Source organism: Psittacula echo (genome assembly GCF_963264785.1).
Source record: "Psittacula echo genome assembly, chromosome: 1".
NCBI lineage: Eukaryota > Metazoa > Chordata > Aves > Psittaciformes > Psittacidae > Psittacula > Psittacula echo.
Window position 1 is genome coordinate 152,114,608 of NC_137735.1, and position 288,358 is coordinate 152,402,965.

General features: G+C 42.7%; 2 protein-coding genes across 2 annotated transcripts; both read right to left on the minus strand.

The window, feature by feature from the left end:
• Positions 1-13,566: 13,566 nt before the first annotated feature.
• PPM1H (protein phosphatase, Mg2+/Mn2+ dependent 1H) lies at positions 13,567-147,153 on the minus strand (the record flags this gene model as incomplete). Its single annotated transcript, XM_080636230.1, has 10 exons — positions 13,567-13,714; positions 20,474-20,625; positions 27,985-28,092; positions 29,809-29,872; positions 44,459-44,577; positions 51,746-51,830; positions 66,571-66,683; positions 74,007-74,351; positions 82,085-82,250; positions 146,918-147,153. The coding sequence occupies 10 exons, from the start codon at positions 147,151-147,153 to the stop codon at positions 13,567-13,569; spliced, it is 1,536 nt and encodes a 511-aa protein (XP_080492356.1).
• An 87,001-nt stretch (positions 147,154-234,154) lies between these two features.
• On the minus strand, positions 234,155-237,231 carry AVPR1A (arginine vasopressin receptor 1A; the record flags this gene model as incomplete). Its single annotated transcript, XM_080636772.1, has 2 exons — positions 234,155-234,438; positions 236,226-237,231. The coding sequence occupies 2 exons, from the start codon at positions 237,229-237,231 to the stop codon at positions 234,155-234,157; spliced, it is 1,290 nt and encodes a 429-aa protein (XP_080492898.1).
• Between the last annotated feature and the right edge of the window lie 51,127 nt (positions 237,232-288,358).

Consider the following 288,358-nt stretch of genomic DNA (forward strand, 5'->3'; position numbering starts at 1 on the left):
TGGTAGACACATCGTCACTTTTCACATTCCATAGAATCACTGAATTGTTTGGGTTGGAAGGGACATTAAAGATCATCCAGTTCCAGCCCCTGCCATGGGCAGGGACACCTTCCACTAGACCAGGTTGCTCCAAGCCCCATCCAACCTGGCCTTGAACACTGCCAGGTTGGAAGCTGCCATCCACAGCTCTGAGCAACCTGTTCCAGTGTCTTACCTCCCTCATAGTAAAGAATTTCTTCTTTGTATCTAATCTAAACCTGCCCTCTGTCAGTTTAAAGCCATTCTCCCTTGTTCTGTCTCTACACGTCCTCGTAAAAAGTCCCTCTCCAGATTTCTTGTAGTCTCCCTTTAGGTAGTGGAAGCTGCTCTAAAGTCTCCATGGAGCCTTCTCTTCCTCAGGCTGAACAAGCCCAGCTCTCTCAGCCTATCTTCATTGTCTGCAGACTGTTCTTGCAGTAACTAAAGCAAATAGTTCTAGAAGTTCAAAGAAAAGGAGGATGATGTGTCAAAGATCATCTCATCGGCCTCATCAGGTCCTGGATTTCTTTTTTTTCCAATGTTTGGGTCATCTCAGACAGTCTCTCTGGCTCTTGCTGAAGCAGGAATGTTTTTGTGAACATGGTAACTAAGGATTCTATTTATTTATTTAAATAGAAGCCAAAAGTCATTCTGTATATTCTAGTTCTGAACAGCTGGTGCTTCAGCAGTAAACGAGTCACATCATGGTTTAGACCCTGAGATGCCAATTAAACCATCCTTAGGAATATTACACAGGAGAACTCCGAGATGAACAGTATTCTAGGATGGCATGGAATACAATCCTTAAAAGAGAATGTCTTTTAGGTTGATGTTTCTGTGATGATAAATGAAACCCAATTGTGCTTTTAGACTAACCTGTAAGCCTCATTTACATCTATGCGTGCCATAGCGTCAAGTGCTAGAATGAAGTCAGTGGTAAATTAAGGGATAAAAAAAAAAAAGGTGATCCATATGCTAAAAAGCTGTCATTCCTTTCGGAGTGTTTGTGACGTCTGTGCTGCTGAGGATGCTGATTTGTAACATTCCAGAATTAGATCCGAACCGATCCAGCATGGGCTTTAAGTGGGAAGAAATATCCAGTGTTACTTTGGGAGGAACAAAGAGTTGTTGGCATACAGGTCAGTCCTCTGAAGAAGGTTTATTCTATTTATTTAGGAGACTCTTGTCACGGGTAAGAACAGTGTGTGGAAACATCTTAATGTGCTACTCACCTTATTAACCTTTTTTCCCCATAGATTTGAACTTAAAGTAATACTGCACATATAATTTATTGTATTCTCCTAATGTCTCTACAGTGTGCTATAGGGAACACCACAAGATAGATGGCAACACAAGATGATGGCAAGTAGATGCACAGGCTGACATACATACAGCTTTCTGTATTCTTCAGGCCCATAACGTAGGCTTCACCTTTGTTTTATTTGTATGTGGTTTTGGGGTTGTTTTTGTAGTTACCATTGGTCCCCCAAACCTGTTAGTGAGATAGATTGAAGAACAAATTTATAAACAGCTATCTCTTGAGAAAGTGTATGAGGCTTTTAGGGGGCCTTTTATACCTATTTCACAACTTACACTATTTGTTACCTTAGTCTTTTCACTTTTGAAAATAACTGCTATTATTCCATAGTTTTGGGGGGCTGAGATATTGTTGTCTGCTTTTTTACCCTGTTGCACGGAGATTAAGTGGACTACCTTAATTTCAGGTCAGCTAGCATTTCATCAGGATACCGAAATGGTTGCAAGCATTCATCCCCGTGGATGAAATCCTAGCCTGCAGCATGTCTGTCTCTCACCTTGGAAAGTGGCAAGATAATCACTGCGATCCTTGGCGATGGGCTTTAAAGCTGGGCATAATCCAGCAGTGAATGAAATGCAGAGCCATCCAAATCAGTGACATTCAACCCAGCTACACGTCAGTCCAGGTGGCAGCATAAAGTGGTACTCGACTGCTTCCAGCCCAATTTTCTGGTTAGCACTCTAAATGCAAGAAGCAGTTTTGGCACCTCCTCTGTGGTGTCTGTACAAGCGCACACACTTGTGCAAACACACTCGATTCTGTACTCAGATTTTCTGGTGTAGGTAAACTTTTATGGCATCTGTATTTCTTTTCATGCTCTTGAACACGGTTGTTCTTTCTGGAGAGAGAGCACTCACCTTTCCCTTTGCCTTTCATCCTTTCTCCTCTTATCTGTGTGACGAAATTGCATCACTCAGTTGTGACATTTCAGTAGTGGATGTGACAGTCATTTTAACCAAAAGCATATTCGTCTGAAATAAAGCCTTGGTATATTTACTTGTCAACAGATACACTCTATAACTTCCGTAAAGAGGACTGAATGATAAAAACAGTAAAATATGCGGTGTTTAGGTGTTTCTGAAATCTACCCTTAAAAAGAGCAAGAGCCAACAATCCCTTGTGCCAACGTCTTTTATCTCTTCCAGAGCTGTTTCTCATTTACTGTAATGCAAAATTCCATTTCGCAGTGCGCTTTAGGTTCCCAACAACAGGAAAAATATTACTTGAGAAAAAAAACCAACTTGCAAATCCAAGACCAGGCGTCTGTTTGTGCAGTTCTAAACGAAGCCTCACCATTTCTTAGCTAATGAGGATCCTTTCCATGTGGAATAAATTCTTAGTACTTAGCAGCATTAGTAATGCTTCAGAAAAAAAAAAAGAGTATTTAAAATGGTTCAGTTGCCAACTGCCTTTGACTGCCTCAGTAAGACATTGAAACAGACCTTCTGCTCTAAATTAATAAGGCCAATCACAGATGCACAAAGCCCAGAATGACCGATCATTCTTCTGGTGTCCTCGCTATCTTGACTGAGGTCAGATAAATCACTTTCAAGCTGTTAAATCAATGATCATAAATTAGGGTTCTGTTTTTACAGCGCCTTGTGGGAAATTCTCATGGTTAAATTAATCTAACAGCTGCAGCGAGGAGCACCTCCCACAAGATCATGTCAAAAGTTCTCTCTCCCCCCCTCCTTTTTTTTTTCTTTAAAGGGGGAAAAAAGGAGTGAATTATTTGTTTTTACCTCGTGCACAAAATGGGATCCCTCCTATCCCTGCTAATTCATGTTTCAATTGTACCCAGCTGTTTAAATTGCACTGTGCAGAGATTGCCTTGATCCCCAGGTGCTGGTACTCCATCTGTGCTGCTCTGAGAGACTATTTACAGCAGAGGTTAGGCCAGCGATTGCTGGGATGGAAAACTCATTTCTCAGCCTGGCTTTTATTTACACTCTTATTAAAGATCCTTTCACTCATGTTGGAATGGCAGCTAGTGGCTGCAGTGAGCGCTTGGCATCGAGCCAAGCAGCAAAATTACCATGTCGATGAAAGATAGCCTGCTTCCATTTTAACCTTTCACTGTTCCCCCCTTTCCATCTATATTTGCATGAAGAAGGATGATTATTGAAAGACAGAGGGGGACAAAGGGATGAGAGAATCCTCGTCAGCTGAGCTTTTTCAAGAGATAAACCAATGGTTTGTGACCAATTTGGAAAAATCTTTACTGCCTTATTAATTCCCTACTCTTTTCCCTTAATTGCTATTAGAGTTTATTTTCACATGAAGCAACAGAGCTGCTCATGCTCTGCTCGCGTCCTTCCCCCACTGCTTCCCTGCGCCTTGTGAATGCAACCCTGGGATATGTCTGCACTGTTGAGGTTTCTGCTTCATCCCTGATGCAGGTCACACAGAGGCACAGCAACACCCTCAAAGCATTTTTTTTCCCCCCCTACAAATATGCCTCAGAAATGAATCACCTTCCTGGGAGCAAGGGGCTCATTGCATGTAGCGCGTTCTGGTACAGGGGGTGGACAGGGGAGGCCATGGGTGGTTGCTGGGGGAGGCTGTCATGCAGTCATTGTCTTGTGGCCCGAGATGCATTTGAAAAATAGAAATAATAACAGACACCTCAGTGCATTTGTTTTTAGGAGCAGCACAGATTTGGTGAAAAACAACACCATCCAGGTGTGGTGAGACAGCAGCCACCATTGCTGAGTGCCAGCTATAGCCCAGCACAACCAGGAGGAGACCACAAAACCACAAGCCTTAATATCAAGCTCCATTTCTGAAGCAGACCATAACCTTAAGCTGGTTCTTGACTGTGAGCAAAGCCATGCTTTCCTTTCTCTTCGCCTGCTTCCAGGGCAGAAGGAAAGAAGATCTCTTAATTTTGCATTTTGCTGAGTGTAGAAGCAGTGACTTTACTGAGAGGCTCACAATAGTTGGTGTTCTTGCTCCTCTTGTTCTTGTTTTGGGCAGTGTGCAAATACCAGCTCTTGTCCAAATAAAACCAACTATATCCTGAAGGATTTCATCCTCTACTCAGCCATTTGTGTGTGTCCCACCATTTTTAGCCACTGCTCAGCCTTGTAGATCCCCAAGAACTGTCCCCTCCTGTCATCACCAGGGGGCTCAGTTACCGGCTGCTGGCCAAGGGCAGGCGGCTTCATTGGCCCAAGTCATCCGATGGCCACAGGTTGGCACATTCCCAGGCCTTGTGGATATGGGAAGCTTTTCAGTCCAGGGGTAGCTGTTGATCCCTCCAAAGAACGAACAAAACTGAGCTATTCCCAGCTCAGTCTTTAAAACTCAATTTTGTTTCCACTGAGGATGAAGCACTGGAGAAAAGGGGTGTCGTGCTGTTTCTTCCCCACTAATCCTCCTTAAAGGTGGAGGGTTTGTTAACAAAAGCACAAATACCTACTTAGCTGTATTCTGGGGAGCTGACAGCTGAAATAGGTGTATTTAGAGACCACTGCTTGCTTTCAGCTCCTGCAACAAGCACAGACAGGTCACAGCTTCAAAGCATTCAGCTGCTGCTCAAAGTTTCTTGCCATTTTTTCCTACATGCATATATAGTCATAAATTCAACGTTAATATTCTACAATAGTTTTCTTATTAGAAATCAGCCTGAGCCACACGGCTAACTTCAGGACTCCAAGTTAGTTGGGTGTTCATGTTCCCCATGTCGTCACTGGCCAAGTACCTGCTCTCCTAGTGAAGCCAGCACCAGGGAAATCTTGCAGGAGTGGTAGCAGAGAAGCACAACTGGGAAATTTTACATAACTGTAAATCTTCATTTTGTTCTTTTCCTCTCCTTCCCTTTCCTGGCGCTAAACAGACCTTCCTGAAAACACCATTCCTAGAAAAACGTAACCACAGCAAGATTCAGTGCCTGAGCATTGTGTTTAATATTTTTCCCATTCATAAAACGCTTGTATGTCTGGACATGTGACTTAGTTTGGAGGGTGTGTTTTGATTCTTGTCTGGCTCATTTAAACTGCTCCTATTCTGGTGCTTAGGCAGAGGACGGGTAAGAAAGACTGATGTTGCAGCTCTTCTAACATATCCTATACTCCCAGATGTAAAATTCAATCGCACGAGTGCTGGTGACAAACAAGCATTAAGAGGGGGTGCAAGGACCAGCAAAGTAAATTTGTTTTTTTTTAATTGGGAGCAAAATGAACGGCATCCTCAGAAAACGCAGCGTAAGAAGTTTGAATGAGGTGCCTGTTCGTGGAATACCTTGATCTCAGCTAGATGAGATGCAGTTGACATTTGGCTGACAAAGCTCTGGGGAAAGCTGGAGGATGGTAAGACGTAAGATACTGTGTGCAATTAGCTGCGGTACCAACCCAGGAACAAAAGTGAACAGGCACAACGTGGGGACGAGAGGATCTTCTAGAATCAAGGTCTAAACTGCTTGTGGATGTAGCAATTCCCAGCTCTTTGTATATTCTTTCACAGTTTCCTATTTGAATAATTGACTTGTTTGCTTCTAGATCCTGAAGAACTGCAACTGGATTTGGCTGCTTCTTGTCTCCCCTTCCCCATCCCAGTACATGCTGGGATAGTGCACTGTGCCTCAGCCCACAGGGGATTAGAAATGAAACTAATACACATTTAAGGGACCTGGATGGGCAGAGCCAGTTGAAATTTCCCAAGGCTTAGGTGACTGCAGGTGTATCAGTTGCTTTTACACCCCTAAGCTATATCGAATAGTATACCGGGCAGAGGAACGGTCTCCATTTAGGCGCAATCTGTGCTACTCAGTGAGGTGACTGCCTAGTCATTTGTCTTGAACAGTCACTCTCAGGAGAAAACACCGTCTCTCCTTGTAGTTTTACTCAGGGGCATCTTGCAGAATTTCAGTAATCTTAAGCCTTACCTTCCTAACACAAAAATAGCAAATTCTCAGGTTTCTTTGCTTAGTCCCCCAAAAGTTGTAGCAATAATTACAGAAATAAGCAACAACTGTCACGTCAGAAGCTAAATGCTGCACTGGAGCTTGTGTGAAAACCTTTGGATCTTTCAGCGAGCTTTTAATTTGTCAGGAAAAAGTAGTTTCCCCAGGGAATAACTGGGCCAAAGAACTGGGATAACAAGTGTTCAAGAACTTGAACCCTGTAAAATCAATTTAAACCCATTAAACTTTCCCCTTTCAAATAGGACAATTAACATTTTACATGCACGTAAGTTTTTGCTTTGAGGTAATGAACCAATGGATGTAGGGTTAATGAAGAAATCACTCCCCTTTCTACAGGGCTTTTCTTTGGCTACCTGCGATTCCTGCATCACTGGTGGTGCTGCCTACAGCAGCACCCACAGGAAGCGAGTGTGAGGAGGTGGGTGGCCAAGGACTCAGTGGCACATCTCAATAAGCACTTTACTTCAAATGTTTTAAATCAAAGAGAAGCACAGTAAGGAAAAGGAAGGAAAAATACCACCCATAGCATAAACGAACCGGAAAGATGCACTGTTGGAGGACAGCCTGTCAGGAAAGGCCTTGACTTACCACAGAGCAGATTGTCAAATCCAGGGAGGGCACCAAGTTCAGGGACAATGCCAAACCACTACAGCTGGCTGTAGTGCTGTCTTCACAGAATACTGTAAGGGGTTGCCTTCTATTGCTTGAGAATAAATGCTCAGAGGTAAAGATCAGGGACATTTTGACTCCAGAGCCTGAGAAATTATGCACTAATACACCGAAGAAAAATAATGTAATTCTAATCTTAGGTGGCCTCAAATTCATGAAGGTTCAGAGATCTCATCTGTCCATGCATCTAAATAATCAGTCTTAAATTAGCTGCAGTAAAGAGCTAATTAGTTTTGCTACTGCAGCTTCCTCCCTCTCCCTTTAGTATTCTGTGGCAGTGCTGGAGATGATTCCTGCAGCTTCAAATTTATGATTGTTTTTAAATTATTAAGCATCTCCAAATCACATATTCTTTATCTACCTGTGGACCCATTTTGTCTACCTTGATCATATTCCTTTTTGCTCACCTTGTCCTCAAAGCACAATTTCTCCTGAAATAATTTTTCTCTCTCTATAAAGTTATGGCATCCTTTGTTTTGCAAAGCAGAGGATTTTAAAAGAAGCTTTCATCCTTCCTTCTAACAAGAACAGGATGTGCAATAACTTTGGTTTATATAAGCCTTCCTGGAAAGCATGAGAGAAACTCTGGAATCCATAAAAGCTGCACTGCAGTAGCATAAAGAAGCGAAGTTTTTGCTCTACCAGGATACATTAAAAAGATGGAACTTCAGGCCTCCGTTTTACAGAAACTGCAAAATACAAGAAATTACTGGGATTGTTCCCTGGTGTCGCTTTAGTTAACTGTACATTCAGTAGAATACCACGAATGTATTATTTGGCTAAGCACTGATTTATTGCCCACAGGAATTACAGAAACCAACATCCAGATTTGAAGAGTTGTATCCATTACCTAAAAAATGAAAATAACAAGCCTTACTTGACCTACAACTTACAGAATTCAGGGTGTAAGAGATGTGGAAGCAACAGAACGATGTGAAGCAAGCTCTTTAGGTTCACTTGCTGTGCAACAACTGTCACTGCACACAGTCAGCACTCACTTCTTCAGCTGACACCAGCCAGCCAGGCAAAGCTGTGCTGAAGCTTTATTCGCACAGTGATTTTAAACTTGACCCAGCGGCCGGACTGCAGTAATAAACTGTTGGACTTAACGGGAGAGTGAGAAGAACCAGGGTGAAAGCAACACATCGCTTCTCTGCGCTTCCAGTTACGCTCAGTGAATGCAATGGGCATATGCAGCACTGCTTTAGAAACTGGGATAACACTAGAGAAATGTTTTCACTGCTCTTCCGCTAAGCGTGAGGTGAAGCAGGAATCAGGAGAACCGCCTGTGCGACAATGCAGTATTTCAAAGCTAATCAGTAGATACATGCCCTATTCTCATCCTCTTGCTGGCAACCTGGATGAGCATCGTCTGTGGCTCTGTGCCAGTACGATGCAAGGAGGCTGGTGTTAGTCACTGCACCTTTGGTGCCTTCATCTTTGGTTACTATATAAGCATGGCAGCTTGCTTCAGTGGAATCCATTAATTCACCCTTGGTTTTCACTGTACCATAAACCAGAGCAGAATTTGAGACAGTGATTCTCAAGGAACTGGGGATGAGGGAATATTTATTTCAACTATGTTGTTATTTCAGAAACTGCACCCAGTGCCTCACGTCAAGAGAGCTGACAACTTTGCATAGCTCTTCACTGAGTCACAACATGGCTGCTGAGCAACACTGCCTGAGCAATGGATCATAATCTGATGGTAGCACACAGCTCCCTCAGTTATCCTACAGCCAAAATCTTCCAGAGCAGCCCATATGCTAATGCACCTCATAGGAATTTAGTTCATTAAATTAAGAGTGGGACCTTTTGTCAGTGAATCATCCATTCTCTGGTAAAGCAGAGCAGGCTACTTGTCCATATTGCACAATCAGCAATACACAGAAAGAGGCTTAGGTACTCTTCAGGACAAAGGCAGAATAATCACAGGTATAGATATAGATGGATATATATAATATATAATTTAAAACTTTATTTTAAAACTTTGCGCATACACTTCTTCCTCCTCCTCCTCTTTTGTTCATTGCACTGGAAAGTTTCAAAAAACACAAAATATATCCCTTTACCAAACATTTGTTTGTTCTTAGGTTACAAAAAGATTAACATTTCACAGTCACAAAGCAGAAGTACATTGGTCCAAAACGTCTTCCTCCAGCAGCTCCTCCGTTCTTCAGGACATGTAAAACCTACACAGTTGTACAGATCTCAAAGCAAGACAACTTGTCCAATGAAAGAAAGAAAAAGGTGGCAGCTATTAAAAAAAACCCCAAATAAGACACTATGAAAGAACACCAGCAGCAATGGGCAAAAAATAAAAAGAGAAATAAAGAGAGAAAAAAAAAGGATGAGGGTGGAGGTGGACAAGGGCATCCTCCTTCAAGTACATCACAGGTAGAAATACAGCAGCACAGTTACAGAATCATTTGGTCACTCTCTCTATGGCAGCCACATCACTGTATCTTCATCTAAGACACATGGAGGAAAACTATTCACACACCAAAAATGTCAGAGAGGAACAACAATTCCACACAGTTTGCAATTCATGTTTGATACAAAAATGTTGAAGGTATTTGTACATAAAATGTAAAATAAAAGCAAAACAGCAAGGCAGGAAGAAAACAGCGGATTTGCTAGGAGTACGTAGTGTTTGTTACAAACCCAGCAAAAGTTCAAAGCCAAAATCTGCCCAAACAAGTGCAGTTCTTCAAAAATACCCTGGGGGCAGAGTCGATGGTACCTCACAGGCCTCTTGTCGTGTTTTAACATGGAAGTAACTTTAACATGGAACTTCACTGCAAACAGCAGGCTCTGACCACTCTTCCTTCAGCTCGTTGCCCTGTTGGGTTTTCTCTGTCTCCAGCACAAGGCCACTGAGCCTCAGCCCTCTTGGACAACTGGCTATTGTGTTGCTGAAGGAAGCAGCATTGCCTTGCTGTACCAAAAGGTGGTTGTGTGCCTCACTTAAGATGTAAGCAAGATTTCTACCTAAATTCTTCATCAAACTAAACCAAAAATGTTTAGGCTGTACCGCACGTTCGAAATGGGTCTATTACCTTCTGCAACAGGAGAATGCTAGAAGCTTCTTGGGTTTGAGTTTCTAGGAATTGCAGTGGCCTAGGCACCAGGAGGCAGAGTTACATCGCACTGTCGGCTCAACTGAACTAAACAGCATACACCTCCTTCCCTTGCCATTGTTCGAGACCTTGCCTGACTTCCTAAGCAGTGCTTAACGCACAGGCAAGGACGCAGCCCTGTGCAATAGCGGTATGAATACCGATGTAACTCAGGACCGCGGTTCCTTGCTGCTAAGGCTTCAACGGTTTCAGACACAAACCTGGCAAAACCCCATACTGCTGCCAGCAGCACGCAGTAACTAAGATGATGTGCCCAGGATCTAAAATTTGGACTTGGTGACTAACTTGCTCCCATTTGAGGCAGCAGGCTGTCTGCTCCGAACTCAGGAGCTCTACTGAGCCTTTAGAGCAGTTGCAGGTCTGAACGCAGCACTGTGCAACATGGATCCTTCCTGCCACCAGTGGCTTCTAATGCTGTGACTCCCCACATAATTCAACCTGTAAAGGGAACTGGAAATGCTTTTGATTATTCTTGCTTCTCACAATACCTCCTCAATAAATTATTCCTACCTCCTATTTACATGAGGCTTTGGTGTGTATATGTACTGATGTCACACCTTGAAGCACAGCACAGACACAGTGCAGGCACGTAAGAAGCTCCTACTGAAAGCAGATAGCAGTGAAAGCCCAAGTGCTACCACAGCATACCAGAGATGCTCTAACGAGGAAAGCATGTAAACGTGTAACAGATACCGTATAAAACAGCAAAACAAAAAGCATCACAGCATAGTTTCAGTCACATCCATCTGAGTAGGAAACTTTTATTATCCTTTCAAGTTCTCAGAATTTATTAATTGATGCTAATTGATATCAATTGCTGATATTCTGCCATTTCCAGGAGAGGCCTCAAAGCTAACATAACTTGACCTGGGTCCAGTTGCAGAGGAGCAGGCTGACTGATGGCAATACCCCAAATGAACAGTGGAGGCTTATTGACAAAACCATAGCAGCGCCCATGAGGTTTTGCTTTGAGAAGTCACCAGCCAGTTTGCTCCCACCAAAAGTCACGCACTCTGCTAACCCACCGGCCCAGAGGTACATTTAAAAACACCCCTGAACGAGACGGTGCACCTTCCATTGCCTTGAAGTTTCACTTTTAAATTCTGGCAAACCCTATACTGGAAATATATTGCCACCACATTGTACTCAGTGGTTTTATAATAACTGGCATGTGTGTTGACACCACGTTACCAAATGATGAAGACTAACCATGTGTGAGCACTGAAATATTTGACTTAGGCTTCTAGCTGGTACCAGCAAGCATCAGCTTCCTTGCTGTTCAGATGACTCTGCTGGAATTGCCGGCGTTAGTTTCTTTGTGAACGAGCATCTGAATTGCTAGAGGACTACACAACTGCATTTGTGAAGAGACAACAGGAGTTACACAGAGCATGAAAAGCACGTTTACAAGTTTATTAGGCCAAAAAACGTGCAAGAGAAGATCTCTTGCTTAAACTTGAAAACATAAAGGGCCATGTGAAAATATTCTAGACTCCAAACCTCTCTTTTCACCCAGCAGCACACAGAAAAAGAAGGGGAAAATAAAATAAGGAAAGAATGGATAAAGCATGACAACACATAATCAGGTATGCCACTGACTGATGCTGAAGCCCTAGAATACAAAACATCCATGTTCTGCATAGCTTTATCACATGCAGGCACTGGGGAATGCATGGAAGAGTTTTCAGGCTAAAATCATGCCGTTTGCTGCACGTTTGAGCCATGACACCCTCTGCATTGCCTGCTTTCAGCCTGAAACTCCTACTGGGTGTAGAGATTCAGAGTAAGGGTAGTTTAAATCCACTGAGACTGTTGCACATGTACTTCCGGATGCAATCAAATAAAGCATCTGGGCAGCTACACTGCACATGCGCTATGGGGTGCTTACACAGCACATTATAAGTTACAAAACTGGTGAGCTCCAGGTCATGCCTGTTAAGGAGAAAGTCTGCAAAGGGCACAGCATCCTCCTCCTCCTTTGGAAAGGAGGCAACATTTCTGAGCTGCCTAGTCAGTGCCCTACAATTATGCCAGTTCCCCGTCTTTTGGCTGTCGAAGAAGTACAAACTAAATGAGCAGCTCCAAAAGCTGGGGGCAGATGGTTGACCTTGGCTTCCCAGCTGATATAACTGCCTATGAGAGAACCTTCTGATTTTGTTTTCTCTTCAACTCTTGCCAATGAAGTACCAGCTTGAAGAACCATCAGCCAGGTTAAGTTGCAGATTTATTCTCTTTTTTCCCCTCTTGGACTATTGCTTTCACTCTGATATTTTACTCAGGTTTTATTTAAATTGATTCATCACTGCTAGGAAAAAAGCTGCTGAAGCTAACCAAGGGCTTGTATCTATCACAGGGATCTTTTGATCCTTGACTACAGTCCTCAGCACCAAGAGGACAGAAAGTTACAAGCTTTCTGATCACTAAGTCAAGCAGGCAAATGTATAGTGAATAATAAGTGACGCAGGAAGACATGAAATGACTTTTAAATAGATCAGTATCTGGGAAACCAAATTGGTAACGAGAACATACCACCACTTGAAGTAGGAATCCAACTAAAAAACGCACTCAGGAGCCCAAATAAATTTATGAACCCCAACCGATGCAAAAGCTGTATGGTCAGGGATTCTTCCAACAGGATAAAGCAGGCAGAACCTATTCAATGAATGCAAGTCTCTGATCCCAAAGAAACCACGGCCTCCAGGTAAACATCACATAAAGCTGAGTTTGCGTGCTCTGTATAATCACGGTATACACACGACAGGGAATCTTGACAAATAACTCTTCACACCAGAATAAATCTTGCCATACAGGACTGTGACCTATTTCTCCTGGACAATTTTGCAGGTGGCTGTTTTAGCTGCAGTAAACAGGCATAGTCACACTGAAAACAACTTCAGTTTTCCTACTAAAATACAGGAGTATAGTCTACTGAAGAAGAGACGGGAGAGGAAAATGGAGGTTCGAAGGATTACACAAGTTTGAAGTTGTCCATAGCTAAGTCATGAATGCAACTTTTTGAAAGAAGAAAACTCTTTGAGTCTCATACATGTATATATAGGTATTTTAAATGAGATGTGACCCAAGTCACCTTCTGAATATTTGGGGATAGTTTTCAGGAGCCTCCTTGGCTTCTGATGCCCACTTCTACTTTCACAACTGAAATGGCTCTTCCAAGCTACATGGTAAACTGAGAAAAAAAGTAAATTCCCCACTTGGAGGGATAACAGAATCCGTAATATGCTAGCAGCATTTAAATCCCATTCCTGTTAAGCACCAAAACCATTTCTATAGGGAAATTGTAATCTTAAGGGTTATCTTTATCATATACAGTATATGTGCAGAGCCCTACCTTTCGGGCAGAAAAATACCCCTCCAGCATTAGCTTTGAGTAGATTACATCAATTGGAAGTGTCCTGGTCAGATCACCAAAATCATATTGTCTCTTACAGGCCCTTTCCAGAAAGATCCTCATCCTATAACCACTCTTGATGCTACTTTCATGACTGCTTGTTGCCATGTATTAAGGGGATGACGTAGACAGAGATGTCATCTCCAGAGCCCAGCCTGTCGTTGGATATTCTCCAGCCCCGGTCCTTCAGCACTCCCCTGGCTCGCATCACCAGGTCCTGCGCCGCCAGCGTGTACCTGTGGAGAAGGCAGAATACAGCCAGGGAGTGCTCCTCTTCGTGAGGAAAGTGGGGTTTTACAGCCTGCCACATTCACTGTTGTGACCTACCAGGACAAGTTTCCCAGTGCTTTAGAAACAGGCAGGAGAAATGCAAACCACAGCATGCCCACAAGGCAACCCCTTCCAGTTCAGCAACAGCTCCTGCATCAGAATCTGAAGGTAGCTGACAGGCCCCAATCAGTCAAAAATCACTGGTCATTTGGGTGCTTGGCTTCAGCAGTTTTCAGAAAAAATATTAAACACATTTGCATTAATAAACTGGCTTTCTAGGAGTAGTCTGAAAAAACTGAGAACCCCACTAACAACAAATAACACTATTTGCTGTTAAGAACTATACCCTTCTCAACTGACACACCTGAAGGTAAACACAGCTCAACTATTTTAGAGACAAGCTCTAACAAAGTCATTTGAAAGCAAGTAATAGAGCATTAAAAATAAAACCCAAATGCCACTTTAAACCAGGCAGGCTAACTTGTCTATTTTCCTTGACCACAGAATGATTTTTAAATTTCTCCTATTCTGAAACTGGAAAAGTAAACTTACAGTTAATACAGCCAGATTAACAGAGTCCCACAGTTCTTTCACATTTACGAGTTCAATGAAAATTGTGTGAACGTGAATTGTCACGTGCTTAATTTAGTGAAATACCAAGTTTCACGCTGCTTCAGAACTCCCAGCTTGGGCTGGGCTGAGCACTGCTGGATCTATGGCAGTTATTTTCTATCCTGAAAAAATAACAGATGCTGCTTGGCGGCAGAAGGGTGTCAGAGTCCAAAAGGTGGTGCATAGACAGTGCTCTGTCATGTGCTCTGACAAGTTCTCCCTTATCATTCTACCTGCTGCCCCTACATCAACACATCTGTGTACTAACTAAGAAGCTCCCTCTGAAAGAGATCTGATTATGGGTGAACAGCTACTGTCACATGGTTTTCTTTGTCAGCCCAGCACCTGGCTGAGACGTTTTGAATTTGGCTGGGTGGAGACAAGATTTTCTATGATTTGGTAATTAAAAATTAACTAAACAGTTAGAGAACTGACAAGAACAACCCAAACGGTTCAATACTCTGTATGCCTGTGCTTTATTTAAAGCATTATATATATAACAACCTCCGAGATGATGTAGGCCTCCAGAGGCAAAACACAGCTCTGAAGTTCCCGGAAATCAGGAAGGACAAGAAAGGTTCACATTTCAAGACCTCATTTTCTAGAAGAGGATCCCTGACTACAGGTGATCTGCCCAGATCCCATTGAGGAATAGGAATATTGTGTCCAGTTCTGGGCCCCTCAGTTCAAGAAGGACAGGGACCTGCTGGAGAGAGTCCAGCGCAGGGCGACAAAGATGATTAAGGGAGTGGAGCATCTCCCTTATGAGGAAAGGCTGAGGGAGCTGGGTCTCTATAGTTTGGAGAAGAGGAGACTGCGGGGGGACCTTATTAATGTATATAAATATATAAAGGGTGAGTGTCATGAGGATGGAGCCAGGCTCTTCTCAGTGGCAAACAATGATAGGACAAGGGGTAATGGGTACAAACTGGAACACAAGAGATTCCACTTAAACTTGAGAAGAAACTTCTTCTCAGTGAGGGTGACGGAACACTGGAACAGGCTGCCCAGGGGGGTTGTGGAGTCTCCTTCTCTGGAGACATTCAAAACCCGCATGGACACATTCCTGTGTAACCTCATCTAGGTGTTCCTGCTCTGGCAGGGGGATTGGACTAGATGATCTTTTGAGGTCCCTTCCAATCTCTAGCATACTGTGATACTGTAATAGGAAAGGACAGTTTCTCCATTACTCAGAAGCTGTGAGGAAGAGTTTATTGAGTATCAAGGACCGTTCTAACCCCAAAATTGCATTATCAAATGATAGTTTTTATTAGTAGATACTTCAATTACTCTCTGGGCATAACAAAAGGAAAAAAAAACCCCAATTATGTTCTGCTGCTATCATTTAGTGCCTTAAAATGACTCCTTTGAACCAGGAATAGAATTATTTGCTCTGCTAGAGAGATTTCTTCAATGCAAATGGACCAACATTTGACTACTCAAAAGGTCTGATGTTAAATCCATGTAATGTTGTACAGAAGCAATGCACCCCCTGCTCCTAACGGTACTGACTAATAAAATTTCCAGCCCTCACTAGTTTTGACAGAAGATTTACTTTCAGCAATAAGAGAAGGGCCCAAGGCATGAACTGTAACACACAAGCCTCCACACCCACATGCACGCTGTCTGCATACTTCAAGAGAAGTCTGTACCAAGGACCTTGAGCTCTAACAGCAGGACGTGACAAGCAGCTCTGCATGCACTGTCCTAATGCAACATGAAATTGTATTTTCTAAGGGGAATAAACCCCAAACATACATACTTGCACTCCCCAGTTCCCAAATCCCCAAATCAGATGGAGGGCTAAGGAACAAAAGGACTCCACGTGGCAAGCAAGAAACTGGAATATGTATTCACAGCATGTCTGATGCTGAGTGAATTTTGGCTAGAACATCTTTTCCAAGGATTTCCCAGCTATTGTCAGAATTTAAGAGAAGAAAACACCCATCATTCTGCGAGAAAACTTTGCCTTCTTCCTTTTTCTAAATAACAAGGGCTCCCCACATCTAAAGAGTACAAAGGAATGAATATTGCTCTTGATTGTGTAAAGCTTTTGCTGCTTAATGTTTGGAGAGGACAGATAAAAACAAAGGAATTTTAATAAACCAGAAATGCTCTCATAGACAGTCTATGAAATACACAAGAAAACCAGCACATCCAAGCAAGGAAAAGGAACAGGTAAAGACAGGAGCGAGGTAACTTATCTCCTTGTGTAAAGCTGAACTGAAGTGATGCTGTTCACCTTGGCACTAGAGGAGATAGGGTCTCTTGCACCTGGAGATGAATAGCAGCAGCAGTCCATTACTGAATGTTTTATTCTCCAGTGCTGTGAACTTGGGATTCAGCTGTTGACACAGCATTAGAGAACTGCTGAAGTAGCTTTAAAGTATTAACTTCCTCCTAACAAACAGCCTCACCGGGTTACAGCCTTTGTGTTTTAAGAATAAATATATATGCTTTTTTTGTTTGTTTGTTTTCTTCTGCTGAAGTTTTAAGTATTGATCAGTGAAAGTACTGCAGGACAAATGGTGACAGGGGGGAAAACGTGCTGCTGTCTGAGCAGCTCCTTATCTTCTCACACCCAGCAGAGGTGGAGCAACTCCCCAGCATCCTCATAAATCTCTCTGGCTTGTGTGAGACAGAGTGTGAGAGGGGATGAGAAAGGACAGGAGGGAGGATAAGAAAGAGGTTCCCAATGTCAGTGTGCAAACCTACGGAACTGCAGCTGAAGGAAGTGGGCAAAAGTTATGCTTCTTATTCTTCCCACCTCTTCAGAAGGATGACGTATGGAGAGCAGCAGTGTGCTGCTACACCTGCTCTTCATGCAGGGTCCCCTGCATCCTCTTGTCTGCCACAATACTCATGGAGATCAGCTGGCGGAGAAATCCAGCTCCAACCCTGTTTCTTCCCTCCATCACAGCTATTGCAGAGGAACTGTTGTCTAATCAAGTCTGTGCCCACCACCCACTGCCCAAATCCCCTGAGGCTGTCTCTGTGGCTGGATGAAGACACTCCAGGACTTTCTTCTTCCTGTACTTTGAAATGTCCAGGCAAATGCTATGTTTGACAAGATTCAAAGATATTTTCCTGTGTGTAAAAAACACTCACAGTTCTGACAGTAAATAGCAACAGGAGAGAATCCCAAGAGCATGGCCACGGCTGTAAGCTCTTACCCATCAGGTTATAAAATGAGTTCTAATTCAAATGGGAGGGCTATTGTTCCCACAAAGAGCTAATTACACAACAGATAAGTACTCTGCAGGTCTAAAATCTTCCTCTCCAGCTTTGGCTTCTTCTTAAATATGCTGCTGTCAGCGAGTAAGTAGGCTACTGGGTCAGGCAGATCCAGAGTCTGCTTCACAGGTACGTTCTCCTGAACACCACAGCATTACCAGACCCAGGGGGCAAGTCTCTTACATTCTGACAAGCTTTCTACATCCCTTGAGATTTTACATTTTCAGCCGATCACCCCACCACAGACTATGTCACTACACCCGTCACAGAACCTGACAGTTTCTGGGATAACATTTCCTTTAAACATAACACTGATAATACAGCAAACAAGATTTTCCTGGCACTGACTAGTGAGAGGGATGAATGCAGCTCCACAGTCTGAGCTGCTATGCTATTGTAAATTCATTAGTTATACCTCATTTGGACCACTGTGAAGTAATTACATAAAACCTCTCACACAGTACTTTAAACCCTTTAAATATTCTTTACAACCAAGCAGCAAGAGCAATTACACAAAAGTAATTTTCATAAATATCATTGCAAACTATATGAGGGACTGCTCTAATTACCTTTTGCAAGCTGGCATGAGAAATATCTTGGCACCACTATTTGTAAGCCTCTAAATGACCTGGCACAAAGTTACTTAAAAGAACAAATTAAGTTTTAATTCAGATGTCCATTCATAGACCAGTAGGTCAAACACCAATAAATGTGTTTGTTCTAACTCATATTACAGCAGGCCCACCCATTTCTGGAGCGTGTTATACTTAAGCTGGCACAAACAGGGACTAATCCCCCACAATTACAGGGGCTAAATCAGAACAAACAAATCTAAATGAAACAACAAAAAAATCTCTTTTTCCTTTAGTGTCTCTGATTTATGAGTGTTTTATAATGGATGGAAAATTACTCACCTAACAAGTCAAAAAGATCAAAGAATTCCCATTCCTACTGCAGCAGGTGTGGTGGCTATCACCAGCTTTGGGAAGACCAAAAGCAACAAGACAGACACAATATACCCAGACTGTTTTCACAACAGACAGGAGCAGCGAGGATGGTAGGAATAGCCAACCTTTCCCAATTACTAGATGAGAATGGAGGCAGAGCAGGGCAGAGGTACTACATTTTCTCAGGTGCCTTTGCAGGAAGAGACTCAGGGGTGCAGAGATGAGAGCAAAAGCTCCCTGCCACCTCTGAACAGTGCTAGGGCATATCCAGAAGTACACTGGGTAGGTCATCTACTGCTGCCTTAAATTAATGGCATATCTGCATAGCAGAGTGCCAGATGCCTTGGAAGAGAGGCCCACTAATCCTGCCTGATCTCCTCCCAGAGAGAGGGCAGAGACACTTCCATGTCTTCCTGAAGTAGACACAGCCCTGGCTGTCATTCATACCACTTGCCCATGGCAGGGGGGTTAGAACTACATGATCTTGAGGTCCTTTCCAACCATAACTATTCTATGATTCTATAGTGCAGGGAGGTAGGGAAGCTACAGTTGCAGCTTCATACTAATCATCCATTCTCTTGACAATTGAGAGCTTGCAGCAAAACCTCTTTTGCATTTCAAAGTGTCAGGGCAAGAAAATACTGCTTGTGAGTTACTTTGGAGCTGTTCTCACTTTAAAACCCAAGTGGCTGCCAGGATGTCCATACCCAGTTATCTTCCTTGTTTGCTGATGGAGAACAGGGCTGAGTCTGTGAAGATGACCACTTAGAAATATGAGAAACACCAAGCATTTTGAGATGGGTTTTCCCATGTTCTCATGAGTTGCCACATCTAAACAACTATAGCTTGAGCTCTCACACCATGCTGTGTGTTTTCACTGGGCTGCTGAGATATCACAGAGCTTATTTCTGAAACTCCATTTCATGCAGGCCAACTGGGGATGCATTACAGCTCTTTTCCCTACTCTTAACCCAGAGCGAGAGCAGAAGACAATGATGGCCAGGCCTGAATTCAGCAGCAACACACACTTCTCTTCCTGAGCAGTCCCTAGGGAAGGATAAAGCTCTTTCCACTTTCACAGTCCTCCCTTTTACAAGTGAGAGACTTCTGATCTCTAGCATAATGTTTTAATTCATGGCGACACTGACATTGGCAGCAGATAGACTCACTCAAGGCAGACAGTGCCGTAGCCGGTTGTTTGAAACCTGTTTGTTTGCTTGATAGTATGTTTTAAAGACAGAAACTGATCAAGTAAGAGGTGGTAAAAACAGGAAAATAAAGAGGATGAGGTAGGTCAAAATTGTGAAATGAAACAAAATCCAACTAAATGAAACAGAGTCAGACTTTCCATCTATCTTGTCACCACACCTGTCCTCAGCTGGTTGCATTGAGGTGGATTTAAATCCTACTGAAGGGGGATTTAAAGGTTGCAGCATGACCAGGAATGGGTGGTCCATGTAGTATTTATACAAACCACACCATGTAGTATTTATACATACACACATATATATACAGTGTGAGAGAGAGAGATGCCCATGATCTATAATCTTTAGTGTTAAAGGACTATCCAGGGAAGAGTTAAGTAGAAACCTGTTAATTGCTGGAGACAGTGATGTGCTGCATTGTTCTTGTAAGACTGCAGCCCTGACAGTTTCCACAGAACCTTGTATAGCAAAGAAAATGGATCCCATGCCAAGATATTGTGATCCCACAAGTACTCCTTTGAAAGCTGTCAATTCTGAGTTATAACAGACCACTCACCCCCCTCTCCCCAAACCTCCACATTTGCTGTAGGGGCTCCGTCCAACAAATGTCTTTTTGTAAGTGTTGCGTGTTTACTGACTGCTATTCATATCATACTTTCTACAAAAATACGTTACCAGAAAGCACTCTTCTTGCAGCATAGATAGAAAATCAGAGATGAACACGAACCTGTGGGGATCATCAGGGTCACAGTTTGGTAGAAAGTTAGTGACAGCTTCTGCCACTTCTTCATTTAACAGCACATCCCAGAGTCCATCAGTAGCTAGGATCAGAACATCATCTGGCCCATGCTCATACTGCACGAGGTCATAGACTCTCACCTAAAATGAAAAAACCCAGGAGACAACTGTGAAGGAGGAGTCTGTCAGACCTGTTTGTAAAACATTGCTGAGTTTGGTGGTGAGTTACCAGGTTCAGTCAGGGCACTGAAATATCTCTCCCACAGCACTGCTGGGGTCTGTCCCCAGTTTAGACCTTGAGACAGCAACCCCTCCTGCCTTGGCTCCGGTGCTGACCTAGCTGGGACGGATGCAAGTGTTCCTAAGCTAGGCTGCAAAGCACCATGCTGCCTGTTGCCAGCAGCACTTGAAGCCTCCCCCACTCAGCAGCCTGGTTTCAGCATGTGAGGCTTTTCCCTATCATTGGCAGGGCTAGTCATATGGAAGCTGAATAATTTATTTGATGAATTTTTGATATTTTCTAATAAAATATTCACAAATAATTGTTTTCACTATTTGTCCAGACCCATTTACCTCTGTCAGATAAATTGCATGTTTGGAAATGCCTGTGTGGCAGACGGCACCGCATTTCCTTTTCTAGACCTGAGGCAGCTGCTGCACTCAAGGATTACGCCTGAGCAAGTGAGCAGCTACATGAAATGGAGAGAAATTGCTCAGTTATGTGTATCTGTAAGGAGTCTGAATCAGAAGGTTGATTCAAGATCTGCACACAAGTGACCCCCTGAGCTTATTCACGCTGTTAAAAGTGCCCACTGGCTACACCTTACTGGTCTGCAGCCAGTAAGGTGCTGCTGGCATCTCTGTAACTCCCTCACTTTGGAACAGCTTTCATGATCCTCTTCCTGATGAGGCTGGGGAAAGCCGGGAGTGGGGGGGACAGACACAGGGGTGCTGGGAGGCTGTCAGCTGAGACAGAATATGAGCAAAGGCCATGGCAAGTGTTTTAAATGAGCACTGAGCCTTTAGTCCAGTGTAACTTCTCCTTCCAGCACGCTCTGTACTGCAGCTGACAAACCGCCTGCAATTCCCAGCTTGCGATGGGGAGCTGTTACAAAGCACTCACCGAGCACTTCAATTACCACAGCAACAACCACAGTTTGAAAGAAGAAGTGTGACAACCTTGGCAAGGCAGACAGGAGGAAACGATCATCTGTACTGAAGTTTGGAAATGGTGCACCCCGTCACGCACCCTGCTCCAGCCTCGGGCTCCACCAACAGCAGCGGCAGTTGGGAAATTTGTCAGGACAAGCACTTGGCATAAATAGAAAATATGAGCTGTTTTATTCTCCCTCATGGTGCATTTTCCCTTAGGAGCCATGGAGCAGGCAACGCACATAAAATGCCTGGACCTTTTAATGTAATTATGATTTTATGGGACTGCAACCAGTACCAGAGGAAAAAAAAAATCACCCAGACCTGACTGCTGATCCTCACTTGTTCGCCTTTTACTCAAAAGCACAAGAAGGTCATTTGTAAAATGTAACCTTCACTTCATTATCTAAGGTAGCAGATGAACAAGGACTTTGGAGGATTAAAGTCAAGGCAAGATACTCTCTTCATTAAAGCGCATCTCCTTATTCAGACTGAGTGGGAATACTGTTACACAAAACATGCCCACATGCAGCACAGCCCCCATCTCAAGCCTGCTGCACAGAAACCAGTAGCTGTCAGAGTTCCCATCTCCCAGAATTTAGTTCAGCTTCAACTCGGAAATCACTGTGGAGGGTAAGTTGGCTGACACAGCCATCAATGAGCAGGACATGTTCTGGTCAGATCTCTTGGGTACAGGCAAATATTTGAGAGAGCATTGGGGTTAATGCTCAGGGATGCACTCAGCAGCAACCCCTAGTAGGGATGACCAAGCTTGGAATGTCAGTGCTAGGAAAAACACATCTACCATGGCTTTCCCACCCAGGCAAAGAGCCTTTTTGCAGCATTGGTGGGGGAGAAGGCAGGAAACCAAGACCATGCAACACTGCTTTGAATCCTCCTGAAATGAACAATCTTGTCTGACTGGGAAATGCTACTTGGACAGATAAGAAACTTGTCAAAGCTACCTGCAGCCAATCCACATGTCAAAATACCAAGACCAAGGACAGATCATTTTACCAAGATCAGGTTTAGTTTTTGGGGAAAAGGAAAAAGAAAATGCAACCACTGTTTTTATGCATAATCTGGGAACAAGGTAATTATGTCCTAAGAGCAAAAGCTTTGTGAGCACCTCCAGAAAGGGGTGCCATTGTGAAGGAACAAAACATCAGAAGAGGTGCAGAGAAAGGCAGTGGGGTGGCCAATAAGCAATGCTAGGCTGGTTCTCAGGTTAAGAAAAAGAGAGGGCCAAGGTTGCAGGAGGCAAGTCAGGGACAACTTCAGGTAAGATTCTTGTATACAAGGACCAGCTGGATATGCAACAGAACGTTCACTGAAATGCAGCTTTTTCTGCCTTCCAGTTACCACAGCAGCAACACATTAGGGCAGCCACGTCCACATAATAATAGCTTTTTCTTTCTGTCTTTACTCAGATGTCTAGAATACAGTCGTAGGTGCCCTCAGTGTGTGGCTGACGACGAGTTAATTTAGAGCTGCCCAGTCTATTGTTCAGGTTATGCGCACAGAGCACCTTGCCCAGGCACAGATGCAAGCCAGCTCCTAACCCTTCACTTTTTCTGCTAGCAGCTTTGTTCTAGCTCTTACTTGAGTCAGTGAGGGTCTCTTGCAGTTAGCGACAGGTGCCTTCAGCTGGACATGGAGCAGTGTGACAGCAGAGGCACACAGGTTCGGCAGAACTACCAAGGCATGTGTAACAGATGCTTAGATCAGCAAGGCTCACTGAGCATCCACTCTGCACATCCCCACCTTGTGCAACACCCCACAGCATTCTCCACAGATGCTGTACAGAAAAGGCCTCCTTCCGTGCCTGTGTTTCAGAACACTAAATAACAGGGAGGTTTAAATGACACTCTGTCTGTAACATAAGTTTGATCACAGCTGTACACACTGCAGAACAGTATTGCATAGCCCTGCTAGTGCAGATGATGGGTAACCAGACACTGGCTGGCAGTACAGAGGTTTCCTTACCTGGTGCTGCATGCTAGGCAGATTTCCTATCAATTCCATCCTGAATCTACAGTCTTCCCCTTATAACTTGTTCCTTCTGTAGCCAGCCAGTGTCCCTTCTGTCAGTCCTGACAGCACCCCACAGAACTTGTGACCTCTGCCCAAAATGCTTTGGGCTACTTGTGCTCTGTCCTCTGCCTTGCATACTGTCCCCAAAGCCTGGTCCGCAACTCCCCCCAGCCTACCAGCCCCTTCTGTACTGCCCTGGCCGACTTTCTCACTTGTCAACATCTCTCTGGAGCATTGGCGCAGGCCTTAAAGGAACCCAGTTCGGTCACCATACTTTTACCATCCACTAATGTCTTACTTGATATAAAGCACTGGACCTGTTAAGTAAGCTAAACTTGACTTTAGTAACCAGAATATGTAAAGAAACTGTCAGGAAGAAGCACCAGAACCTCAGTAGCACAGACATCCATGACAATAAGCAATGGGTTACACTGTATTTTATCCTGACTGGTATTTACAGATCTCTGTTGATAGCTATGAGCAGATACACACCGCTAGAGCTCATAGTCACACACATCTTTCTGAACACACGTTATGCAGTTTGTCACATAATGCCTCTCTTCAACCCGGATACTAGTTTCTCATATTGCTCACTTCCATGCAGTCAAGAGCACTGAGAAAAACACTCTGGGCAAGCAACAAACAAACAGGTGGGCTGCTTTTATATTTACATTTCAAATAGATCTACCCACTGGACAAACCTGTGCTTGGATGCTAAAGGGACCACGGAAGCTCTGCGAAGGCGCTGGAGCTTGTTTGCCAGGTTTGTTTTGAAGAGGCAGCCAACGCCAGTCCCTGCGGCTCGAAAACCGTTCACAACAGAGTGACACACGAGCCTGCAGCCACCTGAGGTGCGCTCCTCGGCAGCCAGCAGCAGGCCCTGGGGTAATTCGAGCCAAACAACAGCCCGCATTCACTTGCCTGCACTATTGATCAACTCGGCTACTTCAATAAATTAAGCCCTTTCTTAATTGTATCGTCCCTTTTTATGCACAGTGTTATCCAGCGCAGCTTCGCTGGCAAACGATGAGATCTTTCAATACCACCCTCCAAGTAATTTATATGTAAATAATAAAAAGCGGGTCCCAACACTGCTCCCTGCAGCACTCACCAATTAATCTCCTTTTAGCTTTTTTTACTGCCACCCTTTGTTTCCTGCCCTTTAGCCAATTTCCAGGAGACTGTGCCAACTTTCCACTTAGTCTGCAGCTTCATATCTTTTGTATTAATAACCTGTGATGCAGAACAGTTTCTCAAATGTTTTCTGAGAAATCAAAGTGCTCATGCAAGACCATCTACTGCATTTATTATGATTTTTTTTTAATTCTCTGGTAGATATAACCCTGAAGGACTTCAAGCCACTAAAGTGTGATGTTTACTTCTTGAAACCACCTTGACTCCCTTTGATCATACTGTAGTTCTTAGCTATTTGCCTTGCTTGCTCCTTTCGATGGTGCAATTCCTAAAGATTTCTCCAGAAGGCAGATGTGAATCTGAAACAGTCTCCTTTGACATGTTTGTGGAGTTGTCACAAAGGTTTTACTAACATAACGGAATGAGAAAAATTCTCCCCTTCATTACCTTCTTATCATTTGCTATGGTGGCTGGCTTAGGGTTCCTCACTGGCAAGGGCCAAATGCTGCTGTCAGATCCACACCTCACCCCATCAAATGGCTGAGCTACCCTTTGAAAAATTTCAGGGTGAAATTCTGCTTTTCAGCTGCAACAAGGTGGCTCTTGCTGGGCTTTAAAAAGCAGAATTTCCTGCTGAAAGCTTTCAAATGAACTGTTCCATTATGAAAAATAAATATTTAATTCCATGCCAGAGAGCCTCAGCCATGGCTTGCCTGCTTTATGCTACCCCAGTTCATTACAAAAGGCTCAATTCTCTAGAGCTCACCAACCTGCAGAAGTCCTTCAAATCTGGTCTCCTAACAGCTGAGCCACTGAATCCTGATTACATTTGTCAGTCTTGGCTACATGACTTCTCCTCCCGTAGCCTGGCACTCTATCAAAGTAGCATTTCACACCCCCCTCAAATCACTTTTATAATGCCTGTTTCTGGATGTAGTCTCAGGGTTGCTTACCTTTCCTTCTGCTAAATTTTGGTGGACATGGCATACCAGGGCTTTGTCACACTGGAAGTAAATGTTTTGAAAACTCGCCCAGTTGCCCTGAACTTGGGAGAGGACAGCACAGAAAAAGAAGCCAGAGGACTTGGATCCTCCCTCTGTCACGACTCACTGTGCGCCTTAATTTCCTGTGCTTCCCCTTTTCCAGGTCTGGAAACCACACATTGTGCTTCCCTACCTCTATATAAACAATCTGAAATCCAATGCTGCACAAGGGCCAAATATGACTGCTGCTGGATGCCACTGCCTTTACTTCCAAGTGCCAAGCTTCCCAGATGGCAGCACAAAGACACTTTCTTAATGTCAGTTTCTGTGCAAGGTGCACTGTCTAGGGGCAGAACAAGTCAGGCAAAAGCATGAGGAGATGAAGCACTGGGGTTCTCTCTGGGAAGAGAAGGAAGAGATGATTAGGAGAAGGAGGTGCAATGGAAAGCAAGTTGGAGCATATGTTACTTCCTAATAAAATTCAAGGCTTTTTTTGCCAGTATCTCTAAATTGAGGTGGCTGGTGCTCTGCCTTTCTTCCTCCTGCCCTTGTACGTTTCTGCTGAATTTAGCTGTGAAGGGAATGTGGAAACAAAGCCAATTTTGCTTCCCTTTTCAAAGCAGTTAAGAGATCCTGAAACGTGGATAGCATATGAACTGGATGTCATATTCCAGAATTTGAACACGTACAGACGCATTCCATACAAATCAGAAAAGCCCATGAGAAGTTTTGGTTTATACACACAGACAAATACTGCAGCAGCAATTGGCAGAGATGATACTGCTGAGATACTGTGCTGCAGCCATTACATACCCCAGAAACGCTGGGTCTCAGCATGCCAGAAAGAAAAATAAATAGGTAGAATTGCATCATTTTGCTGGCACTAAAAAAATCCATCAACACTGATGAGGGCAGAGCTGCTGCTTGCCTGGCTGCAGAGAACAGGAGCAGGTCTCAAATGAGGGATACCACACATTCAAAGGGGGAGAGGGAAGGTACTGTATTGACAGCAAGGAAACATGAAGAACAAGCTGTCAGCAGATCTGCCACTTTTCTTTAGGGCCAGAATCTCTCAGCATTTTTTAAATTCGTATCTTGAAGGTCTCAAAAATATTCTAAGCAAGGTTAATGTAATAATTTTGTTCCTTCCTAGCAGTATGTTATAATTTGTGTGTTTTCATTCTCTCGAGCTTCTATAGCAAGCAATAAATTTCAGGTCAAATACTGGGTATGGTTAAAACTCCAGCAAGCTAGTTGACAGTGGATAGCTCTCAGCATTTGGGACATGGAAGCAAAGCCTCCTCCTTTTTGTGCTGTCATCAGATGGCTTGCCCTTGCTTAATATTTTATGAAAAATATGTGTCATCTATTCCTTGACGTAGGAACAGGAATGCAGTTAAAGAGTGTAAAAAAAACGTGAGGCTTGCATGTTTCTTGTTAACAAATACATTCAAATCCCTTTGGAAGGCTTGATATCCTTCTCTGCAAGGTGGTCAAAGACTGGCATTGTTTGTGGCAAGGCAAGTAAAAATGATGGAGGCATTTAAAACTACACCTAACACAAATACTGCATAATCCCCTCATTATGCCATCATTTGGGAATGCGCACTGCTATTTCTGTCATTATTTGGTGTTTGCATAAAACCACCATAAAGAACTAAAAACTGAAGGTGAAGGGGCAGACAAATGGAAGCAGAAAGCCCTCTTTCAATTACTCTTGGCATTTTCCTGCTCAGGAGTTGTTCTGGTATCCTCTGTGTAATGCAGGATACTACACTACTGTGGAAGACGTCCAGTGTTCCCTTATGGAGAACACAGATTTACATAAGCTTGTGCGAAAACAGCATGATACAGGCTTCAAGGGGAGCTAGAGCACATGAAGGTGGGGAGAAATATGGATCTGTCACACTGAGTTGCAAGGCTATGGGATAACCATAGAATAACCATAGACCAGGCAGTGAGAAGGCATTAATGCTCTGCTAGGGATGTGGAGCAACAAGAGCCAGGGCACACACTTGTGGAGCTTACAACGTTCTTACTGTGTGGATGTTACTAACATGCTGCACCTTGGGGAAGCGCAGCATGTTACTTGGATTGGACCACAATTAGAATGGACAATTTGGGAAGAACAAGTAAGCGTACTAAGTATATTTGTTTCTCTCTCACAAATCAGATAGTTGAACCTTGGCTGTTTTACCTCAGGAGATGAGGACAAGAAGGGTTTGATATATATGTTGGAATCATGGACTTTCAGGTCATGGTCTCCCAGTCCTCGGGTCACTCCAATTGTTGCCATAACCCGAGCCTGGAAATAAAGAAAAGCAATGGGATTAAATCTTGTTACATGCATCAATGTCCAGTCTATCAATAAGGAAAGAAATAACATTCCTACTCTATAACTGCTACAGTTGGGAATGAATTCCCTTTCCTCTTCCAGAAAGTCTAGATTTAACACAGCTAATCAAAACTGCTCATGCTCATGTCATCTCCATCTCCCTTATTATTCAAAATTCTGTATTCATCCACATCCCAGCCTGTGTACACCCATTTTAGACTGTGACCACGTATAATGGACTAGGACTACGGAAACCTATCCCAGACGCCTCACTATCCCACTCCAGTCTACAAGAACATTGCTTCAGCAAATTATAATGTTAGTAAACAGATTTTATAAAAAGGATGAGGAGCCTAATTACTCACTTAAGAAACATGTGGCCTCTGTCTACTGACATCCTGCTGTATATTCCCCCCACTGAGGAAAAGTGCCAAAGGCCACCTTAAATTCCTAAACAAACGGGTGACAATGGCACTGACCACAGTGCTCTACTCTGTGGAGAGCCAGTCTAGGGCAGGTCTGCTTTTACCTTAGGTCTACCATTTCCTTCCCCAAGCACCTTCCTCTACAACATAAGCTGTCTCCCAGGAGATGCTGGGCTCTTCTTCATTAACACTTCTCCAAAGATTGAGTAGGCAGACAGCCTCATGGGGAACCTCACTCTCTGCTCTGTGTGTATCACTTCCCCCAAACTGTAGTTTAGCTGCAGCAGCTTCTGAACAAGAGAGCTCAAAGCATCAATAACAGCAAGCAACTGACTCAAAATTATTTTGCCTCGCTAACCCCTGGCTCCATAAAGCAATAAGAAAGTAAATTAAAAAGATGTACATGAAACATTTTGCAAATAATTATAAACCTAACCAAATTCAGAGATAAGCTGCAGGTCTGAACCTTCAAAACTTGGACTAATTTTGAAGAGTGTGTATTTTTGCACCGAGATAAGAACCTAATGCAGCAGGGGAGCACTATTTAGAAACACAGCGAGCATACCAATATCGGCAAACTGACACCACTGCGTCCTTGTATTGATCCTATTGCTGCATCCAGCTAAGCTTGCTGGGATCAGCACTAATGATCTCACTGTTCTTAATCACAGAGCTGTAACAAAGTACACCCAAACAGAATGGCTCGTTTCTCCTTTTCAAGAAAAGCTATCAGCATTCACACGAGAAACATTCAACATTGAGTTCATGTACACTAGCTGAAAAAAATATGGTTAAGGGGTGTTATACTTTCCAAATCCTGCCCTCATCCCTTCCCTTCCTAAATTAGCTTTGCATCTCGGAGCACTACTAAATATCCTCCCGCTTTGTTTTCAGTAACATGAGGTATTTTGCTATCTTCATCCTTACCAGTTATATTTTACAATGAAACCGGGAACATTTTAAGTAAATTATTTAAGACTGTCTCATTATAGCCTACTTACAATGAAAGAAAAACAAAAGCAAACTGAACAGCAAATGACTATGTTTGCTATAAAAATGCTTTTTAGTATGTTGAGCTCTCCCTGCCACCCCCCAGACACAAGACTGATTTATGACAGAACCAAGATATTCTTTCAAGCTGTCAAAACGATAAAATAAAGAGATACTGAGTGGAAAACACTGCACTGCCACAGGCTAAACTGAGTGGTAAACAGCACAGAATTCCTTCTTCCTTCGGTGTGAGGAAAGCAAACGTGCCCACCTTCTTGCCTTCTCCATATATAAGGGGAAACTTCAAGTCATCTTCCTCAATGGTTTTGTATGCCCTGTGGGGGGAGGACAAACAAAATTTATAATGCTTGCACTCAATTAGTCACCCAGTGGCCTGAAACAAGCGGCTGTGATTTAACAAAAACATAAAAATCATTATTTTTCCTAGGGACTCTGCTCTGTCTTTAAACCAAAATGGAAATTTATTTTGCTGTGCAAAGATTTTCCCTAAAGAATTATCCATTTCACCAAAAGAAAAAACGAACACAAGGAAATATCTAACATGCCAATCTCTTGCTTGCAACAAAAAAGAGATGGACTTGAAAAACATCCTAATCAGGTAAGATATCGTTGGCTATGGCAGCAGCTATACTGTAATACAGTGTCAGGAAAAAAAACCCAAACCAACCAATCAACCAACCAAAAAAACCCCAAACCCACTACAAAACTAACCAATGACCAGATTCACACTGTTAACAAGGAACGGTGAGCAATGAGACAACATGGACCCAGTCAAAGCGTGAAACAGCTCTCCAATCCTTTCCTCACCTTTCAGGATTGCTTATAACCAAGACAAGCTTCATGTGCCAAAGAGTTTTAGGACATTTAGCGCTCATCTGACCTTGACTGCAACAGTCAAGGTTGTCAGAGATTTCAGGTTTCACAGCAGCTTTCACATGGCCAAGAGACAAGAGAAATAAATGCTCATACTCTGCTTCTGTTTACTGCATGCCTGTGTATTCTACCTATTACACATCCAGCTGTTGACACTGATGAGGTTAGAAGGTGAGCATTTTTGCAAATGAGATTAAATAAATAAATAAACTAGATGGCTGTAGGGTCCTGTGGTTTATACAACATATGCTTGAGCCAGGGTGCTGGGGAGCCTCTGGTTAAACTACGTCACACCAGAGGGACATGCTTCCCACAGAATTGTCCCTCCCAGCCTTTCCCTGCATGTAGGCTGGCCCACCCCTGCCCAAAGCCCTTGATGTGATACCAAGATAGTCCCCTGAGCGCATGAATCAGTGCACCCCTCTGAAGTGGAAGGACAAGCAGGAGGAGGGAAGGCTCTGCAGCAGGTCGCCTGCCAGCCACCACCAACCCTTGCTGCAGCGCAACGCTCCAGCTGGGCTGGCTGCCTGAGCTCCGGGGAGTCGTGTTTGATCAGGTTTAAGCAATGTTAAGGCTGCGACACAAACCAGCAGGAAATTAAAAATTAAGGGTGAAATCCTATATTGTAATTGAACTGCCCCCTGCTTCACCAAAATATGGCATAGGCCTGGGATCAATAAATGGTGCTATATTACACAGCTATACATGCTGCATCACCCAGGCAAGCCTCAGACTTCAAGAGAGTGGAATCGACATTTAAGCCCCACATTTACATTTCCCAGTAATCACTGGTAGGGCTGATATTAGGACTGGAGGGAAGGGGAAGAGAAAATAAAAAGGAAAAAACCAAAATACATAGCAAAAAACAGCAGTGGAGGACTCTGCTCCTGTACTACAAAACATTACTACATGTGAAATTCCAAAACAGAACCAGGTGAGGTTTGCTAAACACAGTGGGTGACTCATGGGAGACCACATGGGCAAGAGTATCTTGGGGCTTGGGCATATCTGTAAGAGACAATACAGTGAAGGCATCTGAATGGCATTTTGTACTGGGGAGGACAAATGGATTAGCTCTTAAACAAAACAAAAAGGCATAAATCACTACAAGTAGCCAGCATGATAATACTTCCCTGATGTTTAAATCCTGAAATAGCATTTTGTTGAGAAGGATGAGTCAGTCATGGACTTAGCTCTTGTTCCTTCCTTTATTTCCAACAGGGAATAGTTAAGATCTCTGCATCAATCATCAAACTTGGATATCCTGGTTTGAATGTGAAGGAAGAATTTTACCATTTTCAATTGACTGCTCACGACCATGTCCCAGAGCTTCCAGCTGGAGCTATATTGCTGAGATCCTAGGCAAAATGTCCTCGAGATGAGTCCAAACTCTCCTATTCCTTGCATAAACCCAGTTGTGCTCTGACACCAAGAAAAAGAGTATCAGCTCAGCTATGTTGAGCATCAGTCGAATGACTATTCAAACTATAAGCCTGACTAGACAACCATTCCTGCTGGACTTTCAAGTCGTAACATTTGTTGCAAACAGAAGGCAAGACTAAACTGATGTGACTTATTTGCAAACTCCTTTTTAAAGGAAAACCACAAACTATGTTACCTGCAAGCTAACCACAAATACCTAAGACCAGATCCCTCACTTTACATTGTCCTGTAAGAGCCAAAAATGGGCTCTTCCCTCTCTCCCCTCCTTCCTTATATTCTGCATAGCACCTCACACTGTGCTCAAGGAAGAAGATAAAAAAGGTAGGATAAAAAAAAAAAGGGTAAAAAAGGCATCAATTAGGCTGGTGTCCTTCAAAAGGACGGTTCCCATTGACAAGTCCAGCATCTTTATCCATAAGGACCACTGTCTCTAGGGCCTTCAACTGTGACACAATGGTGTAAGGATGCTGGAAGAGGCTGTGATGCAGGGGCTGAAGCTAACTTGTTTCATCAGCTGACTAGGAAGGGCAGCTGGCTAGCCCATGACCTCCTGAAGCTATCCAACTGAGCGAGGGAGGCCCAGGGGGCTACTGTGATTTGTTTGTGTTTACTCACAGCAAATCATCTCTTGGGCTCAGAACTTGGGTGTTAAGACTCATCTCAAGCACGCTTATTCTGTTGATGTTGTTATTGCCTGAAAAATTACCAGCGCTTCAAAAACAATGCTCAGAACTGCAACCACAGCAGTGGAGCTGGCACAGGCACTCTGAAAAGCAACCTGAGACACTCTAGAAAGGTACCTATGTCCTGCAGTACTAGCAAAACAGAATTAATAATATATGAGCATGTGGTTTGCTGCAAGAGAAGGATGAAGGACAACTTTTCAGCTAGCAGCTCTGCAACTGCACTGGGGAGAAGGAAGGAAGCAAGCTATGAAGTTCATTGATTTATGCCCTGTGAAACCTCCTGTACTTCGTACGTGTGTTTATTTCACACAGGCTACAACCTTCTGGACTATTTCACTTGATTTTCTGTAATAAAATCACATTTATATCTTTGTGTGCTGTTTAGAGTGTGCTGTATATAAAGATATAGTACAGCAGTAAGTATATCAAACACAGACATATAGAAAACCTGAGGGGGTTCTTTGGCTTTTTTAGTGGCAGCATGGCCTTAGTCAGCCATCTACATAATTCAGCCTATCTCGCTGCTTTAAAAAACACAAACACAGAGTTGCAACCCTCCACCCTCCCCATCTTCATTTCAGGAGGTCTCAGTGGCCACCAGGCCATGGCAAGACAGGTTATAAAGAAAAGGCTATGCTATTGCTTGCTCGTCTGAATGAGCCTAAATACTGTCAAGTGCTTCTGCCACGTAAACCTCTATTTTTCCAAATGGAAAATCAGGGGGGCTGAGGGAGGAGTAGAAAAGGCCAGCTTGTGCCCAGCTAGATCTAGCCGCTTTTTTTTTTTCAGTTAACTTCATTTCTTCTTTTCATTTCAAAAGAATTATGAAATGCTACTGCTGTCCAAAAATACTGAACTAGGGCCTGACATATGTACCACCCACAAAGTTACATTTGGACTCAGGATCAACATTTTGGAAAACCGGGCCAAATCGCACCGGGAGCCAAAAGAGATGTCAGAACGAAAGAACTAGGACTGACATGATGTTACTCATATGCTAACTGGAATCTGCTCTAAATACATGGTGAATAAAATCACCAGCAGCTGCTAAACACACAAGACAATCTACGGAGTAAGTTTCCTACAGTGCTGAGGTTATTAGGAGTGCTTTAGGCACTCTTTAAAGAAAAGATTATCAAAGTTACCTGCATATTGCTAGGTCAGAACTTGAAAAACTGGTCAGCTCCCAAATACAGATTTCAGAGCCAAAAGCCTAGATAATTTCTTACATGTGTTATGCATTCTCCTGCCATATAATTTGTTCTTAAAATTGGCCTTATGAAAGCACATACAAATTCACGTAAGAGTAGAAGTTGCTGGTGACCAAAACCAAAATCCACATAGTGTTTTCTTTTACAGCAAACTGTGTAAGGTTACTGGTCTTGACAAGTATTCTCTTGGCATCCCCAGGCACAACAGATGGTGGCGAAACCACAATCTATCCTGACCTGGAAGGCTCAGGTCTGTGCATGACAGGGGAATCCAGCCTCTGTGCTCTGCTTTTCCATAGCACTTGGCTTTAGAAAGTTTGTCCATATTTCACATCTCTGCTAGAGACACCTGAGAATTAAACCTCAGGAAGGAAAAAAAAAAGTCGTCAAAGGGCTTTAGCTTTAAGCATACAATAAACCCACTTGTGGCAAGCAAGCAAGAAAGAAAAAGCACTATGGCTTCAGAAATGTACTAGCTTGTACTGAGGACAAGGATGAAGGCTCTCCTTTGAGAAAGGTTTGTGGATTTGGCTTATTTCTAGCACTGCTTTGATAATCTGTAAAAACCCCAAACTCAGTTAGAACCATCCCCAATCCATCCCTCCTCTCTCCCACTCCTGCAAAGCCTCACAACAAAACTAACCCAGCTAGCCAACCAGCCTCCCTTCCCCAAACCTCAACTTTCCTTGGCCATTCCAAGAGGAAACCAGATTTTAATCTTTGAGCAACACAAAACTTGAAACTGTTCGGTTTTTTTTTTCCCCTCCCACAGAAGGCATCAGTGGATTGGAGCTCACCCTTTGGATAACAGAGCTTAAATCACCAACCCAAAAGGAATTGTTTATGTGTACTGTCTATTGAACAACAGGCATCAATCCAGTATAAATGTGTGCTTAGTACCAAGAAGAGATGTGCAGTGCAAGTTAGGCACAGAGCCACTGAAAATGATGCAATTTATCTCTCGATAAGCCATAACCTTTTAAAAATGTCCTTACACGTATGTGCTTCTGCAGAATCAGGATCTCTAAATCCAGGCAGCGCTATTTGATACCAAGTACCCTCTAGGTCGGTGAGCTTTAATGTTCCAGTGCCTCAGTAGCTTTCCCTTACTTCTCATCTGACATACAGTTTAATGAGGAAAACGATGATAAACAAAGATAATAGAAGTACATGAGTTATGGCAATGTTTGTTAAGAGAAAAGATGGTGGCAAATGCAAATCAGCTACAGATGTGCACATATGCACAAAACAGTTTTTAGGGAAAGATCTACTCTAAACCAAGATACTGTCATAGGGTTTCTTCCAGATATAGAAGAAAATATATAAGTTTTAAAATACATGTTTTTCACAGGAAATTCAGAAACTCCTTCTTGTGAACCTGAAACTGTACAATGTGTCATTCTGCAAATCCCAGTTCTGCCTACTCGTCTACGGATGACAAAAAATAAAGTATTTCAGCATGACCTGTACATACATATGATCTCTGGCTTGGTCAAATCAGACTGTTAGGTGAGCTCTGGATATCCAGGGAGCCTTCACTGACATATATAGCCCTAACACAGAGTCTGGACTTTGGAGAGGCTGTATCCCCCCCCACCAAGTACTCCTGTGGAAGTAATTCCTAAGTAAAACAAACTCTATCCATCTTGGCCAGCCCATTTTAAAGATTCAAGCACCAGCATGTTTTCTCAGGCACTTTTTGGAAGGTGGCTGATTTTTTATTCCATTCACTTCCAATAGAGCATTAAAAGAAAGTGGTGGAGGAAAAGTCGCTGGAGGGGGTGGCTAAGGATCTAGATAGGTCCTTGCCCCCCAAAAGGACAAAAAACTATGGGGCTATTTATAAGCACTCTCTCCTGCTACTTTTTTGCTCAGGAGGCTGGGAGGGATAGAGCAAGTGTACTGTGAGCACTTTCATTCACTGCTGGCGACCACTTGAGCTTCCACTAATGAGTGACAGAAAGCATGTGCAGATACTGCAGCTGCACATCAAGTCGGTCCATGTTCTGCCACAGTCTCACCAGGCCAACTCTTTCTTTTCTCCCCAATGAATTTGTTGTCTTGAGTGCTTCTTAAAATTTACTTCATCTCTTCTAAAAGACAAACAGGAAAGTTTGTCAGCATTTTCTCTGGAGATAGAGGCGTAAGGGAAGTAGGCTGAGGTTCCTGATGACTGGAAAAAGGGAAATATAACCCTCATTTTCAAGAAGGGGAAAAATGGATGACCCGGGGAATTACAGACCAGTCAGTCTCACCTCTGTGCCTGGCAAACTCTTGGAGCAGATTCTCCTGGAAGGCATGCTAAGGCACATGAAAAACAAGGAGGTGGTTGGTGACAGCCAGCATGGCTTCACTAAGGGGAAATCCTGCCTGACCAATTTGGTGGCCTTCTATGATGGGGTTACGAAACCGATGAACAGGGGCAGAGCAGTTGACGTCATCTACCTGGATTTGTGCAAAGCGTTTGACGCTGTCCCACACGACATCCTTGTCTCTAAATTGGAGAGACATCAATTTGATGGGTGGACCATTCGGTGGATAAAGAACTGGCTGGATGGCTGCATGCAAAGAGTTGTGGTCAATGGCTCGATGTCCGGCTGGAGACCGGTAACGAGTGGTGTCCCTCAGGGATCGGTGTTGGGACCAGTCTTGTTCAACATCTTTGTTGGTGACATGGACAGTGGGATTGAGTGTGCCCTCAGCAAGTTTGCTGATGACACCAAGCTGTGTGGTTCGGTTGATACGCTGGAGGGAAGGGATGCCATCCAGAGGGACCTCGACACGCTTGTGAGGTGGGCTGATGCCAACCTGATGAAGTTTAACCATGCCAAGTGCAAGGTCCTACACCTGGGTCAGAGCAATCCCAGGCACGGCTACAGGTTGGGCAGAGAAGAGATTCAGAGCAGCCCTGCAGAGAAGGACCTCGGGGTGTTGGTCGGTGAGAAAATGAACATGAGCCGGCTTCAGTGTGCGCTCGCAGCCCAGAAAGCCAACTGTATCCTGGGCTGCATCAAAAGGAACATGACCAGCAGGTCGAAGGAGGTGATCCTGCCCCTCTACTCTGCTCTCGTGAGACCTCACTTGGAGTATTGTGTGCAGTTCTGGTGTTCTCAACATAAAAAGGACATGGAACTGTTGGAACAAGTCCAGAGGAGGGCCACGAGGATGATGAGGGGACTGGAGCACCTCCCCTATGAAGATAGGCTGGGAAAGTTGGGGTTGTTCAGCCTGGAGAAGAGAAGGCTGCACTGGGACCTCATAGCAGCCTTCCAGTATCTGAAGGGGGCCTACAAGGATGCTGGGGATGGACTGTTCATCAGGGACTGTAGTGACAGGACAAGGGGTAACGGGTTAAAACTTAAACAGGGGAAGTTTAGATTGGATATAAGGAAGAAGTTTTTTACTGTAAGGGTGGTGAGGCACTGGAATGGGTTGCCCAGGGAGCTTGTGAGTGCTCCATCCTTGGCGGTGTCCAAGGCCAGGTTGGACAGAGCCTTGGGTGGCATGGTTTAGTGTGAGGTGTCCCTGCCCATGGCAGGGGGGTTGGAACTAGATGATCTTAAGGTCCTTTCCAACCCTAACTATTCTATGATTCTATGATTCTAACCCTATGGGCTTAATGCACTGTGATGGATGGAAAAACTGTTTGTAAATTCACATTTTGATGTGTTGCTTGTTAAAAGGATGTGGTGAGGCAGATGGGAGAATGTTAACTTTGCAGCCCCTGCTCCACACTTGCTAGCTGGGATCTTCTAAAAGGAAAGGAGATTGCTGTTAAGAAGGAATCAGGAAGCAAACTCTTCTGGGAAAGATGATCACTGTAGCATAGGATAGGGCAGGCAATGAGACGCAGCAAGCAGAGACCTCACTATACCACAGCAGTGCTGAAAGCTCCTCTGAGAAGCAAAGGGACTCCTCTTAGTAAGGAGCAGAGCCGTAGGTCAGTTCCGGGTGGCAACAGAAAGAAAGAGGATTTCCTAGTGACCCAGATGAGGTTATGTCAAATTTGTGCAGCTGGGGAAGCCAGAGAAAATAGGAGCAGGGGAAGAGACTTGACCTTACCAGGAGGAAGAAGTGGTTTTGCTTGGGTTTTCAGATTGAAGATAACCTCATTTCAGCTTAGTTTCTTTCTGATAAAACAGACTGGGAGCCTTTTGTTTGTCCTTGATATGCAGTACCTGATCTAGTGCCAAGGCAAAGCCCAAGCAGAAATGCACAGCTGTGAAGGGACAGGCCTTAGATGCACTGCTACCAGAAGGAGATGCTCCTGTAGGATGGGACTCAGACCAACCTCATTCTTGTCACACTCGCTTGGCCCTGAAGAGCTTTATCCTAGACCAGTTCTCTCTTCTGTTGCAGCACTATTACTTTCTTGTTTCTGCTTTCTCCTGCCCCAAAGACACTGGCTCAGCTCTTGCGGCATGTGTGCACTTGGGGAGAAGAGCCATTTGTCACTGTCAGGAGACGTGCTGTACACAGCAGGTCAGCTCTCACCTCCCGCTGCTCCTGCAGTGAGGGCTGCAAATCTTGAGAAGATGCATAACATGCACATTGCAAACAGCCATTCATCATTGCTGAGCTGTGCCCCAGACACCCAGGCACAACCCAGCAAGCTGCTCTGCTTGCTTGCACTGAAGAGGCAAGTCCCATCGTGCTCCTGGCTACCTTGCAATGAGAGACAAGAGCAAAGACAAAAAGCAAGGGGCCATAGATTATGGTTTCTGCTGCAAAAATGATATCCTATCTCTCTCTTCTCCAGAAAGGCCCAGTGCTGCAAAGGTGGCCCATAATCATTAAATTATGAAAATCTAAGTTGCTGGGAGGAAATTAATACCAGGCATGACTGGGGAAAAGGCTGCTTTCTTGTGAAGTAATTATGAAATTAAAATTTGATCTCTCCCTGGCGACTGTACAAAGGGTACGGCTGAGGTCTCGAACACAACAATACAGCCAGGATTTCAACAGAAGCAGCACAGAGGGTTCCACTAGACAAAAACGCTCAATTAAAAGGGGAGGGGGGAGAAAGGATGACTTTTTGTAAATTACATGAATTTGGCTAAAAGGCGCAATCAAGCAGGTTACGGCACAGGGCTTGCAGACTTCCAATTACTTTTTACAAGTTGGAATCAAGCTGCTAGGAAATGCAGCTTATCTGAATAAGACTAATAATACTAAGCTAATTAGACCCACAGGCATTTGCCAGCAGATAAATTCAGGCCGAAAAGAGGGACACTGTCACTTTAAATACTGCCTTGGGATCAGTGGAAAAGCTAATGAGGAGTGTCAGTTGGGGCTGTTTTATTAGGTGGTTCTCCAGAGAATATAGCCCGAGGTTTCTGTAGCAGGGCTTCTGCACTTGATTCAATAAATCAATTTATATTAAAGGGGGGCACAGTGCGGGCGCCTGCTCCATAAAGCATTTCTGTGGCATTTCTCAATCTGCTCAGGCACTCCTCGGGCAGGCTACCTGAACACGCTGTCAAAGGACATCGAGCCCAGCAATAAAGAATAAGATAGTGGCTGCGTTGGCAATATTTGCTCAAATCAGCTCGTGCATTACCAAGCAAAACATGTATGTTGGCTCTCACCGGGGCATTCTGGATCCCCAATAAGTGATTAATGAGAGCCTGGGTTTTGTGAGCTGAAGTCTGAACCGCAGACGGCAAGGCGGGCTGCACAATGAAAGCAAAAGGCATCCATCCCAAACAAAATAAAATGGCTTGAAAAGTGAAGTTGCTTTTTTAATCAGATGCTTCGGGGCTGAAAGACATTCCCTGTTGGAAAGAAAAGGGTGAGCACAGAGCAGGCTGGCAGCTTTCCAGGCAGTGGACAATATTGACTCTAGAATAAAATGGGTTTTGCTTAGCGCTTGCCCCAGGACACCAGCCTCCCTGCTTTGGAATAAATCATGCAGGCAGGCGACTCCCTGGCACTGGCTGACCCTCGGGTGCTGACCGTGTGCCACAGTACCCCCTTGCCCCATGGAGCTGGTGAGGGCTCCACTGCTGTCGTGCATGCAGTGTGATCAGAGGCAGCACCGAATGCCCTCACTGGCTTGCCTTGGGCTTCAGCCCATAATATGTGGTGGGTACTAAGCCAGCTCAGGATGTTTTTGACAGGATGCAGCTCAGCTCTGTGTACTCCTGGAAAGCAAAGGAAGGCACCAGCAATCAGGTCAAAAAACAGACTTGTTATCTAGGGCTGTCTTGCCACCCTAAAATCAAGTAAGAAAGCTAAAGCTGTGATCTGGAAATAAGCCTTCAAAGAACTCTACTTCAACACAAGCAGCAGAAAGGCTGCTGTTCGCATTCCAAAGAGGAGCAAAGAAATTAACTCTGAAACTATCAAAGCTGATATCAGTTGGTAGTGTCTTCTGGATGACTTTAGTTAAGTGCAGCACCGTGTGGCTCCTGCAGTCCCACGGGAGGCTGACAGGAGAAACCTGGGAAGGAACCTTTGTGCCAGTGAGCAACACAGTAAACCAGGTTTTGGGAAGATGTCTATGATATAGTCAGAGCAAAGTACTTCACAATTGTTCACAGTGGATATACCCGTGAGTAAAGAAAACCTGACCAATCATGTCTTAACTTTCAAATAAAAGGCAGAGACAGAGAGTACTAATTCTGTGCAGTACTTTATAGGAGCAGTAACCATCAGGCCTGCCTTTCCCGCCCATATATTTCTACTGCAAGCGACCTTCACCCCTTTTTAGCACTGGCAGCGCTTCGCTTACATGGCCACTGAGTCTTCCCTGACGCTTCTGTTGCCAGGACTTGTCAAAGCCACCAGAAATACCCTCTTCCTGGTACAAGTTTAACCTCTGCAAGCCATGGGCCTGAAAACCCCAGACCAGAGACCCAGCTGTGAAAGGCTGTCAGTAACACGGATGTCTGCCAGCAAATTATGGCTCGAGACAGCTCGGAGGCTTGTTCAGCAGGAGACACAGCTCTTAAGATGCCTTGCCAGCTCTAGTACGCATTTTGCAATGGTTGCCCAACCACAAAGCATGTGGGGCGAGGGGACAGGAGGGGCAGCTCGCAGTCAGCTCCCACCTAAATGGGATTTATTTTAGATACATTTAATACAGTGGATTTCTCATCCCAACTGCCACTGCAGAGAAATCCAAAAGGGTGGCAGACAAAGAGGGAGAAAGGAAAGGCTGGTCTCAGAGCAGTTACAGGCAGCCTGGACCAGTGATGCGGTACACATTGCTGGATCAGTGGTTGTCCTAACGCTGTGGGGAAACTTGGCAGCTCTGCTACCACTGTGGGCTGTTGAGACAAAGCCAGTGTGGAAACTTCACATGAGGAAAAAAAAAAAAAAAAAAAATAGAAGAAGAAAGAAAAGGGAAAAAAAAAAAAAAAGAAAAGGCCAAATGCATTATGACAAACCCAAAGACAATAACCTTTTGTAATCCAAACAATCTGGGCAAGTCAAGCCATTGTTGAGTCTCTGAGAAGCTCCAGAGCACAGGAGAAGGGAAAAACGAAGGAAAAAAAATGAGCCATACAGCTTCTAACACAAAACACAGAAAGTGTCCTGAATTTTAAAATAAACCAGCTCATTTTCCTGAGGAAACATCATAGGAGAGAGTTTACACCCTCTCACTAAAGGATTCAGTAATTAAGTGTCAGAGTGGCCGTTTCTTCCTAACATCACCCGCACCTCTCTACACATACATGCAAATGTCAACACATGGTGAAGTCACTGACCAAAAAAAGGTTTAGACAATTGATCTTCCAAATTGAAAGTGATAAAAGTTTGGCCGTGTTTTAGCGTACCAAGCTCTGGCTGGCCAAAGCTCCATCTGATGTTTTCTAGAAAAGGAATATATATGCTAATTTATTCTCCATGATAGATATTGTCCTTAACAACAAATGCAGAACAGACATGTCCTTGGCCTCTGGGTCCTCATGCATCACTTAAATCTAGGAATTAGAAAGCGAAGAAAGCAGAAGCAAAACCCTTGAAGTGTAAAACAACCGCTGTGAAACACCAGCCACCTCAACCATCACCTCTGAAGGCCCACCAAACTGGAAATCAAACGTCTTGCCCACAATCTCAAACATAAAAATTGACCTAGACTTTTGGATAAATTGAAGCAGATTGCCTCTCCTCTGCTTAGGAGATCACTGCACACAATTTGATGGAAAACAAGATTCTCTTGGGCAAACACCCTGCAAAAAGAAATGGATCCTTATTTAGAAGGCCTCTGATTTAGATAAATTCATGGTGATAGAGCAAAATTCCCTCACCATTTCATTATCCTGATGCAAGCAAACAAAGAGGCAACTGATGTGCTAGCTGTGGGATATGGAACAGCTAAAAGATTTCAATTCTTTTATTCAGAACTAAAACATAGCTCCCATTTTCTACTTCCAAACAGAAGTCAAAAGGAACAGCAAGGAGAGGTAGCCTCATCACAGTCTCCACATGCTTTTGCTTGGCACAGGCCATCTCTTTCTGGGACAACACTGAGGTGAATTCAGACTTGAATTTTCAAGTCACAGTTTAAGTATTTATTCCGCAATAGCTGCTTACAGCTAGGCATATTTGTACTATACTGGTGGCAATTGCTGTATTGAGTATATCAGAATCAGGAACTGGATCAACACGTATCCTACACTTCAGGAAATGCAGACAAATCAACAGGAAAATCAACTCTCTTCTCTCCCCTGCCATATGCTAGAGTTAAGAGTTCATGCACCAGTACGGAAAAACAATAACACTGAATCAAATCTGCAATCCAGTTAGGCTTACCCAAGCTCTTACTAATTATTCTACATTTAAAATTTGCATTCCTTCTTATTTATCTTTCCTCTAATGCCAAACACTATTAGCTATGTAATAATCATTTTGAGTAAGGTGAAGTGCTATGCATAGATCCATAAATGAGGTACAAACTGACATACAGAATTACCTGTTAGTTTAATTTTTAACTATTCCAGCCCTGTACGCATCCCAACATTCCACTAGTGATTCTGACTGGGGAAAAAAATAAATAATCACAGTAAGCAGAACTTCCACTGAGCTTCTTGACAGGGCTCTCAAGTTCAACTGCAACCTCTAGTGTGCACTAATAATTATTTTTCCATCTTCCTGCTTTACTTGGTATGTATCAACACCAAATTTGATCATTATGATGCCCATTCATGTAAATAACTTAATTCTTTACTGTTCCTCATGGCCTTTCTTGATTACTAGGAAAAGAGCTGTGGTGTCACCGGCCAATGCTGCAACTTCAACCATTTTAACCTCATTTTCTTTCCAGACCACTAACCAACCAGGGAAATGCAAAACAACTCCCACAGAGCTCGAGAAACCCTCTCTGCCTTCCAACCATAATGAAAGTAATCTGCTCTTACCCTCCCCTAAGGAAGATCTTGGCCCACGATACTCCTGTAGCTCACCCCTAAATTAGAAGGCTTCCCTTCCTCCCACCCCTTTCCCCTTCAATAGCATCTCACATCTTGAGAAAGAACATTTGGAAGTCTTCACGAAGACATGCTTTACTGATGCCTTCAGAGACATCCGGGAGTTTAGTAAGAAAACTCCCTTTGCAGAAACTGGTAGAATGTCTCATGATGTTCCAAATGTTTTGTTGTTGAAGACCTCAGTTGATCCAATGTTCTTATTTTGTTTCCTATTCTTTTGCTCATGCCCGTAGCCTTTCTAAAATGTGAAGTCATCATTCTCAGGGTGAGACTGCGCATTCTAGTAGCAGCTGTTCAAGATGACGGACAATGATGGTTATTCCCAGATTAAGATGTTCTGCACAAACACTCCAGGTAACATTAAATTAGATCATCACTCTGCCATTAACACATCATTATATTTATGGCCTATAAAGTATGGGACAAATCAGAAGCATGTGGGGTATGGTCTCCAAACCAAAAAAAGTTTGGAGGCTTTTTAACCCTCTCCATTCTTTTCCTTCTTGAAAGGACATTTGCTAAGGATGGTAAAACACAAACAGCGTGGCAGTAAAGACTATGTATTTATAGGGTTTTTGCCTTTATAGCTTATACACAGAGCCCACAACAGCAAGGATAAGGGCTTCTCTAAGTGAGTGGGAGTCACTTGAGAAGGAGTCTCTTGAACAGACACAGAACAATGAAGACAATTAGCAAGAGACAAAAAAATCATCGTTCTTCCTGTCTTCGCTTCATTAAGTCAATGCTGTTCATTCAAGCCTTTTCATTTTAAGAGGGCTATGACTTTTATTCAGATAGGCCCCTCTTTAGAAGAATTCCTCAAGGGTTACCCAAATCAGGGGTCAGCTGCACTGGAGTATGGGAGGCAGCTCTTCTCTTCTTCAAGCACTCCTTGGCATGCAAAGGCATGAGGTCTCACTGATCCAGATATTATAAAAAGCTATTTCCAAGATAGAGAAGTTGTTTAGCTTTCAGGAAGATCCCTTGGCATGTCCTCCCTTTTATGTGTTTGCTCTGCTTTGAGTGCTCCCACATTAAAATGAAACAAGGTCCTAACTCTGGAGGCAGGTCAATTTATTTAAAATGTTAACTTTCAAAAGAAAAATACATCTGAAAGAAGGAAATACCTTTCCCTTCAGTACACAGGGGTACACCTCCATGCTTGATGGAGTTTACACTAATCAAAGACAGGTACAATGCAGGCATTGGTTGGGAAGAAGTCAGACCCCCTGCTGAGAAGGACACATTCTTACCAGCCGGTCATGTTGAAGTCACGGTAGAGCATCCTCTTTCCAACTTCCTTGCGCTGCACCCTCCGTGGAAACTCTAAATGCGTGAACTCATTTCCCAGCAAGTGCGGCTGCATGTAAGCCTGTGGAGAGAAACCAAGCCACAGATACCACACAGACATCACAAAAAAAAAGACATCATCTATGTTTAATGAGGTAGTATTACCACCCCTTCCAGCTCCCTTCCCATTCATGTTCCCCCCCTTCCTTCCTAAACAAGAAAGATTGCGAGTTTTGCTTCAGCCAACAATGTGCACATACACCAGTTCTGATACTGTGGGTGTCCAGCAGCAGCCTTACAGGGAGCAGTCCTCTTGCCCTCAAAATCCTTCACTTCTCCCTGCTCCTCAACATTTGGGATCTCTACACTACATGCCATCCACTGACCCTGAAGGAGACTGCAGGGCTTCATAAAACAGAACACATCTCCTTTTCTAAGTCAGCTACGTGAGAGAAGGGAATGATCAAAGGACATATCCATGGAGCAAGCAGAGATTTGGAGGGATGCATGTGGAGTGAAGCTCAAGTTTTTGACTCCCAGTTCAGCTACACCAACAACATACAAAACCTAATACTACTACCACGTTTTAATTGTCACTGCCTTGAGAAATATGTTCTCTTTTACCTGCTCAGTGTGCTGCATCCCATCACATGCGACACTGGAAATAAACACGAGTTGCAGAGCAATGTCTCTTCTTGTTTTCTAAAAACTACTTCCTTCATGCAGAATTGACTTTAAGAAAAACAGCAGTAGTTTTGTGTGTCACAACTGCAACTAATGTTTTTGATGGTGTTAGTGTTCAAATGCAGCTGCTGTCCTTTCTGGTGTGCTGCTTTGCAGATGCTGGGAGGCCTCTTTGCCAGAGCCATGCCCAAGGCTCACGTTCTGCAGAGCTGACTGTACTTGAGAGCATTGCAAAGCTCTTTGTCCACTGCACAAATTTCTGGTTTGGATTTATACCCAGATCACCTGATACGATAGTGTAATCCTAAACATACTGTATTACTTATTTCCAAAATAAACTTCACATATTTTTCTTTAGTATTTGCATAAATAAGCCTTTCTTCCTCTCTTCGCAGTGCCACATCGTGAGCAAGCACTTCTGAAGCCACAGTCGAACTGGCAAGGGAACTGAAAAAAGTTGTGTTTCTTAACCTTTCTGCAGCTAACTCTTTTTCCTTATCCAGCCAGTTAAGGCAATAAAGTCTGTCTTATCTCCAGCAGCAGCTGCTGTCAGGGCAGACCAAATGAGCTGGCTTTACTTTGTGGGTTTGTCATAAATCAAGTGCTCATCAAAGGTGAGCGACAGGAAGCAGTGGAAGCCCTTATTGATCTACCTGGCAGCTATCATGCAGATAGTTCACAATAAAATATTTCCTGCATTTAAGGGCCGAGCCTGCTCCCACTCAATTTAATAGGAGTTGGATCAGGCTCAGCACATCACAACACTAACCCTCCATCAGCTTGTCCCTCTTCTCATCGCCAGACATCCTTCCAGAAAACACCTTGAGCTCAGCTGAAACAGGGTGAGCGAGATTGCTGTGTGTAACCAAAAAGATTGCTTTCAAGAGGTGTCTCTCAAGCACACAAGTGTGATCTTGACTTTGTGATCCCTTCCTGGAACTGGAGCTACACCAAATTCTCTCTCCATGTACAGTTAAGGGAATTAAATTTTTTTTCCTGCAGTCTACAGTCAGCCAAGGTCCCCTCCCCAAAGCAAAGATTGTTTTCAAGGACCCTCTAAATTGGATCACTGTTCCTCATTACAGAAATGGCTGAAAAGCACTAGTGACTTCTGAGAGGTCTAGCAGTATCAGTCCAGATGAGGTTTCTCATACTTCCAGAACTCTGGATTCTTGATTTAAAAGTACATGTGAACTTCTAATTTTTATTTATTTTCATTCCAGTCGCAAAAAAGATGGAACATCCCTAATCATTTGTTTGATGTATTGCTACACCCTGACTGCAGAAAGCTGGGCTTTTTGGGGGTATTTTTTTCAATTCTTTCTAGTCTATGGTATTGTAAACAATGAAGTCAGTCTGCTTTGAAAGTGCAATTCAGTTCACTATTAAAAATGCACAGCCTATCTTGATTAAATCATTACAAACCACTTCTAGCTAAAGACTACCGTCACCAGATTACAAAACAAGCCACCTTATTTAAAGCAAAAAAGACTCATACCTGACATCAAAATTAACCTATTTAACCTCTGAATTACGAGATTACCTATTGCTGGATCACAGGTTGAGAAGAGAAAAAGTTACAGGCTTTCATAATTTTCCCCTTGAAAACAAGAATTTTCCTTATTGAAAAAGTAAAGCAATTGGGAGAGACTGCATTTCATAAAGATTTACTCAAATGGAAAGTCTGAGGTCACAAGTGAAATAAGATTAATAAAGCTGGCAGAGTTGCCAGTGGACTGCTAATGTTCAAGTAAGATTTCTCTTCTGCAGCCAAGCCTCAATGCTTGATTTACAATCCAGGGATCTTAACTTGATTCTAATATTTTTTGGCGTCAGTGGAACAGAGGGAAAAGAGCAATTTGGAGCTTCTGGTGCCTGTGAGCTGAATTCTTATGGGAAGAAATAGGGATTTTTGTTGGGCTTCTTCCCACTCCCCCCTAATTTTCTGCATTTTTTACCCTTTTGAACAGTTATTTTTGATACTTCACTGGTGATTCTGCAGAGAGAACAACGTTCTACTATAAAACTCAGCTGCAACTTCCAGTCAGGCTTGTTGAGAACTGTTCTCCAGTCACCATAAGACAGAACTCTTCTCCACCCCGATCAACCTATGCTGGGCAGCAGAACCAGAGAATGAACAAAAAGCAAGGCTTTAAAAATCTACAGATCTTTCAAGTAGATATACAAGCAGACACCACGAAATCCCCTCAAGTGATCAAAGGAGAAACAAAATACGAAGTGAACTGACTATCAGAATTTCATCACTGATGAGGCAGCATATTTTTTATCTTTTGCTTAACCTCAATTTGCAAGAACCTCAGATCAGAAACACCATTCAGAGAACTTAAAATTTAAAGAAGAGTGCCTATCAAACACTTTGTATATCCTTATAAGGTATGTTCAGACAATATTGTTATTCTGTGTCATGGAACTGCAGTATTTGCCACCATTTTTCTTTCAGAAGCTATCACAGTTTTTTGGCATAAATCTGGCACAGTCTGCACCATGTGTTTGTGGTACTCTACCATTTTATGGTGTATTTTGTGCCTGGATGTATTACATTCAGTATTAGCTGCTTAAAATGGAGCCTGCTCAAGGAAATATTAGTCACATTTCTTTGAAAATGCCATTTACTTCCTGCTGTTTCCTGGTGATCAGCAAAGCAAACATGAAATCAAGATAAACTCAGACTAACACAGTAGTGTGTCAGTTAATTAGGTGGCAGGGAACACTGCATGTATCTTATCATACCTCAATAAGGTCTGCTGATGCCTTTTCCAGCTCCTCCAGTATGCACTGCTCTGGGACATCACCAGCACTAGCAGTTTCACTGTATTTTGTGTTATTTTCAGAAATGCTGTTTTCCCCTATGTCCACTATTTCTTACAACTTTACCCTCTTATCATATTGTGCCATTTTCTCCAACAGGATATTCTACTATATGGGACTGATGCTCACAACAGCATGCACAGCACAATGCATCCAGAAGTTTAGTGAATTACTCAGCCATTATCATATGGACATGTTTAAGACAAACAGAAGTTAAAACTAAAAGAGGTGGTGGTAGAATAAGAAGAGGAAAATGGGAGCCAAATCAGTCCCTGGATTGGTCTCTCCTCTTACGACATGCCAGGACCCTTTCCATAAATCCACACATCTGTTTTGCCACAGCATCATGCAGTGTGTCAGATGGCCAAAGCAATCCTATGCTGGGTGATGCAGGGAGCCACAAAGAATTAACATGCATCTGACTTGTAACTGAAGCACTGAACCAACATTTGGGAGATCTAGGTTCATTTCCTCTTCAGGCCGGGTTCCCCAGACATCCTTCAGCAGGTAAGTTAGCATCACTTAACCCTTGCCTGAACGATGAAATAAGAAGAAGTCTTCTTTGAACACATGCTTGTCCGGGCTCATGAACCTTTGTCTGAATAGTGCCAAATACAAAGAGCATCTACAACTCACAGCCACTACTGGCCACTCATTCTCTACTAGTGGTAAAGCCTTGCCTCTTATCGCTAATGCACCAACTTTGGTCTGAGCTGTGAACTTTTTGGGGCACTGCCTGGCTACACACATGGACACAGTATGCAGTAACACCATGCTGACCTCACATGACATCTTCAAAGTGCAACTTTGATAACTAAGAGAAATACACTCATCTGCAATACATTCATACATCATTCATTTTGAACATGTTTTCCAAAGAAATAAGTAACAAAATCTATGCCATTTACTGTTCCAATTTAGACTATCATGACTGAAATTAATAGTCTCAGAAGATGAAAGGAAAATTGCTTCTGGCAGTCATTGCCTGCACAACTGCTGAATGTAACGCAGCAGTTCCCAGTCAACACTGGATTTTGTTTTTGCTCAAGATACACTGATACGGAAGCCAGGGATGTCCTGGAGTAGGCATTGTGTGGAGCTCTCCTGACACAGTGCTAAAAAGAAAAGGCAGACACAAAAATTCAAAAGAAAAGGAGGTTCATGAATGCTCGCCCATGGAACAGAAGCAGTATGGTGCAGAAGCCAAAGGACCAAGGCAATACTGGTGCAACACTTTCATGCCTTACATCTTAAGTGCTTTCTGACTGAAGGATCAAATGCCTTCAGCAATACTCTTGCAAGTTCCCTGACACAGAAGACTGCCTCTGCCATATGGCCTACCTGAAATCTGCAGCTCTATGCTATCTCACTGCAAAAAAGAAAGGGTGCAGGTGGAGACAGAGGGATGACCATGCCCAAGGCTGTTCAAAAGTTACAATGACTGGGTAGACAACTTGTTCTTTTGAGTTTGCCATGCCAGATGCCTATGCCCAAGGCCATTCTTGGATACATGTTAATAAAATTGCACTAAAATGGGAGCTGGATAGGGAAAACATGTATGTCCATCTCCCATCCCTCCAGTTACTCAACCAGTACTAGCTGAAGCACAGTTTTGTCTAAGACTAGGCTGGAGAACTTCATATAGAAATGCTCACGTGATCTGAACAACTCATTATCCTGCAGACTTCTTTGCACATGGAAACAAAAGCCCAGGAAAGAGGACCTAAACTAACATCCTGTGTGGCCAAAGCAAATAATAGGCACTAAAGGCAGAGGAAAGCTTATTTGCCCTGACTGTGCTAACAGTGTCTACTGCACAGGGAACCAACACTAAGAAGCCTGCAGGCTGTAAATCCATACCCTCCCTTTGCCTGTGCAGTAACTTCCCCACAGTGAACAGTATCTCTGTGTTTACCAAGTAAAACATTAATGCTGAAATGATTAAGTGATTTTCTTCCTACTGTGCAGGAAGAGCAGTGCAACACATCTGAAACAAACAAAAAAATCAGCTTTAACTACAAACAAGAAAATAAATCCAAAGTAACTAACTTTCAGACAAGAACAGCAGAAGAGAGATGTTGATGGTGCAATAGACTGATAGCAGAACCTGTGCACAGCCAAGGTGAGTAAGGAGAATTATTTGGGATCTAATCAGTAAGACAGACGCAACCTCTTGAGCGTAATGTTTATGCCAACTTTGTAACAAATTTTGGGTCTTTTCTTTTTTTTTTACTACAGTAAAAAATGTTACTTATGAAATGTTACATTTGAAATTCTCTCTAATTTTGTTTCACACTCTCGCTGCCCTGCATGTATTTCCTTTGAACATGATACCCACAGATCTGGCACACTTGTTACATACTGAATTAAAATAAACAAACAAAGGTAAAGGGATTTTCCAAATGAAGCAGCAGAAAGGCTTTTCATATCAGCTGCTGTTTTCAAACACAAGCTAGAAAGGACATCAAAAGAGAAAAAAATCCCTTGTAGGCAATGTTTTATCTGTATTTCCTACAGAAGTAGCAGACTCCCTAGATATTAAAGATACCTTTTATTTTAAAGGCAAACAAATTATTTTAAATGTAACTGAATTGTAAATATTTATTAGGCCTCTATTCCATTTGGTTCTCTGAATACAAATACTCCCACAGCACTATTTCCTTTGAAATTTTCATCTTTAAGCCAGTGAACCTGACTAAAAATCAAACATGACAATTGTGGAAACATTTGAATTTTTTCTTTAAAACGTTCCACCTCTGTCTTCCACCACTGGCATTTTGCCTACTCTCAAATCACAGTGCTTGGGCCAGTCTTAATATAAGAGATACTTGAAGACCAGGCAATGCCACTACACTTGCCTGTCCACCTCTTGTCAGCTGAAGGTGACAGTGGGCATGCCTTGGCTTAAACTTTCTAAAGCTTTCTAAAAGGAAAAAAGCAGAGACCAGAAGAAGCACAAAAGAAAACTCTTAGTTACATCAGGAATGATGCCTCAACAAACACCCAGCCAATTTCAAATGACTGATTCAACCATCAATGAAAAGCTCAAAGAAAAACAAGATTATTGCATGATAAACACCACCATGCATTCTGACTTCTGTTTCTTGGGCAGCTTATCAGCCAACTTGGTGTATAAAGCATTCCACATGTCCTCAGCTAGTCATCTTCTCCCTTTATGGGTGCTGCTACACTAAATACAACTAGTCTTTCTTCACCCGCCCTATCTTGCAGCTACTAATGCTCACTGACATCATCTCAAAGTTGGATATCTTTTCCCTGATTGAGATACTATTGGCATACTATTAAGAGCAAATGAATAAAACCCTGCAATATCATCTACACACAAAAAGCAGTCTGTGATATTTTATACTGTCACATGCTAAACACTGGGATGGATTGAAATACCTCTGTGGCTTGTTAGCTCTATGTTTGAGCTCTCATTATCCAACATCAATGACCTGCTGAAGGTCTGCAGCTAAACAAGGTACACGAGCACTGCCATACTAATTAATGGCCTTCACAGAAGAGGCAAGGCTCTTTTCATCAGGATTTGCACCACCAGGCTTTTCTCCACATTTACTGATGGCTAGAAGACATACATGGTGGGTCACTGGTGGTCAGTGGGTATATGTTCCTTCAGTAAGCCATAGTAACTCAGCAGCATTTGTATGAACCACAGATATTACTGGGCAATGCTTGTCATCAGCAGCACCTGATATGGTCCTCAGGTCTCTTACCAGATATTGAAGTCGCTGGCGTTCAGTCTCTGGAGTGAATTCTGAAGACATTGGAATAACTTCACCGTTTCGGATTATTATAGCCCTGTAAGAGTAATAAAACATTATCAGTACAGAAAAAAAGAAAAAAAAATTAAAACCAAAGGGTATGGTCACGCTCTTATTCTTTTCAGTCATAGCAAAATAAAGCCATTTCTTTTCTACTGAAGCCGCCAGCAGAACAGGATAGTAATTCCTGCTCTGCATCCTTTAGGCTGGATAATAAAGTATATTTGTATATGCCAAGTTCATTTCAGAGCTTACAAAAACATCCAAGCAACAAAGGCAAGAGTTATTTCAGTTGATGTCTACAGGGTATCCTTATTAAGTGAAATGCAGACACTCAGAGGAGATGCTGCAGAATCACTGATTGTAGAACAACTCTTTGCAGGTTTTAATCCCAGTTGTGGCTGACACTGTCTAAACTACTGGCTTCAAATGACTCATGCAAGCACTTTCCAATTATTGATTGGTCATATGTCATGTCAGAACATTTCTACTCCAGCAGCAAATGGAAAAGGCAAAGCAAATCCTGTTTAACACAAATTTAACTAGTTACATGCTGGAAGATGACAGCTAATGGAATGACTACAGATTAGCCAAATTTTACATACACTACTGCAAACGGCAGAGGAAATTCTCTCAAGCACCTGCCTGTTGCCTCTTAACAATCTGCTATGCTGCATGAAAAATACAGCCAGATTCTTCCCTGGTGTAACACCACTGGCTGAAACACAGTCACAAGAGGAAGAGTTTACCCAGTATTCCTACCGCATTCTACACTCATGTATTCACTCACAGAACTGGGTTCTTTTATCTTTCCATTATTTACACAGCTCTGTAAGTACAGTAACGCTTGGTGCTTTTGAAGAGCTAGATGAACTATATACCATCCCAAAGATTTTAATGCCTGTTTTGGAGCTGTTTCTCAACTATCAGTAGATTAATTCAGTGTTTGGATAGTAGCAGTGTACCAGGCTTTGGTGCAGATAAAAAAAACAACTGTCACTTGGATTCCAGTTTCTATATGTTTTAAATGGCCTCCTTTCTGTGATCTTTTCATCCCCTTGACGTGATATTTACATGCTCACTTACTTCTCTTGATTATTTTATCAATTTGATGGCACTGTTTCTATGCCAGGTATTCTGATGGCACTGCAATGCATCCAGCAAATATGGCAGACACACAATGACTGAAAAACTAACGTCTAAATTCAAAACACAGGCATCTTGAGAAAACCAGCCTAGGTACAGACCAGCTTTGCAAAATTAGTGGCACGAGATATCTTTCCAAATATTCCAGATAAGATATTGAACTAAAATTTTCTCCAAATGATCATCTGCATAGCTGGTATGCAAAAGGAAAGAGCATTATCAGAGAGGAAAGGAACTGTTCACATGTCTGAGATTCACATGGCAAAGAACAGACAGGTACAGGATGGAGCTACGATGGGAGAGGTGGGAAAAGGCACTACTGATGAGGGGAAAACAGCTCTGCTTTGACAGATAACAAATTTACTGCTCCAGGACTTCCAGTGCTCCCTTGCAAATAATCCTGTGTAGAAATTACAGGTGGCAGGAGTGCAACGTACATACTGACGACTCCCACTGGCCCTCCACTGCTACAATTAAAAACAATATTGTGTGCTTGAAATGAGACAGACGTGGTGGTGGTAACTCATTAATTTCTGAAGAGAAATTTGTGCAGAATTTTTGATGGAGTTTTTTTCCCTTTTTGAGTACATTACAGGCTTATAGAAATGCTGGTCCAACTAAAAATAATAAAGGTTTGCTTAAAAGTTTCTTCGGATTTCTGAGAGAGCCATTTAAAAATTAAACCACTTAAACCTCTTTTCTGCAACACCTTTGCTTTTAGTTTTGCAATATGTAAGGTATTCAGCTTTGAACCAGGCTCATTTACTCAAAGACAGTGAACAGTTTTTATAGCCTTTCCATATGTAATTCGACTCACTTGAGTAAGCCTCCATTTAAGGGGACTGTGAGTTTAGTACAGCATAAGTACTCTGGCAACAGTCTAGAGTAGGGTGATCAAAGGAGCTGATCAGACACTAACCAAATTTTACACTCCAGTTTAAGAGAATCATAAGGGATCTGCTGATTGCGTGCTTGTCTAAAAGAGCCAATATAAAAACACACACTGATATAACTGCTAGTGTGTAAGGCTAATTTTCTAATTATCCTTTGCTTTCCCTTTAATCACCATTTCCACAGGAAATCCATATTTTAAAGACCACTCAGACCAGTCTGGGTTCACCTTTTTCTTTGTCCACACTGACATACTTCCTATATACGTTGATAGCTATCATTCTCACTTCTATGGGTAGAATTGGGCCCTGAGGGACTCACATCATATAAAAAGCAATTCAGAGGCGAGTGGGTCAACCTTTCATGGCTCAACTTATTTTCACTAGAAATTGCAGCCACCTGGGATGAAAAGCACAACCCAGCACAAGAAAAAATAATCTTTGGAGGGGGGAATTAAAGCAATGCTGTTGATACCTGATAAAACACAGCCTCAGTTTTATGTTTTTCATTAATGTTTTCAGCAGTTGGACTTTATTCAACTTGAAAGTTACAGCTGCTCATAAGAGTCGAATGATTTGATCCGAGGACTTGGACAGCTCTAGATATGAGTAACGGGAGGGATGCAGACATGCACGTACAGGTTACTGGTCTGAATTCAACTGTGGTGGGCTCATTACCTTCTTACCAGGCTCTTTACCTTTCTGCACTAGCTGGTCAGCCATCTCATGACAGCAAAGCATATTTCTGACAGCCCCAGTGACAAAAATGGAGACGCTCATCAGCCGTCTCACTGGAGAGGCTGGGTGCGAAAGCCTGGTCCGGGAGCCACCCTACTCAGTGGGCTTTTCCCCTGTGATTGAAGAGATGCCGAATCAGGCCCTAATTGGGTTTGGAGACTGAACTGCCCTTTCCATGACCTCGCAGTGACAGAGCTGCCAAGCACTGACTGAAGGCTTTTCCCACCAAGCAACCTCCAGAGCCCTGAATTCAATAGCCCAAAGTCAATAACTGCTCACAGGGAGGGAGCCTGGCTGACGCAGCAGCCACAAACAGCCCAGCAACTGCTTTTAGAGACCCACTCTATACGGTTGTGCAGGACAATTAATTTTGACTTTATGCTTCCTAATGGACTAAGCAGCAACATGGTGCTATGTGAACGTTACTGCTTCTGCCGCGCATGAAAGATGCATGTACACCATGAAATAGTGCTCTGAAAGCATTTAGCTCCCCGTGCATTGTGGAAATATGAATGTATTATTTTATACCAGAATACAGCTGTCCTATTAAACTGTCAGAAATAGCTACACAGGAAGCAAGAGGAACTTGAAGAGATGCAGTGCCCAGAGAGCATCCGATTCTGCCATGTTTAATAGTGACATTTTAATTTCAGCCACACTGGTGAAACACATTATAGCAGAGCCACAGGGTGAGCCTGCCAAAGGCAGACAGATGATTCATGTTTGCAGGGAACAAGTATGTCAACACCAACCAAATATTCTCTGCTGACAAGGTTGCTTCAGACCCATACCAGTCATTAATTTATATCACCAATGAAGCAGTAATTGAAAAACAAAAGGGTTTTTGGCAGCATAGGAAACTGGGAGTTGCAGATCTGCAGCCCCCTCAGTGTATCACCCTCCAAGCTCTGTGGCTCTGATGCTCTCTCTACGCAGCATCTTCCACAGTGAGCAAACAGGAGAAACTGCTCTCAGTCTTGAGGCCATGGAGGCCATTAAATCACTTATTTTGATTCCTTCTAAAAAACCTGGAGATTTCCCTTCATCTTGAACCAAGCTATGTAATTCTCCACCCACATGAACTACAGGATTGTACTTGCCCCTGCATTTCACAGATATGTGCTCTGCATGACTAAAAAAGTATGTTCATTAATCCAAACCTGATAAATATTAACAGAAAACAGGAATATATTGGGCAAAAATAAGTCCCCAAAACACAGCTGAAGTAGCCTAAAATGGAAGTATTAAGAATCTGATCTCCTCAAGCTACTTCACTGAGTTTTTCTGATCCAGAGAAGCCGTGCCTTGAGTAACTAAGTGTGGAGCAAGAGATGTGCCAGCGCTTCGGTGTGTAAGGTGGGACTGGCAGATATAGCACATCCTGCAGTGGCCTGTGCCAGTCATAAGCAAATGCAAAGAAACACCAGAAACTTAAAAGGCTGCATGTAAATCTACAGAAAATACAACATTTATCTTTTGAATTGACATAAACTGCATAGTCCATGATCACAGTCCAAATTCACAGAGAACCTTAAGTATATGGTTATTTTCTATATTCAGATTCAATACTTTAAAGACTTAATTGGTGCTTTAGTATACATCCCCTTTTAAAAAGTGTGGTGAAGGAAGCAACAAAAGGGTAAAAATCTGCTGCTGTGTTTTACTGCTGCTGTCACACTCAGGATGTAACAACACCACTGGCTTAAATACTAACGTATCAATTGCTTTGCATTTTAAATATAAATAAACCAGCCACCTCTCCTTGAATCAATCAGGGTTTGGGTTTGTTTTCTTTATTCTTCTTTTGTGAAGAACACAATCAGCTCAGAATTACACAGCATCCTTTCTGAGTTTCTTAAGAGAAAAAACAGAGGGAAACTCATACATTTTAGAGGAAGCTATTGTTAGTTACTCTCATTTAATCATACAGAGAAAGAAACACTTTAGTGAACAAGGTCAAAAGTGTAATTTCACTGCTGTCATGGGTCTATTGGGATTCTGGTGCTCAAAACAAAGAGGCATCTCCTACGATACTCCTAGGAGTATTCAGGGGACACCCTGATTCCATTACACATTTTTTCAGCCAAAAATTATTTGAAACACAACATTAAACTGCACATTTCTACAACAGAGGACAAAAATCTGGTAAAGGTGACAGAGAGAGACCATTTGGAAAACCCTTTTTGACAGTGTATATCAATTCCAAGCCACAGGGAGGATGTATCTATTTTGTCAAAAGGTGTTAAGCATTGTGGATTCAGTACAGATGAAGCAGAACTGTCTGGCCTGTCTGAAGGGGTATTAGAAATGTGTCAATGGAAAAGAAAGAGGGATTAAACTGACAGAAAGAATAAGGCAAGGTTTTACCACATTGAAAGGGGAACCAAGCAGTAGATTTTAATTAGGTGTGTCACAAAATAGCTGAGAAAAAAAAATGTAGACTATGAAATCAGCCTACATGGGTACTTGTTTACTATGGTAACTAAATGCATATATTTAAAGAAGCCAAGGAAGAATAATGCTAATGTCTGGTGAGCTACAAACAGGTTTATGTTTATGTTTTCTTAATTGCTAAGAAATTACAGAAGATTATTATAAAAAGATTAAAAAATAACCAAAAAGTGTTTCTGTTCTCTTTAAGTGAAGTACTGGAACTTACAGCCATCGTGATTACTGATGACTTTTAATACATTCAGCCCTGGCACCTTGGTTTCACTTATTATGGACTGAATTACTCTCCCTTAGTCCCATGCAGACTCATTTCTCAATGTTTCTTTAGAAACCAGGTGAACAAACACCTCACTGCACTGGCAATAATCATGGAACTACAGTGCAAAGCCTTTAAATGATTTCCTTAATTTTATGAATTAAGGCAGGCTGGGGATAGTGAAACAAACCATTATATAATGTTTAGCTGGCATTAAAACAGGTCCCAGTGATGACATATCCATCACCATAAAACTCAGAGGTGAAAGTAGCAACCCTCAGCAACACCAATGGAAAAAACACCCTGGCCACCTCCCACCTGCAATACCCAAGAGATGTTTCAAAAATGCCCCAACTCCTACTCGGCATCGCTACCAAGAATAAAACAAGCAACAACCCAGGGAGGGGGGCAAGGGAATGAAAATTGCCTCAGTCCTTGTTTTCCATCTACTGCCACTCAACAGTCCTGCCACCCTGGTGTCTTCACATTTTTTCAGCACAAACATCAGGCTGTCCACAGAAATATTGTGACAGAATAGAAACACTGGATCATTTTCTTTTCCAGCCAAAGCAAGCCAGCCTCAGAGGGAACACACTCTTCCTGCTTGTAGCTCTTCCTGTCACAATGCAGTCTAATTGTGTACACCCTGCTTAAAGCAGGCTGCTCGGACCCATTCGTTCATCGCCTGGGCCATCTTCAGCTCCCTGAAGCCAACAAAAGGTGCAAGAACTTGCCTTGGTGAAGTACTGCAAAAGTAACTTCCTATAGGAGTATGCTTCAGCGTTTCCTGCAGGAACAATGAAGAACCCTCCCAAACTTGCTGCTAAGGCCTTTTGCAGACTGCCAGCCACCCTGGCTGCTCTGAGGGTTAAAAACTGCAGCACAACTGCCAAGTACATCCCTGCTTCAACAAGACAGCTGCCAGGTGTTCCCAGGTATTTCATTCAGGGCCCCTTTTTCATGTCCTCGCACCAGCATGGATCCAAGCATGTCACACCTCCCCTGTGGCAACATGAGAACCTGTTCCTGCCTTTGAAATGAACCAGGGAAAGAAACTATGAAATCCAGTCCCTGCAAGAAACACTAAAAATCATCTTTCAGAGGCACCTACAAGCATAGGAGCTGGTCGGGTGCACACATGTGTAGAGCTTTACATTGTTTCCAGTTACCCAATTCATTCATATTTATATTTCTAATGCTTATTTAGTAATTCTTGTGAAGAAAGCCTCTGGGCAAAATAAGGCTGCTGATATACTCTAAAGCCACTACTGCAGTGCTTTTTTTTTCTAAATGAATTGTATTATTTTTAATAAAGGATCACAAATGGGCAACTAAAAGCTGATTCTCAAAGCAAAATAATATTCATAGATTTCTGTGGAATGGCTTACTTCTCATCTACACTAGCACCTGAGCCAGTCAGCTTCTTCCTTACTGCCACCAATAACAAGTTGAATTTTTAGAACTGATCTCATATTCTATCCTATGTATTCAACTAACAACTTAGCAAGCAGAAGTTAAAGGGATTTGCTACACCTGGCAGCCCCCTCTGCCCTGTATATTGCATCCAACAATGAGAAGCACTTGGACAGCACCAACACTAACTAAATTACTTCAGTTGTTTCTGCATCACTACTCATTGTACAGTTTTAAATTAAATATAACACTGAGCTTGCAGGTTATCTACAAAGGAGATAGCCTGGGCAAGACAGCCTGGTAAAGACACAGTGCCTGGTCATTTCTGACCCCAGGAGCTTCATGCTTCCAGTTCTCAGTGCCTCTTTGGCAAGCTGCAGCTTCATTCCAATGGGACTCTCCTGTGAATTCCCTACTCCAGTTTAGTTCCTCAAGTGTATTGCTGGTCTGATGCAATCTAAGTATGGAGTTATTATTAGCAGTTGGCTTATTATTAGCAGTTGGCTTTATTAAGTGTTTCATTTTAGGGCTAATTACACATTTTTTCATACTGCCACAGATGGCACTGGCTATCTGTATTGCATATGATCTCTGTTGTTTGCTTGTTTAATCAGGAAAGTAATTTTTTCTACTGAATCAGTGCTGACTTTCTATGTTTACCTATACACTTCTAATATTATCTACACTGGTTCCAGCAGCACTAAACCAAAGCAAATGAACTAAACTAAAATGCTTTGTAATTGATTTGTACTTTTCTGTTGGTTTACATCTGAACCCACCAATCTTCCAGAGAGGAGTTCAGCTGGTAGCTAGGAAGCTATTACAAGCCAGATTACAGAGAGTTTACAGCGATACTGCTATCACACAAAAACTGCCCAGCATTCTTAGGTTGAAGATTTGCTGCCCTCATAGGATTCATTTTGCCCATGATGATTTCACCGTATTCTTCATTTGAACGCAGCTAGGTCCAGGGTTGCGATGATGATACACCACCACATTTCTGTATCAGGGCTGAACAACACGCCGCCAATTACTCAGGCCATGCCAGGGAAATGAACAAAGAAGTGCAGTCACGTCTCTGCGGCCAGCTTTGAGCCTCAGGACTGGTATCTGTGGAATCGAAAGTCTTTTCCCTGCTGTCCAGGATATCACATTCATCTCCAGGACGAGTTACTATGGCAACTAAACCTGGGCTTAGTGGATGAAGGCATTGCTGTGCAAGTCAGTGTTTATTTTGCCAGTAATATGGCTGGGATATGGCTGACCACGTAAGATGGAAGAAGCACGCATTTCCCTCCCTTCCCCATCTTCACTGTCTTACCACTGAGGAAGCCAGAATGACTTTTAGCACCTAACATATCACATCTACTTCAATCTCAGCTTTTCTGCTTAATTCAGTGGTAGTTGCATGATATTGGAACAAGCTGGACTGAGAAGTAAAATCAAGCTGAAAGCAGCACTCTCTGCTCACTCTGCATCAGTGAATTTTTACCTAAGTCCTGCTTCATTCACCCACACAAGTGACAAGGGAAGCCTTCGCTAAAAGCCCCCAGAGCAGGGCTCAGACTACACTGCATAGCTGCTGCTAAGACTGAATGGCCTGGGCTGCCTGGCAAGCTCACAGTATTCAGGGGATGAGAAAATCTTTCCAACACAGTAAGGACAGCAGCAGATTTGAAACATCCACCAAGCAAGCCTGGGGCGCTACCCCAGTCCTCCTCTCATAGTATGCATGGGAGCTAGTGGTCCAGGCACCCAAGCCTGCTTAGTATGCCTGGGCCCTGGCTGTGTAACACTGTAATGAAGAACCTGCAGGTGTCTCTGGGGTCAGCTACAAAGGCACAGATTAAGAAAAAGATGGTTTTGAGCTTTAAGCACTGCACTGGAAGATCTGGATTCTGGTATATTTGCTTATACCATGAGCTGGTCTATTAGAGGTCACAGGCTTTTTATGTATCAGTAAAGTACTGGTAAAAAAGTGATTAAATTTACATCTTTGTACCCTTTGCCCTTCTTGCTTCAGACACTATAAACTATACAGGCTATACACAAAGATGCTATTATAGAGGGAGTTTTTCCTTGATTAGAGCTTAAATTCACCAATAAAAATAGGCAGCAGGGGAATTTTTACTTACAGTGGCAGCAACCAGCTTTTTTTGTCTGGGTTTTGCTGGTTTCAGTTTTTTCTTCCTTTTTCTAAAGGCTGACAACCAATGAGAATTAAAGTTAACAGAATTCATCGCTCCTGGAAACTAATACAAATGAACTGCAGCTTTCCAGTTTACTGGTATTACTTCAGTAGTCAAAATTCCTCTCCTTCCTCATAATCTGGAGCATAAGGACTTCCCGGGTAGATGATGTCTGTGTGGTTAGGACCAAAGACTTAACTGAATCTGCCACTCACTGAGAATGTTTACAATGGCTTCAACACCTGCTAGATTGCCATAGACATTGCTAAGACATACCCTCTCCCAAGGAAAACAAAGAGTTTGAAGATGAGGCAGGACATTTGCTTTGTTTTCAAAAGCCTATGAACATTTCCTGCCAAATTAATATTTTCTGCCAAGTCAGTGCTGCGTAGGACGAGCCAGCACCCTGGGACTTGTCATTCACTGGATTGGTAGGAAACACCCTTCCTCATCACTGCATTTTGAGCGCAACAACTTATCTCTGATTCAACACCTTTTCTCCACACCTCACTTGAAGTGTTTCCTGAAGCGCCTCCAAAACCTTTACCCAGCACAAAACCCAGCAATATCTGAGGTTGCCTCTGTTCCTATGAATCCTTTGCTCTTGCTTCTCCCTGGAAGGAGCCCAAGCATGAGAAAGGGAGCAGAACTGCTTTCTGCAGGCCTGCAAGTCAGGCTTCTAAGAAAAAGAAGCTGAGGAAACAGAGATATGGGACTTGGCCCATCCTAGTGTGACTAAGATGCCATGTTCTTTTCCAGCTCTTTTGGCTAGGCAGGCTCAGACTTCTCTACCTACCAAACTACAGTCAGTGAAGGAGAATGTGTGTGGGAGAGACTTGCTTCCTCTTGAATTCAGTCTCTCCTCACTCCACAGGCCCCTGAGCAGACCAGCCTTGGGTTATCATGTGCCCTGAAATGATCAGACATTAACTATTTTCAAGTGATTCTGATAAAGAATTAATAATAATAAAAAAAAGGGATGTGCACATTCATTGGCCAAAATACAATCCATAAGTGTTGCTCTAGCCACTTGGGAGGCATCTTTTGAGTATTTGGAGGAAAGAGAACTTCAGAGGATAAACAGGAATTGCCACAGATTGCATGGTCCCATGGTGGAAAGGCTGTGTGTGTGGTTTGGAGATCTGCAGCAGTTTCTGTCCCATCCTTAGGAGGACAGAGGAAAAAGAATGCTGTTCCAAATACTGCAGACTTGAAGAAGCTTAGTAACTGAGTTAGTCTTTCCTCTAGAGACCTCTAAGTCTCTAGTATAAAGCACAGTTATTGTTGTTTATGCAGACACAGATGTAAGGAGACAGAGAGGGCAGACCACTCAATGAAAACAGGGGAAACTTAGATTAGAAGATAATAGTTCTTAAAGTCAGAAAATTAAACTTTCTTAAAAATACTCTAAAAACCAAAGACTAAAGCAAATTAGCTCTACAACAGCAATATACTAGAACACTTTATGGTTTCCATCCTTACATGGTATTAGTGCTTCTGGCAAAAATCACCCTGCCAGACTGCCTTGATGAAGATACCATGAACCACAAAAAAGGGTCAGAATCATTAATTCTGACTTCTCAGAAATTCTACTTAAGCTACAGTTCCAGTCAGCAGGTATGAGGCTCTTTCCATGCCTCTCTCATTTACTTCATAAAAGCAGATTAATACTCCAAATTTTACTTCCTACAATGAGAACTGTGCATGAGGGAAGCAGCTGACAAGGACCATGACAAAGAAGGGAAGGACGTATAAATGTAGTGAGATTCAACACAAGCAACAAATCCAGAAAGAACTGAAACAGTAAACAAAGTAGAACTCAATGTTCAATTCACTGTTTTATTACACTGGGAGAAGTTGGTGTTATAAACACACTCTCCCACATCTGGGTATCTGAAGCACCAGTGAAGTTGCGTAACCTGCACCCACACAAAAGTGCCACAAAAACCAATCACTCAATGAGCTTCTATCATTTAACAATCTCAAATGCCTTAGCATTCATTCTACACTTGCTTCTGAACACAATGTTCAAGTAGAGGGTGAATATGCCCTGGAAACTTAAGCACAGGGGAATAAAAGCAAGGAGGAAGAAAGATGATAAAAAAGCTGATGAAGCAAAGCAAACAATCCAGTAACCCTGCAAGTCTGTGAAGCCTACGAAACATCAGGCTCTTTGCTTTGATCCCATGTTCTGCCAATAAATCAAAAAAGCCCAAGAACCCATTGCAGATTTAGTGAGTGTTTCATGGCCTATGGAAAAGTCAAATCAACTTGTGATGTTCTGCTCTTGTATAATGATAAAAGCACTGCTACCCTACACAGCTCTCAGCACAGCACAAAATGGCAGTGCCTGCAGTCTCTGAGCAGCTCCTTATCCAGGCAACACAAAAGCCAAAAGAACACTTGTGCCAAAGATAAGTAATATGATCATATTGCATTACCGTCACTGTAGTGATACTGGGCAAATGTTATGTTGCATGAGGCTTTACAATAATTGGGCAGTAATCAGTGAAAACATTAAGTCCCTATTTTACTACTGCTTCATCCCTAGCTATAAAATAACATCTTAATAAAGAGCATAAAACTAAAAAGAACTGAGATTAACAAGGCGTGTTATGGCAGTTTAGAAGTAAAAGTAATTTTAACAATGTAAAACAGAACAATACTGTTTAAAAGAATGAGCAGAGAAGATTTACTATTCCTTATTAAAAAAAAAGCAGCTATTCCAAGAGCCTGGCCTAGTTACCATAGTGTGTGTGTCAAACTGGTAAGCAAACCACAGCGCCTCAATGCTTACCAGAAAAGCACTATATCCTGGATTGACTATAGCACTGTTGGCCCCCAGTTAGAAAACCTTGCATGGACAATGCTAACCACTAAAAGAAAGGAAGAAAAGAGAGAGGGAAACACCAGAAAATGTTCTGGCCAATATTCAGACATGAATTTTGACAGTACAAGTAGGTATGTTTATGGCAGAGCTCAAGAATGATCAGACAAGCCATTAGAGAATGAAAGTGGCTCCTTCTGCATTGTTTTAGCAGGCTTTGAATACATCACCTCATTTTTAGAAGGGTTCTGGTATCATGTGCAGTTATCATATAATTATTACAGGACTGTGATTGCATCATTAGCAGAAGTTTAATTATATCATTGACATTAGTGATGCCATAACATCGAGCTCAATAATAGTTCATAACAAAACCTACAATTAGCACAATTTTTCCTCCCTTTTACACCAACCAAAAGTGTTCAGCTTGGAGAAGCCTAATAGTCCATACAGAAGTGAGCTAGGGCTGAACCTGAAAGGATCGCTGGCTGGTAATTTAGTAATATGGTAATTAAAGTCTTTTCATGATGTAATTACACATCAACTACAAAAGGACAGCTGCTATACAACACTGTCAGGGTACGTGGCATGAAATGATTAGATTTGAGAAGCTTTGGTGGTTAAACTGAATACCACAGACATCAGTCTGAGGTATATCTGGCACCGGATAGCACATTATTATTCAAGTCTCATACTTGGTGTTTCCTTAGTCTCATTATGATAGTAACAGTTTGTTACACATACCTTGGTCCTACGACAGCAGAAGCTGTTGAAAACCCACCTTTAAAAGCTGTTTTGAAGTTGCTTGGAATTAAAAGACCTAACCTTCTTCCAGGAAGCAGCAGTACACATGAAGTTTGCATGAACCCAGAATGTTTATTTCCCATCCCTGCAGCATAAAACATTTTCTCACAGACTCCTGTCTGTGGGAAATGTAACTTGATTTATTTGTAGGCTTTTTTCCAGTGAGGGAGTAGAGAGGGGAGAAGAATGAGGACAGAAAAGAGGCACGAACAAGTAGGTGAACTCAAAGAAACTAAAGCTTGACTGAGGAACTATGGGTTTTGGCATCTATTCCTAACAGCAACAAGCAGAAGCCCCTTGGTTGGGTGAAAAAACAAACCCACTCTTCTTCTCAAGAGCAGACTGTTTTTAAAGTAGTTTCCTTATTGTATTTCTCACCACCCTCATCTGTATCTGTACAAACTGTGAAGTTGACCACATGAGGCATGACACAGCAAAAAGGAACATATTTTTCCAACTAACACAAATAAAACTTCTTGGCTACATGACTGGGCTCTTAAAAATACAGGAATGCACTGTGCATCCTGGCAGTAGGCAAACAACCTCAGAGCTGCTTTTCTAGTCCTAAAATGTCCTTTTACTGACAAGGAGCAACTTAGATCTTTTACAGTAGATGTTTTATTTTCTCTCCCTCACACAAGGGAAGTGGGGATTTCATGGAAGAGACCCAGATCAACTGATCATCTATGCTTTAAAGCTTTTATTTTCTTGAGCTAGGAAAATCTAGAAGTGGGCTTATTTGAAGATTTTGGGAATCCAGAGGATTCTCCTCAGCATGAAGAAGGTTTCTGTGAGGTCCATTTGGGAAGTGCAAAACCAAACAATTTGGAGGGACTCCAGATCCAAACACTCCTACAAGACTCTACTCATTCCTACAAGATGTGAAAAGTGAGTAGAAAAATTTGAGTCCTGGTTCAAACAAGACCCAGCCTTGCCAATCGCTCCCATTCTAATTTCTGCTCTTTCTCTTTTTCTGAAGAGATATTTGGGATGGGCTTAATGAACGTTCAAGGCCTCTTGAAGACTTAAATGTCTCTGACTACATTGGGCACTGGTGCCAATTCAGGATCACCATCAGCAAGAGCTTCTTCCCATTGAGTATCAGAGGCTGCATGGAGCAGAGGCTGCTTTTGGGGAACTGAAAGGAGCCTGTCCCAGACTTTTCAGGACAAAGATTTCAACTACTCAGAAGCAGGTCCTGCATGGCCAGTTTCACACAGAACACTTTTAAGAGACAGGAAAGCAATTCAGCCAACACAATGCAAGAGACTCAACTGTACTTCAAGTGCAATATCACAAAAACCCATGATTATTTCTAATTTAATGGCAAGAGAGATAGAATGCAGTGCAGCTGTGGTTCTGGTGACTGAATAGGTGGTCTGCTCAAACATGTTTGCAGCTACCCTCTGTGAGGACTCACTTGACATTTTATGTGAAAAGGAGGTTCAAATATGTCACTTGTCAAGAAGAATTCAGTGAACAATATGCAATATATAAAGCAAATTCAGCACCTTAAGAACAGCTATTCACCAACATGAAAAGAATAGGAACTTTATGCACAAACGATATATCTGACTTCCTACACAGTTTAAAGCAGCAAGAGGCAATAAAAATGTTAGGTTTAAACTATAACACTCTTTGCTCAAGTGCAGCCTCTGTAAGTATACATACTACAAACATGAACTGTATATGCACAAACCTTAAACTCAAACGCATAACCATAGCAGTTTTTACCTGAACGCAACTTGGTTCAATACCTTTGCAGACTGTAATTAGAATCATAGAATCATAGAATAGTTAGGGTTAGAAAGGACCTTAAGATCATCTAGTTCCAACCCCACTGCCATGGGCAGTGTTGTCAAACTCCCTGGCTGCAACCACCATTCAACAAGATACTAGAATTTTATCACTGCCATTTGCATTGATCTCTGTGAGAACCATTAAGTGTCCAGACAAGAAACAGAATCCTCTTGTGATACTGTTTGCAACTAAGGAACTTGGTAACACCAGGTCTGGGGAACTTAGGGCGATGGAATAGTCTGGGAGACACCACACTTACTCACCTGCTATCACCAGCGTTTGCCACATAAAGCTTCCCAGATAAATACACCACCACAAGGGCTGTGCAGCCGCCAGAAATATTATACACGGTCCTCTCTCGCTCTATTTGCAAATCCTATGGGAAAAGAGAACAGCATTTATAAAGACAGCATTGCAATTAATGTTTTAGGAAATGAAGATCTCCCTAAAAAAAGAAAAAAAAAAGAGTCTGTCTTAAACTACACATCCCACTGGTTTTCTTTACGTTGCAGCTTCGGCCAAATGGTCAGCGAGAAGAACAGAAAGTCGAGGAGTACCCATTACTTGTGATACAAAGATGTTTGAGAAAATTAGGACAGGAGATTGTAAAACATCAGGCACCAAGGAACAAATGGCAACTCCGAGGGATGCAAAGGAATTTGCTACAGAAAAAGCACAATGAAGGCAAAGATAAATGTACCTTAGCAGGTACCTGGTGGTGTAATTGGAGAGTGATTTGCATAAACAGCAAATAATTAATGAGACCTGGCTATGACATGAATAACTACCTACTCTTCAAAAGGGATGCTAAAACTGCAGAGCATATACCTATACAAACAACAGCAAGACACACTCGTGGCACAAGGGCACCCTTCAGAAACAAAGGGAATTGGTGGATGCTAAACTTGTTAAGGAAGTGGGGGCGGGAAGGTCAGTAGAGCAGTATTTACTGAAAAATACTAAGCATTCACAACCTTTCCAGGATGAACCACAGTATTTAACTGTATGTCTCTTCTCATTGCTTTTGTGAGGTCCTGAAAAGACTTCTTTATGCATGTCACAGGCTCAAATTTAAGGACGTACATACCTACTCAAATAGCTCTTCCTGTGTTTAGTTTCCAACTGATTCTGAGTACAAGAAATATTATATATAAAAAAGTCCTCCTGCTTAATAGAAGTGGAAAACACAAGTCACATCTGTCATCAACAATCAGTCGAGTCCAGGAGTGAAAAAAATACATTAATAGATACATACATATATATATATAAAAAAAATCCCCGGAAAGCTTGGAGAACACAAAGGACATGTAAATGAGCTGCTTTCCAGTACTGCATACATTTTAAACAAAAATTGAAGTGTATGCCAGTGAATTAATTATGCCGTCTCTTAGTTTAGTTTGGGGTAATAACACAACATGTTACAAATTACCCTCCTCTCCCGCGTTCAGAATCAAATCCAATTTCAAACCAGATAGAAATTTGTAATATTTGTTATACCAGATACAAACAGGGAGCACCGTTTAATATTACTATTGCAAGTACTGGCAGATCTCTCCCAGCTAAACCCTGCTTATTTGTATGTGGTTTTTATTATGAACGTATTTGTTTGCCTCTGTGTGTGTATGCAGTATGTGTGCGAGCTATACTTCAGCCATTTTCATATTTGCACTAAGCAACAAACAGCTCAAATTGTCCATGCCTTGGGGTATGGGATTTAGAGCTTTATTTCAGAGCTAAATTTATCTGAGGAAAAGCACCACAACAAATGCAAACCATGACAGCTGCAATTTGATTGAAAATCTGCAGAGTCGGAGGAGGGCACGGGCCACGCTTTGTTTCCTACAGATATCAGGGGAGGGAGGTGACCTGGGGCAGCAGCAGGTATGCTTGGGTCGCTGTCCTGAGCAGGCTGGACAGAGGTGTCTCTCACAATCACGTAAGTCCTCGGTGGCTGGGACTGATCCCATCTGTGCCATGAATACAGGAGTGAGGAGGATGGTGTGGCAGGGACAGCAAGAAATGCTCAGTGCTGCCCAACAAGGCCATCCTCTGCTGCACAGGAGAACTGCACCCTGCTGCAGAGAGACTCGGGATTTACTGATGGCTCTTAACCCATGCTCTCATTCACTTGTAGTTTTGCCTTTTTTTTTCCCCTCTTTTTTTTTGGGGGGGAGGTAGGGACAGTGAGGACCAGGAGGAAAACTCCTCTATGCTAAAAATCAAACCTCGCAGAACCTTTGGTCACAGACATGGGCCTGTTGTAAATGCCTTTTTATCTAATCTCGCCATAGAGAAGCTGATTTTCCTCCCCATGGTTTCTATATATTTTTAAATTAAGCTGAAAAGAACAGTTCAAAGGAAGCAGACGTTTCTAACCATCAAAATAAGTTAAACTTACAAATACTACAGTGGATTTTCCAGGCACTGCCAGGAATTTTAAACAACCTTCCTCTCCGCAGGTCAGGGTATCCTCTGAGACCTTCAAACAAGGTACAGTTCCTCACCTGGTTTCAGATCTGTCACATGTACAACTTTGCAAGTGCTGGAATGCCTAAATTAAAATTTACTTCTTTCAGAAAGCAGAATTCAGAAGCATCAATTACAGGAGAGGAGATGGATAATCCTCAGGGCCTCATTTTCAGTTTCTTTGACTTAAACTAGAACTGTGTACAGGATTTTTCTTGAATCATTGCTGTTCATGGGATATTCCATCTAGTTGCTGTTCAGAACTTGAATTTACTACCATGGCTTGCCAGGGTATATTCAGTGCCACTTTTAATTTGATACTACAGACTTTGACCTTCCCTTTCTTGGGAGGAGGGGAAGAAGGGAAGGCTTTCTGACAGCTCAACAAGATTTCAGGAGAAAAATAAGCCAAAATAACAGAAAGCCCCACAACACCACTAACTCATCCTGATGTGGAGACATTGGCTTTTAAGGAAACACTTTATAACAGTGCTGCTAGGAAAGTAGTGCAGCACAAAGAGGGGCAGAAACCTCAGAACACCTCTGAAGTCTTTATGAGTGTAAAGGGGCTCATTTTAGACAAAGTCGGAGTGCATTTAAAGCTTTCCTCATTTTTCACCTGGAGAAAGAATCCGGAGCAAGCTTTTTTTTTTGTTTGTTTTCCCCCTTTCCCTTTTTTCTCCTCTTTTTTGCAGCATGCAGCTCATCCTGACAGAGCAATCTGTGCGCAGGGGAAGAACTGAGCAATGCCGGGCACAATCAATGCACCTTTCACTCAAAGGGCAGGATGTACCACTCGGACAGGAAAGGGAAAGGGGAAGTTAAAAAAAGGCTATCATTTTACACCAAGGAAGCAGGTAAAATAGTCTGTGCTCTGCTCCCCTTTTGAGTATGCCTCTTACAGTGGCAGGTGGGAGCAGGGGGCTCACAGGGATTGCCTCATGCATGGTCCCCCTGGTCCCCCCCTTCCCTTGGTGAGGAAGCTTAGGAAGCATGGAGCAAAGCCTGCAGAGGACACCATGAAGTGCCATGTGGTACGTTTCCAGAGCAGGGATTGCTTTCTCCATGGATTACAGAAGCAGTCTGAGGAGGCGGTGTCAGGGATGGGACAGACCATCCCTGCTGTCTGGACTGCTTCGGTCTCCCTGGTGCCTGCTTCACTAAGGCTTGTACCTAGGCTTAGAGTGAAAGTACGGGGTGATCACGCCACCTCCTCTGAAAAAGACGAAGGTTACGCCAGGAAGCCATTACCGTCTGCTCTGTTGGAGGTTCCCAGACCCTCGGTGGCGGCCTGCTCGTGCCACCTCGTGGAGGCCCGGCGGAGGGGCTCCAAGCTGCAGAGTGCAGCGTGGGCCAGCAGCTCTCCGGCTCCGGAGGGACCCCAACTTCTCCTTCCCCTGTCTCGACCCACGGGTGTTGGACACTTGAAGGACACTGGGATGCTCCTCACCAGCAGCCTCAGCAGGGCAGACTTCTGTGTGCTGGTGGCCGTGGCCGGAGCACAGTTGATGCAGGCGCTGCAGAGGTCAAGGGAGGCAGCACGAAAGCAAGCGGGGCGGCATAGAAAGTGAATGCCAGGTACAGATGGTGCTAAGTTTGAGGAATTCAGAACCTTGAAAAGTGAACCGGCTGCATTCAAACTGCAGTATCATCATTCAGCAAGTTAGCATACTGCAATGACAACTAAAATAATTCTTTTTCATCTGTATGCATCTCCAGAGTATGATCCTTTCCTCCAGGATCACAGTCTTGCTATGACAGAAAGCAGCTCTACTCCCTAAACACACAGCATCAGGTATTTGCTTAGAAAAATACACGTATTTTTAAATCATGTTTCAGAAGGCATAAACATAAAATTAACTCCTTAATCTGCTTTACCTCTGTCTAAAAGACATCAAACTTCCTGTAACACTGTTTCAACCCTCCTCACTTCTACTGGTTATTTAATCAGAGGAAGCTTTTCAAAAGGAAAACCGTAAAACATATGTTGCTTTCCCAAGATTGTTCGAGTTAAAGTTGTGCCTGTATACATTTCATCTGACTCAAACTCAATAAAGAAGAAAATCATGATGCGACATATATGAACGTACACCTTCCAATAAATCATACAGATTAGTTCTGTGCCATTTTTACCCATCCAAAGTTAAACTGAGTTCTGTGTGGAATAGGTGCTCTCTCCGCTTAATCTTTCTTTAAAATACATACTACATCACACACACACATACAAGGCTAAATACAGGGAAGGGATTATTATAGTTTACTGCTTCTATCCAGTACAGAACAGCACTTGGAAACATCCCCCCTGGCTCCCTAGAACTGAATCTATAAATGTGCATCTTAAAACTCAAGAGATTAAAATTAAAGGATTTGGTTTGTGATACCTTCAGAACTTGAGCTTATTTATTTCCTTTTAACTGGAATAACTGTGACCACTGATGATTACTGACACTGAGCATTTTTTATTTTTTAAACAGGACAGTAAGTTATCTGAGAACACAACACAAACTTCCTAATCCCAGTTCCAACACAACCAGGGAACACCATCTAAAGAACTTCAAAAAGGGGACAGCCTAAGTGTTAAATTTCTAAGTTCGCCAGTGACTTGGTCTGTGTCAGCAATGTTTCCACAGTATTTTACCGCATGTAGCTGTCATAGAATCATAGAATATGATTTCCAACCCCTAACAGGGTTGGAAAGGACCTTAAGATCATGTAGTTTCAACCCCACTGCCATGGCCAGGGACACCCCACGCTAAACCATGTCACCCAAGGCCTCATCCAACCTGGCCTTGAACACCACCAAGGATGGAGCATTCACAACCTCCCTGGGCAACCCATTCCAGTGCCTCACCACCCTCTCAGTAAAGAATTTCTTCCTTATATCCAATCTAAACTTCCCCTGTTTAAGTTTGAACCCATTACCCCTTGTCCTATCACTACAGTCCCTAATGAATAGTCCCTCCCCAGCACCCTTGTAGGCCCCCTTCAGATACTAGAAGGCTGCTATGAGGACAAGCACTGTCTAAAGGAAACCACACCCAATGAAGGAAAATTAATTTGAAAAAGCCTTTTGAAAGGGATGAAGTGCATTGTATTTGAGATTTGAAGCAAAACCAGGGAGAACTTAACTAGAATCCAAAAGGCAGCTGAGGAAAAAAGTAATGGCACGTTAAATCCTCCCAAGAAAAGGGGACAAAACCATCCTTAGATAAACCTGTCACGTTGGACTGTTTAGAAAAGAAAAATAAGTCTGTATTTACTTAGCATTTTCACCAGGTTCAAAGGGCTCCTTTGCAGTGATGGGTGTTTCAGGAAACCAGCGAGAAGTCTGCGTATGTGTCCAGGAAACACGAGCTTTCACCAAGCCCCAGGTAAAACGATACACTCTGCTGGCACAAACCCCTCATACATTATGTACAGCTCAAATGCATGGAGCTAACTCAACAACATCCATTTACCAAAATCTTCACCCGTGGACTACACCCAAAGGAGTAGAAGTAAGTTAGAGGTAGGAGGAAGATCAATAATTGCAAACATAGATGAGACTCAGGACTGTTGATCTTATGAACTGCTCCCTTACACAACCAAAGAAAATACTCTTTTGCCTAAACCAGTTGTAAGCACTAGACTCCCCCAAGAGCTTAAAGTAGTATAATTATATATTGCTTTTTCTAATATGATCATTTTTTTATAAGGCTTCCTTTTAATGTAAAACTTAATGCTGAAATTATATTGCATTGTGGTAGACAGAGTCATTTATACAGAATCACAGAATAGTTAGGGTTGGAAAGGACCTTAAGATATAGCAAAGACAGACTGAATTTCAGCCCTCTGACGAAGGTCGTAAGTGGGAATTAAGGTATATGATCTGTAGCATATGACAAAGACACAGGGAGAAAAATAAAATACCCTCTGGACTTTAGTTCAGAAAAAAGTAGAACAGATTACTATGACCTGTACATGGAATACCCAGACACTGTAACTGTAGTGAGTAACCCAGGGATTCTGCATTTGTCATACTCTATAAAAGCCCACTCAAGCAGTCAGGTGCCTGGACATGAGCTGAGATGGTCTGTGCAAACATCTAGAGGTGTGAAGTCAAAATAAAGCAGGGCAATAACAAGCCCTGCTCAGGAAGTTAGAGATGGGTAATGCACACACTGCTCTTAAGAAAGGCACAGCACTTGAAAAGGCCTTTCTTTAGCTCTTTTACAGTTCTTTCCAGTCCCATTCCTCATCTCTCCTGCAGCTGGAAACCAGTTTCAACAGGGGACAGAGAGTCACATCACATATTCAGAGCCTGGCGCTCTTCTGACCCGATAACCACCCCAACTGAAGCATGAAATTGGTGTCCTCCTCTTAAGTATGCTCTGAGATGGGCAGTGTCCATCAGCAAAGAACGGAGCAAGCTAGTCCTCCCTCTCTGAAAACGGCATGCTAAACTGACTGGATCCTCCTCTTTGTTTTCAGCTAGGAGAAGCTGCCCACCAGCCGCAGTGCGGAAACCTGCTCATGTGCTCCACACTGAACAATGACTAAGCCACAGCTGTGGATCCTGCTTCTGAACCTCCCCACCTAAAAGTCCAAACCCAGCTGGTGGGTTTGTTTGCCTACACTTCCTTGGGGAGAAAGGACAAGCAGCAAGATAACTGCTATTCAGAATGCAAAGTGAAGCACCACCTCATTGTAACAACTGTAGTCTCTAATTAGATTCATGTACAAAAAATGATTCATATATATATATTAGCAAAACCAACAACTGCATACTTCTTGTCTGACAAGAAATAAAACCTTTGGGAGACACTCTTTAGTTCAAAAATCTTCTGGTCAAGTAAGAGCATTTTCTAAAAATAACAAAAATTAAAAAAAAAAAAAGAACAAGATCAGATCTCAGGCAATACTAGTTTTTATCTCAAAAAATATGGGAAAAAATTGGGGGGGGGGGGAATGTGTGTGGTGTGTGTGTGAAGAAAGAGAGCACCAAACCTTTAAGAGTCAAGTAATCCACAAATATGGCTGTGGTGCTGCCTAGGACTTCAGATGCAGTTTCTGCCCCACAGGGGTGTTGCAGGTAAACTGCTGGTGCTCTTAAACAATTCTGTCCACACTCAGATGGTGTTTAAATAGGGAAAAAAAAAAGTGCAAAAAAAAATCCCTAAATGTTCCTTTTCCCCAGGCCATGCGACTCATTAACATAAGCAACAAGGTCTTCAGAGCCCTGAGATGTACATACCATCTCCTTGAATGCACTTTCTATGGCCCCAATAACCAGGCACTCATGTGGGATCTTCTTCTCAGTGAAGAAGCGTGTTGGAGGGGTGCTGGGCGAGCCTGGGGCCCCCACACCACCACGCAGGGAGGCTGCCCGTGTCAGTGTCCTGCTGTTGGTGGCTGGATTGTCAGGCTCCTCTCCCAGGCAGGTGGGTGGAAGGACAGCCGTGTTCCTCAGGATGTCCACAATCTCCTGCAGCTGCTCCAGGATGTGGTGCTGCAGCAGTTTGGAAGCCACCACAGCTGCCCCCGATCCAGCGTGCCCATCAAACAGGGACCAGTAGTACAGGTTGATCCCATCCGTGTCCTGGAGAAGCAGGAAGGGAAGAAAGGGAAGGAAAAGGAGATGGTTACCATTACAGAGTTACATGAGTGAGGTGCCTGGTGGCACATGGGCAGCAGGTAGAACACGGGTAACCTTCTCAGAGGTAACTTTTCTGAAATGGAGGAACGCCCACTGTGTCAGCACAGTTCTGGCAGGAAGGAGAGATGAATCAGGCAATACTGTTCCAAAACACCTCATACTCAGAAAGCATAACCTGTCTCACTGCAGTCAAAGGAATTGTCTGCATGTCACGGTGACTGTGGTCTCATTTAGGATGACAGACATGACTTGTTTCATTCACACGAACACTGCTCCCTTATACAACAGGTCAGCATGTAGTCTAGGCACCACCTGCATCCCAGCACCTCATGCCCAAAGCACTGCTTATTTCAGATTTATGGACAGGGCTGTGAACTTTCTGCTGTTCCAGCTGCTCCAGAAAGGTGCCAACCACTGGCTGCAGGACATGGCAAACAGGCTGGAGTAAGAACACCACGAACTGTCATTTGCTGATCCAAAAGACATCATTCATTGCTGCCCCAAGCTGCAACATCCAAAATCTAATGCAAAATGTCTCTTTTAGCAACAAGTATATAGACCATCACTGCAAGTTCATGCTGTTCAAAGGGCAAAATTCACTGCTGAATAAGCTTTATTGCTTATAACTATGTTTGTTGAAATGCACATTTAAAAGCCTTGATTATAAAAGTTACATAAATCTACTCTGTGTTTAGCTTATAGCACTACTGCAGTAGTAAAGTTCAAAGATATTCTTAACCAGTGCATTAACAATAGTTATCTACACTGTGGAGAGTTCCTTCATGAGAAGGAAATCAGAGTCTATTGTGCACTCTTCATTACTGAAATGCTGAGAAAAGGGAGTATTATAATTCAGTGCTGGATTACTTACCCCAGTAAGGATCATATAATGGTGAAAAACCCAACAAATGTACACATTTCTGAATGCAGCTCCTTAGCCAGACCCACCCGCTTACCCAGTCTGGTAAACTCACCAAAAACCTGTTGTGAAATGCCATCCCTGAAGGCATGCCTGGCAGTGGTGCTAGCTTGCTCTGGGCTCAGAATCCCTCTAGGTTCACACAACAGCTGGCTATAAAATTTTGCTTAAGCCATTTTTAATGGATAATGGGATTACTGACTAAAAAAAAAAATTGCTTGCAAAAATAGATTGCTATTCATGCAAAATCTAAAGTATTTTGCCAAAAAAGAAGTATCCCAAAGTGAAAGTATTTAAACTGAAAACTGAAACCATTTATTCAAAATGGCAACACTGTTTTTCCTAGAGTTCTACATCAAACTACTTCTGCTCCCATTCTTCTCTTGGAGTTTGGCTTCCTGGCCAAAATCCACTTCATGATGCACCATGGAAAAATTATTCCACAGCTTATGTCCTTATGTCATTTGAAAGGTGCTACTCCCTTTGGAGATGTGCTGCCCTTGGGGGAAAAAGCATAAAGGCATTACAACTTTGATTGAAAAGGAAATATTTTACCTTCCACCTAGAGGAAGAAGGTATTTTGTCATCACCCTCCCTCTGCCCCTAAACTATAACAGAAACTTACAATTAAGAATAGATTACCCTGCTCCCCCCCACCCTCCGATTTTCTTAAGTTTTCCAAAGCCAGCCCTCACCAAAGTCTGTATTAGAGCTTTTCAGAAGATAAAGGAGAACAGTTATGAACACAATTCACTCTCATTATTATGAGCACAACACTGAATATGTTCTACATTGAACAAGCCTCCTGTGAACTTGGTAGTCAAATAAGGTGCCATCAGAGACTGGGAAGCTTTAAACCAGATCAGAACAATGGCCCATGATGAACAGTGAAATGGAAGTGTTACCGTGTACTTCCTTCTAAGCCAATGGGCAGCACAAATTACGACAGAGAAGATCATATGGGCCTGAGCTGTATTCTTGGGCTATCACTAATATGAAAATAGCATGGCCACGTCAACTATGGTGGTTCTTCTGAAGTTCACTGTTCTTGCCCTTTCTAACTTGGACTAGGAATTCTTAAACTGTTGCTACCAGTTCAGCTAACTTCAGACATCTGCATCGCACACCTCCAACATATTCTTCTAAATTGCCCTCATATTCAGAGAGAAAACCCTTCACTTTCAGATTATGCCCATCTCACTCTAAAGTAGATTTGTTTCTCCCTATCAACTGCAGACGCACCCTAGATTAACTGAGACGGCTGTATAATAAGTGTATACAGTCAGGGAAGATGACTACCACAGTGCCAGTCTCATGCACACTTTTTGTGGGAGATGCTCTTGGGCCTTAACTTCATCTTGGAGCTGCAGGCACTACTGTAACCTAAATATTAGTCTCCAAAAATTTCTGTGTATTCCTATGAAGCTTCATTTACTTTTGAACTAGCAAAGACAGTATAACCACAAATAACTTATTAGCCATCTAAAAAAAAAGGAAGAAACAACAAATGCCTTTCCCCCACCCTGAGAATAAAAATGGCTCCTCTGTTTGAAGAGTGATGAATTCTCCAAAACCACAGCAATTCAATGAGTATTAAATATATGGTGCAGTGACTCAGAGAATGAGCAAGGGCCAGCAATCAGGGAACACAGATGAGACGAAAAGCACAAAAAGGTGCTCGCTTTTCCTCCCACCACTGAGATGATCTCCACAGCCACCAAGCAATTACCTATTTTGCTCAGTTATAGCGGAAAAAACTAGGCAGCCTTTGCAATATATAGTGATAAATTTGGGACAATATTTTTAGGTAAGCTGGACAGTGCTCCCACATTGCAAACCTTCAGAATATTTTAATGAAGATAATTCCGAACAGGCAAATAAATCATGTTGCCACTAAAGATTTATTCTGAAAACTACAACCCACCCTGACTGTTATTGTTCCAAATACGACCCAGACTCACAAAATGCATCTGAGCACACTTTGCTTCTCACAAAGTCTGAACTGGGTGGGCAATTGCCACCCCACCCTTAGAGAAAAGCTTTCTTATGTTACCAATGATATGCTCAGCTACCTGTGGTAGGCAACCAGTCCTGTGTCACATAAAACAAATATTCTGCCCCATCTTTGTGGCAAAGAGTACTGCAGAATTAATCAATATGTATCCTCACATTACGGTGATAATTAATAATGCATCACATGAAGCCCTGCAACCTGAGTCACTATGACAATATCCTGGCATAGGATTCCCATTTCACTCACTGATGGTCTTCAGCTTTCATCGTCAAGGTACCCTGTAGTTAAAGATATTTAAAAATAGCAGCAGAGAAAATGCTGCACAATTTAAAGTGAATGCTCCTGAATGGTGACAGAGGGCAAATGTGATTAATCAAGCACCAGTGGAATGGGGTGGGGGAAGGGGAAAGAATTAATTTAGGGTTGAATTTGCAGGATCTTTTCATTCGCTGCTCTGCTCAGTTTATCACCTGTCCTTACAAGAAGAAAACCATATTTATACTATTTAATAGGTTTCCTTTGATTTGTGTGTGTGTGAGTGTGTGTGTTGGGGCTAAATACACATTCACTTCTCCATCTCCTCATTTCTGGCCCATGACCTCCTTCTTCCTATTCCCAGAAGCTCTGCAGAGCCCATCTGCAGAGTCAAAGCTATGACAACAGCACCCAACCTGTTGATCTCTGACTCCTTTTTGCTGACTTCCCAAGTGCAGGGCTGCACTGATGGGGTTACCTTTAAACACACAACCTCAGATGCAGCTGCCATTTAAGTTATGCACAATTCCCAGAAACCGGGGAAAAACAAAGATGGCATGTGGTCTTCTAAAAGATTATGCTGAAGAAATGAAAAATCCAAGGAAGATGAAATGGACTCTGTTAAATCAAGAGACAGTTTAAGTTCCAATTCCTATTTCCCTTGTGAGCCACACTTCAAAAACTAAACAAGAACAGAAGAAAACTTTCTTTTTATAGGACAAATACTCAGTAAACTGCTTCCCTCATACCTTTTTCCTTCAATATTTCTAACAAAGTGCTTCCCCACTCGGAAACTATTTCAGATTGTGTGTTACAGTGGGATTTCCTATGAGGCATTTACAGTATTCAGCCTCTGGCTTTCTTACTAAATACTTGCTGGGACAATATTATACCATTCACTGGAATGTCTCAAGCCTGTATTTCTACATCCTATTGATACAGAGTAAGTTGCACATTTAACACCAAACTCATACACTCCTTAAAAAATATTTGCTAACAATGCTATGTGAGGGGAAACCACAATATTATACTTAACAGTATAAAAAGATGAAAACATAAAAATATGACACATTATAGAACACATGTGTATATATATATGTATGTATATATTTAGGTATATTCAACTAGCTAAAAATGTACCAAGTGAAAAAATCCTACTAATTGCTAGTGTAAGACTGCCCTCTAGGAGAAAACTATGCTTCTTGTTTTGAGAAAATATATTACTAATTTAAATTCACAAGCTGTGGTCTAATAACATGGCAAAACAGGTTTTACACAGCTAAATAATAAGTGCTATAGCACTCATTCAAGTGTCATGTAGAAAACAAGTAAATCTGTAGATAAGAAGAGAATGTAAAAAGAACACAGTAACAAGTAGCATGAAAACAGTATACTATGTTATACAGATCAGATGACCTCTCACTTGAGCATTAACATTCATTTCGGGTCAAAATACCACACACTGTTTTTCCTGCCCTGATAAGTCTGCAGTGACAGATGGAGCCCAAAGTCATGGACTAAATCTCAACAGATATTTTACAGGGAAGGTCCACAGATTAAGGGAATTATATCTGCGTGTATGGACAAAAAGACAAAAGGAAAGGTGATGGTGTATTGGAAAGTGTGGGATCTAGATATTAAGACGAAATTCTTCACTCTGAGGGTGCTGAGGCGCTGGCACAGGGTGCAGAGAAGCTGTGGCTGCCCCATCCCCAGCAGTGTTCAAGGCCAGATTGGATGGGGCTTTGAGCAACCTGCTCTAGTGGAAGGTGTCCCTGCCGGGGGTGGGGTGTGTGTGTCAGAACTAGATGATCCGTAAAGGTCCCTTCCAACTCAAACCATTCTGTGATTCTATGATTCCCATGCTCTGCCAGTGAGGAAGTGCACATGAGGCTGGGAGGGAGCACAGCCAAGACAGCTAACCCAAACTAGCAGAAGAGATATTCCATACCATAGAGCAGCATGCTCAGTACATAAACTGGGGAAAGGTGTCTGATCACTGCTTGGGGACAGTGTCAGTATCGGTCAGTGGATGGTGAGCAGTTGTATTGTGCATCACTTGTCAGTCTTGGGCTTTATTTCTTTCTCTGTGGTCTCCCTTTTCATTACAATTATTATCATTATTACAATATTTTATTTCCATTATTAAACTGTTCTTATCTGAACACCCAGGTTTTACATTTTTTTCCCCCCTAATTCTCCTCCCCATCCCACTGCAGGGCAGGAGGGTTAGCAAGTGGCTGTGAGCTACTCAGCTGCTGGCTGGGATTAAACCACTACAGTCAGAAATAGAAGAAAAAAACCAGAAGATTTGAAATAAAAATGTTTCTTTCAAGGAGCTGAAAGGGAGTGACTGTTCATTCAAAAATCAAGATGAAAGATACAGAATCAAAGCAGGAAATACACTAGTGAGAAGAGGAAAAGAAATCAGAAAATTCTGTGAGATACTTCTTGTAACACAGGGCAACTGGACATTTAACAAGGCTGACAATCATGAAGTTTAAAACACAAAAAGAGCAGCTTTCAAAAAATATGCAGTTTATAGACTCTACCATTGTGATAACGTAACAGTATGATGACCATAATGATGGATACCATCAAGGCTAGTGAAGACACATTTCCAATAATGAAACGGTTTTACATTCCTCTATTTCTAAAGCAATCTAAGCATATTAGCTATGTAATGTTTGAAAACAGTTCCTTCTGAGAAAGCTGATTAACCATGCAGCATACAACATTACCACGCCTCTTGCTCTTGAGAAGCATTTGATACTACTCAAAGGTGGCAGTTTTGGTCTAGGCTTCTTGAAAAAATACTACAAAGCTTTTTATGTCTCATGCATGCCCCCAAAATACAAAAATATAGGCAAATTCAGATAGGCAAATTTGGTGTTATACCAAAGCTAGTACCTCTGCACAGCACAAAGATGTGTCTATCGAGGCTGGTGTCTGCACAGAGGTCTTTGCAGTGTGCCGTGTGCATGACACAGCAACGCCCTTTGTGTCAAACAAACCCACTGCCTGGACCAAGCACATTGTTGCTTATCTCAGTGTGTTTCACACACAGGAGCAAGTGCTGCAGCCAAATGTTTGCTTCATTAAACATAACTGATGTGTACAAAAATTAAATAGACTTAGGAAGCAAGCATCTGCACAAGCCAATAGCAGGCAGTTGCACGGACTTTCTAGGAAAGACTTTTTAAAACACAGCCTATTAAAACAAATAATGTTTTGCCTTGCACGACTGTACACAGAACTCACAGTCCCAGCAAGTACAGGGGCACAATTCTTTATTCAGGAGTGTGCAAATATGTACTTGAAAAAAAAAAAAACCAACCCATAACTGAATACAGTGAGGAATATCAAAACATGGAAATGGACACAGGTGATTTAAGGAAAGATTGAGAGAGATAAAAAACAGAGCTACTTGCAAACCTGGGAAATCTGTCAGAGTCTGAAAATGCTGAAGCAGTAATGAAATATGGAACAAAAAAGGGACAGTGAAAGGTGGGGAGGGACACAGTGCAACACTTGTTGCTCAGGACCCCAATGACCCAATGTAGCCATCAGGTTTACCAAGCCATTGGGTTCAGGGAGAGACACTGATGCAGAATGCTAATCACAACCTGGTTTAAAACAAAAATGCAACACAGAACAAAGAAAACAAACAAACAAACAAAAGAAAGGGTACTTGCCATTCACTGAAAGCCTAATTATCACCTAGGGAGAACTTGTGCTCTCCCAGAAGCAGAAAGACTGTATATTCACAGTGTCCAACTCCAACATTCACATAGGGCATTTGGTGTTGTTACATGGCTAAATGTCAGAATTGAACATCCACTATCAATCATTGAAGCCTGAGCTCATGCTTAAAGAGCAGATGAAGTAATTAGCCAGCCAGGAAACAAGACAGATGAAGAATAGCAGATGACTGCCAGTAGGGCAAGTGCATGACGTACATCACTCTCCACAACAAAGAGAGGAACCATAGTCAACTAAATTCACCGAATTCAGTGTGCCGGATGACCTTACCCTATCTGCATAAACCCACCTTGCTATATGCAATACTGCTGCAGTGAAAAGAACCCAAATGACTATCTCACCTTTAATTAAATTGCATGACTGTATAAACAGCGATACTGCTCTGTGACTGTCCCTGGACAAGTCAACTGCAGCCACTAAACTCACAGTATCCTGCAGCAGTAAATTTCTCAGGATTGTATTTTCAGAAACAAAACAAAAAGGAAACTCTAAAGAATATTGCCCTCCCCATCTTTAAACTAAAATGTCTTAGATGCAAGAAATCAAAAGTCAAATAGCAGAACTAAGAAAAACATAGTTAAGTGCTCTTTATTTAGCAGAAATAATTCAGAAGAGGTAACTGAAAATATATAAACCATTCAGTGAGCACCTTTTAGTGTGACAGTGCCACATCCTCTTATATTTATTTTGTACTTCTCCACTGACCAGACGCAGAAGTCTGCTTACCGAATTGTCTTTCAGCTGGAGACCTTCTCCATTGGGCAGCGATGACCTCCGTTTTGAAGAGTTCTTGTTCGGTGTAGAATTAGCTCCTCCAGCTTTCTTCTTGACAAAGAGGACTTCACAACTGGCTTGATCTTCATTGTGCGTGCTCTTCCCTGCATTTATTACCCTAAGAGAAAACAACAAAAAACAACAGAGGACATGTCTAAGTTAGCAAAGCACAGAAGCATCCACCTGTATCTCACATGACTCCAGATGTATGGAACTATAGCGCAGAAGTATTAGAAACTGAATTAAGACCTCCAAATTTCTTACACACCTACATACACATACGTACACACATGCATACTTTGTTGTTTCTATACACCTACACATGGCATAACAAGCCTTTTTCATGGAACTATGCAAACAAGAAACAATGGCACCATGAGCATATTTTACCTGCAGACATACCACACTTTTTTTTAAAGGAACTAACTTGATGATCAAGGCTGATAAACTTGTGCCTCCCAGCTGAAACATGAGAGCCCCACTTGCTTTTCTACCTGCCAGCCTCTCTGCTATAGTGAATAATGAATCTGTTGGCTAAAGGTGTGCATTCTGTCAAGTTCCAAGTCTTGCACAAACAAAACACCTGCTTATAAATCTAAAAAGTTGTTACTGCTTAAGGCACAGAAAAATATGCCCTGCTATTATTATGTTTAAAAAAGCAGGTATTAGAAACACTGTGACAGAAATAGAAAGGAAAGTCTTTGCTTTGTATACCAACATGCAAATCAAGCATGCTTGTACCACAGTAACAGAGAGATGCATGCTAAATGCACCCCTCCGGTACTGCAGAACAACATAACTCGCCCTCCTTCAATCCCCAAAACAAACCCCAAAATAACAAAACTCAAACCCTTACACCTCTGTCCCACCTGCACTGTAAAGAGCAGTAGATCTGCACCAAGAGTTGCAGGCATGAAACTCTGAGCACTAAGAGCTCAGTACTAGCTCTGGACAGCCAAAGGTATCCAGAGACTTGCACCACAACTGCTCATCTCTGTTCCATCAGTGATGAAGCTAAAATAACAGCTATTCCACCACCACCATTTTAAAAACATAATCAGAAGTCTGCAATATCCAAGATACTGTGGTTATTATCATCTACCTCAGACCAGCCAAGTTCGAACACTCTTTCTACATGAGAACCTCATCACAAATTGACTAATTTTGCATTGGTTACATGTTGAGTAAGACACGTGCTTTGACAGTCCTGGGCTCACACAGGAAAAACCTGTGTAAGCCGGGACCATAACTTATTCTAACCAAGTAAAAGCATTGCCACTTTGATGCAAGCATGTCTTCTTTCACAAATATCATCTAACCACTCCTCTTTACTACAAGGTTTGAGCCAACAAGTTGACTGCTAGTCAGAGACAGCATTTCCACTGCTGGACAAACACCAAGTTTCACATCAGGCACACAATGTCTTTAAAAACAACTGCTGCCTCTCCAGATAGTAAACCAGCTTGAAGGCACATTATAATCCTGATAGAAAGTTCAAGAGACACCTAACTTCTTGATCTCTAACGTTTTCATTACAGTAACATTTTACATAACAAGAAAACACCTGCTGAAGACTGCTGAAAGGAAAACAAAAACCAAAGGAAGGCTTGCAGTGCACTCTGCCCCAGCTTGCCTGCTCTTGATGAAATGTCAATTCTGTGTCAGCCTTGCTTAAAGGCAAAATATATTCTTTTGATTCTCAAGGAGCAATATGATACTGTGACAAATGAGTATTCCTACCTCTGATTAGAAAAATCAGTCTTCTAAGAAAATATGCATCCACTATAATTAACTGCTTTCAAATACTGAAAGCTTCATTAACGGTGCCCAATGTCACACACTGCAGCCCGGTACCTGCATGCACAATACCACCACTTGTTTACAAGTATTTCTTGTAAATAAACACCAACTGTGAGTAAAATTATTTTGTGAAACACAGAGAGCAGGGATGAAGGAGCATCTAGTTGCAAGGCACGTGGGAGCAGTTTATCCACTTCACCCCCTGTTGTGCCTAACCTTTGAGCAACTGGAGATCAAACACTGAGACACTATAAGCTTCCAGTCTGAAAACTCGACATTTTCTTGACATTAGGAAAAACAGAAGCATTTATTCAGAAAGGGGGTAGAGGGGAAGGGAGGAGAAAATCACAAATACCAAAGCATTTAAATACTGCAGCAGCATAGAAAGTGTAGTTTTATCGCATCAGGAGCTAATCAATACTCAGTTTAGCTGATCAGCCTCCTCATTGATGCTGCTGTTTTCAATCCCACTTAAAAAAGAGTGGAAGACACATAGAGACAAAAGTGATTCCTTACAAAAATTGCTGCCTTCCTACTACATATCATTCCTAATGAAAATCACTCAACTGTTGAAGCTGCTTTGGTTTCTGAGCTTAGTAATGGACTTCAGGACTTGTACGGTAGAAGATGTTCTGATGTTTAACAGTGTGTTATGTTATGCACAATATGGTATCATTTTACAAAGCACTTGCCAAGAAAATTTGTCAAGGCACTGAATACATTAGAAAAGCTATGAGAACAAGGTGACTAGTTTGGCAGTCAGCTACAATGAAAGACCTGAAGTTGAACCTGCATACCGAGTACCTTGCTAGAAAAGAATATGATCAAGAGGAGCATGGCAAGACTGAATACTGAGAAGCTGTGGGAGTTGGAGTGTCAGCGTATTGAGGTGGCAGTACTGGGGCTGTGAACGTGTTCCCTCCCAGAATTTCACATTATCTCCCAAGATTCCAGTTTTTCTCTCTCCATCAGAGAATTAAGTTTATTTTGGAAATCCTTGTTAAGACTTGAACTAATCATAATGTCAAAACAGTGCTTACAGGTGCTGTGAGATGGGAAGTGAGTAGAAGAGTGCCTACGTCAGACAGCCTTTGTCATCTAGACTCTCCACTCTTCTACTCTCACATCCCATCTCATAACCAAACTTTGGAAAAGGGCTGCAGTGAAGCTCTGTGATTTTTAATCTCAAAGTTGGAGCAATGTGTTGGTGTTTGATGCCAAGCACAGAAGCTGGTAACACCTTCTACTCAGCTTTAAAATCTGTCTTTGGTGCCTTTTGAAATCCTGTTCTCTCTGCAGCTTTTTAAGTCCCTCCTTGAGGCAATTCTTTCAAACAGCTTTCCAATGCTGATTTCACTGTTGTCTTTCCTCCTTGCTCTCCCAGACTTTAACTTATCAGGACAAAACCCACATCTAAGCGGCTTATACAAATAACAAAGCAGAACTAACAAGATATTCATATTTCCAAAAGGTAACTCTTAATCAGACCTATGAACATTTTGATGGAAAATCTACCACCCCCCTCCTTCACAGAGGAAGTGCCTCAGCTTCCTAAGATTTTCAGTTTCCCTTCATATCTCCTTTTCTGTCTGCCTCAAAATGTTATCCTCCAGTAAAGTAAACAACAGGAGATAAAGCACCACCTCCTCACACACAGTTAAGAACAACCCTCCCCCACCAAAAAACCTTCTAATCATACAGTTGTCCTCACTTCCAGTTGACCATGGATGCTAATAATAATAGTAATAATAATAATTAATATATATCATTACATTATATAAATATAATAATAATAATATTACGCAGAGAAAAAGGAATTTAAAAAAGATTGAGGCCTATATAATTTCCTAGCTTGTATTCAGAGACATGTTTTCAAGGGAATTTTTGCTTTTGTTTTCTCTCCTCATAATTCCTCAAGGAACTGCTTGATTAGACCTATTCATGATTAACTCCTTTCCATCCCTTCTCCCCTCTCTCCCGTTATCCATTCATGTCGTACCCAATCTTTCACAAAGTTCAACTCAAATAACATATCCAATTTGGATCAGAAGCTCCTCTTTTTACAGAATTAGCTGTCTCTATTGTGTCAAACACATTGCTCAGTAATAAATATATAATCCTAAGGTTTAGTTCATGGTATAGTAATGCTAGTAAAAATATACACCCTATTTTGCGAACAGGAGCTTCCTGAAGCCTGCAAAGTGAGGCGGTGGGGCTTGGTCACACCTCAAGAGTTACTTGCATCAGCCTTGATGGAAACTTCAATACTTTATGAGACTAATCTCAATCATGTCCTCAGCTTAAAGCAAACCTTCCAGATAGAAGCCAGCTAGTTTGTTTGGCTCACAATTAGCATTCTGCTGGTATCTTGCGAGACCCCACATCCCATCAGATTGAATGGAAATGTAGGTCACACTGTGCTTCTATTCTTCATTCATCAAGCAGAGCTCTGAAACTCCTCTGCCAAGGTCACTGATTACAAAATACTAAGTTTATCTCACAAGAACCAGAACAGGCCAGTCGAACAAATCCAAAACAGGTTTTGATAACAGTTTCCTGACAAAAAAACCGAAACCCAACCAAACCAAAAAGCCTCCAAAACCAGCTCAAGTCTTTTGAAGCATTTATATTCAGCCCTCTTTTTTTCACATAGGTATCAGTAGATATCAGTACATATACTTGTTGGTTGTTCTACTCCTCCCTATATGGTACTCTTTGAGATTAGATGAAGTTGTATTTCCTTCAGCAAAAGTTCAAAGCTGTGCTAATATGAGGAAAAAGAGCTTTACCTAGGTCTGGTCTCCAATTCTGAAAAAATTTGAAGTAGTCATTCAAGTACTTGTATTGTTTAAACTCATAAGTCTACAATATTTTCTATGTAACATGCCTAGAGAAAAGCAACAGGTAAAGGCAAAGAGCTCAGCAGAAATCATGCACAACCGCAGTGTGCGCGAGAAGTACTTTTCGAAATGTAAGGACTAGGAGAGCTACAAGAGCTTGGGGAGCTACGTTACAGCAGGGTAAGTGTGGGAACTGGCTGCACACACACTCTTGACCTACCCAAGCTAAGAAATAAAACCTGCAAAAGCAGAGAGCCTGACCTACCCCCTTCAGTTTAGTTGAGCTGTAGGGTAACTGATAACCCACCTGTAACCATAGGACACCCCAAAATCTATCTGCTTCTCCCCTACCAAGGCAAAGTTCTCCGCAGTAGCAAGACAGCATTCCCAGTTCCACTTCCTCTGTAAGACCTGTTACAAGGGTCAAGACATCCTGACGCAAACACTTCCAGAGCAAATGTCTACGCAGCCCGCGCTTGTACCACATAGATTAAGGCTGAGGCTGTGTGTGTTATCTGTGCAGCCCACCACGTGTGACACTGGAACATGGAAATAACTGCAAATGTTTCTAAAGGGTTAAGTTTCTAAGGGTTAGGAAAAAGAAGGTAGAAAAAACCCTGCTATATCCATGGACAGTTTGTTGTCTACTGCAAATCCTACAACCAGGATTTGAAAATTTAGTTACTAAGGAGGAGAAGAAGAAGGTGTAAGACTGTGATAGTGGAAACCGGACTAGAAGGACACTGGTCAACGAAGAATGGGTTGTCTGCATTATTTTCTTGCTTAGTTTTTCCAGCATGTTTTGAACAGACAGCCAGACAGAAATTGTGTATTTCACACAACAGCAGTGTGCACAAGAAGTACTGGTTTAGGGCTGGGGGTTCAGAGTAGCAGTGGGCACCTGTAGTTGTTTTGACACTGAATAAATCAATTCATCAGGCCTGGCAGGCTCCAGCCTCACAGAAGGTATTGCCAGCCCCTCTCCTCATTCCAGCTGTGGTACGCATGTGCTAGCCTGCAACCATGAGTATGACACCAGCTTGCATCCAATCCAACTAATAACACAGAAGTAACCCAGACAAATGAATATATATAAATACCTATGGACAATAGACAATATAATGCAAAACCATAGGAACATAATTTCAGCAGTCTTAAAATGATATATTGCTGGCTTTTCTTTCTCCTCGCATCTCCCTTTTACCCCCCCGGCCCCCCCTTAATGGATTAGCATGTGAGTGGATGCCACCGACTTTTTCTGTGACATCTCATTTATAGTCTTAGATTTCCAGGTAGGTGGCTTTTTCTCCCCTTCACTCACACAAGATTTATTTCTGCCCTGAGAATCGACTTGAAAGAGATTTCCTCCTAGCTGTTCATCTCCTCCTGCAGATGAAAGGCAGCTTTTCAAGCAGCCTAAACAGTTCCATTCATTTATTACTCTGTCATACTGCTCACATCAAAACAAAACCACCCACTACTATCGTCCACTGAGGGCAGAAACTGAAGCCATCCCTGAATCAGTTGTCTAAATCTATGGGGCTGAATAAAACCTTCACTTTATTAACCAAGGAGGAAATGAACGTTTAGCCATAAAGGTTAGTCTTGCGATGACTGAGCGTGAAAATACCGCTTCTCCTACCAGGAACCACACCGGTATACTGGGCCAAGCTAGAAGCTACTACACCTGCCTAGCTGATAAGGACTAATTTTGGGATTAAAATAGGCAAGGCCCAGAGTAAAATACCATTTATGCTCAAAATCTAAAATACATTAAAGAACTCAAAACCAACACAAGTTCTAAAAAATTCTGCCACAAGTTCACTATAAATGAACATAAACTGCTAAAGCAGCTTGTCTTTGGACTGAAATCTATGACATCTTGGAAGGGAAGTCCACTCTGATGTTATTTCCATGGACTTCCCAAAATGCTATTGTGTGGCACAGCATCCAGATACACTTCCCAAAAGAGATGAAGTGCTACAGACTGGTGGGACACAAACATGGTTAAGCATAATCTTCCTTCAGGCTGAGCAATCTCAGCCACGGCTGACAGTACTAGTTGCCAAATTCTCCTTCCTCACTCCTCCTGTACTAGCTATCAGGACGGGTTAAGAAGAGTTTGTAAAGATGGACTTGACATTGTAAAAGAAACACCATTTATCTCCCACAAAATACAGTGACATTAGAGAGACAGCCAGGTCAGACTGCTCATCATCCTATTTAAAGCAACTTTGTCTGGCTATCTGTTCAAAACTTGCTGAAAAAACTAAGAAAGGTGATAATGCAGACAAACCACTCTGTTGACCAGTTCCTTCTAATCCAACTACCACTATCACAGTCTTACACCTTTTTCTTCTCCTCCTTAATAGCTAAATTTTCAAATCCTGCTGATCTAGGTCTGAACCTATTTCCACGGTGCACAGAAAAAGTTGCCTTGGAAGTTCTTCAAATTATGCTTCTTACATGAATGGATCATATTCAGCCTGGTGAAGTCAGCCTTCAGATGAGTATATTTGCACAAAACCATTAATATTTTCATGCATCACTAGATTTTTCTAGATTTTGTTGATAAGACAAAGAAAGCTTATCAGCTTGGGTGGTATGAGAAGGTTAGAGCTTCAAGTTGAAGTGGAAAGCATTAAAAAAACCAAAACAGGTGTGAAAAGGAACCTTTCTACTGGAATGTACTTTATTAAGGTTTATTAGACTGTGAATATTTCTTTGACTTCATTTTACACAGTAGGACTGACATTCAAGACAAAAACCCAAGTTCTGCTGTTCCTTTCCCCCTAGTACAGGAAAATTAGCCACTTCATGCTTGCTCCCATGAGCAGTACAATTCCTTATGCACGTGAGGCTGAAGACAGTCTTGACCACAAGCACTCCTCATAAATAGGACACAGAAGATACAGAGGTCTGCCAGAAGAAAGAATGGTTGTATATGAGGTCCAGTTGTCCCCACACAGCTGTGTGACAGAAATACACAAATCACACTAGTTAAAATGAGGAAAGGTTAGGGACAGCAGCCTGCCCCTAATCTCTACAGCAATGGGCATTCAGGCCTCTGAAATATTCACTTTGCCTACAAGCTCAACACTGCTATTATTACTACGTCAACTACTATTAAACACTCAAAACCACTCAACCAAATCCTCAATCTGAATTAAAATATTTTAGTTTTATTGTAGAATGCATAAATGTATGTTCACAAGTGGCAAGGATGCATGACAAAAAAAAAAAGCCACTTTCCTCCCCTCCAATTTCCTTCCTAAAGTTCTACTTTTGAAAGCACATCCAAATAAACCCTTTCTTCCTTAGAACAATGCCAATTATATGCAAATAAAAGCTCTCCTTATGCTTACAATGAAGCAAGTTATATGTTTAAAACACTTCAGTAAATCCCAGGCCATTAGGCTGTGATGCTGTAGACCGCAGCCTGAGCTCTCTCAGGGTTAAGAGAAATCAAGATAAATGGTTTATGCAAAACTGGTCTAAGCTTCAAAAAAAATTATCTCTCATATTTAGCATGTGTGAAAGTTAACAGCAAGAGTTCATCAGTGACAGTACTAATCCCTTTTGTACAGCTGTCAACTTAAATTAGCCCCAAGCTAATCTTTGCAAGTGTGACAGAGAGTGTACACACTTCCACGGATAAGAGCTAATGCCCTATTCACAATATCCCTCTGCTGCAGCAGGTATTGTGAAGCCCCTATAACCTGAGAGAAGTCAATCTGCTAATTTATTCTTAAAAAGTCATTATAGCAAACTGTAGATGTAGGAAAAGACACATATGCAAGGCAAGGGGAAAAACATTATACACAGCTTTCTTACCACGAATCCACAAGTAGAAAATTAATTCAAAGTCACTCATATATTGGTAATTTTTAAGAATAGCTTAAAGAAAAATTACACCCTGCTGCTAGAGTTTTACATCCATTACTTTTCCTCTGGGAGAACATTAAATGGCAGATCTGCGGGAAGGGCCTACATGCAAGAAATACTCCAATGACTCTTTGCCATAGAAACATGCCTCCAAACCCAACCTTTTACTTCTATTATCAAAATTACTTTCCTAGACCTTATCTTTGAAGATGTTAAAATATAAGCTAAATGCAAACCAATGAAGTTTCAGCAATCCTGAGCCTGAAAAAGGAAAGGTTGCAGAAAAATGGCAGCTACCTTAAATTTGATCCATCAAAACATTTGAATGGTGTTCACTAATCCTGCCTGAGAGCAACAGCCAACTCCAAAATTAGCTTTCCCAAATTTAAGGTATAAAAAGAAATCATAGTATTTAATGCAAAACAGGATCAAGAAGACATCACAGTACTTTTACATATATTCCATATGCACATACATGCACACCCCTGTACAGAAACCTATGGTATTTCTCAAGCAAAGTATTCAGTTAAATACTATGCCATTGAAACCATCTATTTTTCATGTAGCATAGGTCAAAGTGCTTAATTATCTTTGCCCAGGTGTTCAGGTCTTTACTCGCAAACACATCCAGGCACATTACAATACCCACAGACTGGCAGCGCCAACATCAAGTATTGTAAGAAGAGTTCCAAGGAGAGTCAATTGTGTCTGCAGAAGCCCACAGAACATGGGGTAGCCCAGCACAAACACACCTAAGTAGCATTGATGGAATGGATCCTGCATGGCATGATCAAAGGCACTTGCAATGCCCAACAGCTCTCAACAAGACCAAAGTCAACACAAGAACCAATTGATTGCTCTAACTTGTATATAAGCCTTCCCATTCCTCACAGACTACTAGAAAACTTAAATTGTGTCATGATCTGTAAAAATATGTATCAGGAAGTGATGAAGTATTCGTATGTCCCTGTATCCTGCTACACTAAGGAACAACTTGTTTTCAGGACCTATACTTAGAGTTGCACAAATGTGAAAGGCAGTGACTGAAACTGGAAGTTTGCATTCATGAACGCCTTGGTAAGACTGTAGATAAACATTAAACAAAGCTGTATGTGGACTGGAGAGAAAAACCGTCAGAATTCAACAGGTTAACAATTTGGAAAATTAACGAGAGCAAACTTCTCAAGCAAAGAATGAAAAGCCAACTTTCACATGAACCCCCTCTCCTGGCTTTACCGGAGTAAGCAACCTCCACCTTCACACGCCAGTGTGCTATGCTACAGGGGCACCTGTGCAGCAAAAATCATCATTATTTAAATTCATATCAATATATTGCCACAGCTAGACTGAAGAGACAATATGAGAGAGAAAGAGAAGAGGATAGGGAGGAGAGGTCCTGCTTAAACTAACATTTCTAGAGAAAAAAAAAGAACTTATAAAGTTGTATCTTACACGTTAGGAAGCTAATAGTGAAAAAGAGATGGTACACCACAGTTTAGTGCTATGTAACTGTGGACATCAAACACTGATCTGTCTCTTCCTTGGGGAAATCCACTTGGGTCTGCCTTTCACTTCAAGAAGCCAAGCCCAGAGCACCTCCACCTTGCCACCTGCAGTGGCTGTGCACCAAAAAACCAAGCACGTTTGATCTTCTGAGGTGTCCACATGCATCTATAGTCACATGTGACTGCTGCTATGAGTATGGTCCCCAGAGGTGAGACCTAGTCAGATGTCTATATGGTGCAGACAGCTAAGTCTGAGCTAATCACCCAGACTTTAAAAGCAAAGAGAAAGAGGACATTTGGGGGTATGATTCATCTGACCTGTTTTGGTTGTTTACACTAGCATGAGATGTCTCTTCCTCTTTGTGGACAATAAAGCCGAGCCTAGACACTTACACAGCAGGTTGCCAGCAAATGGTCAGATGATTTCCACCTTAGGTGCCTGAGCTTATGCGGGTGGAGGGAGAAAAAAACCCAACCAACCAACCAAAAAAACAACACACAAAAAAGCCCACCAGCTTCTCTTTCAATAGGTTTTCTTGCTATTTGAAATGCATTTTCCTCAGAATGCATCTTTGGTATAGAAGTCCCTTGGTATGACTAATAACGCCACCCAGTGCAGAGAACCAAGGCTGAAGGGGTAGCAGAAGAAACAATCAAATGCAGCAAAAATTATATTTTAAAATAAATGCCAAGGACAGATTACCAGGTGCCTGATACTTGGCATTATTAGCTCCTGATGCGACAAGTGAGTTTAGCATGGTGTGGCAATTTAAATGCATCCAAAACAGCTGGTGACATTCTCAGACACAGAGAAAGATAATTGTCAACCTTATTCACAGCAATTAAATCTGTATAGGCTAAAATAGAATGTATTGTTCCCCCAAAATACTGGGATTGGAGCCAGAAGTAACCTCAGTGGAGCAGAAAGCTGGCAGTTTGGAAAGGGGCTGAAAACTGTGTAATTTTCTAGCATAATGGGGAGAAACCCAACCCACAACCAGAGACCAAAGACAAGTTCAGAGATTTTTGCAGAAAAAGAATTTCTCCCCTTCCAAAAGTACCAGGGAGACATCAGAAATCAACACTGAAACAGATGTCAACATCGACTTATCTCAGTGTGTACTCTGCACAAACGGAAGTGTATTCAGCAATTTCTTCTGCTGACTGAAACGAAGAAAGCTAGGGATTATTAGTGCTATATTTAGACTTTTGCACACTACCCAGATTGTTCCTTTGGAGTCATCTGAGCACATGATATTTAGACAGGCATACGAAAGCTGGGTAACGGTTATTAAGAGGCCAACACTGCCACTAGAGAAACAATCATTAATCTGCTCTCAGTTCAAAACGATCAACAAGCGGCAGCAAAGGATTTGCAAATCATTTGCCAAGGATAAAATACCTCCACAGCAGCATCAGGACATGCTACAAAACAACATGCACGAGTGCAGGACAAGCACCAAAGCCAACATTTGCTTCAATAGTATTTCTAGAACAAATGGTGTCCTGGCAGCCAAAACAAGACCTGCAATAAAGGGCAGTTTATTCCAATCTACAGACTCGGGACTTCCTGCCCGCTCCTGTAAGGTCTTCACGGCTGGACACTGTCAGATAGGATGTTCAACTGCACCTTTCTAGTGGAGAGTTCTCAGGAATCTCACAGAAACAAAACTGAATTCATTTTTCTACACGCTTCCTCTTGAAAAGAAAACCAAATTCCACTCTTATTTCACCACATGATCCACCTGAAATACAATTCTGCAATAAAAGATGAGTACAGATAGCTGCTGTTATGCACAACACCATAATTAAATATCATTCATATTCAAAAGATCTTTCTCCCAACCTTCAAACATGTTGCATTATTCATTGAAGAGGCTTCTACTGTACTCAGGGAAAAACAAAGTTAACCATTCATCCACAGAGAGAGTATTTACTAATACAAAGATTATTTTGTAGAGCAGTAAAGCCCATATAGTTTTTGAACTAGCTATGCGGGGTGTTATTAATGAGTGCCAGTGACTTCACAAGGACACTGAGCTGGCAATTCCCAGCTCTGTGCGGACACGACTGCACAGCATCAGCATTGCAGCGTCATGGAGATGGTAAGGTGTCGTGGTTTAAGGTGAGGCCCCTTCCTTTCTGAGCACCACCCTCTTGGTTCTCAAAGACACTGGCAGAGATGTTTTGAAGCACCTTTAGGTCCTGGGCAGCTCCAAGCCCTGACTGTTGCCACCCCAGTGCCAGCAGGAGTTCCCTTGGCTGCTGTTTGGCTCTGCATGAGCAAGCTCCCAGGGGTGCACCAAGCTCCCTCCTCAGGGACATGCAGCACTAAGGTGTCCACATAATTAGTGATTTAGCCTGCAGGATTCTCCAAGCCTATAAGCTAAACAAAATCTGATAAAGCCTAACCCTACCTCACATTCTCCAGTCCCCTGGCAAGTTCTTCAGGGTTCCGATCCAATTCTTCAACCCTTCTCTAGCTGGTTCTTGTCCCACCACCAAAAATCTTGTTTTTCTTCCCTTATTACTAGGAACTTTCTATTCCTACACCACCCTCCCTGAAGGTATGCTGAAGGAGGTATTTCCCACCTTCAGCCAATACTGCCCAAAGATACTACCACTGAAAGAAAAAAAACTCCCAGTCATGCATCTTAATAGTGAGCAGTGAACAGAAACTTCATAACAAATAGACATTATCCTTCAACTGAGTCTCAAAATTATCCCCCAGCTCCACAAGACTGTCTCCTAATACAATACAGCCCCTTAAAATATGTTATGTCATGCTTTCAAATTTGTTAATGCGTTGTACAATACAGTAGAATGATAACATACAATTGCTTTTACACACATGGCAAACAAAACTTGGAAGCATGAGAGAGTAAGAGAACAGAAAGAAAGAAAATAGTATTGCAAGTACAAGACACAACAATCTCATTAAAAAAAGTAACTTTATATAACACTACATCTATGTATAACCAACAAGTTTTATTGTATCTTACATACAAACACCCACAAATAAAAATAACTAGTGAAGCACTTAGAACCTTCTGTCTTTACATTGGGTTTCTTCTAACTGACAAGATGATGACACTAATATAATTTTCCTTCTCTTTACCCATCACTCACCTTATAATACCCACCTTTTCCCATTAGAGTGTGTGTGTGTTGATGGCAGTAGTATTTCATTTGAGAAAAAGGAGATCCCTTACTCCACAGACTCAAATAGCCACAAAATATGATCATACCACCTACTGTACAAGTTTAAATAGTGTTTTTGGAATCAGTTAAATCACCATACTTCCTTTATCTTTGTCTACTTTGCAGACATATATACACATACACACCCCACGTGTGTACTTTAAACTGGGATAACCTTATCTGGTTAGGACATATTTTATTTACCATGCAAAGATTAACAAATCCAATCTCTGCAGTTCTCAGACTGTTGAAATAAAATGCTCCACAGAACACAAGAGTAATCAGAAAAGCAACTAGGAAAGAAAGATTTAACACACAGAGGAGTCCTCCTCTATCAGAAAGGGAAAAAAAAACCCAAGCAAGAAAGTTCCTATTCCTCTGAAATACTGATTACATCAGTAAGTACAAAATTCAATTTTACAAATAAAGATTTTTAGTAATGTATTTCTGAAGAGAAGAAATAGGTCCCTCCATGGCTGATGGTGGTTGCAGCAGGGGCAAGGGCATCTCCTGCTGGATTACCTGCTGTTACACACCTCCCTGCTTTAATACATAAATCAAAGTTGTGTGGCCTCAACCAAGAGAAAGAAGCTCACCTGAGAGCTGACCTCCCCCAGAGCAGCATTATGCACTCAGGGGTGAGCAGGCTGCCCATTTGGGTCTATGCATAAACAAGCCTGCAGCAGACCACAGCACTTTCTATACCTTTCTGCTTCCATACTCACTGAGGAATGGTGGTGCCAAGGGGTAAATGCTCCATCCCTGGCAGTGTTCAAGGCCAGGTTGGACAGAGCCTTGGGCTACATGGTCTAGGGTGAGGCATCCCTGCCCATGGCAGGGGGGTTGGAAGTTGATGATCTTAAGGTCCTTTCCAACTCTAACTATTCTATGATTCTGTGATGCTGACCTTCAGTCCGACTGAGCCATGGTTCTTATAATCTGCTTCCATATACAAAATGGAACAAACGAACAAACACGTCACTTTCTAGAGCACCTTCAGAACCCCCTCAGCACAGCTCTACTGTCCACGATGTCTCAGAACTCTGAGGCAGTGTTTTGGAATATACAACAGAGCAGGGAGAGCAATTACACACTTTACTATTAGTAGCACATCTTAAAAATGAACATAACACTCATAGTCCTGGGACCAGACACCTCCAAGTAAATGCCAAAAGAATTGCTTGCTTCCTACTCAGCGGTCTTCTAGTGTACGTGACAGTTGCTCCAGTCTAAGTTAATCACATTTTATCACTTGAGCTTAGACAAATACAGCTCCCACATATGTGACTCCTTCCCTTCTCATTAAAGTTATTTTGCCTAGCACTTCTTATCTTTTATGAAGCAAAATGCTTTTCCATGAGGTTGGATGCTGAAAGAAAATTGCCTGTCTTTTTTGGTTTTTCAAGCAGTATTTCTGCTTAAGAAGGTATGCTTTTTCAATTACAGCAAAAAAAAAATACAGTACTGAACTTGTTTAATCCTCTTACTTCCACATGCATGAAACTTCGAACAGTCTTCTGGATTTACTGTATTTTTTTAGACTGTAACTATGTATTGAATATAAATCTAATTTCTGCCACAAAGACATCAATGGGAGGCCAGAGGATTAAGCAACAAGTATCCCATATTTCCCATTTATATACACATACAAAAACTTCACTGCACTCTGTTTCTTACCTCTATGACAACAGCTCTACTTCCCCCATCCCTGATTCATCTGCTTCCTACCAGCGCAAACTGAACTACATGGAAGGAAAAAGAAATGTTAATCTAAATGCCTAATTAAAACTATCAAGCATTCCAGTTGGTAGTTAGCATCACTGTGTATCATGTTTTTTTTGCATTTCCTTCACCAGATAACAGATCTTTGGTACAATGTGCTGTGAAGCGTAGCAACCAATATCCTCTTAGGATCTGGCATATTTTCAACATGATCCAAACATTCAGTAGACGTTTCTCTAGAGCTGAAACAGTGTCCAATTAACATTTCGAATAGCCTCAATAACTACTGCAAAGAACACTACAATGATAATTGTATCCATTAGACTTCTGTGCTTTGAGTATCTTTATCTGTCTATGACCCCACAGAGGCCTTCAACTTGCTTTAAATATCACAATGAAAAAATTAAACAAGAACACTGTCATGGTTAATTCTCAATAGTACACAGACTTTCAAAAATATCTTTGATTAAGGTAAGACTGGTGATTTTTACTCTGCACTAACACAGAAATCCATTGTTTGGACACAGGAACAATGCTCCAAATTGTTTAAGCATCTCAGGCTTTGTCCTTTACAAACCGTCTTCAAACACGAACAGGATTATCTTCTGTAACAAGGCCAGTATCACTTTATTAACAGCATGAGAGAGCACAGAGATGAGGATCACACTCAGCTTATTTGCTTTAAGAATATTCCCTGCATCACCCTCTCTCTGTAGGCATTTATGAGACGCATTGGATTATAGTACAGTCAAATTAATACTCAGTTTGTGAGGCTATTTTGCATAACATTGAGGTACCTGCCATAAGCTTAACACTCCTCAACTCAATCTATTTTGGGTCTCCAAAAAACATCTGAGACCCTACTAAGCTTATTTACCTGAAAATTCATCCTTGAAAAATAAGGAGACCACCTTTGCTCTCAGTATATTTTATGATGCCTGTTTAACCAAAGAAAGGAATATTTCTGTCATCAAGTGAGGAAAGAGACCATCCATCTTGCCAAGTGAAGGGGTGGGGATGCTTTCAAGCACTATCACTTCAGTCAGAAGTTAATGGAAACAAGCAACAGCTCCGAGATATGTACAGAGCTTGAGTCATCTCTGCGTTGTGCTTATTTCTCACCTTTCAGGCAGTCTGATACTCACAGCTCTTCGTATCTTTAAAAGCAAGTTAAAATCTGCACAGAAGCCTGAAACAGCCTAATGGGACAAGATGTTTTTCTTTCTAGTCCTGACAGATTAACAATAATGAAGTTTCCAAGCCTTTGGGAGCTAAATAAAAATAATAAAACCCTACAAACTGGCATTGGCATGGGCAATTATATAACTGAACAGATGTACAAAATACTAATAAACAAAACCAGAAGTAAAATGTTTTCCTTCTCTTATCCTATCTTTTTTGTATCTGCCTCCCAGGGATGCAAGTCTATAGCCTACATTCACTGTGCTGAGACTAGTGCAGGTTGCAGTGACTCATTAGAATATGCCAGTTTATTCCCAGTTTCAAACTATATTCCAACTACCTTCCCCATATAGCCAGAGCACAGCTCCATTTATATTTACTGCTAAGACAAGGTGGTGAACGCCAGAGCACACAGCTTGCAAGCACAGCCAACATGACTCTTACAGTGTGAGGCCCCAGTGGGAGCTCCCATCACGGGTTCAGGGCCAGTCCCTCATCAGCTTTGCTTGTGCACCATAGATGAGCTTTATTGACGGCACACACTTCTAGAGGGGTTTGCACTGGGAAGCCATGGTTCAGTGGTAACATGCATCGTAACAAAACCTTCCCAGTCAGCTAAAACGCGGCAGAACTGAACACAAGTCCATTTTGCTACAGTAAAATCAGCCTGTACATAGAGCTTTCTGACATAAAGCTAGTATACTAGGGAGGAGAAACAGCATGAGGAACACTAGCTTAGGGAAAATGACAGATGAGTGGATCTGATAATGCATTAAGTGAAAGGAAAGTTAGGAAGACCCACTCCTCTTCCCTCCCGTTTTGTAGGTCTCTTGAAGTGCAAAGTAAGTTTTATATACCGGTTTCCTCTATCAGCATCCCCAGCAATTAAGTACAGTACTTCCAGTGCTTAATCATAGCTTTTGACTCAGAGTACATCTCTGAATCTGCAATTTTGCATTTAACGACATGTATCCGTTTCTTTTGAAATACATAGTATTATTCAGAAAATAATCCCTTCCCTCAGATCTCTGGGATGAGATACAACTCTAAAAGTCTTTCAGACTAATAAGGAGCCTTCACTACACCAAGGTCACCCAGCCTAAGAGAAGAGACAGAAAAGTATGCCCCTATTCTAAATCCCACCACCCACCTCCTCTCCCTTCCCACCTCATACAAAGCTAGCAAGGCTGCTTTGCAGCACTTAGAGTTTCCCTCGTGTGCACTAAGACTTCTAGGCAGGCAGTTTAACCAAATGCACTCTTTCAGGAACCCTTTCAGAGGCTGAAGATCACCAGTGTCTGCCCCTATTCACTGGGGCTTTCTGGCTAAGCCAAATTGGGAAAACAGCTTGAGACTTTGCTCCCCAATGGCTTAGGCTCCAGTGTTCGTGCCTCCAGACTGAGCGAGGGCACACGGGGCCAGTGACAGGGTGCTGCTGATGCTCAGCCCAGGCTGATTTCCCAGATACCAAACACTGCATTTACTGCTTTCAAGACTGGGGAAACCAGTTCCACAGGTTGTCATGAAGCTGCTAGGGGCTGTGGGTAAACCTTCAGCCTCAACCAGCAATGAAAAAAAGAAGGGGAACACAGGATACTTGTATTTAAATTCAGGCCTTCTTCCTACAGAGTACCCAGGAACCACGTTTTGTGTCTCTTTGTATCAGCTGCTTAGGCATTCACAGAAAGTTTCCTTTTTCCCAACTATCACTAAAAATAATTACAAGTACAGCATTAAATATAAATGGCAAGCTCAAATCACTCCATTTTACAGGCACAGTTCATCACCTCAGGAATGACCACCTCCAGGCAAAGAACTGAGAGAATGAACCCCAACCTCCAAAGGGCCCCTAGTACCCAAACTGGCCTTATTGGAAGACCAACTTAGAGTAAACCTGGAAAGCCAAGTGCTTTGCCTGGGTGCAATTCCACATCCTTGAGACATGAATTAACTGCTGCCCCCCATCCCTCCAAACAGGGAGTTCTGCTCCCCAGGGAGGACACACAGTTGGTTTGCATAGTGCTTCTCACCCTCATCACCTGTGACCTCCAGCTGTAGTAGTTAAAGGAAGAAAGGGTTACAGCTTTTACAATATCCAGCCCTATCTGCATATCCAGGACAAATTCCAGTGCAGCAGAAACCAATATTAGCACTATTTTTACAAAAGGAAAAGCTGGATCCCACTCAGCATCTCATTTGTCAAGAGATCACAGATGTTCTTAACATACACTGGGGAAGCAGGATAATATCAGCAGAACGCATATGCATTTGCAACCACCACAGCACTGAAAAAGGCAACACAACTTTTTATATTGTATCAGTCAACCTCACAGAGGTTTACCAATCACAACCTGCGATCACACTGAACATATTGGTTGCCTTAGGCAACTGCCCTTTTTGCCTCAGCAGAGAGATAACCCAGGCATTGAATCAGATAAATGCAACTTTTGGTCAATAAAAGACCATATCTTAGGCTTTTATCGCCCCATCAACTCAAGAAATAACTATGTTGAACCAAGGCTCAGGGTTCAGCTCAAGCAATAAACCCTCGCAGAGCCAGTCTCATGAGCTGAGCAAACAGGCGGCTGAGCCTTGACCGCCCTCTGGGTGTCTTTACCATCTTCTCTGCAGGGTTTACTGCTCCTGCTGACTCTCCGCAACCTGTCTGCAGCCCTCTGCCCGCTCATTTGCAGCCAAAACAGCCTCCTCCAGTGACCAATGCCAAATGGCTGAGCCACAGGAACCGCACTATCCTGATGACTGCTACAGAAGAGTTAATCAGGTAGACAGCACCATCAGGCAGTTCAAAACAGGCTATCTTAAAGCTACACTAGCTGCATATGCCAGTTTTTCTGGGGGAGATGCTCGAAAGCTTTTCCCTCACCAAGGCGTGAAGCAGCACAATGCCAGGTCAGGTTCAGAAACCTTCTCCCATCCCCAACTCCCTTATACATTGGCCATGAGGTTCTGAGAAAGTCGCTTCCATTCAGGACAAATTTCCAAGTTATAATCTTAGCGAAAATGGGCAAAACTGTATCAGTAGGCCCTACATAAGCCAGCCATGAGAAGAGTCTGACCCCCAGTGAGGATTTTTAAGACCCTTAAGGAAAAGTGTCAGCAGACCAAATACAAAAGTCTCCTTTCCATTGCCTAGAAATTCACACTAGGATAACGTATCAGCTTGCCGTCTTGTCTTTGCCTTTTTGTCAGTTTGTAGGTACAATAGAAAATGAGAATTAAGGAACTAAGTGGTTTAAAACTATTGTTTCTCCTTGAAGCTCTGCCATAACATGGTTTCAGGAGGTGAAACTACAGCTCCCATGTGTTGTTGCACTCAGCAGCAGAAACCTACTGAGTTGTTCTGGTGAGACCTCAGGACATGAGAAGGTGAACTAGGCTATTAATAATGTTAATTCAGTGTCTGATCCAAGAGCAGAGACACTTAGGGCTCAGGTTTGTTGCACCCTTGTCCCAAACTCTCTATCCCATCTCCCACTCTGCAGTCCACAGAAAGCGCAGCATGTGCTACCACCTCAGCTGCTCTGGTTCTCATCCAGCTCAGTGTAGATGGATCATGAAGGTACATTTATACTAAGATGTTTAAGTGCAAATCAAAGGGGTGAAGGCCTAGGAGCTCTTTCCAGGTGGTCAGCAGTGCTTTGGAGATCTGTTCAAGCCAACAGCCTTGTCCCAGCTTTGCAGGCAGGTCTCACAGCTTGCACTAAGCTGCAGGCTGCCCTGACCACAGAGCATTCCCCTGGTTAGTTTTCTGCCAGCCACACTCTGCATGTGACTTACATGCACCTTGATGTGGTTTCTCCAACTCAGGAGAACACAGGTTGAAGGTTTAACTCTGCAGCAGCCACAGGGCAGACTCCAGACAGGGCTATAAGAACTGTCTTGTACCATACAAGATTTCTTGTATGCAACTTCGATATAATCAACTCTCAAGATACTTCAAGAGAAAACTCTTCAATACCTATAGGAGAAAACAAGTTTGAGAGATAAGACACTGAAGTGGTTAGAACTCCTTTTTAGCTTCCTGGCCCTCACTGTAAGCAGCAGCTTCTTTCAGAAGGTACTTTCCAATTGTGAGGAGAGGTGACATGGTGAGTGGTTTTGCCATTTTGCAAGCTAAGGAATTCGAACAATTCCTCAGTAAAACTGCATCTGTTTTCTAGGGTCTTTCATCAGCAGAGCCCAAGCTACAGCCTATCCCCAAAAGACTGTACTGATGCTTACAGAAAAAATAAATGCAAGTGCCATGGAAAGCCGAGTTGAAAGACATGACATCTCCAGCATCCGACACCATCAACTGTTAACACCAATAACAACTTCCTACACTGTCAATATTTCTCCAAAACATGTAGCAACTGTCCAACTTAGTCGGAAACCCACTGGCTATTTGCAACCAAGTAGCAAGATGTGCACACAGCATTCACACAGACCTTGTTTCCACAGAAAACTCAGCAAGTAACTGATCAGAACCACGACAACAATTAAATAAAAGAGAGTAGTTAGTGCAGGCCAGACTACAGAGTTCAACAAGGATGGCAAATTGGTTTCCTTATGGTGGGGTTTGGGGTTGGTTTGTTTGTTTTTAAGAACTAGGTGAAACAATGTGGTTTTACCCAGTAGATAGCTACAGAATGAAGTATATAAAGCTGCACTGTAACTCCAGTGCAGCATAACAGAGGTAATGGCCAGAACACCAAAGTTTCAGTGCTTTGCTTTCAGCTTCCTTTGAAGCTTAAGAAGATTTTAATCAGAAATCTGATGTCCACACACATTTAGAAGCAACCAGTACTTCAATGGATTCAGCATGATGCAATTTGTCTAAATTCCTGGTACTCATCTGCACATGTCCTTGTTGAAGACATACTCCTACAGACTCTCTGTTGTACCTCAGTGAAATAAAGTAGAAATATTGCCCAACCACACAAGAATAATATATATATATGGGGTATCCCGGAAGATCCTCCTCTTTTCAAAACTAACAGGGCACATGGCAGGAGGACAGGGTTACTTAACATAAACACTGAATTTCAGCTCTGCTGAAACACATTTAGTTTTTATATGATGCTCTCAAAGAAAACAGTAGACATAATAAGCTGGAATTTAATATATTCAGTCTTTCTCTATACCTACTAAGCATGCAAGATCCAGAATGGGAGGATGTGCTATGTGAGATACTCAATAGAAACTTTAATCAAAAGAGCCTAAGGACAGAGAGAGAAATGACTTCACCTCCCAACATGAGATAACAGGCCAGTGCCTAGTGGAAAAAAACAAGGATGAGAAAGTCAAGATATTCCTCAGGAAGGGAGAGGAAAATAACTCAGAGCAGTCACTCTGATCGGTTCCAGCAACGCCTGGAAGAAGGATACAGAAGGAAGATGTAACTTAAGGAACAGTCTGGGACACACCAGCCCAGCTGCAGGGCTCATTATCCACCATCTTGTGATGCTGAAGTAGCTAAAAAAGCATCTTACAGTAAAAACCAAACAACAAACCCCCCCCAAAAAAGGACCACACCTTATGTCTAAGCATAGCTCTGAAAATACATTTTGATGTGTCATCTTTTTACAACTTTGAAAACTAATTTTTCCTGTAGTGGATCAAATAAACATACTTTTAACCTTAAACCTTTACTTAAGAACCACTTTGACCTCAGAACATCCGGTAACAAGAAGGCACTGTGCTGCCGAGGACATGAATGATTCTTGTGATGCTCAAATCCCAGCTGAGTTCAAGTGTTCTCAGAGGATAACAAGCATGCTCCTTTAGTAAACTGTCTGGGTCATGGCAGGGATCTGGGTGGAGAAGGGTCTGTGTGACAAGCCTTGGGCAGGCCAGATCCTCAGTATTCAGCAGTTTACTCTAGGCATGTCAAAACCTCAAGATACCTCAAGGAACTCTGCAATGAACATGAAACTGGCATATGAGTCATCAAAGCACAGGCATCATCAAAGCACAGAATTCAAGCTTTTAAATTCAGCTACAGCCTGATTTGAACTGACAGATGCCATTTTACTTTGGTGACTGTAACAAGTTATGCTATATTTTTGACCAAGATCTACACCAGTTTCACCATTAATAGCTTTATGCTTCCAGTGAGTTGCTGGCACAGTGCAGAAATGATGGTCTGTTTAGAAAAATTAAAAGGGGAAAGGGGATTTTTTTGTTTTGAGATAACATTTGGATTGTAGCAAAAAAGACCCGTCCCATGGCCTTCTCAGAGACATCACGTACACTGATGAGACAGATGCAGATGAGTCTTTTTTTAGTCAAATTTAATCTTGTTTAAAATTGTTTACTGAGGGGAATGGCACAGAAATCACAGCAGGGGAACTTGAGGGAGGATTTCCCACCCACCCTCCAAGAAGTTTCTTTACTGATGATTTGGATCAGTGTTTGTGTTCAGCACCGAGTTCCTTTCTGGGGTACAGAGACCGAGTACGTACACATTTCCTCCCCATGTCAGCTAAAATGTTTTCTAGAGGAACTTAAGATGTGTTGGCATCAAATGTTCAAGTACTTCGTGCAGACTGGTTGAACTGTGTATCTGCCAGAAAAGGAAAATATCCAAATTCTTACGTTTTTGGGGGCCATACCACATGCCTGGCAAAAAGCATATTAACACTTGCTTAACACACTGCAGATGAGCAGTGGTTCATTAGTGACAGCAGATTCACTCTCAGCTGGTGAGGAGATACCTCTTCTCCCCAAGAAGATTCCCTCACTGCTAGCCAAAACCCTCCTCTGATGCTTGTACCTTCATGTGGTGGAAGGCTTGTCCTAATATGAAATATGAAATGAAAGCTACCTTCATCTGGAATTACAAAACCTGGAGTTAGAGCAACACATGACGGATAAAGGGCAAAGATTAAAAAAGGAAGAATCCATTTGTCATCAAAATAGGAGGGTGAGGCTTGGCCATTTGCCATTCCTTAAAAAAACCCCTTGAACCACAACAAAACCAACAAAAAAGCAATAGGGTCACCAATAAAGCAAGCCTCAGGATGAAGATCAAAGCAGTTTTTCAGGATTCTTGCAGTATGTAGTGATGTGGGAAAAACCTAGGTGAACCTCCAGTGCTGAAAAAAATAAATCAAGACAATCAAAGTTCCCAACTGTCACAAATTCCCATGGAAATACCATCATAAAGATGTGATTTAATTCTTATCAGAGGCCTGTTCCACAAAGCCCCATGAGCAATACACCAAGGAACCAGAGAAAGAGCTGTTTGTGTCCCATTAATTAGACTCAAAGAAGGGAAATAATCAGCAGAAAAGGCACAAGAAACCCAAGGAAGAAAAACAGATAAAACCCAGGGATTTTTTTTAGAGCATCTCATTCTAATACCTCTACATTGGTGATTATCTTAAGTTCTGATTGAAAAAACCTTTCATCCAAGTTAAGCGTACAATCTTGCTTTCAGACTTCCCTATTTTTGGCATCATTGCTGCATTCAACAGAATTACTAATACAGAAATTATGTATAGTAGCATATATAATCTCTTTGCAGGAGTAGCATTTAAAACTGGGGAGCAATCATAAAGCGGTAGATGTTTCTTTTATACCAAAGGTTTATTTGGACAGTAACAGAACTTGCTTCAGCCACCTATATCTGAAATCTGGTCTACAAAAAATAGGATGCTTTGCATCATTAAGAGATTGCATATTGCAGAATATAAACCAGAATTATTTTCACTTGCCAGCTGAGAAATGTTTGCTATTTATACTGTGTTGTAATTCTGATGCATACTCTCCATCTTAAAAACACATAAATACATTTGGTACTGGAATAAAAGGGAAAAAAAGACTTACAGCATTCCAACTAATCTACTAATACTGATGAGATCACATTAAAACAAACAACCACCTGCCAGACAGATAAGGGAAACTATTAGCACAGTTAGATCAAGACATAAAGGATTCATTCAATGAGAAGCTAAAAGCCCCAGGACTTTTGAAGGCACTACATAATCATCCACCTGCCAAACATTTAGAATAGCATTCTCCCAGGCAAGAATTCACAGCATTGAACTTACAGTGTTGAAGCATGCAGTTATCCTGGATGCTATGTTTTTGCCTCATCTACAGTGAGGAAAACAAGAGGCAAAATCATCATCATGATCTGAACATGGGAAAGGCTTACTTTAAACACAACCCTTTCTTACCATGAGCTCTTGGGAGCTCACTGAAACTATGCTCAGATGCAGAAGAGCACTAGTTTATTTTTCAGCTGTTCCTCCACCTTCCTCCTTCCCCACCCCCTTGTTAGAATCATGGAATAGTTTGGGTAGGAAGGGACCTTCAAAGATCATATAGTCCAACCACCCTGCAATCAGCAGGGACAACTTCAACTAGATCAGGTTGCTCAGAACCACATCCAGCCTGGCCTTGAATGTCTCCAGGGATGGGGCATCCACCACCTCTCTGGGTAACCCGTGCCAGTGTTTTACCACCCTCATTGTAAGATGTCAAATCAAATAGTCAAATAAAGCAAACACAGCAGGGGCCGGAGGGAAACAGAGCCACCAACTAGCACAAAACCACCTGACTGACAGCACAGCTAACTGCATCCATCTTTTACCATGTCACACCTCAGACCTGGCCTGGTGGCACCAGCAGCAGACGCATGTGCAGGACCATGAGAAACAGCATGGATGAATATAGTCTCCCGAATTCCTAATTTTTTAATTAAGTTGCAATTCTAGGATTTTTGGATCACATCACCTTTTGCCTCTGTTCTCCACTGGAAACAGTTTTAAAATGAACAGATTAAACTTAAGAAACTGCAGTGTTGTGAGGCAGAGTCAGGTCAGTAGAGGGATAACGCTGTCCGTAGTGAGATGACCCCCTTCCTGAAGGGACCCAGAAAAGCCATCTCCACTTTCAGGATGAGAAAACAGCTCTTTACAGAGGGCATAAATGAGACATACCTGAGTCACAACACAGCTTTGGCATTTCAAAACATACAGTGTAGCTCCAAAATGTGTAAGATGGGTAAAACAGAATAAATCAAACAATTGTGAATTTAAAGATGTGTTAGTATCAGACCACACTGTTGTAAGTAGCATACTTCCACTTAAAAACAGTAAGCAAATTTTATCAATATTCAATGTCCCCAGAAAGAAGGTTGTAGCAAGGTGGATGTCGGTCTCCCAAGTAACAAGCAATAGAGTAAGAGGAAACGGCCTCAAGTTGCACCAAGAGAGGTTTAGATTGGTTATTAGGAAAAATTTCTTCACCGAAAGGGCTGTCAAGCATTGGACCAGGCTGCTGAGGGAAGCAGTGGAGTCACCATCCCTGGAGGTATTTAAAAGATGTGTAGATGTAGCACTTAGGGACACAGTTTAGTGGTGGACTTGGCAAGTTAACAGTTGGACTCCATGATCTTAAAGGTCTTTTCTAATCTAAATGATTCTATGATTCGTAAGGCCAGTGATGAAAAAGACATATATGCCCATTCAGACTGCACACGCAGATAACCAAAGCGGACCTTACAACCCTGTAGGATTACAGTCCTAAGAATGAGTCATCTAAACTTTAGATCTTCACAGTCACCTCTGATGGCTTTGGAAAAGTTATGAACTATAAGCATACTTAGTGATACAGTGTCTTAACTGAAGAGAGTTGTCTGATTATGTAAGTTTCATTTAATAGACTCAAAGATATTGAAGCAAGCTTTTAAGAGGCTATTGATCTATGCCACTTTTCATCACTCAACTATATCCTGTCTCTCATAACTTGAATTCTTCTCCGCTCTTTACTTTCAAGGAGTGAAGAAAATACAAGACAAAGCCTTATGACTTTAAATCTGGATTTGTTAAAATCAGAATGAGAAAAAATCCTAACAATTACAGAAATTTCACAGAGAAAGTGAGAGGCTTCACCTAACGCTACAAACAAGCGCAAAATTCAAACCATTCCTTGTGGTACTAAGTAGCCACGTAAGAAATTAGGAAGGAATGTAATTCCAGTAGAATTGAATATTGGATTATGCAACATATGTTACTGCTTGATTAATAGCTTAAGGATATCACTGAATATATAACATTCAATAGAAAATGACATATCCTGTCAGTTCATCTCCAGTGTTCATACCGAAGGCATATGGCATCATTATCCTTGCAACTGGCTCTCCTCCTTCTCACTGTCCAATAATATGGGGAATTTGGGTTTCATAACCCAAGGGTTGTTTCTGGACAGACATTAGGGCACTAGAAATCAACATGAGGTTATACCACCAAGGCCTTGCCTAGTAGAACAGCTGTCTCACAAAGCCATCAGGATAAACAGCGTAGTCAAAAACTAGAAGCATTTTTTTCTGAAAAATTATAGCTTTACAAAGCTTTGAAGTGCAATCTCCTCATTTCACCACTGTGCATTGCACCTAATATGACATAGCATTTTCCAGTCTGTAAATACACACCTGACAATGAAGATATCCCAGGTTTAAGCAGTGTGAAGGTGAAAACCACACCTCCTGACACCAATTTCTGAAAGCCATCAAACATCAGGAAATGTTCCTCTGCAAAGTGTCACAAGATTCTGATGCTTAAACCTGACAAATTTTTCCCATGTGAATTATTGCTTTATGATTTGCCTTAAAAATCAAAAGCCTGGAAGCCATTTAGGCTGTTAAAAATTAATGAACAGAGGCCTTTTAGCTCTTACTTTATACTCATATCAACAGGTCCTCTGTGAAGGATTTCAGCAGTTTGAGCAGAACTGATGGAAGCTGCCCACACAGCTCTCCTTGCCAGTTTTCAGTGTACCACAGTAATTGTATGAACACCCGCTTCCTTCCACATGATACAGAAGTAATGCTTTCATCCCTGACTCTCTGAGCTCAGACAGAGAAGCACCCAGATCTCTGTACCTGCTTGCAAGATCTATCCTCCTTATTGAAGAGTCTTTTTTCCCCTAACCACCAACACACACATACACTCTGCATGCTTACATGTAAATGCTTTAGCAATAAGCCATGAATAAACACTTCAACAGGGAATTTTATCTTATTAATATGAAGTTAGGCAAGATGTTTCAAGAAATAAATTATATATGATAAGCATAAATACGGAAGAGATGCATTCACAGGCTAAAAGCAGATCAGTGTAGAGATATTGTACAAGCAGGAAGGGAAGAAAACCCTCCCAAAATCAATGTACATGCTCCCCCATATCTGTTCTCCAAACCAGCCACGCAATACACACAACTATCTTAATCAAAAAAACATTTGTTGATCGTTTCTCCCCTTCCATGTTTCTGTCCCTCACAGCAGCACCCACACAGTAGCTACATATAGCAAAGCAAAACAACTTCAGGACTGTTTCCACCTGCAAGGACAGCAAGGAAAAACAGAGGTAAAAATAAAGCAATAAATAGATAAATCAAATTCATTTAGAGCAGCATTGCTCCTTTCCTTCCAAGCCCAGTCAGTGCTGGGTTTTAGGACCCCTTCTATGTCTGCTGGGGAAGACGAAGAACATAGCTGTGAGCTCCTGGTTCCAGTCCACAAGCTGTGACTGGGAATACATGCCACCATCATGGCACTGTCCCTCCACTGCTGGGCACAATGCAAGTGCAGAGCTGACAGAAACTTCCTTCACTTGATTCCTTCTTCCTGCTGGAACACATTCCCACTCTGAGCCTGTAAAATTGGCTGAAAAATGCCTTTTGGAAATATACCAACCAAACATGACAATTCTTGCTTGGGAAACAGGAGAACACTGGAGCAGCCAGCAACTGATGCTCAAGCACATCACCTGTCACTGTCAGCATTCCTGCAAAGAGGCACACAACAAGAACTGATTCCTAGTGTAAAAATACCAAATCCTACAGATTCTCAGCTGCAGGTGAGCATGACCAGTGAGACAGCTGACAGCATCAGCCATATAAAAATGGATGCATGGAACTTACTTTTCCAAGCTTGGGCCACACAGAGTTTATCTGTCTGTCCTCTCCATGCCCAACCAAACAGATGAATCAACTTCTTTTATTCACTCCCTGGAGATGCCCAGTCACAAGATGTTATTTCTGCCAAGCGGGCTTTTAAATACAGACTTTGGAAGACACGTCTCTAGGGCTGACATGATCTGGATCTGCCACTAAGCCTCCTAATTCCCTTTGAATTTCACTCCAGCTCAGTAAGCCTGAAGCTGGCAATATGCAGGAGCTCATGCCTAACAGAGGAGGCAACCCTCACGCTTTGCATGGGATGGCTTCTACGCTGGGGAAGTGCCATCCTGGAGGACATGTATGAATTTCCAAATGAATAGTGGGGAAATAATTATTTTGTTTTCTCTCTTTTTTACATTCTGTCTCTGTTCCAAAACCAATGGCATTAGCCTGGAAAAAGAAGTGTTCCACTTCAAAGTTAAGTAAGTACCATGGCTAGTGATTAACATAAAGCAGACAGTAACAGTGGAGATTGCTACATGCCACTTAGCCAAGTAAAGCAGCAGCAGCAAAATTCGGATTCCTGCAGAAATGTAAGCCAGCGAACTCAGGTACAAGGGCCCATGTTTCAGCGCAGCTGTCCTGGCTTAGCATGTTACATCAACCAGACTCTGAACAAGGATTTCCAGTTCCTCTGATGTGTCCTTCACCATACAGTTAAACAGGTTCAAGCCAGTTAAAGATGTAAGTGACGAAGTCTGTATTAAAAACAATACTGAACTCCAGTGCCAACCCATAAACATGCTACCATTGGTAGTTATGCAGGTTAAAATAAATCTCTACCTTTGCCTCATCTTTTGGGGCTGTTACCTGTCTGTTAACACCAGTGAGCTGCGGTAGTACAAGACAGCCACATCCAGGGTAAATCCTACAGAATAACTCTGGCGAGGTGGTCAGTGACAGTCACAACTGGAATTTACAGCCAATTTTTTCCAAAGATCAGTTATCCAGACTTCACAACAAATGAGAGCAGAGGAATGTTGTTAGCGAAGTCAACAATCAGCTGGTAGGGATGTAACTGTGTAGAATTACAGAAAACAAAATATTCAACAATTAGGTCACACATACAATACAAAAGTTGTGCTCAATCAGGCAGTTATGAAACAAAGTTCATCACATAAATACGTAAAACTCCCTTTCATCTTCTCTTTTTTTAAGAAATGGCCTTTAAAATAGGTGTGTAAAAAGTACTGGCATACATTAGCTTGTACCGCTTCCTTTTTCATTTCTTAAATAAACTAACAGACCTCAGTTAGGGTAACACGTTTCTCTCTGGGAAACGTGATTTCTGAAATAACCATGTATGGTGCAATATTCCCTTAAAAGCATGCAAATACCTAAAGCCACAGTCCTACTGGCAGTACTAATGTCTGCTAGCACACGAATTCCAGATTTAAAAAAGAATTATCTTTCTACTCATTTCAGAACCCCCAGATGAAGATTTCTATAACCAGCATCAAACGCTAATTGAGTAGGGAGGTCAACAGTCTCAAATACCACTATTAAGCTTGCTTTGTAGCATAAGGGAAAAAGTAATACATAGTGCAGAGATCTGAAGAAGCAGGCTAACTGGCCTTTATTATCAAGTCCTAGGCAAAAGAGATCAAAACCATCACATTACCAAGAAGGCTACAATCTCAGTGTCTTGCATATCATAAACACAGCCAGGGATAGCGCAGGCCAGCTCACTGGCTCTGACATCCCACATCAGCCAGAAGCACATGAGGATGGAGGCTGGCAAGCAACTGCTGAGTGCCTGTGGCTGCAGGGGTAGAAGGGATGGAGCAGCATAAAAGGAGTACTGTGCTTTAGATAAAGTAAGTGCCTATCCACAGAAAGGGCTATGAAAATGGATGTTTTCCGCATCTTTAAAATAAAACCTGTTCAGAAGTACAAAGACACACCTGATTAGAAGTAATGTCTCTTTCTGTGCTGCAAGCAAATTCTCTGCACAAGAGATGGATCAGAAACTCTTTACTCTGAAGGTGCCAAGTTTGTAAAGGAAATGACCCTACCAAAATAAAAAGCAAGAACTAGGACTTGTCATTACATACAAGCACTCTGGAAAACAAGGAAAGTTCCAGTTACAGTGGGATTGCCACATGTGATCAGGACACTCAATAGTGCCTTAAATCACAACAGGAGCTTTACAAGAGAAAGGGTTTGACTCATTCACCTGCTCTTCCAAAAGATGACAAGCAAGTGGAACAATGCAATTAATCCCAGGCTCCTCTCCATGCTGCCATTCTTGACCACAGAAAAGTCTGGGGAGCAAACACACAGGAAGAGTAGCCCTGATGCGATGACAGCCTTAGCTAGTACAAAAGAAAGGGAGTCAGGATGATTCATCCTTTACAGAGAAAGCAGCACCTTTTGTTAATGCAATGACATGCCAAAACATAAGGCTTTACTGAGTTCTTGAGCTGGAACATAAATATATGTAGAGATGACAGCCATCTGAAGCAGTCGAGACCCCATACACACAAGTAAGACTGAGAATTATGGCTGTCCCCTCAGAGAAGAGGCCCTGTCAGATCCAGTAAATAAAGAAATATTTTAAAATTAAATAATAAATGATTAAAAAGTAAAAATATTTTTAAAAATCATCTCTACTGACCTTTACATGGCCCTTTGGGTTTCTTTGGGGTTTTATTTATAAAGGTCTACGTAATTCAGGGAAAGGCATTCCCCTCATTCCCAGTGCTCAGCAGCACACACCCCCCTCAGCAGTGCACCCATTCCGCTCCCCAGCCGAGCCTTCCAGTTATCACAACCAACACTGAAGTGCTTTTGACCAAAGTAATTTTCTCTACATGCTAGAACTGATGCTGAGCCCATGCATATTATGTGATCAGCCCCGAGTAAGGGGAATTAAACTGAAAACAAACCCAACCAACTTCTACTAAAGTCTTCCCCTGATTTCAATTTTTGTTGCTAATGATAAAGCCCTAATTCGGAGCTTGTTTTTCATAGGAAAAACAGGATAGGAGCTACTACTATAACTACAGCACCTACTTTGTCAGCTGACTACCACCTGATGGACAATATGCAAACTCTCTACAAGGAGGAAACAGTCTTTGATAGGTCTTCATTGTTTTTCATTTCTGTGTATTTATTTGAGGCAATACATTGTTGTCCAGAACAGTGGTCTCCACCCTGACCATACATCCCATCAGTAAAGAAGAATTTTGACCATGCACCTACAATATATGTATATTTATTTATACATTATGTACCTGCATTACTAACACTCTGCTATTTTCCTTCCTATACTTCAAGGGATCATCTTGCACACCCCACTTTGGAGACTACCGGTTTAGTAGAGGAAGCTTTACAAAAAGTCATATGCTCAAGAGATTCCAAAAGACATTGCATACTGAGATGAAAGCGTATCTAAGAAGAAGAAGCAGCCACCTCTTTTCTACAGGCGTATCAATTTATCCACAGTTTCTGCATAGAAACACTGATCCTACAACGATTTTTCCCAGGACTCACCAACAGGCAAAGATGACGCCCAGAACTCATCAAAAGTAGAGAACATTCATTTCTCTCCTCTGCAATACTGCCTAAACATGTGGAAAAAAGTGTTCATATAAGGCCTCATACCCAGGCTCTCCCCAAAGCACAGTGTCCTGGATTTTGACTCCCAGCAATGCTACACTCTGAAATGGAAATACTGCACCAAAGATTTTCCAGCAAATGACAGTACCCATAAGCCAGCTACTGCTCTCTAGCAAAAAAACCCAAACAACCCCAACAAACAAGCAAAATAACAAAACAAACCACAACATGTATGGCATGCATGCAGAGGGTATTCAGGGAAAACAAAATCCTCACCTATCTCTTTTTTTCCTCTGGGTGTACAGATGATGCTTCTGTTTTCAATTGCATGTTCCTCTCACATAGGAGTTCACTAGCTACAGCTGTACTACACAATTTCCCACTGAACCATGTAATTAGATTACATTTTTAGCTGACTACATAAATTGACCTTCAGATGAAACAACTGCATGTACAGACTGACATTCTGGACACACACAGCTACTCCTGGCTATATCTTCTTTCCATTAAAACAAATGGCAAAGCTTCCTTTTACAACAAAAACCTGAAAAGCAATCTTTAGAGAGGAAAACAGAAATTTTAGTCAAAGAAAAACAATCTAACAATACTAGTTAAATACATTTAAATAGAAGCAAATTCAGTGAAAACTGCTGGTGAACGGCAAGCGATGAGCCTGGGACAAGTGCCTGACTACTGCTGAGAACTGTGACAGGTTAATGCAAAGAGGAGTTATGAGCCCTGCAAGTCAGCAGATAGACCCAAGTACAGGGTTCATCTAAGGTTTTGATGTCTTTATCAGTGTTTACTATCCATTTTCATAATCAGTTTGGTTCATGAGAATAAAAGGTTGTCTTAATTCTTTGTCTCAGACTTACTGCTATGTGAAATTAACAGCATTTCAAAGACATAGAATCACAGGATGGTTAGGGTTGGAAAGGACCTTAAGATCATCCAGTTCCAACCCTACTGCCATTGGCAGGGATGCCTCACACTAGACCATGTAGCCCAAGGCTCTGTCCAACCTGGCCTTGAATACTGCCAGGGATGGAGCATTCACAACTTCCTTGGGCAATCCATTCCAGTGCCTCACCACCCTCACAGTAAAGAACATACGGATGCCTTTCAAATTCTTCAGTTGGAGAAAACAGAAGTGACTGTTCTGGAGGTACTGAACTCTCAGATAGATTTAGTCTCGATTATGAGACTGTTCAAGTATAAACTTTTTTTTTTTCTTTTAACTAGTTATTCCAGATCTTTGCAAATCAAGTCATCTAATAGGAATCTCTCCATAATAAACAGTCCCTATTCAAGGATTTACTTCCTGTGGCATACTGCAAGTCTATTCCTGCTTTCAAGGACTAGCTGATTTCAGTTCTAGTTACATCCACAAAAGCGCTCAGGCCATTTCACTGAAGCATTTATTAGACTTACACAAGAAACAATTCATTCAGAGCTTGATGGATGTTTCTCTTGGCCTGTATGCTTGTAACAAGAGTTTGAAAAGGTTATTCTCAATATCTTGTATGAGTAAAGCTCTTAAACACTTTCTAAAACCAGACTGACATTGAGTGACCATAAGTACAACATATATCTGAAATTCCTGTCACAGGTCTCTGCAATATCACAGTATCACAGTATGTTAGAGATTGGAAGGGACCTCAAAAGATCATCTAGTCCAATCCCCCTGCCAGAGCAGGAACACCTAGATAAGGTTACACAGGAATGTGTCCAGGCGGGTTTTGAATGTCTCCAGAGAAGGAGACTCCACAACCTCCCTGGGCAGCCTGTTCCAGTGTTCTGTCACCCTCACTGAGAAGAAGTTTCTTCTCAAGTTTAAGTGGAACCTCTTGTGTTCCAGTTTATACCCATTACCCCTTGTCCTATCATTGTTAGCCATTGAGAAGAGCCTGGCTCCATCCTCATGACACTCCCCCTTTATATATTTATATACACTAATAAGGTCCCCCCGCAGTCTCCTCTTCTCCAAACTATAGAGACCCAGCTCCCTCAGCCTTTCCTCATAAGGGAGATGCTCCACTCCCTTAATCATCTTTGTCGCCCTGCGCTGGACTCTCTCCAGCAGGTCCCTGTCCTTCTTGAACTGAGGGGCCCAGAACTGGACACAATATTCCAGATGTGGTCTCACCAGGGCAGAGTAGAGGGGAAGGAGGACCCCTCTCGACCTACTGACCACCCCCCTTCTAATACACCCCAGGATGCCATTGGCCTTCTTGGCCACAAGGGCACAGTGTTGGCTCATGGTCATCCTGCCGTCCACTAGGACCCCCAGGTCCCTCTCCCCTACACTACTCTCTAACAGGTCGTTCCCCAACCTATATTGGAACCTGGGGTTGTTCCTGCCCAGATGCAGGACTCTACACTTTCCCTTGTTATATTTCATCAAGTTTCTCCCTGCCCAACTCTCCAGCCTGTCCAGGTCCCGCTGGATGGCAGCACAGCCTTCTGGCGTGTCAGCCACTCCTCCCAGCTTAGTGTCATCAGCAAACTTGCTGACAGTACACTCAATTCCCTCATCTAAATCATTGATGAATATATTAAATAATACTGGTCCCAGCACTGACCCTTGAGGCACTCCACTAGATACAGGCCTCCAACTGGACTCCGCCCCATAGACTACAACTCTCTGGCTTCTCTCCTTCAGCCAGTTCGCAGTCCATCTCACTACCTGATCATCCAGGCCACACTTCCTCAGTTTAGCTGTGAGGATGCTGTGGGAGACTGTGTCAAATGCTTTGCTGAAGTCAAGGTAGACCACATCCACCGCTCTGCCATCATCCATCCACAATGTTATTTCCTCATAAAAGGCTATGAGGTTGGTCAAGCATGACTTCCCCTTGGTAAAGCCATGTTGACTGCGCCTCATAACCCTCTTATCCTTGACATGCCTTAAGATGGCATCAAGGATAAGGTGTTCCATCACTTTCCCAGGGATGGAGGTGAGGCTGACCAGTCTATAGTTACCCGGGTCCTCCTTCTTGCCCTTTTTGAAGACTGGAGTGACATTTGCTTTCCTCCAGTCCTCAGGCACCTCTCCCGTTTCCCAAGACTTGGTAAAGATGATGGAGAGTGGTCTAGCAATGACTTCTGCCAGTTCCCTCAGCACCTGCAGGTGCATCCCATCTGGACCCATGGATTTATGGATGTCCAGATTGATCAACTGGTCCCTAACCCATTCCTCATCGACTAAGGCAAACTGCTCCAGTGACCTGACTTCATCTGAGGTCTCAGGAGTACAGGACTCTTCAGGACTGCCTCCGGCAGAGTAGACAGAGACAAAGAAGGCATTCAATAACTCTGCCATCTCAGTATCTTCTGTCACCAGGGCACCCATCCCATTCACCAGTGGGCCAACCTTGCCTCTGGTGTTAGTTTTATCAGCTATGTATTTGAAAAAGCTCTTTCTGCTGTCCTTGACCCCTCTTGCCAGATTTAATTCTAAGGAGGCCTTAGCCATCCTAGCTGCCTTCCTACATCCTCTAGCAGCAGCCTTATATTCCTCCCGAGTGGCCAGCCCCTCCTTCCATGACCTATAAACTCTGCTCTTCCACTTGAGCATACCCAGCAGTTCCTTATTTAGCCACGCAGGTCTCCTGGCCCTCTTCCTTGACTTCCTACGTGTCGGGATGCTCTGCTCTTGAGCTTGGAATAAGCAATTCTTGAATGCCAACCAACTATCTTGGGCCCCTTTACCTTCAAGCAGCCTTGCCCATGGGATTTCCCCTAGCAATTGCTTGAAAAGGCCAAAGTTTGCCCTGCTAAAGTCCAGGGTTGCAATTCTACTTGCTATTGTACTGGTCCTACCACACAAGATCCTGAATTCCACCATCTCGTGGTCGCTGCAACCAAGGCAGCCCTCAACCTTTACTGCTTCAACCAGACCCTCTTTGTTAGTGAGGATGAGATCCAGCAGCGCTCCTCTCCTGGTTGGCTCATCCACCATTTGCATGAGGAAGTTATCATCCATACACTGGAGGAACCTCCTGGACTGTGGCTGGGTTGCTGAGTAGTCCTTCCAGCAAACATCAGGGAAGTTAAAATCCCCCACGACAACCACGGCCTGTGACTGTGAGGTTGCTCTCAGCTGCCTGTAGAAGGCCTCGTCAACTTCCTCACCCTGACCTGGTGGCCTGTAACAGACACCCACAACAGTATCGCCCCTGCCAGCCTGCCCCTTAATTCTCACCCACAGACTCTCAACTCGCTCGTCCCCTGTCCCTGGACAGAACTCAGTACATTGCAGCTGCTCTCGCACATAAAGAGCAACCCCACCACCCCGCCTGGCTGGCCTGTCTTTCCTGAAAAGGACATAGCCCTCCATGACTATATTCCAGTCATGCGAGCTGTCCCACCACGTCTCTGTAATTGCCACCAGATCATAATCTCCTGACTTAACGCAGGTCTCCAACTCCTCCTGCTTATTTCCCATGCTGCACGCATTGGTGTACAGGCATTTCAAGGAGGGAGCTGAGCTCACCAATTTCACCCTAGGATTATAGGAGGCCTCCCAGTCTTCATCAATCCTAGAGTGCTGCCCCACTGGGGCAAGCCCAGTTACAACCCCATCCCCCTTCGAATCTAGTTTAAAGCTCTCCAAATGAGCCCTGCTAATTCATGCCCCAGCATCCTTTTGCCCCTGTGAGATAAACCTTTCCCACGTGCTATCATCCGGACTGGAGCCTTATAAAACCAGCTGTTATCAAAGAACCCAAAGCCCTGCCTAAAGCACCAGTCTCGTAGCCAATTGTTTATGGACTGAATTTTCCCATTCAATCCCACATCATCACTGGAAGATGGAAGAAGTGAGGAGAAGATCACTTGAGCCCCAGACTCTTTCACCATCTGCCCCAAGGCCCTGTAGTCTTTCTTCATCAAAGTTACAAGTCCTATTGGGTTCTGGAATTCAGGTATGAAAGATACTTTTTCCCCCATTCTCTTCATGAGAGACCAGCACAGACTTTTGTGCACCTTCACTCCGTTTGTCAACTTATTTGCCACCACTACCCTGGTCATCTAGGCATGGTATCACAGCAGTTGTTCTGATCCCAAAGCTCTCAGAGATTATCAAGATCTCAAGATAAGAGCAAGGCATAAACTAAACCTACAAAAGGGCAAATCTCAAAGCATGGCAGGCTCCGCAGCTCTTGCAGTGGTGTGTAGCCATCTTCTCATAACTGACTCAGAACTGCACCAAGGCATTGCCTAAGACCACCAGAAGGACAACCACTGTCCCACTCAGGCCAAACAACCGTGGCACTTGGAGCCCACACCACAGCACCACCCTCCTCAGCAGCACAAATCACTCACAGCAAGAGCCTTGTGCTGCAAGGCATCACTGCTGACTGGGTTGTGCCAGTCACCAAGCGGCCTCCCCATTTGTGTGCATCACCTTCAAGTTATTTTAATGCATATCACATGGCTGCTCATTCTTTCCCCGCTCTGCATCCACTCACTTCCCTCCTCTTCTCTTCCCAGCTCTTTATTGACAGCAAATCCAGTCTCCTCCTCCTCCATCCAGCCTGCCTTGCAGGCTTGCAATAGCATTAACAGACTTCATTTTTTAGCACCTCACCTCAGTCAGATCGTTTCTAATTTTGTTCCCACAGCTCTGCATCGCACTGCTCCTCTGTCTGACTGCCTCTGCTATTTCATCACATGTCTGTTGCCAGGCAAACTGCTTAACTTGTTGTCTACCATTTGAAGGACAATCCCTCCACCCTTAAATGCAAGGTGGGATAAAGAGATGCAAATTCTTTGCAGCAAGACCTCCTGCAAGGTACTACAGAGGAAGCCTTAAAGGATGAACCAGTTCATTTGCCATTAAGAGTAACAGCTTGCAACAGCTCTGAAACATACTATTCCAGTACAAACTGAACAAAACCAGTGATTAGCAAATCAGCTGAGCTTGTAGATCAGCCCCTGTTGTGGTTTAAGCCCAGCCTGCAACTAAGTACCATACAGCCATTTGTTCACTCACCCTCCACAGTGGGATGGGGAAGAAAATCAGAAAAAAAAAAAGGAAAAAAATGCATGGGTTGAGGCAAGCACAGTTTAATAATTGAAATAAGAGTAAAATATAGAATCATACAATGGTTTCGGTTGAAAGGGACCTTAAGACCATCAAGTTCCAACCTCCCTGCCATGGGCAGCACCACCTCACACTAGACCATGCTGCCCAAGGCTCTGTCCAACCTGGCCCTGAACACTGCCAGGGATAGAGCATTGGCCACTTCTTTGGACAGCCTGTTCCAGTGCTTCACCACCCTCACAGTAAAGAACTTCCCCTGTTTAAGTTTTAAACCAGTACCTCTTGTCTTATCGCTACAGTCCCTGATGAAGAATCGTAATAAGGGGCAGGGGAGGATAAAATCAACCCTGCCCCACAAAAAGGAAACCCAAGTGATGAAAAACACAGTTGCTCACCATCTGGCGACTGATGCCCAGCCCACCCACGACCAACTTCCATCCCTTCCAACCAACTTCCCCCAGTTTATATACTGGGCATGATGTGCTGTGGCATGGAATACCTCTTCACTAATTTGGATCAGGTGGCCTGCCTGCTCCCTCCCAGTTTCTTGTGCCCCTCCTCACTGGCAGAGCATGGGAAACTGCTAAGTCCTTGATTTAGGGTAAGCATTACTTAGCAACAACTAAAACACCAGTGCGTTATCAGCACTGTTCTCAGACTAAAGCCAAAACACAGCACTGCACCAGCTACTAGGAAGAAAATTAACTCTATTCCAGCTGAAACCAGGACACCTCCATATTACAGCTACTTGCTACACTTGACAGCACCTTTCTGTCAGCCACCACACTCCTTCCCAAGGCTATCACCCAAGCCTCAGACACTACCGATCAAAACAAGGCTTCCATACGCCACTCCATTTACCTCCTCCATCTGCAGCTGACCAGTTTTATTACTTACATCTACGTATATTATTAGTTATTATTAACTATTTGTCTTAATTCTACATTAAGAGAAACATGGCCCATTTCTTCTAGGAAACGTTCTCCCCACCCCCATTCAGCTCTGTATAGCATCTCACAGCCCCGATCAGAGCTCTTACTCCAGCTGAGCAAGTGACATGAGTCACACCTTGGGCTGGCTATGGCTCACTTCTGGATTATGAAGCACCATTTTAAAACGTGTCTCTGCTCCAACACAAAATACCAGGTTAGCTGAAAGAAAGGAGAACACTTCCCAGCATGACTTTGGTTTTAAAATCTATTTGGTGCCGGACCCCAGGGACTAATGCAGCCTCCGTGCACACATGGGACCACGCAGGCACCCAGCCATCGCAACTACACAACCCAGGGAGCCCCAGTGGGGGACCTGGCCCTTTCAGGCCACACTTCTCATCATCTTCTCTCGCTCCCATCAGGATTGCTATGTTCCCTACCAGAACCACAGCACTAGTCTCACATATGAACCTTTCCTAGTCTCTGCCACCAACTATAAAGATTTTAGGCATGTTTTATTGTTTTGCCTCCAATGTGAAGCTTTTCCTCTCTCCTGTTCGCTGACTGAGCACAGCTAGGGCACAACACTTGGGCTGGCCAGGACGTTCCACCTTCTCCAGCCGTCAGGAGAAACCCACACATTCACATCAGGATAGCCTTTACTGCAGCAGTAAGGACAAAGCATTGAGAGGGAAAACCCTCATATACAACAGCCAACATACAGTTACCTTACCTGAAAGGTTTTCAGCCTCTGAGGGCCACAAGTCAGTCTTCAGTCACATTAGCTAGGAGGGTGTCATAGACTCATAGCATAGTTAGGGTTGAAAAGGACCTCAAGATCATCCAGTTCCAACCCCCCTGCCATGGCCAGGGACACCTCACACTAAACCATGTCACCCAAGGCTCTCTCCAACCTGGCCTTGAACACCACCAAGGATGGAGGATTCACAACTTCCCTGGGCAACCCATTCCAGTGCCTCACCACCCTCTCAGTAAAGAATTTTTTCCTTATATCCAATCTAAACTTCCCCTGTTTAAGTTTGAACCTGTTACCCCTTGTCCTATCACTGCAGTCCCTAATGAAGAGTCCATCCCCAGCATCCTTGTAGGCCCCCTTCAGATACTGGAAGGCTGCTATGAGGTCTCCATGCAGCCTTCTCTTCTCCAGGCTGAACAGCCCCAACTTTCTCAGCCTCTCTTCATACCTAAGTCCTGCTCCAAACACCTCCCACACCACTTTCCTTACACCACCCTTTCCAAGTCACTTGTGGCTCTTCTGGTCACAACTCAAGACGCTCTTTCCACCACTTCTACTAAAATGCAAGAAGTCCAAGGACTTCTTAGAAAAAAGTAGGCTTCTGACTTCCTAAAGACGACTGCAATCACCCCACCAGCAACATAACATGCCTGATGTTCACACACCAAATGGCATGCTGAGCTACCAGGCTGTCATTTAGCCTGCACAGCAGACTGGTTTCAAGCCCACACTGAAAGATATACCTCCCTGACAACAGGGAAGGTCCCTATAAAGAGGGGCAGCTTCACATGTCACAGGGTGACACCAGACAGCGCATCACTTATGGAACAATTAACATTATGCTCCTGTACAGCTTTCAGACTTTAATATTAGGCCACATACATTCTTTTCCAAATTCACAAATACTCATTTTATAATAGCAATTCATTAGGGAAAAAAAAAAAAAAAATCAACCAAAAGAAACATGTAGGATTAGTGTACAGTGACTAGGACAGATACTGCCACATGTGCAAATCACTTTTTCCTGCGCTGATTTTTCAGGTAATGCAGGTATAAAATACTCCCACGTTTCCCAGTTGTAATAATTTTTTTACTTGCATGGATCAAAGTGATAAATACATAGCTAGAGAATTATTTTATCCTATTTGAAAGTCAAATCACACTAATGATACACACATAAGAGAGATGGATTACTTCAGAACCTCCCCTTCCAATTCTTATATATTCCTAAAGACTCACTTTGTCAGACAGCTTAATCCAAAGGGAAGCCACTTAACTGACTTCAACAGAAGTATTATTAAAATCTAAGGTAACAACTCATAAACAATTGATATTTCATCTGGATTGCAAGCTGAGATACCTCAGTGGTTGATTAGGGAAAAAGGATAGTTCTTCAACCCCCAGAAAGTCATATTGCAGCTCTTTTGTGTGGATGCAAATAGCAAGACAATGTAGAAAAGCACAGCAACATCTTTGTTTTGTACACCAACTCAATTCCACTGGGGTAAGTGAATTTTTAAGAAGCAACATTAGACTTGCAGCTTCTTTGAAATTTAGAGACACCATGAATGTCAAATCCCACTGGGGAGGGATCAGATTTAACCTAACATTCCTAATGTCCAGACTTCTAAGGAAGACTGGCAGCATTAGACTTGCAGATCCTTACTACTATATTGTATTAGATGACAGATGTCATCACCTTTTGTAAATTTTGATTAAAAGACTAGCACCAACAGTAAGGATTTTATTGCATATTTTGTTAGCTTGTTCTTAAAACCTAAAGGTGCTGGGTGCTGCATGGGACATTTGCTTTTGAAACCAACTGAAACATCAGTGTTCAAAATCACCTACACACTCTATGAGAAAAATAAAAAGAGAAAACACTCTTACCAATGCTGTTTATGCTTCTAGTTACCTGATGTCTAAGTGCAGAAATAAATGCTGTTTGGAGCATTTTGGAACATCAAGTATTTGAACAGAAGTAATTATCATCAATTATCACTAACTTTTTACTTCTGGGGGGTTTTGGTTGGGGGGGGGGGAGGTTTGCTGAGTTTTTCTTTCCTTTTTTTTTTTTTCCCTTTTTATAATTTCATTTCTAAGTTTTTTATCAGCAAGAGAGACAACAATCTCTGCATTTTCTTAACACCATAAAACCAGCTGGAATACAAAATGGGTACTCTTTCCTCCTTGTAGCACACAAAGCATCTTTTCACTCAGAACCACTAAAGTCCTATAATCAATATTTTTAAATGCACAGCCTAGCAAGTTATAAAAAGAACTCCATTAAGAATAGATAACACTTCAATATAACTCTAAAAAAAACCCAAAACTTATTTCCGATATGTTTTATTTCTGCTCTGTGATATCAACTTCCTTGCTTTAACGCATCGATAATGAGGAACTATGGCATTGATGCTCTTGTGAAGGTCAGTAAAAGGCTTCATGGTCTCTTCAGCAATTCAGAACAGTGGAATGACAGCAGCAGAGCTAGTGAAACTTGGGTTCTCACATTCTTATGCCTCTTGAAGCAGTGATGCCATACCAGTCTGTCCCAGCTACCACCATAGCCTTGTGTTCTCCTCTTCTCTTATGAAACAGCACTTAATCTTCCAAGATTATTTCCAGCTCCTTCTGCACATCCTTCCTTGCAGGGGAAGAGCCAGTGTGCGTTATGCCCACTCCTTGGGGGCTGAATAACATTAAATCAAAGGGAGAAGGAAACGTGGTGACGCAAACACTCGCCTTTAATTAATTACAATTAATCAAAATACAAAACAGTGTTCTTCTAGCAGTCAAAGGAGCACCAGGGTAAATGCAAAGATATAGCGAATATCTCAGCAAAAATATAAATGTTTCATTTACAGGCACCCCCTAATTAAAATGTTGGCTTTTTTTCAAGAGCCTACACTGACAAAGATGTGCTTTTGCAGAATCCTTTCTGGTATTTTGCAGACCAGTTGCGAGAAACCATCTTCAGGAACCACACTTAAATCTCAGCCTTGCTAGTCTGAAACTGGAGGCTGCTGCTCCTCTGAAGTGAGAAGGCTGCCCCTTTGCAAGTGGTCATGCTCCAAGTGTCACTGCCACCCAAACTGCTCCACAACTGCTTCTTCAGGGCTATTCTATAGCTCGGGCTTTACAACTCTGCCAGCAGCCACAAGGACTACCTAGCACACCTATTCTGTATGTAAGTACATGGCATTTGGGGGGATCAGCCACTACTTAGCTAATTGGCTGCCTGCTTAATTACAACCCCATCTGAGACAATCTTTTCTAAATGGCTGAAAGTGCAGAGCATCTCCATAGCTACTAATAAGGCTGTCACAATCTCTAATCAGAGCAGTGTAAGGAACGCCAAGTAGTTATACATGAAAGACTTCAGCCAAGTGCTGTAACCAATATAGCCAACTGCTATGAAAATAGATTTATTAATATGGGTATTCTAAAAAGTATGTTTACAAGAAGTTCTGAAGCCAGAAGAGAGAAGCTAATTATCCAGACAGACCTCTAATCTATCACTCATCCTTTCATGTGATTGAAATATCTCAGGATCAACATCAGCCATTTGTGTCTGCAGAAACATCTGGTGTCTCTGGAGCATTCACTTGTCAAGTTAGGACTGCAAGATAGGAGTTTCACCCATTTCCCTCACAGAGCCTTGAATTACCAATACCATAGAATGTTTGTGTGTCATTTCTCACCTGAATTAACAGTTTTAGCTTCCAGGCCTTTTTCTGCTTTTCTTCATTGTTACTTCTTAACACATTTTCCCCATAAATATTTTCATGACTCTAATCAGCTCATTTCTCAAAGTTTTGTGTTTTTTTTTTTTTTTTGGTCAACAAGACAGATTACATCCAAGCCTTCTGCTGCAAGGCACTTTCTTCATCTCTGGAAGAACTTCCACAGCCCTCTTCTTCACCCTGCAGCTCTTCCAACATCCTTTAAAGAGTGCTGACACCAGAACACCGCCTAGTGCCCCCACAATGTGATACGCAAACACAAAACTTTATCCACCTACAGTTCTGGGGCATGCTATGGATGCAACAAAGAGATACAGCCAGGCTGCCTGGGAAGCACAGGGTGTCTTTTCATAGACACCTCAACCTAAAAGCAGGGCCCAATCTATCAATACCCCAAAGCCTTTAGCTCTGCCCACTTAAGTCGAGCAGCGATTCATAGAATCACAGAATCACAAAATGGTTTGGGTTGGAAGGGACCTTAAAGATTATCCAGTTCCAACCCCCTGCCATGGGCAGGGACACCTTCCACTAGACCAGGTTGCTCCAAGCCCTGTCCGAATTGGCCTTGAACACTGCCAGGGATGGGGCAGCCACAGCTTCTCTGGGCACCCTGTGCCAGTGTCTCAACACCTTCATAGTAAAAAACTTCTTCCTAGCATCTAATCTTAAATCTCCCCTCTTTCAGTTTAAAGCCATTCCTCCTTGTCCTGTCACTACATGCCCTTGTAAAAAGTCCCTCTCTTTCTGAAAGAGAAGAGAGCAAAAGAGGAGACAATGCAGAGCACACCAGCGCAATAACCTCATGCTTTTGGAGAGCCAAAAAGTCTCCACTGGAAGTGACCTGCTCTGTCCTGCACCCAGCTCCTATCCAGTATGTCCCTGTAGTTTTCCCTTTTCATCTCAGGAAGCATGATGGCCACCTCAAATTCTGTCAAGGTGATAGAGTGGTCTGTGACTTCAAAATCCAGTATGAAGTAGTACACACTGTGCTTGTACTCCGCAAGCTGGAAATTTCAAAATGTGAAAGAAACCCTGTACACCAAATCTGTTCATTTTAACAGACTTCCCTTCCTCGCTGCAGTCTCTGCAGGTTTATAAACCAATTTGGCAGCAACTCCAGCAACAGCTTTGCTACACAACAATAATTACCAAAGCAGGAAACGCTCAATAACACAGAAATAATTCACTGTCAATAATTCACTGTCAATAATTCACTGTCATTACAGATATGTATTTTTCATGTGAAGAAAGAGATGTTTCTTTCACCCTTTCCTTAATATACTAAACAGAAAACAAGGAACTATCACCCCAAATGAAAGTACTGCATGAAATTCTCTGCACAGTACTCCCCACTGCTGGCACATACCACCACGGAGTCAGGGAACCTCCAAAACACACCCTTTGGGAACAGCTATCAGACTTGTCCAGGCATTCATTCCTGGAATAAAGGGCAATTCTGCAAAGCAGATACCTTGCCTGTAGGGACCAGAGAGATAAAAGGCCCAAACTCAGGCCCATAACAAAGCAGCAGCAATGCTCATGCATAAGCAACAATGATGCTCTCACAACACCACAGGGTTTTATTTTTATTTTTTAAACAGAGCATTTGGTACATCACAAACTTCATATAAAATGATCACTCAGCCACTCAATTATCACAAGCACTTATGGGAATTCTGTAATTTATACAGCATTTTTAATTACTTGGTATAAGAAAGGCCCAAATTTGATCTAAGAAGTGACAGTTTGACAAAATCTCCTAAGAAACAAGGCTTCTCAAACACTGAATCTTCAAAGGTTTCTCATCTACAAGAACAGTGCAGAAGTGAAAATACATAATAGGGAGTTTTACCAGGCCCAAACCATGGAGGCCATGGAAGAGGAGATGGTGAACGTATCTCTATTTAGAATACGCATGCATGCCTATTTGCTCTAGATGCATGTATAATCAGGCCTAGTATACATAAGAAAACATATGAAGGATTAAACATCAATTGCCTGTCCTCCTACACTTCCCATCTCTCTGCCAGGTCCCAAGAAAAACAGAAGGCACAGTAGCAATTGTTGGAAACAGACTCTGAAGTCAGAATATAAGAGGAAAATGCCCATTTTCTTTTTGTAGCAGAAGCAGAACCTGCAACAAGCACATTAGTGTTTCACTCTCCAGAAATATCACCATATTCTGAAATTAGGAAGTTCTGATGGTTTTAACAGGGTATAAAGATGCAGCATAAATAAGGATCATTAAAATTTGGAGATGCGACAATTACATTTGACAACAGAATTTACAGTATTATGCAAATAATTGTTTTAATATTACTCAAGCATCCCACATATTATAACTATTTCTGGGTGACTAGGAGAGTTTCACAGAATCCCAAAGTGTAATCTTTTGCTAACTTCACCATCTGGGAGTGCACAGACAGCACTTAATCCTACTGGCTTTTTTCCAAGAGACTTACAGTAAACCTGTGGTATGCCTTTCTTTTAACAATCAAATGAGGGGGTTACTTTGGTTTTGATTGTGGTGTAAAATAGCCCATTATCTAAACAACATTAGGGAGATCAGGTCTCCGGAGAGCAATAGCATCTTTTACTGGACTAGCTGACAAAGCTGAAACTTTGCTCAGTGTTTTCACCCAGGTATGCACAAACATCTTTAGAAATTAAGAAATGCAGAAAAATTCAAACTAAACACAGATAAATCATAAAGAAACAAGCTCCTGTAGAACATCAGGCACATCATAAGAAAAGAAGGGCACTAGCTAGTGAGATGATGGGAGAAAGGGCACACTAGGAATGAGAAGGGTGAAGCAGAAAAGCAGGGTATAATTACAGGCTAGGTCATAAAGCCATTCAACACATCTAGGGATATCTCTTAGAATCACAGTATAGTTAGGGTTAGAAAGGACCTTAAGATCATCTAGTTCCAACCCCCCTGCCATGGGCAGGGACACCCCACACTAAACCATGCCACCCAAGGCCTCATCCAACCTGGCCTTGAACACTGCCAAGGATGGAGCATTCACAACCTCCCTGGGCAACCCATTCCAGTGCCTCACCACCCTCACAGTAAAGAATTTCTTCCTTAGATCCAATCTAAACTTCCCCTGTTTAAGTTTGAACCCGTTACCCCTTGTCCTGTCACTACAGTCCCTGATGAACAGTCCCTCCCCAGCATCCTTGTAGGCCCCCTTCAGATACTGGAAGGCTGCTATGAGGTCTCCACGCAGCCTTCTCTTCTCCAGGCTGAACAGCCCCAACTTTCTTAGCCTGTCTCCATACAGGAGGTGCTCCAGTCCCCTGATCATCCTCATGGCCCTCCTCTGGACTTGTTCCAACAGTTCCATGTCCTTTTTATGTTGAGGACACCAGAACTGCATAACTCTTCTGTTATGCATATGTGTATCTCTACCATTATCCATTACGCATATCCAGAAGAGTTGCAACAGGCTTGACCTCTCAGGTACATCTCTGTAAAGCTTTTCATTGCTTTTTTCTGGATTTTTTTTGGTTTAAAATAACTCAGAAGGATCAAGACCAGGAAAATGACAGGAAGGTACGAAAGATGATTCCTGCTGAAAACAGAGTGTTCCAGCCCTTCACCAACTGTCTGCAGGAAAGCATCAGTGTGTAAAGTCACCCACACAATTCACATGAAGGCACTACTGTTCTGGATGGAGCCTTCTTCATTCAGAACATAGATAGATTTCAGAAATTCCTACAGCTGTGTCCTCCAAAGTATTAGTTATAAATACATGCTACTCTCACACTGCTTGGTTTCATTTGGTTTAGGTTTTTTCCAGTGCATTGGAAGTTTGGTCTTTGTGAAGACTGTGGTAAGGCTCTTCTGAAGGCTCAAGAAGTGATGGCAGGAAAGGAATGTGGGTTGAGGATAATGAAAAAAAAAAGAATCTTTTGAGGTTTTGTGTTCCAGTTCTGGCTGTAAAATACGCACTGATCTATCATGGTCACAAAGAGGATGGTAAATAAAGGGATGAAAAATCAATGAGGATTTTTGTTCCAAGTGTTTTAGGAAACATGGGCACAGCTTGTCCAGAGAAACAACACAGCATGCTTCAGATGAAACAGGGCTCTCCCTAGAGTGCTACATTGGCACTTGAGCTAGTGTGTTTCAGATGCCTGCTGGTTTGTGGGATGAAGGTTTTCTGGTGTGTGGGCTGACCTCAGAAGTTCAGCAAGGTCTGAGGAATCAAAGTGTGCTGACAACTTTCTTGTCCCCTAACACTCCACAGGTCAAATGAACACCACAGCCAGGCTGGACGTCACAGACCGCAAGCTGGCAGAGAAAAACAGTAATATTGGTTCTCTTTATAACGTAACTCTTTAGCTTCATGCTGATTTGCCTCACAATTAATTAAAAGGATTCACAAAGAAACATAATTCACAAAATGTAACTGTCACGCTGCAAGATTAGTCCAGCTGAAAAGTAGAGCAATGTGGCTTTTTAATCTCCAACAGCACTTAAGTAAAGAGTGGCAGCACTCTTAGATAAGGATATAATTAGATGTTTTCCATTTCATTCAACTGTTGGAAACAGCAGGGGATTTTAGTGAGCAATATGATGGGAAGGGCTAAAGGAAAGTAATAGGCAAAAGAAAACAAAGCACCTTGAAGAACACAACTGCCTCCCAGTTTGTTCACAACACTGTGAATGAGGAAAGGCTTTGTCTCAGACAGAAGTCATAGGTTTATTTTCTTTAAAAAATTGTCCTAAATGGCTTTCCTGGCCAACACATACAGACAAAACCTATATTCTCAGCTGTGGTACATTCCCCAGTTGTTAACACTAAGTAAGGCAGCTGCTCACACACAAAGCCTCTATTTTAACAGGTCAACACTAGTAATGGTCCAAGATTTCAATAAATTGTCAAATTCCTATTTTCAGATTTCTAGATGAAATTCCCATTCAAAGCTGAGTGGAATTGTACCTTGTCAGGCTACTCTGCCACTTAGTGGCCACATTTTACTCTTCTGTAATAGGAACTGCACCCATGAAAACATGGAGGACAAGATGTAGAAGTCAGCTTTGTAGTCACATCACATTAGAAGGAGATCAGAAGATATCCCCAGACAGCACAGAAAGACTGTGAGAAGTCAATGCTTTCCATAGTGAACCCTTCTCCCCATCAACTGCTGACTGCCACAGACAGGTCTACTCCACTCCATGGTCATGCTACCAGTGGCTCCTTTGTCCACAAAAGTTAAAATTGCTGCTGCAAAATGAAAGGTGGTGTAGCTCTGCATCCCCTGCCGTATACGGCAGCACAGCACCAAGTGAACACACGGAAAAGGTCTGTCCTATTTCCTTCAACCCACACAAAGCTGATCAAGTCGTATGCAAAGGGTACATAGAGCTTACACAGCTACCTGGAAGTGTATTATTTGCTACATCTCAGGTATTTGATCAGATTTTGCACTGTTTCCTAAACAAGATGGAACTCTTTCACCTTCACTTGAGTCTTCAGTCGTGCTTCCTCTTATATCCCCACAGATTTACTTTTACCATAGCTAAACTCACACAGTTTACCAGGCTTTACTTTCTATTTGACTTACATCCAAGTTTGCTGAAGAATATTGCATAATCTCTTATCTGCATAAATGCCTGTTTCAGACACAGAGTAATACCTCATGAAGATGTTCTAGCAGCAGTGTTCCCAAACAAGCTTACTTTGTACCTCCTATATGAAACCCCCCACCTCTGCCTATGCATTCACATTCATCCCTTTAATTTCAGTTAAGATCAGCTATCCTGCAAAGTACTATATTAGCTTTGTATATATTTATGCCCCTCAATACACTGCGTGACATACCATTGCAAGCACCAGGTGCTTTTGTACTGCAAGTGCCTTTCTGAGTGCTGAGAACAAATCCTGCCTGTTTCACACTGCTTGTGAGTACAACTGTTTCACTGTAGATATTTTAGTTTCTTCAGCTCTTGTTAAACCCTCACATGTGAAACAATGTCAGAACTCCATTCTTATTTTCAAAGTCAAGACCACCTTGCTGTTCCTCCACACTGAGCTATTTGTCCCATGATTCTTTATGACTAGTCCATTCGTTACGCACAGATCTTTTGTGCCTTATAACCTGCCCATAACAGTGCTTGACTGTTCACTGTAGCAGAATGCTCAACTGATTTTTGTAAAGTCTTCTCCCAGTAGTACTCCTGCAGCCTTGGGGAAGGCAGTACAGACCCTCACAGCTCCGTAGTGCTTCTGGAGGCCTGGGACTCTCAACAAGAGATCCAGAAAGAGAAGACAAGAAAGACAGGTATCTGTACATATTTCTTCTGCCTTTTAGTTTCAGGAATGTGGACTAAAATATTACGCAACAACTGACAGACAAAGAATAAGTTGTTAAATGATGCCAATAGCCACACACAATGTTTTTTTTCTTCTTGGTAAGGTAGCCTTCCTCATTTCTTACCTGTGGAAAAGCTCATGCTTTGGAATACCATAAAATAAGGGCATCCACCCTTAAACAATGAAAGCTGCTTTCGGCAGTACTTAAATATGGACTCCTCAACTGAAAGGATTCCCCACCCTTAAAAAACCCTTTTGTTTCAAAAGGAGTCTTCTCCCTATGAAGACACCACTTCTTGACATAGTTTGTGCTGTCGCTTTCAATTTCTATTGCAGTCTTCATGGAAGGATCTTCTCCCGCATTTTGGTATTTCCTCTGCATACGGATAGAGTTATATTTTCTTCATAGTAGCTAGCATGGGGCTACATTTTGGATTTGTGCTGGAAACATTGCTGCTAACACAGAGATGTATTACCAGTTTTTGCTGAGCAGTGCTCACATAGAGTCAAGACCTTTTCTGCTCCTCACCCCACCAGCGAGCAGGCTGAAGTGCATAAGTTGGGAGTTGACACAGCCAGGACAGCTGAGCGCAACTGACCCAAGGGATATTCCATGCCGTATGGCATTATGTCAGCAATAAAAGCTGAGGGAAGAAGGAGGAAGGAGGGATGTTTGGGTTTAGGGTGTTCATCTTCCCAAGTAAACATTATGTGTGATGGGGCCCTGGAGATGGCTGAACACCTGCCTGCCGGTGGGAAGTGGTGACTGAATTCCTTGTTTTGCTCTGCTTGCATACACAGCTTTTGCTTTACCTGCTAAACTTTATCTTTTTATCTCAACCCACGAGTTCTCTCACTTTTACCCTTCTGATTCTCTCCTCCATCCCACCAGGGCTGGAAATAGGGAGAAGTGAGCAAGCATCTGGGTGGTGTATAGTTGCCCACTGGGGTTAAACCACGACACTCTGGATTGACTGTTATCCCAAAACAACAACAAAACCACACAACCCCACCAAACACACCTTTGGAAGAATCTTCTCAGCAGCTCAGCTTGCGCCTCATTACACTAATTGCACTGCTTTCTGCTGCATAGGTGAGTCCAGGTATTCGAGGTGAAAGTGTGAGAAATACCAGCTTAACTCAGAAATTAACCCAATATAGCACAGTGATCCCCTTAATGCCCAGCAGAGACCTCCGTCATACAGCAAAGCATGAGAGGTTCTCTCTTCTATATCTCAAAGAAGAAAAAAACCTGAAAGAGTCTGGGTTTTCATGACATCTATCTCTAAATATATCTATAGATCCAAGGCCTTGGGGTGTCCTGAAACGTAAGACCCTGACCTACAGTTGTGAAAGGCTTCTTTGGCACATCCTCATGCTTACATAGGGAAGCATTCTCTTTTGTCACTGTTCACAGCCTTTCATTTTCTGTCACAGGGGTTTCTATTCCTGTTAAACTTTTCCCCCTAATACAGAAATGTTTAGCCTGTGTCCAGTATGCTCTTTCCTGGGTTTGTAGGCTTCATTGTTGTTCCCTCTCTTCCAGCTCCTGCTTCCTGCTTGCCTTTCTCCTCCAACTCCCCCAGTCATGACTCCTCCTCTTCAGCTTTGCCCATGATTAAGGGTGAACACAGTCTTCTCAACAGTGTTATAAATGTAGACTTACACAGAGGTGATCAGTTTTCCACTATTGCATCCCACTTCAATTTTATGCTATCACTTGCTTTGTCTGTTGGACTACACGCTGAGCAACTGTTTTGGTGTGCTCTTCAAAAGGATACTAGAGGGGTTCCAGCAATTTCAAACCACCTACCTGTGTAACACTAGTTCAAATTATCCTTGCCAAACACCACTACATTTCTCCAAGAATAAATGCATCCAGTTACTTACCTAGTGTTTCCAAGCTCTCCAGGGAGTATGATGCAGTTCAAAGGGGAAAGAACAACAAAAATTTGCCCTTTCATTATTTGATATTGGGGGAAGGTTTGAGGGTGGTTTCTGTTGTTGTTTTAAAGGCACTAGGTCATTTGCTTGATAGCCTGAAGAAGTTTTCTGGTCTTTCAGAAAGCTGTGAGGGAGCAAGCACAGCAGTTACACCACATACCAGAACCTCAGGATTGTAAACAAGTGCAAGAGAGGCAGTGCACCTTACCCTGCAATTAAACTAAGTGATAGCTTTTATTTGTAAACAAGGCAGTCCCACACAACCTCTCAAACACCAGCCTGACTAAGCCTGCAAGTTTACAGGACTGGTATCGCAGCATTTTATCATTACAGCGTCGCTTCTCCCACCCCTCCCAAGCATCTGAACTAGCATGACAGGACAGATAACCTGAGGCCATCTCAACAACAGAGACAAAAGTGAATAATGGTGAATTTGCTCCCACCTTGCATCCCTGGGGGATGCTGAACCACACATCTGTGTTACAGCTTAGGCCATGCATCCCTTCCAGCAGTGGCTGTGAGCTCCTTCCCTTCCCCAGAACTCTCTGGCAACTGCCATAGGGACCTCCCTGTCAGGGTACTGGTGGCACCACCACCACACTGGCAAGAAAGGCCACAAGAGGAAGGGAACCCGATGGGAAGACAAGGGGAAGCCTCTATTCACGCAGTTTCTCTAAATTGCAGTATCTCAAGTTTGCTGCTCGAACAAAGAAGCAACAAGTTCAGTCCTCGGACCTCAACCCTCTCCAGAGCCATTCACTCCAGAGGGCCCAGGCAGCATTTGACTCCAAGTCTATGCATGTTTATTTGCAGTTTCTCCAGAAAACAAACAAGATACAAACAAGGTATTTTTCTCCCTTCTCCCTCCTTTCTCCTGGAAACAGAAAACAAGCTGAGCCTTTGAGGCCAATGCTTCCTCTTCCCCAAACAGAGGCCATAGGGCGCACCAAACCTTGGAACAAAACTAATCATCTATGAGCAAGTGATGGAGAGATCTTGATCTCAGGCTGCACTCTGCCTTTCATACAAGAACATACCCTTTGTCCCCAAAGTGGTTTGCTGTGCTGCTCATACACAAGAGCATGCCACAGAGCGTTTCATTCCTGTCACAGAGGGTCCTGCCTCGGCCGCTCTCCAGCAGCATTTCTAACACTTCACATCAGCACTTCCACACAAGATGTGTTTTTGTTCCCTTAGCACTAAAAGGAAAAACAAGTGCCTCAACGGGGAAAGAAGTCCCCAGATCATTCACTTCAGGTAGAAGCTGTGGCTTTTATTAGAGACAGCTCTGTCCCCAGTTCACATTAAACCAACCACACCGCCAGTTTCAGCAGCAGCAGCAACATATCAGCAAATAATAGGATCCCAAAGCAAACCTTTGTGCCAGAAAGACCTAAAGAGCAATTTGCAGAGTACACATAAGTTGTTCCTTGCCTTTGTTTATACGTATACCTAGATACCTGAAAGAATTATGGTCATTTTGCGTTTCCATTTGCATGCTCCTCTTGGTTTCAAACGTCTAAATTATACTGTGCAACAAAAACTAGAAATTCACTGCCAGCTATGAGGGTTTCCTGTTCTCTGGTTTCCAGTGTTTTTTTTCATACAAATGAGCCGAGTACCAAAATAATTCCCCATCCCCACCATGAAAGCACTATGCAGAACTAGCTTGTGATTTAAGAATCAGACACTTCTAAAACCAAGCAAGAATGGGATTACAGCTAATCACATTAGCCTATAACTTTTTTTTCCCCCCCTCTAAAAGAAGGATTAAAGGCAGAGATGGGGAACTTCCCACATTCCCACACACCAGCTGCATTCTTCCAGACTAGGCTTGCTGAATGGCTAATAGAATTACCATCCACAGACCTAGGATTTTTAGGGATTACTCTGGAGAGGTTGCTTAAGGAACTCACTGGGCTGTAATTCCCAGATTTGCACTACTGGGGAGGGACAAAGCAACCTTAAAATGCCATTGAGAAGTACACCAGAAGGAGTCCCAGGCTGAAGAAGTTGTCATCTGCATTTTGCAAGGGCTATGGAGACACTGATCTTAATTACATTTATTGAGAAGAAAAAAGAAATGAACTGAAAGCACAGGAGTGTAGATGTGATTAACAAGAGAGGTGACAAGGTAAAAGAGAGGGAATCACCTTCGAGGCTGATGCTGACATAGCTTTTATTAAAAATTAAAGAGATCGGTAAGTTTTAATGTCTTACCAATTCCTGCATTCTGGTTGAGAGCGTATGTGACTGATCTAAGTTCTCACCTTCAAACGACACTTGGAAATGGCTGGAAAACAACTGCTTTTTGTGCAGAGAATGGGAGGAAGACGGGAAAGAAAAAATTCTGTTTACATTCTGCAAAACGGAAATCACTCATTTCAGATCAACTACCCACAAAACTAAGATCTGTGGGATGATATAAGGTTAGCTTTATGATCAGTATTTTCCATTTCTAAACGCCTAACCAGATACCTGAATAAAAAGGCATACTCCATCTCCAGCAGCACCTCACATACAATACAAATCACTATATAACTCTAAAAATTTCTTAAGGATAAACATTGCAAGCTTGAACTTAGATCAAGTCCTTGGAAAGAAATGGGGAAAAAAAACCCAAATAACTTTTAATTTCCCTTTTCAGTCAAGACACCTAAAAATAAGTTCAGCAAAAAGAAACAAGAAGTAGTTCAAACAAATCTAATTTCTACTCATGAAACGAAGACCCTTAATACAGATAGGGAAGAAAAAGCACTTTCTCCAAATGCTTTCAAAACCCAGGAACTTAAGGAAACCAGCTTTCCTGCACATGCATCACATACTGCTGAACACAGAATAAATCCAAGACCTGCACTCAGCCAAGTGCCAAGGCACTTGCACAGATGTGGAGCCATGGAATTAATGGCAGGGGAAAGGGATACAGGAAGAGGCACTGAGCTCCCCAGAGGGACACTGAAACCAGAGGTACAACACTTTGCATCCCTGGGTATGAGCAGAGCATTCAGTAGAGATTATTACTGTATGATAATAAACACCATCATCATCAGTGCCAACTTTGGGCAACTTCTTTTTCCAGCATTAACCTCCATTTAATTCAAACTGTTTCAAAACCTAACAAAACCCACCTGAAATCAAAGCAGCAATACCTATGATATTTTCTTAGCCTTCAAAGAACTGTGCCTTTACACATCACGCCTGAACAAAAGGTCAAAAACCTCGCTCGGGTAGTTTGTCATGGAAAGGACCCTATTTAACCCTAGGGAATGTATCAAGTGTTTCATAGCCAGGTAAAAGGCTGAAACTCCTGTTTCAGAAGGAACTGCAGGATGACAGCTCGCAGCACATCTGTCCACACGGTGACCTGCTACATCTGAATAATACAGAGATCAGTAAAGAACAGCAGGGGACTTTGTTTTCTTTGCAAGACTTCTCCACTAAAAGGACCACAGTTCAAATTGTAAGAGCTGGAGACCCATCCTCATTCTCACCTCCAACATAAGACTCCACCAGGGCCCAGACTGTTAGTTCTGACTGACAGGTATTTTACGGCATTACAAACATGCGCTATGCATCCTCTGTTTCTGAGGAGGTCTCTAACACATACCTAAAGATAAACAAATCATATTTGGCCTGAATGAATCTGTTTTGGTCAAAAACCCTCAAAAAACCTAAAAGATCTGCTGGAGCTGGATCAATTCTGCCTCTGCAGAAGAGTAGAAATTATCATAACAGCCCATAAAGGACAGAGGAACAAATCAGGGAAATTCAGAAGGAGGGAGCAGAGGGGAGGAAATAAAATCTCACCTCTGTCAGTGCCTTTAAGCACCGGAGCAGATACACAGCACAGCACAGCACAAAGGGCACTTAGCTATGGGACCAGGAGATTCAATAAATGAGGAATTTAACTGGGAAGATTTTGGAAAGAGAGCTATGCCTATGAAAGGATCCCTAGACAATCTCACAGACCTTTATCACCAGTCCAAGGACACTTTGCTGCAGGATTCCTGAAGCTGTTGTACGCAGGACATCAGAGCATGATCCTCAAAACCACCTCAAGCTAACATCCAAACAGCACATACTCCTTTTCTACTCCAACTCAAACATATGTTGGTGTGCCATTCCCCCTTACCACCAAAAGAAGTCTCAACTGTTTATGGTGCAAAATAAAAGTAGCAAAAGATACAATCAAAGCTCAATCTGTTTCTTTCCTTAGTGTAGCAAAAAAACACCATGGAAAGCATACAAGCTTTTGGTATATGGTATATGGTTTTCCACCCTTTCCCCTACCCCTCTCTCCCTGAAGTCAGGCAAAGCTGACCACTCCAAATCATGATATCAGTGTCATTATCACTGCCTGCAAAGGGGCCTGAACAGCATCAAAACCAATCATTTGAGGTTGACTACATCTTGTGGCAGCACTTCAAGAAGAGAGGAGAAAAAAAAGAGATTTGAAATTGTTATTCACCTTTCAGACACAGCCACCACCAGGACTCAGGACCTGTTTCATGAGAAAGAAAGGTGCAGAGCCTATAGGATCTGACACCGTTCCTTCTCCAGCAGAGTTAAAAACAACCTGGCATTATAGTAAGTGAAACTGATGCACAGACAGACTCCCCACACCAGAGGGGCCACATAACACTCCTCTTTTTCCTCTTAGGGACCAGACCATTCTACTCCTGCTCCTCTTGGGGATGGGGACCATTCAGAAGCATTGCCATGGCCATCAAGACCAGGGCCACACAAAATTTAGGTGATCATGCAACCGTTTGTATCAAAGAAAAGAAAGAGAAGGAAAGGAACTGAAGCTAAACACAGATGATTATCACTGAAGTGAACAGCACTGACAGCTTACCATTGTAATTTTTCCCTCTTTTAAAAAATATACACATTTTCAGTTCTGTCAAGCCAGAAGGTCTCCGAGGACACAGCAATGCCTATACCCCTCTACCTCAGCAGCCCTGGACTCCCCCTGAAGACTCTCTTCCCTTTAAGCCTCATTGTGTTGAATACAGATCCCAAACGATGAGTGAAGCTCCAGGTTTGCCACCCTGCTTCATGCCATAAAGATCTGCCTGCACAGCACACTGACAATCTCTTCTTACTTAAGTTTCAGGGTTTTTTAATCAGCATGAGTGCCAAGTCTCATAAAGGGTCCATATTTTGGTGATGCCCAACTATGTATTGCCCACACCCCCTCCTGCTCCAACCACTGCACTTGCCAACGCTGGCTCCCTCAACTTGGAGCTGTTTTTCTCCTTCCCCCTCTCAGACCCCAGCATTTAAAACATGCTGTGATCAAGAACCAGAGATGTTCCTTAGACTGGCTTTTCCCCAGCACAGCCTCCCCCTGAAGAAATTCTGGGTGTGGTATTTATTTAGAGAACACTAATCCCTGTGGACAAACACCTGCCTTACATACAGTACCAGGAGGAGAAGCCATACCTGCTTCCAGCCATTTTATGAGCTTCATTTGCTGAAGAGCTCATACAGTATCAATCATTTAGCACCCTACCACTTACAACCACAACTACCATTGGCAGCATCTACTAAACAGCAAGTGTGCTGCTGGACAGGGGAGCTGGGCAGGACGTTCTAGCAGTGAAGCTGGCCAAAAGGCTGCAATGGACCTGCTGGCCACCTCCTATGTGCTTGAACCTCTGTAATTACCATGTAATTACAACTCCCAGCCCATGTCTGCTGGATCTGGGGGATACAGGGACTTGACACAAGCTGTTAATTCTCTCACCAACTGTGCTCAGTATTTTGCACTCTGAGCACTTGAAACCATGACCCCTTCTACTCTACCTAACCACTCTACACCACCGTGTATTGTAGCTGACCACCCTGAACATATACCCTATCAGGTAAATGTAACTGGCCAAATGGGAACCCAGTCTTACAAGTCACCCGCCTTCTTCTGTTTGAGGAAGAGGAAGAAAAAAGTCTTCAGACAGTTAAAAAACAACAAAAGGCACGGTTCATACCCAGCTGCTAAGGCCCAGTAGGACCTCTTGCATTTTAGAGCAGCAAGTTCTATCAGAACAGAAATACAAAAGGGATGGGATAAAAATCCAGGGTAGATGTGATCCAGGAGCCTCAGTCTCCCTGCACAAACACTGCGCCAGCACACAGCACCTATTTCTACTCCAGCCACAGTCAACTTTCTGTGTCTCCTCTGCCCAAATCCACACAAAGATGTCTCCCTCCATTCACTAACAGTGCTCCCCTACTCCAAGTCTTACTCAGGATGCAGCTCAACACAGAGCTGACTTAACATGTCCTAAAACCCACAAACCATATTTCTTCCTCGCATGATACATGGACCTCATCACAGGAATGACCTGTGCTTTGCAGCGCTGCTTCCTTTCAAGGTCGAGCTGAGCATGTTTCATTTGATCGCATTCACAGGCTCAAAGCAGTTCACCCTGCGGGGCCCAGCCCTGTCAGATTACATGATAACTGCTAAGCCATTCCCATTTACACTCTTCCCAGTGATGCAGCTGCATCTAAGACAAATGAACAAAGCTGGAGAGTTTGCAGATAACATCTGCCAACTGCCACCAGCGCCAAGGCAGAAGGGTCAAAGGAAGGCTGCCTGGGAGGCCACAGTCACCCTCCGGTTTCAGAAGCCAGGATCACTCTCAAGCGAGCTTTTCAGAAACACATGCGACAGACAGCACTAGCCTCAAGCCTCTGAGGAACTAGCAATACACGGCAGCTTAGAGGGATGAATTTCATACTTGCCTCGTTAGGGATCGCGTGTGCAACCCCGAGTACATTAAAAATACCAGAGTACATGATTTACCTGCCCTCCCTCCCCCTTTTCTCCTTTTACCCCCATTAGTTCTAAGAAATCAGAGACTACACAGGAAAAGCCAAGCACACAATGGCAGGAAAAACAACTGTGTTGTCCAAGCACAGAACCTTAAAACTTAGGATTTGTGCCCTGTATTTGTTTCAAACCTCTTGCCAAAGCTTATCCTCACTGCCTCGGCTTCTTCACGTGAAGAACCAGAACATTTACACACGTACACTTTTCTCCAAGGTTACTCCAAGATTATTATTTGCAAGACAGCTGGCAGATTAGAGGCATTATATAAATATTACATGCTATAGTATAAGCTCTTACACAAGGAAAGGGATTTCTGAAGCTCTTACAACTATCATGAGGTTTCTACAGGCAGTTTCATGTGAGCCCAGGCTTAAACAAGTGTCTGGCAATGTGTATGAAAGTTAACATTATGCATAGAAGAATAATTCACACACAGGAAGAATGTTTAGTTGTCTTTGGGCACACGTATGGGATTTAGCTCATTCATCAAGTCCTACTCTAGTCCATGTTCTGAACTACAGGAAGAATAAAGAAACATAATTTTATCCAGACAAAGAGAAGTGTAAACAATTTTTTTTTTAAGCTTTAAAAGGAAAGTAATGAATTATTTCTGTGTACTTAATCTGACAAGACAGCCAAACAGAGCCAGGTTAAAACAAACTAAAATGGCATTCCTTTTCCCAGGCATACTTTCCTCCTGAAACCTGTACCAAACAGAATGCATGCAAGAAATGTGTTTATCGATGGGTTATGAGTCATTCTCCCAGCTGACAGCTAGAAAGACTGGCTCCCAGAAATGAGAATGTAACTTTCAATTCACGGGAGCATGACAGCGCTGCTGCCTTCTGTTAATGGGAGGCAATGGGGATTAGAATAAACCACGAGTAGTTGCAAACCCTACAGCATCCTCTGACATCAACATATTGCCCAATCCAATACAAGCAATTTCGGCACTTGGTTTGCTTCATCTCACCGTAAGCTTTCACCTGCTTCAGATTGTTATTACAATACTTAACATTTGTATAAACAGTCCGCTCTAGACAGAACATGAAAGGTACTTCAGGTAGAAAAATGCCTGTGTGTTATCTTAACTCGCAAAATCAACAGATTTTATGTTGATTGTGCCAACATGAGATTTATGATCACTGAGAAAAGATGGAAATTATTTTAATAAAACCTCCAGTGAATTCTCACATATATGCATTTCCTACAAGCTATGTAACACAGCATGAGAAAATATGATGCAATATCATCAGACTTACAAAACAACCAGTACTTAGAGCAGAAAAAAACCTCCATAAGCTTCCTCCCCGTTTCATTTGGAACTTAAGTTATTGCTATAACAACATGCTACTGTAATAATGCTGTAGAAGGACACAGTTATCATACTCCACCTACAACTCCGCATTCATTATGGGTCAGTAGTCACCACACCACAGAGAAAATGTAATTGCTACTGCAGGCCTGCAGAGCAGAGAAACCACAGTACCTCTGAAATGTAACATTATGGAAAAAGAGCTCGGGCTTTGTCTCTCATCAAATGAAAAGCACCGCTGGAATATTAAATTGACTTCATAAGCCAAGAAACATACACAACACAAAAGCTGAGTTTCTGGTTACCTATCATAACTTACAACTGCAAACATAACTGAAGCGTCATTTAGAAATCTTTTAAAAATCAATTAAAAAAGGCAAGCAAAATTGTTCTTTGCATACAGTCACAGACAACATCCAACTGAGACTTTCCCCATTTCCCTTAAGTGTATTTAATAGTACCTTTTGATATTGTCCAAAGAGATGGCAGAAAGGTTAGAGTAAAGAGAGGAAAGCCTGTGGTACAGAAGCAGCTAGCTATGGTCCCCTCCCCTGGATTCATATAATTTAGAAAAGTGATTACAGTACTGAATCCTGGACTAGCAGGTATACACATCCAAAATAGATGGAAAATCACTAGTCTTGTTTTTCCACCACAAGATGCTACTTGATTGCAGTTTCCCTGCAAATCCACCAGCACAAGCAGCAGGCTAGTCCTTGTCATTTGCAAATTTAGCATCTATTTTTTCATGCCATATGTAGGAAATTCAACCAGGACACGAAGGCTCTGCTCCACCCTGCTCACCCTCTGCCTTCACAGAGGACTAACAAAATGAAGCAAAAGAGCTAAAGGTGAAAACTAGTGTTCTGGGCAGACTTCAGATGCAGGTGAATACCATCCGAGTCATTACATGTTATACACTCCATATATGCTATTGCCTCTACGTTGCTGGTTACTTTCAGAGTTTAATGCAGGGGCTGAGGACAGCTTAGCAGAAGCTCTGCAGGGAAGAGGTCATAACACACTGAAAACAGCGCAGAGAAGAAATTCCCCTCCCAGTGAGAGGGCACTCAAGCCCTGTTCAGAAGACAGCTCACAGCTCAGACAGGGAAAGGTCTGGAAGAGCCCTGAGGCCTTGGGAGCACAGCTGCCCGCGGAGGAGAGGGAGGGCACAGAGTTAATAAAGTGTCAGGCAGGAGCCTCCTCCCACCCCCCTTACTCAAATAAATCACTTAACTTTTCAGAGAGCAGCAAATCTCCTTACCCCTCCGGATTAAAAGCAGACTTACAGGAATATTTGTTAACAGACTGCCCTCACCCAGGGTCATTCCTGATGCACATCAGCTAACCACATGCAGTAAAACTACTTTAAGGATGCCCTTGATTAAAGAGGAAAAGTTTATTTCTAAATGAAATGATACCTTTAAAGACAATTAAGAAGCTTGCTGGATGTGGGATACAATTCTCATTTTGCTTCCCCGGAAGGTTTGATGACCATTAGACAAGTGTCTGTGGTGTAAGAGTATCTCTCTGAAACACCTACTGGCCTTTTGCCATCCTGTAGTATGAGGTGAACTGAAATTCAAGGTCTCAGGTCTACCATGCAAGGAAGAAGACAGCAGGACAGAAGACAAGTTTTCAGGCTGCTCACAAACAAAGAAAAGCTCAGTGCCTGTGGGATTCCCACTGAAATTTCAGGAAGCAATGATGTTTTATCCTAGCACCAAGTATGTTTTTGAAGATTTCATTTGCCTGCCTACATGCTTCTCATAATGATCACACTATTAAAAGAGGGGAAGCTAATAGTAAAAAATAAAGGCTAATTTACATTTCACTGCATAATACCACAGAGATAAGTAGGTAACTTTAAAAATAAGTTAAAATATATGACACAGATGAGCCATATTACAAAAATATCCATTACAAAGAAGTTCAGCACAAAAGAAGCAAGAAAAAGGGGAGGAGAAGTGCTTGTTCCAGGGGAACAAGTCAGACAAACAGGCACATGCCACAGATGCTAAGGAGAAGAAACAGCAGCGGGTTGGGCTTCTTTATCACCCTCTAAGTTAGTAAGAAATCCCTACTCTCAGGAATCAAAGGAACGAGAGGCCGCCCCTGAAAAAAAACTACATATTTTGTGGACTCAGACTGCTTTAGTCCTGCATGGGAACCAGGTCTAACTCCATATTGCCTTCTCCAGCTTAGATGAAACACCGACATGACAACATCAAGGAGCTCTGGTATCATCCATAAACTCGTATGTTTTACAACTGAAGAAAATGAACACTGCAAACACTTTCCTGGGCCAAAGTAGCTGGGTGATCTGCTCTCAGAGCCAAAATTTCTCCATAGACACAAGACAGATGCTGGTGCTGGGCACAGAGCGCAAATGCACCAACTCAAACCCCGCTGTGCGAATGGCCCGTGACATCAGGGCAGACTCAATCAAGGTGGTACGTACTCTCTCCTTACACCTCCTGAGCAAAATCCCTGCCTTCTAAGTCTGCAATAAAACTCACCTTTAAGGAGTAAAAACCTCAGTGCCCAAAGGCATCCCTGCCAACAAAACACTTTTGTTGATTTGCTAAAACATGAAGACACAGGAAAGGCAATAGCTCAGAGAAGCTGTACCTCACAGCACTGCGGGTACAGCATGGATTTTCTGATTCCTTCATACCAAAGCAGACTTGTAAAATGTGTGTTAAATGGCTGACTTTTGTATTAGGTCACAAGCTCCTTCTGAGGACACCAAACTTCCTCCTAACATTCTTGCAAGTGCTCACTTGTACTGTAACAAAAGGCCAACATTGCTCTGAAAGTTTCCTTTATAGACTAACTATAGCTAACACAATGCTAAATAATAGCATAAAAATACTTCAGTCCCTGCTCCCCCACAAAGCAAACAAACTTCAGAATATATATAACAGTAATTTGACCTTCCTGGTATTTTTCCATTTCTTTCCTCTCTATAATCAAATGTGTTCCAAAAGGAAAATAGATATTTTGAACATATACCTCCAAGCAAGTTTCACAATTATTTTCAGAAAGCCTGGTAATAGCTCAGTAGGAGTAAAAAAAAAAAAAAAAAGGAAAACCAAGTAATATTTGGCAAACCCTGGGTCTGTCCTTACTTCTGTGTTTATTAATGGCTGTCATGCTGCTTTGCCTTTGGAGGACAGTGCAATTTTCTCAGCACTACTTTCCTCTTTGCTTCTGTGCAGCAAGCATTTTGACATCTTCTGGTTACAACCAGACCCCATTTTGGAAGACCACAGAGATGCTTCTCGGAAGAGCCTGGTAACATGTTCACTAGTTCTCTCTTTAAGGAGTACCAAGCTCTGCTTCACCAGCACTAGAACCAGTATAACTGCACTGGAAGGCGATGAGATGAAAACAAAACCAACCCACTCAAAACCAAACCCAGAGATAAAGCAAAAAGCCAACCTTTTTTCACATAGATAACAATGGGAACTGAGAAAGGCAGTGACTTTTTCATGCCTCCCAATTAACCAAACCACTCAAAGCTTGGAAGAGTAACAGGTATATGAAAACAACCCTGGCGTGTTCTCGTCCTTTCATGATCACCAGGGCCATTCATCTCCAAACACTCCCTCACAGAAGGCTTCATCCACAGGGACAACCCGGGCGTTTCCTTTCGTTTTTGTTCCCCGACAGTCTCAAGCAAGGCTTGCAGGCAGCAGTGGATGTGCATACCTGGGAGCCAAAGAGCCTCCCTTCCACTTTGTCACCAACTTGCAATTACAGTCACTTGCTGAAAGCCAAAGCACCTCACGTAAGATAAAAATAGCAGCACTTACTTGCTTTGGTAAAGAATTGCTTTTTAAGGGACCATTACAGTAGCAGAACAATTAGAGCTTACTTTTAAACATTTATACTTATAGTTCCCAGGGAATATGCTCAGTAGTCTGTTCAATTCTTTAATAATCTGATGAGAACAATCCAATTTAAAATTCTTCCAATCTCTTCCCATTCCAGTGTCCCAAATGATGTAACAACCTCTTAAATAAAGTTAGCGATTGCTCATTAACAATGCAAAGCCTTCACTGTAGTTTTTGCAGTAGTTTTGTTGAGAATTCATGTATGCCTAAAGAGATAACGCTCCACAGCAAAACAATCTGTACCTTTGGAAGAGCTAGTTTAGTGCAACTTGTAACCTATGAGTTGGTAGAGCAATATGGATGGCCAGATCTCCACAAGACTTAAGAGACACTAGCAGAGAGAAACCAAATACTGATTCCTGCTCCCAGTATCAAAGAAAACAACGTGTCTACTAATACAGGAATCAAGTGCAAGGACATGCTTTGCCTCCACAGCTACTCCCACCGTCAGCAGGAAGAGGATCTGCATCCAAACAAACACTGCCCTTCGCCTGGCTGGTATGTAAGGCACTGCACGCTATCGTTTAGTTTAACTGCACTCAAGGCTACAACCAGGTCCTGACCAGACACCCTCTAAAGCCAATCCTATGCCATGAGTGAGTCAGGGCAACAAACTGCTGGGAAAGCCCAGTTTCAGGGTTAGCCTAAGGATTGTTCGTTCAGTTTGGGGCTCGCATTTCTCAAGTTTTTCCCCAGGCTGGAGAGCACCTGAGGCACAAGCTCCCAGCCACCATGAGCGAGCACGACGGCTGCCAGCAGGTCACAAGGAAAGTGCCCCAAACCCCACACGTTCCACCGCTTCTGGGCAGCAGGAAGCAGTTACACACGCACAAACCAAGCCGGGTTTCCTATCAATGGCCTTTTTCATTCCCGAGGCAAGAACAGAGGCAGTTGTTCACCGGCGGGGTTCACACCACCCTTGGCCCCAGCGCCGTCACTGCGGGTGGAGGAGCCCCGGTGCTGCCCATTTGTTATCCTTTGCCGGTCGCGTACCTGTCGGGTACCCACGGAGATTCGCAAGGGCAGCTGACCGTTTGCATCCTCGGCCTCCCAGAAACGAGCTACCCAGGTGTAGATCCACAGCCGGGGCCGGGCACACGGAGCCGCGGATGCCGCCTGCCCCGTCCCACCCCCCTCCCGGCTCCCGCTGCCCGCGGCGCCGCGCAGGCCCGGCCCGGCGCTCCCGCCGCCTTAGGCACCCGCCGCAGGGGGGTCACCCGCCACCGCAGCCTCCCGCTGCCGGTGCGCCCGGGAGCGAGCTCGTCCCGGCGGGCCCGGCCGCGCTCGACCTGCCCGCCGCAACCAGGGTCCGTACTCACTCCGCGTAGCCCGTGGTCCAGGGCAGGCGCCGGGTCTCCTTGCTAAGGATGAGGATGGGGCGAGCGATATGGTCGGCGGAGCACTCCACCTCGTCCGGGGACAGTCCCAAGAACTCGGGTCTTCCGTAAGGGAAGCGCAGCGGCAAGTCCGCGCCGCTGCCGTGGTCAGCGCCCGCGCTGCCAGCCATGATGCCGCCCATGAAATTGGCCACGGCGGACTTCACCCGCGTGAGCATAGTACCCCCGCCGGCGGCGGCAGCGCCGGAGCCGCCGCGCAGGGCGGGAAGCGGGGCGCGCCGGCGGGCAGCGCTGCTGCGGCGGCAGCGGCGGCTCCGGTAGCCCCCGCCGCGCTTCCGCAAGGGGGGCGCCGCGCGGAGCCGGGCGGGGGAACGGCGGGCTCAGGGGCAGCCGCGGGTCCGCGGCCTCATTGCAGCAGCAGCGGCGGCAGCGGCAGGTTTCCCCCTCCCGGCGCGGCGCTGGGTGAACTCAGCCCGGCGGCGGCGGCTGCTGAGTCATGTGATAGCGCGGCTGGATTTGCCCGGGCGCTTCCTGCTCCTCCTGCGGCACCGGCGGGCTCCGGGCACACGCCGGGCACGGGCGGCTCCCGCCCACCTCCCGCTCCGGGAAGGGGGGCGGCCGGCGGCAGGTGCGCGGCGGGCGGGGCCTGGCCGAGCCGGGCTGGGCCGCCCCTGGCTGGCTGCTGCGGGGTCGGGAGTGGCGCTGCCCTTCCCGCGGCTGCCGCTCGGTGAGCGTCCCGGGAGCGGTAGGGCTTCGCTGCTGGCGGGGGGGAGGCGGCCGATCGCAGCGCGACCGTCCCTGCTGCCCCGCGGCTGAGCCACCGCAGGGCAGGCGGGAAGCTCTGCCAGCCCCCGGCAGAGCCCTCTGAGCCACGGGGCGTGGGACAGGGCTCTGCTTGAAGGGTTTGCCGTCCTTCCTGTCCTTAGACGCGTCTGGGATGTTTTCCCTACAAAATCATTTGCTACAAAGAAGAATTACAAGTACCCTCGCCGTGAGGGCGGGCCAGCACCAGTAGCCTGAAATGAGCACCGTAGCCGGCTGTGGGTTCCCCCTGCCTGCCAGCTCCGCGGCCGAGGTAGGGCAAGCAGCCCCAGTGGGATCTGCACCCAGCCAGGGCTTCGGGATGCTGCCATGGAGCAAAAGCGAAAGGACAGTATCTTCAAATCTGTGCGCATAGATGTTTTATCCCTTCCTCAGGCTGTATCATATTGACCATGTCATACTCGTTCACCAAAAAAAAAAAATCCAAACAAGAGAGGTCTGCTACAAGTGGTGATCACCCACATGTGTGACAGGATTGCAGGTTTGGGTCTGCCAAGTTTCAGGAAAACAGGGGTGGAGGGAGCATAGCAGGAGTATGTGGGAAGCTGTTCTCTGTCGCAAGGCTGTGGCAGTGCCCTGCAATGTTGCAGTGTTCCTGAGAGCTGCAAGTCTCGCTGAAAGTCAGAGTGACCTGAAAAACAGAGCAGGTAGGTACGGCACGCCAGGATAGTAGCAGGGAAAAGCTGGTTAGTCATCCTACATGGCAAGTGGGGATGATCGGCTGTCATCGAGTTGGCTCATACTGAAAACCAGCTGGTGTACCACTGAATGCACACTGCACGGTGTTGGAGACCAAGCCCGGTGAGCTCGTTCCATTTCTGATTATTAAACAACATCCTGAGACCTCAGTTCCAGTAGTGCCTGTGTTTGCTCCAAGTTCTTTGTGTACAGACATGAGAAATGTAAAGTTGTCGTGACACCAGGTTTTGTGATAAAGTTGTCTATTAATAAAGTCTGGAGAGCCAAAAGTAGAGTAATGAAGAGGGATTCTGAGAGTGTGTTAAGTGGTACCTGAAGTAGAGTTGGGAAAATATCCACCGCAAATTAAACATTACAGATAAACCTCTTTTGGGAAGAAGGGGTTATTTTTCTTATCTCATGTTTAGATGTTTCCAGGGCTGATGTTATAGATATTTTGAGAAGCAGTAAACCTCCCTTAGGTCAAAGAAATACTTGACATTAATAACTCACTGTTTGATTACAGTGTAATGGAAACCTCGTAGTTCTTCCTTTCACGCATTTGCTTTGCTTCGCTTCCTGATTATGTTACAGAGGTCATTACTTTCAAGAAAAAAACCACTAAATAGAAAGAAACAAAGGACTTATTAAAAGTCAGGGTTTCACCTGGATGCCACAACAGGCAGCCATTCACTCATATTTTGAAGTTACAGGGGAAGACAAGCCTGAGGTTGTGGGATTCCCAAAGCCCCGTGGCTACTCGATGTGGTGGCCTGAATCATATTTGATTTGTCTGGTTCCAGTTCATTCCCAGCCCATTCCACCTGAGGACACTCTCTTCATAGTACCTTTTGTCTGCTAGGTGGCCAGTGTTTTTCATCAGACTGGCACTCCAGTGCCTATTTCCCTCCCTATGGACTGGCCATCTGGAAAATACTGGAGAAGAGGGGCATGAGCAGAACTTGACATGTATCCTGGAAAGGCTCATTTTTTACTTTGTAAAAGTAGAGCCCATCACAGTTTATCAAATCTACTCCTGGAGATGCTAAGGCAGCAGACTAAACTTCGCAGGTTTTTTGACCCAAAGACTTTGAAAAATGCCAGTGACAAACTCAAACAGAGAGGATGCAGTGTTTGTCCTCCCACTCCACCTGCGGTCACTATTTTGCACAACATATGAGAGAGAAATGTAAAGGAATATATGTAGGCTTGTTAGAGTTTAAATGATTATCTGTGTGAGATGACAAGGAGAAGCTCAGATCAGATGTATGGGGAAACAGCTTAACGGCTCACCACTCAAAACAAATCTGTGTGCTGTTTGAAATTCTGTGGATGCCTGCCTCTGAAACGAGGATGCTGTAAGAATACAACAGGTATGATGTGGACTCTTCACACGGAAAAGTGACTTTCTAGTAGGCAGCTCTTCTGAGAGGCACAGAGATACCCATTTGCCAACCTGACACACTCTCTGGAGAGTGTTTTCAGGGGTGTCACCGAGAGACTACCAAGCCTCAAACAGTCCACTGGCTATTATCCACTGCTGTTGTTTCATGGGGGCACCACTTATACAGGATTGAAGGGAGGGCAGGGACAGGGGACCTTATAATGGGGGTCTGCTACAGGCCACCTGACCAGGAAGACCAAGCAGACGAGGCCCTCTATAGATGGATAGGAGCAGTCTCATGTTCAAAAGTCCTGATCCTTGTACAGAACTTCAGCCGTTCCAGTATCTGTTGGAGAAACAGCAGAGCAGGGCATAAGCAATCCAGGAGTTTCCTGGAATGTGTTGATGATAACTTCCTTCTCCAAGTGATAGATGAGCTGAGGATAGGTGCTATCCTGGACCTTGTTCTCACCAACAGAGAGGGGCTCGTGGAAAATGCAAAACTCAAGGGCATCCTTGGCTGCAGTGACAATGAAATGGTGGTGTTCAAGATCATTAGGGCAGTGGGGACGGCACACAGCAGGCACGCTACCCTGGGCTTCAGGAGAGCAGACTTCGGCATCTTCAGGGATCTGCTTTGTAGAATACCATGGGATGAAGCCCTGGCAGGAAGAGGGGTCCAAGAAAGCTGGATAATATTCAAGGATCACCTCCTCTAAGCTCAGGAGTGATGCTTCCTGACAAAGAGAAAGTCAGACAAAAGCACCAGGAGGCCTGCATGGACAAACAAGGAGCTCTTGGACAAACTCCAACACAAAAAGGAAGGTTGCAGAGGGTGGAAACAAGGACAAGGTAGCCTGAGAAGAGCACAGAGAAATTGTCCAAGCAGCCAGGGATCAGGTTAGGAAAGCTAAAGCCCTGGTAGAATTAAACCTGGCCAGTGACATCGAGGGCAACAAGAAAAGCTTCTATAGTTATGCTTATGGTAAAAGGAAGACTAGGGAAAATGTGGTCCCTCTCTGGAAGGAAACTGGAGTCCTGGTTACCTGTGATATGGAGAAAGTTGAGGTACTCAATGACTTTTTTGCCCTGATCGTCACGAGCAAGAGCTCCAGCCACATTGCCCAAGTTTCAGAAGGCAAAGGCAGGGACTGGGAGAATGCAAAAGAACTACCCACTGTAGGAGAAGATCAGCTTCAAAACCATCTAAGGAACCTGATGTTGCACAAGTCCATGGGACTTGATGAGATGCATCTGCGGGTCCTCAGGGAACTGGTGGATGAAGTTGCCAAGACATTATATATCATATTTCAGAAGTCATGGCAGACTGTGAAGTGCCCATCTACTGGAAAAAGGGAAACATAACCCCCATTTTTAAGAAGAGAAAAGTGAAAGACCCAGAGAAGTAGAGGCCAGTCGATTTCACCACTGTGCCTGGCAAGATCATGGAGCAGATCCTCCTGGAAACTATGCCTTCGCGTATGCTCTTAGAAAACGAGAAGGTCATTGGTGACAGCTGGCATGGCTTCGCTAAGGCCAAATAATGCCTGACAGACTTGGTGGCCTTCTGTGACAGGGTTACAGCATTGGTGGATAAAAGAAGAGTGACTGACATCATCTACCTGGACTTGTGCAAGGCATTTGGCAGCACCTCACAACATCCTAGTCTCTAAACTGGAGAGACATGAATTTGATGTATGGACCACTCATTGGATAAGGAATTAGATGGATGGTCACACTCAAACAGTTGAGGTCAATGGCTCGATGTCCAAAGTGTAGACTGGTGACAAGTGGTGTTTCTCAGGGGTCACTCTTGGGACCGGTGCTGTGTAACATCTTTGTCGGTGACATGGACAGTGGGATTGAGTTTGCCAATGACACCAAGCTGTGTGGTGCAGTCAACACACAGGAGGAAAGGGATGCCATCCAGAGGGACCTTGGCAGGCTTGAGAGGTGGGCCCTTGCGTACCTAATGAAGTTCAACAAGGCCAAGTGCAAGGTCCTTCCCCTGGGCCAGGGCAATCCCAGGCACAGCTGCAGGTTGGACTGAGAACTGGTTGAGAGTAGCCCTAAGGAGAAGGACTTGGGGGTGTTGGTTATTGAGAAGTTCAACATGACCCAGCAGTGTGTGCTCACAGCCCAGAAACCAACCGTACCCTGGGCTGCATCAAAAGGAGCGTGACCAGCAGGCTGAAAGAGGTGATCCTGCACCTCTGCTCTCATGAGACCCCACCTGCAGTCCTGCATTCAACCAAGAGAGACATGGATCTGCTTGAGCAGGTCCAGAGAAGGGCCACAAAGATGATCAAGGGGGCTGGAGCGCCTCTCCTATGAAGACAGGCTGAGAAAGTTGGGCTTGTTGAGCCTGGAGAAGAGAAGACTGGGGAGACCTTGTAGCAGCCTTTCAGTGCCTAAAGGGGGCCTACAAGAAATCTGGAGATGGGCATGTAGTGTCAGAACAAGGGGTAATGGCTTTAAACTGACAGAAGGTAGGTTATTCTTAGATTAGATATGAGGAAGCAATTCTTTACTATGAGGGTGGTGAGGCCCTGGCACAAGTTGCCCAGAGAAGTTGTGGCTGCCCCATCCCCGGCAGTGTTCAAGCCTAGGTTGGATGGAGCTTGGAGCAACCTGGTCTAGTGGAAGGTGCTCCTGCCCATGGCAGGGGGGTTGGAACGAAATGATCTGTAAAGTCCCTTGCAGTCCAAACCATTCTGTGGTTCTGTGAATAGTATATATGCTTTGATTTCAGTTCTCTCTGGGAAAGAGGATCGTGTTGTTCACTTTTGAGTCAAAGGTGAAGACTCACTTCTCAAAGGAAGTAATGGTCAGGCAAGTTCCTCAAATCTCCTAGCCTGCAATCCATCTGGTCTAGGCCAGACTTTTCTTCAGTGGAGGGTAGACCTCTGAATGTTTTGATATTGACTTCAAATAAAATGTTGAGGCTGAATTCTCTTTGCCAGTGTTTGAAAATTGACTCTGTTGACTTCTGCAACCTCATGACTAATGCAAAGGAGAGACGACAGGTTGGATTTTTATAAAATGTGAACTTATTTGAGATAAATATACTTTTCTCTCTGAATTGCTAACCATGCTGTGGAGCTAGGGAAGCTGTGTGTGGGCCTGAAACACATTCACATGAGCTCTTTGAAGCATCTGAATTATGTTATGCCACCTTGCTATGCATCATATTCAGCATTCACTAAATTCAAGAGCATTTTATTCATGTTTAAAACAGATTTACAAGGAGGATACTCTAAACTTTTATACAATGATAAAATAATTCTGACTGGAGATGACTTCTGAAGCATGTACTCCACCTTCTTTGTCAAAGCAGGGCCAAATCTGGAGTTATATTGCATTGAATCTTGTTCAGTCGAGTTTTCAATATCTCCAAGGATGAAGATACCGCAGCCTCCCTGGGCACCAATTCCAGTCTTCAAACACCCACCCGTGAGTTGTGGTTTCTTTCGTGGTATCTATTTGGGATTTCTGTTGTTGCAGTTTGTGTCTGTTGTCTCTCATCACCATTTACCTCCAAGAAGAATTACTCTTTCCTCTCTATACCCTCTTCATAGGTAGCTGAAAACAGCAATAGAGTTTCTTCCCCTTTGCCTTGACTTCTAAAAGCTGAACAAATCCATTTCGTTCAGAATGTTCTTGTGACAACCCTGGTGGCCCAGTGCTGGACTCAATCTCGTAGGTTGGCTGTGAAGCCCCAGACTGGACACAGTGCTATCAATCACAAGTGCCATTTAGAGGGGTATGGTCACCTTCCTTGACTATTGCTAATACACCCTGGTATGTAGTTACCCTTCATCGCTGCAAAGGCACACTGGTGGTGCATATTCACTTTGTTGTCTCCAGGACCCTCAGGCCCTTTCCTGTAAAGTCACTGTCTCAACAGTAAGCCTTCAGTGTGGGTTTACTCCATTCCAATTGCAGGACTCAGCATATGTTCTTGGCAAACATCAGGAAGTTCCTGTAAGCCCATTTCTCCAGCTTGCTGAGATCCCCCCAAGTGCCAGCCCTGCCCTCCAGCTGTCAACTTATCCCCAACAACCTGGGCAAAAAGAAACAAATACTTAAAGTCACCAAAAAGCTTATGCCTATCATAACCTGTCTGTAGGTTCTGTATATATATAGAATCATATAATATCTGAAGTGGGAAGGGACCCATAAAGACCAGAAAGTCCAACTCTCTGCTCCTGGCAGGACTACCTAAAGCTAAACCGTATGATTAAGAGCATTCTCTAGATGATCCTTGAGCTCTGACAGGATTGGTGTCATGACCACTTCCCTGGGGATCCTCTTCAGTGACTGGCCATCCTCTCTATGAAGAACTTTTCCTAATGTCCAATCGGAACTTTCCCTGATGCAGCTTCGTTCTGTTTCCTTCTGTCCTATTTTTGCCTTTCTAGCCACTTCTTACAGAACTGTAACAAAATTCCCTTTGAAATAAAGAAAAAGCTTGCTGTGAAGACTGGTTCTGTCTCTTGAGTACTTGAGCAGAGGGCATATTATGTGGAGCAGCTGGAAGCGTATCCTGTGGAAGTACATTGGCTCAATATGTTTACACATTTTCTGATCATAAAAATTATTTCTGTTGCAGGCCCTTTTTTTGCTTCTTTTGCAGAACATGGAAATACTTGGAGCTCTGCCACATAGGGATATGGAATTTATTTCTACAGCATAACCCTTACTTGCTTGTAGCTTGTGTATACCTTACCTTGCTTGCTTGCTTGCTTGAAGGTTTGTTTCCTGTTCTTTCCATGCTCTGAATAAAAGCAATGGGAGAATTCCCAAAAACTTTTGTGAGAGAAGAAGTAGGTCTGATGTGAGATGAATGGGCTATTTCTGCGGGCCTGAACTTCTCTGTCATATTATCACAGATGTGCTGAATATCCACAGGTGTGAATTCAGCTGCCAAATGAGTTTGGAAAGTGTGTCAGAATAGGTGTCTGACATTATGGAGATGAGGCTGTATCTGCAGGGGAAAGAACAGTTTTGAAGGAAGAATTGGTTGATTTTCCCCGGTAATCCCCCAAACAAACACCACTTGGAGCCTTACTTTTTTCACATGATTCTGCTTAGGAAGATCACTGTGTCATGTGGTGATCAATGGAGATATTCTTACCTTTTCAGAAGTCCTGTGCAACTTTTAATAAGCATGAAGAAGCTCTTTATCTCTGGAGGAAGGCCCTTCAGAAGCACAGTGCCTAAGGCATCAGAGTGATGTGGAGGACAAAATGCCACTTACGAAAACATCAATCCTACTTCCTGCATCTCCCATCTGCTCCTGCAGCAGCCCCCAGGATTTCTAGGCTTATCAGAGCTGACAAAAGCAAAGTCATTGGTGTGCTTGGAACAGTTTGCAAGCAGGAGCACCAAGTACATTTAAAAATAAATAAATACCAGCAATACTTGGAGGGATTTGTTTCTTCTGCTATACCTGATTTCTGCCTCACCATCCTGTAGTCAATATTAATTTCACACATGGATTTCCTTTTGAGACACTTCTGGGACTGAAGTTCAGAGAGAGTATCTCCAGTAGGACATGATTAGTGTGATGGTGCAATTCAGTCCCTCACGGAGCCAGGTAGTTTCACTGAAGGCTGCAGGCCCAAAAGGCCAAATCCACAAAATGGTATCAGTGACAAATTTCCATGTATTTCGTTCTCAAGCACAAAATTTAGGGCAAATTGTTCTTTTTCCGTTGCTGTTCTAGCCACAAGGTGACTAAAACCTGGAAGTATTTTTGCTTTGACAGGCTGTAGGGGCTTACAGCTGGATTCACCTTTCATGGCACAGTGCCTTTCATCTGCAGGTCCTCCTCTGAGCATTGCCTATGTCAGAGACCTGTGGGGCTGAGGGCATGGGAGGAGCAAGCAGACATCCAAGGTTTCTTTTAGACTACGGTGAAACTAGGGATAAAACTGTTGCATGCATGGGTTTCATGCTGATATGACACATGGACATGGGTCTGGGGTGGCAGGTAGGAATTGGAGCCAAAAGTTGTCTACCTCTCCAAAATTCAGTGCACATGGAAAACTACCTTTGTTCTTGGTCATGCTGAGTGGCTAAAACTCTATGCTTTTATGGATCTGAAAGCTACAGATTCCTCTCACCAGCAGGACTTAATCTAGAAGGTATTTTCAGAGCACAGCTATTGTACTGAAGCAGGATGGGCTTTAACAAAGCAGGGGCTGGAACCCAGGTGTCCCATTCTCCAGCACAGTCTCTCCCTCCTGCTTGTGCAGACTCATCCTTTCTGCCCTTTCCCATAAATACTTAGGAGGCAACACAAAATGGAGCACTGCCACAGCCCTGTCCTTACCCTGACCTTACTGCACAGCTGAGTGGGGAAAGCATTCATGGCAGAAAAGTGGGTTCATATTCCTTCTCACAGTGGAGAACTAGTAACTGCAACATCCTGAGCTACGTGAGAGCAGCCTTGAATTAGGTACCTAGGCAGGAGAAAGGCCCCAAGGAGGGATCTTAATTGACTGGCAATCACAATAGAAGATGTCACATAATCTTTTAATTGCTTGCAATCTATATAAATACAAATAAATAAATACTTGAATGTAAGCTGCCCATAAGCCTGTAGGAATTTCATGTTTGCTAAAATATACAGAATTACTTTTTCTACAAGAACCTATCTGCAAGTATCCTGAAAATAAACTTCTAATTTCACTATAAGCATCATCATCATCATAATCATCACAATTTTGCTTCTACAGCCTCTGCTTACTTTCCATTATCTGTTCCTTTTTAATGCTGTAGCTAAATCTGCTAATAATGGGATGGAATAGGGATTAGCTTGTTTATGTGCTCTCATTGGCAGCTTTTCATAGGGGAGGTGGAGCAGAATGATTATATCCTCTCTGGGGTTCCTTTGCCCTGGCTCCTGTGAAAGAACATCTTGCCCTGATGATGATGTGAGATGCTTCAAAACCTCAGTGATGGCAACAATTTTTCTGGCAGTCTCAGCAAAAAACCCTGAAAGTAATCAAATAGGTTGCAATGCAGAGACCACAGGAAAATGAGCAGGTAAAAGGACGTGTGGGTATTTGTAGGAGCTTGGAGTTGTGGGACAGCAATAACAGCTTGGCTGAGCACAGGCACAAATGTTTTAACTGCCTCAGCATTTTGGAATTCATATTTCAGAATATAAGATGGGCTTGTCTTGTGCCTGAGTTAAGCATGGGTTAAACACACAGGGAAGTGATTTGTGTATGCCAAGCGGTGGGGAATTTCTGAGTAACCTGCTAGCTGCCTTCTCTGTAAACACTCCTTAAATGGGGCTGTTTCAAGAGTAAGCAGGATGGGTGGGCAAAGGGCTTCATTTGCTGACAGCAGCTCAGGAGCAGATGACAGACATGAAGAAGGATCCTTCCCCTACCTCTGGGCTGCAGCTTCTGCTGCACAAGCTTTCCTGCAGTTCAGGCAAGCCAGGCACCGGCTTTCAACTGTGTGTTGGAAAGGGTCTTTTCTGCAGCACGGTTGAGCCTTAACCGTCAAACCTGCTCAAACTTAGGCAGTGCTGCCTTTTTTCTTAATTTTTCATTTACTTTTATTTATTTGATTATTTAGTTACTTATTTAACTATTAATTAAATGAGCAGTGCTGGCAGAACTTCAAGGTTTAGAATGTCAGCCTGTGCACACAAAATCCCAGGTGCCTTACATAGCACTTGTTCTCAGCCAGCCCTTCAAAGGAAGGAAGTGGGGGTTTTGAGCAAGTTGTCAAAACCCCAACACTCCTAGGCTTCAGGTTGAGTTTACCAGATGTTTTATACTCTCAGAAATCATAGTCCCGGCATCTTCTGTAAGCAGGAAAACTGTTTCCCCCTTCATTCTTTTTCTTTTCAGCATTGCTCATGAGGTGCCTGGGCCCTTCGTGGTCAGCCTGGTTATTTGCTTTCCCAAACACGTGACATTCTGATATTAGTATGCTGTCATTCAGATTGCTACAACTAATATGCAGAATCTTGTCAATAGCCAAAGAAAGAAAAACAAATAAGACAAAAGCAAGTATTTAGAATTTGTTGGCACTTACAAAAGTCTTAGGAAGAGGTAAAAGTGGGTATGTAAATACTTGCTAGGTTGTGTTAGAGTAAAAAAAAGAGCTCTCCTGGTTTAGTTGTGTAATAAGATACTGCAAATTTTGTCCTTTCTTCTGCAGCGCCCTTCAAAGGTCTCTTGTTACAGTTCTGCTGCATTTTCTGCGAAGACCTGTCAGTATTGTGGGACCTGAACAATATTTAGCTTAGATAAGCACATTGTTCCCCTCCTCCCCCAACCACCTGTATTATAACTTGATCTCTCTCTTTTATTAATTCTCATAACAGCTTTATTTAAATGGATTCTTCCTCACCTTGTTTTGTTTAATGAAGGGTTTTGGCTTGATTTGTCTTTGGTTTTTAGTTTCTATTTTACGGACTAGCAGCTATGCTCTTAACAGTCTTCTGCAGGGTGAATGTGAGAATAATAATGATGATAACGATGATAATGAGAATAATGATACTATCACTACTATTCCTAATAATAATGTACTAAAATGTTTTTTTTTTCATGCTTCTTCCTAAAATAGGTTGTCCAAAGCACAAAAATGTGGCAGTTATATCTGCTTCATTTCTCCCAATTTGAACTGAATTAGCAATTAAATCCAGGACTTCATTCAGTACTACGGTGCTGCCAGCCAAGGGGCAGACACATAAGACAGCTTTAGCATTATGCTAGTTACAGCCATCCTACGTATGGTGACACTGAGGAGCTTCAGTGGTTGGGGATGGAGCCTATTTCAGTTGTGTTACAGTACACCCATCGGGCTGATGTAAAGGTCTTCTGAGATGGCTTCTTCAGAAGTCCTAAAAAAGAATAAACTGGAGCCCCGAAATCAGCCTGAACAGGCTGCATCAGGGAGCAGTTGGTTCAGCTCTGGAGCAGGCTGGTGGGGAAAAGCGCAATCAGGACTGTCTGAACATCTCTGCTTCCATGGCAGAGGCAGCTGTGGGAAATTGCCACAACAATAGGCAATCTGTGCGAGCTTCTGCTTGCTCCAGCTGATGGGTCTGAAAATCAGATTAACCTTTGACTTTTATGGGTCATGGCCTTTCAACTACTGTGTGCAACAACCTGAGAAACTGGATGGAAAAGATACTTTTTAGCAGATTTAAAGAGACAAAGCAAGCATCATAATTTTCCATCAGGTAACTGACAGATAATAAATATGCTGACCTTCTGGAAATATAATTATGTGATTGAACATCTGTGTTTACAATTATTTTTTTTAAATATAAATTGATTAAAAAATATAAATTAATGTTTCCTATGGAAATGCAGCCTCTTTTGAGAGTGATACATGCACCTCACATACATTTAAGTAACAAGAGTAAATCGTTAGAATGCCATAAATTAATGCTGGTTATTGCTAATACTCCCTCAGTGTAGCCACTGAAAACAGTTCTCACCACGGTGCAAGGGAGTTCCCTTTGCTCTGTGTTTTCAGACTCATTTTCCCTGCACTGCACCCTTGCCTGGAGCCCTGCCTGAAGCCAAGGGCTTGCTGCCCATGGCCAACACAACATCCCTTTGCAAACCCCACGGCCTTTGAGCCTGCAGTGCAGTTGTAGTACTCCATTGCTGGTCCGAAACCTGTCACCTGTAAAACTTGTCACTTGTAAACCAGACTTGGTCTCCCTGAAGACAAGAGTGAAACAACTCTACTGCTGCCTGGTGCCTTCCCCCCACTAAACACAGCATGGGGCTGATCGTGATGGTGGTGAGGCAGTTCTGGGGACTGCTCAGCCCGGGCTCAGCAGCTCCAGCCCTCAGACAGCCACCTACCTGTGCCAGAAAACAGGAACTGTGGAGACAGCTCCATTCGCTTGCTCTTTGTCCTTTGTGCTTGTGCTTTGCTATCCTAAACCAAAAAGTGGTTTCCTCCATGGTTTTCAGTGTATCTCCATTTGCACTTTTATAACGGGACTTACTAAGCTACAGGAATTTGTAGACCCATACAAAGACCTGTGTTTAAGAAAAATCTGGAAACATATTGTCTATATTTATGCATTAACAATAAAGGATTTATGTGGGTGGGGGACTCTGTAGGACACCCCCCTTGACAGTTTGCTCGAAACAGCCCCACTCTGGGAAGACCCTCATTCCAGCAACAATTAGTGAGAGAGGCAGGCCTGGAAGTCAGGATCAAAAAGTTTTCTGGCGTGATAGCAAGGAGAGAGTGTGCCGCTCGAGAGCAGCCCATGGAAAAGTGTTGACACCACAAAGATAGCTGCGGTGCTCCCTGAAATCTGATGAAGCCTGAAGTTCAAAGCTGATAGGAAAGGCCTGTGTAAACTGCATTGGAAGCATTTAAGAGTGCTGATAAGCAGGTACATCTCTGCCCCTGTTGGCAGCTACATTGGTGTAGCGGGTTTTCCAGGATGAAGTTGTTTGAGAGCGAAGTTTCTCAGGAAGGTTTGATCTGTCGATGCTTTCAGTCACAACCAGCCGCTCCCTGAAGTTTAAGCAAACATGCTTAAGGAAAACAGTGCAAGCACTGTGCCACTCTGTTCCCTGGGTTGTTTTCATATGCTCCTCATGGGAGGGGTTGTGACATGGCTCACATGTACAATTATTGTTTTATTCTAGATGCACTAAAGCCATTTGGTGAGAGTCCACATCCAGGCTTTTTTGAACAAGGAACTGAAACTGGTCTTTGGCACTGCAGCATGCTGCACTTGCTGCCCTTCAGTAAGACCGCGCAGGGGCTCAGCCAACGACATTGGTCACCGCGCCCTAGGAATTTCATATGGTACCAGAAATCCTCCTCAGGTTGGAAAGAGGCAACAGTGTCCCTATGGGGTCACAAGTCCACACCCTTCCTGAGAAAGGAGTGAGATGTTCAAGACATGGTAAGAAATGTTTTGTAGGTGGTACCAGCTACCCCATAGGGAAAAGTTTCTGAAATTTTAAGATGGGGCAGCAGAGGGTTGAAGGAAGACAGGAATAAAAGAGGTGTCCGGGTGAGGTGGGAAAAGGCATCCAGGAATCATTAAGATATTAATAAAGTAGTACAGATTATGATATTTTTTTGACTATTGTCATAATAATACCATTATTAGTTCCATAATAATGCTTCAGCAAAGACTCTGGTCCTTGGTGAAAATGAAGTTTGAAAACTATTGATTTAATGAATAAAGGGTAATTTGGTAGTAAATGCTATTGATGTGAAACACATGGTCTGCAATTTTATAGCCATATATTAAGCATTGTTATGGATACTTTGCTGCAGGAAATTCGTAGCCATTTAAGCTATGTTGTTGTTATTGTTAAGCTTGATGTTGTTCTGCACAACACAGCCATGAGAGCTTCAGAGCAGCTAAGGGTTTAGAACTCGTTTCCTGCTGCTCCTGAAGCTGCCAAGGAAAGCAAACCTGGTTTTTTGAAAGTGAGTTCTTTCATTTGGCTCCTGTCACAGCCGCTTTTTAGCTTCAGCAGAATCAGTGTGTGCTTAGCAGCTCTGGGAAACGGCATTGTCCACAGCTGCACTCAGGATCGGGAGTTAAGCACTTTGCTTTGATCTGACTTAACAGTCATTTTTATGAAAGCTCCTGGTGATTGTAATTCACCAAAACCAGGGGCTTGTATTGCTGCCTCCAACACTCACCTTTTCCTGCCACGACAGAGGTGCCAGAGGAAATATCCAGCATTATTCTGGAGAATCTCCCCACTACCTGTGCTGAAGCCCAGGCTGTTGCATCTTCCCAGTTAAACTGAAGGGCTCTCAGCTAGGCCAACCCCACTGAAATCATGCCACAGATGCTGAGGCAGCACAGGCTCTCTGTGACAGAGAACATGAAATCCCTGCAGGTTGCTCTCCTCAGGCTTGCAGACAGTTAACCTTTTGTAGAAATGCAATGCATTTTTGTACGAGTCGTGTGTTCTTCCTGTGCAGCCTCTTCCAAACAAGTTCTCAGTGTCTCCGTATATCGTTTCTAGCCAGCCACTAACAGAGTAGTTGTGTATGAGCTCAGAATGCTCTTAATAGAGATTAATTCCACAACAACAACAAAACTGATATGCAAAACTGTGCGTTTATGACAGAGAGAAACTTTATGCGAATCTCCTTAGGGTGGTGGATCTGTGATACTTTTTCATGTAAATCTCTTCAGACTGTTTTCCTTTAGCAGAAATAAAATAAAAAATTAAAAATAGCCAGAAGGTAAAGTATTACCTGATCTTAAATTTGAACATATTCTTCTGGTTGCTTTCATAAATACCATTAATGCCAAAAGGAATTCTGCACTTATATTCTGAAGCATCAATGTAATCATATGATTCACCCTAAATTTCAATCTGAATAGCAACGTTTTAATGTGATATAAGGAAGACAAAAAAGCTGCCCAAGGCTGGCAGCTTCTCCTTATCCAGTACAAAGGAAGAATTCTCTCTGCAGGAAAGTGAAACTAGCTGTATTATGCACATGCATTCATGTGCATGCATACATAGTTCATTTAAAACACCTTAAGCTTTTATAGGTGGTATATGACATTGTAGCAAACATAGATTCAAGTGTCAGGAGGTTTCCAGTCTGGGCGATATGACTGAGTCTGTCCCAGTCAGAAGGAGTGATGTCTGCATGCACACATCCTGACCCTGCACTGAACCAGCTGCTTCCTAGGTTGCCTATGGCCCCTTGCTGCAGTGCAGGGGGACAGGGCTGCACCTCAGTGCTGCCTCTTGCCAGGCAGCGTGGAGATGCCCATTCAGTGGGTAACTGGACCAGTCCAGGTGCTGTTCTGGTGTCTTGGAGAGAGCTTGCTCTTGAATAAGCAGCCCAATTCACCTCTAATCGGATGTTGTTTACATCCAGCAATGCAAGTGAACTGATACGTGGTGCATGGTGTTTTGATTTTCCCTGGTGTCATTGCCAGCAAAGCAGTACAATATGCTGGGCAGGTTATCGCAAGTGTGGGCTCTGAGGAAAGCCGGAGCTGTTGCACTGCAGAAAACATTGCATCCACTCCCAGCTCCCTGTAGCCCCTGTGCTGCTTCTTCTCTTGCAATTCAAAGTTACAGGTATGATGGCATCCCCCAGTGCGGAAAGCAGACAACTCAGCTGTAATTACAGTTGCACAAGGCTCGGCACAACCATCACTCACATAGCTGGCTGGACCCAGAAGCACACATCCCACCAGCCGCGAGGATGAATCCTGGTGCCCACAGTCTGCCTGGGAGCAGCCCGTGGCAAAGGCAGTGTAAAGGATTTGCCATTTCCTGTCCCACACAGCTAAGCTGTGTTCCCATCCATCCCCTGCAGGGCTCCTGAAGGTGCTCCCATACGTGAGAACTTCAGCCCCAGTTTCACACGACGCTGATATCCATACTCAGGCTTAACTGTTCTAAAAACGTGTGTCTCAGCGCTCTGCTGAGGTATTACAGAGCACTGTTAACTCCATATGTGTTTTTGTCTCCCTGCTTTATATTTCTTTGTTTTATCTGCTGGCATACTTAGAGTGTTAAATGTTGCATTTAACCTTGTTTTTATTTCCGTTTCTATTTTTAATTGAAGCGTACTAGGACTGTTTCTATTTTAAATTGAAGCATTTTGTGCACAAGTCATATTTTGCTTCCAACGTTTCCTTATGTGTAAATATTTGTGTTGGAATTCCTAAATGATAATACAACAACAGATGAATGAGCTGAGGAAGAGCAACTTCTGTTGTGGAAGGGAGTTTAAATGATATGCTCAATATCTTGTAATTCAAACTACTTTATATCCCAGGCAATAGAAAGAATATCAGCAATATATTGCATATATATAATAGATTTAGCTTTCTTTTTTTGCCCCAAATATTTATGAGCATATCATCTGTGATTCTATGATTATTTCCTCCAATTTGCTTGGTGAAATCTCTTGAATTGTTTTATTCTGCAAATTGTCTGATCTCATAGAGTGAATGACAAGAGTTTTCAGGCTGAAACATCAACTTCTCACACTCTGCTGAGTAGCTGACATTGCTATCACAATTACTGTTTATTGCCTGGGAGAGTGTGTACTTAACCTGCGGCAGGACAAGCATGATTTAGCAGACTGAAGAGAACATCAGTGTCTATATACAATGTTTTTCATTATTTTTCCTAAATCTGTTGTAATTTCTGTTGGGAACTGCTATATTCGTACAAAAGGACTATAAAAATGGCCTGAAGTAGTCTTTTCCCTACAGGCTTGACTTTGAAATGAATGCAGCCTGGTAAAATCTGGCCATCACCTTTCAGTGACTATTAGGAAATAAAATACATTTCCTTGAAGTGCTTAAAATGGATTCCTTTTGGTCATCAGGGTATGTTAGTAAACTCTACTTTCAAGTGAATATTTCAAAACAAAACAGAAGCTTTTGCAACGTTAACTATAAAAACTACTAGAAGCTATTGTCTCTGCCTATATAGAGTGGTAACAAAGAAATCTAGAAATATCTTTGATTCAAACTCCTCTTTATCCCTTCAAAATAAAATCTACTGAACGGGATAGCTGCTTTTTTTGTACATCTCCCTTTTGAGCAGAGATACTGAATGCGTCCTCATTTTCTGTTCTTCCAATACTTATTCTGAAAGGGAAAATACAGGACAGGTGGGTTTAGTACATGAGAGATAGATAATATTGCATGGTTGTGATCCAGTACCCCAAGGTCCTTAATATAGCTGGGGCTTGACTTGATAATGGAGATACAGTAAATGATAAAGAAAAGAACAGCAGTTTTTCTTTATTATCTCCATGAAAATAATACTGTATATTGCCACAGAGGTAGCAATACAGCTGCATTATTTCTTTTCTGCAGAAAAACGCTGGATAAACAGCTGCCATTGATAAACCAGACCATTTTCTCCTAGACCAATAAAGATATTAGGAGGCCAAGATTTTGTATCTGATGAACCTGCTTCTGTAATCTGTTTCAACATTATAACAGTACTGAGCATATGCCTATAAGAAAGATATTAACAATTTCTTCGGAAACAAAATATGAAGTAAAAGAGCAGCTGTCCGAGAAGAGTGTAATTGATCTCCTGTACATGGGAATTAAAGGCAATGTTGGGGCTGCTACAAGGATTTTGATGCATTAAATTGAAAGCTGTTTATAATGGGATGAGTGGGACTGAATTGTATACTGAAAACTTCCTGTATTTATTTGTTTATTTGAACTGTACTTTTCAGATGCCTTTATTAGGGCTGTCTAAGTCTTTTCTATTGCCTCCTTTTTCGCGTGATTTTCTCTGAGAAACTTAAACATATTCAGCTGTACTTTCTGTCTGATCTCTACTTCACACTGAATTTTAATGTCGGATGTGATTACTGAAAGTTCAGATGTAAATGAATGGAATGCTGGGAACAGGAGGCAGATTTCTCAATACCTAATATATTTTCCACTATAACGTACTTATAGCATCCCTCCAGTTCAGAAAAAGAATATGAGAGTTGGCAAGGGATTCGATCCTAGATTCAGTAAGCTTCTGTTATTTCTTCTGGGAAAACCCGTTTGTATTAAACCCCAGGAAAACTTCACAGATTCTCCTGCAATTTTTCAATGCAGATGAAAATTGCAGCAGCCTTACACTTACTTTCCATTTACACTGAGTGACCGGATCTGCTTGCAGACATCAGCAAGCAAGAAAGTGCCAACCTGGTGTTGAACACTTCCAGGGATGGGGCAGCCACAGCTTCTCTGGGCAACCTGTGCCAGTGCCTCAGCACCCTCATAGTAAATAATTTCTTCCTAATGTTTAATCTAAACCTCTCCTCTATCAGTTTAAACCCATTCCCCCTTGTCTATTACTACATGTCCTTGTAAAAAGTCTCTCACCAGATTTCCTGTAGCCCCCCCTTTAGGCACTGGAAGCTGCTCTAAGGTCTCCCTGAAGCTTTCTCTCCTCCAGGCTGAACAGCTCCCAACTCTTTCAGCCTGCCTTCATATGAGAGATGGCTCAGCTCCCTGATCATCTTCATGGCCTCTTCTGGACTTGCTCAAGCAGGTCCACATCCCTCTTGTATTGGAGGCCCCAGGATGACTCCGTGTGATATTCCCATAACTCCCTGTTCTGCATCATGTGTTTAGGTATGTACTTAATAGCTATAGTAAGTATTGCTCCATCACAGTCCTATGCAAGGGCTGGAAGCCAAATTGGCTATTTGGCTGTTATGGTGATGGAGGTAATTTGCTTGCTTTTCTATTAGATGAAAGTGATATATCTTCCCTTCCATATGCAAGTAAACTGCACTTGCTGCCAGAAGAATAAGAGCACATTAAAAAAGTAACTTGATGGTAATATTGATTAATGAACACTTGGAATACTGTGATTGAAGACTTAACTCAAATTTGTTATAATTCTGATTGCTATGCAGTGCGCACATGCTATCATAATCCATGAAACCAAACTATTAGAAACACTTGGAGCAACAAGTGGGTGTCTGGATCACGCTGACAGCACAACATGTTGTAGTCATAATTTTCTTTCCCTAATGACACTAAAATAAAGATAAACGTAGGATCAAATGGGTTGAAATGATGAAGCAAGAACAGTTCGAAAGAATCTGCATTTGCTATGTAACATCAAATGGCTGACTTTTGGAGTGTGCTGTTTAACCAGCTTGTTAACCAGCTCTTTCCAGGTTTTAATCAGTTTCTAAAGAGTTCTGAGAAAGTTTGGGATTGAACCTTCCCCAAAATCATCAGTCTTACAGGTAAGGTGTATGAAAAGATCAAAAAGAAGATAAAATTAAGACCAGACAGCAAAGACAGATTAAAAAAAAATGTACCACATTTTAAAAAGTAGGAGCACTGAAGAAATACACTCTGTCAACCTCTGTAAGTGACCTATCTGAGCTTACAATGCAGGACTAGGGAGGGAAACAAGCACTTGACCTTCTCCCTCTTTGTCTTCAAGAGAGGTTTTGAAGCCTTTCATCTGCAGATTCCTCATACCTGCAGTCAGGATGTGCTGCTGAGAAACCTATGAGAAGGAGAAGGCCCTTGGGCCAACCAACTGGCATGGGGAGGTGAGGGCCTGATCTCAGGCAACGGTACAGAGCAGAACAGACAAAAATGTGAATTCTTGTCTGACTTTGTGAGAATTGGCTTTTGTCTGCTGTTACCAGTTTTATTCAGTTGTGTCACACAACTGTGTCTCAGCTGGAAATTCAGATGCCAAAGATCCCTATTTAGGATGTCTGAAAAGCGTTCCTAGACATAGTGTGGCATCTGGATCAAGCTCTGCTCTCACAGTGAGGGTGTTGGCAGCCCAAGTGAGATGTGAGCTGCAGGTTACACAGCTCTGCTGCTGCATCAGTCACATGGGATTGATGTCAGGCTTCATCCTGCTCAGAGGTCCGACCCCCAGATGTGGAAGTGATCCCACCAGTTGCTTACGGTCAGCAGCCTGCCAAACCCAGCACATGGGTCAGAGCTGGCATGGCTTTCGACGTCATTTTGTTAATTCCCTGGAGATCTGCAAAGCTCCATGACATACGTTGTGTTTTCACAGTGTCCATCTGTTATGAAGACATCAGGTTGCTTCTCCTGGTGACCAGCAGATCAACTGCGGAATGGGATTTCTCTGCCTGCTCCTTCATAGGTGGGAGCAATCACTACGCAGGGTTAAAAGCAGAGGTTCTTCTCAGATCACATCCAGATGTTCCTTGCAGGCAAGGAAATACAGACCACATGCTGGTGGCTTTTCCAACTATCACACTTGACCAGACCTTACTCAAGTGTTGTATGAGATGCTTGAATGGGAAATGGCAGCCACAACCTCCTCCAGCTTTTTGTGGAGGGGCTTTTCGGAATACGTGAAACGGTCACCTCCATCTGCTGGCAGAAGAGTGCAGCCAGAGCTCTGAGCTGCCATTGTGGCTGCTGCTGCCTCACACATGCTCCTTGAAGCCTGTGTTTGTACTGCTGGCTCAGGATGCCAGGCAGGATGAGGAGGGGAGGATATGCTGAGGACTTGCAGCAGCATGGATGAGAAGGGGCAGGGTCCTGGTTGATAGAAACATAGGTAAAGGAGGAGATATGAAAGGATACAGAGTTCGGATGGGGGCACTCAGAGTACAAAAGGTGGGTAAGAGTGGGTGAAGATAGATAAGTGGGTCTGGGTCCTGTTGAAACAAAATAGATTGCCACATAAGCAGCCAGGGAATCTGACATTGACAAATTTGGTTTGGGAAGCTTTTGCAGGCACTTGGAACAGAAGGATGCCTTGCAGGGTGATGAGCATACTTGGAAGACATGTTGCAGAAAACTCAAGCTACTTAACTGTCCTGTCAGTGATGTACCTGAACAAAAATACAAGCATATGGCATCATAAGGTAGGCTGGAAGTCTTGTACATCTCTTTTAGATCAGGTGACAACCAGAGGCCAGGTTTCTCTGCAAGAGGGAAATTGTTGTGAGCAGATTAAAATTTGCTACTAAAAGAGTTCACATAAAGAATGTAGATCAGAGGGAAGAGGAAAGAACCAGTCTTCTGTCTCCTCTCACACTGCTCCAAAGAACTCATAGATGTGACCAGCTTTCAGGCATCAGTGTGACACTTTCACATGAACTGTGGAAGTAAGGATACCTCTTTCCAAACCAGGATGATCTGCTCTAACATCCTAGTCTTGAGAAGCCAGCAGCTGTCCAGCAGGGCTTCCCATCCTCCTCTGTAATCCTGGCCTTGTGGACAGGACATGACCTTCATGCAATGACCCCAGGACCTTTTATTTCTTGCAGGAAGAAAAGATATGAAGAAGGGACAGTCTGTTTATTCCTACAGTCTCTGGCATCCTGGTTCACTGGCCTTTTGGTGCTATCATAACACAAATAAAAACTCCAGGTGCTCATGCTTTCAGTTAACCTGGAGTTCTCGAATACCAAGCTTGAGACTTACCTCCAAGCACTATGAGAAGTAGTGAGTAAGATGCCATTTAGTGTTACTCAAGCAGCTACAGCATTCCCATCTGGATAGTATCAGTGTTAATGATAAAACAAAATCAGAAAAGCCTCTGGTGGGCCTTTGTAGTTGCTGTTATCCCCTAGAGATAGGATTTTGTCCATTCAAGAACCACATGGGTGTAACTGCAAAGAGAAGGTATTTTACTGCAGCAGAAACCCTTCTGTCAGTTATTCTTTCCATAAATATAAGACAACTCTTTTCCTAGCATTTTGCCTGAGTCCTCTGTATCCTTGCATCAAATGACTATTTCTAAGGCTCCGAAGATCTGCTACATTTGGAATAAACCTAAGAATTGCTTCACCTCATTCTTTCTATGCCTTAAGGCCCTAAAGCTGCTGGAGGCATTATGTTAAATGCCTCACCAGGAGCATGTACATACTGGGGAGCCATGGAAGGAGATGAGGGTCCCTGTGGCACTCTTGGGAAAAGCATATGGTGCCTCGGCATTTCAGAGACATCTATTGGACAACCCTGTTGGATTGGTTCCCAGCATTAATTTGCAATAATCACAATAATTTACCTTCAAGCTCTAATTAATGAAGATCTGTATATTCATGGCACATGGGGATCTTAAAAGCATAGAGTGTACTTTTTGGTCTATTTCTGCCCCTTTTCATTCCAGTGGAACTCTACTTATGACTCATTGCTCATTACAGTCTCCTGGCAATGTATGGAAAGAGAAGTACAGCAGAACAAAATGTTTCTTACCCTGATTATTTGCTTAATTTCAGCAGACCAATACCTCCTTTATCACAGCCTGGTAAATGGCTTCCTTATAATTTAAAATCCTCAAAAACATTTGTGTGAGAAAACACTTGAACATATGACTACCTTGAGGTTACTTGTATATCAGTTTATCATATTAGTGTTAAATGGTTGGGTGAGCGGAAAGTGGAGAGTGGAAAATCCCTTTCTGTGAGATGTACAGACAGGGAGGACTTAGGTTTGTTTTCCTCCAGCAACAGTAGTGGGCTGTGTCTGGACCATGGAGGCAGCTACTACCTGATGATGACAGGGGCTGAGGGCAGTTGCTCACATAAAGAATACTGTGAGGTAAAGAGGTTTCCTTTTTATAGATAGTAAGATAATTAACTTACTAAGCAGTACCCCCATTAAAGTACTACTGGGTTTGTGGCATATTCAGGTGCTGCCTGCTTCTCCTCACTGCATATCCTGGTCACTGGAGGTCTTTGAAGTCTCTTATTTGGTAACTTCTGAAGTACAACTTTATCTCTGTGCACTATCTTATACAGCTGGTGCTTACAAATATCGGACTGGTACACTGGCTGTATTCCTCCTGCAGTGAGGTGCTGAGGTGCAGGTATGGGCCACATGTGGCCTGTATGGTGGCATCCTGTGCACCATCCTCTCTGTGCCTAATAGTTACTTTTGGAAAGAAATCTGGTTATACAAGCAAGGAGGGAACCATGATGGGTGGCAGTAAATCCTCTGGTCCACTCTGTGCAGACATGGCTGTTGGGAATGAAGATCACTGAGTTGTGACTTCAGTTTCCCTTCGTTTGGAGGCATAGCCCTCACAGAGCTCTCTTCCTTTGGAAGAATCAATCCTTTATCTTACAATCATGCAAATTTTTATAAAAGCATTTACTACTGATATTCAATGGGAAAGAAGCCAGGGATCTTTCTTTCTTGGTTTTAATGCATTTAATGCTCTTCTGGAGAAATTACTTCAGGTAAAATCTTATTAGTCAGGGTAAAGTCCACTGCAAAAATGATGTCTTATGCTTTGAGAATAAAAAGTAGATGTTAATGTATATTTTTCAAAGATCTGGAAGCAGAAGTGGAGTCCCAAGGACCTCTTCCAACTCTGCTTTGTGAGCCAGTCAAACAGCACAGGGCACTGCAGGCTCCTCAGCAGCTCAGACACAAGTAGGAGTGGTGATCTGAGCATAGTCCAGGAGAAAGATGGATAAGCATATGGATAAACCTCAGATGGGAGGTGAGCTGGAATAGGTGGAAAAGCCTTTGAGAGGTGGGTTTGCTGCCACTGAAGAGATGGAAGCAGTAGGGGCAGCAACTAACTCAACACCTCTCAACCATGTCCGCTCCTGTATCGGCAGTAGAAGCCAGGTGACCTTTCCAGAGTTTCACCTGGCAGTGAAGAGAGGACAAAACTCTTTGTCCATCCCTAACACATTAATCCCCTGTGCAAATACCTACATTTCTGATACATAAAGCCAGTACAAGGAGGACAGCTATGGATATCTGGAATGTGGTCTGAATAATAGAAACACACTGAAATTATCCCAGGGAAGAAGTGTCTTGAGTTACTCATTTACATCCTGCACACATTTCGTATCTGACAGTAGGACAAAACGCTGTAAAAATACCCTTAAGGATGTGAATCTCAGCTCTGATTTGCACTTAAAAGGCAACATCTGATTAGTGTCTGTGTTTTATTAACAGAAGACTGGGAGGATGAAAGCTTCTCTGATATTACCTCTATTGTACCAGATATTTTTGATAGTATATTGCAGAAGAAAATGCCACATTTCATTAAGGTCTATCATTTGTATGCCACAAAGGATTTGGCAGCAGTTTATAAACCTAGTGGTAATTTTCAACATCATCCGTTTTTCCATCTCTGAAGATCCTTTAAAAAAATACTTCTGATGACCTGTGAATCAACTGGCGTTCACTGGTCTATGCGGGGATGTATGCTGTTGTACACCAGCTGCCTTTGGTATATGCAGCTCCATTGCTCTGTTAGCAGTTATCACACTGTTTAATTTTAATAGACTTGGTTGCACAATACGTTCTCAAACCTTCCAGCTGTGCCTAATGAAAATTCATACTGACACTCATTCTGGCCTCAGCATCCCCCTTGCTCTCATGTTACCTTATCATTATTTTATTATTCTACTCAGAAGGAATCTCAGCACTCCCCATGTATGAAATGCCAGAGATGTTGAGGGTAAACTCCTGTCACTGCAAGTTTTCTTCTCTGTTATTTCTCTCTGTGTGCTTCATTTCCTCTGTTTGCCACCCATTAGAAAGGGTAGAGAAACATTTGTTTCTTGAAGGGTTGAGTGCCTCATTTTATGTGATGCAACTACATCAGCAGAGCAATAATTTACAATGAATAACTTGTCTGGCAAGCTTAGGCTTTTTTTCATGGATTGTCTTTGAACAGATTGTAATTTTCTTGAATGCATTAATTATTCAAAATGTTAATGACTTCAGGGGATTGATTATGAGCAAATTTATGTGGGTATTTGGTATGCAGTACTCCACTTCTAGTGCCATTACTTTGTTGTGTAGGTAGATGAAGGTGCGTCAAGTTTTCTCTATGTTGTTGACAGAAGATGCTGAAAAATGTCATGACAATTTCGTTTAGAGGGTGAGAGTTTAGGGAGAGACAAAAAAAGACATTTCCCTCTAAAATCCAGGCTAGGTAAAAGATTTTTTTTAGAATAATTTCTGAAATAAAGAAGATTATTATGAGATTGCTTTTATTTACGTATTATTTTCTTATGATAACTTACACACAAGGTAATTGGTTGCGTGCTTGTAGTCCCAGTGCAGGTGTCCTACATCTTAGGTCATGGTTGTCTTGGGGTTTGGTGAAAGGTATGTTTCTCCATGCAAGCTATTCTGAAAGTACAGTTGTCATTGGCTTGCAAACTTCTCTCAAGGTTATTGTGAAGGTGAGGATGACTGTGGGAAGTTTCCAGCCCAGGAGAGTGCTACGAGATGCTTGTGAGGTTTGCTGGTCTTCCAGCACTTGCCTTCTATTTCTATTGAAGCAAGAAAGGTTTCAATTCACCTGGAATAAGAATTCTGTGGGATTAAATCCTGAGGTCCTGAACAGCAAGTGGCTTAAAATAGGTATTAATAAAATTAAGTTTTAAAGACAGTTGAAAACTCAATTAGGAAACGTTTTATAATGCGTCCTTTGATCTGCTGTTGGCTACTTTTGCTTTAAGAGGGAGAGGAGAGAGGAAAGGCAGTTGTACTTGAGGTACAGGTACATATTGCTTACGTCATTTGTTTAAATATAGATCTGAGTGATGACTATGACAAAGTTGAAAATTCGCATTTTAATTACATTTTGCCACTTTGGCAAATCTAAGCAATGGTTGAATGACTGGCTGCAACTGGCCAAAGCTTTCCCCTATGTACCTGACTTGAACCTCTGCAGGGTCAATACCTCCACAATGCATCTTCTCATGGCTTTGATGAGCAGGTCTATTTATGGAATATAGCTGACTGCTGCCCAGAAGTACCAGAGTAACATGCTGCATGCTGAGGCCTTTTGTAGCTGTTCAGGTCAATAAAGAGCACTTTCTTCCTGTGGCTCTGCACATGTTAAGCTGTAAGAAATTGAGGTTGCAGACACTGCAAAGGATTGCACTGTAGCCTGCATGAGCATGTGAGGGATCTCATCTGCAGTTCTTTTCCAGTCGCCTTCAGGATTGTTTTCCGCTAAAGACCCAACTTTTTCTTTACTTCTTTTCCCGCAACTTCTACCACCTGGCTTATGTTTAAAAGTCAGCTTGCTTCAACAAACCAGATTTCAGCAATGCAGGCTGCAACTAGCTTCTGCTCTCCAGGAACTTGTAGTGCATTATGTGTCAGCTCTCCCAGAAAGATAAGGGTTAGTTGGGTAGAAAATGAATAGAGAAGCAAAAGCTATACACCTTAAGATTCCCACAAGCAATAGAAATTAATCCATTTTAAACTCCTTACGTCATTTAAGCTTCTTGGGGCAGGGATTTGTCTCTAAGTCTCTGTAAAATATCATGTCACATCCATTCTACTCTATAAAATGAGTAAACCCCATTATCAACAAAGCTCAGCAGGCATGCCAGAAATCTGTGCGGCACCTGCATTTGGTTTTGTATTGAAACCTCAGTAAACCCAGACTAGTAGGGTAGAGTAGTACACAGTAGGCACTGAAATGAAAACTCATCATTAGTTAACAGTGCTCTGGCACTTCCCTAGCTACAAAACTACAAAAGCAGGCTGAGCTGGATATGGTTTATTGCAACAAAATATGGAATTCATAGAACCACAAAATGGTTTGGGTTGGAAGGGACCTTAAAGATCATCCAGTTCCAACCCTCCTGCCACGGTCAGGGACACCTTCCACTAAACCAGATTGCTCAAAGCCCCATCCAGCTTGGCCTTGAACACTGCCAGGGATGGGGCATGAGAGAATTCATCTAAATCTTTTCAAACTTAGGACATCCACATTTACAACTTCCGCGTATAAGCAAAAGCATGAGGCAGTGGCTTGACTACATGCTTTTAGAGCAACCAGAACTGCTCATTTGCTGAGCTGTGGTTTTCTGAGCCACCCACCCATGCAGGCTGGGCAACTATGACCCATGGGAGGCCTATGTCCCCCTGGAGTGGCAGGGGAAAGCTGAGTGGGATAACCTAGAGCATCTTGCATGAGTTGCATTTGATGCTATGTTTAAGTAGCTGACTCAACCTGTAGGTATGTAAATTCTCACTGAAGTCAATGCAGATGATAGAAGGCCTAGAGAGCAATTCAGCCACCTTAAAGTGGACACCTACGTGGCTTGGGTAATTTTTTTTCTCATCTCACCATCAGCCTCTTTACAAACTGTCCAGAACCTCTCCCTCCAATGTTAGATCTGGGCTGCTCTCCAAGGTAAGGTGATTACCAGAGGGTGAGGAGTCAGTCCAACAGGTACAGTGCACATCCCCCAGCTCCCCTGGGTCTGCTGTATTCAGACTCACTGCTGTCTGACTCACAGTTTTCTAGCTACGTGCCACAGAGTGGTTACTAGACCGCAGATTTTAATCTTTCACACATTGCTATTGCAGCACACTGTTATTATGTGTGTTGTTCTCCTTCCACACAAAGAATAAGGTAAGTGAGCAAGGATGTGAAGTATACAGACATAAGCATGTACAGGGGATTATGGCATGCAAAGGCTGTAAGGAAAACAGTAGTTTCTGTTGTCGTTAAAGCTAGTAATTCTCTTGCTTTCTACAAATTCCTCTAGAACTGAAGTTTCTATGAGTTAAATCTTTGTTTGCTAATTCTGAAACAGGCTCTCTATTGATTTGACTTCCTACACTACAAAGCCCTGCTTCTTGTGTGCACATATGTCTGGGCCAACTGGAGGTCAACAGGTGTTTCTTAAGAAAGAACTAGATGGATTTTCTTTTCTCCTCTTGAAATACATATCAAAGTTGTCACTCTGAACCTTACAGAAAAGTGCAGGTGCAGGAAAGTTGCAAGGAAAATAGACCCATAAATTCAAAGATAAAAGTCAAGGAATATTCTCTCTCTCTTTCTGGTATAGGCAAGACATATCTGGTCAACAGGGCGAGTTTCTGGAATGCACTGAAGGATCAGCAAAGGCTTATTCTTTGTCACCCACTTTTAACTTGACAAGATCCTCAAACGTATTTTTACAGTTTCCTTCCTGGCATGCTCCCAGAGATAAGCACTTTCTTGAACTAAACGTCAGGCCAGAGCTAGCTGGAAAAAAGCTTCTACTTACATTGTGTGAAAGAAGCTATAGAATTTGTTCCCGACTCCTTTGTTGAGCCACGACAGCTCATAAAGAAGCAGAAGGGTAACACATTGCTAACTGATGCACTCCTAGTTACCCTGCAACTGGTACAAAGAGATTTAAAAGCTCATGTACAGAGTAATACTCAGTCATACACTTGATCATGGACTTCAGTAAAAAGGTTAAAGAATTTTTCTTTGTTTCACATTGGAAAATATTTTCTGTTTCACTTATTATACTGAGCTTTCCTGCTTGAGTATTCCTAATACAAGTCTGCTCTGTTCCTGCGTTCTCATTCGTATTCACATTATTAAAAATACAGACTTTATTTTCTATCCCAACCCTTCTGATAAATTTTTTAAATTATTCTTGCAACGACAAACACTCAGTGGAACTACTGAGTCGTTTGCTGTTTTATTTATCATTGAGAATGGGGAATAATACATAACAAGTACTGTTTGTGAAATAGCAGAAAATAGTAGGTCCTGCAAACTTGCCCTACGTCTATAGCTGCATTCAGTGCTCACACATCCTTGGCTGCAGTCCTGCCTCTCCTTGTTCCACACATACACTGTACAGTGTGTGAATGACATCAAAGATCAATAACTGAGCCTGTGGCTATATAGAAGCTCAGCTTCTGATGGATCTCTGGAGAGGAAATGGTGGTGAGGGACTACTCATCTGCCATGGGGCAGACAGACTCCAGAAGCCCAATGGATGCTGCTTCTGGATGACTTGGGATCTCTAGGTCTTTGATGCTGAAATAAGCAGATAATAGGGATAACTGGCTGATACAAACACATTGATTTCATAGGGTTTTAAGCACTAAATGGCTTGAGTCATTAGCCAAGGGGGAAAAAGACCACTGACATCAATAGGAAGACTCATTGAATTAGCAGCCTTGGGATAAGGCTCCAAAAGGAGGATCACTGATCATTAAGGAAAGGTAAGAGGGAAACTGCTTTAAAGAAAACCTTACTGAAGATCAGGTGTAAGTTAACATGAAGACCATTTCCTATAGAGTTAGACAGTAATGTTTGCTTAGGAAAATAAGAGATAGGCTGGAAAAAATACCCACCTGGAATTACAGGAAGGTAAATGGAGCAAGTCCTTGCAAATGTGAAAGTTTAGAACATCCTGGTTACACTGAAACTGAAAACCAGCCAACTTTCCTCTTCTTATGAGGGGCATGACCTATGCATTTGGAAACATACAGGTAGTACAGTCTACTTCATTAAACCCAACTGAATTGCCACAATCTTCCTGAATCAATACAGAACTATTTTACCTTTTCTAGTGTCACCTTGAATATCACCTAATACAGCACAATTAAATGCAAATGAATTTTTTGTTAGGGAGAACACCCTGTTGTTGCTGGTGAGGATCAGTTAGAAGGTGTGTGTCCTGGGTTCAGCAGCAGCAGTCAGTTTTTTTCTTCTTCTTAGTAGCTGGTGCAGCGCTGTGGTTTTGATTTTTGGCCTGGGAAAAAACACTGATAAAGCTGATGTTTTCAGTTGCTGGTCAGAATGTTTACCCTGACCAAGGACTTTGTGAGTCTCATGCTCTGCCAGGGAGGAGGAGAAGCCGGGAGGAAGCAGAGACAGGACACCTGACCCAAACTAGCCAAAGAGGTATTCCATACCACAGCACGTCATGCCCAGGATGTAGAATTGAGAGTGCCCGGGAGGGCTGGAATGCTGCGGGGTGGGGGCGAGGTACCAGTTGGTGAGCGGTTGTATTCTCTTCCTTGTTATTTCCTTTATCATTATTACTATTAGTGGTAGCAGTAGTGATTTCTGTTATACCTTAGTTATTAAACTGTTCTTATCTCAACCCATGGGAGCTGCATTCTTTTGATTCCCCTCCCGGTCCTTCCAGAAGTGGAGGGAAGAAAGGTGGAGGGGGGAAGTGGACTGCATGGTTCTGATTTACGGCCTGGGCTTAAACCATGACAGTGTGCTTGCATGGAGGAGCCAGAAGGCTGTTAATTACATTCTCAGTATGAATGAAATGCACCTTGCAAGAGTAAAGGGACCCCAAAGATGAGCAGATTCCTGCTGTTTGCCTTCCCCAGGTGGCAGCTGTGGAATGTATAACCAGGGAGAAAGTCGTCAGAGATTGATTTGCAAAGATGCTAACAAGGTATTAAGAACCTCCTGAAATCTGTAGAAGAAAGAAGACCTTTCTAAAAAAGGTCTGAAAAACTGTTTAGAAGATGTTTTGGCATAGGAAGTGAGTCTGTATAAGAGTACCTAAGGTCTTGGGGCTTAGGAACTGACAAGAACTGGCTTCTATTCTCAGACCTTCCCTGTACTTTGCAATGACCTTAAAAACTCCCATTTAATAGGCTACCCTAAATTAGTCAGTGAAAGTCAAAAGTCCAGGTCAGAGTGTCTGAATTGCTCCTTAAGTGTTACTTAGAAAGCATGAGTGAAAATTAAACAGTACATAGACCTTACATTACACCCTTGCACAGAATGAGTTTTGCCCTGAAGTCCATGAAATACTTTTCTATTGCCAGGCAGAAATCACTATAAGAAGGATCATCATATAATTGCAACTCACTTATGCTAGTTAAGCAGCCAGAGGAGCCCATTCATTATGTGAGTTAGGTTATAACATCTTCGCCTCCAGAAAAGGCTGTGAGGTGTCTTCCTGTGCATGTGGCATGGCGGTGAAACTGAAGCACATTTGGAAAGGTTCTGGATTGAGGGAGATCCCACCCAGCCCCTCACAGACCCTTTTGGGAGAGTACTCAGGGCTGTGAAGTCCTTTAAATAGGATCTGAGCCCTGCCACTGTGGGGTTTTGACTACCATACAGATTTTATCAAGACAATCCAGCCAGGGAAAATTGAAGAGACCAGATTAGCTGTATGGCCTCTTCTGAGCAAATACGTATCATGGTTTATTTCAGCAATTGCACGGAATGACCCTCTAAAGCAGCCACAGAGGAACATCATTATAGCAGGAAGAGAAGAAATCCAAGTCTCCTGACTTGTCACCTAAAAGCTAGGCACTGGGTATAAAGAAGCTAGACAGGCATTCTCTAAAATCACAGCAGAGAGATATAAGCCCTCCCACGACTGAGTGATTCATCTCAGTCTAAAGAAGGCATCTGAGACAAATCAAATGAGTTACCCCCTGGAGAGGCCTCTGTCTCTCCACTGATAACAGAGGGAACCCAGACAACAAGCACAGACAAGCCGCTAAACTCTATGAGGCTAAAATAAAGTGACAGGATTCCCACCTTCTATGAACAAAGATTCTGTTTTAGCAGAAATAATTTAAGACATAGCATAGACACACAGGAAAAATTAAATATAATATATAAATGAGGAGAAATCAAGGATCTTTCACCAGACAAACAAGTATTAAGTAGTGATGTACTTAAAAGTCTGTTAACAAAAATCTTGAGCATATAGCTCATTAAATAAATAAAGAGCAAAGCATGCAAATAAAGAGTAAAAGTACATATAAGTATGATTTTCATTTGCACAGTTTTTTAGTATGATAGAAAAACATCTTACTTCCAATGGATTCTTCTTTCTTAGTTGCTCAGTCACTGGCTGGAATCTGCCCATCCAGAGCATCATTGTGGAGGAGGAGGCCTTGGTGTTCCTGCCATGCAGCAGCTCTCCCTGCTCCCAGACTTGCATCTCAATGGGGAACGTCTCACCCAGGTTCTTATGTCAGCTCTGCCGTTGCATCAAGCCCTCACACCATTACCAGTTTACCTGGATTGTTAATTTGTGATCAGGCTACTTCTAGCCAGGCTTTGTAGTGGAAAGTCTCTTCAAACCTATTGTCTCTGACATTATTTTCCACTTGTAGTTTCCTTTACTCAAGTCCCTATTAGCATGACCTCTATCAGTCTAGGCTGTTATATCACGTAACCCTAATGTAACCATCTCTATAGAGACCTATATTAGTTCAATGCAATCTAGAGGTTATCAGCTACCCACAGAATAAACAAATGTTTGCTCACCTACGTGTAGCTATCAAATAATAATTTTTTTTTTTAATTTCTGTAAAATTGCAAATAAAGCTACAGGTACTGCATTAGCATTTCATAAAATACATTTTCTCTCCTGAGTGGGTAAACTCATTACAAAAATGGGGTAGAACTTTGACAAGCTCATACAGAGGAAGTTTTTGAGATGGTACCTAGGTGATTAGATGTTGAATACTTGTTATTATTAATGTGAATGGCTGGTTTTAATTCCCTTGTTATCACACTACAAAATTACCCTTGGTACAATCTTCTGTAATATGCTAAGCATTATTTTATAGACTATATTTCTAATGAATTTGGTCTGATGAGAGACAAAAGAAAAAAATTAAGCACCTCTTTCACATGCACGATTCCTTCTGTGTTTTCTTCTTGAGGTAATGTCTGGCTTGTGATTTCTTTGTTGCTAGTTCAGTACATTAAAAATCAGCTAATGTAGCATTAACTAGATACTAATAGGCCATTAAAGACAAACTTTCATGCCGGAGAAAACGAAAATGTTTCAAATGTAAATATAAGTCAATTTTATGTGCATGAATTTTTGCTATCTGATGCAATTTGTATTAATAATTAATACATGCGTTTCGTTGGGATATTATAAGCCTTAATAGATATTCAAACTTTCTTGGTTTAGTATTACTTCTTTTACTTGCAAACAGTGCAAGAGCCCAAGATAACATTGGTGATTCTTCATCCTCTCCTACTGACTACCTGGCAAGAGGACTGACCCAACCAAGCAGTGAGTGATGCTGGCAGCATTGCGGTGATCCAGAAGCAGTCATCAAAATATGTCCTGCTGTCTGAAGCCCTTAGAATCTGTATGACAATCAGAGAATGTTTCCTCATATTTAAGGGCACAGAGTAATAGTCCCATTGCATTTATTCAAAGTGCAGTTACGTGCACAGCCATCCTGGGAAGCTGATAAACTTTCTTAAGAGCACAAACACACAACACTTCTCAAGCACAAAGGTAATGTCCTTCTTGGCTCTGGTTCAAACTACCTTTCTTGCTTCAGTATTCATCAGGATTTGACAGAAATGTAGGCTGGAAGGGCCACAGGTGTCACTCCACAATCCACAATTGAGGTGGGACTCCCACATCAAGGTGATCAGGTCAGCCATGGCTCTGCGACAGCCTCCTGGGATGGAGGGTCTCAGCCCCCTGAGCAGCTGGCCCTATGTTACACTTCTGGGCCTGTGCCCTCTCACCTCTGCTGCCTTCCCAAGAGGCCACCAGCATCTCCTCCACATGTAAGAAATGTGGATCTTTCTGTGAGGTTGCCCCTAGTTAGGCACCAAGGTGCAAGTCTGTGTTTTATAAGGAAATTTGCCTTGGTTGGGTTTTTGGGTTTTTGGTTTTTTGAGTTTAAGAGCTATTTGCCTGAATAATATCCCAACCAGAGCTGCAGAAAAAGAAACCTCCAGTGAGTCTCCTTTTAGTCTGGGACTCTTGTTAGGTCACCCGCTTGTGTGTTATAATAATATGCATAGCTATAGCTAGGGCTTTCTTTGCTAGCCTTTGATCATCTTTTGCCAGGGAAGGTACAAGGCAATAAAAGGCTAGCTTGTTGTTTATGACCAGTGATAAACCTTTTGGGAAGAAAAGGCCTTATTCTCCTTTACAGGAAACATGAGGACCATTATAAGGCTGTAATTGTACCAGGAGTTGTGTTACACTTATCCTTATATACCAGATAGTTCACTTAAATCAATGGGAATACTTGCTGTGCCTAAACTTACAAGCACACCATGCTTTTATCAGATCTGAACTTGTGGCAGATATAGATCAAGAGGTTGTCTTTGAAGTTATCCATCTACACAGCTGACAAGAAGAAAAGAGAAGGAGAAAAAATTGTGAAGATGATGGCTTTCATCTCCTAAACCAACTCTCTAGATAATTTCCTAATGAGGAATTCTGTCTCAGTTTTTGCAACTACATAAGCTATTGCATTTTGCTTTGGTATAGATAATCGTGATAATAATACTTGCCTGTAGCAAAATGCTGTAGTAAAGCAGGAACATGACTTCCATCTGTCTTTCTCAGCTTGGGTTGGTTTTTGTTGTTTTTTTTTTTAACAAAATCCCTTCTTTCAGAGAGGAGCTGCTCACACGATTGAAGTCCAAGGCACGTTTTTAGCTCTCGTCTGCTGATTTTGATCAGTCAATTGCTTGCCTTCCCTATACTTGCGTGGATCTTTATTACAGAGTTATCAAAATATTTTGTGTTAGCATTCAAGTGCTAGTATGTGCATATGTACTGCATAACTGCAAACAGGCAGAGGAGATTATTATTAATTTTTTTCACATAGAAAGTAAACAGAACATCAGAAATAATTTCTTGCTTCAGTCAATTTTCAATGTGAGTGTCAAATACAATGTCGGTCAAAATCCAAGCACAAAATCAACTCAGTCATTTCTGGTACTTGCCCACCACCATCCTGCCTGGTCCTAAATGGGAGACAGGCCTGGCTCGGTGTTCAGGGGCAGCACTGTTTTGAGATGGGTTTGAAGCAGCATAATCAAGATCCTCAGTTTTAGATCATTATGGAAGTAAAAGCTTTGTCAAACAGATGCTTCGATTATTGTCTTTTCTAATTATTGCCTATATTTAACTGGAATGAACTCTGATGGTCCAATTAAAAAATATCATTTAAAATGATGTTCTGATTAATGTTTCCTCATCTTTGAAATATTGGTGTAGCAGATGTATTGTTTATGTCTGAAATAGGCCATTTTTACACGTGTCACATTAGGAAAATAAATCTGCTTCTATGCCCCCTCAAGGCTGCATTAGATGGTGCTAAGTACTGTCATCATTCTGCTCCTTAAGATATTTTTAACTGAATGAGTCATTAGGTATTCTGGTCACTCCTCTTACAGATGCAGTTATGAATTTCACAAGGAAAATGTCAATTCTGTGAAATCTCTCTGTGACAATCATTCTCATTGCAGGGAATGTTTAAGTTGCCACAGAAGTATGGAAACCAGCCCTGGAAGGGTATTTGAGAGGTCAAGTAGTCTAGTCAGTCCCTGCCCCAAGGCAGGCTCAGCTCTTCCAGGTCATCCCTGGCAGAGGTTGATCTAACCTGCCCCTGGGATCCTCCCAGCCTATGCCCATGACTCGCAGCTCCCTCGGTAGACAGCCAGCACTGGTGCTAAGTTATTCAAAACCTGTGTTGTTTAACCTCAGTCCTCCATGTGGCACTCTTTAAGACAGTTTCATCCCATCCTGTGATCTGTGGTCTACAGAACAATTTTACAAATGTCAAAGCAGTTGTCATATTTCTCCTCAGCTTTCCCTTATCTAAAGCAGCTCCAGTGCAGTCTCACCTCCGAGATCGTGGACTGTTGGCCTTTACTCTTGCTGCTCCTGCCCTGGCTTCTCTCAATCTGACCCCATCTTTCTTGAAGTACAGCTGAGATGTTACTCATGACAAACAGGGCAGAACATATCCTTCAGACAGCTCCTTCCTTGTTGTGAAGTTGTATTTCCATAGCAGTGCAGCATTGCTGATTCAGGCCATATGCACCTACATGTTCTTGTGCACCCCAGAGCCTGTACTAAAAAGCATTGTTTAGTCCACCATGGCCCATCTTGTATTCATGCAGTGAATTTTGCTACCTATGTATTTCAGACCACTTCAATTTTTCAAAATAATTCTGAATTCCAGTCACGTTCTCGAGCTTGTAACCTGTACAAGAGCGCTATGTTGCCTAGTGTCCAAACCATTAAATACTGAATAGTACCAGACCCAGGAGAAATCCTAGCATAGATTTACTTGTCCTTTTCTATAAAAGTATGGCTTTCCAGTACAACAATTTCACAGTGGTTTGGATAAAACTCTTTCCTTAACTTGCTTATGAGACTCCTTTAGGAAACAAAGTCAAAAGCAGTGATACAGCCAATGTTAAGAAACCTGCTGCTTTCTCCCTCATTTCCTATCGATATATGATACCTTTTTTGCCCTTAGCCATGAACCACTTTTTTCCTTGCCTTCATGTTCTAGCAAATATTCTTTCAAGATATTATTTCTGTTCTTCTTTCATGTTACCTCTTGTGTTAATTCTATTATATTCCATGCCTTGGCCTTTCTGGTTTTGTCCTTGTAGGTTTGTGCTCATCTTACATATATCTTCTTAGCAACTTGACCTACTTTCCACACTGAATAATTTTCAGGTCACTGAAAAACACCTGAGTTAACAAAAGTGCTTTCTTACTACACTTCCTGTATCTCCTTTATACGAAATAATCTGTGCTTGTCTTTTCAAGGCTGCCTTTCTAAGAACTTTCTTTAAACTCCCTTTATCCTCATGCCTTGCTTCTCTCTCAGTTCTCCAGGTTGCATGATGCTTCTTTTCTTCAAATACTTACTTTTCTTTTATTGCTAGATGTCAGAAGATCCCTGTCACGGAGTTTGCTTTCTTCCTTTCACCCTCTGTAACAACTCCTCTTTGGCTGGCTGGAACTAGATCCAAAGGAGCCTTTCCCTCTCCAAGAACCAAATAATCATCTTTGTTGGAGGAGGGCTCCTTCACCTCCTCTTTTATGCTCAAAGACTTTCAGCAGCTCTGTTGCCTCCAACTGCTGGCCTTCGCAGCAGGCAGATACAACCACATTGCACATCTTGGAAACATGCCTTTTCATCTCTCTCTGTCCAAAATAGATCATACATGTATCATGTCCTATCAAAGCAGTTAGAATTCTGATGGTGAATGAAAATCTTCTAATTTGTTATTCATATTGCTTATGATTGCATACAAACCTCCAAGGTCTACAATTTTCCACTATTTTCTTCCTTGTCTCTTTTCATTTCTGGGGGGTTTAGTTCTCTGCTTTCAGGACGTGCATTATCCACCTCTTTACCAGCCTGATAACATTATCACTTAAAATACAATGCAATAACACCGTAACCACACTGTACCCACCCAGCTCTAGTCATCACAAAAGTGTTTTTTTCTCCAATGGTCCGGTCACTTTAGTGTTTTTATAGCAGGAGACACTTCAATGTCCCTCATTTGGCAGGATGTCTAAGTCTAAACACAAATCATCCCAACTGAGCTACCAAAGAAAAAGCTTAATACTTAAATGATGAAATTATGCCTGCTGTTCATCTGAGTATAGACAAATGGCAATGTGCAGAATTACTTGTATGAAATAATAATCTGTGCTACTAAATACCCTGAAAGTCATCAAAGAGAACAAAACTGTCCTTATTACCAAGTCTGAATTACATTTCAACTTGCAAAGTGTCGAAAAGTTGGAAAGTTTTTCTCTTTATCCTGTTTCTGAAATATCTCAGATTGTGTGAGAATTCAAAATGTTGTTATAAACTGAGTAATTCCTTATGATTGCAGAGAGAAACTTGGAAATATGAAGCCCGTAGCTGAGCACCAAAACCGCTAATTGAAAGAGCTGTGATTTGGTTTTGTTTTATAATTTTTAATACTATTATTTGACAGTGAGTTCTGTGACTGATGATTCTGAAGTCTGGGGACTTGCCACAGTACGAAGTCAGTGAGGCAAATGTTTGCAGGGTTAAGTCCGTTAGCTGAAGTGATCCGTTCTGTCATATATTCTTGCCTGCCTGCTTGAGACAAATAGAGAAATACAAAAAAAAAAGCAATGAAAAACCTAGCCAAATATCAGCACTGTGAAGCCAAATTCGCCTTGTTGGGCACTTACTGGGTAGCTGGCTGTGAAAGCAGAATCCCTCAAGCAGGAGTTTAATGTAATGTTATGAGCAGCAATAATTCAGATTAGTCATGGTGCTGAATCGAGGCCGCCATTAAACTGTATATATTGAAGAAAAGCATTTCTTATCATTATCCATCTTCATCCTCGTCCTCACTTGGAAAATATTAAGCTACTGTATTAAGTTATTTAGATTGTTAGTCCAATGAAAAAGAGGCATTTTTATTGCTGCCTTGGCCACTGTTATTTTACGAGCTAGTATCAGTCTTCTCATACCTTAATCAAACCAAAGGCCATGCTCAGGGGAAATCCATTATATTGAAGTGAAAGAAAATGGCCCTATTGTATTCCTAAATTTCCCCAAGTCCTAGAAATCTCCAGAGGGAAGGGCTATTACACCAAAATATTACTTCAGTATTTAAAAATGAGGATTACTCTTAAAATTACTTTTACTTTTTTTTTGTTTTGTCCTTTGCTTCACTATAATAAAATAACTACTGGAGATGTCAATATGCTTTTCCTTCTGCATGAAGAAAGCTTTTTGGGCAATGTGAAGGTGTACAGTACTCTAAGTTAGGTTTCATTTTCTGAGGAGAGAAACCAGTTAATAGGTGGAGGGGCTTCCTTTTTATTTCAGTGATAATAGACATGAACCTTACAGGGAAATGGGCAACCCATGAACTAGATCTGGAGCTCTAAGGCCTGGGTGCTTGCAATATCAATGTTGCTACTACCTAATTGCAGAGGAGGGCTGTGAATAGAGAGGGGGACTCTACTTGTTCATGTTTTCATGGGTTGCCTCTTGTTCCCAGTGAAAAGAGCACAACAAAGAAAGAGGAACTGGCCAGTCTTTTCCATCTCCACCCTGCTTGGCTAGAAGAAGACCATGTAGCACGAGGAGCAGCCTGATCCCTCAAAATGAACAGAGCACAGCAGATCACAAAGTGCAGCCCTGAGAGAAATGGCTTCTTCCAAGTGGATGGAGCCAACAGCTCCCTCGAGTGCCCCAGCACATGGCCCTGCAGCTCAGAGCTGGGCATGGCTATCATATAAAATCATAGAAATCTCTGCAGCAGCTGCAGCAGTTTTTTACATGGGTTACTAATAATAGAAAGTACACACAATGAAATTGTTGCTTTTACTGTGACTTAGCAGCTCAATACAAGGAGAAGCACCAGCTCAGTGTGATAACCAGCTCTCCCAAGAGCAACTGTTCTGTATTGTAAAAACTGTATTTGGAGTAATAGCCCAAACTTCTCATGGCCTGGGATTCTTCATATGAACAAGGGTTCTAATTCTTACTTTTCACTGGCTTTACACTGGTCAAACCCTACTGACAGCAGGATTGTTTCCTACACCTTTTGATACTAACATCCAGGTTTGGATACAGAGTCTACTTTGGCAGCAGCCGAATCTCACCACCACTGGTGTGAGTACGAAGGTTACAAAACTGCCTCCTGCTACTGGGTGGTTCTCGTTTGGGCCAAAGCAAGCTGGGACCAAACAACAGGCCACGACAACTCAGGGTATTAATGAAAAAATTGAGATTTGCCATTTAGACTGCTGCTTCATCATCTGCCATGCTTTTTGCTATAATTATTTATATGGGCAAGGCATATTGCAGGAGTGTTTAAGGCGCTGAGCTGGCAGCCACTTGTATCCATGCTAAGCAGCTGGAATCAGTGTGAGTACCACAAACTGATGTTCAGATTGCCAAATATATATATATGTAGGAGAGAACTGTGCTAGCTTCATTTCTGCAAAGATACAGAGAAAATGCTGGAAGTCAAAACTGTTACCACCTGGTGAACTGAGCTCGAGCCTCTGAACAGCTGAACAGCACTGAGAAATAGGTAAAATCAACTCAGATTTGGGTTCTTGTTTCAAAAGACTGTTAGCATACAACATTCAGAAACACTGGATCATTTAATGCAATGTCTAGCAAATTCCTGCTGGGTTAGGATTTGGTATCTAATCTTCTAAATAGTTTCACAAAGTACAGAAAATCAGCTGGAGAGATTTTCTTTCACAGGAGAAGATGATTCTTCCATATTGTAATGAGAAATGGGATTCTTACTATGGTATTGATGTTGCCTCAATATGCTGCAGTTGAACTTAAGTGCCCAAGGCTACAAGAATTAAGTGGCTTCTTTGGTCCACTTGAAGTTAAAGCTAAAAGAGGAACACCTTTTTCCATCCTCATGGTGACAGCAGGGATATTGGAGTGACCATGGGAGGGACCTGCAGGCACAGCTGATGCAGGTGGGCATGACATGGATGCTGTAATCCAGCACTACTGACCTCCTCGCCTTATTTCTCCCAGCAACACCTGCAGGGGCAGAGAGGGAAAGCTGCTGCATCCAGACAGAAAGAGGCAGAAAAGTCTGTGTGGAAAACACAGATCCTTTCTGGACGCTAAATGTAGTGCTTCTAAATAAAAAGGATTTATACTGTGGGGCCTTTTTTTTCATTGAGATGTAGCTCATAACAGATGGTGATGAACAGTTCGGAATTAAACTGTATTCTGCTGCATTTCTAGATGCCTTCTTACAGCGCTACAATCTGGGCCACATCCTCACCATTCACACTTACTGGGAGGCAATTTTTAGCTGCTCAAGCAATTATTGCCAAAATGTGATTTCAGCTATAGATGCTGCTTCTTTCAAGCCATCCCATGTCAGCTTTTCCACAAGGCTGCCCATTGGCAAGGAGTGAGTGACTAGAGCTCAGAAGTATCACATCAGGTTCAAGTTTGTGATGTACCTACAGAGAATGAAAATCTGTTTCAAGAGTGGCAGGTCTGGCAAACATTTAATTAGCAGCCTGGATAAAACACTTGAAAAGTAATTGCAGTGAGTAAAATGCCTATGAGAGGTTAACCACTTCTCAGGCTGCCCATGATGAGCCCATGTAGTGAGCTAGGAGGCCAAACTTGCCTTTTCCATGAGCAGATGTTGTCACCAGAAGCACTTGGGTGTCACTGAAGGATGTGTCATTTATGAACATCTTCCATTTGCTCTCTTGTGTCCTGATGGATGGATTAAACTGGAAGAGTTTATATTCTTATGCAACTTATTTTGTTGAAATAATACTTCTGCCATCTTATTCATTTAAGAAAGCAGACTAATAACATTCTTCCTTCTGATTGTGAAAACGAGAAATAGTCAGTGCTTGGTCACCCCTCAAATAGTGCCCTGCATTCTGATGGCATGTTAAGATAAAGCTCCTGCTCCACTGTAAGGATGCTTTCAATTTACATTTAGGACACAATGACTTTTCTAGCCACTCAGTAGCTCCCAATCAATTACTCTAGTATTTGAGGTTTGTCAGTTTGGCAGGGGCACCTGCTGACAGGTGTCACAGGTGAGTGGTACCATGCAGAGAGGGAACATCCCTTTCTTCAAGCTGTGGACTCATGCACTTTTGGAAGCAGAGTGTGTGTGGTCCTGCTTACTGTTGCTGTGAGCTGTGTGACAGCCAGTTTTCTCCCTGGGACTACGGATTCTTCCACTAGATAGCTTTCAAATAGCTCTCGTTGGCCTTAATGCCTCTACATGGTTGAGGATTAGCGAGAGCACCAGTTATGTGCTGGCTACAGAGTGCATAATGGCCTGCGGCAAGGGGAGTCCAAGGGATGAGCTTGACCCACTTGTCACTCACATCATTTGTGTGCTCAAGAGCATGCTGCAGCTGAGCTGGGGAGAGCAGATGAGTGCTTGGTATCGCTGCACAGACCCCAGTCCTTCTGGTGCTGTTGGAGCTGGGAACAGACACTTCCACATCCAGCAGTCTGAACCCAGCTCTTCTGGAGCATAGACATGAGGCCTTGGCTTCAGCCCTCAGCTCTAACACTTGGATACTACAACAGTCTCACATAGGCTTTTATGCACATAGCCTTGCTCTCAAACCTGCCCTGAATATTACAGTGAGTTTTGTTCCCTGACTGTGCAGCTGGGTCCTCACTCTGCCTTGGGTGTGCTGAAAAGGTCAAACTTCATCTTTTATACTTTACACTGAAGTGAGCAATGTTTTCTACGGTAGTCCTCTGAAAACTGAGGTGAAAGGAATAGGGCATTTCTTCTGCCCAAACTAACAAAAACTGCTTGTGGTAAGTGACGCATTTTGCTTAACAGGCGAAGGAGAAATGCTAATGATTCTGTATGTCAAGTTAAGTGGAAAAAATCCAGAAGGTTTGGGCCAGACGGTAATTCTGAGGGAAGAAAAAGCAACCAAAAATATCCAGTTTAGGGGGAAAAAAAGGCAAAATACAGAAAAGCAAATTCACTCCCTCTCCATTATGACAAAGCCCTGGAGTTAGCAAAGGGATTTCTGCCAGGTATATATAATAGGATCTTGCAACACTGTAATTTGCAGGTTCTTTACAGAAAATATTTCCCTCTTGTATCTTTATTTATAACTAAACTCAGACACATCAGATGTCACTACTGATATATTCCCTTTGTTGGTTTTTTTTCTTTTCTGAATTGCTTAATGATCATGCTTGATGGATAATGAGGAAGCTTATCATGGGCCAACAATTAAACAAACATGAGTTGCATTTTCAAGAGAAAAGAAGATAGTAAAAGGTAAATCAATAGAGCAAGTGGGTGATAAACCCTGGTAACTGCAGCCAGAGGTGCATCAGGGAAAACCTAAAGACCAAAAGAAGTACCATTGATAAGGAAAACATGTATCTTACCAGGATAGATCAGCAGCTTCAAACTGATCAGTTAGCATTTCAAATTTCAGACTACGAAATGTTGGCAATTAAAGCTTTATTTTCCACTCCAGGATCTCAAATGCCACTCCTTGAGGCCTGACTCATTAGATAATTGTTTGAGCCAGTCAGTTTCAGCAAAATTGCGAGCATGAAATAAGCTTGGAGCTCAGCAGAGACATTAGCTGGTATTGCAGTATGACTTTTGGTTTGATTTCCCAGTAACTCACTGAATGCAATAAGAAAATAGGTGGCCTCCTTCTTTTTTATTATGCTCCCAGCTGGAACCAAGTAATACGTGATTATGCGTATGCCTTCTGATCTCTTCAGACTCCCTTTATTGGTTATAAGCATGCTGTGAGCCTGTCTGTGGGCAACCTAAACTGACAGTGAAGAAGTTGAGCAGTGACAGGCTGCCAGCGTGAACATGCTTTCCTTGCTAATGGTATTTTCAGGTTATTATTTGGTTGCACGCAATTAAAATAATTATAGAATCATAGAATCATTTATGTTTGAAAAGACCTTTAATGTCATCGAGCCCAACCATAAATCTAGCACTGCCAAGTCCACCACTAAACTGTGTCCCTCAGTGCCACATCTACACCTTGTTTAAACACCTCCAGGGATGGTGACTCCACCACTTCCCTGGGCAGCCTGGTCCAATGCTTGACACCCCTGTCAGCAAAGAATTTTTTCCTAATATCCAATCTACAGCTCCCCCAGTGCAGCTTTAGGCCTCTTCCTCTCATCTGATCACTTGCTACTTGGGCAAAGAGACCAACACTCACCTCACCAATGTAATATACATGCTGAGGTGTTACAAAAGGGAAAACATTTTACATGACGGAAGTAGGAACAGTTGTCTATCTGAACTGTCTGGTCAGCTCTTATTTTGCCAGTCCTGGTTTATTAGTTATCTTCCACACCAGGCCAAGAGTCCTTCTGCCTCAGCAGCAAGCTTGGACTTGCTGCTGATAGTGCAGCATCACAGAGGACCTGCTCTGGTAGAAAGGCACAGCAGCACTCTAGAAAATCATAGAATCATAGAATAGTTAAGGCTGGAAAGGACCTTAAGATCATCCAGTTCCAACCCCCGTGCCATGGGCAGGGACACCTCACACTAAACCATGTCACCCAAGGCCTCATCCAACCTGGCCTTGAACACTGCCAAGGATGGAGCATTCACAACCTCCCTGGGCAACCCATTCCACTGCCTCACCACCCTCTCAGTAAAGAATTTCTTCCTTAGATCCAATCTAAACTTCCCCTGTTTAAGTTTTAACCCGTTACCCCTTGTCCTGTCACTACAGTCCCTGATGAACAGTCCCTCCCCAGCATCCTTATAGGCCCCCTTCAGATACTGGAAGGCTGCTATGAGGTCCCCATGCAGCCTTCTCTTCTCCAGGCTGAACAGCCCCACCTTTCTCAGCCTGTCTTCATAAGGGAGGTGCTCCAGTCCCCTGATCATCCTCGTGGCCCTCCTCTGGACTTGTTCCAACAGTTCCATGTCCTTTTTATGTTGAGAACACCAGAACTGCACACAATACTCCAAGTGAGGTCTCACAAGAGCAGAGTAGAGGGGAAAAATCTCCAACAAATACTCCAAATCCATCCGTTTAAAAGAGAAAGGCTTCCACACTTTGTGTATTTCTACAAAACTGAATTTATGAATGCTTGTGTTTTCTATGTGTATGTTTAGGGATGGTAAATCTTTACCATGGTAAGGATCTAGCTCAGATACCACCTGGCCTTTGAAGCTCAGAGCCTTCAAATGGTTAATCGCAGACACAACTTCTATTTGAGTAGCTTAGGTACCTGCAAACACAATAATTGTAGAGGCATAGATTATAAACTGATTACAAGTTTCAGGCTATTTGTAGGACTAACTTGCTAAGGTGTCTCTCTGTCTTTACCTTGTAGGTAGCACATGGTGCTCCCACAAAACTGTGCTGTCTAATGGCTCAGTTCACAGATGACCCTGACCCACCTGAAAAGTGTACTGACCGCATCTGTCTGCACCCTTGTCTACTTCTGGGCCCGTTCATTACATGTGGATATGCAAAATGTGCTGCCCTCCCCCAAATGAATAACTTGTGAAATGTCTGGACTGCCCGTAACTTTGAGAAAACACAGCAGACACCCTTCCTCTTCTACCCAGGCTGCAGGAATGTACTGAACTGCTCTGAAAACAAGACCTAGCTGTGGATGTTTATTCTGCTCCCTCTTCCCTCCCTTCCTGGAAGGCACAGTGAAAGAAGGACATTCAAACATAAGAGTTGAAGGAAACTTTAGAGAAGTTGAACTGAATTAATCAGCTCTGTGTGACAGTTAAGGAGCTGGAAATAGCAAAAGACAATGGTTAGCTACACAGAGAAACACATATATATCCATATATAGCAATTATTCTAAAATTCAGTGAGACCCCTCCCCAGTGTTATCCCACAGTATGGTGAAAACACTGTGATGTTATCACTGCTTAGAAGCTGAAGAGCAGGCAGATTGTCTTTCTGTAGGTGCCAGTTGCACCAGCTGTGCAAGTGGGCTTTCTGTAATCCTGCGTCAAGATAATGCACTTCTAATCTTAACCTTCAAATGTGACTCCTGAAAAAGCAAACTGCCTCCCCCCCGTCACTGTGTTTTCTGCAAACAACCATGCTCTTCCTTTCATGCTTCAAAATAACCGTGCTGTCCTGAAAGTCTTGTGTTCAGATGATCTCCATTTTCTAATAAAACCCATCATTATTTTACAGCTGCCCAATCAAACACAAAATTGCTTCACGTGTATGAGAGAATTACCTAACCATGGAAACGTCCCTCCACACTGAAAATTAATTGTGACTTCTTCTACATGCTCAAAACACCAACCCTCATAACCTGACACTAGGATCATTTTACTTCTGTTAAATTGGGATTTTCTCAGAAGAGATTAAGTCCCAAACCTGGTCTGCAGTTCTCAAATCCCTTTTACCCTCAGATCTATGCAGCTAGTCGTGCACAAAGCCTGTGAATCTGTGTATTGGATGTACCCACATCCTTGCTGAACTACATGCACAGGCAACAGTTGCAGTCAAGAATATGTTACTGCTGATAGCCTCGGGGAGTATTACGAACTTAGCACCCTCTGATCCCCTGGGTTGCTCCTATCCAGCTTAATCCCTGTTAATAACGAGTCACCTCAGTATCTCTGGTGGTCTGAGCCTCCAAGCAAAGTAAGAGAGCAAGAGGACTGAAGAGTGGGAAGGTATTTTCAGTCTCAAAAGCTCTTTGAGGCACCTAATCCCTTCTGATGTGGGCATCAAAAAAAGTTTGTTTCAGTTTTAAAAATGAAAATGTGAACAGGGATTTTTACTAAAATTTGCAGAAGTCCAGCCAGGTTTGGAAAGCAAAATTCCTCATTCCACTCTTGTGATGGATTGTACCTAAACCCTTACTTTCCTTTGCCAAGCCTTGAAGTTCAGCTAAATGAAGGAAAAGTGTGTGATGCGGCAGTATAATGTGTAGAACTCCAGAGGTGAATACTGCACCAACCAAACTGACTCAGGATTATGTTTCCTCAATGTTTTCCATTGTCAAAATAGGCACACAAGGCAGCTGTTTGTACAGCCAGGGATACTGAGCCCAGTGTACTGACACCATTGCTATGTTCAGCTGTTTTTCCATGTTGGGGACTTCCCAAAGGCACCTTTTAAAATGTAATGCAATATTGATCCTGGAGACCAGTAGTATGGTAAAAGCCCAGGTACCAGGGCCATCAAAGAGTGGTGCCAGCAGAAAACTAAATTAAAGGCCTTTCATATAAACTCCAGTCTAGAGAAGCTGAAAATTACTCCCAACCTTTTTTAAAGCTGTGAATCCCTTACATGCAAACATTCACAATAGGATCCTGTATGAAAGAAGGTACAGGTGTTCCCCAGTTGATATCTAGGAATGATTGAAACCCCTGATCCTGCAGATAGTTTTTTCTGGGCAGCAGAGAGCTCTTCCTGGACCAAAGCTTTGCCTGGACCAGGGAGTGCAACAGTCAGTGCCTCAGTAAGGGCAGTTGATTGTTGCCTTGTGGAGGGTTCAGCAGGAAGAAGCCGCAGCTACTCCAAAAGCCCAGTTAATTCCTTGAATTGATTTATTTACACAGCCTCCAGATGAGTACACATAACTGCATTTGTAAATGATCCAGCTCCTCACCTGGAGCTGAAGGAGAAGTGCACGCCTTCTTTCGGAGGCCATTGCAGCCTGTGAATTTGCTGCAAGCCTGCAGTGAGCAATGGGGACAATGGCCTCATCATGGCACAGGGCAGCCACAGCACAGTCTGCTGTGCCAACCCCATGTTCAGTAGCACGTGCTCAGTACTGAGTAACGGTGCCTCTCCTGCTGACTCAGGTGCTCCTGCCTGAGCTGCTGTACAGAGGAGCCCTTCGTGTTTTCTGTGTGGTTTATAAGTCTACCGGGGTGAATGAGCCATTCAGTAACTGCTATTCTTCCCCCTGAACTGGTGAGGAAACATGGAGGAATGCTGGAGGAGACTCCAGTGAGCTCTGGCTGGATAGGCAGGGGCCCCTTCGGGGTAGCAGGAAAATGGAAATGTAGCAATAAAAAGGATGTGAGAGCCTGCGTAAAGATCCAGGACTGCTGCTGGGTAGCGATGGACAAGAGCGTGCACACAGACACGCAGGCACACTGCTCCTCCAGTCCCCAGGTTTTTCTCAGGGGGGTCCTTCATCCAGCCAGGGCAACCAGAACAAGCACTGCCAGTGAGCCCACTGGCTGGGCTGGCCTGGCTGAAAGCCAATGATAATAAACACAAGCCAGCAGGGTCCCCACTGAGCAGACCTGGGACACTGGCTCTTTTTGCAGGCTCTTCATTAGCGATGTAACTGCAGTCACTGTCTTCCTGGGCCTTCAGTGAATTCCCCAATGCAGGGGCAGCTGAAGGGATTAAAAAGAGAAGAGATTCAGAGCAGCCCTGAGGAGAAGGACTTGTGGGGGTGTTGGTCGATGAGAAAATGAACATGAGTCGGCTGCAGTGTGTGCTCGCAGCCCAGAAAGCCAACCGTATCCTGGGCTGCATCAAGAGGAGCGTGACCAGCAGGTCGAAGGAGGTGATCCTGCCCCTCTACTCTGCTCTCGTGAGACCACACTTGGAGTATTGTGTGCAGTTCTGGTGTCCTCAACATAAAGAGGACATGGAACTGTTGGAACAAGTCCAGAGGAGGGCCACGAGGATGATCAGGGGACTGGAGCACCTCCTGTATGAAGAGAGGCTGAGAAAGTTGGGGCTGTTCAGCCTGGAGAAGAGAAGGCTGCATGGAGACCTCAGAGCAGCCTTCCAGTATCTGAAGGGGGCCTATAAGGATGCTGGGGATGGACTATTCATCAGGGACTGTAGTGACAGGACAAGGGGTAAAGGGTTAAATCTTAAACAGGGGAAGTTTAGATTGGATCTAAGGAAGAAATTCTTTGCTGTGAGGGTGGTGAGGCACTGGAATGGGGTTGCCCAGGGAGGTTGTGAATGCTCCATCCTTGGCAGTGTTCAAGGCCAGGTTGGATGAGGCCTTGGGTGACATGGTTTAGTGTGGGGTGTCCCTGTCCATGGCAGGGGGGTAGGAACTAGATGATCTTAAGGTCCTTTCCAACCCTAACTATTCTATGATTCTGTGATTCTATGAAATGCCAGCAGCTGCAGAATTTCTCTGGGTGCTTCCGGGGAAAAGAAAGTGTTAATGGAGAGAGCAGGGAGAGGAGAGGTGTGTGGGGTCTGAGGCAGATGAAAGCAGAACATATCAGCTGAGCAAGAGAGCAGAGGTAAAACATTGTAAAGGAGACTGAAAGGGCTGTGAGGGCCTTAGAGAAAGGGGATAATGAGGAACAGGAGGGAAGTGCAGGGAGCTCTCAGCAAAGCGATCTCTTTTTCCCTGTAAGGATGTTTTTCAGTGTAGTGAGTCCAGGGCCATCTGTAATGTCTTAAAAGGGGGGCAGGGGAAGAAAATGCATTCCTCTTCCTTCGCACAGAATTGGTCTGGAGAAGGTAGGAAAGGAAAAACAGAACGAGAGGAGAAAAGCTGTATTGACAGAATTAACAGCCTTGATGAAGGCTGATTATATTGGAAGGTGCCTGGGGGATTTGTGTTTGCAAGTGTTCCATGGTACAAAAATTGCAGGACTGAAAAAGGGAAGGGGGGGACATGACACAAGGCTGAGTATTTTAAATTAGCACGTTATGTTACTTAAATATATGAAGAAAGGTTATTCCTAAGCCTTGCAGTATTTCCAAGGCAGAATGGGACAGGGCAGCTGCAGTCCTGGAGAAGCAGGAACACTTGTGAGTCTGCTGAAACACTTCAGGAGAAATTACATCACTTTTTCCATTCCAGTATGAAGCTTAAGGAAGGAATAAGGGAGGAGGAAATATTTTATGCCTTGATGTCTAGGAAAAAAAACAAAGGGTTAATGAAAGATGAGGGCATGCAATATGTGAGCCAGATACTACATACAAGGTCTCTGCATGGGACATTTCATAAATAAGTATGATGGACATCAGAGCTCAGAAACTTTGCCTTTCTCAGTCAGCCACACCAGTGTTCTGTGTTAGGTGGTCCTGCTTTAGGCCTCCTGGGTGGATTTTTCAACATTCTAAAATCAAAAATGTAAGAAAATGGCTATTGACAACTGTTCCTTCAGAACATAGTCTGTGAGCGAGCCTTTCTGCAATCCCACATGTGTTGGCTCCTCTCTGCCTGTGAGGACCAGGTCCATTGCAGCAGCTCCTCCTCACAGAGACCGGGCAGAGACTGCCACTTCCACAAAGGTATAGCGAGGCTGGTCTATCATTTGCCTCTCAGGGGACTTGGGGGGCCAATGACATATAACAGTGGCTACAAAATCTCTGTCACGACAGGAAAAATCACACTGCATTGACAGAACTTATAAACAAGCTGTTTCTTCAGCTAACTATTGGATTAGCAGTGATCATGGGGACTGTCATGTCCAGAGGGACATATTTACCTGCTACCCCTCCATGATCTGCACAGGCAGAAGAGTTTCTGAGCTATTGAAGGAGTACCTGATTAAATTGCACACTTCATTTTCACTTAATGTCAAAAATTGCATTTCCCCCCCCCCAACATTTCAAAGAGTATGATTACAGATTAATTGATTTTTTGTGACCTGCAGTAGTAGGACTGCAATTAATCTGTGAGAATAGCTAGTGTTTTCTCTGCATCAGCCACAAACTCCTTATTTCCATTCAATTTATGCTTAACAAAACCCTAAGCATTCAAATGAAAAGATTTTATTTTGGGTTTCTTAAATGTATCCAGAGTGCAGGTAACTCCTAAGTGATTTTGTCATTATGTCTCTGCTATTCTGCCAGTATCCAGGCCACTTCTTCTGTCCTCTTTCATGTGTTACGGAGATAAAAATCAACATCTCAGTTTCAACAGTTGGAAAAATGATGCTGGTGGAGCACAGGACTGTTGTCTTTCTGTGTATCATCCAAGACACTGATCCTACCTCACACTGTTCAAGAACCAGTGTTTTTTAAAGACAAATGGCAAGCTCAAGCAGCATGCATTCTTCATATTTCAGTACTATGAAATATGTACAATGAGCAGTAGCTGAGAAAGCTGTGAAGACTTTCATTACTGATGGAACATACTCATAGTACTTTAATTGTTAATGGCACTCACCACACCAAGAGTATGAAAGAAGGGGAAAGCTAAGCAATGTGAGAATGTAGCTTCATGATATAAGCATATAAACCTGTAACCCTGAAACGAAATGGAAAGAAAGCAAATCAGATCATATTTAACTCATGCCATCTGAAAGTTCTGGCAGAGGATTCGTGGTACAGAAAACCACAAATCCTTACAATTCAGGACGTTTCATAGCATGAAAAGACAGGTTACTTAATCTGTGTGAAGCAATAGACTGATTTTGGTGATCCACTTGAGGACAAAATAAACACAAAGATGACATTTACCTGTACTTACTATAGATGTGCTGATGCCTGTAATACTCTTATTACTAAGGGTCTGTCAGCACTACCATTTAAGCCTCTAAGGTGTATAACTGACACGATACAAGTGGTGCTTGGCAGTTATACTACTTTTACAGCTCCAGAGACTATCAGAGCATGCTCTGAACTGGGTCCTAACTCTTCAGAATAGGGGAGAGGGGGAAAGATTAAATGGCTGACCAAAAGTTATGTACTACACCAGAAGCCAAATAGAATTAATTTTTGTTGCCCGGCCAATCTTAGTCCACTGAGTCACTCAGCCTCTCCACATCTGCAGAGTTTTAGGAATCATATGCTGGAAATTACTCCTCAAGACTTTCTCTCTTTAAGCAAAATGTTTAGTATTGCCCTTTCCACTCTGTAGGCAGTAAGGGATGGACAAATTGATGGCTAGTTGCAGTCCAGAAGTAGTGCGGAGAGGTTGAAATGTGCCCAGGGCTAAGCTGGATGCAAATTGGACATGTCTGTTTGCGAAGGCTGATGTGATTACAGCCACTTCTTGGGCTGCCTCTTTAGCCATCCCTCCCTTAGCGTACCCAGGCTGTTGCTGTCTCCTACACCTCTGTCTTCAGGCATGACATATGGTGCAGGCCAGAGAGTCCAGAAATGGAGGATTGTCTCAGCTCATGACTCTCTTCTAACACTCTGGGAGAGGGTTGGTCTATCTTTGAGGAACTGCAGCCAACCTGGACACAGGGCTGTCCTCTCCTCAGCCTTTCACAAGTCCGAGCTGGATTTGGGAGACCTGGCTAGTAGCAAACATCCTTGGCAGGGCTAAGCACTTCAGGACCACCTAGAAAGTGTGCCAAACTTAGTCATATACCAAATCTTTCTAAAAGACACCAAGGAATGATATGACCATGTAGAATAACACCAAAACAGGAAGGCATGGAAGACTTGGTTAAAGACTCATGACTGTAAGCACCTCGTGAAAGTAAACTGCATCTCACAACACACATACCTGGGAATGACAGGAGCTCTCAGAAGCCTTTGGCTATGATTTTGTAAACCCTTTCTCACATAAGCAGGACTTACTCAGGCAAATGATTGCTTTTAGGTCAATAGGCTAGTATGAATAGCAGCTTTCAGCTCTTGTTGCTAAGATATGCTCATGCCGGTTCACACTGTATTGTGGGACTTCTGATGCCCCAGCACAGTGGGAGCCAGACACAAGCAATGCCTGGGGAATCACTGCTGCACGGCTTCAGCAGGAAGTTTCTTCCTGCAGAGCTCCAGCCTGCCTCACTGGGAGAAGGGCTGGGCAGACTGCAGAGAAATAAATGTCAGAAGTGGGTTGCGTTGTGCCCATACAGACAGCCTCAGTGTGTGGGAGCATGATGCAGGGACCAAATCATTATTCTGCATCTACAATGTCTCTCTTACATAGGCTCAGATCAATATGCATTGTTTTAAATGTGACCTCCATGGTGGATACTGCAGCATGAAGAACACATGATAGCTCTTACATCAATAATAATTAAAAAAAATTGTTTAAATAGCAGCTTTTAGCTGTAGCCATCAGTTTATATCATGGTTTTCTCCCCGAGGCTGTTTGTGCTGTTATCTCACCCAATCTTCCTTATTAGCCACATAGCAACTTCCTACTTAGTTGATGAAGTTTCTTAAAATATCCACTCTAAATGATGAAAACAGAGCTGATGATATGTTTATCTTCTAGCCTGCTAATGTGATGTGCTGTCTTCATCTACCAAAACAGATGAAATTTTTGCTTCTGTCTCTGGTTACTTTTCTTTTTCATCCTAGTCTCTACTCTTCCCCTTTTTAGGCACAGTTTGACCCAGATAGCACATTGCTCAGAAGTCACATCTGAGTAGAGCTCTGAATCTGCGTTATTCAAGTGACTTTGCTGTTCCCATTAAGTAAAATGATTTAGTTCCAGAGCTCTTGATTAGAGAAAATGAAAGATCAAATCATTTGTCATTGAGTTAGGACGATGATAAGGGCCATGATGCCTAAGGAGGAGAAGTATTAAAATGTCACATACACCAAGCTGTTTGTTATTTTGACAGTCTTCCGGCTTTCTTCTCTATTTACACAGAATGATGCATTGTTTGCAAAAAAAAAAAACAAAACCCACTGAAATTAAAGTAAGTTATTGAATGCTCAAGACTTGCATAAATCAGACTGTTCATGAACCTGGACGCAAGGGCATGAAATTCAGCTTCTACTTTCGAAGCAGAAAATCTATTAGCGTCAGGGGCTGTGCAGTGATTCTGTAAGATCAACAGCCCCAATCTCTAACTTTTGCACAACCTGCCATTGCAGGGCTGTGGAAGCCCCTATCTTACCTTTGGCTTCCAAGGGAGTGATGGCAGAGTCTTTCCTTGTCCCACCAACGCCGTAGTCACCAATGCCCAGCCTCTCCTCAGAAGGACATCTTGTTTCGAAGCAGAAGACTATTTCTGGATGCCAGAGGGCTGACTCACCAGCCTGAGTTCAAATCCTTAACCACAGGATTCAGTTCCTTTTACTTTACTGCTTTTGTTTTATTTCTTCAGAATAAATGAAGAAGCTTCTGAACCCATGATGAACATACCCTCAATGTTTTTCCCTTCTTTTCTGAGTGCAGGCTCAGCAGAAACCTTGCTCTGTGCCTATCTGTTTTTGGAGTCTAGAGAAGGCATCTTCCCTGCCCGCCCCCCCCCCCCCCCCCCCCGTTTTGTCCAAGGACCACATATTTCAACACAAATATCTGAGATTCATGAATAAGGGAGGTTCTTCACCCATTCAAGGTCCATGTTACTTGTTGACATAAAGCTCGCACGATCTGCAAGCTGTCACCTCACATTTTGTTGCTTGCAGGCCTTGGCAATCACCTGCCAGTCAGGGGCTGGAACCCTGAATTTCCTCACTGTGAGGGATTCCCATGAAATGATGTGCAAGCACACACAGCAGAACTGGACTCTGTGGAGCTGTTCCTTGATGATCTATTTGTAAAGCACTTTTAAAGGGTTCTGGCTAGCTGACAATCCTACAGGCCTTCTGGATTACAAGTTCCAGTTCCCTCCTGTCATGGATAATCATGTCTTGTTTAATTAACAAAGATCTAAATTGAAACAAATCCTTTGTTGCCTATGAGAAATGGAGGCATTGGAGGGAGATCTGGAAATCTTTTCCTGAGTTCTGAAACACAGACCTAAATTTTATTTACAGGCAATTCATACCCATCTGTTTTTGTGCCAAGTATACTCTTCATCCTGCATAGCTTGTCTCCCTCCTCTACCCTCAGCCTTCAATGTATTTATAGTCAACTGTCATAACTATCCCAAGCCTGTATTTTGCCAGGCTAGACAAGCTGTGATGCTTTAGCTTCTTTGCCTGTGTGTTGATCATCACTGTGGCCCTGTCTATATCCATTCATCTTTTGAGTGGACCTCCTTGCCTGGAAGACAAACTGTCTGACTCGGGACTGCAAGCAACTCCCAAGGAAGTTTCACCTTGGCCTTACACCATGTTATAAGCACTTTTCACTGAGAATATTTCATTCAGGTTGGCTTTCGTCTTTTTGACAGGGCCATTACATTGGCAGCCTGATAGTCTTCCTGTAACTGATTAAGAGACCTGTGTCTGCCTCCTCTCCTGGCATGTTCCCATAATGAGAGTGAGTGTGCACAACCAGGGGATGCGCTTCACCAGACTGGTGCTCACATTCCCTCTTTTTCAAAGAGCAGTGCTGTGGAGGGACTGTTCATCAGGGACTGTAGCGATAGGACAAGGGGTAAGGTGTTCAAACTTAAACAGGGGAAGTTTAGATTGGATCTAAGGAAGAAATTCTTTACTGTGAGGGTGGTGAGGCACTGGAATGGGTTGCCCAGGGAAGTTGTGAATGCTTCATCCCTGGCAGTGCTCAAGGCCAGGTTGGACAGAGCCTTGGCTGACATGGTTTAGTGTGAAGTGTCCCTGCCCATGGCAGGAGGGTTGGAGCTGGATGCTCTTAAGGTCTTTTCCAACCCAAACCATTCTGTTATTCTATGGTTCTATGAAATACCTGTGGAGTTAAGGATCAAGGTTAAGGTTCATATGAGATAGCATGGCAGCCTGGCACAGCAAGATGTATGCTTGGGGGGGATGAGCTTGCAAGGAGCCAGGAGGTGCCTCCAGGCTGCAGGTTAGCACCTGGACACCCATAAACAGTAACATATGAAGAGCTGTTTAGCAAATTTGAGCATTCATTTGAGAGAGCATGTATCAAGTTAGCTTCAGATAGGCCAACAGAAAATTAGTCAGCAGAAAAATGCTGGAGGGAGAAGGCTCAGGAGAGAAATGAGCCCAGGTTTTTCTCTGGCACAGGTCAGAAGGCCAGCTTACTTTTAGATGGCCAATAGATACATTATTTAAGTTGCATTGATTAGGATCAGACATTATTAAATCTTGTGCAGTTGCTTTATTTAGATTGAGACAATTTCCTGTTAGTAGCAGTAGCACAAAAGGAATAATATAACTTTCTTCTCCCCTAGTATGTGTGTGGAAGTCTATATTTCCTTGCACCTTTCTCACTGCATTTGTGCCACTGTGGAGCAGGAGAGACAAATGCCTGGGCTGAGAGGGCAGCAGTATACAAGAATGTAACTTTGCAGTGTAGTGTAGTGGCTGGGCATCCGGGTATGAGCAAAGCATTATCTAGTTCCAGCCCCAGCTCCGTGGATTGATTCTGCATCTGATATTGGGCAGATGTCTAAGTGATTGATATAAGACTCACAAAGAGAACACCAACAAATTCTGATGGATGCGGACTAATTCTCAGCTGTGCTCATTTTCAGCTGAAAACTACAATTTTACTCTTAAAATCCCAATTCCAGGCCTCTACTTCACCCAGCATTTAACTGTAAAGCTTCAGAAATGTTCTATTTAGTTTTCTTTCCCTTGTTTCTATTTTTTCCCCAATAACTGAATTTAACAAACCGACAAATAACCTGTGATTTACTGACCTCTAATGGCTAAATTAAAGTCTTCCACCTTTCGTTTAAATGTGCCACTAAAATGAAAAAATACATTCAGGGTCTGCTGCTTTTTTAAGTCAAGACACTCCAGCTTCAAGAACACGTGTCCTCCTTCTGGTGGTAAAGAACCACTTATTCTTTCAAGTGGGCTGAATAATAGTTTTTGGATGATGCGAGTAAATTACCAGTCACTTTCCCATTCCTTGTGATTAACGTGACATGGGGAAGACAAGAAGCTGGGATGCCAGTTTCAGGAAATATTTCTGTGGGAAATCTGGACTTGAAGAGGTGAGTTCTGCATCACGAGCAGGTTTTATGAAGTCTGGGTTATTCTGAACTCTGATGACTGAAGATGCAAAACTAAACCCCAGACAGCTCAAGTGCTGTGCCTTGTCAGCCCAGCATCCTGCCCGACCCTGGCTGCAGGTAAAGGAGAATGCTAGTGGGAGACTGGGAGCCATTGAACCTGCTCGGATTAAAGCAGATTAAAAATAAGGCTTGATATCACTATAGGATCTAGCTAGCTGCAAGTATTTAGAGTGCAAGCTGCATTTTCCCCTTCAAGGTCAGGCAGAAGGCAGGTCAGCCTTTATCTACCATTTCCACCCTCTGCTAAAAACTAGCCAAAAATGAGACTGCATTTCACTTGCTGTCTAATGCCCCTTTGCTCAAAGAATCAGCAGTTATAATTTGCGTTTATGGAGATGGCTCATCAGGTATTACCCTGTTGGCAAGGAAGCAGGTAGAAAAGAATACAAAATAGATGGATAAATATTACTGAAAATGGGATAACAAATTACGCACCATAGCTGGATGCCATCTAACATGCACCATCTGTTTTCAAGAAAAACATTGTGTTTCCTCTTAAAGGTTTAACTGCATAGTCAGAATGAGCCAATCATAGATTACCCTCAACTATCAATACACTTTTACTGTTTTTATGACAAAACCCTTCAAAGCATTACAAACATAATTTTCCATTTTGTTTTTCTAATATACAGGTGCCTTATTGTTCCTGTATATTAGTGAAGTGGCATAAGCTGTGATCATATGACAAACTAGTTTACCATAGGGACTAAGATCCCCTGCTTTTAACAAAGTATCATTCATCACATCCAAGTTAATCAGTTATTTGATCTAAGACTGCTTTCTAGAATCAGCAAAGTGCTTGTAATCTTGTAGTTGTGGAGATCCTGTGCCATTGTCATGGAAAGAAGGGGAGAAAAATATCACATTTTGAACTTTGCTCATTTCCGAGAATTTTTGCTGATGCGTGATTTCACATAGATCTGCCTACCCATGTCATCTCCCACAGGTAATCTAATCCTTGTTCATTAGCAATGGCCCTAAAGGCCAGTCATCAAACTATAATTTGCTTGTGAACATACTGCAATGGTCTCACAGAGCATGTAGAAAACTACAATATGGAGCAACTGAGCAGGTCCTTAGGAATTTTTTGAGGTTAACAAAAGGTGTTTTTAAGGTGCAGGTTTCTCACCTGTTTGGGACATTTGCTTTAGGATGCCCACTGTAGTTACATGAGCTGCTCCTATGAGAAGGGCAGATCTGCTCTGTAAAAGTCTACTTTTAGCCTCCATCATCTGGAGGTGATAAAGGACCAGCCATGCATGCTGTGAGCTCTGCACCTTTGCCACATCCACATTGGTGTGGTGCTATTGGCAGCAGTGGAATAGGCCTGTGTCCATGTCCCTGTGCAATGTAGGGACAAGTTGAATGTCCTTTTGATATTGTAATTGGTTCTCAAGCTCCAGCTGTATCACTGCATTTTTAAACTGCGCTAGAGCAGTGCCTCCCCTGCTGCAAAATGGTGCTACCACAGGGCCTGGCGTCGGCTCAGCAAACTGCCAAGGCCTCTGAAGACTGATGGGAGAGAAGTCTTTTCTGGCAAGACAATATAGCTGATTTTCTTGATCTTTCTTACCTCTAATCAGCAGGGTGGAAGTTTCCCTGTGATTTCTAAAAGTACTCTTCAAATTGCTGAAGAGAAAAGGCTTCTCCTAGGGCTGTCCATTTCGGTGATTCATGTTTTCAGTATCACCAATTTTCCTTGTATGCTGTTGTCAATAAGGCATGACGAGTAAAACTGATGGAGCCATCAGTAGTGAGCTGTGCTGTGTTTCTTTTTTTGTTTACTGCTCTGGGAATGCAGAGCTGGACAGAGCAAAATGATAAACTGGTCAGTGGCAAGATGTGCAACAGTGTGGGTTTTCAAGCACAGCAATGGCCACTGTACTTCCTCACTCTTCTCTTTTCTCCTTAGTTTGATCCAAATCTTCTGCATGAAGAAAGGCAAAAGAAGATCAGCATCTGGAGATGAGCACCAGTACAGAAAAAAACCTTTTCTATAGCTCTTTGTACAGTTTTAACACTTCTATGATTCTAAACAATGACCAGCTCTGGTTACATTCAATCACGGCATGTTCACTGAAGTCTCTGTGTGTTGGAGATTGCCCATTGCAGATTCTCCAGTTACTCGATTTAAAACCAGAGTCTGCAGAATCCACCCTGTGCTCCTGTGAGGTACTTGCATTCAGGCAAATACGTACCTGAAGTGACACTGGTCAAAGCCAAACAGTAGATATATCATGTTGGTCAAAAAATAAAGAAATATTTCAGGCCAGGTGGTCCCTTCTCCTCTAACTCAGCCATGTTTCACTGCCTGTATCACACAGAACTAAATGTTTGGAGTTTTTTGGTTGAAATTCTCAGATTTTTTATGCATAGGTCCATTTCTAAACAGGTTTTTTTTTTTTTTTACTACTTACAAAACTACCCAGTGCTGAGCTTATTTCTCAGAGAAAGAAGTGTAACCCTAAAAAGAACTTCTTTGGAGTTTGTTATACGTAGCTGTAACGCTCATTTACCACATTTATGCTTTGCACTGTGTCTAAGATGCATCTTCAGTCAAAATCTAACAGCTTCTGTTTTACCACACATGTACCATTAGTCCTGTCATTTTTTCATTGGTTTATTATCAGATTACGTATGGATTTCACAGCCTGCTTCATTCACATTCAAAGTCTTGGGCCAGGGCTGCAGAGCAGTCTCCAGCTAATTCTCAATTTGGTCGTGTTCCTGAGGGCAGCGCATTAAGTTCTGAAGCAGCAGGATGCCATGTTTGCTTTGCCTCTGTTATTAACTCAGGTCAGCTGGAGACAGGGGCGTGTGGCAACTCTGTGCTCTGAATTAAGTTCTGAATTTCACTGCTCAGTCTGTGTCTTGGCACTTAAATGTAAACTAAAGAAATACCAATTTCCTGCAGAGTAAGTGCAGATAATATTATTTGGTAGTTATTGGTTCAGCACTCTGAGACACGGCTGCGAAGGACACTACATAAACATAAGCAGCTAGAGTACCTTCCCCCAAGCACAGTCTGGTCCTATTTAAAATATCTTAAATTACAAAATTTACATTGCTTTCTTTGGGAGGCTGTGTCACAGTCTAACAAATCTCTGTGCCAGGCAGTTCCTGAGGTAGCCGAGCAGATTGTCATGTGTGTACTTTGCCCTATAGCTACACCAATTGGTCACTCATCTTGATGGTTTTGGTCTGCAGATTTTATGTATTCCAGAGATGCATCAAAGTACAGGTTACAGAAGATAGTGAGAGAGGTGGTTTTCCCTGGCTGACTACGACAGTGGTGGTTATGTAAAGCACTTCCACACAGGACGAAATCATCTGTCCATGAAGTGCAGTGCTTTAAAAATAGTTCTTTGTAAATGAATCCCTGCAGCCCGTTAATCCCTGTTGCTCTTTCCATTACTTTCAGGGTACTTACATCTTTCTTCTACTTAAGTAGTTAGGAGTATAAGCAGCTTTTAAAGGCAATTTCGAAAGGGAAGAGTGGAAGGAGTCTATTCCCTGTTGACTGATGCAGTTATTCCAGACTGCAATCTTAGATTCCATTTGCTCTTCTTTAAAGAAGAGCACTTTTAGCATGAGGATTGTCTGTGGAAGGAAGAAAGGGAACTTATAAACAAAACCACCCAGCAATTCTATCCAAGATATTATTAAATCAGCATCACATAGTTAACGAGAAATGATGGGGAAAGTCTGTTCTTTCTTTTTGTCAGGTCAGGTATATGCCCTCCATTATTTAATCACCGGGTCCTTACTTACTATGGCAGGACCTTGCCAAAATTCCAATATTAGAACAATACTGTTAGTGGCTAATACTGGTTTATGGTTTTGTTTTTTTTTTTTCAATTAGTAAAAAGGAATACAAGTAAACAGTAAAGAACTGCTATTTCAGCCACTTTCTTGTTGGGACCACTCTTTTCTGGACTTAGGTGTAACATCTCCCATATCAGCTGTACGCCTTATCTCAGTGTATGTCACAGAGAAATAAAACAGTTTATAGATTAACAAAGAAATTTCACCTAAAACTTTATTGATCTTGCTTGCATTTATATAAATATTTTATGCAGAGACAGAAGTGAAAGATTATTGCTAATTCATATGAAACAATGACAGAATTGAATTGGAAAGAGGCAATTCAGCAAGTAGTCTGGAGCAGACAAACTATAACTCTTTAAGTAAATACCACTATTTCTTTCTGCTTATCATAGTTCAGTTATAATTTTTCTCTGTAGCCCCCTCCAGAATGTGTTTAACATTTTGCTTCAACAATAATATTTGGATAGTTTGGAAGTGGAACATGAACAGAAAGATGAACCAGTGCACGTTTTCCCAGTACTTCACCACAATCCACGGACTCCTTCAGGAGCGGGATTTTGGTGGAGCAGCTTTCTATCAGTGTCACTGTAATAACCTTTAATATTCATATCCTGTTACAAGAGCTCTGAATGAACAGTTATGAGTTGAGAGTTTTTCCTCATTATGTTACAAGCCCTTTTCCTCCTACTCCTTCCTCCTTGTCTTCTTCCTGCTGCTGTTTGTTTATTGGTCTGTGGGAGTGTTGCCTGGCAGGGGCAGTGAGCTGAAATGAGCCAGGTGCATTGCATGAGCATAACCGCATTAGCAAGAGACAAGAAGTGTAAGCAAGAAGATAAATCATTATAATGAGACCAAGTGAAGAGGCCCATGAGCTACAGGCTGGGGGAAGCTGTGGGATCACACTAAGAAGAGGTCACTACCTGTTTGTCTTCTCTTCTGAACTTATCCTAGTCATCTACTATTGCTATTGTGCACAACAGGGTGCTAGAGTAGATGGGACCTGCGCATGTCTAGTTTTCTGCTCCTATGACAAGACTGAGCAAGGGAGCACCTATGAGGACAGCAAGTTTTACTAGTGTGGTTTAACCCACTTTCTAACCCTACTCATTTTCACACAGCTTTCATTTTTAAAGCAGACCAGGCACTTTCAGTGTTGGTGTAAAAAGGATTTTCAGCTGCTGAAAAAATCTCTGTGACTCATTCAAATTCACAAAAACACCCTCTAACCATAAGGAAAAGCAGCATCTTAGGAAATTTTTCCACGTTTCCTTTCTGAACTTGATCAGCAACTGCTCAAATATCAAAGATTCATTCTTCAGTTTATGCTATATAAATTGATAATGTAATTAGTTACTTGGCAATGCTCACGCATTTATCAACATACCTTGAGATGCCCTTTTATGTTAGTTGCACTTCCATGTCCCCAACTGTAAAATGCAGGGATGTCAGATTGATTGGTGCATCAGATGTTACCAACCTGGGGGCATTGCTGTACTTACTTACAGTGCATTAATTAAATCGATATTTGGATAATATAAAGTGTAAGTGGAATCTACAAGAAATAAGATCTCAGTCATACAGAACATATATCAACTCCACCAGAAAGCGGTACAGCATATATGAACATTGTATGGCATACCTGCAGTTTCACAGAAAGGCTCTTGCGGCACTTGGCAAGAGCAGTCACTGGAAAAATGATGTTTAACAAAGCCCCTGTGAATCACAGATAGTTACAATATGTGATCTGAAACAGACAGTTACCATTTTTCTAAATTACAAGCAGCCAGCTGGTGTTTAATTACAATAGATCGGTATTTTTTAAACTGACAAGAGTTTTCAGTGATGGGTAATTCATTTTAATAAATTTTAGTGAAATAAGGAAAGACTTTGATCTTAAAAAATCAGGCGTTGACACTAAGGAGCCTATCTCTCTTTCTTGTAGAGATAGTACCAATAATAGAAATCTAAGGAAGAAAAGCCTTAAAGAGAAAGGAAATTCATAAACAGCTCATACTTGATAGATTTCTTGTCTGGTGGTAGTGTGCAGGAAGACATCAGAATGCTATTTGCATGTGCTATTCATGAGATATATAAAGGCTACAGGGAGTGGACAGTTACTGTACGAACAGCAAAAGTCATGTTCCAGTGCACATGAATATGGTAGTGGGTAAGCATGTGCTTGCTATATGGCATAAGAGTTAGGGATCATTATGATTCCAGCTGTACCTGGAAAATGCTAGGGATGGCGAGGAGCTCTCTTCATTTGTTGGGAAGATCTTTGTTTGGAAAGCTAGATGCCTGCAGGACTTTTGAATAATTCCTGGGAACTTCTAGCTCTGGTTTTTGTTTCTTGCTTCTTGCTGCTGAAGTGCCACTGGCAGCTGCTACTGAGCCAGCTCTCATCTGCCAGACCCCAGAGACAGCCAGCAAGGTGCCTGTTGGCCAACCACTGCCTTGAGAGTGCTTCCCTGGGAGGGGAACCCATCATCTATGGGTCTATCATATCACCCATGGGGACCTATCATCTCTGAACATGGGTAGGTGAAATGTTTAGACCTTGATGGGATTTGATCTGTCATCTGCTGCTTCTCTACTTCTAATTTTTCTTCCACCTTACCCATATCATGATGTGGTAAAAAATGTTATATTGTGGCAATTTATGCTGGAGAATAAAGACCAAAGCTCATAAAAAATTGAGTCAACATTATTAATGTTCTTTAATTACTAATTCAAACTAACAAAGAAAAAACAAAACAAAACAGTGGCTATTGTATTTTCAGACCTTTCTTCCCATAATGTACAGTGCAAAGTAAGTAAAAGACAAAAGAACCAAGGCCCACAAGCACCTAGCTTCATTTTGGAGGGATCATGTATATTGACCCAGGAAAGCAAAATACTCAAAACTGCAAAATGACTAACACTCTGCATTGGTCCTACATAGGTTTTGATGCCCAGTCAAAAATGGGAGTGTGTTCTGTGACATCAACTTTCAGTTTCAAGACACAACTTCTTAACACATTTTAACATTGCCAAGTCAGTGAAGCTACGCTACAGAAAAGTATGTCCTGCTGAATGTAGTTGTTTGCTGTCCTGCCCTAAAACCTGTACTTCTATTGGAAAAGGTGTCATGGTTTAAGTGCAGTCAGTAACTCACACAGCCCGCTCGCTCACTCCCCCCCTTTCTCACCTCCCCCTCAGCTCCCGGAGGGACAGGGAAGAGAATCGAAAGACTGTAACTCCCATGGGTTGAGATAAGAACAGTCCAGTAACTAAAGTATAACACAAATCGCTGCTGCTGCCACAAGTAATAATAATGATAAGGGAATAACCGCTCACCACCCACCAACCGATACCCAGCACGACCAGAGCAGTGATCTAACCCTTCCGGGTAACTGCCCCCAGTTTATATAGTGGGTATGACGTGCTGTGGTATGGAATACCTCTTTGGTTAGTTTGGGTCAGGTGTCCTGTCTCTGCTTCCTCCTGGCTTCCCCTCCTCCCTGGCAGAGCACGAGTCTCAGAAAGTCCTTGGTCAGACTAAACATTTGAGCAGTAACTAAAAACATCGGTGTTATCATCGCTGTTCCCAGACTGAAAGTCAAAACCACAGCACTGCACCAGCTATTAAGAAGGAGAAAAAAATGACTGCTACTGCTGAACCCAGGTCAAAAGGTGACAAAGATCTTTACAGGTGCACTTTCAGACATCTCTGTTCTGCCAGTCTGAATGAAAAGGTGAACACGTGTTGGCACATTTGTTAGCTGATAAAAAGCAAAGGTGTTTTCACCAGCAGTGGTTATTGATTTGTGCTGGCACAGGAAAGAGGTGAGAAGAGGTAACATAGAATCACAGAATCATAGAATAGTTAAGGTTGGAAAGGACCTTAAGATCATCTCTTTCCAACCCCCCTGCCATGGGCAGGGACACCTCACACTAAACCATGCCACCCAAGGCTCTGTCCAACCTGGCCTTGAACACTGCCAGGGATGGAGCATGCACAGCTTCCCTGGGCAACCCCTTCCAGTGCCTCATGTGGAGTGGTTATTGATGTGTTGTGGCACAGAAGAGAGGTGAGAAGAGATAACACAGGGTGGTTATTAATGTGTTGTGGCACAGAAGAGAGATGAGAGGAGGTAACCCCAGGCACCCCCAGCCCAACCCAGGGTGGGATGGCTGCTATGCTGACACCAAGACCCAGGGTCTTTATGGCCCCATTCCCTGAAAGATGCTGGCACAAAGTCCTCCACTGGGGAGAGAAGGCAGCACTTCATTTTTCATGGTGGTGTCTCCCCTGCTTCGGAGTCCACCTTCTTCTCGGCTGATTTTGTGGGGAAGGCAGGTGATGACAGGGTGCCACGGCCTCCTACCCCCTCCCAGGCCCGGCGCCTGAAGTGTCCCTTACCCAGTGCCTGTCACAGGCAGATCAGAAGGTAGCTGGCATTTCTGAACCCCTGGGTTGTTTTACTCCATAGGATAAATACGGTTTTAAAAATGTTTTACCCCAGAGCACAAAATCCGTTTCTAAAGCACAAGTGCTTTTGCAGTAGCAGCAAATGTCCACAGTGTGGCGCCAGTGTAACGACGATCTGGGCCTCCTCGCCAATGGTGACAGCTTCGGAGAGCCAACGCCTAATTCTGTTTTGTGTTTTCTAAACACTGAGATAAACACAGTCTGCCCTTCAGGATGTCCAAATACTGACACAGCTCAAAGTGTTGCTTTTTCAGTGTCACTTGTCTCTGCTTTCCCAGCGTTATGTGGTCCTAAACCAGTACGGTTCAATCGCCTCAACTGGGTACCAGTCCTTCAGTAGGCCAGCACCTGTGAATCCACGACCCATCAGCAGTAACAGACAGAGGAGCCTCTCCTATGACCACTACCACCCCTCGGGATGCCTGCTCCCACCAGCGACTGCGGGAGAACCGGAAAAGAATGGGCTGTGATTTTTCAGGCTAGTGGGAAAATGAGTTTCAAAGGACTTTCAGTACAAGTTTCTTCTGAGGAAAACCACAATTTTGTCTGAAAACAAAGTCTATTTCTTTTCATTGATATGGACCCCATGAGGTCCCCATCATTCAGCTGTGATTTGAGGAGCATCCTAGCAGTGACAGACTTTTTACCTATGGACACTTCAGCCTCAGGACTCAAGGGAAAAGCAGGTGGAGAGGTGCCTGGAGAACCAGAACCTCTTCATTTTTTCCTAAAGGAAAGTTGTGCTTAATGGTGCAGAAACCCCCCCGCAGAGACAAAATCATGATGATGGAGCCTGGATGGACTGATACAACCTGCTGAAGTGTCCTGCAACAAACAGGCAGCTGCGCCAAGGGCTAGAATAAACTACAATTAAATGTCTTACTGGTATTTCTTGTTTAAGATGTCTTCAGATACGAATGAGCTTTTCTGGAGGCTTCTTAACAGTGTGTTAAACAGATAAAGTCAGTTAAACCCTTGACAGTATAATAGACATAGAGGAAAGAGTCCCAGATTGTTTTTCATTAGCTAACATAACACTCTGTAGACAGTATCTTCAGCAATGCAAATGAAGTCTTTAGGAACTTGTTGCCTATGTAACTAGCAAAGGCTGACTTACACCTCTGTATCCCAGACCTTCCCTTTGCAGTGTTAATCACTGACTACAAGAGAGACTGTAACAGTTGTAGTGAGGGTGTCCCTACCCCAGGATTACATCGCTTTGGGCCACCACTGGTATGAACCATAATGTTCCCCACCACACACACAGAACTTTGGAAAGCTCATTTGTTATTACTATAGTTGTCAGTTATACATTACACTCTGTCTGCTTGACTTCTAAATATCTAGTGTATGGCATTTCCCTATTAAATGTCATGTAAGAGTCTGCAAAAGTCTGATGATTTTTAATGAGTATTGCTGAGAAGACTGATAACCCGTCAGCACAGTGTGAAGAACGAATGCTTTGTGGCATAGATTGCAACATATTTTTAAACTAGAGAGCTCTTTATTAAAGTAAAAATAAAAACTGGAAGATGTTTAGGAATTCATGCAAGCTGTAACATAATAAAAAGTGCCACAGTAACGTATCACCACTTGAGGACATCTACTGTATGGCTATTTACATTTTTGTCAAGGGGATAGCTGCATGAATGTTTTCAGTAGGAAAAAGGAACAATAAATGTCTGAGCATTTGAAGTCTGACAGAAATCATTCAGTCTTTATCATTCACAACTCAGTTTGCATAACACGTTTTAGATCAAGGCCCTTAAATATGCAAAAAACCCCAACAAGTTTACAATATCATGTAAATTATTAAGGCACATGCAGCAAACACTAAAATCTACAAGCAGCCATACTAAAAGGTGTGGATAGATGTTGGCTGCAGGAAAAAGTGAAGAATAATAATTTATCAATAAGGCAGTGTATGTAACATGAAGGAATTTCAGTGAAGAAATGGATTTGTAGAAGTAAGAACTAAAATGTTTGTAGAAGAACTGAGATAGAAATTGCAGTTCTATGTTTGGAAATAAACAACTGAAAGCAGACAGCGCTGAGACTGTGAGACTTGGGGGACTAAAATGAATGCTTTTGGCAATTTAAAGAGACCTCATCAATCACTGATCCAAATTGTCATTTTTCTTTGTCTGACAAGACCTTAAATCCACTTCCAGGGCTGGTAAGGAAGTGTCTTGCATCTGTAATGTAAGACAACAGGGATCTTTTCTGCTGTGTCTTGTGCTGATTGGAAATGTAAAACCAGCTGTCACAGCCACTGCATGGCATATGAGGATGCTCATGTGAGCTTTGTGGTATGGCCCCAAAGTGCAGGTAACTATCAGGGGTGATTAGGGAGCAGCTGCAGGACTGCCAGCTGCTGCCACTTTGCCACTAACCTTGTGACATGGAGTGTGTTATTGACATCAATGGCTGTTTTCCTTTGCCAGATGTTCAGGACACTTGTGACATCAAGCACCTCAATTTTCCTTCCTTAAAGAAAGACTCAGCCTGTCATGATGGCAGTGAGAATCCAGCCTCACAATGACAGAACAAAAGATGACGCTCATTTCCAAGAGCTTTATTTTCATGTTTGCTCTTAGAAGTTGTAGGACAGGAAACTTGTGGTTTGAAAGGGAAAGGGGAAGATTTTCAGTTGCATTCTGATGTAAGAGTGTTGTTGGAGGAATGTTAATTTCATTATCATGTTGCAAAATGGTTCTTTTTCATGTTGCATACAGTTGGAGGGATGATGTGATCAACAAAGCTACAGTTTAATTTTATTGTAATGAAATAAAAACGTCATAATTTAATTTTTTTTTTTGTTCCCTTTGGCTTCCTGGGTAAAGTGGCAATTACAGACATGAAGTAGATATAACTTATTTTATAACTGTAAATGAACATGCATACATTTTTCTGTTTCAGACACATGCTTCTAATAACTATGGTCTTGGTCTTGCTTACAGAATTGCCTGCATAATAATGAAAGCCAGTGATCTTTTGGAAATCATGCAGGACAGATAAATTCCCCATAACAGACTTCACAAGAAACACTGATTTGAGATCATATTTTTAAACTATCAGACATTCTGTTGTTACCTGAAAAAATACAGTAAATTAAACTGATATGGCTAACATTTCACCTGCTCATTAACAAAAAAGATCTAAATAAGAGGAGGAAAACTGGAAGGAAGGCTAGTCCTTAACCCACAGTAAGAGTGAAAATGCATGAAATGTGCATGGGTGCTTCAATAGAGGGGAAGACAATTACATGCATTTCTGTAAAGATGTAAATGCTGGTGGCACATTTTGTTCAATTGTTTTTACATTCCCATTTCTGTTGAGGACTGGGTGATGAACAGTGTGAGGGTTGTAAAGGTTTTCTTTCCAGTTGGAAAGTTTATAATACTTTATATTTTGTTATTTTCAGGCTACTTACACACACATAGTAAGATAATCATTGTGGTTCTGGCAAAACTGAACTCCATTAAACTTTACTATGTTCACAGGCTTCATATGTATATGTATACACACCCACACCCTACACTCACACAGCACACGTACATGCATGAGAACAGAGAAGGAAAACCACCACTAAACCTTGTAATTGTGCTGCTGCATGACATCTGGATGTTCTGCTGGAAACCTTCCCAGAATCTCCCATCCACGGGCACTCCAATAGGCAGGGGGATCACGAAGACAGCAGCTGGCCATGACAGTTTGATTTGAGAGGCCATGAATATGAAACAGAGCCATGACCGCTCGTAAACTGTAGGGCTGGATGCTATGTGCTGCATGCTAGAAGGTGCAGAGATGCCTTCCTATTATTTTACAAAACGTGAAAATTATTATCCAGAGTTGCCAGATGCTGTCCTTAATGTGCCAGCACTTCTGCACCTCGGAAGAACAAGTTTTTTATGCTGGTCAAAAGAAATGCACATGAAATTGGGAAACATTTGTCTTCTCCAGAGGAAGAAGGATAGAGAGGATAACTTTTGATAAAGAAATTAAAAGTTTTCTGAAAACTCTAAGTAAAACCTATTGAATGAGAGTCTTGGAAAGCAAATGATTTGTAGGTTAAAAAGGCAAAAGTACAGAATTGGCTACCTGTGGTAATGATTATACTGTGTGATGTGGGAATATCTCCCAGCTCCCAAGGTTTGGGTACTCGACAAGCTGTGTCCTGATGATTCCTTGGGGAAATGCACATCATCCTTCCTCACTCACTCTCATTTCCTTTAGAAATGGAGGAAGAAGAAAATCTGGTTGCATCAGAAATTAGGATGGTCAGACCTAAAGAAGGTGCTGTCAATTTGTTGTACCAGTGTTCAGAGGTTAGTGCTCAGGTAGGCCTGAATATCTCATCTTCCTGTATCCCAAACCTTTTCAATTCTCTGCACAGTGAGCATTATCATGGAGAGGTTTGAATTTATCCAGACATGTCAGAATCGTCGCCTGTTTACAAATTCAAATCCCATTTCTGTTTGAGCGCAAGTGGACTAGCTTGAACTGCTGCAGGAATGTCCTACTCTCAGACTGTATTGTTGATCCACAGGTACATAATTGCAGCTCAGGCAGCTGATAAACAGGTTGGACTTGAGTTAAAAAACTCCTGCATGATCAAAAATGACAAATATGAATGAAACTTCTGTAAACTGCATTCAGCTTTTCACTGTGTACTGCCACCTTTGGCTCTAAACTAAAGATCATAAAGTGTTAAAGTATGATCTTTACTGTTATGAGAAACAAAAAGAATGTGTCCATCTTATTTATTTGTTTTGCTGTGAGCCTAAAACCCAACAAAACCAGAAGCAGAGAAAATCTTGCAAATTTAAGAGCAAAGAGTATCTGTTCAGTTTTAAGATGTTTAGGGGCAGAGTTCTGGTGTAAAACCCTCAGTGTGCAACTGTAGATACTGCTGGCTCTTTTGTGTTGGCTGTCTCTTAAGGAAAAAAGAAGGTGTAGAATTCAGTATTTCTTGGAAAGATGAAAAAACGTAAGAGTGATGATTTTTTTTTGCAACACTTTGCAGTGCTCCCTTGGTTAATGCCATCTGCCTTATATTAAAAACTTAAACCTCATAAAGAAACTGTTATCACGGCTTTACACACCATACATTTTGTAAACAAAGCCAAGAAATACGCTACTGGACACTCTGAAATTTGCTTCCCTCCCAGTCAACTTTGGGACTGTCTGAGCAAAACCATGCTCTTAATGGGGTCCCTTTTTTCACATTATTGGCATTTTGAATGGAAACCTATGTTCCCACTTCACCACAGTGTGGGAAAACAAGGCAGAAGGAAACACGTAATTATATAGCTACAGAAAAGCAGTCTGGGAACCCAGATTAGCACAGTTTATAGTGAAAAGGACCCAGATTGTTTAAAATCTACAACCACTGGCATTTTTAAGAGAAAATACAAAAATACACTTTTCAGAGTACAAAAACTTACATCTCTACCAGATGCATGGAGCTTGAAGACACTTGTTTTGTTTCCCAAAGAAAAAGAAGGGGAACGTTAGGACCTTCTGCCAGTAAGAAAGTGCATTCCCACGGCTATGAGAGCAGGGTACATCCACAAAGTGTTGAGCTGCTAAAATATTGTTTGTGAAGTAAATTAGACCAAATTACAAGCTTTATCAATATGAGTACGAGGGGGACCTTGAGCAACTCTTTCAAGACTTGATTTCCACAGGTTGTGAGGTTCCAGTATACAACTTTACGGACGGTAACAGCCTGCATATTTAGAAAGTCTGCCAAAGACTATTACATATACTCTGGCATTACAAAAGCTTTAATAGTCTTTTTCACCATTGCCTGGTGAAAAATTTCAGTTGGCAAAACAGTCTGCTGCGCAGGTCATGATACACTTGCCTGGACCTTGCCACTGCCTCCATGCTTCCCATGTGACATGGGAGGAAGCAGATCCTTCTCTACAGATACTTGGAAGAACTCTTAAGCAAGATATCAACAGGCCAAATACATCCCAGATTTTGTGTCATCAGGTCTGAAAACAGATGGATGCGCGCCCTCAGGAGGAATGGCCTCCACAAATTCAAGGGGAATATGCTGAAAACAGCCAACTGTCACGAAAAAACCCACTCAGTTTCTAGACTAGTGCATAAGCCCTATAGGTATGCTCACACTAATAATTCAGTTTGCTAAGCACTGATTCCAGGAACATGAAAAGACTCAGGTCCTACAACTGTGAAAAAAGAGGAGTTGGGAGGGACTCCTGGAGTCGTTTCACCCAAGCCTCTGCTCAGTGTTGGACCATCTTCGAAGCTGCAGCAATGTTGGCAGTCTGCCTGTACCAGCAAAGAGGGCAGCTGCTCACAAGGCCTACTGGGCATGATGCCTGCCAAAGTGTGCTCGAAAGCCGTGTGAGAACACACTAGCTGCAACAGAGCCCGGAACCTTCCCACAGTTTTCCAGCGTAGACAGCCACGTCCCACTGCATGGCAACACTCCTAGGCAAGCCTGAACTTGTACCCTAGGAGTACCCCGCAAAGTCACATGTATGTCTTCCTTCATCGGTAGGGACAACATCGGCTGTTTTGTCAGGATTTCTTTATTACAAGAACAGTGTCACAGAAACATTCAGTCATTGTCCCCAAAACTCTGGAAAATCAATAGAGGCAGGAACTGTACTTTTCTCTAATTCTCACAGGGTCCAGCAACAGCAATAGAAGCTACTTTAGTTTAAAAAGAAAAGGAATATTTTGTACTATTGAACAATTGCGACCACGATCATTATGCAGTAATGTAGTTGTTGACAACCTCTGCATAAAGAATGTCTTGGTAAATCCCAGTTTTGTATAAAATTTACCTGCTGCTCATATTGATTAAGAATTGATTTTAAGCAATTGGATAGATTCTGCTATTATAGCTCAGTTGATGGACTCTGCTTTTGAAAGGAATTATATTGAAAAAAGCTTTGCCAAGTCCATGCACCACAAGGACAGGAATATCATGTGTATCCTATTGGGATGAAAAGGCCAGCACATGAAATTCAGAATGTATGGTTCTGCTTTAAAACACTTGGAATAAGATGTAGTTTACAAACCTGATATAATATGCAGGTAACATCTTGCTTTCTCCGTGAGTGTTACCATGATGTATTCTGGATCCTGAGTGCAGGACTGAAATGTTCCAGTGGATGCTTTTTGATTAAGCACAGGGCTTTTTTTCTGTATATAGGGCTGCAGTATATATTCAGAAAAAAAGCAAATGACAATTGTAAAGAGAGAGGATGTAGCAGCAGACCCTTTTAAAAGACTTTAAAAAGCCCAAACTAAAAGAAGCTAAAGTGAAGAGGAAAATGACCTTGTAAAGTGCCCCATCCAGTCCTCCCTGCCCCTGAAGAAAGTTGTACTGTGTTCTGCTTCAAATGATCTAGCTGCAGACATTTCAAAAATAGCCTCAATACCTTAAAAGGAAAAATCTCTTTGACTAATGGCAAATTGGGGTTCTGAAGAAGTAGCATAACTCACAAAAAGTCAGAGTAGAACATCAATGCTTTTAAAAAACAGAAGCAGTTGGTACAAGAGTCTGAGGAGAATTACTGGACCAGTTAGGGACTACTGTGGTCACTGGGTTTTGGCTAAGTTGTAACTGAATGGCAGTGAGCTTATAGAGACTGATACGCTGGAGGGAAGGTATGTCATCCAGAGGGACCTTGACATGCTTGTGAGGTGGGCTGATGCCAACCTGATGAAGTTTAACCATGCCAAGTGCAAGGTCCTACACCTGGGTCGGAACAATCCCAGGCACAGCTACAGGTTGGGCAGAGAAGAGATTCAGAGCAGCCCTGCAGAGAAGGACTTGGGGGATGTTGGTCGATGGAAAAATGAACATGAGCCGGCTTCAGTGTGCGCTCGCAGCCCAGAAAGCCAACCGTATCCTGGGCTGCATCAAAAGGAACATGACCAGCAGGTCGAAGGAGGTGATCCTGCCCCTCTACTCTGCTCTCGTGAGACCTCACTTGGAGTATTGTGTGCAGTTCTGGTGTCCTCAACATAAAAAGGACATGGAACTGTTGGAACAAGCCCAGAGGAGGGCCACGAGGATGATCAGGGGCCTGGAGCACCTCCTGTATGGAGACAGGCTGAGAAAGTTGGGGCTGTTCAGCCTGGAGAAGAGAAGGCTGCGTGGAGACCTCATAGCAGCCTTCCAGTATCTGAAGGGGGCCTGCAAGGATGCTGGGGATGGACTCTTCATCAGGGACTGTAGTGACAGGACAAGGGGTAACGGGTTCAAACTTAAACAGGGGAAGTTTAGATTGGATATAAGGAAGAAATTCTTTACTGTGAGGGTGGTGAGGCACTGGAATGGGTTGCCCAGGGAGGTTGTGAATGCTCCATCCTTGGCGGTGTCCAAGGCCAGGTTGGAGAGAGCCTTGGGTGACATGATTTAGTGTGAGGTGTCCCTGCCCTTGTCAGGGGGGTTGGAACTAGATGATCTTAAGGTCCTTTCCAACCCTAACTGTTCTATGATTCTATGATTTATAGCCAGAGTCTTTTAAAAGTACCTGCAGAGGACTTACCCAGTAGTGGAAAGATTTGAGACAAGACAGAAAGTCTGGATTTCACTGATGTTACACAGGACAAATCTCGTCATGTCACTCCCACTGAATTGTACAGTGTAGTTTTGGGTCAAAGACCAGGATCTCAGTGCAGGTGGAGCTGTTGGAGTACTGGCAGGACCTGTGAATCAAAGAATTGGGTTAAACCCCTTAGGTTACCATAGAGGTGATCACAAGTGTGTGATGATTGACAGCCTTCGATGGAGTATTCTTTCTACATTTAGCTGATCTTTGCTGAAACATAATTACAAATCTGGCAAAATGTTTTTTCCATAGCCTTTTCTTTCATCAGCATTGTTCTCAGATCAATGTCAAAAATACAGCACTGCACCATCTACTAAGAAGGAGATAAACACCTGCTACAGCTGAACCCAGGACATCTATGAATTAAACAAAAGCCTGCTTAGGATTACACCTCAATGTCAAGAGCACAGCACAGTAGTGAGCCTAAAGCATCCAAAAAAGTTCTCTGCAGGAGAAAATCAGCTCATCTAGCTCATCAGACTCAATCTGATATCAAATATTACATCAATATTTTAACAGTGTGATCATATGATGGATTAGCAATACTGTTCAGGGGAATATCCATGCTCCTGAAAATGACTGTAGTTAGCGAAAGAGGTGGAAACAGTTCTGAGAGTGTACAACTCACATGCCAGCACCTCTAAGCCTTCCTGGAAACTGTGGGGTGTCTACAGCCATGATAGCCAAACAGCTGGTGGAGCGACAAGGATGACTGATGGGGATTATCTGATGTATCCCACCTCTATAGCGCTCCACTGAATTCCAGTTTGTAGTCCTTGGACAGGTGGCAGAATGTAAGGAGGAATTCCAGGTCCCAGAACAAAATAGGATTTAAAAGTCCTTGTAGCTAGGGAAGACTTCAGGGCTGGAGACTTTGGTTGCTGTAGTCATGGATAAAATAATTATTGTACCAGTATACAGTACAACTAAACCATGGCTTTTATTTATGTGAAAAGTATCACTCATGCACTTTTCCTTGCTGCTTTCTAACATTCCCACTGACTGGAGTAGATATAAAGGCACCCTTTAGATAAGCTGTAACTCTCCTGGATTCTCAAACAGCAAATGTAACTGTTTCATTCTCCTTCATGGGAGAAAAAAAAGAAACCAGTGCATGGCCTTTCATTGAAACAGCTGATGATTTGCAGAGATATCATCAAGAGGGCATAAAAGTAAAGAAAACCAAAGCAGATGCCAAATGTTGGCTGTTTGCTTCTCCTTTGGATTGGAACATTGATTTCATAGATTGTACATTTATTTGTTGTTTTTTTCCCAAGGGAATAGAAATCAGTTTGTTTACAGAACAGATTAGTTATCTGCTGAGAACAGTATTCATAAGTCAGAGATGAATTGTCCCTAGGGTGAAGAGTAGAGGTTCAGAAAGGTTCATGTTTGTTCTGTAGTCTTCTTCTCATTACCAGTCATGACCCAAGAAATTAGGGACAGTCAGTTAATTTAATACTTACATTAAAAGGCAAACCCAACTGAAAAATAATAATAAATACAGCCGTGAGCTAAAAAGAGTGGGGCTTTTAGGTTTGCTTAGATCTCCAGCTTCAAAAGTGGATGAATTCCTCTTCAAGTCGCACACTGATTTGGATGGTTTTATTCCCTCAAGGCTCTTCACTCATGTAAGGACCCTGAAAAGAATTATTACCTCATAGCTCAGAGGTTGCTTCTATTAACTAGGGACCATGTAAGCCTCACTAAGCTCTGCAGCAAGCCAGCAACCACACTACCTGCTGTTGCAAAGCATGAGCATGAGGGATTTTTCCCCTCTTTCACACCTGTATGTATCTCCAGCCCTTAACCATCTGACACGGACACAGGTGGTGTGCCAATAGTGAACAGGTAATTCTCAGATCTTCACTGCTTTCCACTGACTTGCTCCAAGACACCTGTATCCCAAGTCATTTGTTGGTGAATGCCATCCCTGTCTTTCAGAGAAGACCCATTTTTACTGAGGAAAACCCAAAGAGGACATAACCATCTCTCTCCAGCTAGCCCTTGCCTTGATGCTGCACCAGGATCCAGAATCACAGGAGGCAGTAGGAGGCAGAAGCTATTGGAGAAATGAAGTCTCATACTAGGACTAGGGCTGGCGGGGCATCTCCAGAGCCTGAGATCCTCCAGGGGCAGCGGGGCAGTACCTACCACCCTAGTCCTGACAGCAGTATGTAGCCTAGGTTGTGAAGCACTGCCCACCATGTAGTCCTCAGCTCAGTGCTGTACAGCCCCAAGAAGTTGCACTGATTTCCGTAACATGCCCTTAAAACACATGTAACAGACTATTCATTTCCAAGAACAGAGTAAAAACATTTGCTGTCATGCTGACCCTGTGCCCTGCGTAGTGCTGCACTTGCTGGATACAAGCTCTCTTCACCCTGATATCTGTCAAACCTGACGGGGAATTGGTGTCCTTTCAGTACTGCACCCTTTACTGCTGTCCTTCCCTTTGTACTGCTGCAGTAACAAATGTTCCTCCTTCCCTTCCTTCTGCTCTCAATTTCCTTTTCACTAACTGCCAAATACAGGAGGAGGCAACCTGAGCATTGAGCTTTTCTTTCCTCCCACACTACCTATCTCACAGCAAGGGATTGATCCCTGAATCAAGCACTTAGCTCTTAAATATTTAAATCTTTGTAAGTCTAAAGGTTTTACACTGAGGACTGCAGTTTTCCCACGCACACAAATGCCTACATTTGAGCCTTGCCAAGGTGTCTAAAACTTGTCAGATATTGCAAGACAGATGGGTCCCTGGTTCATATTGCCACTAGATACTACAAACAGCACAGGGAGTATCTATTTATCCTTGTTAACAAAAACAGCATGAGAGCACAAATGTCACCAGTGTCAATGTTTCACAGTGTTTTCTGTACCAGCAGTTAAGTGAATTGCAGCTCATTTCCCACTTGTATCCCTCCCAGGCAGATATCTGTAGGACAAAAATTTCTACCCCTCACCCCCATGACTGATATATTTTAACTAAGAGATTTTAATTCTTAATAGTAAAACTCCCTAAAAGTTCACACACATTCCTGTCCCAGTTTTTGACGTGCCGTAAGAATGCTTGACTCATTCTTTAATTTGTCTTACCTTGGTGAAGACATGAAGAGGACAGAAAGTTCCTTTAAAAAACAGGAAATCATTTGGGGTCATCTAAAAATTTCTATTGACTTTCAATCCTTGAGCACTTGTTTATCATTTGCCATTTATATCTTCCTTTTTTGCATGCATTTTTTATTTCTAGCTATAAATATCCTTACAGCAGGGAGGAGAGTGGAGTTCCCAAGTGGATTATGACTTGCTTTAATGGCATTTGTAATTTGTCAAAGAGAGCTGGTTCAACTGGGACTACTGGGTTCCTATTTGTAAAGGAAACTCACTTCTTTAAAAATGTAAGGAAAGAAAATCTACCCTTAGATATATGCATACAAAACCCTGATTAAATTCAGCAATATTTATCCCAGTTTTTACATCTCAAAATAAAGAAAAGACTTGAGGGGAAGAGACCACTGACTTTATTGATATTGTAAAGATTTAGTGTAACTGGGAGTCATAATTTGGCCAGAGGTAGGAATGAGAGGTTTTATGAATACTGTATTCAAAATAGACTTTTCTCTCTAATTTAAGAGAATTGGTTATAAAGGAGCCACAGTCAGAGGAAAACAGCCCCTTTGCCTTCCGCTGGCAGATCCTTTTAATACTCCATGACATTATGGGAGTCACACTCTTCACCACAGGAACTGAAAAACTCCCATCACGGTGGTGCATGATGTTTATTGCAGTGAATGCTACAAATAAAAGAATGCCATATAGTCTGAAAGGAACACAGGCCTCTCCTACAGTCTTTGAAGAAACAAGCATGTTGTTTGAATCTCTCTTGTTCTGAAATTCTGAAACATGCATTGTCAAAACTGTCTCTTCACCTAACGAATACTGCAGTGAACAGCATAGAATCATAGAATAGTTAGGGTTGGAAAGGACCTTAAGATCATCCAGCTCCAACCCCCCTGACAAGGGCAGGGACACCTCACACTAAACAATGTCACCCAAGGCTCTGTCCAACCTGGCCTTGAACACTGCCAAGGATGGAGCATTCACAACCTCCCTGGGCAACCCATTCCAGTGCCTCACCACCCTCTCAGTAAAGAATTTCTTCCTTATATACAATCTAAACTTCCCCTGTTTAAGTTTGAACCCGTTACCCCTTGTCCTGTCACTACAGTTCCTGATGAATAGTCCATCCCCAGCATTCTTGTAGGCCCCCTTCAGATACTGGAAGGCTGCTATGAGGTCTCCATGCAGCCTTCTCTTCTCCAGGCTGAACAGCCCCAACTTTCTCAGCCTGTCTCCATATGGGAGGTGCTCCAGTCCCCTGATCATCCTCATGGCCTCCTCTGGACTTGTTCCAACAGTTCCATGTCCTTTTTATGTTGAGGACACCAGAACTGCACACAATACTCCAAGTGAGGTCTCACGAGAGCAGAGTAGAGGGGCAGGATCACCTCCTTCGACCTGCTGGTCACGCTCCTCTTGATGCAGCCCAGGATACGGTTGCTTTCTGGGCTGCGAGCGCACACTGCAGCCGGCTCATGTTCATTTTCTCATCGACCAACACCCCCAAGTCCTTCTCTGCAGGGCTGCTCTGAATCTCTTCTCTGCCCAACCTGTAGCTGTGCCTGGGATTGCTCTGACCCAGGTGTAGGACCTTGCACTTGGCATGGTTAAACTTCATCAGGTTGGCATCAGCCCACCTCACAAGCGTGTCGAGGTCCCTCTGGATGGCATCCCTTCCCTCCAGCGTATCAACCGAACCACACAGCTTGGTGTCATCGGCAAACTTGCTGAGGGCGCACTCAATCCCACTGTCCACGTCACCAACAAAGATGTTGAACAAGACCGGTCCCAACACCGATCCCTGAGGGACACCACTCGTTACCGGTCTCCAGCCGGATATCAAGCCATTGACCACAACTCTTTGCGTGCGGCCATCCAGCCAGTTCTTTATCCACCGAGTGGTCCACCCATCAAATTGATGTCTCTCCAATTTAGAGACAAGGATGTCATGTGGGACAGTGTCGAATGCTTTGCACAAATCCAGGTAGATGACCAACTGCTCTGCCCCTGTCCATCAGTTTCGTAGCCCCATCATAGAAGGCCACCAAATTGGTCAGGCAGGATTTCCCCTTAGTGAAGCCATGCTGGCTGTCACCAACCACCTCCTTGTTTTTCACGTGCCTTAGCATGCCTTCCAGGAGAATCTGCTCCAAGATTCCACCAGGCACAGAGGTGAGACTGACTGGCCTGTAATTCCCCGGGTCATCCATTTTCCCCTTCTTGAAAATGGGGGTTATATTTCCCTTTTTCCAGTCGTCGGGAACTTCACCTGACTGCCATGATTTTTCAAATATGATGGACAGTGGCTTAGCAACTTCATTCACCAGCTCCTTCAGGACCCGCAGATGGATTTCACTAGGTCCCATGGACTTGTGTACATTCAGGTTTTTAAGATGGTCTCGAACCAGATCCTCTCCCACAGTGGGCCTGGGGTCTTCATTCTCACAGTCCCTGCGTCCGCCTTCCAAGACTTGGGTGGTGCGGTCAGAGACTTTGCCAGTGAAGACCGAGGCAAAGAAGTCATTAAGAACCTCAGCCTTCTGCAAATCCTGGGTAGCCAGTTCTCCTGATAGCGTCCGAAGGGGGCCTACGTTGTCCCTAGTCTGTCTTTTACTCACTACGTACCTATAGAATCCCTTCCTGTTATCCTTAACATCCCTAGCCAAGTTCAATTCTAGCTGGGCCTTAGCCTTCCTCACCTGGTCCCTAGCTTCCCGGCCAACATCCCTGTATTCTTCCCAGGCCGCCTGTCCCTGCTTCCACCTTCTATAAGCCTCTTTTTTCCTTTGAAGTTTCCTGAGCAGCTCCTTATCCATCCATGGAGGTCTCCTGGCCCTCCTGCTGCACTTCCTTCTAGTTGGGACACAACACTCCTGAGCTTGTATCAGGTGATCCTTGAATAACAACCAAGAGTCTTGGGCCCCCCTGCCCTCTAGGGCTATATCCCATGGAACCTTTCTAAGCAGGTTCCTGAAGAGGCCAAAGTCTGCTCTCTTGAAGTCCAGGGCAGTGAGCTTGCTGCATGCTCTTCTCACTGTCCTTAGGATCTCGAATTCGACCATCTCGTGGCATGCAATGAGCTGTGCTATGGCAGGTATCAAAGTTATTCAGCGTTTCATCTCTGTCGTCAATCTAAGAGAGGCACTAACCTCTGGATTTGGAGAAATAGCTGGGAGTAGGGATTTGATTGTATTCCAGCAAGCTTTTAATAGAAAACTTGCTTTTAGTGTACTCATGAGAGGGAATTTTCAAAGCAACCAAGAAAATTTTGAAGTAGGCACCTCCAAATACACTGTCCCAGGATCTCCTAGGAACCCAAACATTAAATGTCATCAGTTTGAAAAGAGAAGCAGTAAATATTTTTTGTATTATTATTAATGTTGTTGTTATTATTATTGTGCTGCAAAGAAATATTCAAATGATGAAAAAAAAATCCCTTTAAAACTCACATCATATGCATTAGGAAGCACACAATGATTTCTGTGACTTGCCACATGCACAAGGGTTATTGAGGCAGAGAAGAGTGCAGGGCTACATTCACAGCAAAGTTACTGCAGCTTTGGCAAGATAATACTGTTCCGTATCACTTTCTTGGAGATCAGCAGCGTCCGCAGTGCAACCCAGTAGTGAGAGGAGGCAACAACGGCCTGTCAGGGTCCAACACTTCCTGAACAGATGCCTTTAGATATTCCACATGTGGAGGGTGTAATGCTTAATATCAATTTACTTACTTAAAGCTAGTTGATGTTACATGGGATTTATGATTCAGCAGAGTGATACAAAATATACAAAAATCACAATATCAGTGAAAGTTACACTTAGCAAAATATATATAACAATTGTAATAAACAAATCAATTGCCGGACCAAAGTGATTCCCACTATAGAATCACAGAATCATAGAATAGTTGGGGTTCGAAAGGACCTGAAGAGCATCTAGTTCCAGCCCCCCTGCCATGGGCAGGGACACTTCACACTAAACCATGTCACCCAAGGCTCTCTCCAACCTGGCCTTGGACACCACCATGGATGGAGCATTCACAACTTCCCTGGGCAACCCATTCCAGTGCCTCACCACCCTCACAGTAAAGAATTTCTTCCTTAGATCCAATCTAAACTTTCCCTCTTTAAGTTTGAACCATTTACCCCTTGTCCTATCACTACAGTTCCTGATGAATAGTCCATCCCCAGCATTCTTGTAGGCCCCCTTCAGATAATGGAAGGCTGCTCTGAGGTCTCTACACAGCCTTCTCTTCTCCAGGCTGAACAGCCCCAACTTTCTCAGCCTGTCTTCATATAGGAGGTGCTCCAGCCCTCTGACCATTCTCATGGCCATCCTCTGGACTTGTTCCAACAGTTCCATGTCCTTTTTATGTTGAGGACACCAGAACTGCACACAATACTCCAAGTGAGGTCTCATGAGAGCAGAGTAGAGGGGCAGGATCACCTCCTTCGACCTGCTGGTCACGCTCCTCTTGATGCAGCCCAGGATACGGTTGGCTTTCTGGGCTGCGAGCGCACACTGAAGCCGGCTCATGTTCATTTTCTCATCGACCAACACCCCCAAGTCCTTCTCCGCAGGGCTGCTCTGAATCTCTTCTCTGCCCAACCTGTAGCTGTGCCTGGGATTGCTCCAACTCAGGTGTAGGACCTTGCACTTGTCATGGTTAAACTTCATCAGGTTGGCATCAGCCCACCTCACAAGCGTGTCAAGGTCCCTCTGGATGGCATCCCTTCCCTCCAGCATATCAGTCTCTATAAGCTCACTGTCATGTTGCTGGGCATCCCCAGTCACCGGAGAGAAATACATGGGTTGAAGCCAGTTCCAGCCCATTGTTCACTTCAGAATACTTCTGCTGCTTGTCTAGTTTTTATACTCTGTGTTGGGCTGAGCCATATATCCACTCACCCCATGCTGTTTTGGCTAACTCAAGGAGACATTCACACTCCTTTTCTAAATGTAGAAAACATATCTTGCAATTGCAAAATGGAAAGCATCTTGATATTTTCAAATCATCTTTGGGATAAAACATGTTTTATTTGCTCTCTGAGTCATCAGTTCATCTCTCTCCCAGTATTCACTTATTCAATAAGATCCACATTCCTCTTTCCAAAGGTAGTTTAAAATTGATATGTTTTAATGACAACCCTGTCTGCTGCTGCTCCCATGTTCCCTGTCCCCATTTGTGCTGCAGCTGTCATTACTAGAGACAGGAGAAACTATGGCAGGAGCAATCACAACAGTAATGGCGGAAGAAGTTGGGGCAGCCACTGTGTCAGTCTCTGTTTACCTATTCCTTATCTTCCAGAATGGGCTTCATGCCATGGAGAACCAAGTCGTTTGTAATGCCAGTTTTGTCAAAGGTGTAAAAACTGATGGGCCACCTACATCCTGCATCTCCAGTGCTTTGCTTGAAAAGTAATATTGAATTTGTCTGTAGCACTTCTTATCAATATGTCCTATAAGAACTTATGGAGGAAAATAAACATCATTATCCTGAGATGGATAACTCAGGCACCAGTAAATTAACTTGACCATTAAATTAACTGGATATGCAGCCACTGTCACTTGGAGGTACGGTACAGACCTCCCAGTGTTCTGCCAGTGCCTGAGCCTTTGCAAGAGGGATTAGACTACAGTGAACACATGGCAGCAGTGGCTCACTACCTGTGCTTGCCAGCTGGGCTAGAGACAAATGAGACAGATCAACAGCAATGGCAGGATGGCTTCTGTGGCAAACTTTTGTTTGTCCATATGATGTAATTGCCCAGGATATTCATGCCCTGAAGGAATAATCTTTCCTAGCCTTGTTCCAAGGCTAATGTCTGGTTTGGGTTTCTTCTGAGTTAGACTGAAAACTCCTTGGATAAAGGGCCACAGCACAGCCTGGAAAGATTCATATCAAATGGGACAACACAGAAGAAACATATCCTAACAAGTCATTAATAAGTCAAAGTGGGATCTAAATGATGGGGCTTCTTCAGTTCTGGTAAGGCTGTATATTTTGGCCAGTTATGAGCTTTAGCTCAGAAGTCTAGTTAAGCAGGTCTCACAGGCCTGCCACATTTGAGCACCAAAAATAAAGTCCTAATCATACAGAATGCTGCCATGGAAGGAGGACTGTGATTTCAATTGCATTTTGTCTTATTGCAGAGTAGGAGCACAATCAATTTAACAATAGACAGTCATGAAATAGTCTGTAATCAGAGAGCATTACATTTTAATTTCTGCTTATGCAATTGCTAATAGTGTTAACACTTTACAGAAACCTGTGGTGAATCACAGTGGTTCAAAACTGTTCTTGGGAATGCCCTAATTTGGCAGAAAATGGAAGGGAAGGCACTCTTGCATTTACTTCATCAGTAAAAGGAGAAAATCTAAGCCAATGAAGAAGTGGCAAGTCTGTACATGTCCTTCCATTGATCCCAACATTTTTTTCTGAACATCATCCTTTGCTTGCAAAGCACTGAACAAGTGCAACCTCCTGCTCTCTCCCACCCATTCCATGGGAAAAATGATTTTCCTCTGATTGGAGGAAAGTCCACCTGTACCAAACAACATGTTGGTGTATCTGGAAGTAGTGAGACTTGCTGGTCTCCTCACAGCTGGGAACAGCGCTTTGTGCTCTGAGTGCTGCCTTACAGCTTTACTTTCCAGAAATGGAGTAACCCAACTGACTGTGTCAGGAATTCAGCTAAAAATGTCCTTATGGAGACCTAAGGCTAATTTGCATACAAACTGTTACTCCAAGCAAGTTTATACTAAGACATGGCAAATTAGTGAGCAATTGTACCAAAACACCAATACAGTATTAATCCATTTACACAGCACTGGGCCAGGACTTTCTGCAGGACTAGTCCTGGGAGAGGCAGACGCATGCTGGCTGGCTCTAACGAAGCTCAGCTGGGACTAGTCGTGATTGCTGTTTGCTTGCTTTTTACATACCTGCACAATTCATGCTGCGTGACTTACATTACCTTCGACAGTTCCCTGCCTTTCTCAAGACTAGCTGGACCTGCTCTTGTGTGAGGGACTGTTACCTGAACCAGCTGGGACTGCTCCTTGTTCAGCAGCTGTAATCTATTCCTGGACCTTGAAACCTGTTCATTTATACACCCTGTAATTCCTTTACCCAAGTATCAAGTGCTACAATTTCCAGTAAAACCTGCTCCTAATGAGAAACACAGAAAACTGTCTTGTAACAGTAAATAAAGCTCCAAACTAGTGTTTAAACACGCTAGCTCCTTTCTGCCTCTCCAGACTTCCATGTACAGAAGGGACTTCTTCACATCCTGTACATGAGGGACTGTATAACTGAAACTCATGCGAACACTTGTTAGAAGAGGATATTGTGTTTAATTAGTCCTTACTGTAGATTGGGAACTCAGTCTAGGACAACTCTGTAAGAGCTTCTCCTATGCAGCAAGTAACTGTATTTCAGCATTAGCTCTACTGAAAGATCTGGGTTCACTTCCCAAAGCTAGGTCACTGGTACATTCCCTGGGACAACATCCAGCTCTGTAGCTCCTTTCCTTCTTCTGTCCTGGTTTCCATATGCACAGATTGGAAAGGAGCATGTGTGCACTTTCATTAAGTCATTCAATCTGGACAATTTGGAACTGGCCATAAGATTTGCTGCACACAAAACCTTTGTCTTTGCAGGACTGGGCACAAATGGGCTCGTGTCTTCTGGTAAACTTTGCTCTTGATGTGGTAATACAGAAAAACCCCTACTTTTTTCTGAGCCAACAATATGTTTACCTACAAATTTAGAGAATTGAATGAAGAAGCTCTTTTTTGGCAACTTATGTTTCTTATTTAAATGAGCAAAATCCTTTTATCATCTGTATCATCTCATGTGCTCCACTTCAGCCATCAAATTGTCTTTAGAATCCTGCAATTCTAGTAACACCAGCACTAACAACAGAGTGCGGGTTCATCCATTCAGTCATGTTTTACATTAGAAGCTAAATATTTTGTTCCCAAAATTAAAACAAAAATATCAAATTAACTCCTCTAGAACATAAATAAGCGGTATGTTACACGTTTTAACAATACTAGCACCCTATAGTGGAAAGCTGACTGCATATTTCTTCTTTGCATGTGTCCTTCATGCACTATGTGTAATAGAAAAACATTTTAGTTTTCTTCACTCCTTAAAGCTTCTCATGGAAACAACTCATTAAAATTAAGGAAGAAATTTTACGTTTTGTGAAACATAAGGAGTGTCACCAAATATGTTTCTGGCCCTGCAAAATCTAGTCAGGTGAAAGGAAAAAAATGCATCTCATCAAACAAATATACCGGTTTATTAGAGCATGTTTCCAGGTTTTAAATATGCAATGGTTTCACAATTTCTTGTTTCATTCTGTTTTCATTGGTGTGTCTTCATGATAACCAAAAAGGAGCTTTAAAAAAAGGAACAAAACACATTTTCACAGATGCACAATTAAAAACTATGGGTGTATCTTCCAATTTCACAATTATGGGAAAAAACAAAACTTGCATTTACAAAAAATCCTGGAATCCAAATACTGCTAAATGGTGTTGTCAGTTTAATTACAGAAACTGTAGAGCACTCACAGGGTACGTTTACACTGACAAGCCCCAAGTGTAAGCCTGGATTTTGCAACATATTTGGAAGAAACAGAAAATTCTAATTTTGAGTTTGTTTTTCTATAGATTGCTCATTACCCAGCTTAGTTTTATTATCAACATTATTCTACATATGTTTTCTCATCATCTTCTCTGTTTGAATATAAAGTATAATAGAAAAATAACTCAGTTTCACAAACATGAAAATTCTGTTAGTACAGCCAATTCAAATTGCCTCTTAATATATATTTTATGCACAAAGAAAGTAGTAACACAGATAGAACACTAGGCAAAGGGTAGTGTATTTAACTTGAAACATTTGCAGTTTCAGTAACTGTGAATTACCTACTTGCAAAATATATGCAGTACATATAATGTGCACAAATATACACACACACACACAAGCAACTACACTGCATGCATGTTTTGGGATTAAAAAATTAGGTTCACAAACCTTCACCCAGAACTGATGAGAGCTGTAGTCATATCTGTGTGCTAAAGGTGGTCAAAAAGGTAGTCTATTGAATACAAGCCATTCCACCATGCTGTCTTTTGGGTTCTAGTATTTTGAAGAACAACAAAGCATTAGACCAAACTTCCCTCTTAAAAAGCAGAATATGATAACAGGATATGTAGAGAGAAGAGCTAAGATTTTCTTTAGTGACAACAACATCTAAATGTATGGGTAAGGGAGGGCTAGTTATAATCTTCCTTATTCTTTCCCTGGAACAGTCAGTGATATGTCTGGAAGCTTCTGGAGTGGACAACAGGTTGAATATGCTCTTACCCTGAATCCAGCTCTATTTCTGCTACTGTTATGCAACAGGCATGGTAACAGCACCATCCTCAGTGAAAGCCACAGTTGCAGCCCAGGTTTTTTCTCTCCTAAAGCAATGAGAAAAGCGATCTTGTTTGTCTGGTTTTGGTGGGAAAGAGAGGAACCTGCTGCTGAGGTTCCTCCTTGCAAACATAAGCATACATGTTGCACAGCCATGCAAGTGCACAACTGCTCAAGTGAGCCTGATGGGTTTGCATCAGAGGTCCTGTGCTGTGCCAGGGGATACCTGGATTTCAGGACCCAGAGAGCTCAGGAGAATGGAGCAGACATGCGGCTGTACTTCCCAAACAACCCTTAGGGCTCTAAAGCCACTGCAAAGCTTAGTCATGGATCTCCAAAACCCAATCTCCAGGTAAAAGACAGACTCCATGGAAAGACATAACAGGAATATTTACAAGCTGTAGAAACTACATTTGACTTGTCATGCACTGTAGTGAAAACAAGCACACCTTGAACGCTTTAGAACTAGCAAATGTGTTGTGATGACTTTTTATTGCAGTTTACTGACAATTTTGAGGACTATATTGTCATGATCTGCAAAAAAAAAACACCCCACAACAAACCAACAACATTGACAATTTTTGCATATTTCCAGAAGACTGCAAAGTTTGATTCTCAGATTTGTGTTCTGGAATATCCTGATTCTTCAGTTCTTACCAAGTGGCCACATTCTCCTGAATTCATTTGCTTGACAACCAAATGCGGCTTGATCCTACCTGTCTTAGTGACAAAGAGTACATGTGATTCCTACCCAAAAAGCCAGTGGTTCTGGTAGACACAGTCTTGGCATAGCTGTTTGTAGCGATGTTGAGATAGTCACAGATTATCATACTTCTTTATCACTAATTTCTTTTAAAATTAGTTTTAAAAAATCAAGGTAGGTACAACACCCCCCACCCCCCCACCCCCAAATATGCTGTATGACTGCTACCAACATGAAGGGGAGATGAAATGTCACCCTAAAAATGAAACTCCACAATACACATCCACACATCGATGCAGTGAAGGACTTGCCTTCACAAGAGCTATTAAATTTTACTAACTGAGAATTACTAGACCTTTCCAAGAGCACTATGATCAATTAAATTCCCAGTAACTCAGCTCCTGTCTAACCATGCTCATCTGGAGAGTCAGGACTTTTTTCCAATTCTTTACTTTTTGTGTTTTAGACTAAATTGTGACCTTGCTTATATCATCTTCTTCCCCTGTGTCTTCATCAATCATGAGGAGCATTTTAAGCATTAACACTAGCGAGTGGAGTTACCCCAACACATGCCAACTCCACTATTTTTACTGCTTTGAACAAGCAGCAAACAATGCACTTAATATTTTAGAAACAACAACAAAAAAGTAATAAATTCTATTTAGAAAAATAATTGCTTTATTGTTGCAACACCTTCTTACCAGTTGCCCAAGTCCTAAACACCTTACAGAAAATAATTATATGCTGCAGAACTGCTTATTGAGCAATACGGCACATTTTGTCTTACGGCCATCTCAGTCATTCCTTGTTACCATGACTGGTGACCCTGACCAGTGTCAAGTGCTATGCAGTAGCCTTCCCAAGCACTGCCAGGGGACTGCAAGCCCTGCCTCCCCTGCGGCCTGTCTCATGTAGGGATGGGGATGAAGCTGGTGGATTTGGAATAGGGTGACTCTCTCCAGGTGTTCAGGCTGTGGGTCGGGCTTCTGTTGTTGGTAAAGGAGGTCTGTCGCCTACTGTTGCTGTTTGAATCTTCTTTACTCAGCTTTTGCTTTATTTTTTGGCAGCAAGGGAAGCTCTGGATGCAGTCTTGCAGGAGATGCCCGCTGAAGAACATGTAGATCCATGGGTTACAGCAACTGTTCAGGCTGGCTAACAGGGCCGTCACGGTAGTTGCAGTGTTTTCAGAATCTAGGGAGCAGGGGGAAAAGTGGTTTAATCATCAAAAGAACATTCGTACCATTCAGTCAATCACTTTACTAACTGCTGGATTTATTTTCCTGAATAATTCTAATTCTCAAAATTGAGCAGCAGCATTTGAAATGAATAATAAGGACATAAGCAGGGAAGTTCTTTTTTATGTAAGGCTTCCACTGAAGTCAACAGGAATTTGTCTAAACAGACTTCAAAGAGCTATGACAGAAGAAGATATGGAACAATCGATCCAAAAACAATGATTCAGTCCCATTTCTGCTGATGTTTATCCATGTGTTGATAAGCTCATGTTTTAAATACTGAAGTTTTTATCCAGACCTTGGTTTTAAAAACTGACTACCTCGGGAGGCAATGGCAAGTTTCCCACTGCTTTCAAAAACACTGAATTTGCTTGCTGAAAAGTGTTGGATGCTCAAGTAACTACTGGCTTGTGAATCAAATCTGATTTCAGAGATTGAACAGATTTTACTTAAGGGAAAAATGGAAATAAGCACTATGCCATAGAACAGTTACAGTCTCCTACCTTCAATAACTAGCTAAATTATCAGAGACTTTAAATATATATTTAGTCTAAGCAATTATTAGTGATCTTTCTTTGTAAATATTGAATGTCCAGTGAAGCTTAATTGCTGTGTTACGCAGTCCTGTGGATTTAAAAAATCTCTTCAAACAAACCTACCAAATACCCATCTGTGCAATTAGGTTTGCATTTCTTTTGAAGTAAAAGAAAAAAATCTGTTTTTCTACTGCAAGCCTTTTTCCTCTGTAGAGACCTTCATTGTAGGCTTGACTTCACTCCCGTGTTAGGGGAAATCAATGCTACACTACAGTAAGTGATAATTTGGGGACATTAAAATAATCCAGATATTATGAATTCTAACATTTTTATCTGCTGCTTTCTCATGAGCAAGCAGGGGATAGGTTCCTATGTTGCCTGCCATTCCCTATGTAGTAACTTTTAAACTCACCGATTATTTTCAGACAGATTTAACAGTGGGACAGGTATCTCCGCAATACTGAATTGCCACTGTTCCATGAAAACTGGTGGCTGGCTAAGGAAGCTGCTCAGGGGCAGCTGCCCTATTGGGAGGAAGGGTTCAGGGTGCACTCAGCCATGTTATTAGACAGCAGAGTGCGCACATGCAAGGCAGTTACAGGAAAGATGGCTTAGTAAATTCCCTGCTTGTATAATTACTCAAGACATGTAAGTGTGTATGCTTTAATAACAGCACATAACGCTTATGAAGTTTTATTAACCGGCATCTTCACACGGAAGAAAATGTTTCTAGGTCAAATTATCACGGCAGGGAATTCAGTTCCCACCCGCTCCTTTCGCTCTGGGTGAGAGGGTAGCGGCTGCTGCCCAGCTCCGGTCCCCGGCTGCCACCAGCAGCCGTCCCGCTCCGGCTGCCCCCAGGGCCGGTCGAGCCGGGCGCCGTTGCCTCCGCGCAGCCGCTCGCGGGAGCCGTCCCGTCCGGGAGTGCCAGCGGGGCCGGCGCGGCAGTCCGGGGCTCACCTCGGCCCCGAAGGAGCCTGCGGGGGTGAGGGCGTTTGGCTGCTAGTCCCCGGGGGGGATATAGAGAGGCCCATTCAGCTGGACGGCCCCGGCGTCCGCGCCGCATCCCCTCCGCGCTCGGCTCAGGACCACGCACCGCCCCGGGGAAGCCGGCTGTGCCTCCGGAGGACCCCAAGGCGCGGAGTGCGGCCGGCGGAAGCCAGCGGCGTGCCCTCCCGGTGCCCGCCGGGGCCTCCCCGTCACCTACCGACCCAGGGGAAGTGCTGGTCCCAGACAGACCACATCTGGATGGTGAAGAAGGGCGCCCAGCAGACGACGTACGCCGAGACAATGACGAAGGTCATCTTTACGGTACGGATCTTGGCGCGGGAGATGGTCTTGACGCTGCTGACACAAGGGGCGAGCAGCAGCCCCCGCCGAGGGCCGCCGCCGCCCGGCCGCCGCCCGCAGCCCGCCGCTGCCTCCCCGGGGCGCGTCTTGCCCCTGACGTTGCGCCAGATGCGGTAGCAGATGAAGCTGTAGCAGGTGACGAGGATGAGGACGGGCGCGACGAAGATGCCGCCGGTGATCCAGGTGATGTAGGCGCGGGGCCCCCAGGGCATGATGAAGTGCGCCCAGCAGTCGTACACCTGCGAGCCGCGCTCCACCTCACTGAGGGAGAAGATGAAGTACTGCGGGGTGCTGAGCAGCAGGCTGAGCGCCCAGGCTGCCGCGATCATCCCGTAGGAGCGCTTGGTGGGCTGCTGCAGCGTCTTCAGCGGGTGGCAGACGGCGATGTAGCGATCTGCGGTCATGGCCACCAGCATGTACGCCGAGGCGAACATGCCGAAGACCTGCAGGTGCTTGACGACGCGGCAGAGCCCGTCGGGGCCGTGGAAGCGGTGGGTCACTTCCCAGCAGAGCTGGGGCAGCACCTGGAAGAAGGCCACCACCAGGTCTGCCAGGCTGAGGTGGCGGATGAAGAGGTGCATGCGGGACGCCTTGCGGGGCGTGCGCCGCAGGGCCAGCAGCACGCTGCCGTTGCCCACCACCGCCACGGCGAAGGTGACGGCCAGCACGGCGATCTCCAGCTTAGCCAGCTCCTCGTCCCGTCCGAAGGGGTCCCAGCCACCCAGGCTGCCGTTGGGCGACCCCGACCACGCCTCGGGGCTGGGGCTGCTGCCGCCGCCACCGGGCTCCACCGCCCGCCACCGGCTGCTGTTCCCTGGAGAGGGCGCCGCCCGGGGCGGGCCGGAGCCCCCGGCGAGTCGCATGGAGGGGGCTGCGCGGCGGGGCCCGGCCCGACCGCCGCAAGCCCTCTGGGCTGCCGCCGCTGCCCGCCGCCTGCCCGCTCCGGCGGCGCGGAGCACCGGGCCAGGTGCCTTTATCCCCCCGCCGCGGGAGGCGAGGCGAGGCGAGGCGAGGGGGGAGCTCCCTGCCAGTGGCTGCCCGGCGCCTAACGCCAGCCCCCTCCTTCCCTCCTTCCCCCGTCGCCGCTGCCCCGTCCGAGCCCCGCGCCCGCCCGCCCCTGTCCCGTGGCGCCCCGCTGAGGGACAGGGTCCGCTCCGCCCAAAACGTGCTGCTGCGAGGGCAGCGGGATCCGCCACCCCCTATCCCTGCCGTGCCTCCGCTGAGCCCAGCGACAAGGGGCAGCGGGAGGAGATGTGGGGCCGAAACGTCGCTGCCGAAGAGCTCCCTCACGGGCAGTTAATGCAGCACTTAAAAGTCTAATTGAGAATGGAAGTGTTGCGGTAACCAAGCGGGGTAGTTGGAAGTCTGTCAGTATGGGTCCAGAGCCGCCGAGCCCGCTTCTACCCGGAGCTGATTGGTAAGAAGTGCAGGTTTGACGCTGACAGATCCCATCTGAGCCTGTGACATTTCACAGTCATGCTGGGATAAACCCCAGCAAAGTGGATGATTATTAGAAACAGCAGAGAGTCTGAAAGCACCCGCTAAAACTCACATTTGTAAAGGTTTCAAGATTTCACCAAGGACAGTAAATGTCATCCAGACGTTAGCATTTAGGTCTAAACCATATGTTTCTGCAAGTACAACCAAAATCTCCTAATTTCCTAGAGAGTTCGTGTCAATGTGTCGATTAAACCTCGGTTTTAAACGTTTGAGCCGAAGAGTTTTCTTCCTCTTGGTAAAGAGGACTTGGTGTGAATTGTCATGAGTGTGAATTTACACCCTGATTTCACTAGCCCTTGAATTTGACCCTTAATTTAGAAACTCCTTCCTTCAATCACACAAAAATGCCTACTATGACTAGAATGAAATATAAGATTGGATGCCAGTCCTTCTTTAATAAAACACTCTAGGTCTTCTCATATGTGATTGCAGCTATATTTATTGACAAAAAAATATGTGGTTTTTTTCTTACTGGTTTTACAGGGAGCAGGAGGAAGAGTGAAGAATGAAAGATTAGATCTTACTTCTTCGATTAAGAAGGTCTTTCCAAAAGTTCTGAGCCCAGAAGAGTCTTCCAGCTTAAAAGACCATGAGGGGATATGCTTCTGAACATGCTGGAGCTGTGCAAGGCTTTATCACAGGGGTTTTTGTGTGCTTATTAGCCCCTGTGAGAGGGTGTGCGCACCCCCGCCGGCCCACCACTGCCCTTCCTTTGCTCGAGTGCTGGTGGCAGCAGTCTGGGAGGTCTCCTGCTCAACACCGCAAACAACTGGCAAAGCTGCAAAAATGCCCCCAGACCTGGCATACAGACACAAAGTGTGGATGTCCTAATGTTCAGTGAACTTCTCTCTTTAAAGGTACCTTTGTTCAAAGCTCAATTTCTGTGGCCAGTTCAGTGTGTTATTCACAGCAGAGTGCCTCTTCGCCTGACACTGTGAACACTACTGAAGGTGTTGATCGGTAAGAAATTAAACCCTTGTGGAAACACAGAGTTTCCCAACTTTTCAACAACAGATCCATAACATTACCTTAGCTATACATGGTAGTGGACCTAAGAAACCAGATGCACCCCAGAGCACATCAGTGTGTGTGACTATAGTTTTCAGATCAGATAGAGAGGGAAATTAAAGCCACATATCACACCACCACCACACAGCTAACAAGGTCTCTTTCACACGCAAAGCATCATACCCTGCTATAAGAAGAATTCCTTGCCTATCTCTCTGACATGCTTTACAGGAGCTGAACACCATGTAAGTGAATGGTGTCACTCAGGAAACTCTGCTAACAGGTTTTCTGCTGTGCAAATCATGCAAGGATCATAAAGCTCTATACATTACTGGGTATGTCGTCCATTAAAGGAGGGGTGAAACTTCAGGGGTGACAAAATGTGTATTTATAACAGCTAGACCATAAGATAAGGGTGGCTGCGCTAGCTCAGAGTACTGAGAGTTTGTCAAGCCCACATCATCTCAGAAACATCCCTTTCCAATCCATACTCAGTTCCTCTGAACAGTGTTTGTAAGCATGTCTCCAAAGCAAAGGGCTTGGAAACCTGCTCCAGCATCATTGCACAGACTGCACCTAGTGATTACATGCAATGTTAAGCATAAAATTGTTACTAATTTTTGTTGCCTTGTACTCCATCAGACAGAAGTAACCTAGGGCTAGTCTTCATGTTTGGCTTTGGGATTTTTTTTCCATTCCCAAAATTAGTCAATATTAATGTTTTCATAGATAACAGATATAACCAGGCTGCTGCAAATTTGCTTCTTTCAAGAGACCTAAGTAATTCAGTGGAGAGTTTTATTTATATCTAGTACTTAAAAAATGTCTTCCTGCTCAAGATATTAAGTAAATTCAGTGCTCTTGAGGTTTCTGTTCTAGTTTAATCAGCACTGAGACTGATCTTGTTTGCTTAATTCTAACAGTATCCGTGTAGCTAGGGGAAGCCTTAGATAAGATGCTGCTGTTCAAATCAATCAGTATAGCTTTCAGTTTTCCAAGTAGGTGTCCTTTATGAAGCTGAATAAGTCATGTTCTCTGACTTGGCTAGACATGGAGAGGGTTCCTCTGCTCACAGAAAGCTGTAACACAGAGAACAATTGGGGGAAAAAAGCACTTAACAGAAAAGTTGTAGCATACCCTTCTGAAGAGCAAAAAACATCGCTTGAGAAGGCTGCTAGGGAGAATTAACATCTTTGCCCTGTGACTCACCTGGAGTTGAGATTGGAGCTGGAGTCTCAGTAGAGAAAATTGATGCTGCTGTTACAAGAAGACTGTATTTTCTAGGTAGGCACACAGCTTTCTATAAAGCTGTCTAAGGATGGAAGGGCTTCTAGCATATTCTGTAATGGCATATGGGCTTCTGTAAAAGTGCTTAAAGGTTGCCAGATGTCTTTCTGTATGTTGGATTCACTGATGACTGAAGGGCTTCCATAGAACGCTCAAAATCCTAATTGGAACATGATCTGGTATGATGCCAAATGCAGCTGTTTTCCGTCCATCCCTTGCTGTTGTGGTGGTAACGTCTGCTGCCTAAAGACAGTTATTATCTCTTCTTCCATGGCTAAAGAAATGCTCTGAGCAAGTCAAAGGCTCAGGATTTTAATCCTGGGAAACTGATGATGATTTGCATTCTGTAACATAACTTTTCACAAAAAGTAGGTGCCTTTCAGCATAATCTTCTTCAGGAAAACTGGCAGGTTTGAATAGTAGCTACTCATAGTCAAAACATGATTGTCTGCCAGGTTTTGTAAAGAGTTGCTCTCATCGTCAGAGTTCCAAAAAAGCAATATAAGCAAAAAAAGAAGGTCAAGGTTTTTATCAAATAAATTCCTCATGCAGGATGAGGGTTAAAGCACAACTAAAAAAAGGAGCCCTGTTTATTTGTAGAGGACTTGGTTGTCTTGTTAAATAGCACATAAACCATCTACATAGATACAAACAGCTGTCTCCTGTCATCTGTCTCCAAGTTCAAAGTATCTGTACTGCTCCCTTCCAGGCAGTATTTAGTACGTAAGGCTGAGTTTGAGAGTCCTTCCCGGAGAGCCACAAAACTTAGATACTGCAGATCCCAACCTTTGCAATCGCAGCTATGGGAACCGAGTATGGGAGAAAGCCCATGTGAGGGCTTGATAAAAGCTGGGGAGACCAAGGAGGCAAGCAGATGCCCCACCCATTTACCATCCCTGGGAAGGGAATGTCACCTGAAGGCAGGCAGGAGGACATTCAGGACTCAAATCAGCCCCTTGAAAGAATGCCCTGTTTACAACCTCTGTTGGTCTAGTTTTTAGGCTACCAGAGCAAAACTAGGCAGAGCATTGCCCCCAAACTGCCTTTGAAACACATTACTAGTCTGAGTGTAGGGTTCTGAAAAGGCTATGTGCAGTAAAAGACCAAGAAATGAGTAAGACTGAGGGCAAACTCTCACTCTGGAAAACACAGAATTAAGAAACCTGCTGTAAGAGACAGACCTTCAGGATCAGCCCTCTGTTCATTGTCTGGAAATGTCTAAAAGTGGCCAGGAAACACAGAGACTTAAGGTTAAGCCCCAGGTTTTCCTTTGCTTATTAACTGAAACCACATCCAGATCCGGAGACTAGTATTTGTACACTTAGGAAATGGTGTCTGACCATCACTAACATACTGCATTTCTTTCCATGATGGCATGCTGTGGTTTTACACCCCAGCCAGCAACCATGCACCAACAGCCACATGCTCACTCCCCACAGTGGGATGGGGGAGAGAATCAGAAGGGTGAAAGTGAGAAAACTCATGGGTTGAGATAAAGAGATAAACTTCAACAGGTAAAGCAAAAGCTGTGTATGCAAGCAAAGGAAGACAAGGAATTCATTCACTACTTCCCATTGGCAGGCAGGAGTTCAGCCATCTCCAGGCCAACAGGGCTCCATTATGCGTAACGTTTACCTGGGAAGACAAATCCCATCACTCTGAACATGTCCTGCTCCCCCCTTCTTCTTCCCTCAGCTTTATACACTGAGCATGACATCATATGGTGTGGATTATCCCTTTGGTCAGCTCGGGCTGACCCCAATGGCTGTGTCCCCTCCCAACTCCTTATGCACCCCAAGCCTGCTCGCTGGTGAGAGGTAGAAAAGGCCAAGGCTTTTGTGAGCGCTGTGTGTGAGCCCTGCTCAGCAGTAACTGATAGCACATCCCTGTGTTAACAGCAGTGTTTCCAGCACAAAACCAGACATAGCCCTGTGCTAGCTAGTATGCGGAAATTGAACTCTATCCCTGCCAAAACCAGTACACGGAGGCTGAATGCGATATTCCAAGCAGTAGCACAGAGAAGCCTGTCACCAGAAGAAGCAGCATGTTGCCTTTCTTTTCTCTTCCTCCCTCATTGCAGCCTTGCTAACGTGGCTGATAGCAATCAGGGCCGTTTGGAGTCAGAGAGTTCAACCATTCAGTTGCAGAAGTGTTAACACAGCAGCTTCCCAGTCTGTCTGGATTTCAAGAAAGTGAAGGAAACAGCACCTGGAGGGACTACAGGCCTTTGCATATTTATAACCTTGTGGAAGGAATATACTAAAAAACCACAGTGAAATCTCCTGCCTTTCCCCTTGGAGTCATGTTGCTCAGATTTTCAGCATGTCCAAGGCACAATAAAATCTGCCAGAGTTTAACTAGAGCCTCAGCCAGCAATATCTTCTTTAATCTGAAGGATTAAAATCATCAGAGCATAAATCCACAGATTCGTTCATGTCATTGGCAGAAAAGGAAGAATTGGACCTGGATTCCCTCGTGTTCTATCTACCTCGTGCAACGGTATAACCTCAGATTTTCCAGACCTGAGAGAGACTTAATACACATTTTGCAGTTCTATAGATACTGCTTCAGTGTTTCTGCTTTAAGCAAATTATCAGTAGTTTTATCTCTCAGTTATCTTATTTCAGAGACGTTAAAGGCTCACTGATAATCTTTCGTATGCCTTTAGGCAGTTTTCAAATTACTCCTATCTGGAGTTTCATTCCATCTGTAATCTACTGTTTCTATCAATGTGCTAACACCCACTTTATGCTTCCTTATACCTTTTACAAGTTTGGATTAATCCAGGGGCAATTTAATAATGATGTTTTGTGCTGTCTCCTAGTTAGCCAAACCAAGGGAAAATATTGTATAAAGATTGATGGCAAGAGTAATCAGTAAAAACAAAGTTAAATGAACATTTATGGTTATTCATATGAGTTGTTCTTAGAAAACACTTGACAGCATAGTGAGATGTGACTCTCTTACAAAAATATTTAATACTGGTAAAGCTCTTTCCAGGCATTTAAAGTAGTAGGAAGGAATACTGATGCAATCATGAACATAAAGAAAACACCCCCTAAATCATCTATACTGAAAATTTTGCGGCAACTGCATTCTCACAAGCTTGGTGGTTTAGGGGGAACCACAGTCATTTTGTCACTGTATTACTGAGAAATAGGATCCAGCCTTTCTAACAAACGTAGGAGGTCCAAATGCCAGCTCGTCTTATGCAGGCTTATGGGGCTTTCATTGTTCTAGTTGCTGTGGGACTATCCTTTGTGAGACTGTTCTCTCTGTAAAAAGCCCAATCCTCTCTGGAACAAAGCTGGCTAAAAATGTTTTCATCAAAATGCTTTTTCTTTAGAATGTTGGTTTGCAAAACTGCATTTCTTAATAGGCATCTGTATAATGGATTTGGGGAAAACCTTTTCTTCATTCCAAAGGATATTGCTAGTCAAAATTTAAAAGGCTGAGGGAGATGGAAAAAAGTCTTGATATACCCAAGGGTAATTTATTATCCTGACCATATTGTATGAGGAATTTTCTGATGCTACTTTGTTGGCATGAGGCTTTGTGTTGCTGCCTGAGGAGACCTCTAGGGAGGAACAGGGTGTACAGTCCGGCTGGCTCAGCAGAGTTCACACTTGATGTTATCCAAGTTTTGCTCATGGTGATAATTGTGAATCCTAGTGTGTCTCCAGAAGAAAAGTACTCCAGTCCACTTGGATAATTGCATGGACTGGCACAGGCTGAGCTACACCTGAGCCGTGGCATGCAGCATGTTCAACATGTAGAAGAAGCAAAGAGCACATTCCCTACTTGTATTCAGTGCATCTTCTCTTACACATCTGCTGTCCCTATCTGAGCCAGCAACAAGCTGGCAATGCAGACAGGCGACTGTCCTCTGTTTAGGCCTCTCCGAAGATAAAACAAAAGAAATAACAGTATTGAGGAGGGAAGAGAAGATCAGACATTGAAAGTCAGAGAGAAGAAAGCTGGAACACAGGTCGGGGAGGTAGGTGGATCTTGGAGCAAAGTATGTAGTGTAACACTTGAGAATATGAAAGGAGAATCCAAGCAGGATGACAAGAGGCAGACGTGTGTCTCAAGCATGGGCACAGCAGAGATGCCATGAGGCCTCAAGCTTAGTTTCTCACACTGATGAGGTAGATTTGGGGGTTGAAGAAGACCAGAAGAAGCAGAAAGGAAAAGAAGGTGCATTGAGTGTCTTGGCTGCTGATTTTGTTGGAGTTTTTTCAAATGCATGGGGTGGAGAATGGTACTTAGCATCCCGAGGTCAATTATGGCAAGACTTTTGTGTAGGTATGCAAATTGAAGTAAGCTAAATTCTATCATGGCAAGTAGTTAGACAGGGAGAACTTCCTACTGTTAATTACTGCAGTTTCAGGACCTTTTGAGATATTCTGGATTTATGCTTTAAACCAGTTCAGTTTACCGTTTTCACTCCAAACAAGTTGTCTACCTGACAGTTTCAGGCAGTCTCTCACTGGCTTCCCTCATTATCATATTTAGCTGCTCTGTATCATATAAAATTTTGCTTATTCCTTTTATGGCAAGAAAAAGTTGCATGCTTCTAGGATGAAGAAGGATAATACAGCAATAAATTTTAGGGAATAGAAGGTACTAACAAACTGACTAACATGGCAAGAGAGGAAAAGCACTACCATGAGATATAGCCAAGCTGTAAGTGGAAGTGCATAATTTTATGTCCAGTGAATAAAGATTTTTAAATGGTTTCTTGGCAAGTTTTGCTATTACATTGCTTATGCTTAATTTGCCAGTAGCAGAATCGATAAACCATGGCTTGTTTGGGCTACAGAAATAGATTTAACAAATTCTTTTTCTGCCAGTGGTACAGGGAGGAACAGAGATGGTTGTAGTAGAGTAGCTAGATCCAGATCACATGCAGATATGGCAGCAAAGAGAATTTGAAACAGAATTCTGGAGTCAGAAGCCAGCACACTGAGATTTCCAGAAATTATCCTAGGCTTGTAGGAGGATTTATATAGGAATATTTTCAAAAGGAAAGGAGAAAAACTTTTAATTGCATTTGTCCAAAACTAAAAATGAAATCTTCCTAGAACTGATCCTTACAGAAAGCTTCCATCAGTGTTGGCCTCTCACAAATGCCTGTATCATTTACAGAAGAATAAATGGCACTATTTCAAACTGGTTGTGATTTTCTCTGAATCTTTTCTGACTGGCATGGAAATCATCTTGTTCTATATTTCATCTAGTGAAGCCCTGGGAATTACCAGGAGAATATGTACAAGGAAGACTGTAGTACATGTACAAGTACAATAGATAGAGAACAAGCCTTCAACCATTGCACTAGATAATTTCAAGACATTACAACCACAAGAATGGCAGTAAAATTTGTGATCTAAAACCACACTTGTACTCAAATTCTTAGGGATGCCAGAACTTGGACAGATTGGGTATGCCATATGAAAGAAAATTCTTTAAAATTATGGACTTCATGTTTAAATCAGCTGCTGTTGCTTTATTTCAGTCCTTCCTGTCCTCTGTCTACAACATTGCAATAGAGCCTTGTACTATATTTTTAACATTTATGCCCCTACTTGTGAGAATCCTGATTTTCTCTACTTTTTTCCCCCTGAATAATACAGGTTATCACTATCTTATTATCTCAAGTGAGTTCAAAGAAATGCTTGTCCCTGTTTTGAACAAGTCAGCATCCTTCATTTGCTTCTCCCACTGTCACAATCAGCAGTATGAGGGGACATCTAGTTAAAGAGAGATGATCTGATCTGCCCCTGAAATCTGCTATTTTGGGAGGCAAATGTATCCCTACAGCTGCCACAGAATGCACCTATTCTCTTGCCTATTGATAGTAAACTAATTAAACTATTAAATTAGTCCTTTAAATGAATATTTATAGTGTATTTCTGGTTAATATTCATGCTGATTTGTACTAACGTTACTTATTAATTTGTTGAATTAACATGAGTGGACTGCCATTTTCAGTTCCTAGACATGGTACAGTGTCTTCAGCCCTTCTAAGAATGCAGTTCCTGCTGGAGTGTAATTTAGCGTAGTGCCCTTTTAACAGAACCTCCCCTTCTGTTGCTTCACTCTTACCTTGTGCATAACAAAAATTTATGATTTATGGAACTAGCAGGCACCTTACTAGCAGGAATAGGAAGCTTTTTAGAGAAGCCTGTTCTGGCCCATTCACTAGAAAATCTTGAAACTTTTAGGGTAGCTACAGATAATAACAAAATCATCAGCTGGAAAGGTTAAGTTGCTTAAAATGGGTTTTCAAGGAATTTGGAACTGTCAAGCTCGCACCTTATGGACAGAAGCAATAAGATAATCATGGCCCAAAATCATTTTGAGTTAGTAAAACAAAAGAATCTAACACAATGAGTAATTGATTCTTCTATATTTATATTCTGTTGGTTTAAATTATTAGTGAAAGCCTTTAGAAGATCTTATTTTTTTTTTCCAAACTGCGAATTGTTGCAGCTTTCAAGCTCTCAGAAGGAAGCCTGGGATAGCTCTCCTAAATTAGCAGAGCTAGGTCTGGCAAACTAAAGAACTAGGAGCTGATAATGCAAAGGGTGCACATGAATTTACCTCGTAATTGTATAAAAAGGTTTGATCAGTCAACTCACAAGATATTTATGCAACACGTTCAGGAATAAAAAAGGCAAGAGGAGCATAGCCCCATATTCAGGAAGTTCCCCCAAGGTTTCAGTGCTGTCTTAGCCAACAATGAGACCCTAAAATACTAGCTAAAGATGTGGCTGGCAACTCACATGTATGAATATTGTAAAGAAATTAATCACCAGTGAACGATTCTGGACAAAATATTGGTCACATAACTTGGATACAAGAAATCCCGGAAAAGATTACCTGATACTCTGAGACACCTACATATCAATTTCTCCCCACCCTCTAGGGCTAGCAAACAATCAATCTTGAAACACCATGCAGTTTTTCATGGTCCATCATGCCATCTACTCCTCATCCTCATATGCCATTTGGTAGTGTCATCAGAAAGAGCATTCAATGTTTATAGCACCCTGCCCACATTAGCATCCAAAGTGCTTGCAACTTGGGTGTTCCCTACAGCAAATTCATGTTTGTCGTGACTACATTGCAAGACAGAGATTGAGGTTGCTACATCAACAATGTGCAGCACTGAAGGGTTCTGCTGAAGCACTGAAAAGTATATAGCAAGTCTACAGGTACAATTTGGGAAAATCTCTCTTTAGCAAGGAACAGGGACCTTTCTGTTACAGTGTTCCATGGCTTGGTATCAGACTGTGGGCTATTTACTACATAATATAAACTCTTGACATTCTCCCAGCTTTACATTTCTGTAATCCTGTGCTAAAATATTCTGATGCTTGGGCATTATAGTAACTTGCACTTTCATTATTTTTGAATTATTGTTTTATTCTAACTAACTCCACAAAGTTTTAGCTTTGTATTATACTAGGACAGGCTAAGTATTGTGACGGTAACATTTCATTTTCCCATAAAACTCATTGATACATAAAGACTTGAAAATTTAGCTTTTATGATGCATTTTGTTGCTGCTTTCCATATCATACTCTTTTATGATTTGTTTAGAAAAAATATATTAGTAGAGAACATTGGCTTCATAAAAATATGTAAGAGATCTTAATTTGTAAATTGAGTGCAACCTGCAAATAGTAGCTTGTAAATCAGTTACTTTTGGTCTTATACAAGAGGCATATCTTGCATGCTCTTCTTCTGTTTGTTGGGTTTTTATAAGATAATATCAGTTTCTTACGTCAAGAAAATAGAAATAGAAAAAGAATAGGAAGACTTCTTAGAAATAGGAATAATTTTTCTTTGCTTTGTTTTGCCAGATTCAAAGAGATGACAGCCAGAGCCACACTTTCAAAAGCTTTACAAATATGGAACAACTATTCAAGTTTAAACCCCTGAGATCTTGATTACTAATAGAAGATTATTCTGAAGGTACTATACTTTCTGAAGAATCTAGAAGTGCTTGGACCTACTTAAACGAGAATTTTAAGTTTTATAATTTCCAGTAGACCTGCAAAAATATCTGAAGTAGTGAAAACATGATGCAATTCCTAGGATTTAAAGCATCCCAGGAATTCCCTGTCACAAGAATGAAGGCAATATAACCATTAAATTGAGGTAAAATTACAAGTTTGGTGAATGTATAGTAACAAACTGCATATTCATGAGCTTCCCATGAAGGTACTGAACTACTGAAAGAAGATAAAAAAGGACAAAAGGGACATTTTAAAATCAAGTCAGGCTATAAGATCAATATAAGCATTCAATTTCCAAAACACCGTGAGGAAAGGTATAGAAACTCCAGAGATAAAAAAGGAATTCTTCATTACACCTTCTCCTCTTTACTCATCCTGTTTCTATAAGGAAGGGTTTCGGGGAAAAAAGGAGAGCACAACTGCATATCAAGATGAGCCAAATAGCTAAGCTGGCACTACCTCTGAAGCTCAAAAGTATCAGTTAGACTGCAACATCCCAGATGAGTTTGCCAAAACACAGTACAGCCATTAGGTTAAAGAACTCCTTTTAATAACTGCAGCATGATATAAATGATGCCACTTTATTTTAAGCATGAAAAGCAATGCCCATTAAAAGAATTATGTTTTGAAATCTGACATGAACTAACCTCAGCAGAAATTCTTTGAATCAGAATCAGAATTACCAGGTTGGAAGGGACCTTCAAGATCATCGAGTCCAACCCATGCCCTGCACCTCGACTAAAACCATGTCACCAAGTGCCACATCCAATCTGTTTGTAAACACATCCAGGGATGGTGACTCCACCACCACCCTGGGCAGACCGTTCCAATATTTTATTATTCTTTCTGTGAAAAATTTCTTCCTAATATCCAACCTGTACCTTCCTTGGCGCAGTTTGAGACTGTGTCCTCTCGTTCTGTCAGTTCCTGCCTGGTGAAAGAGACTAACCCCCACCTGTCTACAACCTCCTTTCAGGAAGTTGTAGAGAGTGATAAGGTCACCTCTGAGTCTCCTTTTCTCCAGGCTAAACAACTCCAAGTCTCTCAATCGCTCCTCGTAGGGCTTGTGGTCCAAGCCCCTCACCAGCCTTGTTGCCCTCTTTTGGATGCACTCAATCATTTTCACGTCCTTCTTAAACTGAGGAGCCCAGACCTGGACACAGTACTCAAGGTGCAGCCTCACCAGTGCTGAGTACAGGGGAAGAATAACCTCCCTGTTTCTGCTGGCCACACCATTTCTAATGCAGGCTAGGATGCCATTAGCCTTCTTGGCCACCAAGGCACACTGCCGGCTCATATTCAGCTGGCCATCCACCAATACCCCCAGATCCCTTTCTGCCTGGACACTATCCAGCCACACTGTCTCCAACTTGTAACATTACAAAGGGTTTTTATGGCCAAATTGTAGGACTCGGCACTTAGACTTATTAAATTTCATCTTACTGGATTCTGCCCATCTATCCAACCTATCCAGGTCTCTCTGCAGAGCCCTCCTTCCTTCCAAAAGATCGACACAAGCTCCCAGCTTAGTGTCGTCTGCTAACTTACTGTCATCCATAAAAATATTGAACAACACTGGTCCCAGCACAGACCCCTGAAGGACACCACTGGTGATTGGTTGCCAGCTGGATGCAAAACCGTTCACCATCACCCTCTGGGCCCGGCCATCCAGCCAGTTACTGACCCAGCAAAGAGTGCTCCTGTCCAAGCCGTGAGCTGCTAGCTTTTCCAGGAGTATGTTATGGGGGACAGTATCAAAAGCCTTGCTGAAATCCAAATAGACAACATCCACAGCCCTTCCCACATCCACCAGGCAGGTTCACCTGATCATAAAAGGAAATCAGGTTGGTCAAGCATGACCTACCTTTCATAAACCCATGCTGGCTGGGTCTAATACCCTGGCCATTTCTTAAGTGCTGCTTAATAGCACTCAGTATGAACTTTTCCATTAATTTTCCCGGCACTGAGGTCAGACTAACTGGCCTGTAGTTACCAGGATCCTCCCTCCTACCCTTTTTATAAATGGGCATCACATTGGCCAGCTTCCAATCATTTGGAAGCTCACCAGTGAGCCACAACTGTTGGTAAATGATGGAGAGCGGCTTTGCAAGCTCATCCACCATCTCCCTCATCACCCTGGGATGGATCCCATCTAGTCCCATTGATTTGTAAATGTTCAGGTGCCTCAACAATTCTCTAACTTCCTCTTCTTGAATAACAAGAGGACCATTCTGCTCCCTAACACCACCTACCAACCCCAAAGTACAGTTATCTTGAGGGCAAGGTGTCTTCCTACTGAAAACTGAGGCAAAAAAGGCATTAAGCACTTCTGCTTTCTCCTCATTTTTAGTTACTAAGTTTCCTGCCTCATCCAAGAAGTAGCAAAGATCAGTCTTACCCTTCCTTTTACCAGTGATATATTTATAAAAACTTTTTTTATTATTCTTTACGGAAGTTGCCGATTCAAGTTCAAACTGAACTTTGGCCTCCCTAATTTTCTTTCTACATGCCCCAGCAGCCTCCTTAAACACTCCCTGAGAAACCCTACCCTCCTTCCAAAGATAATACACCTTCTTTTTATTTCTAAGTTCCTTCATAACCTCAGTACCCATCCAGGCTGGACGCTTGCCTCGTCGGCTCATCTTTCGGCACACAGGAACAGACTTTTCCTGCGCCCTCAAGATCTCTGTTTTGAGGCACACCCAGCTTTCCTGAACTCCTTTATTTTCAAGGGCAGTTTCCCAAGGAACTCTCCAAATGAGTCTCTTAAACAGGCCAAAATCTGCCCTCCGGAAGTCCAAGGTATAGGTCTTATTAATATTCCTCCTGATTTCCCTAAGTATTGAGAATTCTACAATTTCATGATCACTGTGCCCCAGGCAACCTCCAACCTCCACCTCACCCACCAGTCCATCTCTGTTAGTGAACAACAGGTCTAACATAGACCCTCCCCTGGTAGTCTCGCTCACCAGCTGTGACAGAAAGTTATCCTCCACACACTCTAAAAACTTTCTGGACTGCCTTTTTTGAGCTGTATGAAATTCCCAACATATATCTGGTAGGTTGAAGTCGCCTACAAGAACAAGGGCTGAAGATCCAGAAACATTCTCCAGTTGCTTATAAAACAAGTTGTCCACTTCTTCTTTCTGGTTGGGTGGACGATAACAGACCCCCAATAGGATATCAGCCTTACCTGCCTTCCCCTTGATTCTTACCCATAAACATTCAACTTCATCATCATTAATTTCAATACCTATAACATCTAAAACCTCCCTAATATAAAGGGCCACCCCTCCACCCCTTCTCCCTTTTCTATCTCTTCTGAAGGGCTTGTAGCCATCCAATACGATGTTCCAGCTGTTTGACTCGTCCCATCACGTTTCTGTGATGGAGACTACATCATAGCTATTTTGTTGCACCATGGCTTCCAGCTCTTCTTGTTTATTCCTCATACTACATGCATTAGTATACATGCACCTCAGCTGGTCCACTGATTTCACCACCGACCCAGGCTGATTACCCTTGGACCTGCTTCCAGTCAGCCCAGCTGCATCCCCTTCCCCCTTCAAACCTAGTTTAAAGCCCTTTCAATGAGTTCTGCCAATTCATGAGCAAAAATTCTTCTACCCTTAACAGAGAGATGCAACCCATCCGTGTCCAGTAGGCCAGGTGCCGTAAAGGTTGTCCCATGGTCAAAGAACCCAATGTTCTGCCGACGACACCAACCCTTGAGCCACTTGTTAATAATGTGGGCTCTCCTGTTCCTTTCATTAAATTTTTCTACCACCAAAGGGATAGAGGAAAAGATCACTTGGGCTCCTGCCCTATCAACCACTTGACTCAGTGCCTTAAAGTCCCTTTTAATTACCTTAACACTCCTCCTTTCAATCTCATCACTGCCAGCCTGGAGTATCAGCAGTGGATAATAATCAGAGGGCCTAATCAACCCAGAAAGTCTCTCGGTGATCTCCCGTATCCAGGCCCCAGGGAGGTAGCAGACTTCCCTGTGGATTGGGTCCTGTCGGCATACGGGGCCCTCTGTTCCCCTTAGAAGCGAGTCCCCCACTACGACTACCGTTCTTTTCTTTTTGATGTTAGAAGTGGTAATTCGTCCTACAGATGAAGCATAATTGAGAGGGTCACTGAGTAAATTATTGTTTTCTAAATCATCTAGCTGGCTCTCTAGATCCTCCTGATCCAGGGTCTCATACCTGTTGTGAAGCAGTATCTGAGTTGGTAATGGGGGTCAGGAGGAAATGTTATTACCTCTCCAAACAGAGACCCATTCCAATCCCCTTCGTCAACCAGGTGCCCTTCTACTTCTTGGCAGTTGGAGGCATGGGAGTCTTCTGACTCCTGGTGGGCCTCCCTCAAAGGTTCAAGGGTGGAACTCCACCAATCTATTTCCTTTTCACTTTCCCTAATACTCCTTAGTCTTTCAACTTCTTCCTTCAGCTCAGTCACCAATGATAAAAGATTACTAACCTGCTCGCACCTCAGGCAAATGTCTTCTGCCCCTGGTGCTGCTGATAAGCTCAAACACTCTGCACAGGAAGGGGTCTGTACAGACACATCCTTTTTGGAGGGTTCTGTTAAGTTACTTACACTCGTGCTCACTACAGGTTTTGATCGCCTAAGAACCATTACTTCCAAAAGCCCTGCTTGCCCTACCTGCGTGAACTGCTGCGCAAACTGCCTCTCTATAATCCAATTATGACCCTGTTTGCCTACTCCTGTTTGCCGTGCTCCCTGGAAGCTCTTAGCCTTAAATACTGGAGCCGAGCCAACCCTGTGCTCTGGGCCCATTTAAAAGCCCCTCCGAGTCTCCTCCTTCGGGCCTCTCCAAAGTCAGGCATGGAGTTCCTGATAAAGAAGCCAATTCTTCAGGACATGATATATGTTTAAAAAACACAAAACCAAAAACCAAACCCACTTCAGATAACAAATCAATTTGCATTTTGGGGGCAAGGACACATTAAAACCAGCCACATGCTATCCTGTATGTGAGAAAAATTTGCAACTATTGTTGCTGAATAAGCTCGTTGAATGTCTCCTTTGGAGCAAATGCCTTACACAGTTCCTTAGATGCTTTGGAGAACACTAGTTATAACTAGCAAAGTGAGACACGTACCTGAATAGGCATTCAAAAGGTCATTAAGATTTGGTCTGCTCTTTCTTACTTCTCTGGATGCTGCTGCTGCATGTGGTTTGAATAGAATTTCAAAGAATTTTACTTTGCAATGCATTAACACATCCCCACCCACCTGGCAGCTTTAATACAATTCCTATTGAAATCAGCAGAGAACAACTCCAGATAAATTCAGAAAGTGCAGTAAAGACTGCATTAAGGTGAAGTTTTTGGTTTAGTCTTCATAAACTTTAGCTTCTTTGATTGCATTGTAGATGTTCTTTTAAGATGACAGCCAAATTAGTATAGGCTTGTAGATTAATTAAGCAATGCAGTCCTTTGCAGTATTATTACACACTTTTATGCAGTTCAGTTCATCAATATGCAAGAAGTTAGATTCTGAAGTGCATTATGCAAAAATATTGCCTGATTGCTCCACACAAAGAGGACATTTCTCTCTTGGGTATCTCTTGTCAGATTCACTTAGTAACAAAAGAATTTTTCTGAAAGGATTTGGTTCATCTACAGAATGAGGCTATTTATTCTGTAGTAAGAATAAACAGATAAAAATTATGTTGGACCGTGCAGATCTCTTTAGACTTTCTGGAACCAAATGATAAGACAATCCCCAAAGAACTGTTGTAAATATCGCACACTGCAGTGAAACAAGCACATATACGGGGCAATAGGGAGAAACAGAATGGGGTTTAATGTAAGTTGAAATCTTGGTAGTTTTGTTTCACTTATAAAAAAATAAGAATTCAATCCATATTCTAGGAAGTGCATTGGGATCTACGGACACAAAGAGAGCATTTTTGTGACAGGTGATTGCACAAGATATAAAGCCGGGCAGACTGAGCTGTCCCATATATGTGCTATCTAGCATTTGCTAAGGAACATCACAGATTTTCTTGTGATAAAATGACTGATTTCTTTGTATGGAAATTCTTGGGGGTAATTTCCTCAAACAAAATTAACACGTGTACAACCATTAAAAACAAACTAAGAAACAAAAGCAGTATTTTTCCATTTGCTTCTTTTGCACACATTTCCTATCTTTCTGTGCTTGTAAAAAAAGCATGCAAGGATGTAGAGCAATTTGTATGCGCATGTCAAATGCCACAGGGGTAGCCTCTCTGTGTGCCTGCATTTTACAGAAGAGTATGTAGAATAGACCAAGATATCTGAGCTGTTGTTTGTCATTTGTGCCCTGATCCAAGAAGGCAGTGGGACAGGTGTCTAAACGCTCCTGTAGAACAGATATGCTTTTACAAGTAAAGAACACTGATTACCAACCCCTACATAAAATGCTGTTTATTTTCTAAACTGACAGCATGCAGTAGGTAAAGAGATGAAATGCACTTACAGAGATGTGGACTATTTGCCAGAATGACACATGCCTAGTATTTTGGGGACTGAACCAAATTTAGAAATATAATGTCCTAATTCCTCTCTTGTGTCTAATGCATTAACTCAAATGTCACATGCCAGTGAGAGAAATCTGTCCCACTTGCAATGTGCAGTTTGCAGAATTCAAGCTTTGATTTACAAATAAAAAAATCTATAGATTTTGTAGGTATGAGGATATATTCCGTTCGGATACGGGAGTTACCTCATAAACTGAGTCTGAAGACAGTCTGTACCAGTGGATTTGAGAAAAGAGAGTTTATCTTTAGAGACTCCAAATCTGAAGCCCATTAATTACATTAAGGGGCAATATGCAGGTATTTCACTGTTGATTATTTTGATAAGAGATAACAAGCTGCTTCTGGTGAAATCCATTTTAGGAAGGGAATGAACAGTGCTGCAGCAAGGAAAATGCAGGAGTGACAGAAGAAGAGACAAGAAACAGGCAAGATGGAGGCAAAGAGAAAAAGAGAAATGAGAGAAGATCAAACACAAATAGAGGACATTTCCCATAATGATGAAATAACTATGGTTTTGTAGCTGTAATGATCAAATGATAGAGGAGAGGCAAGATTTGTGGGTGACATCACTATTAATTATTCATATTAGTTGATTTAATAAATTATATTACCTTTGCCTGCCAATATGGGCCCTTGTACAGACAACCAACAGAGGTATCTGAAAGTTTTCTGTCAAAGAGTTTTCCTGATTTGGGTTTTTGGCCATTTGCTTTTGTTTGTTGAGAGTACGTTAAGGAAATGTTCGCCTCTTATTTTTCACCATTTTGTGGAAAATCCTTTAACCTAAACACCTCAAGCTTTTCATTTTCCTGTGAAAAACTGCTTGCAGCAAAAAAATCACTGAAAATTAACATCCCTTTTTGCTGAATAATTTTAATGCATGTAATTTTCCATTGAGAGTCACTGAACATGACAATATTTATCAAGCAAAAAGATTAAAATATCAGCAACTAACTCGACTGAATCTGTGCATAGAATATGATCAAAATAGAGATCACTATGAATAGAATCTGTGAATAGAGATCACAGAAAAAGAAAGATAAAATAAATCTGTTTCCTGACTGTTCTTAGGGTAAGGCATGAAGGATATTGTGGCTTCTGATGCAGTGTTTGCTAGGGCTGTGATCACAACAGGTGACTTCATGTACTTCTTGGTGATTCTTGTTGCGGAGACGAGGGAGGAAAGTGAGGCCAGAGCAAGTGCACAGGGCCTGGAAGGTGTTAGTGATGCTTCTGCTATGATGTGCTTCCATAGGTTGTTAGGACATCAGCAGTGACCATGGCATATCTGTCTCCCAGTGTCTGTGTCCAGATGCCCAAATCTCTATTCCAGTGAGACCCTGCAGGATGCAGGGTCCAATTTCAGGAATTGCAAAGGGATTACAACAGCTGAGTGACTGTGAGCTCTGCTCTGTATCCCCTGTCAGTGTAGAGCTAGGGAAGAAAGTGACAGCAATAGATGTACTTACAGTGTTGCATTACTATAGAAACAGTCACAGCAGAAGGCATTGTAACTCCACATCACCCTTTCCGTTCCTATGAAAAGTAAAGAAGGGAAAAAAAACCCCAACCAAACCAGTAGTTACTTTGTGCATGGCAAGTGAAGGTCAAAAACACACGCACACAACATGGACACATTGACCGTGGACATCTGTGCAGCAACCTGCTCACAGGGAGCAACTCTGCTGGATCAGAGGGGAAATACTTATGCCAAGAACACAACTTTTCATCTTCTTCTTTTCCTGTTCAAGTAGGATTATGATAGCTTCTCAGTTAGCATTAAAATAAGCTGAGATACTTCAAGCCAGTGCTATTTACATTAAAATTAATGTCATCCTCCTGCACTGTGGAATAAACCAAGTATTTGTCAGTGCTCTAGGTAGAGAAGAGCTAAGGTCAAATACATCATTTGTGTGTAGAAACCCCTTTCAACATCAGTAAATACAGCAAAGTCAATGCTTGCCATGTCGCAAACTCTTACGCAGATTTCTTCTTCCAGTCAGTTTCCACAGATTCGCCAACACCCAAATACTTTGTTATAAAGAGTGATAACTGCCACAGTAATGGGAGGCACATCCGTTTGTTACCTGAACAACTTTACAAACAAGCGCTAAACAATACTTTAATTCCCTTATCAGTATTTCTGGTCATCTTCCAGTTCTGCATGAGCACCCCCAACCCAGGTTCCTGGGGTTTGAAATACACCTGCAGTTTCCAGACTATTAAAGTGGGTGACTTACAAGATTTAAAGTAAAATGTCATATTAATGATTGCAGACAAATAATGGTTTGTTACTGATATGAAGATTGTTTCATACAAAAATTATTGCATTTTCTTCCACTACAATAGTCTTCCTCATTTCTCCTCCACCACCAGAAAGGAAGTAACCTTCAGTTTTCTGCTATTAGTACATATCGGAAAAATTAATGACTCCTTCCTTGTAGTTCTTACAGCTCCTGGCTAAATCACCATTCTCATCTTCTGCTCTCAGATAGCAATAACTATTTTCTTGAACTATTTGCTGGGTTCCAGGGAACAAGTGACAAACAGAAGCTTAAATCCATCACTTGTGTATTTCGAGATAGCCTGCACAAGGACTGGTTCTCGTACTTGTTCCAAATTAAAATGGGGCTTCAGTTGTGACAAGTACTGCTGCCAGAAGAAGAAATCTCCAGCCTTCAGCTTTAAGGAAGAAAACTTGTTTAAATCACAGAGCACAGAGAATCTGCTGGAGGTCTCAGTAAACAGCATGTCACAAAACATAAGGACTCCCGGAGACGGAGATTTTTGCACCCCCAGGAGCCCCTCCAAAGGTGGAAAGCCTCTGCGCCATGCTGAGGGGGAAGAGCTGGGTGATGCTTCTCCCCAGACAGTGTACAGCACCAGGAGATCTCTCAGAGAAACTGCTCATGGAGTGGAAGGGCAATGAAGAAGAGTAAAAGAAGCGATAAACCCACATGTTCTTTCAAATGCTTTTGTGGAAACAACCGGGACCTGGGGACACTCCTTCATGTCACCTGGGGCTCTGCCTGTGGCCAGCCAAGGGTTCAGCGAATGTGTAACACATTTGCCATCAGGGCTGACATGGAAGAGGTGTTTTCGGCTGATCTGGTTGGAGCCGAGGGCTCAGCTGTTGCTCATGCTTCTCATGCTCTTACTCACTTCCTTTGGCAAAATCAAGGCTTCACAAGCAGAGTTACCACCTGTAGCTCCAGAATCAACCTAATCCAGTGAATTGGGACTGCATTTTTTCCTTTCCCCTCACACATCTCCCTGTTCAATTTTTGAGAACCTCGCAGTGAAGTTTCTCTGTGTGATAGAAAATAGTAGAAGCAAGGTTCCCAAGCTTTAAAAGAAACTCTAGAAAAGCTGGACCATTCCCGTGTTCATCCATCCAGGATGTTTCTGCTAAAATACTCAGTTCACTCCATGTTCAGTACTGCTGCCTGTCAGACCTGAAGGTTCTGATTGTTTATCCAGATATCAAAAGGAAAAGGTAGAACACCCTAAGCACTTGTACTATTCTGCTGCCTTGCACTACTCCTAATTTCCTTTCACTTACATAGGAAACCTGCTGGAATTTCATGTACCCTTTGCACTTAATGGCACCACAAGCTGACAAAGTTCTCTCCTATCTTTCAGTAAACCTGCACCATCCTTTCAAACCCTGCAATAGTTTACAGTTAATTTTCATATTTGCATTAGAATATTTGAGTACAGGGAACTTGCAGCTCCTGAGAAATAATGAGGCACTAAACTCACTTTGCTTTCACATGACCTTCAAACCAAAGGACAATATATATTCTAAACACTTTCTTTGTAGATGGTAAAATTGATACCACACTTCTGGCATGAAAGACAATTTTTGTGTCTAAAGTAAAATATAGCTGAATGCTCTGAATGTTGCCACTATAGAATGACTCAGGAGAAAAGCATGCTCTTGTTCCAAGGCTGATGGTGCTGATGTGGTAGTTCAGAAAGGTGGCTGAATTTCCCAAGCTCTTTGTGTGTCAGAGTGGTTTAAGATACCAAGTTCACAAGACAGCACTTTTCTCAGAGTGAACATGCATGAGACATCATAAATTATAGCAGATTTCTACTCAGGGAAAAGTAGGAAGACTATTTTGCCATGATATGACATAATGTGAGCCTAAGCAAGAAATTACATTATAATGCCAGGCAACACTGCACTGATTTTTTGCCATGAGTGCAATTATAAACATAGTCTTTTGTTATCAACACGAAGAAACCAAGTAAGCAGGAGAAGTGTTTATACCACTACTCACTTCTGATACAGCCATCACTTTTCTGTACCTTATCTTCAGCTGAAAAGGAAACTAAAACATTATTTACTAACCTGACATCTTTCTGGGGGAAAGAAATTTCCTACTATCATATACATCATATGTGTACCTCAACCTGCATGCAAATGAATGATGCAAGAGAAGTCTGGAAATAAGGTGGTAAGCTATCTACACGGTGTAAAAACTTGGAGAGCCTTTTCTCCAGGCCACCTGCCTCCTGTGCTGTCTGCCAGCAGAGAAGTTACCTGCTGACTTATTGCTGGAGGAAGCATGCAAAAGCTAAATATAGCTCAGTCATAAGTGTTTATAGTTGAAACACCTGCACAACTAGATACAAAACAAATGCACTGCAACTAAACACAAACAAAACACAGAGAAACCCGTGACATGAGACCACAAGCTGCAATCTGATCAGAAAACAGCATTTCTTACTGAGAGTGGGATCAAACAGGTTACCCAAAGAGATTGTGCAGTCACCAGTCTTGAAGAGGCCAAAAAGATGACTGGAGGCACTTCTGGGCAGCCTACTTTAGGTAACCCTGCTTGACCAGGTGGGTTGGACCAGGAAATCTTAAATGGTCTCTTTTAACCTTAAGGCTTCTGATTCATTTGTATAAGTACTAACACATGCAGTTTATTTAGAAGGATAGTAGGTTCACTTGTCATGCAAAGTCTACACACATACTGCTTCTCTCCTGTGTGAAAGCACAACAGGAGCTCATGCAGATCAGTAGTCCCAGGTAGCCATCTGCATAGGTTGTAAGGTATGTTATGAAAATAGGCTAAAATAGCTTAGCCTTCTGCCTTGATCTGCCCAATTGTCTTACTAATTCCACCCCCCCACTTCCCCTGTTGTTTGTACTGACTGTTAAATCCTGAGTATTAAAGGCAACATAGCATCACTGTTTCCTTACTGCAGAGGTGAGCGTGTGCAGCTGCAGTCCTGTGCAAGAAGGAACATGCTTATGTATGCTCTGGGTCAAAAAGAAAACTGAATTCTTTCATTTGCTGCTGCTGTGTTGGGCAGGTCAGTTGCAATTTCTCTTTACTGACAATGAACGTGTCACAAGTTTTCCTACCTGCTCTCCCAGGTTAGACAGAGAAGCAGCACATGGATGGAGGCTGGAAGAAGCATTAATTACCATACCTAATGACAGGCTTTTTTCCAGAAATCTGGAAGCCCTAACTCTAATACCGAGAAGACGTTTTCTGATAGCAGTTTAGTTACAGAGACACTGACTTTTATCCTTCAGGTTTGCTGGCCTTTGCTTACTGTTTTCAGTTCCCTTCCATCTAACAAGGCTGGGTAGATTTTGGCTAGAAGCCTATTCTGTAATGAACTTTTCCCTATTTGTCATTTCTATTGTATGTGACTCAGACCTCAAAGAATTTTAAGCAAAGCTTGAAAGCAACTTAAACAGAAACTATAAAATAACTTGCTGTTGCTCTGCAAACACATGATGTTGTTCTGAACATTCATCAGTTCCCACAGTTCTGCTCTTCCTTTACACGGTATTAAAATCCTAAGCAACCGTTTTTAATTCCTCTTTATGACGCTTGTAATGATAAATGGCCTAATATTCACAAAAGACCTTGTCCTCTGCACAAGCAGCTGATGGAGACTTCTATCATGCTAAAAAACCCAATAGGCTGCTGCCATGACTGCAGTACTGTATTTTTCATATAAGCTCTGAAAGAGGACAGAGTCATTCTAGCTAAAGGAGATATTTTGTGGTAATTTGCTTGATTTTACCTTTTTTATTTTTTAAAACATGTGATTATTCTGTGGAAAGGTGAGAGATATCATCCTATTTTCATTCCAGAATAATCTCTCCTACATTGGATGTTCAAAGGGCCTCTGCTAATTCCTCAAAGAAGCCATTTCTCCAAGAGAGACGGCCTGCTTCCTTTTTGGTGGCCTGTCCTGCACCCTGACAAGCCAGGTCCTCTTTGTCTGCTCCTCTTACAGCCTCCCCTTTGCAAAAAGCTAATGTCAGGATGGCACTGCTGGTCAGAACAAGGGGCTATCTGGGTCCATACCCTATCACAGCCAGCTGCCAACAACCAAAAAAGAGCAAAAGGATGTAATTGTACTTTCCAAACATTTTCTTACCATCCAGCACTTTGAGGAATAAGGACTTGCTGACCCAGAGTGGATAAAGGTGTTTAATGGCCCTCAGTGGCTCCTCTTCCATGAGTTTTGCTCAGGTGCCATTTGAAATCCATGAACTTCTAAGGTGTCTGCCACTTGTTTATGTGGTAAGAACCAAACCCTGGGCTTCTCTTTTATACTGAACATACCATTAAGTAGTTTCTCTCAGTGTCTTTCATTTTTATACTGAAACAGACACTGAAGGACAGTTTCTCCAATGCTACTCATAGTTTCGGAAACTTCTGTAATATCTTATCTCCTCGATTGCAATATAACTTACTGTGAAGGCTGACCACTTATTCCAACCTTCTGTTTCTTATTTTTAACTGAATACTTACCCATGTGAGAACCTCCCCTTTTATTCCTCAAAATCTTAATTTTAAATCCTCTTGGAAGCACAACTTGTCACTCAGCTCCTGCCAGCCTGCAGAAGACAATAAGGTCACCCAAGAAACAGCAAAGGATATTTTTTTCCTGGATTTGATTTTATATCAATCAACTACATGTTGATTGTATGTTCTTATGAATGCTAATGACAAAGTGTGCTGCAGCTAGTTTAGGAAACAGAACCTTCCCTATGTTGCTTTGAAATAGCTCAAAACCCATAGACGTTTAAACTGGAAATTATGGAATTAGACAAAACTACATACACATTTCGTGACTGACCAGAAACAATGTGTTCATAATAATAATAAATTCATGACATTCAAACACAACCAGCTTAGGGTACAAAAACTGGGTTTAGACAAACAATGTTAGGATACCACCAAGTACCTCCGTCTCCAACCACAACCTCTGTGTCTAGGTACTGCCAACAACACCTGGAGGGCAGCTTGGGGCAGGGCAAGTGGCAAGGTCAGGGAGATGATTGAGATCTCTCCAGTTTATGTGGGAACTTAGCCCTTTCCAGGTCAGCCCAGGGACCCAAGACCCCAGCATGCATCAGATCAGAAGCTGAACACTGAGGTGTGGAAAGACCTCAGCTCCTCAAGACCTCAGTAGTAGGGACAAAGCTTGTAGCCTGAGGCAATGCAGACATTGCAGGCCACAGTCATTACTGTGCAAGAGGGAGGTAGAGCAGCCTGGATGGATGGGGGATCTGGCTATCAAGAGTGCACACTGCGTTTATTGAGTCCTGTGTGGTGGTTGCACCAGATCCTTCCTGCCACGTAGCAAGTGAATTGAAACAAAAGGAAGAAAATGAAAAGCAGACATATTTTCTGAGCTTTGTTCCTACCTCTTTAACGCCAGGGAGCTGCAGAACATACCTCAGTAGCCTGGCTAAGAATCCAGCATGCAAGAACTGTTCAAACTCCTACAAGAACCTGTACCCAGCAAACTGTCTCATATAGGGTCCTGCCTTCACTGCTGCAATGCCTTGTAGTAGGTTTGGCCTCTGGGGATACCTCCAGTGAGCAACACCTTTTGGCTTTTTCACTGCAGCTCCCAGTGATAAGATGATCCCCACAAGCTATTTCCTGTCCAGCTTCTTTCCTCCCACCCCTCTGCCCCTTCTATAGCTCTCATTTTGCTTTACCTAGTCCTACCAACATCTGTTCTAGTCTAATCCCACAGATTTAATTAGTGCTCTCCCTCTATCCCCCTTTCTCTCCCCACTGAATTTTTGGGGCCTCCCCAAAAGCCTGTGGGAAGCTGCTCAGAATGTGAGAAGAATCCTGAAGTTTACAGAAATCACAGTGGGGAAAAAATACTGAAAATCACTGAATCTGAAGCACTCTGTCCTGCAACTGCTTATGCATAGCAATACCCAAATGACTAAAACGAAGAGAGGTATAAGCTCAGATATGAGACATGCAGTTTATCAACAGCCAGGTGTTCAGTTGTTCCTGAACTCATCTGCATAAGGCAGTTCTGGACTGGGTGTGCAGGGAACTGAGAAGAACAAAAGTATTTCGCTGGAATATTCTTCTGTCAACTGCTTTATCTTCTGTCCAATTTTTATGCCATTTACCATTTCAGTAAAGTAGATGTCATTTTTGCATTTAGTTTTTTGTTCAAGGCAGTTTTTCCTCCTGCCTCCACTCACTAGACAAAGATTTTTCATGTACTGGTGACATTTATGTATATAAATGACATATTCTACCTAAAGACGTTCTTGTGGAAAGGTCTATTTTTTTATGTTATGAAGAGGACATTTGTGTTAGGAAGAAATGGAGGTGAGAGCTACAGACACAATAAGCTCCTCACTGAAGTCCTTCAATTATTTCAGCCAGTATAAAGAAGGTTCAGAAGGGAAGATCAGCCTAAAACTTGAAGAAGTTGGAGGGGGCTGGCGGGATGCTTTCCATGGTTTCTGCTGAAATTTCCTGAATTAAAAAAAGCAAAACAAGACACAAAAGCTTCAAAATACAAGGACAGAAACATAGTACTGAAAAACCCTATTTAATTTATGACAAAAAAGCTTTAGCTAGAATTTGTTATTCAATTTTTTCACTCTAATCACCAATTAGCTAAAAATTTTGTAAGAGCTACAGAAGCTTTGCTAACTTTGTTGTAAAGCAGTTGCTAGGTTTTAGGGCTGCAATGTTCAAAAATGTATGAACCTTTCCTAGTGGACACAGGCCTTATCTTCATTGAAGGGCCTAGCAAATAAATGAAACTGTGGTGACCACTGGCAGAAACACAAACCCAGAGCTGGCTTGCAAAAATAACCTTAGCACCCTGCAAGACTCCCTCCTAGAAAGGCACAAGGCCTCAGCTGCATGTGCACAAAATGGAAAGGGCAGGATTGTTGTTGTGACAGCCTTTTGGTTGTGACAGTCTTTCAGTAACCACACCATAATGTCCTGCTTCATGAAGCGATGCTTACTCTGGTGCTAATCTGAACTCCACTGCTGAAGGTGGTAGTAGTAGGGTCAAGAATGGCATTTAACCCACTACCAAACTTATACCTGCTCCCATAATTGTGAATCCCCCTACATCTCTGCTCTCATATAGACTTAAACCAAGGTCCAGAAAAAAAGGGGCATGTTGAAGGGAAAGCTTGAGCCATCGTGTACTGTATGAGCTTGCTCTCACGTGTTCTGGACAGGTCTGGGGTGGTCAGGACATAGCATGCCACGGCTCTGTAAAGGGCTGAGCTTTGAATTCACCCTGCACTAGTGTCCACCACTGTGAACAGAAAACTAACCATACTGCAGCAAACAAACCTATCCCCCTCCCAGCACATATCCCCTTTCCCAGCACATTCCCCTTCCCTGCACATTTTGTACCTCATGTGCAAGTCAATTTTTAGAGAGCTGCGTACTTTCCTTGACACAAAGCAGAGCTATGTCAGATACCTTCAAGAGCCCTCTGTGTAAAGATAGAAAGTATGGTACGTGCATGAGTGCTAAGAGTAGAGTCAACAAGCGCCTTTCAATTTTAATGATGCCTGAAGCCCCAGAGCACTTACTACCCTCTCCATTTGCTCTTCTCTTTTATCAGTACGCAGCAACAATATTCAAATTCACATCGGATTTACTGGTGAATGCAACAGCTTCTAAAGCATCAGTACATACTTACCATAGAATGGTTTTAAATCAAACTCCACTCCCCAAATAAGGCACCAGGAAAACCAGTCAGTTCTGTGAAGCATTGGTAAAGACACTTTGAATGCTTTCCTCAGCCATACTTGGAATTACTGTGTCTGTCTGCTGACCTTGAACAGCCAGACATATTATTACACTTTATTCTCTGCCTGGTCAGTAATTCTTTCCTTTTGCACTTCAGTAGCATTTTGTTATATCAAGCATGCAGCAATAGTACAAATGTTTATCTTGTTGAGATTCAGCCAAACCATGAGGCACTGAAGGAGTCCTGTCAGACCCCCAGTGCTATGTACAGGTATCATCTGCCACTGGCAAGTGAGTTTTTTCTTGCCTGGAGTTTTGCTTTCATCAGTATTCCCTGTAATGGCTTTGGAATGCCCTGCTTATGTATTTTGGAAAAATTCTGCCTTCAAGGGTAAGCACGTACTTTCTCTCACCAACAAAAATTAAAGCATGTGAAACATCCATAGTGATCCCCCAATGTTCATGTAATCTATTCATAGCTGAATCAACCACTATGTCTTCACCTAGGTGGCAGTTGCTTAACTTCAGCTTCAGGCTCAGCAATTTGCCTCCAGATCTGAGAAGTCCAGTTGTGCTGCTTCAGAGCCTGTATTTGCCAGACTTCAATGTGTCATCAGAAAAGGTGATCAAGAATAAGTATATTAATGATAAAAGGGCAACAATTCAGCAGTGACCCAACCAACCTGAAAGAAAGAGAAAAGGCAGGTTATCAAAGAAAAGAAAAAAAGCATACAAATATTTTCCTTGCTGTTCAATTGACGTGTATAAAACATCGTTGGCCTCATCTGTCAGTGCAGGAATATAGATCTCTTTGCCTGTCCATGCCCCTGCCTAGTCTGGGGAAAATATGATACCTGGACAGATCAGGTTACTGTGGTAACAGCTACAGACATAGTGCTGAAGGAGGATACTCCTGAAAACCTGTTGGCTGGTTCATGGAGACCAGAGGAGGATGGGACAATGTGCAAGGGATGCTACACAAGGAGGAAGAGTCCTACAAGGATGAGGCAGTGCTACTACAGAAAAGTGTAGTGAGTACAAGGTATTTTGCCTTTCCCACCCTGCTGGAAGCAGCTGCTCAAGAGGGGGTTTGGGTGAACTCAGATGTGCTCAGGGAAAGGGAATTAGAAGTGTCCAAAGGAAAATGCCCCAAACTGTCTGAAGACAGTTCAGTTGTGGCTGTTGCAGCAACCTCTCAAAGCTCAAATAGCAGCAGTAGCTGACAAACGCATCAGTGTTATGAAGAGCATGGAAGGGGGGTTTCTGGTGTGTAGGCTTCCCTCTAGAAGCCATTTAAAGAAGTTGTTCTGATGCACTGATTTCACAAGGGAAAAAGGATATTCCTAGCTCATTCAGCTGTATCAAAGGGTGAGATTCTAGGTTATAGAAAGAAAATTGAATGGTGAATACAAAAATAGTCAGGGTCATGGACAGGCAAAAGCATTGTAATGGACTTTTCCCTCTTGGTGAGAAATAGGCAAGATATTTTTAAAAGCAGTAAGATTCATTCTTTCTTGCAACAATTGGGTCAGAAAGTCTACATAACAAATAAGGAAATGTGCCCCCAGATTAGGGATTCTGTACTTCATCAACTATGGTTTAATATAGTGGCTGGTACCCTAAGCATTACAAGTTTGGCAAAGCATGGCCATGAGGGACAGAGTATATCTGGTAGAAGTCTACTGCAGACCTGGCCAAAGATCTCTGTAGCAAGAGATGGAATCCAGTAACTGACTGGGAGATCTTGAGTTTGAAGTTCCTTTGGAGAGAAGACCTATAGTTTCAAGCAGAAAAGGGTCTCTTCTCTTTCTAATCTAATACATTTCCTGATTAGACCAGTCCCAGGAAGCTTCATAACACTGCAATTCTATGTAATGGATGCATAGACCAGCTATATGACTACAAATACATTGCTGTGAATTAAAGCTGAGACCTGTCGTTTAACACAGCAGCTCTAGTGTATACTACCTTTCACTTGGACATCAGCATCAATTCAAAGCTGGCTGTGTATTAAAAAATATTCCCTCACTCAGCAACTTACAGTCCTAAAAAGGGTCTTTTGTTTGTTCTCCCCACCACCGCTGTGTTTTTCCATTAGTATATATTGATAGTTGCCTAGCAGTGAAACATTCAATTAATTCCCTTGATATGCCCTCAGGAAAGGAATTTAAGTGAAATCAAGGCTAAATAATGCTTGTTGCACTAAGTACTACTGTCTTTGCAGCACTGAAATTCTGTAATATATTTTCAAGAGTGCACATCGTACCGTACTAGATCAATTATAGACTCAGCCTGAGAGGCCCTTGCTTTGTAAAGCCAAAACTCATTACCAGTGTAAAACGACAACTTATTATGTGCATGTGCTGTAAAATATGAACTATTTATAGCAAAAAAGTACTGTTATTTCATGTTGCATGTCACAAAAAATAGGCATAGCATGGACAATGTCAATGAGGACAAGTCCAGAGGAGGGCCACGGGGATGATCAGGGGACTGGAGCACCTCCCGTGTGAAGAGAGGCTGAGAAAGTTGAGTCTGTTCAGCCTGGAGAAGAGAAGGCTGCGTGGAGACCTCAGAGCAGCCTTCCAGGATCTGAAGGGGGCCTGCAAGGATGCTGGGGATGGACTCTTCATCAGGGACTGTAGTGATAGGACAAGAGGTAACGGGTTCAAACTTAAACAGGGGAAGTTTAGATTGGATCTAAGGAAGAAATTCTTTACAGAGAGGGTGGTGAGACACTGGAATGGATTGCCCAGGGAAGTTGTGAATGCTCCATCCTTGTCGGTGTTCAAGGCCAGGTTGGATGAGGCCTTGGTTGGCATGGTTTAGTGTGAGGTGTCCCTGCCCATGGCAGGGGGGTTGGAACTAGATGATCTTAAGGTCCTTTCCAACCCTAACTATTCCGTGATTCTATGTATACATTCATAGAATCATGGAATCATAGAATTGTTAGGGTTGGAAAGGACCTTAAGATCATCCAGCTCCAACCCCCCTGCCATGGGCAGGGACACCTCACACTAAACCATGTCACCCAAGGCTCTCTCCAACCTGGCCTTGAACACTGCCAAGGATGGAGCATTCACAACCTCCCTGGGCAACCCATCCCAGTGCCTCACCACCCTCTCTGTAAAGAATTTCTTCCTTATATCCAATCTAAACTTCCCCTGTGTAAGTTTGAACCCGTTACCCCTTGTCCTGTCACTACAGTCCCTGATGAAGAGTCCATCCCCAGCATCCTTGTAGGCCCCCTTCAGATACTGGAAGGCTGCTACGAGGTCTCCACGCAGCCTTCTCTTCTCCAGGCTGAACAGCTCCAACTTTCTCAGCCTATCTCCATACGGGAGGTGCTCCAGCCCCCTCATCATCCTCGTGGCCCTCCTCTGGGCTCATTCCCACAGTTCCATGTCCTTTCCATGTTGAGGACACCAGAACTGCACACAGTACTCCAAGTGAGGTCTCACAAGAGCAGAGTAGAGGGGCAAGATCACCTCCTTTGACCTGCTGGTCATGTTCCTTTTGATGCAGCCCAGGATACGGTTGGCTTTCTGGGCTGTGAGCGCAAACTGAAGCCGGCTCATGTTCATTTTCTCATCGACCAACACCCCCAAGTCCTTCTCCTCAGGGCTGCTCTGAATCTCTTCTCTGCCCAACCTGTAGCCGTGCCTGGGATTGTCCTGACCCAGGTGTAGAACCTTGCACTTGACATAGTTGAACGTCATGAGGTTGGCACTGGCCCACCTCACAAGCGTGTCAAGGTCCCTCTGGATGGCATCCCTTCCCTCCGGCGTATCAACCGAACCACACAGCTTGGTGCCATTGGCAAACTTGCTGAGGGCGCACTCAATTGCACCGTCCATGTCACTGACAAAGATGTTGAACAAGACTGGTCCCAACACTGATCCCTGAGGGACACCACTCGTTACTGGTCTCCAGCTGGACATTGAGCCATTGACCACAACTCTTTGCATGGGCCAGCCAACCAGTTCTTTATCCACTGAGTGGTCCACCTATCAGATTTATGTCTCTCCAATTTAGAGTCAAGGATGTTGTGCGGGACAGTGTCGAACTTTTTGCACAAGTCCAGGTAGATGACGTCAACTGCTCTACCCCTGTCCATCAGTTACATATTTACTAGCAAGAGAAAGAAGACAAGATGAGTAAAAGAGATGGTTCATCATCCCAATAGCCTGTAATTCAGGCAAATTGCATAGTGCCAGGAGAATACATCTTGGCATATATTTGGACAGCCATTGTCTTAGAACACCATCCATATAACAGACACTTTATAAGCTATAGTGGCTATCAGAAGATGCCAACTTGGTTTTTTGAAAGATAAGAATGGCATCCAGAGGAGGACATACTCAACTTGCACACATCTAGGCTGCCTTTCAGGCTGAATACACAAGATACTCTCTCTGGTTCATAGCCTTCGTGCTGATTTCCCTATCCACTCCACTGTCTCAAAAATAATTTTACCCATTGACAATGCATGTAAGAAATGCTCCTTGAATCACCAGTGCACAAAGTCAACAGCCAAGTGCTCCCACATCTTAAGGAGATCATTATGGTCCAGCATTTAAGTCTTCCAGAAAACGGTGACAATCTATGGAGGAAGAAAACTTTGCAATATTGGAAACAACCTTGCTTATTTAACTGTGTGCACCTCTGTGAATACCTTTAAAGCTAGTTTTATTAACAACTATACTATCTCTAAATTAAGGCATGACTGGAAACAGAACACAGGCATTCCCTGTTTTTGTCATTTGTTAGCTTCTTGGGATTACCATAGGTATGCAGCCATGTAAGTTGAGAAATGAGATGTGCAGAAAACCCTCAGTTCTTCATTAGCAGGAAAATGCTAAATTAGTAGGAAAATGCACTTCACCTGGAGAGGTCTGTAAGGCTTATATGTATTGTCCCTTTGCATATGCCTTACTTGCTACTCCTGACTAACCAGCTTGGAGACAACAACTTCTCTTAACACTTGTTTTACTGAAATGGCTGCGGTAGATTAGCAGGACCTCCATAGGAAAAAAAAAAAAAAACAAACCAAAAATTAAGTCTCCTTCCCCAGCCTAGCTCCTTACTAAAATAGGTCATTTATTTATTTATAATTGGGCTTTGCCCTTATAGCAAGGCTTTAGCCTGGGTTTGGGACAATGAAGTCCCAGCTAGGAGGTGCTCTGCAGCAGCTTGACAGGATGCCTTCAGATGACCTGTATCACATTTGTTAGAGATGTTATTTTATCCTACAAGGAGAAAGACTGAAAGCACTCAGTCAGACCATCAGTCTGGTTAAAAAGCTTCAGGCTGAAAATGAGTCACAAGAAATTTAATCATGCTTTATAAAATATAAAAACTTTCCTTTTCAAATCAAGTTTCTGTAATAGCTAACACGTAACTTTGGTCTCCTCTTCTGCTTTAGCTATGGCTGTAGGTGGAAAATCAACACAGTTTTTGTGAAAGTAAGGAGTACGCAAACTGAGTATACAAAATACAGTTACAAAAATAACTTTTATAAGAAAGCAAAAGAAGCCATCATGTAAGCCTTCAGCTGTAAGCAATGCAGATGAGCATTAAGATTTTTGCCTCCGTTAATCCAAAAATAGACATTTGCAAACAGAAAGTTTTGGCTGCCCTGTTTTGCTGTTCAGCTACAGTGCCAATATTTCAAATTCTGAAGTGCAAAATATTGATATATTAAAAGTGCACAAAAAAAAGCACTCAAATCTATTTGACACATAAAATATAACAGTCTGCATGATCACTTGGTTCACTTGGAGTACTGTGTACAGTTCTGGTGTCCTCAGCACAAAAAGGACATGGAACTGTTGGAACAAGTCCAGAGGAGGGCCATGAGAATGGTCAGAGGGCTGGAGCACCTCCCGTATGCAGATAGGCTGAGAAAGTTGGGGCTGTTCAGCCTGGAGAAGAGAAGGCTGCGTGGAGACCTCATAGCAGCCTTCCAGTATCTGAAGGGGGCCTACAAGGATGCTGGGGATGGACTCTTCATCAGGGACTGTAGTGACAGGACAAGGGGTAACGGGTTCAAACTTACACAGGGGAAGTTTAGATTGGATATAAGGAAGAAATTCTTTGCTGTGAGGGTGGTGAGGCACTGGAATGGGTTGCCCAGGGAGGTTGTGAATGCTCCATCCTTGTCGGTGTTCAAGGCCAGGTTGGAGAGAGCCTTGGTTGGCATGGTTTAGTGTGAAGTGTCCCTGCCCATGGCAGTGGGGTTGGAACTTGATGCTCTTAAGGTCCTTTCTAACCCTAACAATTCTATGATTCTATGATCACATAGTCTGTTTTCATTACACAGCCAGAATGCAGAGCATAGGATTTTTCACTCACAAGATGAAAGTAAAAGCTGCTCTCAAAGGGAAAATAGAGAATGGTTAAAGTCAATTAAGTGACATAACTAGTGCACATAATTAAACAGGAGCTCCATCATGCATGATAAATACTATATACATAAAAGACTGCTTGTACCATGCTGTCCTGGGTTCATGCAGACTTTTGATCACACAAGAACCTTTGGGACACAGACCAAGGCAGATAGCTATCAAGGTATTACATCCAACATGCTGATTATAGTAAAATTAAATTCTACGTGAAGTCCTGGGAGAGAAAAAGAATGAAAAAAATGTGTACATTATTTTTATGTCTATAGAGCACAATGCGAAAGAAACCCTCTCATGCTTCAACTATGAATGATTGGACAAATGAAACCGAAGACGGTAAGGCTACCCATCTGTGCACTTAAGCTTAAGGAAATAATGAAACTGTACCCTGGCTTAAACCAGTCTGCCATTAAAAAGGAGCAGCTTCACCTTCCCTAACCTTTCTAGCCAAGGATCTCCCACTTACGGTAGCAGAGCAGTCTTAGATCAAGTTTGGCCAGTTGTAAAACTGCATCCTCATGCAACCTCATCCCTTTGGGCAAATCGCATAACCTGACAAACTTTATAAATCACCTGGGTAACGAATTACTGCAACTAACACCACCAGTCTTTCTGAATGGGACAGATAGCTGCGGAATGCTGCTTTCCTGCAAATGTATGTGAAACTCAGTTTAAAAATAGATACCATTGTGCAATTGTCACACAGCATGTAAAAGTTCACATGGTCTTTGGAGCAATGACCACCTCCCTAAATCATTCAAGAAGTACTGAAGTTGATTGAAGGGAGAAAGGACTTTTCTCATAGAGCTGCCAGTAGTGGAACCAAGGCATGAAGTTATACTAGGATATTCAGGGGTTTAGTATTGTAACACAGAGTAGAAACTCTGATTTTGAAGGGAGATAATTAGTCCAATGCAGTTGATACCAAAACAGGTACTAAAAGTCCTCTGCAGTCTCTGATTCAACCTCCCTCAGCTAGTCTGTAAGTCTCCATGCCACTTTCCTTCCCTGAGTGCTACTATCATTTCTCATACGTGATTTGGGGCTACACACATACTCTTTTCTTTCAGTTTTCACCACAGTTGACCATCTCTTCACTTGCTTTCAATTACCTGGCTTAATCATCTCAGCAACAAACACTTTAATTTAATGAAACCAAATAACAGCATGGCATTGTCAATTAGCCAAATGTCTTCTCAGAGACCATCTTTCTCAGATAGAGCCTCCTGCACTCTCAACTACATCTAGGAGTAACGGGGCTACTCAGACTCTATGTTAAGCATCTTTCATGTAAGTTTTGCTTGTGTGATTAAGACTACTTGCAGGACTACTTCAATTCAAATGGAGATCTCCCTCTCAACAAACAACAGGCTCTCCATGGGGCATCTGGGAAATCCCTCTGTCCATGGACAGAAGGAAAACGAGAATAGAGAGCACTGAGGGAAAGGTGGACTCCTGAGAGTCAAGCTCTTTGAATGCAAAACATCCTTATGAAGATATTCAGGGTTGCAAAACCAAACAGGCTGCCAGCATGCAAGGAAAAAGGCTCACTTTGCTTTCTGCAGTTTTACGCTAGCAGCTGTAAGGAGGCAAGCGCAGACACAGGCAATGAACCAGTCATGTTTATTTCTGAGAAGAGTTTCACCCAGTGAATTGAAGCCAGATAGGGCCTATGTCCTTCACCTCATCTACTCCCGTGTCAAATTTTAATCACATTGCAAGAGTTGTAATGCTTGAATTGCAGCCTGAGATAGTGAAGAAGTCTCTCCTGAGCACTTTCTGGGACTACGTTACACTTACACAGTCTAGGCTGCCTGTCCTCTTCAAGAATTTACCACCTCACTGTTTTTTTCTGTGGAGGAAATACGTTTGGTCTGGGTAAAGAGCAGCTTTTGTTGACCTACGCTGTTGTGAACTGTGTGTAATATCAATTTTCAGGCATAATGGGTTACCCGTGCCCAGACAAAACTGAAGGGAGTTGTGTCAGAAGGGTAAGGAACTGAGACAGGTCCCTGTGAGCATGTGAAGGAATTGCTGTTGATCCCAGGCCACACAGCAGAGAAATGCAGAGGACCAGTTTAACAGGAGCCATCTTTGGGTGCCTAAGCTAGGGTGGATGAATCCCAGCCAGCAAGCACTGGGAAGCCCTGTGGCTTCAGTTTGGCTAGACTTGGACTGTGGTTGTGTGGCTGAAGTGATTAACCCTCTGAAATCTGTTTCCTGGGAATGGCCATGAAGAAAGCACGCACTGCAAGGTGCTGTGGCAGCCCCAGCTGCTAGAATGGAACAGAGTGCCTTGTGTGCACTGAATTTTGGTTCTGGCCATGGAGGCAAGAAGTGCACCAGCATGTACAGCCCTCCAGGGCTGCCACAACTTGCAGAAACATGCCATAGTGTCAGCTTCCGCAGCACACACTGTATTTACAGGGAAGAAACAAACTATTTTTGCTCCTGTCATCTCCCTTGCCCAGCAATCTCCCAGTCGGTTTTTGGCAGATGGGAGACAAACAGAACATTGAAATTTGAAATGCTGATGCGTGCTCAAAGGAAGCAACAGGGACTATTCACCTGCCCCTCCTCATCCTTTCCCCTACTCCTTTAACAACAGTCCTATGAGCTACACTGCACCAGTCACCATTCTGTTAACCAGGAAAGCCTGGTTCTGTGGTCCCATCTCCTCCTGGTCATGCTGCACCCCTGGTAGGTACCTGAGCCAGCATCAGGCCTCCACTTGCCTGCTGCAGGGCCCCAGAATTATTCAGACTACAAGACTTCCTCAGTATCCCCCAGGCATCTTTCTGTCCTCAGCCCAGACATAAACAGCTCATCACTCAGAACTATAAAGACTGGAAATAAAAGATTTTGTTAGAAGCAATAAAAAAATATGGTATTTATTTTACGAGAAGCTACCAAGTAAGCAAATGCAGCTGAGTTATGACAGGCTTAAAATTAACACAGTATAGCATCAAATTCCTGTCATTATACGAGAGAAAGTTAATCTGAACATAAAAGTTTGTCTAGCCATTGTCAGATGTCAGACTATAGAGATACAAATCTATTTTTAGTAGCATCACAGAATATATTAATATTGAATTAGACTTCTTTATTAAACCACAAACCATGTTAAATGCCAAAAATCTTCATTTCATTTCACAGGTAAAACCTATTTCACATCTGTATGGAACTCTATGTTACAGACTTTAGCCAGGTTTTTAAAAAATCTCTTCTACATGGCAAATTATGTTGTTACAGCTCCATACCCATATGCGCAGGCATCATCTGCCCTGTATGCTTCAGGATGCCACAATATGCTTCATTTAAAAAAGCACAAGGAGCTATCCCTTCCCTTTTTCCCCTACATTGTCATGCCAAAATACTTCCTAACCATTTTTTCATTACGGCAGATTTAGGTTGCTGTTATCTTTATAATTAAAGATTAAGATAAGACAGCAAAAGTAATATCTCTGATCATAAACTGTTGCAGGGAAATGGTCAGAAACAGTTTTGTGATTTTTAGTGAATCTGATAGAAAAACACACAGCATAAAAGATCTATCCTAAATGCAAACATAGGGAAGATTTTTATGTACCATGGCACTAACAAAGAATAATACCTTTCCGTACCATTGCTTGCAACTTTCAAATCTCAGACACTTCAGCCAGCCACTTCTTCTAAAGGCTTGTAAAACACTGGTTAGTTTGAAATATTTAACTGAGTAGTGGTGAGTGAATTACAATTAAAGCATTAAAGTGTGTCATTTCCTACTGATGTTAGTATCAAACTCGTTTCGGATTTCAAAAGCATTTCGACTACTTACTGGCAACATTACAGCCTTATTAACAATATGTTTGCATATGAAATGACAGACACTCTTTTTCCATTCCTAGGAGAAGGTTGTGTTGGTGTCTGGAGTATTGAATCAATTTTTATTACTGTTAATTTTTATTTTTTTTATTATTATTATTTTATTTTTTATTTTATTTATAAATAGTAAAACATATATATAATAATATATAATAAAATAAAATAAAAAATTAAATTTTTTATTATTAAATTTTATTTTAAATATTTATTATATTTATTTTATTTATTTATATATATTTTATATTTATATATAATTATATATATTATATATAATATATAAAATAAATATATATATTATACTTATTATATTTAATATATAAGTTTTATTACTGTTAACTCCTAAGTCATTATGTATCTTAGCAATCCATTTGGCAAGACATATAGTATACGAACTTCATTTACTAAACCAGAGTTGACTCATTCTTCTGTATTTCAAAGAACAGATGAAAGTGCCAATGGATCATCTACACCATTTCCCACTTTTTTGAATGAAGAACACGAAATCTTATCTAGTATGGTTGATTTCAGGACTGCTAGGAAAGGCTTTGGGTCCCTTTATAGTCAATAGAGCAAAATAAGTGTTTTGTAAGCTGTTATCCATCTTATCAAAGATTTACAAATTGGTTAGATATATCCTTCTTCTTTCATGTAGCCTTCTATGCTTGAGACGGTCTTAGCTCAAACTTCCCTTAGAGTCCTGACTGAAAGAACATGCATTGAGGATGTATCTTTTTCTTAAAGCTCTTGTTTTGCTTTGTCTTTAGCAGGACCGTGAATTTGTCTTTTTTTGACCTTGCTTGTACATACCCACTAGAGAAATTCACTGGTATTTCCAGACTTTAGAAAGGATAAACAGGAGATTCAGGTAGTGAGAAAGAGATAGGCCAAGCGAAAACTCAGAGAAGCAGCAGCATTCTTGAGATACCATACATGTGTGGACAAAACACATAGATACACATCACACATCTGTCCCTCTTCTCAGTGACTCATTTCATAGTGTGATTAGCACAAAGGCACTTACACAAGTGCAATGTGTCTTCTGACAGAGCAATGCAAAATGGCTTCCAGCCAACCAGGGAAACATGGAGACAAGGGGGAGCCAAACTGACAGCCAGGGCACATCGTCTCCTGAGCAGGACAGTGCCAAGGGACAGTGAGGGGTGAGGATGCAACAGGGAGAGGAAGAGCAAAAATGGCCACTTTTTGGGAGACAGCGATAAATCCAGTGAGAAATTACCAGATTCAGACATGTGATCCACCTTTAATAGACCTCCAGGACCTCTCTGACAGCTCTCTGTACTGAGCCATTCTCCTAGCATCTGCTGTGGACTAATCCCATCTAAAAATCTCTTTAAAAAAATATATTTCTTCATTTTTTCACCCTATTAGGTTTCCCATTCAAAAATCCACTCTTCCCAATACCTGCACATTTGTATGGTCAATGGCTATATTTCTTAAATTAAATTTGTATAGTATGGTCCAGTAATTCTAGGGCTTTAAACTAAAGGAGCTATAATCATAATTTTTGACATAAAAATGCTGTCTGCAAAAAGCTTCTATATTGTGAGGGTTGTACTAAGCAGTCTTGAATGTCTAACGGTTCACAGCTACGTGAGACACAACAAACCTGAGTTTTTTCATTCCTTTGCAATAACAAATGATTCACCTAACCATTTTAATTGAGAAAATTATATAGCATATTACAGTCGAACTGCAAATTTACAAATGTAAGACTAAAAATTATTTGCATTGTTTACTATTTGCCTTTACAGTGTGCTGGAGTACAGCGATTATTTAAGTGCCAGTAGAACCAGCATAAAATATTTTTCTACAGTTCTTATTCTGCACTTGCAGTCATTGCAGCTTTCTCTAGCTCAAGTTTAATTTATTGCTATAGTTATAGCAGCTTTAGTTTGCAAGTGCCGTAAAACGGTGGCCATTATTTTGGTAACAGGAAAGGATTCATTCACAACAGTAGCTTCAGAAAAGTTCCTAAAATGCACTTCCCCCCGTGGAAGTTTCGGAACCACTGAGAGTCATTCCTTGTATATATGACAATATATATGACTATATATATATATATATATATATATGACAATATATATGACAATATCAGTTCTCCTGTCCACATCCAAAACTTCTCCATGGAGGGACCCATTAGAACGGTGACCATCATCAACACAAAGCCCTTGGGCCAACCAGTACACACCTCACCCACGAGCCTCAACCCCAATAGCCCCTTGGCCCTTTGATCTCTAGCACACAGCACCTGAGTGTCCCAACCCTGGTAGAGGGTATTTGTGTTGGAGGATTGTCTAGAGCCTCCTACAGAGACCTTCTGCAGCACAGACTGGCTAGTAAAGCAAAATGGAAATGCAACACATCTCACTGTCCATAAACAGAGCCTATAGCTAGTTGCAGCTTCAGAGAAGGAATGTTAGGCCAGCAAAATGCAGGAGTAGGAGCCTGCCAGATGACACTGACTACCAAAATGCTACTGGATACCCAATTCACAGCAGTGTCAAAGGAAGCTCTGGGGAAAAACACAAAGCAAACAGCAAGAAGGGTTATGTTGAACCCCATGCCTTGCTATAAGAAACAGAGATAGTTCCCAAAGTGTAACTGAGGAAATGTGACTTTTCCTATCAATTCAGCAGCATAAAATTGTGAAGGTACTAAACATACCTATTGATGTACAGGGGGTGAAGTAATTTAACATACGGTGTTTCAGTTCACATAGAATTGTATTTTAAATTGTTTTGAACTTTGTGTATTGACTTTTATGCTGTGCCTCAGTAGAGACCTACAGCAAAGTCATTCCTACTGAGATGAATGCCAGCACTACTAGGATTTTAGGTTTAGTAACGTTCTGTACGTAATTGCAGGAAGCTTGACACTTTGATGCGAAACTAATTCATGAATGTATTTTGAATGAATATGTTGTGATAGAAATGCATTATAAATGTATTAACTTGCTTTGCAAGTTGATGGAGAAACCTTAAATTACCATACTAATTGTTGTAAGCAGCAAGTCAAACAAAGTAGGGAAATAAATAGGTGTCTCTCTGGCCTACAGTCAAGATTTAGGAATCTCTTTTTCTCCTTTTACACTGCAACCAAATGTCATAAGTGCAACCAAAACTGTAAAATGTTTTGAAGAAATGTGATCTTCCATTTTTAAGCCACTAGCTTTCAAAACACGTTACTCTAGCTATACCCTTTTCTATACTATTCTGAGAGGACGCAATTAATCTGCAGAGGCAAAGTTTGAACAACCCCTTTTAAGAACATAGTTCAGGGCAACCACAATATATTCCTGTATAGTGGTCAAAGCATAGCCTATACATCCTGAGCAGAAACCGACTTTAACCCCAGTAAATCCTATTTTAAGTAGGAGGCCATTAACATTATTAAATCAGTATACCATTAGGGGAAACAGCAACAGCACAGGAACAGTAGTGACATTATTCATTAGTTGGTCCCAAAATGAAAATACAAATGTGATGTGTCTATTCCCTGGTCTCCCATATTGCTTAATGGGGCGCCATCAAGGTTCAGGAATCAATTCTCAAGTAGGAGCAGCTCCCCGGTGCAGCTCTTGAGACATACAGCAGCACTTGTCCCAGCAACGTGCTTAGGGAAGAGCATTACAGCTTCCTGGGAAGTCATCCTCTAGGTTTTCCCTTGATTTGCCAGATCTTCTCCCTTCAGCTCGGGAAGATGACTCCTCAGGGAATGCCATCTGAAAGCAGACAACTCACCTTGCTAAGGAGTCCAGAGCTGCAGCCAGAGCTCTGCAGGAGCAAAGTGAAATACTTGGCATGCTCACACCCCTGAGGAGCAGGGTTGTGGCTCAACTCAGGAACTTCCCAGCTGTCCCGTGTCAGTCAGGCTTCCGGCTTCTCATCCCATGTCCCCATGCCCATCACCTACTGGTAGCTAAGAGTGCTTTGTCTGCTTTCCCATGATATAGAGGTCTCAGACAAGACCCCTCACAGTTTATACTATAGAAGAGCTTTCTGGGTGGTAGGTAATACCCAAATCAATGTCTGGAAGCCAGCTAGAGCATCTCTGATGGCCTGTAGTGCAAATACTGAACACCTTTACCATCTCTAAACAACCAGCCACATCTTGTATGGAAATTCCCTCTAAATCTGTGTGGTGCATACACGAACACTTCCACTCTGCTAAGTAGATCAACAACAAGCTGTGCTTTGGAGCACAAAATCCCAGTTACCACCCCACCCCAGGCCCCATCAGATGTATCACGGCAGTATGCAGAAATACACTCATGGCCATGGAGAGGAGCATGGTGGCTTCAAGACGACAATGCCAGGCAGGGCAGGAAGCAGACACCAGTGACTGCATGCCAGAAGCTGGGGGGGCACTGCTCCAGCTGGGGTCTATCTTGCCGCCTTAGAAAGCAGCAGCACATGTCTGCATTCACTGAACCATATGGCTTACCGAAATGAAGGACTCACACCATTCAGTCTAGAACAGCTCACAGAGGGGCCCCACTGGCAGCTTGGTTCATGGCACCCATCACCACTGCAGCCAGATGTACCACGGGCAGCCAGGGACAGCTTGCCCACAACAACCCCACACATGGCCTTCAGAGGACACTTCCTTCTCCCCCAGCCCCTCTTCACTTCCTTGCCTCTTCACCAGCCCCCTTTATTCTCCCTGCCCCTGCCAGCAACCCTCACCCATCCTCCCACCCTTCTGCCACTCTAGAACTCCCCAGACAGATTGCTTTGTAGATAAACCTATTTCCCTATCTCTTTGCCTGAACAACAAATGTATTTGTTTGTTCCTCCGGAAAGCACATATGTGCTGCAAATAACTCATGTGCGTGTGACAGCTGTTGAATTAAGGAGGCTGGGGAGGGCCAGCAGGTTTGCGGATCTGCTGCAGGCAGGCAGCAAGGCACAGTGGTGGGGAGATGCTCTGAGGCAGAGATGGATGATGAGAAAGCCACACTGGAGCCATGGTGACAGGAGGAAACTATGCCACTCGAGTGGCCGATGCTGTGGGCAGCCTGGGGAGAAACATGGCTTTACAGGCCTTTCCTTGCAAAAAAAGAGGGAGACATCAGGGGTTCAAGGGATGCTTTGAGGTTCATGGAGGATGCTTTAGAAGCTACATGCTAACTAACCAGATGGAGTGGCAGAGGAAAGGCATCAGCATGAAGGCGGTCCATTGAGCAAGAAGTTTCTAAGGGACTCTGAGTTCCATTCTTCTTCCAAGTTGTATAACAGCTCTAACATCTTACTGCACTGTAAGAATATCTGAACCTATGGCACTGACCATCTTCAAACTGCTTTTAGTCACTTGGGATGTGTTCTAGACAGAACAGAGCTGCCACTGTCTCTTTGATGAGGCAATACCATAAAGATTAGAGCAGATATAGGATCCTAAAGGATTTTCTAATGTATGTTGTTCATAATGCAGAAATCAAAGCTGAGTGAGATTATACATCTGAGCTTCTTATGTGTCTCCTGTTGATAACAGCCCCTATTAAATGGAGAAATGGCACAAATAAAATTTCTCATGTTAATTAAGTCTACAGTTTTCCATCATTAACTTACTGCCTGTTACAGTATTCTCAGAAGAGAAGTGTGGGAGAGATTTTGGCATTTAATCAAATAATGTCCAGAAGGGTTGATTCTGGAATTGACTTCTCTTTGAGGAGTAGTCTTAAATTTGTTTGATGTTTATTTGCTGATAAATAAATCCTGCAAGGATTTATTTGTATAACAATCTTGCTTTATAAGTTAAAATTTTTGGTGTGATTTGGTCACCAAAAAAAAAATGTGAATGAAAGATGACTTGTGAAAAATGATCATGGATGACAGGCAGTAAAATCAGTGCACTTTTTGCCTCAACATCTAGAAATGATCACAAAAGATCACACTGGTTTAGGTGTTGAAAATTAAGCTAAAGGTTAGTTCTAGTCTGCTCAGAGTAGGAAGACAAATTAAATACATCTCCTTGCTGTATCTGTGTTACATACTTTTCCTCATCAGTAATTCATTTTGGCAGAAGGTCTGTGCCTTCATATTGATCTTCCTGTGCTCCGCTGTCTATGCTCAGGTCCCAGCCTACTTGTACAGAAAACCTTTCTCTTCCTTGCAATGTGTCATCTGAAGTTTAGATGAAATTTATTCTGAACACCTGATGGTTCTTCTCCAACACTTAAAACCACATGGAAATCACAATACACAACTCTTTATAACAATTATACTAGTCACATATCACTTCCATGTAATCTTCATAGTAATTTTAAACTGGTTTTAATTGATTTTATGTAGCTCATCATGAACCTTTTTAACACAGTTCTTCTATAGATCAGTTCTTTCCAGCACCTGTTTTTTCCAGAGCTAGGTCCTTACACACTTGAACATGGCTTCAAGTTCATGTTGGGGGGGCATCAGCAAAACATCATAAGGAAATATTTTTTGTTAAAAGAAATCACCACAAACATTGTGACTTCTGACTCCAGAAACTTGGGAACATTACTTCCTTGATTAATGTTTAAGTGTAGAGGTCATGGTCTATTAGATGACTGTCTTAACTTTGGGCTGTATGGAACATCACCTCTTTTCTGCCTGACTCATTTTTCTTTTCCGCCTGATTCATTTTCCTTTTCCCCTCACTCCCTGGAGCATTGCAGGATGTTTGATGTTTGGATGTAATTATGGTTGCCACGTTAGAGATAGTCTTAAAACCTTTAAACTGAAATACATTATTTTAGTTTTTTGCAAGACCATTTCACAAACTCTCAAGTGGGAGCAGACAAGAGGAGGATGAGATTATAATGGGGAGGGAGGTTCTTGGCGTATTAAAATGCATTTGTGGGTGTTTTGATAAGCAAAATATTCCCAGATGACACTGAGGAACAAGCCCAACCTCCAGTTACAGAATGAGTTTTACAAGGCACTATTGCTGTTCTAGACAGATGGATGTAGGGTCTGACAGAGAAAATCCTTCAGAAAGGGGGTTGTGTGTTGAGTTGGACGTGTTAGAATGATAGAGTACTGCAATGTATATGTTGCATTGCTTATTCTGCAGCTGTTTCAGCAAATGTGGTTAATTCTGGGGTATAGTTACTGAATTAATCAATATTCTTTCTCCAGCATTTTACAGCATAAAATTCACTGAATCTTTCTAAATATGAAGTTTGTACAATTATGTTCTAAAGTTCCCTTTCTCCTCACTTGTCCCTACGTCTCTGGTCCCTAATTGTTTTGCCAGAGAGATGCTGGATAGAAAAAGATAAGCAATTCCTATGGCAATGTCTGCATAGATTAAATAATCTCAAAAGCTATTTCCATTTTCTCATTTCAGAAGAACAAGAGCTCTTCTGAGCTCTGAAAAACATTTCTACAAGAGGCCTCGGACAAACATCCATGTTCTCATCCTACTATTTCTGATCAATGAGAGGCTCTGCTAGCTCACTGGGTCTTCTCATTCATTGCTTCTTCACCTTGCATCACCTCCTCATAGCTCTGCTGTGAAGACACACAGCTATCCTTGAGAGATCCTTGTTTGCTTTTTGCTTTTATGGAAAAGCCATTTCCACTAAGTAAATATAAGACTGCAATTTCCTCCACAAACAGCAGCTTTCAGAATGGGAAAAATAGGGCATACCAGGTCAAGAATCTTTTTGCATCTGTACTGCACCTAACTAGAGCCTCCGGTCTCTACTCCACACCACTTGTAGCCTGATGTGTCACACAGTGCTGTTTTTAGAAGTCTTGTCTTTGCAAGTCAGAGACCTACAACCTACGGCTACTCTGGAAGCCATTCCTTGTCACACTGCAGCACAAAATGGATGCAATATATAGTCATTCCTAATATCTACAGCCAGATAAACACACGCACAGCTCTCTTGGGATTATTAAGGTAAATTCATAGCACCTGCCCCGATTATATGGTCAGGTCAAAAGGAATAATTCAAATATTAACAAATGTGACTTGCAGTAATGGACTACACTGTCCAAGCTAGCTCATGCGTCATCAGAAGCTGATGTCTACATTATCATAAAATCACTTTTGAAATGGGTCCAGGTCTAACGTCGAAGGTTTGTTTATTTAGCTATTCTAATCATGATAAAGTGATATGGAGGCCACTCTCCGTGATCTTTGAGAAGCCATGGAGAACAGGGGATGTCCCAGAAAACTGGAAGAAGGCAAATGTCATCTCTATCTACAAGAAGGGCTTAAAGGAGGATCCAGGAAATTATAGGCGCATCAGTCTTACTTCAGTCACCAGGAAAGTTACGGAACAACTCCTTCTGGGCCATCACAAGTCAAATGAAGCACATGATTGGGAAAAGCCAGCACAAATTCACCAAGGGCAAACGTTGTTCAGTTGATCTGGGGCAAACAGTAGACATTGCCTACTTGGGTTTCTCCAAGGCTTTCAATATGGTTTCCCACAGCCTCCCCTAGAGGGGGAGACTGATTCATTATGGTCTAGACAACTGTTCTGGGCAGTGGGTGAGGAACTGGGTTGCATCAACAAGGGCATGACCAGCAGAGACAAAGAAGTCATTATCTCACTCTAGCCAGTGCTTGTCAGGCCACACCTGGAATACTGTGCTCAGTTTTTGTCCCTGCTATACAAAAAAGATATGGACAGGCTCTACATCCACATCTCCTCTGAAGAGGGACCAGAGAAGGGCCACAAAGATGATCCAAGGACTGGGAAGCCTGCCATATGAGGAAAGGCTGAGAGAGCTGGGTTTGTTCAGCCTTGAGAAGAGAAGGCTCAGGGGAGAACTTATCACCATGCTTCAGTATTTAAACGGTGGCTACAAAGAAGATGGAGACTCCCTTTTTACAAGGAGTCATGTGAAAAGGAGAGGTAATGGGTACAAACTACTCCTTGGGAAATTCTGATTGGACACGAGGAAAATTTTTCACAATGAGAGCAATCAGCCACTGGAATAATCTCCACATGGAAGTAGTGGGTTCCCCAACACTGGATACTTTTAAGATTCAGCTGGACAGGGTGCTGGGCCATCTCATCTAGACAGTGCTTTTTTTGCCAAGGAATGTTGGACCAGGTGATCCTTAACGTCCCTTACAACCTGGTATTCAATGATTCTATGATATATTTTCCAGAGGTTCGTGCTAAGCATTCTTACTCTTTCTTTCTTTTTTTTCACACCCATCACCAAAGTCACTCTCGTCCCCCTCTTTTCAGTCCTCTACCAGCTCCCCAGTGCTCTGTACATCAGACTCAGAGCCCTTGCTTTGAGGACTTCTGACGTAGCAGCATGCATCTATGGCAGTGAACGTGCCTTCTTTGACAAACCATATTGTCTATATTAGTGTTTTCACCTCCAGCTCAAAAGATACACAGTTCCTTTTGTACTGCACAGTTCTGGAATGCCCACCCTAAATCTGTCCTAGCTGTAGAGGTCTACAGCTGTTCCTAGTCTTCTGCTGTTTTATTAAATTAAATGATTAGGCTGGTTTCAATGCAATCAAGAGCCAGTAAAAAATTTGTCATATAACAACCACTCTTTCCTTTGGTCCTCCAGACACATTTTGATACAAATGAAACCAGAAAAGTTCATTTTTATGCCATGAACGGACCCTTACATCTGATCCAAAACCATTGTCTTGACAATAAGGTATGTAGGGCAAACATCTGTGGCTTCTTTGATTCTTGAAAAGATATTTTAAGCCGTATTTTGCTATCCCTTTGTTGAAGTGGTATAAAAAAGTGCCTGAAAGAAGAATATATGTAGCCTATTAAGAATAATGTTGATAAAGCTAAAGATGAGACATAGGCAAGGACTGTCAGTTTAGAGAAGTTCATTGTGGAATTACTAATAAGGCACAGCAAGCTTTCATTTGCTTAATTAGAGACTGAAGACTCTTCTGTCAGATGACAAATTAAAAATGATGCAAATACTGTTTTTCCAGATTTCCATCAGTCTCTGTAGTAACTACAGCATGAATATTCGTAACAGTGAATAGAAGATATATAAATAAATAATATAAAATTTGCATATTGTCACTTATGAATAATTCATATAAATAATATGTATGCATATTAATAGTATGCCATGAGTGACAGCTAAAACCCACTATGCATTCTGTGAATCTCTAAAGGTCTCTGAAACATGGAGAAGTCTACTTCTGTTGCTTTGCCTGGGTTACTCTGGAGGCTGAAACCTAGGGTGAGCATAAACACAAGTTCCTGGATAGTTTCAAAGTGCCTTGTGTGTGGGTTTCAGGTTTAGAGCTGTTTCCACATAGGAAATATCAATTCCTTTTGGAGGACATCCAGGAGAGGGTGCCCCACTTCCTGCCAGCTCCCAAACCAGTGTGGACATGTACCCCAACCTGGCTTATAGATCATGTGCCAAGGAGGTCCCCCATGGGACCTGGCAAACAGGCGCTGCTGGGTGTGCAGCCAGCCCAGGAAGACTGCCCTCAGAGTTGGCAGCCAGGGTTGCTCTTAGAAGGAGTTTGATGGGCAAGAGAAGAAATGATGTCTCAGATTCCACTTCTGAGAAAACTAATAAATATGATATGTCTCATTGTCATGGTTTAACCATCTTCTCATGAAGAAAATTAACTGTACCTCACCTAAACCCATCACACTTGTCTAGATGAGACAGCACATTCCTTGGTGCAGATGCTCTCTTTACCACTGATTGCTAAGGAAGTGAGGAGTGGAGGATCATGTTGCGTGTGTCTCTCCACCTGTTTATCTGCCAAATTAACCCATAGACTGATTATGGCAAGTTTGGCAGGAGAGTAGAGACCCCAAAGACACTGCCTTCCTCTTCTTTCCCTGTAAATAGCTAGGCATTTAGAGCAGTCTGCATGGTAAATAGCTGAGACTCTATGAGAAACAATCTGTCTAGGAGGGAGACACTGTGTCTGACCAAGTACAGGGGAATACTCTTTGAGACTTATTGCTAAATACATTGGAGTATCTGAATGCAACGCATGCATCAGCGGGAAGTCAGCCTTCCTGCAGTGTGGCTTCTAAACCAACCATGTGCATATCAAGCATAAAACACAGGGCCTGATCTCTTTGGAGACCTTGTCTGGCAATGATGTAAGCAATAAACAAAGAAAGATCCAGACCAGACTAGGCTGTTGAATAGAGCTGATCTAAGTCTAGCCGTGACCCCTGGCATTTCACACAATTCTCAGGAATGTTGTAAACATATACATTTTATAAGCTACCTCTTAAACTCCAGTAACATGACCTGCTTTAAATCTCACTCCAGCAGCTAATCTACATCTGTATTTCTTCCTACATCAAGGCTAAGGAGTGCTAAGTTAAATGATGTAGCATCCTGATAACAAGCCTCTTTAGTGTTAGGTCCGTTCCTAGGGTTTTACCACTGAACAACATTTTTATGGCCACATTCACATTTGGATGATATGAACCTTTCATATCAAAGAACATTTCAATGTTACGTTGTCTCAGTAACAACAGTCAAGTCTAGATTTTGCTGTGTTTCACAGGGCGCTTCAGAAATTCCAAAGCCAGCTCCAAAAGAGTCAGATTTGTGTGAACCTAGATGTCTGAAAGAAAGAGCACAGAATTGTATGTATTCCTTTCCTCATCCTGAAGCTGAAAGTGGTTGAGAGGTGCACATATCTCAAATAGATTGAAAAGTAATGATTACACTTCTCTATTTGCTATTACTTCCTATAATTCATTCCTTTGTTTCCCTGTCTCAAGCAACATTACATTAATTAAGAACACGTAAGCATGTCATTTTTGAAAGATTTCTAATTATCTTGTGCTGCTGGGTTAATAAATAACTCAGGTGACTTGAATTATATCTTTAAGCAAGGGTCTTGAGAAATGAATCTCATATAAATATTCAGACAGATTCCCTCAAGTTAACCCACGCTGGCACTTTACATAGTAAGGAAGGGTGAAACATTCCTTTTCACTCAATAAATGGGGGCTAAAGAGAAATATCAGTATTTGCAACAGACCAAAACCTGCCTTGCATATTGATTAACTCCTATCTTTTAAAGGAATAAAGGTTATATTATCTGAGGATTGAATACCAGCACATTTACAGATGCCAGTACTCACCACAGTATAACCATCCTAGCTGACTAAGAGGAGAGAAACTAGCTGGAAAGCAGAAAGCCTGGTAAACTTCAATGCAGTGAGTCAGCCAACATACATTTATTTCTATAAACGTTAAAGGACTAAGGGACCCTGCCAGAAAGAAAAAGGATTTTAAAATAATAACAGCAATAAATAATAGCAAAGATAAATACAGCAGTATCCTATTACAATAACCCAATTTGCAGATCAGTGATGGAAAGTACCTGAAGATGACACATGCACAGCCCTTATACTCATCCTGAGGACTGTCAGTAGGAGAGGGGCACAATTGTCATTATTTTATCATTTTCTCTTTCTTATGAAAGGTGAGCTGTTAGATACTGATAGGAGATGTGTTTGCATCAATGGTACCCTGAAGGGAACATTAACAATAACCTCTACATGCACCCCCACACAAGGACAACACTCTTAATATTTTTGGGCAGTCACAGTAAATGTTGGAAACAGAAAGGGAAAAGGAAGAGAATTTCAATGAGGCCGTAAAGATGAACTTCAATAGCCCCCAGATTGTTAGGACAGGATCAGAGAATGAAGGATTTTGAGCATAAGGACTGCGTTTGCTAGGCTATAACAACATGACTCATATTCCAGGATCAATATACCCCATTTCTCCAGCACCTTAGAAGATCACTCAACTGCAACTTCAAGAGAGTGATGTAATCTAATTAATCATCACTGTATTTGGCATTATTCAGCCGGGAATTAACCTACACGTAGCAACCTTTTAGGCTGCTTAGGGCATTTACAGATTTTAAAAATGGCCAGGAGAAAAGAAAGGACTCAAAAGACAAGAAAAAGCAAAGTAATAATGTGAAGTATTATTACTAAAGCTTTCATCTTGCTAAATGAAACATAAACCAAAAAAGAATAAGGTTCTTTCAGTTTTCCAATTAAGCATTAAAATATGTACATTCCTAAACTTCATTAGAAGATACTGGAAGTTGAAGAAAATGGGATCTCCCATGAAATTGTGCCGGTATAAAGAGGGCAGATAAGAACTTAGGCAAAAATACATAAGAAAAAATCTCATAGGACGGTGAGCCAATAGGGGTAAGGGAGAGCTGATAAGTAGCACAGATGAGGTAGAGAATGCCCTTGGAAAATATTATAAAAACCTGGGTATCGCAGAGTAATACTCAAGCCAATAATAGAATAGCAAAGAAAATTACTACCTCAAAGACCTATTTTTT